The 274600-nt window shown below is 44.1% G+C and overlaps 3 protein-coding genes and 1 long non-coding RNA gene across 9 annotated transcripts; 1 reads left to right on the top strand and 3 right to left on the bottom strand.

Moving 5' to 3' along the window:
• Positions 1-35697: 35697 nt before the first annotated feature.
• Positions 35698-103654, bottom strand: VEGFD (vascular endothelial growth factor D). Its single transcript, XM_083172441.1, has 7 exons — positions 103517-103654; positions 70253-70454; positions 57851-58041; positions 55562-55707; positions 43759-43862; positions 38104-38278; positions 35698-35944 (listed from the first exon to the last, which is right to left on the bottom strand). The coding sequence occupies exons 1-7, from the start codon at positions 103601-103603 to the stop codon at positions 35824-35826; spliced, it is 1026 nt and encodes a 341-aa protein (XP_083028567.1). The 5' UTR covers positions 103604-103654; the 3' UTR covers positions 35698-35823.
• Positions 102827-182806, bottom strand: PIR (pirin). 6 transcript variants are annotated; one of them, XM_083172446.1, is made up of 10 exons: positions 182727-182806; positions 179941-180042; positions 153549-153641; positions 134056-134139; positions 131696-131902; positions 127967-128051; positions 119437-119481; positions 116842-116924; positions 113870-113936; positions 102827-105768 (listed from the first exon to the last, which is right to left on the bottom strand). In XM_083172446.1, the coding sequence occupies exons 2-10, from the start codon at positions 180031-180033 to the stop codon at positions 105653-105655; spliced, it is 873 nt and encodes a 290-aa protein (XP_083028572.1). In that variant the 5' UTR covers positions 180034-180042; positions 182727-182806; the 3' UTR covers positions 102827-105652. The 6 variants fall into 6 exon arrangements, with proteins under 6 accessions (XP_083028572.1, XP_083028569.1, XP_083028573.1 ...); XM_083172443.1 differs by having other exon boundaries at positions 179941-180174; positions 182727-182755; XM_083172447.1 differs by lacking the exon at positions 182727-182806 and adding an exon at positions 182642-182660.
• Positions 182807-196697: 13891 nt separating this feature from the next.
• Positions 196698-268017, bottom strand: ACE2 (angiotensin converting enzyme 2). The gene is made up of 18 exons (XM_083172439.1): positions 267832-268017; positions 251447-251605; positions 247398-247488; positions 244209-244352; positions 240259-240371; positions 238424-238532; positions 237307-237404; positions 236047-236216; positions 229685-229914; positions 226772-226916; positions 221035-221133; positions 217600-217722; positions 217334-217512; positions 214974-215032; positions 213587-213684; positions 212595-212711; positions 200032-200226; positions 196698-198111 (listed from the first exon to the last, which is right to left on the bottom strand). The coding sequence occupies exons 1-18, from the start codon at positions 268015-268017 to the stop codon at positions 197940-197942; spliced, it is 2487 nt and encodes an 828-aa protein (XP_083028565.1). The 3' UTR covers positions 196698-197939.
• On the top strand, positions 215988-228340 carry LOC146059849 (uncharacterized). The gene is made up of 3 exons (XR_014470323.1): positions 215988-216088; positions 217407-217519; positions 228211-228340. It is a non-coding gene; the product is annotated as an uncharacterized LOC146059849 (long non-coding RNA).
• Positions 268018-274600: the final 6583 nt, after the last annotated feature.

The following is a 274600-nucleotide window of genomic DNA, read 5'->3' as shown; positions in this document are numbered from 1 at the left end:
AATGGTACAGCTCGTAGCGTAGCACTAGCCGGACCTCTATATTCCTTGTCTGAAAATGGAATAAGTATCAGTTTAGCCTCCATACACAACACCCCTAGGCGCAATATTATTGATTGATGGGAAGTTAAGCATAGAGAGCTGCACAGTTGTAGTAACAAGCAGCTCTGCATAGACATGTCTGCTCGGGGTAGGTGGTTGGAGAAGGAGTCTAATACCCCTTTCACACCAGAAAATGCAGGTACCCACCCGGGGAATTCGGCCCAGGGATCATGCCGGGGCATACCTGGGTTGGCCCCTTTCACACCCTTCATTTTCTGGTGTGGCGAGGAGCCAGGAGTTGTGATGGCGGGAGAGGCGGTGGACAACACTCACCCCGGGTTGCTGGTCCTCGGTGCAGGCCAGTGATCCACACAGGCGGTGGGCACAGATGACCGGTCAGACGGCGGGCGCAGATGACGCAGCTCTCCAGTGGCAGTGATGGCGACGGAGAGCTGCGTCATCTTCATCCGCCGCCTGTCCTGTCATCTGCGCCCACTGCCTGTGTGGATCCCCGGCCTGTCCACCTGCAACGTGGACAGGTAATCTTCCACACCGGCCTGTCCACCTTCCACACCGGCCAGAACCCCGGGTTGAACCCGGGAACAACCCTTCTCCATAGCAGGGTTGGATTTTGGCCCGGGAACTTTACAAACCAGCGCTAGTCGCGGGTTTTTCCGGGGTCCAACTCTGGTGTGAAAGGGTTATGAGAGACTGGGTAGTAGTAGTGAAGCATGTCAGCAGGGGAAGGTGATGAAGATAGGAACTAACCACTACCGTATTGGCCACAGTGCCATTTTTCCTATTAATTTGGCAGCGCTCCTGCAGCCTCCGCTGGACTCCGGAGGGTAAGTATTACAAAAATACACTGCGAGTCATGCGAGGGGCCGACTTGGTATGAAGGCCACCAGCTAACAACTAGGCAACATCTCTCATGGTTTTGGGATGACCATTTACCATGTACATAATGATATGCCCCATGAACAGTGACCTTATCCAGCTAGATGATTACAATTGGAGGCAATATACTGTCGTTTCCACTTCTTTATGTTACACATGGCAATATAAAAACTTCGTTCCTTCCTCTGATTGGCAATCTACAAGACCCATTTGAATAATGAAATATTCTCTGTAAAGTGCTGCATAATATGGTAACTTTATATGCACATAATAACAATATTCCCTGATGTGCTTCGGCAGGTGCGCTGCCATTGTCAGACGCAGTTAAGTAGCACTGTCAGCCTGATTCAGGCTTGTTTGGAATTCGGACCTGTTTTGATGGTGGGGGTCTGAGTGTGCACTTATTTGCACATGTGCAGACCCCCTGAACAAACGGCTTCTGCGAGTATCACACTTGGTGAGGCGTGCGCAAGGGTGAGGGAGGGAGGGTATCCCCATAAAAACACTGGGAATTCCCCTGGGAACGCAAATGGGCGGATGCTTGTTTGGGGCGTGCAGCTGACATCACATGACATCAGTGCCCGCCCCCTTTTCCACCATCTCCGACAGTAATAAAAGTCCATTCTGACTGACTTTTATTACCGAAGAGGAGAGAAATCATTAAATGGTTGGCGACCGTCGAATGGGATGTGATCTTGTACACATCTCCTCACATGCTGGGGGGGGGGGGGGTTGATGACCTAGCAAACAGGTCTGAATCAGGCCTTGTGTTTGTAGTCTGGGTGCATAGAGCTCCAGTTGCAGAGGCGAGGCACAGGGGGTTATTCTAGTTCACTCTTTCTGACAAAATCCTTCTTATATGGACAAAACCATGTGCACTGCAGGTGGGGCAGATGTAACATGTGCAGAGAGAATTAGATTTGGGTGGGGTTTTACTTCAAAGTGAGATCTATATTGCAGTGTAAAAATAAAGCAGCATGTATTTACCCTGCACAGAAACAAAATAACTCATCCAAATCTAAATATATCTGCACATTTTACATCTGCCCCCCTGCAGTGCACATGGTTTTGTCCATCTAGGAGGGATTTTGTCAGAAAGAGTGAACTAGAATAAGGCCCACAGTCTCGGAAATGCCTTGCAAATAAAATGTACTGGATGTTCCTGGGTGGGGAGAGGAAGGTGACTGAGTTTACGCACAAGGATGTTCCATCTTATATATGTTACTTACCTTGTTGCACACACAAACACATAGGCCCTTATTCAGATCTGATCGCAGTACAAATTCGTTCTCAAAATGGGCAAAGCCATGTGCACTGCAGGTGGGGCAGATGTAACATGTGTAGAGAGAGTTAGATTTGTGTGAGTTATTTTGTTTCTGTGCAGGGTATATACTGGCTGCATTATTTTTACACTGCAATATAGATATCAGTTTCAGCACACCCCACCCAAATTTAACTCTCTCTGCACAAGTTACATCTGCCCCACCTGCAGTGCACATGGTTTTGCCCATTTTGAGAACAAATTTGTACTGCGATCAGATCTGAATAAGGGCCTTAATCGCTCACATTGGATATCACCTAGCATCATGGGTATAGTTTTCATGAAATGATCGTGGTTGTGTCTAAAGATGCAATGAGCTCCAAGACGACATCTCAGTCCTTGTATATTCAGCTGTGCACCAGCGAAAGGCTTGTGGTCACATTATCATAAAGACGCAGACATGTGACCAGCAAAATACGCCAAGATGAATGTCACTGCGTGTGACACAGATGCATTGTGTTTGAAATTAAAGCATAACCTTTTCATTGTAAATACACTCAATGAATTATGTAACTATCTTAAAACAATTACATAAACGAAGATTGCTACAGGATTCATTTAGGTGTAGCAAAGGGGGTGGGGTATAGCGCTCCAACAGTCAATAGTCTGGGACTCAGACCAGCTGTGCTCGCCACAAGGGAGTATAGCCCCTGTCAGTTGGGGCCTGACTGTCCAGTTTTCACAGTCGGTGTAATGACTGTCAGAATCCCGACTGTCGGGAGGTCATCCGGAACCCCGCAAAGGGGGTAATACTGTACTGTCCTTATACAATAAATTATTCTAAATTTTTATTTGTAATAAATACAACTTTTGAGGCTTTTTGTTTTGTGTTGAACAGCTGTTGGGATTGCTGAATATATACATTGTGGTTCCAAATAACAAATCAAATCAGGAAATTTGGCCCTGGACACAGAGCAGTAGACCCTAGCGGAAAAAGAGACCTGTAAAGAGCTGGCAATTTGGACATATTGAGAAATAAAAGATACTGCACTAGTGTCGCTGGCCAGTCATTTGCTCATTCACTAGTATGGTGGCTAGCATATTGGGGGAAATTTACTAATATGAAAAACCTAGTTTTTCGTATAAGTATTTTCCCTAAGACTGCATACGACTGTTTCAGTCGTATGCAAAGTCGTGTTCCGGAGGGGAATGTACAAAGCAGTCAGATACGACTGCTTTGTAACCCTCCGATGGTGTAACCATTCGTATTAGCTGGCCATATATACGGCCGCTAATACGAATTCGTACAGGCAGTCTGCACGGATCAGTCAGATCCGTGCAGGCTGCAAGGTGTAAAAAAAAATAGAAAAAATAAATAAAAAAAAAAACAGCGTGGGGTCCCCCCCACAGCTGTAACCAGCACCAGGCTGAAGGAGCCGGGGCCGGTAATTAAAAATCAGGGAACCCGACAAATAGGGGTTCCCCGATTTTTAACAACCAGCTCCAGGTCCGGGGCTGGTTCCCAAAATACGGGGGACAAAATGACTAGGGGTCCCCCGTATTTTAAGAACCAGGCCAAACCAGCCAGCAGGGTAATGCCACAGCCGGGGGAAGACTTTTTATACAAGTCCCCCCGGCCAAAGCATTCAGCCCTCTGACCAGTCAGCCTGACCAGGGGCCCTGGGGGAGTGGGGACCCCCCCAATAAAGGGGTCCCCCCCCTCCAGGACTTACCTGACCAGGCTGAAGCCTGGTGCTGTCCCCGGTGGCCCTGTGCGGTGGCCACCGGGCTGATCTTGGTGTAAAAAAAAGATTAATAAACTATTGTTTTAAACTGTGGAACTATGAGTCCCAGCAAGCCTCCCCTGCAAGCTGGGACTTGGAGAACCACAAGTCCCAGCCTGCGGGGCATTAAAGGGCCCGCTGGCACTTGTAGTTCCTTCCACAGTAAAAAAAATAGTTAAATAAATACACACTGACACCTTAAAAATAAAAGTTTAATACATACATTACACACACACTGATTCTTACTTATCTTGATCCCGTAGGTAGGTCCCAGAGTCTTCATCCGGTGCCTTGTCCTGGTTCCGGATCATGTCGTCATTCTTCATCATGTCGATCTTCATGTCGGCGTCAGGTCCGGGTCCGAAGAAATCCATGGTGGACCTGTGGAAGGAAATCCAACTCACCCAGGTCCTCCATGGAAGTTCTTCTGGCTTGGTCCGACGTTGTCCAGGGCTTCTTGCATCTTCTTCCATCTTCTGGCTTCTTATTCACGCTGCCGGCGACTCCAGCAAAGCTCCCCGACTGTCAGAGCCGCAGAGATCCTTCCTCCTCGTCGTCTGGACTAAGACTGAATTCTGGCCAATCAGAAGCCGCCTAGCGGCCAATCAGGAGCCAGGAAAGTCGGCTTCTGATTGGCCAGAATTCAGTCTTAGTCTAGACGCCGAGGAGGAAGGATCTCTGCGGCTCTGACAGTCGGGGAGCTTTGCTGGAGTCGCCGGCAGCGTGAATAAGAAGCCAGAAGATGGAAGAAGATGCAAGAAGCCTTGGACAACGTCGGACCAAGCCAGAAGAACTTCCATGGAGGACCTGGGTGAGTTGGATTTCCTTCCACAGGTCCACCATGGATTTCTTCGGACCTGACGCTGACGCCGACATGATGAAGAATGACGACATGATCCGGAACCAGGACAAGGCACCGGATCAAGACTCTGGGACCTACCTACGGGATCAAGATAGGTAAGTATCAGTGTGTAATGTATGTATTAAACTTTTATTTTTAAGGTGTCAGTGTGTATTTATTTAACAATTTTTTTTACTGTGGAACTACAAGTGCCAGCGTGCCCTTTAATGCCCCGCAGGCTGGGACTTGTGGTTCTCCAAGTCCCAGCTTGCAGGGGAGGCTTATTTATTAATTGTTTATTAATCTTTTTTTTACACCAAGATCAGCCCGGTGGCCACCGCACAGGGCCACCGGGGACAGCACCAGGCTTCAGCCTGGTCAGGTAAGTCCTAGAGGGGGGCACCCCTTTATTGGGGGGGTCCCCAGGGCCCCTGGCCAGGCTGACTGGTCAGAGGGCTGAATGCTTTGGCCGGGGGGACTTGTATAAAAAGTCTCCCCCCGGCTGTGGCATTACCCTGCTGGCTGGTTTGGCCTGGGGCTGGTTCTTAAAATACGGGGGACCCCTAGTCATTTTGTCCCCCGTATTTTGGGAACCAGCCCTGGAACCTGGGGCTGGTTGTTAAAAATCGGGGAACCCCTATTTGTCGGGTTCCCTGATTTTTAAATACCGGCCCCGGCTCTGTCAGCCTGGTGCTGGTTACAGCTGTGGGGGGGACCCCACACTGTTTTTTTTTTATTTATTTATTTAATTTTCTATTTTTTTTTACACTGCAGCCTGCACGGATCTGACTGATCCGTGCAGGCTTAAAGCAAATACGACAGGGAAAGCAAGGTGTATTTTCCTGTCGTATTTGCGTGCCTGTTTTACACCAATTAGCAGCCGTATTATCAATACGACTGCTTAGTACATCAGGAACCACCATTCTTTTGAATGGTGATTCCTGTCATATTCTATCGATGGTGTAGACATTCGTATTTGTAAATACAAATGTTCCATCTTTAGGAATACGAATTGTTGTATTTTCGGGATTGTAAATGTAGATGTGTAAAAAATAGGTGTATTTCTGCCTACGAATACACCTATTTTTTACGAATCCTTTTTGGTAAATTTCCCCCATTATAACCATATAACCATATTGATATTACCAATAGGTTGATGTAGGGTGCCCGGGTACTATTTCTGCATCAACCCTAAGGCATTGCCAGTGCAGAGAAACACCAGAAACCCAGCTCAGTGCAGTAAAGGTGGGCATACATTAGGGTGACTTCTCACTTCAGTGAAGTAGCCCCATTCTTCCCCCCCCCCCCCCCCCCATCGAGGTGCCCGATTGGGTTCTATTCTTGCGATTGATCACTGCAATCACAGGAAAAGAGCAAAGATTGCATGTGAATTGCCTAGTGTATGAGCCCTATCTGACCTGCCATCCCGCTGAAGGTGGGAGCAGGGTGAGCTGTGATTGGATGTAACATTGGTGTCTGCTCTCAGGAGACTGAATGTTGCCAACATAGTCTATGTTCACAGCCAACCTGTAAGAACACTTTGTATTAGATGCATCAAAGGAAGCAGCAGCTACTCCATCTACTTTTGAATTAGCCCCAATGTTTAGAAGTATATAGATCTCTGAGGGGCAGATGTACTAAGCCTGGTGGAAGGTGAGAACACAGCAGCCAATCAGCTCCTCAATGTCATTTTTCAAACACAGCTGATTGGCTAGTGCATTACCACCATACACTTTATCACTGCTTTAGCACCGCATTAGCAGTTTAATAACATCTGTCCATGAATTCTTATACTATTTTAACAGTTTTCAACTTGGCCACTAGATGTCCTCTAGAAGCACATTGAAGCAGAATTATTTATAATGAACCGCATATATGAACATTGGGAAACTACAAACTGGTCATGGTTATTTGTAATATTATTTCTAGGGTAAATACATTTTTTTTAAAAATCTGAAATCGTATCCATTTGTATGTATAAGATAGTATCTAGTGAGAAATATAGACAGAATCAAAAGATCAGTTATGAAAGAGCAAGGGGACATTGTTTTCATGGAAATGTGCCTATAGAGTATAAGAAGCAGGGGCGTAACTACAGCTATGTGGGCCCCATAGCAAACTTGATTAGGGCCCCCCATGCGGTTGTCAGTCACTACAATTAGGGGACAGGATAGAGGGTGTTGGGGAGAGGAAACAGAGGGGTCAGAGGGAAAGAGTGTTTCCTGGAAAAAGAGTAAACGAGAGAGAGAAGACTGGGGGAATTTACTAAAGAAAATTTGTAAAAAAATACGTGTATTTGTATCCAAAATTACACTTATTTTTGACATTTACTATCCCGAAAATACGGCAATTTGTATTCGTATTGATAGCACATCAATATGAATACGAATTGCCGTATTTTCGGGAAAGTAAATGTCAAAAATAAGTGTAATTTTGGATACAAATACACCTATTTTTTTTACAAATTTCCTTTAGTAAATTTCCCCCAGGGTGTCAGGGAGAAAGGGGGGAGAAGGGGGAGAGAGAGAAAAGTCAAGGAGACAGAGGGGGTGAGATTTAATAGGACGAGAGATTCAGAAAATGAGAGATTTTGTGAGAAATCTCCAGTTTTTTAAAAGTGGCAATTATTTACACTTCATAACCAGTTTGATTTAGCAGTGTAAATGAATGCCGCTTTAAAAAAACTGGAGATTTCTCACAAAATCTCTCATTTTCTGAATCTCTCGTCTTATTAAATCTCACCCCCTCTGTCTCCTTGACTTTTCTCTCTCTTCCCCCTTCTCACCCCTTTCTCCCTGACACCCTGGGGGAAATTTACTAAAGGAAATTTGTAAAAAATAGGTGTATTTGTATCCAGAAATACACTCATTTTTGACATTTCCTATCCCGAAAATAGGGCAATTCGTATTCGTATTGATAGCACATCAATACGAATACGAATTGGTGTATTTTCGGGATAGTAAATGTCAAAAATGAGTGTATTTCTGGATACAAATACACCTATTTTTTTACAAATTTCCTTTAGTAAATTCCCCCCCCTGTCTCTCTTTCTCATTTAGGGCCTTATTCTGATCGGTGCGGCCCGATCAGAATATGCGGCCACGACCGTGCAGGCGAATCCCCGCCTTCCATACGGATCGCCACCTCCGTCCGTACACGGATATGTGGCGATCCGCATGAAATTGGACGGGGATACGCCTCCTCCGTCTTGGGAGCAGCCCCTGCATTCGATGGTCGCCGAACATCGAATGCAGGGCCGCACGCTCCACCAGGTCCCGCCACACAAGACCACACGGACACTTGTCCGTGTGAAATCATGTATGGGGGCGGGCAGCTGACATCCGGCGATGTCAGATGGCCGCCCCCTACACACGCGTCACGGCCTCATTACCATGCATACGCCCCGCGTTTGCATGGGAACGCCCATGAAACGCGGGGCGTATGCATAGGGTAATGAGGCTAAGTAGCCCCTCACGCCCCTCTACGCCCCCTGTGCGGCGTGTCAAGAATACGTGCGTCGAAATCGCCTGCACATGCGCAGAGTGACCTCTGCACATGCGCAGACGATCACCATCGGCGGGACGAACGCATGCGGAGAAATCCGCACCGATCAGAATAAGGGCCTTACTCTTTTTCCAGGAAACACTCTTTCCCTCTGACCCCTCTGTTACCTCTCCCCAACACCCTCTATCCTGTCCCCTAATTGTAGTGACTGACAACCGCATGGGTTTCTGGTGTTTATTAAATCTCACCCAGGGTGTCAGATCGAGAGTGAAAGAGACAGGGGGAGGGGTTCAAGCAAAGGTGAGAGAGACTGTCATGCAGGAGAATGCGGGGGGGGGGGGGTTGAAAAAGAACTACTGTAGGTCAGCACCTCCAGGTACCGGGTTGCCCACCTCAGTCTCCACCCTACCCAGTTACCTGTTCCTGAATGAGTGTGGCATCCTGTGATATCTGCAGCAACCAGGATCCATGCATGGGTGACTGACAGCGGGCCAGCAGCCATCCGACTCCCTGCTGCGCTGGGTACTGCCGCTGTCCGTCTGACATCCCAGCGCAGCATATCCATACATGAGACCACTCCTCTTAAGAAGGAGCCGTCGGGCACCCGCTTGTAACAATATCTCAGCGAGCGCCCGGCAAAAGAAGAGGACAGCTGCAGCGCCCCCTAGTCTCCACACAGCTGAGCTGACCCTACTCCACCTCCCAGCTCCTCCAATACCAGGCAGAACTATGTGCCAAGCCCCTAGCGCAGCACCGCATGGCGCACTGCCTAAATAAAAAATAAATAAAAAAGGCTAAATATTCGAAAGACTGCAGGCAGGGCCATAACTATAGAGGATGCAGGGGATTGCCTGTTGGGTCCTCGGGCCCCCCCTAGCGCCCGGGCCCCATAGCAGTCGCATCCCCTGCACCCTCTATAGTTATGCCACTGATAAGAAGGGTTAAACCTGAGTGGCCCTGTGTTTACCGGGTACCCTAGTTTAATGTGATAAGATCGGACCCAGGATCAAGATCCTGGGTCTGACCCAGCTTTGCAATGTGAAAGCGGTATTATGTGGTGGACAGGGTTTTCTCATCTGTGTGTCCACATATTTTATTATTGGCAGCCACTATTTTTGGTTTTACCTATAACACTGACCATAAATAATTTGATTTTTGATGAATGACTAACAACCGTGGCACCAGAAGCGGATTTAGACCTCATGGGGCCTCAGGCAAGACACCAGTTTGAGGCCCTCCTTCCTCCAACAATCCCTAGCACTATATATTCGGTGCTGGTTGCAGGCGGCATTTATAGAGTACCTTCGCTCATGCACAGTGTACCGATAAATGCTCAGTGGTGTGAACATTGGCATTGTGTACAAATTGGAATCAGGCTGTAGCTTTTTTGGAAGAAGGCTTAATACCTGTGTCCCATTTAAAGTAAACTGACTGCATACAGTGCATGGAAACCTTTTTATTATCCAATCAAAGAACATCAAAGGCATGGGCGGGTCCAAATGATAACATCACGTGGTAGTCATGCAATGCTCCTTTGGGAACATTTTGGACAGCCAGGATATCGTTATGGGGCCACTTGGGACCTGCTGGGCCCTAGGCATGTGCCTAGGTTGCCTTGTGGAGAATACACCTCTGCATGGCACTCCTGCAAGTGCCCTGTGGCATCTACAGTAGATGGGTATGGATCATTAGGTCACCAGCATTATGGTCAACAAGCATTAGGTCGACATTCATTTAGGTTGACATGAGTTAAGGTCGACATGCAGGAAGGTCGACATGAATTTAGGTCGACAGGGTCATGGAACCAAACCGTACCACCGCGTCCCCTCACATGGCTTGCTATGCTCGGCACACTATTTTCTCCCACCACGCCCTAGTTGATGGTAGGGCATGAAATACTGCCTGTCGGCACATGTCAGCTCAAAAATAAGTAAAAGATCCCATGTCGACCTAATGACTCTGTCAACCTAATGACCCTGTCGATCATCCTGCATGTTGACCTTAAGTCAAATCGACCTAAATGCATGTCGACCTAATTCTTGTCGACCATCATGCTGGTGACCCAATGACCGTATCCTCAGTAAATTGGGAACCACTGCTTTCGTAAGATCACACATGGGCCTTATTTTGGTTCATTCTTTCTGACAAAATCCTTCTTAGATGGACAAAACCATGTGCACTGCAGGGGGGGCAGATGTAACATGTGCAGAGAGAATTAGATTTGGGTGAGTAATTTTGTTTCTGTGCAGGGAAAATACTGACTGCTTTATTTTTACACTGCAATATAGATCTCACTTTGAAGTAAAACCCCACCCAAATCTAATTCTCTCTGCACAAGTTACATCTGCCCCACCCGCAGTGCACATGGTTTTGCCCATCTAAGAAGGATTTTGTCAGAAAGAATGAACCAAAATAAGGCCCATGTTGATGATATTTGCATGGAGATAGTAGGTGTATGATACATAATAAATATGTGTGTGTGTGTGTGTTTTAGGTTTATTTTCATTTGATTGACAGCAACAAATCATATGGGGCCAGATTCTCTAAACTTCAAAAGTGATAAAATGGAGAGTGATAAACAGCCAGCCAATCAGCTCCTACCTGACATTTTTCAAACACAGTCTGTGACATGGCAGGTAGGAGCTGATTGGCTGGCTGTTTATCACTCTCCATTTTATCACTTTTGAAGCTTAGAGAATCTGGCCCATGGAGCCTACATATTTTCTACATATTGAATGTATTTGGTAATGGCTGCATCAGCTTCCTAAACGATCTTTGTCATTACGCTGACGCTGCCTCCTACTGACAGTGTTTGCTGTACACCACATGTAGAAGTATGTAGTCTTGGCAGACAATTGCAATGTCAGGAGAATAACTCTACACAATGTTATGGAACATCAGCGCTCTGTATATTTATCATGTGCGTTATGTATGTCTGCCTATGCTTCTGGTAATGAAGAGACACTTATTTATCCCCACTGGTAATTTGTTATGTCCTGCCACAGTGACAGTGATAGATGTTTCCATTTTCCATGTCCCTGTCCACTCATCCATCCTATGTAGACTGTGCATGCTGAAACATTTTTTGAATTTGCTACATTGTTTCTATTCCATTGAAATTCCATCATCACTGATATTTCCAGATGCACAATTATTGCCCAACAACAGACTAGCTGGGAAACAAAGATGTTGCCAGATCCCAATAATCTTCCTCAGGTCGCTTTATAATATTTACATTGAGATACTGTATGTTTAATAGGAATTTACATTATGCATGTATTATTATATCTTATGGATACAACTGAAGAGTCTTATTGATAATAGGACAGTCCTATCTTACTGAACACATTAGGTGCATATATATATATATATATATATATATATATAATACTAATACCACTACCACCTTCCCCCAGGGAGTGACTCTAGGCGGCCACTACTGGGGGCGCCAACTGATTACTAAGGGCCACTTACTGCTTGCAGGGCTGCTGGCCAGTCTGTTGATGCTGGCTCATGGCAGGGGCAAACGCAGGATTTTCAGAAGGGGGTTTCCAGAGGGGCGGAGCAAAGCACGCGGAGATGGACACTTAGGTGACCCAGTATATGCCGGGTCAGTTAAAGTATTATAGATAGACCAAATGTATATAAATAATAATAATAAAAATATATATATATATACATGTATATATGTATACATATATATATTTATATATATATATATACACACACACACACACATATATATATATTATAAACATCCATATACATAAATATATATATATATATGTATACATACAGGGGCGTCAACAGCAGTGTAGATCCCTGGGCATAGCAATGTATTGAGGCCCCTACCGATCCTCCAGCGGTAGGGGTGGGGGAAGCTTTGATGTCCCGCGGGTGGTAGGGGGTATTATATCAACAGCTCAGCATGTAGGGCCTGGATCATTAATTTCCACGAATTACTCCTTTACTGCACAGATGGTGGGAGATGGGGTGGGAGAAGGGGGCACTGGGCTGAATGAAGGGGCCCTGATACATAACTTCCAGGGTGGTAGAGGATGTGTAATATGCAGAGGAGGGGTGTATAGTGGAGTGAGCTTATTATTCATAATTTTCTGGTGGGAGGACAGCTTGCTTGACTGCAGATATCTCCAGTTCCCGGAAAAAAAATTCTTACATTTTAATGGAATTACAAACTAGAGAATCCCACCTACCAAATAGTATTGGGGACTAGGGGATCAGACTTCAGGAGGCAGAGCAATCCGCCAACGAGTATATAAAACTACATACCAGGTGTGTGGAGCTGGCGCAGTAACCAGCTGCTGGAAGGCCGATATCTCTGGTTTTGGGAACAGTAGAGACAAGCTACTAGTGTCCATCAAAGGAGCAGAGTCCCAGCTTTTCGAGTATACCTTCATAAAAACTCTAAGTCAGACAGAACCTGAAATATCTGACTGGGAAGAGCAATTAATAGGCTTGGATGGGGACCACTGCTTTGAAGTCAGATATCTCTGGTTCCCAGGAGCCAATTTTAAAAATTCTTGTATCCATAGAAAGAGGGGACCCTCAGCTTTCAGCCTAGGGTCATTAGACTCCTGGAGGGGTTTCTGGGTACTCAGAAACCCCCCCTGCGTGCGCTACTGTGGTGCCACTAGTGTGTGGGCTGCTTCCAGCTAAAGTAACCCCCTGTGTGTGGGCTGATGCGGCCAGCTCATGGAGCCACCTGTGTGTTGGCTGAGGCTCCTGCTGCTAGCTCACATTGACTTGTCGCGCTGCGTGTAGGCGCACACATTTTCAGGGAGGGGGAACTGATAATACGGCTCAGCCCCGCAGCAGCGGCGCACACACAGCGCAGTACCTGCAGCGGGAGCCGGGGCCCTGATGATCATCTTCTCCCTCCCCTTCGCCTGGTGGAGGGCAGAGGCTGCATGATCCCTGCTTGCTGTGGCTGTGTGCACCGTGGGAGGAGCTGCGTGCTGCCGCACATGAGCAGCAGCCCTCCCACGGCCATTTTTGATTAGGGCAAAATGCCATGGCCGCATTAACAGTAAGGACGGCGGCCCAGACACAGTGGAGAGCAGCCGTTTTTGGCCTATTGTGGGCCGGCCCACAGGGAATCGGCCCGGTTTCCCGCCAGGGCCAATCCGCCCCTGTATAATGGACAAAAGCATGGCACTCCAAAAGAAGTTTGAAACTGGATCACTTTACTAAAGCAATGTTTCAATACTTATACAGTATTTTCAACAGGCTTGAAAAAGTTTTTTCAAGCCTGATGAAAATACTGTATAAGTATTGAAACATTGCTTCAGTAAAGTGATCCAGTTTCAAACTTCTTTTGGAGTGCCGTGCTTTTGTCCATTTGTATGCTGTTCCTTACACAGGCATCCAGATCAGCAACTTCTCCAGTGGCTGTGCCAGACATACTGTAGTGTATGTATATATATATTTATTTTTTTAATGATTTTTAGGAAAACAATACAATTGTCCAATTCTAAATGAACAATTTCTCAAAAGCGGTGAACTTGATCTTTAAAATGGTACCTAATTTATTGATTTGGGTTAAGTATGATGGGAGAAATAGATGTATAGAGAGAGAGAAAGAGAGTAGTAGTAGTAGTAGCTCAGATCCTATTGGAACACTAAGCTTTCTAACAAAAGCACCTATTGTGGAGTGCCAAAAATTAGGCACATACTGTATACATTGCACACTTTCAGTTATCAGAAACATATTGAATTGGTATGAACTCCAAACTCAGAGAGACAGCTCTAACTGGTATGCACAGGCAAATCTAAGGGGTGGTCCTAGGGAGCACCGGACCACCCATTAGACCACTGGCCCTCCCGACCATTAAGCAATTTAAAGCAATGAAAGCCGGGCAGAGAGCTTTTATTGGCTCATGGTCCAGCGGGAGATTTGAAAATAGCAGCTGACCACCGCTCTCTCTGCCCAGCTGTTATTTCTATAAAGTGTGTGTGGCCGGCTGCTGTCCATCTCACTCCCCCTTGGCAACGAGCAATTTCCTCCCCCTTGGCAATGAGCAATTTCCTCCCCCTTGGCAATGAGCAATTCCCTCCCCCTTTTTAATGAGCAATTTCACTCCCCCTTGGCAATGAGCATTTAACTCCCCCTTGGCAATGAGCATTTAACTCACCCTTGGCAACGAGCATGTATTTCCCCTTGGCAATGAGCATGAAGCCCCCTTGGCATCAAGTGTGATGCCCCTGGCATCAAGAAATAAGCATGTATGTAAGTGCCACTTATGTATAAATAAGTAATGGGCATCAAGGTGTGATGTATAATGTGTGATGGGAATCATGGTGTGTGGCATAATGTGTAACGGGCATCACTGTGTGTTGCACATTGGGTAATGGGCATCACGGTGTGTAGCACAATGTATAATGGGCATTACGGTGGAAATTACGGAGTGTGGCACAATGTGTAATGTGTAATGTGTCCATTGGGCTCTAGCTGGTGCAGTGTATCTCAGGGGCATTACTGTGTGGTGTAATATGAACTGGTTCTATTATGTGGTCACGCCTTAAATTTTTGATGCAGGCTTCCGCATGGTCTCTATTATTGCATATCAGTTTATACTCCACCCACATTGTAGCTCCACCCACAATGGGGGGCGCTAAAATCTATGTTTGCTTACCAAAAAAATTAGGCTTGGGTCGGCCACGAGCCCACTGCTCTCTCTGCCTGGCTGTCAAGGCTTTACATTGTATGCTGCTCAGACTGGCAGCTGTCTTACTGGAGCTGCAGCATTTCACTCCCCCTTGGCAACAAGCAATTCACTCCCTCTTCACATTAGTGGAAGCCATTCACACTCTTGGTGCCCTTTTCAGTAACAACAATGCACCCACCGGAAAGTTCAGAAAAGTGGTTGATTTTCTATCCCTGAATGCTGCATGCATGCAGTAGTTTGGCCATCCACCATAAAGACAAGTCATGGCCCCCTGCAACTTCTTTCTGTTTCCACAAATAGATTGCAAGAAACGTGTGGTTCCCTTTGAGTCACCGGAAGCTGCAGTGGAGACCTTTATCCAGCACACAGAAAACTACCTGCTGAGGACTGGTCCAGCTGCTGCACTAAGTGGTTTGGAGCACATGTAAATCTGTCATCTGGCCAGAGCCAGCCCTAGGCATAGGCAAACTAGGCAAATGCCTAGGGCGTTTGGAATGCCTATGGGGCACCAGCAGCTTCTGCTGATTAAAATGATATGCAGCATGCCTATATTCTGTGTGTGAGTGAGCCTGTATCTGCATATGAAATAGTGTATTCATGGAAATCACTGTAACATAGCATTCCATATGCAGGTACAGCCACAGTCGCACACAGAATATAGCCATGCCACATATCATTTTAATCATCGTAAGCTCCTTGTGTGTTCTGGTCACATAACAATGCAAAGCAGATGAATTTTCATCAAAAAAGGCACCCAACGTTAGCAGAACTGGCCAGGAGCTGCATGGCCTATTGAGGCAAGATATATGAGGAAACATCTGTATCCAAGCAGAGGCAGAGGTCACAGTGTTAGCGGCTGTGCGAGTGCTGTCTGCGGGTGGGTTGGTTGTGCAATAGAGTTCGGCATATGTGCAAGGGGCAATATGTGTGTCATGTATAAATGCATTAATAATGTGCGACATATGTGTAAAAGGCATTATGTGTGTCATGTGTATAAGGGCATTAATAATTTGCGACATATGTGTAACAGGCATTATGTGTGTCATGTGTATAAGGGCATTAATAATGTGCAACATATGTGCAAAGGGCATTATGTGTGTCATGTGTATAAGGGTATTAATAATGTGCAACATATGTGTAAGGGGCATTATGTGTGTCATTATGTGTATGAAGGGCATTAATAAAGGTTGGCATAATGTGTAAGGGGCATTATGTTTATAAGGACATTAATAATGTGTGTCATGTGTAAGGTGCATTACTGTGTTGTATTATCAGGGGTGCTGAGAGAAAGGGGTAGAGGGTAAAAACTACACAGGCCAAAGTCTGATGGAAGGGCCAAGTGGGGACTCCGGGCCCCAGGGGCAGATTGGCCCACGGGAAACCAGGCCATTTCCCGGTGGGCCCGCCAAAAACGCCAAAAAAAATGGGCCGGCCGCGCTCCCCCTGGACTTTCTTGGCACTTTTCCCACATCCAAAATGCCACAGGAGGGCTGCTACGCATGCGCGATATGGGCTGCTGCACGAGTTCTCCCGGGCTTGATTGCAGTCCCAATCCGCCCCTGCCGGGCCCCCTCCCCTTAAGTGACAGCTGCAGCTCTTCTCCTCTGCCCAGCACACACTGCTTTGTGCTGGGTTGCAGTGTGGCCATGGAGGTACTTAAAATACAATATTTTCTCAGGATATTTTTCTAAGGGTATAATGTGAGGAAACAGCACACCGAATGTGTGCACTGTTTCTATTTTTCTATTTAAAATATTGCGGGTAGGAGCATGACTGCTATGATGAGGGTTGATGGTGCTGGGAAAGGGGAGCGGGGTCAAAGGAACTAGTGGCGGTGCTAAGGGACACCAGCCAAAATCTTGCCTAGGGCGTCATTTAGGCTAGGGCCGGCTCTGGGTAGAGTCTGCTGCTTCCAGCAACCCTTACAATCGTGAATAACACACACTAGCATAATATGTTCACAAGATCCCCTTGAAGCTATGGGAGAAATTTACTAAGATGTGTATTCTACTTCACATGTGATGTTACTATGGGAAACCAATCAGATCCTATCTACTACCTTCTAGAGGGTACTAAATAAATAAGAAGTAGATTCTGTTTGGTTGCCCATAGCAACATTATATGTGAAGTAGAATACACATCTTAGTAAATTTCCCCCCTTATGTGCCCGATTCTCTCCATGGCCCTTACTGTGTACAGTTTGTATATTCTCCCCGTATTTGTGTGAGATTCCTCAGGGTAACACAGCTTATAAGCAGCTATTGGGCTACTCACCATGCAACGGATGCAGACAGGTATTTTGTGATAGGCTGCAGTAGTTGTCTTTGCAATAAATGTTCATTTCTATACAGTACATTCAATTTATTGTAATCATAATACACTGTTGTGGTGTCCCCCCAATTTATATTCTAACAAAAATACTGCTGTTCCTGTGAGGAATATGTTTTAGGATCCGCACCTACTAGCATGTATATATGATCACAGAGATCATCAAAGAAGGAGCAGAGATGGCAGCAGCAATGACAGATAAAATCATTGGGCCCAGCAGCAGAACTGAGATGGCTTCAGTAGATGCCCCAAACCACCCTGTTCTTTTTGTGGTGACTCTTTAGCACTAATATGTCACTTCCCACTGATTCCCCAAATGTGTTACTGTGTAATATTAGTGGGAAGATGATGTGGGTTATGGGGCAGAGAGACCAGCTGCCATTTCCAACTGCCGCCCGCATGCCACATGCCAGGTATAAAACCTCAGTGCACTGGCCTCTCACTGGCATTTCTTGAGCAGAGGCAGAGGTGAGTGCAAGAAAAAAAGACCCCCCTAGAGAGAACCAGTTTTACAGCTGTTACTCCAGGTATTATCAGTGATCAGAGAGATCAGCGCACATTAACATCTGTGTTTTCTTTCTTTTTTTTCTTTTTTTTGTGCACCTTTGGTGCAATTTACCAACAACTATGAGCCGGAGGGAATTGGCCCAGTTAACTGGAACTGGGCCATATCCGAACACCTCCTGGCTACGGTCAGGGCGCCGCAGACCATCTTCTGGTGTACCATCTGCAGCAGCCCCAACATCAGGAGGACCACCAGCAGCAGCAGTACCGTCCTCAGGAGCACCAGCAGTGGCAGGAGCACGAAGACCAGCAGTCATCCTTGCCCGCCTTCCATCCTACAGGAGATGCACCTTTACAGAAGGAGGCACTGTAGAGTCCTGCACCATCTGCATCTCCCAGTTTCGGATTGGAGAGGAAGTGGCGGTCACAACCTGCAGGCATGTTTTCCACATCTCATGCCTGACACAGTGGCTGGACATTAACACCATCTGCCCCCTGTGCCGCTCCCGATGCCTGAGCAGACTTTTCCTGCGTCATCTTTAGAGGAAATCCGAGGACGTAAGTACTGTTACAGCTGGTCGTGTCCTTGTTGTCTTGTCTCCCCCTGTCTACCCTACTCGGGGATTAGCTACTTGCTGCTGTTGTCAGCAGAAGTCTTGAGGGATTTTACCTTTTTTACCTGAACTGACGGACTTAATTTGGCTCATTTAAATTTGGCTAATTGGCAACAATTCAAATTCCTCAGTCCCTCAGCAGGGTTTTGGGTTCACCTCTTGCCGAGTTTTACTTGTGTTATCCTTTCTCTCCCCCAACCCTCTTTCCCCTCATGTGTCTTTATATTGCTTCTGATTGGCCCTGAAGCTTGTCTTAATTCGGCTAATTGGCATTCAATTAAACAAATAATTTTTTTTTTTGGCAGATCATCAATTTTATTAAGATTTCATTCTTTGGGAGCTAATCAAGAAGCAGTGAAAGAGGGGAGAAGTGTGATTGGTTGCCATGGGTAACATCTCCACTGGTCCACCCCTCCACTCTTCTCACTGATTCCCGAATAGGCCCCTTTGACACCAAAATTTAGTTAATTTAACATATCTGAATATTCTTAATGTGTTTCAAATAAATTCCATCTTTTATTCTGCCAAATTCATGTCTCCGAGTCTTTATTTATATTATGGTTACTTACGAGTGTGTGATTATATGGTATATACTGTACATGGGACACCCCTCAGATGGTAGAGGGCTTATGGATCTTCATGCTTTACCAGTATACAGTTCTTTAATTGATTTACTAATAAATATATATATATATATACATATAAACAAATAGGTGACCATTGCTGATACCAAATTACTCTGAATCTTTTAATATAATTTATTAATGTTATTTTAGTGTTTAGTGTAAACAGTGATACGTTGATATTATTGTGTGGTTGGTTCAGGGGACATCAGATTACCAAATTAGCCTAACACATTTTTTTTTTAATAATCACAGAGGACATGAAGCAGCCACATCTTGATCATTGTTCACCCTGAACATGTCTTTTCAGACAAATGCATAACATTTTTGCTGTAGATCCCTTGTCCCGCTTCCACTCCTACGTAGCCACAAGAGGATGTGTATCAGTTTTGCACACACAGCCCACAGATCCGGAAGCGGAACAAGGGATCTACAGCAAAAAGATAGACAGTCATTAGGTCGATACCATTAGTTTTTGTAAACGTTTCTTAAAACGGGTCTAAAGCTACTTAAACCCCTTTCACATTGCATGTTGTAACTGGTATATTACCATTTCAATACCGTTTTTGTACGGTACTTGTTTCCTAGCACAGCGCCTATTGCATCGCAGACCATAAGGCATGTGATGGTATGCGTTGCGATGCGATATTACGCATTGTATGGCATATACAATGGTATGCGATTTAAAATTGTATAAGTACCCTAATGGGTGTTTTCAATGTTAAATGTGGCCCCTATATGTTAAAAACACCCCCAACGGCACCCCCAACCCGAAGCATGGCGAGCGCAGTGAGCCCGCGAGGGGCGGCGGTACGCGTCCTCCGACCTTTTCATACCCCCACTATCCACGTCGGCGTGGAGTTGATTTTATATAGTGTGGCGAGCGCAGCGAGCCACCGAGCCCGAAGCATGGCGAGGGGACGCGGAATACATGTAAATGCGTCCCCGCGCTCGCCATGCTTCGGGCTCTATATAACATCAACTCCATGCTGATGTGGATAGTGGGGGTATGAAAAGGTCGGAGGACGCGTACCGCAGCCCCTTGCGGGCTCGCTGCGCTCGCCACGCTTCCGGTTGGTGTTCATAGTGGGGGTGGCGTGGGGGTGCATTTAACATTGTAAGCCCCCATTAGGGTGCTTATACAATTAAAAATCATATAGGGGCTTATACAAATTTTAATCGCATCGCATCGGGTGTATGGCATGTACCTTTTGTACCATTCACATTCAACCCATTTCACCCATAGAAAACAGTGGATGTCATTTTAAATGGACATTTCTGGGACACAGGCTCACATATGAGGTTTTTACAGCATAAAAAGGACGGGGTGGGTAAAAATAAAAATAAATTAAGGTAAAATAATTAAGTAGAAATAAATAAATAAGGTAAAAATAGTCTCCTCTCTGCACAGAGGATACGGTCAATGGGTCTTATGGGACATAAGATGGTCGACAGTCATTAGGTCGACACTATTGGGTTGACATGCTGGAAGGTCGACAGGTGTCTAGGTCAACATGGCAGAAGGTCGTCATGAGTCTAGGTCGACAGGGGACAAGGTCGACAGCTGTCTAGGTTGACACATGCATTAGGTCGACATGGGTTAGGTCTACATGGGGTTTTTCACTGTTTTTTGAGCTGACATGGGGCCGACAGGCAGTATTTAATGCCCTACCATCCACCAGGGCATGGTGGGAGAATAAAAAACACTGTGCCCAAAGCATGGCGAGCGCAGCGAACCATTTGAGGGGACGCGGTGCACTTAATACAGTGTCCATGTCGACTGTGTCGACATTCGGGTATAAAAAAAAACGGTACTTGTTTCCTAGAACGGCCACAATCGTGAGTGATCGTGGCTCTTAATTAAGGGACACGATCCTCACGATGTGGCCGATTTTTTACACTTTTTTCACTTTGATTGACAGAAATCGGGTCAATCGGTCGGTCGCGACCAATTAAAATCGGCCGCGATGCGACCGACCGATTGACCCGATTTTTCCATAGACTTCAATGTTAAAAAATCTTTTAACATTGAAATCGGGAGGATCTTGTCGGTCTTGTGCCATTATAATGGCACAAGATGAGATGGACTTGATTAAGTCCATCTCACATAGGGAAAAATGTTAAAAAAGGTGAAATGGGCCAATATGACCCATTTCACATTTTTTATGTGCCCGCCATGACCCCACGATAGACGTCAACCCGAAGCGTGGCGAGCGCAGCGAGCCCGCGAGGGGCGGCGGTGCGCGTCCTCCGACCTTTTCATTCCCCTACTATCCACTAGGGCGTGGAGTGAGAATAGAATAGTGTGGCGAGCGCAGCGAGCCACCGAGCCCGAAGCGTGGCGAGCGCAGCGAGCCCCGCGAGGGGACGCGTATACCTGTGAAGTTAGACGCGTCCCCTCGCGGGGCTCGCTGCGCTCGACACGCTTCGGGCTCGGTGGCTCGCTGCGCTCGCCACACTATTCTATTCTCACTCCACGCCCTAGTGGATAGTAGGGGAATGAAAAGGTCGGAGGACGCGCACCGCCGCCCCTCGCGGGCTCGCTGCGCTCGCCACGCTTCGGGTTGACGTCTATCGTGGGGTCTAGCCCACTTAGTAACATTTGTGGGGGCAATTGAAAATAATCAGGTGAAAAAAAAAAAAAAATCGGGTGAAAAATCGGTCGATCGGATCGGTCGCATCGTATGCGACCAAATCGCATGCGATGCGATCGATCCGATTTTTTATCTTACGACCACAACGATCTAAATCGTTGTGGCCGTTCTAGGAAACAAGTACCAAAAAAACATTGAAAAACCCCATGTCGTCCTTACCCACTTCGACCTAGACACCTGTCGACCTTGTCCCCTGTCGACCTAGACTCATGTCGACCTTCTGCCATGTTGACCTAGACACCTGTCGACCTTCCAGCATGTCGACCCAACAGTGTCGACCTAAGGATTGTTGACCAAATGATCCCAACACCTGCACAGTATGCATTGGGTTAAAAAGTCTCCTCTCTGCCAGTTCCGGTGCAAGGCACCGGAGCGCCCCAGGCGAGTCGGGCTGGGGGCGCCCCGGTGCCGGGGGGGGGTACCTGTCGTTCGGCGCTGTCTATTTAAATCTGGCGGCGGAGGCAGCGGGGGTCCCTGCAGTCCATTAGAAATCACGAGCGCTATCCGCCGGGCTATGCGGAAGCGCTTCTAGTGTGAAAAGCACGCTGATTGGCTGAGATCAGCGTGCGCCGTGCTGCCAGAGTTTTCACACTAGAAGCGCTTCCGCATAGCCCGGCGGATAGCGCTCGTGATTTTTAATGGACTGCAGGGACCCCCGCTGCCTCCGCCGCCAGATTTAAATAGACAGCGCCGTAGGACAGGTACCCGGGTGGCACAAAATGCCGCCCTCCAGTGGCCGGCGCCCTAGGCAAATGCCTAGATTTGCCTAGTGGTGGCGCTGGCCCTGCTCTCTGCTCTTTACTTCCTGCCTGTGCCTGGTGAGATCACAAGGGAGATAGCCTATCACCCTCTGTGACCTGCTCATGACTTGTAAATACCGTTTCAGAGCCATTCACACTACAAATGAATTGGCTCTGAAACGGGTAAGACACTGCTTTTAACCCGTTTTGAATTACTGGTATTTTAAAACCAGTAAATTCTCTCTGGACCTTTCACATTACAGCTAGAAACATTTTAAACCCATTTTAGCTGTAATGTGAAAGGGGTATAAGCTGATGTAAGACGGATCCATCGTACCAAGTATAGGGCCTGTCCAAATGTGCGCTAATAGAGATGACAAGTGCATGTGTGGGGGCATCACCACTGCGTTAATGCTGGTCACTCAATAAAGGGAGAGGACAGCATCTATATTACAGCACACAATACAGCCAAATGTAATAGGGTATGACTTTTTTTAGACAAATTCAGAATTCGCTTATGATTTTTGGCAATTTTTTTAATAATGGAAGTATGTGGATTTCTATTAAAATTATATATATATATATATATATATATATATAACACACAATCCCAATATTCCAACACGCGCTATGCTCAGATATATGACACAAAGTAGAAATGTTAGTAATGACTTGACTTATGGCAGCCTTTCCACTGAATTCCCTGAGGGAAGGGAATAAAACAACCAAGATACTACACAATAGTGGAGTGGCGCCTTTCACACAAATGTAAGATAGTCCTGATATAATATCCAAATTTCAGATCCAAAGAAGCAAGATATAAAAATAGGCATGGGGTCCTCCCCCCACATTGCATAATGTGTGAAAATAGAAATGCAATTGTAAAACTTATGACTTATGGCCAATCCGGCCATGTAGTGTCTGCCTGGTGATCTTCATGCTGCCATGATAATGGGCCTATTCTTATGTTGAGGCCTGGAGCTGCAGCTCCATCTGCCCCATTGTTAATCTGGGTGTGGTTTAGCACACGACAGTCAGGATTCCGACAGTCATTAGCCGATGTCGGAATCCCGACTGCCCGGACTCAGACAGCGAGGGGAGCGCAACAAAGCCCCTTGTGAGCTCACCACCTATTTTATTCTTCCTCTATGGGGGTCGTGGACCCCCACGAGGGAGAATAGCCGGTGGCCGCCGGGATCCCGAGTGTCGGGGTTTTAACAGTCGGGATTCCAACGTCGGTGTAATGACTGTCGGAATTCCGACTGTCTGTCAGTCATCCAGCACCCATCAATCTGGCCCTGCATATGTTCCATATAGACTGGAAGCTTTTCTTATTCATGTATTTGCAGGATAACTTGTATTTCCTTATGATCGCTCTACAACTCTATTTAATAGACAACCATCTAGTCAGTTATCTATACTTGAGAGCACGGAACGGAGCTTATGTGTAACGCAGAGTGTATAGATACCACTCTCAGAGAGATTGGCCTGTGATTGGTTCTGGATGCTGCACAAGCATTTCCTATAGGACTCCAGGCAATTGGAGATAAATTGGAGTATCTCAGCTTGAATGGCTGATACACTATAATGCCAGGCTATCTTGGTGATCATGCTGAGCTTTAGGTGCACTTAGTTATTGTAAATCATAAACCATCTCTGATTAAAAAATGGTGACACATTAGCTCTTTGCATTGCAAAACGAAACTATTTCAAGGGAATAGGTGTTTTATTTGTAAGATGCCTGATCAGTTATTTGCAAAGAGCCATTTAAACAGCCAGAATGTGGCCAATTTTGTCAGAGGGAATGTTATTTTAGCAACATGAGTAGGCCTTAAAAATGATTTTTAAATAAACACGTAACCTTTACAGGATTCCCATTGATATACTGCATTAAATTTACACATGTTTAAAGCACAGCTTGATCATTTGCATACTAACTATGGAGACTGTGGAAGAACTGCTGCATGCACTGTGTTGTACATTAATATTAATAATAATATTGTAACATAGTAATCCAAGCAAATCCTTATTCAGTCTTGGTGAGCCATGTCTGAGGTCTCCTCCAGGGCCAAAACTAAAAACGCCACAACAACTCTGGCAAAAGGGAGAACATACAAACTCCCCACAAAGTATGCTGAGGGTAGTAGGGACAGTGTTAGGGGGGAGCAGTACTGTAAGCACAGTAAGGCAATAAGGGGGACACAGTAAGGCAATAAAGCAAGCTGTGGACAGCAAAGGGAGGGACCCAGAGCGAACCAGGGGCAGACACAGCAGTCAGCTAGCTGGTAGCAGCATTAATAAAATATATATATATTTATTATTTATAAGAGAGCAGGGGTAATGTGTATTGGGGGATGCAGCAGTTACTGTATTGATAGAAACTGGGGTTTATTGGCAATGGCGACATGGGGAGGGGGAAAGGAGACCCCCCCCCCCCCCCCCCTAGTTACAGCCCTGGTCTCCTTTATACTATACTTACTGTCACTTTAAGAAGAAGCCTGGAGACCAGAAGCAGGTGGGCAGTGATGGAGATTGGGTCAGACTAGTTGCATCATCAGCCCCTAATTGTGCAAATTTGATTAAGGGGTGATGCTAACATTACACAATTAGAATAGAATTCCATCCCTAGGCCCTGCCCCTCCCAGCGGAACCACGGATTCATGGCATACAGTATATCTCCCTAGTTTGCGCGCTTCACTAGGAAAACAGCAAATGACTGCACGGTGGGGATGGCTGTTGGTGGATTAATCATTGATGCAGTGGCGTAACTTCATCCCAGTTGCCCGAAGGCAAGATAAATATTGGTGCCCCCCAAATAGCTCAACCAGTAAGGTGTCTGTCTCCAGTAAGATACTAGATCATGGGTTCTGATACAGGGTGTGATACTTTCAAAAATGATGTAAGGAGGGGGAGTCAGCCACAGAAGTGATATCAACAGCTCTCAATTAACTGATTCAAACTTGCAGGGGAAGAGAGGTGCCCCCTTGGTAGCAGGAGCCCGGCGGCAGATAACTCCATTGCCTCCCAGAGTTACACCTCTGCATTGATGTTCACCATTGATGCTACTATCAGTGGCTAACGTTGATGGTATAACACCATTCACAGGGAACAAGCGCAATGTTTTCAATCAGTGCTGGTCAGCCCTGCTCTATTAGGAAATGAGTTGTGGGCCAAACCGAGTCTGGAGGCGGGGCTTCACGGTAGTGTTGGGGAATTCAGTACAATGAGTAAATTCTGCATTCACAGGAACCATAATATTTGCAGGTACTGCACCATGGTGAGGTAACCTCCCTACCCACACCCACAAATATACCCATAAATGAGGGCCTTCAAGTCAATTCAATGTTTTAAATCTAATTATCTCTGCACAAGTAACATCTGCCCCACCTGCAGTGCACATGGTTTTGTCCATCTAAGAAATATTTTGTCAGAAAGATTGAACTAGAATAAGGGCCTCAGTTCCTGCTGGAGCCTGCTGAAAAATAGCCCTGGACATACATATACATTGGGTCAACCACTAAAGGTCGACACAGCTTAGGTCGACACATGGAATAGATCGACATGCTCAAGGTCGACAGGGTTGGAAGGTCAACACAAGCATTAAGTCGACAGTGTCTAGGTAGACATGGGTTTTTTACTTTTTTTGTCCCGGATGTCGACATACTCGACATGGACACCGTATGAGTGCACCGTGTCCCCTCACATGGCTCGCTGTCCTTGCCATAGTTTAGGCACGGTGCCTCGTTATGCTCTGCACACTAAGCTGTGTTCACCTTTAGTAGACAACCCAATGCATACCTCCCAACAGTCCCGATTTTATCGGGACAGTCCCGATTTTATCGGGACAGTCCCGATTGTCAGGGCCTGTCTCGATGTCCCACCCGCGGGCGGCAGTGTCCCGCGGTGTGGGGGGGCTGTTGGGAGTCCCCCCTGTCAGCTGCTAAGCAGCGGGGAATAAACGCTGTGCGCATGCGCACAGCGTCTATTCCCGCAGCCAGGGGACTGGGGGCATGGCTAGAGGCTCACAGAGCCTCTGGGTCATGCCCCCATAGCGGCAAAATGGGGGCATGGCCTCGCGGAAGAGCCGCGAGTGTAGGCCACGCCCCAAATTAGGCCACGCCCCCCGGAAATTTCGACGCGTCTCCGGCGCGCAGGAGCATCGTCCCGACTGCAGGGCTTCAAAAGTTGGGAGGTATGCCAATGTATGGTCGAACCAATAACCCATACCCCCTATTCATATGCATTTCACTAGTCTTTAAATTGTATGAGAACAGAAAACTGACTTACTCCGTCCCCTGTCCTACAAAGGTCTCTCACTTTTGGATATAAGGAAGTTGGTTGCCGGGCAACCAGACAGAATCATTGCCATGTGAATTAGTGAGGCTCTGTCCTCACTACTACAGCCACCATGATCTGGCAAATACTTGTGATGTTCACTTTGTAAATATAATAATTTTTGTGCATACAGAAACCTATTGCACACGTAGAGACAGAAATAGAGATATTGCCTTTGACCTAGTTAAAGATATTTGCACATGGAAAAAGAAAGGTAAGGTACAGATTGTTGCAGGGGCATAACTCCTGAAGTCAAGTTGGAATTTGATGCCTTCGCTTTAAAAAAAAAGGGGATCAAATATGGTGTGTGTGTGTGTGTATGTGTGTGTATGTGTGTGTGTATGTGTGTGTGTGTGTATGTACTTTTTTCTTTGTTCGGTTCCCCTATATGTAACTATGATGTATTTGCACAACCTGATAAAAAGGCCTTAATGCCTTGAAATGTTGTTGGAATGCTAGATTTAATTTAGTGAAACTATATATTATATATATATATATATATATATATAATCTATATATATGTCTATTGTCTACGAGTCTCAAAAAAGAGTGAAACTACTTCTCTGCAAACACAAAGCAGACTAGCAGCAGACTAGCTTTCAAAGCTTTTGGTTCGAGCGGGATCGGCGGGATCCCGGGATTTGGCCCCAAAATGTTGTGGGAACCTGGGATTTCGGGATTAGACTGCGCATGCGCAGTCTAATGCCGTGCAGCCTATGAGCACCCGCTCAGAAGCTGCCCAGCTGTTCCCGACAATGGCGTGCGGCCTGCGCAGCGTGATCTCTGACCATCACGCTGCGCAGGCCGCAGCGTCCTGCAACAGATAACCGCTGCCACCCCTCCTAGCCTCCCCTCCTGCCCAGCTAGTGCTGCTGCTACCTGTCCGCCCTGCTCCCGCCCGCCTATGTAAGTAATTCTGCGGGGCGGCACCAGGCAGCTCCCGCAGCGCTGCTCTGCCACGCACCCGCCCGCCTATGTAGGGGTGGACAGGGCATGTTTTTCTTTTAGGGGTGCCAATCCCAGGATCCAGAGAATCCCGGGATTGAACATTTTTCAATCCCGATATCCGGGATTGAAAAAATGCCCCGGAATTGGCATCCCTAGTCCCATCTCACAGTCCATCAGCAGCTGCAGTGCACCATCACTTACAACTAGCAATAGTGTGTGCACCACAGAGATCCATTGGAAGATCAGTGGCCACACTGGAATCCTGTTGTGAACCACACAGATGCTACCATACTTGTAGTTAGTTACCTCTTCAGGGCTAAGTGCTTGGAGGCAGATGTTTCCATTGCCTCTGGGAGTTACAATCCTGGGTTGTTGCCTTTAAAATAGATGCAATAAGAGGATCTCTGTATATGATTGGTCAGGGATGGGGAACTAGCCCGCAAAAGGTATTAGCAATTACTGCTATTTGCAGGCAACATGTGGTCTAACGCTGCTGGAAATGGATACAGTTGGTTGTTAGCAAGTAGTTTGTGCACACTTTAATGAAATGTCAGTCTTCGGAAAACTCGCCTTGTGCAAATCTGCAAATAAATTTTCGAAAATAACACCAATCGCCAAACAGCTGCAAATCCGTTTACCACTCACCCACCATCTAATGATATTCCCAGTCTGTGCAAGTCTGTGTAACTCTGACCATTCCACAAATCAGCGACAGAGACCGGCTGATCGAAGCCAGAGCTGACATCATAGAAAAAGTAATCGCTTAGTTTTGTCGCTGTTTGCCTCACACATGCACGCTACGATCTGTACGCATGTGCAGTCATTTGATAATCGATCGGCTTGCAGATTCACACAACAGCTATCCACTCTGACTAACCCCCATTGTCAGCAGTGCTAGTCAGGGCCGGTGCAAGGCACCGGAACGCTCCAGGCGAGTCGGGGTGGGGGCGCCCCGGTGCCGGGGGGGTGGGGGTGGTGGTACCTGTGTAAAAAACTTGCGGCGTCCCTGCAGTGCTGTAGCGGGCGTGGGGGTACCTGCGGCGCTGTCATTGTGTACAAAGCTGGCGACGGCCGGCGGGGTCCCTGCAGTGAATAGAAAATAACTAGCGCTTCCCGCGCCGCCGCGCGCATAGCGCTAGTTATTTTCTATTCACTGCAGGGACCCCGCCAGCTTTGTACACAATGACAGCGCCGCAGGTTCCCCCACGGCACGGACATCCCTGCCCGCTACAGCACTGCAGGGACGCCGGGGACGCAAGTTTTTTACACAGTTCTTTACACAGGGTGCCCTGGTGCTAGTGGATATATATTGCATTACTTGTAACTATAATTAATGGATAACAGTAGAAAATGAAAAAAATGTTTTAGATTGGATAAAAGGTTATTTTGAATTGAAAACAGGGAACATTAAGTGTATAAATTAGATTGTTTATTTTGTTATCTGGTTTATAATTTTCCTATATGAAATCATATACATTTGATTAGGTATATTTGTGGGTGTATTAGGTAAGCTCTTGATTTAAGTATACCTCCAACTGTCCTGATTTTCATGGGATAGCTCCATTTTTTTGGGACTGTCCTGTTTTTCCACCTGTATATATATATATATATATATATATATATATATATATATATATATATATATATATATACACAGGTATATAGTACTATTTTTATGGAAGAGCTCCGAGTCTGGGGGTGAGCAAATTAAATAAAACAGAGGACTTAAAAATAAAACTTATCTCATGGAAAAGTCATTTTGGCCCACAACAGGTTCAGGAACTCAATTCCTGATGATGTCATTTTTAATTTGAGGTTCAGTAACTGAGTTCTGCTGATTCCTGCTGGAAAATAGCACTGTATATATAGATATACAGTAGCAAATGTCATGTTTTTACCTGGACCCAGTGGCGGCACTTACCTCGTCAGAGGAGAGGGGCTGTAGAGATGCCCCCTCCAGTGCCGCCGCTGCTGTAGCCCGCAGGTCCCTGATGCCGCCACCTCCATCTTCTTGTTCCGATCAACGTATATCTTCGGTACTGCGCATGGGGCTGTTTTGGGAGCAGACCCATACAGTTGTATTGACGGTCCTGGGTCCGGAGCATGCATAATATAGTTTGCAGGATTGCGCATGCGCAGAACCTATTTTTAGGGTCTGCCCTGCCTTGAGTGACTGGCAGGTCGGACACAATGGCCGGGGGGGGGGGGGGGATCGGGCTGCAGCCCATAGGTAAAAACCGCCACTGCCTGGACCCAGTGTACATTAACACTTAGATGCAAATCGCATCCATCTCTGAATCAGGCCCATAAGAACAAAGTAACATTGTCAACATTCTGTTCCAGCATCTGCTTGGAAAACAAGTTAAAATGTTCCCACATGTGTATTGATGGCAATTTTGTATCACATTATTATACCATACTGGTCTAAACTGATACATTTTAATTCATTTTTAAATCATATAAGATCAACTGGAACTAGATATAAAGGTGCACATACACGATGCGACGGCAGTACGATGAGAAGCGCGCTCCCATCGCACAACTCAGAAAATACATGCTGCACATACTTTTTGTACTTGATCTCATCTCATTGCATTGCAATACCTATGCGATGCAATCTAGTCCGAATTGTATACAATAATTGTACCGTGTATGGGCACCTTAAATTGACCAAACTGTACATTCTAAAGTGTATTTTTGTGAGCAAATTCAGAGAGGCTTGACTGCTGTACAAGGCTTGTAGAAACAAAACACAACTATATACTAAAAGCATAAAAAAACTAAACTCCTCTTCATTTTTAATAATAATACATTTTTAATAGGCATGTGCAGATCTGGATTTACCTGGATCTGAAAATGGGATCTTATTGACTATCCGGCTGTCACATGTTTTGGAGCCAAAACATGTGACAGCAAATACCCAATAAGATCCCATTTTGAGATATGGGTAAATCTGGATCTGCACATGCCTAATTTTTTTATATCAATGATAATAATAATAACGAAAAATAATTCAACATCCAAAGATATATGTTATATTGGTTTTATTGGCATGTGTCATCTTTTCAGCAACTGGGGATATATAAAAGTAATATAAATAATTGTCATTTCAGCACATCTGTCCATTGCTAGCTGTTATCAGAGGAATGAACCAACTGAACACTTTGCTACTTAACCACATTACTATCGTAACATAAAAAAAACAAAAACAATCTGCTGTGACTTAGTGATACCATTGACATAATGTTACTTACAACCAACAAAAGATTCTATATGAATCATTTTTGTATTACATTTCTTTTTTTGACAGCTTAGAGCAGTTTTAGATTTCCAAATCTGGCAATTGAAGGGGTTTTCTGCATTATAGACCTGGGACTATAACCCTTTTCCAATGCTTCACTGATCCGACACATTTATACTGCACGAAGGTGCAGTGTCTTTTGGCCAATATTTAGAGAATGTCATCTCCAAAAGCCAGGAAAAGCAGCAGATTGGAACCCCACATCACGCTGGGTGCAAATCCAGCACTCAGGAAGCCGAGAGCGGAGCTGCCAAAGTGTGTGTGTCCCCTAAGCTTCCAACCGGTATGGGCTCTCAGCAAGGTATAAACAGGTCAGATATCCCAGTTAAGCAAATTACACTGCATCTTAACCTGGATCCTACCTGTGTCCAATCTAGGTTGGATTCCCAAGTAACTGGACTCTGGGGTTTTTTGGACTCTTGAGAAAAAAACATGGCTGATGCGTGTTCATATGCAGAAACCCAGATTTTCAAGGCAAGGAAAAAGGAGAATTAGTGAAACGATTACTTTCTTTTTAGTGTCATTCTGCTTCTTTTTGGGGGGCAGATGGACACTTTAGGAAGAGTTGTGTCTGAGTTAAGACCCCATACTGTACATTACTGTGACTTCTCTGAGTGGAGAAGTCGCACCCGATTCCCCTTAACCCTTTGCGTGCCAACATCTCTGTATGAGATGTGCAAAATATCTACTAAAAATACCAGCGTCGCTCACATTTGTTATATAAATTCAAATAAAAAATATTGTATTAACAACATTTTATTTTCTATATAAGGTAAATATAACAGGTCATTATGATGAATATAATATTTGCATGGCACTTTTCACACCTATAGTGACAAATTGGCACTCAAAGGTTTAAGCCACCTGGGACATTACCGGGTGGCAGGATCGCATGCAATATATCGCATGCGGTCCTTTTGCATGTGATACATTGCATGTGATTCCATTCCCCACTGCTGTGCAAGCAGGTCTCATCTCTGATCTGATGTGCATGGGACCATGCATCGAATAGGAGCTAGTGTCAAACTCAGCCCGTTTTCGACCACTTTTCACCCGATTTCTCGGCAAGTTTCCAAATCACACTAGTGTATGGCCTGCTTTAGTCAGCGTTGTCTCAGAGTTAGGCAGAGTTGTGTCGAGTTAGGCAGAATTGCTTATAAATGCTTATAAGTGGACATTAAACACTTCTTTCCTTTCCCCTTATACTCTTTGCAGGTGTCACTTCCCCCTCCTCTACCTCAATCATTACACATTCTGTCCCTCAGGCTGCACTTATTTGCATAGAAGAGGCGGCTGCACTTATTTGCATAGAAGAGGCAAGGGGAACAAGAAAGGCAGGGCACTGGAACCATTGACTGTATTATGGCCATCGCAAGTGGTGGTCTAGTTTACATAAGGGTACAGTGTATATGTAGATCACATGGAGAAATCTCTCTGTGACAGAATACTCTCTGGTAGGAGCGGACAATAACAAAAAATGGCAAGAGCACATTCAAGAGTCCAACAGGAAACAAACATTTATATGGTAAGAATGGAGAAAAATGCAAATATTAAGCAAATATATCACAACTTTTCTATTACTATGACTCAATAAATAAAAAAATAAATAAAAAAAAACGCACTTTCATAAGTTCAAAATACTATTCTAAACTAAGGCAATTCCAGAATTTTACTCCAGCGGGAGATATATGTCCTCTAATAGCAAGAAAGCCTCTGTAAACAGGACTGGCTGTGTCAAAATTTGGTACTAGAAAAGTTGTGAAATATTTGCTAAAAAAAATAATAAAATTTTCTCCATTATTACCATAAAAGAGTTTCCTTTCTGTTGGACTGTTTCTGACTTGCCGTTGCCAGGGGGAGGGGGGGGGGAGCGATGGCGGGGGAGGAATGGCCATGCTTCAGCTGCAGCATGACCATCGTTAAGGATGACCTCCCTTGTCTGAACATGCTGAATGAGAGAGGGGGGTCGTTAACAATGTGTGGGAGCGTTCATCTTTTGACAATATGGAGTGTATACAATAGAAAGCCCTTTCTGAGAGATATTGTTCTCAATATCGCCTAGTGTGTATGGGACTTCATCAAACATGGTCCACTGCTGGTTGCCTGTTTGCTTCTGAATTTGCTACTCGGTGGGCCAGAATAGGAAAGGCACTGAGGTGGGGATGGGGCTGTCTGTGATCTGAGGGGGCTGAAGTAACATACAGTTTACTTGTTTTCAGAATCTGATTATTGGATAAGAGATCTGAGGTGTCATCAGCCTGACCCCATGCAAGTTGCAACCCCAAGGTTTAAAGTGGTGCATGTATGTGAGTGATGGAGAGTCAAAGGGGTACATTTATAAGATGGGATTTCTAGTGAAGATGGGATGTTGCCCAGAGCAACCAATTCAAATCTATTATCTTCTAGAAGGTGGTAACATAGGCACCGAAACCGTGGGTGCTCCGGGGCCCGAGCACCCACGGAAATTGAGGAGAAACCACGGGCTACGGCAGCGGGGTCCCAGCAGCGGATATGCTGTCAGCCGTGGGGTCCCTTTGGCGGATGGGAACTAGTAGCGGTATTAATACCGCTACTAGTTCCCATCTTCCGCAGGGACCCTGCTGCTGCTTGGCTTCTTTCCAGAGTCCCTGGATAGTTAGAGACCATACCCTGGTGTTGCTCCAGACTTTCATGTGCCGGCCAGCGGTTGTTGAATGGCAAAAAATCATGAACTGATGCATTTCCCCGCTTACGTCTGTCAGTGGCTTTCTCAAAGATCAAGTAGAATCTGATTGGTTGCTATGGGCAACATCCCATTTTCAAAAGAACTCCCGTCTTAGTAAATTTACCCCAAAGAGCGTAGGAAGGGAAGATGTGTATGTCAAATGAGAGGGACGGCAGGAGGCAGAGACAGGGAGGTGTAGAAGCAAGGACAGAGGTATGGGGAGAGAGAGAGGGGAGAATCTGTCCAGAGAGCCTCAACCAGCTGCTAGGTGTATATCAGTGTGCTTATAAATAAGAATAAAGCAGGGTAGCAAACAGATCTTGGCTCATCAATGCTGCACCACCCCACTCGCAGCCCTGGTTCTTGCATACAATTAAGGTACATTTTAGCATGCTGTTTGTACATTAGAAGTTATTAGTACTAATGATGGCCACACATACAGTGATATTAATACTGTGTGGGACCTTAATACAAGCAATAAGCCAAACATTGTTTCAAACATCTGCCTTATAAATAAGCTACCATGTGGTCTTATAATCTGCCAACCAACAAGGTCAGCACAACCACTGTCAACTTTTTTTTATTTAGAAATCCTAATAAAATAAATCTGAAATATATAGTGTGTATGGAACCATTGATCATATATTCTGGAAAATTAGCTTATGATATCTTATTTCATGAACCTTCTCTGGTCTGAGACAGGGGTCGGGTATAGGGTTCTGACAGTCGGATCCTGGCAGTCATTAGCCCGACGTCAGGATCCCGACTGGCCGGACTCAGACAGCATGGCGAGTGCAAGAAAGCCCCTTGCAGGCACGGTGGTTCGCTACGCTTGCCACCTATTCTAATCTCCTCTATGGGGGTCATGGAACCCCAAGAGGGAGAATAGCTGGTGGCCATCGGGAACCCGTCTGTCAGTGTTTTAACAGTCGGGATCCCGATGTCGGGTGAATGACTGTCGGGATCACGACTGTCGGAACCCCATCCTGCACCCCTCGAGGACTGGAGTTGGCTACCCCACGTCTGAGATATAACTTCCCACACTGACAGGTAATACTATCTGGGCTCTGGGCATTCAGATCTGTATACAGTGTGGTGACATGTGGGAGCTCAAACTGAGGACTCATCAGCACTCAGGGGTAGATTTATTAAGCTTGGTGAAATGATAAAGTGTCTGGTTTTTATCACCGGCCAATCAGTTCCTAACTTTGAAGTTAGTCTTGAAAAATGACAGGTAGGAGCTGATTGGCCGGTGATAAAAAGCAGACACTATCACTTCACCGAGCTTAATAAATCTACCCCTCATTCTTAAGCCGGGTCACACTAGATGATTATTTGAGCGACTTGTCCAATAACGAGTAATTCAAATCGTCCTAATGTATACACATGTGTCTACTAGTAATGCGCACGCCTGATGCTCACTAGCAGGATTTCTCCTTGTCGTCTGTCGTCTGTACATGCAGCTCTGCAGCTTAATTGGAGTATATAGTGATGCCATCCTGCCGAAGGCAGCATGCCCCCCCCCCCCCCCCCCACACACACACACACACTCTCAACTCTCCCTCCCTTCGCTCCCAGAATTGACACGTGTGTAGACACTTGGCGATGCTGGGTCCCGTCGCCTACGATGTCCTCCTGAGTACACATCATCTAATCCAGCATTAAAAAACAGATAATGAAGTGCTGTAGTCCATCTACTGTACCACACATATGCAAATACGAGCAAATTAAAATACACAATTAGATTAGATTGGTTATTATGGTCCAAATTTTGGTCTTTATAGTCAAGATGATACAACTGATGGCTTGCCTGCGTATTTTAAGCTTTAAACATATATTTCATAGACAATCCATATAATCATGGATCCCTAAGAAAGAATAGCCTTATCAAAACAGTGAACATTGTTTAAATATCTATTTATAAAGAAGCAATGGAAAAGTATTGTCCATTTTATTAACATGGCATAAAAAGAAGAAGTTCAATACATACATAAATGTGCGCTTTCATTTTAGAGTCTGGAAATGTTTATTTGGAGAGTTCTAGAAATCAAGAAATCTGTTCATGGGTTTTCTCTGTTGTGGTATGAAAAATTTCCTTTTTTCAAGCAGTTAAAATGCTTAGCACAGACTTTACTACCATCTGGGCACACTGTGGCACGAAATGGGCAATCATCTTTACAACTGTAGAAGAGAAAGAAAATATCAGAGTCTTGGTGTCAAACACATTTCATTTTGAATGAAAAAAAAGGAAAAACTTGGAGAGGACAAAAGAAAGACGCTTACAAGAAGGAAACGCTCAGAAGTACAATATGAAAAGAAATAATTAAATGGGCTACATTCCATTTACATTGTACAGTCAAATCTCAATTGCAGTTCCCTTTCCACAGGATGAATGCTCCACCTCACATACCTTGAGAAAGGTCCATTTACGTGTGAAACATGTAGGTGAGAAGATGTGCGCTTTCGGGCTGAAGAGAGTGCGGAGACCAGTGACTTGGGTGGGCTGTCTGTGCTGTTTCCATGTTGCAATTACTGATCACACTGAATTCTACAATGTTCTCAATACTTCAATAAATGTTTACTACTTGTGATGTATGTATCAATTTTTATCTTATATTGTTATATTAAAAGCAGTATTACATTACCACTATATTGCATTTTACTCATTCTTTAGGATGCTCTTCAAAGATAAGCATACTTTGCCTAACTACTATTATACATGATGGCGTTTCCCCGTATGACCCTGTATGTATCTTATATTCCCACATGACCTATGTATCCAGTGTTATGATTCGGATGTAAACCCCAAGCCGTAACCGCGGTTTAGAACAGTCACGGCAGATCCTACACTGACTCTGTAGAACTCTTCCATTGATGGCTAACACCTGCAAAACTAATGGTGTGTACACACGGTACAATCCAGCATGAGATTTTGACTATATACATAGTGAAAAACGCATCCTGATCGCACAGGTTTTTTACCTTGTGATCCTGGTGCACGCTCCTGGGACAGCACAAATTGAAACCCAGATAGACAGGGCAGCAATAACTATATAGTGGAAATCTAAAGCAGATAGCATGAATTGTATGTAAATAGCACATGAATTAGCAAAGATTGCATAGCAAGTCGAATAGCAAAGGAATCTCACCGTATGTATACACCATAAGGCTTCAACTCTAATAGCCATGTTTGGAGTGGCAAATTAAGTCCGCCCCAAATCCGGTGCCACCAGGTTTTATGTGGAACAAAGTGTCAGCAATCTTTGAGAAATAACAAAAGGAATTACTGACTAATGGTGGTCTAACAAGGTAAACAAAAATATCAAGGAACAGCATTGCTGTATACACAAAGAAAAGAAGCAATCTAATTGCATCCCCGATCTAATCGCAAAACCAACTGAGCGACCAAGTTGCAAACAACCAGAGTGACCAAGTCGCATATATACAATTTTTTATACACCACACAAAAGCACAAAATGACACCACTGCAAGCACAATAAAACACCACACTAAAGACGAGAACTAACGCTGCCAATGGGTAACAGCCGATTGCGGTGGGAAAAATACAAATATATGTAACCTAGCAGTGTGCTCCACGATGAGGAAGTGGCACTCTGCCAAACATGAAAAAACCTGTAAGGACACAGCTGACCAAGGCCAAGCAGGGACCGAATGGAGGAGGCAGGATGAATAGCTAAAGGAAAGCTATCACCGGCGGGGCTGTGCTGGACTGACTCCCTTAAAAAGGGCAGGTGACCAATGACCGGAGGAGTCGCCTGCCCAGCCCCCTGGACCTGATTTCGCCAGCTGTGTTTAGGCGTGCCCAACTCGCTTCCCCATTCCCCAGCAATCACTGGGCCGAAGTCATCACCGGGTGTCCAGGAACCTGACAACTGCAAGAGCGGAGCGTCCCTGGTTGCTGAGTAGACACTGACGCTTTTGGAATGAAATGCCGGGTCCTGACATCTGTCCAGCAAGGAGCCCCCCCAGTACTGAAAATCCTGCAATTTGTGGTTCTTGGAGGTGGGGCCAAATGATGCAATTTGCATCTTTAGCCCATCCCTCCCATGAAAAGCAGCGAGTTGCGGGTAATTACCACTGCAGGGGGAAGATGCAGGGGGGGGGGGGGGGGGTTGCACGCCGGTATCTGGAAGGGTTGGCCACCTTTCTGGGGGGGCTGGGAGGGGGACCTGATTTTCTTGAGCCTACCGGGGGTAGGCAACCCTGTCACGCTGTCATGATGATAGGCCTATTTTTATGTGGAGACCTGGAGCTATAGGTCCATATGCCTCATTGTTATCTGGCTCTGTATCACCCTGTATAGCTCATATTATACTCACCTGCAGGTGTCTGGGTAAAATATTTGACTTTTCTCACGGCAGCTATGTATACTCTCACTGCATTCATTACAGGTGCAATTCTCTTTATTTAGCACATAGTTCCTGGGGCATTTAAGCTTGCAGACACATTCACAGCTGTCTTCAAACTCCATGTGTGCACCACATAAGGCCAACTCTGTACAAAAAACACACAATATTGTCCGATAGTTATTTTCTGAAACAGTAGATACACAGAAGTTACATTTTGTTGGTCGGTCATTGCTCTTTTAATCTTATCTCATCCATTGTGTGTCATCAGTTCCAGACATTGGCTGTTCTGCCCAGTGTAATCAATTAATTGCACCCAAAAGGGCTACAACAGCTGGATCCTTTAACTCATGGGGAACCTTCAGCACTCCAGCTGTTGTTGAACTACACATACCAGAATGCCCTGCAACAGTTGTAGCATAGCCACAAAGCAAAACTGTAACAAAGCGTGCTGGAATGTGTAGTTCCACAACAGCTGGATTGCCGATGGTTCCCCATCCCTGCTTTAACTGGAAGGATGAATAATCCCTGCAATTTCTGACTTAAAATGGCCACCAGACCCTTTGGATTATCCACATGGTTTTGTAATATCATGCAAAGCTAACCCCCTTTGTTGTGAATTGCTTTTTGTTCCTGCAATCTGTTAATCTGATAAAAGGCCTCACTTCTTTTCACAGAATGAAATTACCTGGTACTGTTTTCTTGTTTATATCTAAAGTAGGGATGTGCGGGCTCGGATTTCCCAGATCCGAGCCCACACGGACGTCATCAATCCGAGCCCGGATCCGAGTGGTGCTCGGAGCTTCCCGTCTGATTCGGATCCGGCCGCGCGGGAAAACCGTCATTGCCTGGCGCCGGATTCTCGCGATGCTTTAAATAGCGGCTCCTGTGCACACCGTCTTCACTCCAGTCTAGGAGCGGGTTGGGAGAGGGTGTGTTGGTGCTGCTGCTGGGGCTTGAACTGAAGTTGTCGCTGGGGCTGTCTGCTGGGGCCTGTCTCCCTCAGTGCTGCTGTGTACTCTGTCCTCTCTGCTTAGGGTGGGATCACCCTAGAAAGGAGGACAGTCAGCTGTGTAACACTAAACTGAGTGATAACTGATTCTGCTGTGTGCCTAACTTTGTACTTGTAGTACTACTGTCTCCTCTGTGCTGGGGCCTACCTCTGGTGCTGTGCTGTAATATTAAATATTATATTATATATATAGTCCACTGGTGCTGCTAGAGCCTGCACTGAATAGAGGCTGCCAGTACATACTCAGTGCACTGGTGCCACTGCCAGTGCTACTGCCAATAGGAGTACCTAGGCTATTATATTTAACTAGGTGATTCATCGCGCCCTACGGGCGCTCTTCACACCGTCGTAAGGGGCTGCGCCCCCTTAATTTGTGAACGTTTGTATATGAGAAATATGGTTTGTATATGAGAAAGGTCAACACATGTAAATGTTGACATAAGTGTGGCACTTCATTGGTGTCCATGTCGACACATGAGAATGAATATGAAAACATTCAAAAAATGAAAAAAAAAACTTCAAAAACTCATGTCAACCTTTTTCATTGTCGACCATAGCCATGTCAGTGTTTTCCATGTGCAATTTAATTCTGGAGCTGCCGCGAATCGCGGGGGGGTGCCGCGAATTGCGGGAGGGGGGGTCGCGGGGGTGGGTGCCGCGAATCGCGGGAGGGCGGGGTTCACAGGGGTTCCGGTGGGGGGTTGCCGCGAATTGCGGGAGGTGGGGGGTCACGGGGGGTGCCGCGAATCGCGGGAGGGGGGGTTGCGGGGGGGTGTGACGCAAATCGCCACAAGAAAAAATCAACACAGAAAGGTCAACACATGTAAATGTTGACATAAGTGTGCCACTTCATTGGTGTCCATGTTGACACATGACAATGAATATGAAAACATTCAAAAAATGAAATAAATCTTCAAAAACTCATGTCAACCTTTTTCATTGTCGACCATAGCCGTGCCAGTGTTTTGCATGTGCCATTTAATCCTGGGGCTGCCGCGAATCGCGGGGGGTGCCGCGATTTGCGGGAGGGGGGGGGTTGCGGGGGGTGGGTGCCGCGAATCGCGGGAGAGCGGGGTTCATGGGGGTTCCGGTGGGGGGTTGCCGCGAATTGCGGGAGGGGGGGGGTCGCGGGGGGGTGCCGCAAATCGCCGGAGGGGGGGTTGCGGGGGGTGTGACGCGAATCGCCACAAGAAAAAAATCAACACAGAAAGGTCAACACATGTAAATGTTGACAAAAGTGTGCCACTTCATTGGTGTCCATGTCGACACATGACAATGAATATGAAAAAATTTAAAAAATTAAAAATAAATCTTCAAAAACTCATGTCAACCTTTTTCATTGTCGACCATAGCCATGGCAGTGTTTTGCATGTGCCATTTAATCCTGGGGCTGCTGCGAATTGCGGGGGGGGGGAGGGGTGTGTGCCGCGAATCGCGGGAGGGGGGTCGCAGGGGGGGTGCCGCCAATCGTGCAAGGGGGGGTCGCGGGGGGGGTTCTTTTTGCCGCGAATCGCGGGAGGGAGGTCGCGGGGGGGGGGGTGTTTTTTCCGCGAATCGGGGGGGGGGGGGGGTGTCACGGGGGAGGGTTTGCCGCGATTCGCGGGAGGGGGGGTCGCGGGGTGGTGGTTATGCCGCGAATTGCGGGAGGGGTTGTGGGGGGGTTCTTTTTGCAGCGAATCGCGGGAGGGGGGGTCGCGGGGCTGTTTTTGCTGCGAATCGCGGTAGGGGGGGTCGCGGGGGAGCGGGTGTTTTTGGCCGCGAATCGCGGGAGGGGGGGGGGGCGCGCGGGGGTGGGGGGAGGTTTTGCCGCAAATCGCGGGAGGGGGCGCTCACCTGGTGGCTGTGGAATAGCAGTGCTGGGCAACATGGGAAGGCAGTGGGTGTCTGGCACTGTCTGTGGGCTCACTGGGCTGGTTCTCTGTCACATACCTCCCAACATGACCCTCTCAAGGAGGGACACAATGCTCTGTTTCTAGACTTCCCCTTAATGTATGATTGCCATCACCTGTTTTAAACAGGTTAATTTCTCAGAAAGGTGTTCAGCACAGATGAAGGCAATCACACATTAAGAGGAAAGTCCAGGAACAGAGCGTTATAGACACAGACACCCACTTTGAGTGACAGATGTAGCCAAATATATAGGAGATTAATAATTAATACTTGTCCTGCAGTGCTGTAATAAATTCCAGGCTGCTGGTGCCCTGCCAACCAGTACCTACTGCAATATAATTATAAAATCATTCTGCTGGTGCCTAGTATTGCCGCATCTACCTGTCTGGTTCCTAGTACTGCCGTATCTACCTGTCTGGTGCCTAGTACTGCCATATCTACCATCTGGTGCCTAGTACTGCCGTATCTACCTGTCTGGTGCCTAGTACTGCTGTATCTACCTGTCTGGTGCCTAGTACTGCCGTATCTACCTGTCTGGTGCCTAGTACTGCCGCATCTACCTGTCTGGTTCCTAGTACTGCCGTATCTACCTGTCTGGTGCCTAGTACTGCCGTATCTACCATCTGGTGCCTAGTACTGCCGTATCTACCTGTCTGGTGCCTAGTACTGCTGTATCTACCTGTCTGGTGCCTAGTACTGCCATATCTACCTGTCTGGTGCCTAGTACTGCCGTATCTACCTGTCTGGTGCCTAGTACTGCCGTATCTACCTGTCTGGTTCCTAGTACTGCTGTATCTACCTGTCTGGTGCCTAGTACTGCCGTATCTACCATCTGGTGCCTAGTACTGCCGTATCTACCTGTCTGGTGCCTAGTACTGCTGTATCTACCTGTCTGGTGCCTAGTACTGCCGTATCTACCTGTCTGGTGCCTAGTACTGCCGTATCTACCTGTTTGGTGCCTAGCACTGCCGTATCTACCGTCTGGTGCCTAGTACTGCTGTATCTACCTGTCTGGTGCCTAGTACTGCCGTATCTACCTGTCTGGTGCCTAGTACTGCCGTAACTACCATCTGGTGCCTATTACTGCCGTATCTACCTGTCTGGTGCCTAGTACTGCCGTATCTACCGTCTGGTGCCTAGTACTGCCGTATCTACCTGTCTGGTGCCTAGTACTGCCGTATCCCATTCTCTATATATACTACCTGTCTGTTGGTGCCTAGTACTGCCGTATCTACCTGTCTGGTGCATAGTACTGCCGTATCTACCTGTCTGGTGCCTAGTACTGCCGTATCAGTCCAGGGGTGCCCCCATGTGTGCTGTATAATTATATGGGTTCCCCCATGTTCCCCCGTATCAGTCCAGGGGTGCCCCCATGTGTCCTGTATCAGACCAGGGGAGCTGCCCTTTTTTAATGAAAAGAAAAAAGGTGTTGTTTTTTTAAATTTTACTGCAAGGGCTATTAAATGTGCTGTATCAGTCCAGGGTTGAGCCAAGAGTGCCGTATAATGCGAGGGGTGTTGCTAAGTCTGCTGTACAATTCCAGGTGTGCTGCTCTTTTTTTTAAATTAAAAGAATACAAGTTTTTCTTTTTTTACTACAGGAATGTTGCCATGTTTGCCGTATAAATCCATGTCTGCCGCCATGTGTGCCGTATCAGTCCAGGGGTGCCTGCATGTGTGCGGTGTAATTCCATGGTTGCCCCCATGTGTCTGTTGTTACCCAGTTTGTCTTATCACTGTCTACTATTGTAAAGCGCAACGGAATCTGCTGCGCTATATAAGAAACTGTAAATAAATAAATAAATGTGTCCGTATCAGTCCGCATGTGTGCTGTATAATTCCAGGGGTGAGCCAAATCTACCGTACAATTCATGGGGAGCTGCCAAGTGTGCTGTATTAGTCCAGAGGTGATGCTAAGAGTTCTGTATCAGCCGAGCGGTGATGCTAAGTGTTCAGTATCAGTCCAGGGGTGATGCTAAGTGTGCCATATCAGTCTAGTGTTTGTGCCGCACACTTGTGTGGCTTAGCATAGTTATCCAGCTACCTCGGTGCAACATTTTGGCCTAAAAATAATATTGTTAGGTGTGAGGTGTTCAGAATAGACTGGGAATGAGTGGAAATGAATGTTATTGAGGTTAATAATAGCGTAGGAGCAAAAAAAAAAAAATTATGTGATTTTAGCAGTTTTTATGCTTTAAAAAAAAAAAAATCAGAACCCAAAACGTTTAGGGGGTGTTTTGGCAAAACCCATTAGAACCCAAAACCTGAAGGTAATCAGAAACCAAAACCCAAATCGCAAAAAGTGGCCGGTGCACATTCTAATCTAAAGAACCTTACCACATAACCAACCCTATGGGTGACACAATTTACTTATGTAATATTTCCCCCTCAATTTCTTAATAATACATTTTTAGCCTAGGGATGCCATGAACATTTTTTTTTATATTCTAGGGTACTGTAATTCAAAAAGTTTGGGAACCACTGCATTATGGACATCCCACTTCCAGTCTTAAAACACCCCTGGTTATATCAGTGATATTTTATATCATATGTATACACTATTGAGTATGTATACAGCTGTATTAGGTCTTATCCTTTAAAAATCAATTATTAAAACTGGCAATGAGAAAAAGGACAATGAGACATAAGAACTGAACTTAATGATACACATACTGTAGATTTACTGTGTTTGTTCTGGTGCCATTCTTGACTTTAAAGTCACAATACCTTTCTTTCTTCTATTAATTGAAGAATTCTTGTCAAGAACACACTCACACTGGTTACTGTCCCATTGCCAACCAAAAGGACAATGTCTGTTTTCTTGGAGACAACTAAAAAACAAAATATAGAGAATATTATATTACATATTGTCTGTTGGACTTTGATACTAGACTACTATACTATACTAGACTAACTACTATATTATTTGATGTTTTATTGCTATTCATGTCCATTCAGGTAATTCCTCCACTATTATTGTATGCAAGGAAGAAGGGGAGAGCTCCTTAAATTATGATTTGTTGTAATTTTATTATCATTTGTATTTGTAATATGTGGATACTATGCGATTTTTATGTTATTTGGACAGTCACTTTTATTGTATTTTTAGATATATCTCAGGGTTGTCTACCCTCCCAGAATGGCAGGGAGGGTCCCAGAAATTGGGTCCCCCTCCCGGGCCTCCAGGTCAAATGACGCAACCGTGGGGCTAAAATGATGCAATCACCCTGGACCGTTCATGGCTCCTCCCCGAACCGCCCCTTTTTTTCTCCAGGTGATGGCCCCACCCCCCTGCTTCACTGAGCTAGCTGCCCTCACCCGGAGAGGGCAGCCAAAAAAGTCGGTAACTACTGTATGATATATCTTTAACATATATATATATATATATATATATATATATTTGGGTTGTTCAGACCGACACTCTCCCCAATTAGTAGAATCCACGTGGGTGCCTTCTGGTAACATACACAGCATCCAATACAAACAGGCAGCGGCACTCCACGAATTAAAGGTGCAAAAAGTTTAATACCGACGTTTCGGGGTATGTGCTTCCCGTTTTCAAGGTTAACAGTGCACTGTTAACCTTGAAAACAGGGAGCACATACCCCGAAACGTCGGTATTAAACTTTTTGCACCTTTGATTCGTGGAGTGCCGCTGCCTGTTTGTATTGGATGCTATATATATATATATATATAGATAGATAGTGGACGGTACTATATATATGAAATAGATGGGGGCCTGACTGCACTGCTTTGCCTGGGGTCCACTAATGCTCTTGAGATGGCCCTGGGGCTTTGAATTAGTATATTTATAATTCTTGGAAACACAGTACATGCAATGGTTAGCCGTAATGCCTCACAGCAAAGAGGACATGGGTTAAATTTTCATCATGGCCCTAATTGTGTGGAGTTTATATATTCTCCCCATATTTGCTTGTGAGCTGTGCCATTGCATAGGGCCTTTGAGGCCACCAACATTGCTTAAGAGCACCATATCGTTCAACTGTACTGATTTAGCCAAAACAGTACCGTTTTTTTAATGGTCTATACCGGCTAAGAATGAATATACTGATTTTTATTACCTGTCCAAGTGGCGGGACTGCCAGAAGCAACGGAGTTGCCACTTCTCCATTGTCTCTGGAGTCTGGCTCCATGTGCTTGGGGTCAAAGAAAGGAGGAGCGAAGCTTTAACAGCGTGCACTGTTGCTACAGTTCTGTGATGCTGACTGTGGGGGCTTGAGTGTCTGGTCGCAGGTGTGACGTGTCATCCATCTCCGACCACAGAGGGGTCGGGAGAACGTGACACTGACTGTGGGGGCTTGAGTGTCTGGTCGCAGGTGTGACGTGTCATCCGTCCACGACCTTAACAGAGGGGCCTGGTGGAACCTGTCTAAATGAATTCATGAGCTGCAGTGTGCAGCGCAGCTGCTCCCAGCAATTTCCCAGGATTTATTTTTTAAAGAGCTGGTGGTCAGATGAAGTACTCTTCTCCTCCCAGACATCCACCGGTAAGAAGTGCCTGCAGCGTTGCTGCGCATGTTGTGTATGTGGAGGGTGGGGTGCCAAGGGGCTTCTTGGAAAAAAAATTCCAGTACACATTCGGAAAGTGGGTGTAGCCATTCCCACTTCACCTGTGGCCACACCCACTTTACCCTTGACCATGCCCCTTCCGAGGATATGCAGCACATGTGTGTCTGGCTTACAATGTGACTACAGCCTGTGGAGCTGCTGGGAGCGGAGTGCGGCTGACTAGCTGGCAGGGGCTGGTGCGGTCACTGCCCGCCCACCACTGAAGGGTTCCGGTGGGGGGGAGGGGGGGGATCACTCATCTTTGACTGCCTGTGACTGTACCTTTCCTGCTGCTGCTTGCTGGCTACAGCTCACTACCGCACTCCAGTGGCCGGTGCACTAGGCAAATGCCTAAACCTGCCTAGTGGTGGCGTCTGACTGGGGGGGGGGGGGGGGGCGGGCATTGCAGCTCAAAGAGCCTCTGTCCATGTTCCCTTGTTGCCAGGCCACACCCCAAAATTTCTTGCATCCCGCATTGCATTATTTGAAAGGTATTTGGGAGGTATGTTATAGGTTCCAGATGCCCTAGGCTAATACACAAGACCAGATAAACACATTTTTAAAAACAATTATTTCTGGGTGGTTTCTGAGGGGGGGGGGAGCCAGATAAGTGGCTATAAGGAAAAAGAATGATAAAATATCTGTGTCTCATAACTCTTGGATTGTACAGGCAGCATGGGCTACTGCTGTTGCTTCCACATACTGTATCTGCACGTTTAAGGACATAATGTAAATAATGTAAAACTGCACATGAGACCATGGTTATCTCATGCAATTATGCTTGACTGTTTTACCTATTTCCTATATTGATTTCATTTATATTTACCTCATAAAACCCTTGCTCTCTGACAGAGAAAAACCAGACCCCTTGGTGATTCACGGTACAACACATGCAGACAATAATATCCCAGCTTTTTTGTAAGGCATTCCTGCTTATTGTGTAACTAGGTGATTCATCGCGCCCTACGGGCGCTCTTCACACCGCGCCCCCTTAATTTGTGAACGTTTGCATATGAGAAATATGGTTAGAATTGTATGAAAGATGCCCTGTATTGCAACTTGAGTTAAAGGTGAAATGTGTTAAATAGAGAGCATATGATGTGGAAGGGGGTGTGTGTTGTTTTGTTTAATTAAAAAGCAGTTACAGAGTAAGATGTACAATGATAGTGTGGATGGTACAGTGACATTTGTGGGTGTGGGGGGGGCTGTGTGTGCGTGTTGTTTAGGTGTGTGTGTGCAATAGTATAGTAGGGTGTTTTTGAGTCAGCGGCTCCCCAGTGGCGGAGGTCACGACACAGGAAAACAGGAGGCTGGGTAGTGATAGGGGTGTGTGGGCATAAGGGGGACTAAAGAGGAGGGTGGGAGACACTGTGCAGCTTCTGCCAGTGGGTGGGGGTCCAGCGTGGCAGTACAGGAGTACAGGACGGTGGCCCTGAGTCAGTGTCTCCTCCTACTGGGTGGGAGTTAGGGTGCATGAGAGCAGGAGGCTGGGCTATGAGGCATGATAGGGGCATAGGCGTGTGCACAGGGGGTGCCGGGGGTGCACAGGCACCTCCTAATGAGTGGCACCCCCCTCCCCCGCACTATTGCAGCACCTCCTGGAGACCGCTGGTATGGGAGTAAGCCCCAAGTCCTCACAACAAGGCTGCAGCCGCTCAGAGGGGGAGAGTTCCGCGATTCGCGGGTATTAAGGGGTCGGGGCTTAATGCTGCAAAATGCCCGCCCGCAACAGATACCTTGGCTGGAGCCTGGATCAGGTAGTGTGCTGGCCCCCCTGCCCCCTCTCCCTAACACTCTCCAGTGCACGTCACGGTCACAGACTGGTCAGTGCGCTCCGCTCACTTGGGTGAGGAGACTTCGTGGAGGTGTCTGGGAGGTGTAGTCCCACGAAGTCTCCTCACCCAAGTGAGTGGAGCGCACTGACTAGTCTGTGATGTGCACGGCACCCGGAAGCACAGAGAGATGCTGTCAGTGGGGAAAGAGGACGGCATCCCAGTGAATGGCTTCCTTTCATCTGCCTGTTACCAGAAAGCTGTACCTGCACATCCACACACGCCTGTGCACTACAGCAGGATTGAGCTGACCACAGCAACAAGGGCTAGAGGTAAGAAGTGGGACGCCACTGCTTACCCCAACCCAGATCATCCAACCCTGGTTTTTCCCCTTTGTATCTGTCAACTACCACAGACGTTAGTTACTCACTGACCCAACTGCACACAGGGAGGTACATAAGTTGCTTGCATGACTTATGGTAAGTAAGGGGATCTGTTGATACCCCCATTCCCAACAGGGCCCTCCCTGCACACAGTACAGGTCAATCAAACCATACCGCGTATTGACTATTGTGTCCCCAGGTTTAGGACCTCCTGCTCACACCCCTTTTCCCCGAGTGAGCGACGTGGTGGTATCCTACCTGTGGGTCACACTGAGACTTACCAGACCTTTCCTCTCAAGAGAACATCCCCCACTCCCTTATCCCACTTAGCATTAATACATTTCTATCATGATTACACCTTTTCCATGAAATTTTTTTACATACACACTGTACAATCCACAGGTTGTTAGAGATATATTTTCAGATTTAAAAAGGTGAGCGCAGAGTTTAAATACTACCAGCACTATTATACCTTTGAGTTTGGACCACTTATCCAAGTATACTTTGATTACACTTATCTTGAGCACTGACATACCGTCTTTCTACAAGATGTAATAGGCATAACGATGTGTGGCATAATGTGTAATGGGCATTACTGTGTGCTGCGTAAAGTGTAATGGGCATCATGGTGCGTGGTGGAATGTGTAATGGCATCACGGTGTTAGGTGTAATATGTAATGGGAATTCCGGTCTGAGGCGTAATGGGCATCACAGTGTGAAGCGCAACGTGTAATGAGCATCACGGTGAGGCACAACATGTAATAGGCATTACGATGTGTGGCGTAATGTGTAATGGTCATTACTGTGTGTGGCATGTGTGATGGGCATTATGGTGTATGGCATTATGTGTAATGGTCATTATGTTGGGTGGCATTATGTGTAATGGGCATTACTTTGCGTGTGGCATTATGTGTGATGGGCATTATGGTGTGTGGCATTATGTGTAATGGGAATTACGGTGCGTGGCATTATGTGTAATGGTCAATTTTTGCAGCACGCCTTCGGTGCACACTGTCCCTATTTCTAGTATGTGTTGAGGGAAATGATTAATTCTGAAGTGCATATACATAAATACAGTAAGTCACCTTCTATTTATTTATTTGCATTGATGCCCAATAGGCATTGATGAACACGCCCAGTAGGCTGTGATGGACACGCCCAAAAGGCATAATGAACACGCCCCTCCAATAGTGCACCCCCTAAGAAAATGGTCTGCGCACGCCTATGGATAGGGGTATGTGGGCAACACAGCGTCAGCGACTCCCCAGTGGTGGAAGTTACAGTTCAGGAGAGCAGGAAGCTGGGTAGTGATAGGGGTGTGTGGGCATACCGGGGGGGGTGCCGCGAATCGCAGGAGGGGGGGAGGCGCGGTGGATTGCTGCGAATCGCGGGAGGGGGGTCGCAGTGGCGGGTGTTGCCGCGAATCGTGGGAGGGGGGGTCGCGGGGGGGGGGGCGTTGCGGGGCGCTCACCTGGTGGCTGTGGAGTAGGTTCCTGGGCAGCATGGGGAGGCAGAGGGTGTCTGGCACTGTGGGCTCACTGGGCTGGTTCTCTGTCATGTGAGTCAGTCATGTGAGTCAGAGGCTCCACCCAGCGTTACAGACACACTCACACACTTTGAGTGACAGATGTAGCCAAATATATAAGAGATAATTATCATTAGATATGGATGGCTCTCACAATGTTACATTTTGAAACTTCATTTTTCACCATTGTACATGCACTATGAGCAGAACTATATTTTTGAATTATATATACGTATGTCCAGTATACTAATTTTTTTATATTAACTATTGATGTTAAGGTTTATAATGCATGTTGGTGCAAAGCTGCAGCGTGATGACATATATATTTATTTATTATTATTATTAACAGTTATTCATATAGCACACACATATTCCGCAGCGATTTACAGAGAATATTTGAGCATTCACATCAGTCCCTGCCCCAGTGGAGCTTACAATCTATATTTCCTACCACATGTATACACATGATGAACAAGGGAAGGGGGAGATGGGAGGATACCGATGCACTAGTCGTAGCACTTAATATGAGGTTCTGTTTCTAGACAGGATTCAATGTAAATTTCCACAATATAAACAGTAGTGTGCTGAAATGTCGCTATATAATAACAACGTGGAGGTGCTCCCCTGAAAGTAAAACAGAACAGTACGAGATAGAAAGAAAAAGTACTCTGGTTTTGGGGGCACAACTTATTCAGATTATTCTTTTAAAATTTAACTTTTAATTATTTCTCTAGTAAAGAATAAAATACACTTAAAACACATATACAACTACAGGCAGATACATGGAACAAATATTGAGTGATGTTAAGGGGCATACACACATACAGATCTGTGCTAAGCAATTTTGCTAAGCAATTTTGTAGGTGTCAAGATCTCCCATACACACGCAAAGATTTGTGCTAAGCTATTTTGCCAAGCAATTTTGCTAAGCAATTTTGCTTAAGCAAAAAAAGGCTGGGTAGTTGTTCAGAATGAGAGATTGCGATCAGTATCTCTCATTCTGTAGACACAGAGAGCTTTGCAGTCATTTGCTAAGCAATCTGACTAAATTGTGACTGCATGCACTGACTTAGTTAGCAAGAGATATTTAATCTCTCGGAGCATACACACAGAGAGATCTGTGCATACTTTCTAAGCAATCTAGTCAGATTGCTTAGAAAATAGCACAAATTTGCTCCGTGTGTACACCCCTTTAGAATTATCTCGTACACTCAAGACTTATTTGCTTTGAATTGCTCTATCCTAAATGAGGTGTCACCACTTTTTATAAATATTAGGCGACTTTTGAGCTCCTGACAAATAAATACAATTTTTAAGTTTTGCAAACAATATATTTATGGTTAACGCATTACTCCAATATTTTTAAATACCCTCCTGTGAATTTGGTCTCTGACTGTGTCTACAATGAACAGTCAGGCTTGCAATACAAAAATAAATATTAGTGCATGCAATATATGTCAGAGCACAGTGGGAGATAGCGGAATATCTCTACTTGTGCTCAATAGCATTTTATAACAGGTATTTGTGAACGGTATTCAAATGCAGTGTTACAGGGGTAACAGGTATGGGTAATAGATTAACTGTATTGAAACCTGATACTGATACAAGAATAATGGTATATTCATATAAGCTTCCTGGTGAATACCAGTGTAAGTATAAAGACGGATGCCGCTGGTATATCTGCGATGCCTCCCAATAGAACAGGATAGTCAAAGGAGTGATAAATGGTGGGAATGCAACCCTGACCGTTTTTAGGGACTGCTGCTTCTTGCACAGGGTAACCGCAACTTCTACAAGTTAGCGAGTGCCCTTTTTCCTGAATATTAGGGTAGAAATTAAGGGTATTACTTCTGTCCCTTTCCTGATAGGGAAAACACCTGTTGATATGAGATCAGTGCAGGGTATTTACCTTTAGTACTGGGGATGAGTGCATACCAGTAAGAGAACCGTAATAGGTAAGGTGTTATAAGAAGGTAGTTCAGCCTCTTATGTTTCAGAGCACGCTGCTGCTCCCCACTTGCCCTTGGGTATTGATGGGGGGCGAGCGGCACTCCAAAATATAGCGTAAGCTGGTATATGTAGTGAAGGAAGTAGGGGGGGACAAGAGTCTGACGTATTGCGATCCTGTAAAGCAGAGTCCCCAAGTTTGAGTAGGGAGGCACAGTCGCAGAAGAAATACCTTACATATTTGTTGTCGGACACGTATTTTCAGGAGCCCGGGGAGAGAGCCTGCTGTGAGGGTATTGCTCCGTGGTCCGGGTCTCTGTGCGTCTGTTACCAGCGGTCATAGGTTCAGGTTTAGATCATGTCCCGCTCAGTGTGTCAGTGCACGCTGTTGCTGATGGTGTGCTGTGCAGTTCAGACGGACCGTTTCGCAAAGGCTTGCTTCGTCAGTGTCAACAAACTTCATACATTTAGGGCCATGTTGGGAATTGAACCCATGACATTATTGCTGTATCTATCAGGTTGGGTACATCCCAATGGTGAAAATCCTGATGGATGCCCCTCCCCCCCCCCACCCCCATGGCCTCACCCTAGCTTATGTATGTATCTATTTATTTATCTACAGTATATATATTTACCTTATAAAGTTCAGTGTAATAATATAAGAATAATCACCAGGAAAAAACTAAATAATCTTTTCTTTGTGAATATTAGGGTAACCATCATGGGTGCTTAGTTACCAATAACTAATGGCAATATTGTATCAATTTATCGCTGCTGAACAATTCTGTAGTGTCCAATCCCAGCACCTGTAGCTAGAGCACCACTTACTAATACTTTAGTGAGCGCAATTTTCTAGGCTGTGGATTTGCTAATGTTAGCAAGTGTTGCTGCTACCCAGAAATTTATAAAGACGTCCCCTGGACTCATCGCATGCTCACTCACAATTGCAAACACATTAGTGGACTATGGGCCAGTTCTGTTAGCAAAGTAAAAAAGCAATGGGTCAAAACCATGTTGCACTGCAGGTGGGGCAGATCTAACATGCAGAGAGAGTTAGATTTGGATGGGCTATGTTCAAACAGAAATCTACATTGCAGTGGAAACAGGGCCTGTACAAGGCACATCAGTACATCAGGTGGGGGGGGGGGCCCTGCCACCGCCACGCTACTCCAGGGGGGGCCAATGCAGCGGCCCGTCGAGTCACTCTATGTGGGGGTGCATCTGCCCCATCGCTCACCCCCATCACGGGGCGAAGGTGGTCATGCTGCCTCTGCTGACTTGCTCTGACACATGGTCCACGAGATGGGGGGTGGGGTGCCGTCACCGGAGCAAGTCAGCGGTGACTGCACGACCACCCCCCCTGGTGCGGGTGAACTGTGGGGCTCAACTGGCTTTTTTGGGGGGGTATCGTGCAGCCCCCACTGACCTGCTCCCAAGTGCCACCCTCCAGTGGCCGACGCCCCCAGGCAAATGTCTAAGAATGGCTAGTGGTGGTGCCAGCCCTGCCTGTGACTGCCCCAGGAACAGGGAAGAAAGAGTACAAGAGGCAGCCTGAACTGCAGGGAGGCATCGATTGTGACCACGCTGGGGTATCCAGGAGGCAAGCTGTACTGCTGGGGGTAGAGGAAGAGGAGGCTGGGTCTACTGCTAACCCTTCCCTGCTACAGCCTAAACCCCAACCATCTCCCTCTCACAGCCTAACCCTGACCTCCTCTTCCATTGCCTAACCCTCCTGCAGCCTAACCCTCTCCTGCCGCAGTCTAACCTTAACACTTCCTGTAGTCTAACCCAAACCCTCCCTTCCCACAGCCTATACCTCTCCTTCAGCAGCCTAATCCTAACCTCCTGTCCAGTAGCCTAACCCCCACCCGTAGCCTAACCTTTCCCTCCAGTTACTTATCCCTAACCCGTCCCTCGCCCATCCTAACCCTAACATCACCTCCCATAGCCTAATCCTATGCCTCCCCTCCAGCAGCCTAACTCTAACCGTCCCCTTCAGCGGCCTTAACCTATTCCTCCCCTCCTGCATCTAAACCCTCCTCTCCTGCAGCCTATCCCTTACCTCCCCTCTTGCAGCCTAACCTTACCATTGCCTCCCTAGCCTACTCCTAACCATCTCCTTTACCCAACCCTCCCATGTTGTAGCTTAACCCTAACCTATACTTAAACCTCATCTACCCTCCCGCAGCCTAAACCCTAAAACTAACCTTCCCCAACTTTAAGTTGAAACTGTATTCACAGCATGGGTCAGAGATGTAGTGTAGGGTATAGAGGGGTCAGTGATGTAGTGGTGGGTATAGAGGAGTCAGTGATGTAGTGGTGGGTATAGAGGGGTCAGGGATGTAGTGGTGGGTATGGAGGGGTCAGTGATGTAGGTTAGGCTTTAAAGGGGTCAGGGATGTAGTAAATGTTCCCTCTAATTTTACAAAGGCTATGTGCGGCAAAATATATTGACTGTGCAACTTTGGAAGGAAATTAAAAAATGTGTGCGAACACACAGCTTAGAGCAGGCCTGGGCAACACCGGCCCTCCAGATGTTAATGAACTACACATCCCAGGATGCTTTGCATTAGTTTTTCTATGTGGCCATGCTGAAACTGATGCAAGGCATACTGGGATGTGCAGTTCATCAACATCTGGAGGGCCGGTGTTGCCCAGCCCTGGCTTAGAGGGAACACTGGATGTAGTGTATGGTATAGAAGGATCAGTGATGTAGTGATGTAATGTAGTGTATAGAGGGGTCAGGGATGTGATGTAGTGTAGTGTATAGAGGGTTCAGTGATGTAGTGTATGGTATAGAGGGGTCAGTGACGTAGTGTAGGGTATAGAGGGATCAGTGATGTAATGTAGGGTATAGAGGGGTCAGTAATGTAGTGTGGGGTATAGAGGGGTCAGGGATGTAGTGGTTGGTATGGAGGGGTCAGTGATTTAGTGTAGGCTTTAGAGGGGTCAGGGATGTAGTCAATGTTCCCTCTAATTTTCCGAAGGCTGTGTGCAGCAAAAGATATTGGCTGTGCAACTTTGGAAGGAAATTAAAAATTTTGAGAGAAACACAGAGCTTAGAGGGAACACTGGATGTAGTGTATGGTATAGAAGGATCAGTGATGTAGTGATGTAATGTAGTGTATAGAGGGGTCAGTGATGTAGTGTATGGTATAGAGGGGCCAGTGACGTAGTGTAGGGTATAGAGGGATCAGTGATGTAGTATATGGTATAGAGGGGTCAGTAATGTAGTGTGGGGTATAGAGGGGTCAGGGATGTAGTGTGATGTATTGAGTAGTCAGGGATGTAGTGTGGGGTATAGAATGGTCAGGGATGTAGTGTAGTGAATAGAGGGGTCAGTGATGTAGTGTATGGTATAGAGGGGTCAGTGATGTAGTGTAGGGTATAGAGGGGTCAGTAATGTAGTATGGGGTATAGAGGGGTCATGGACTTAGTGTGGGGTATAGAGGGGTCAGGGACGTAGTGTGGTGTATAGAGGGGTCAGGGACGTAGTGTGGGGTATAGAGGGGTCAGTGACATAGTGTAGGGTATAGAGGGGTCAGCAATGTAATGTAGGTTATAGAGGGGTCAGGGATGTAGTGTAGGGTATAGAGGGGTCAGTAATGTAGTGGTGGGTAAAGAGGGGTCAGTAATGTAGTGGTGGGTATAGAGGGATATGTCACAGGCACAAAGAAGTGCAGATGCAACTGCAGCAAAGATGTTTCAAAAACAGGCCTAATGAGGAGTAGTTCTAGCCCCCTCAACAGACCTTACCCACTAAAAAGTCCTTGACTCATTAGGGCTGCTACCATACTTTTCCCGGGCTGCTTTTCATTCCCCCCCCTCCAGCGGGGATCGGTATGAAATCCCGGTGGTCGGAATCCCGGTGGTCAAAATCCCGATGCCGGAAGCCATGGTGGGTATTGAACCCATGACGTCAGTACTGTGAGGCAGTAATGCTAACCATTACACCACCCGTAATGGTGTAATTTAACGGTAATTTATAGTCATCTTAATAGAATTATATCTTGGCCAACTCAACCTGAAAACGTTGTGGTGCCCCTGAGTCTGGTACACAATAGAGATTTCTTAATTCGACTTTCAAAACACATAAAATACTTATTCTAAAAGAATGCTATTTATGTGGAAAATACAATGGCACTGTTTTATCTGCTCTCAAAATAAATGTTCTTTGCAACACAGATAATTACTGCCAGACACAGAGCCAGTCACTCTTGTAAATTAGTTTGATAACGCTTTTCCATTTACGCATAGGCAGTATATGCACTGGCAGATGAGCCCATTTGAATGTGGAGAGAAACAACTGTTGGAAGAATTCAAATATTAGTTACCCAGATTCTGGATTGGGAGCCGATCTACGTATAATGGTAGATGGATGACGAGCCCCAATCGGCGAACATTTGCAGCTTGTGTGATTGGCAACCTTGATAGTTACAGGTTCCGGTGCTTGAGTCAGAGGCACCGAAATTTGAAATACCTAAGAAAAGAAATGAATTCGTTATCTCTGGCTTAGTTTTCCCTGACATAATTGTTTTGTATTGTTTTTATAGTTTTATGCTATTTTTCCTATATAAGAATTTACTTTAATTTTAGAATTTACTACCTGTCCAGTAGCTGGTTGTTGCTGGCATTTCATATCACCTGAAGGAAACATACCTACAGTAGAACTCAAATATATAATACATATTCATCCCTATCATGTGACAAAAAAAGTATGCATGTAATGGCAATACCACACTACTTATCCATAGAACTACAAATTAAACCCAGCTCTAATAACACATTACAATTCTATGCAAGATAATAAAACAGATATTGGTACTTATGTATTATCTGGGCTCCCATGTTAAATGCACCCCATTTTTTCATACCCCTACTATCCAACTACGCATGGAGTTGATTTTATATAGTGTGGCGAGCGCAGCGAGCCACCGTGCCCGAAGCGTGGCGAGCGCAGCGAGCCCCGCAAGGGGACACGGTCTCATAAGAAAAACGGGAGCCCAGATATTACATAAGTACCCAGATATTATATCTAACGTACAGGTAAGTGGACAGGTAGGAAATAGTGATCACAAGATGCAAGATGTGTGCTTTAATAAAGCTTTATATAAAGTCTTATATACACTGGTGTATGATCTTATCACTAGCATTGGATACAAAGGAAAATGTAGTAAGCTGTAAAATGACTCTACCGGGCTATACACAGTAATCCAATAGTATGGTCTAAATACACCTACATTTCAAAATGCCACTTTTAAACAACTCATCAGAGCTGAATGGAGTCTTGGTTCCCTACTCACAGTGGGCTTGATTCGGAGATGGACGTTGTTGTATCCGCTCCAATGCCTGGTGCCTAAGTCACGAGTGCGCTAATATGAACATTCCAGTTTTATATATATTTTATATATAAAAGACGAATGCGCGGCACTCCATCCATTTTCAATCAAAACTTTTTATTTCAAGTGTAGCAATGTTTCAATACGATATGTATTATCTTCAGGAGCCTGAAGACAATACATATTGTACTGAAATGCTGCTACACTTGGAATAAAAAGTTTTGATTGAAAATGGATGGAGTGCCACGCTTTCGTCTTTTATAAACTTACCTACACGGGCACCCTCCAAATTTAAGTTGTTTAAGTGGCTGTGCCGGACCTAAAAGTTTTTCTATTATATATATATATATATATATATATATATATATATATATAACAAGACTGTGCTTACCGGCACTCCTCGGACTTGGCTCAGGTATTCAGAAATTTCAACCGGACACAACTGGCTTCGTGCAACGTTTCGGGACACTTTATTTACATCCCGTCATCAGGCAGTGTACATACCGGGATGTAAATAAAGTGAGTTCGAGCGGACCGCGCTGACCAGAAGTTGTCACCAGGCCATGCACATCCAGGAGTACAGCGCTTCAGAGTTGCCAAGAAACTACTGAGCTTGCGCTCCACGGCATGGCCTGGTGACAACTTCCGGTCAGCGTGGTCTGCTCGAACTCAGCGTGGAGACATGGTAAGTGTCACTTGGTGGGGTATTTAAACGTTGATTGTTGCATTGGTAAATTGCTGTAGGATTGTGTCCTGACGAAGGGGGTTACACCCCGAAAGCTTGGCATCTATGTAATACACATCCTTTTTGCTTTATTACTTTGCCTCCTGAGTGCCATTATTTGGATTTGGTATATATATATCTACAGTATATATATATATATATATATATATATATATATCTATATATATCTATATAGATATATATATATATATATATATATATATATATATACTGTATCCAGCTGCTGAAGGAGTGAAGGAGACACATGCATGTCATTTCATAGCTCCTCTCTTGGAAGTCGCATGAGACTACTGATTTTACAGGAAGTCTCCTGCAATCCACTGGGTACTTCGCCACCATCCTGCCCAATTCCTAGAAAAGTGGGCAGGATAAGAAGGCTTGTACTGTGTGTTCATGGACTGTTCTATTTCATTACACTTGTAAACTGGACAACAGTGTATATTCAGGTTATGTTTGACTAATTACAGTCTACTAAGTGATTGTGTTAATATGGAAGTAAATGCAGTATACTGTATTTGGTATAAATGAAATGTTATTACCGATTTCAACACATAGGATGTGCTGGTATTCAAACAGGACACACCCTCTTCATTGCAGCATCCCCCACACCTGTATACAGAGACACAGGGCGGCTTGTAGAAGGTACTGGTAGCCGTACCAATGTCCTTCCCAACATCTAGGCAGGTTTCTCTGGGCATGCACTGTGTCTTCTGCCACTCCTCATCAATCACTGTAACAGTAGAAGAATATGTTACCCTATTTTGATGACACTAGTAATATTTATATAGTGAATTGGTTACACAGTACTCCTTCATGTCCGTTTATTACCCTCTGTTCCACTTTGCACTAAGCAACTGCAACCTCAACTACTAACAGGAAGATTTAGATCTGTATACCTACCCAATAGAGGGCAGGAATACTCCTTTGGCTGACATGCTATTGCAGTTTATATGAGACAATGGTCTAATAATCTATATAATAAGTTGAAGAATCTGTGTGCGTGTGTGCGTGTCCGTCGCATTGCGGACACACCGTGAGACTCAGAGATACCAAATTCAGCAACAAGATACCTCTGGACCCGGTGGTGTGCACCTCGAAGCCGTTTTTGGGAAATTTCACTTAGAAATTTAAAAAACACCAAGTTTTAATTTACCTTCATTGATGTTCAGGGGAAAAGATCGATGATCTGGGAAACCGTTTGCAAAGGAACAACTCCACACCTGATTTCATTGCTGTCATTGAGTATGAATGACACATTCTAACAATATGGTGAAGGCTTTAAACAATTAGGAAATAATGGAGGATATACATAGACCACACAACACACACACATACACATTGTACACACACACACAGTACACCACATACGCGCACACAGCACACAACACACACATTTATACGTAGAGCACCTCACACACTTACACATTGGACAGATACACACACACAACACACCACATGCAGTACAATACAAATCCATACACACTACAACACACACCCAAAAACAGTACAACAAACACACAGAACACACACACTTAAACATTGCCAGGATACGCAAAGCACACTACACACACATATATACGTAGCACACATCACAAACTTACACATTCGGCAGATACACACAACACTCACAGTACAACACACACCCACATTCACTACAACACACACCCAAAAACAGTACAATACACAAAACACACACTTAAACATTGAACAGATACACACAGCACACTACACACACACAGATTTATACATAACACATCTTACGCACTTACACATAGGGCAGATACACACAACACACACACATAACATACCTCTAACAGCACAACACACACCCACATTCACCACACACACCCAAAAAACAGTACGACACACACAAAACCCACACTTAAACATTGCACAGATACACAAAGACACAACACACACATACTGTATATACGTAGCACACCTCACACACTTACGCATTGGACAGATACATGCAATACAACACACACAACCACATACACTACAACACACACACAAAAACAGTACAACACACACAAACACACAGAACACATAAAAAATAATTTGCCGTTTATTTAACCGTCTGTACCGGCAAATAAAAACTGTACCTAATGTACCGTTTCTACTTTGTTCCCCATATCCGTCTCTCCAGTCCTCCAGACTGTCACTGCGCTCCCCAGCCAGTTGCACTGAGAAATCTTTGTCCTGGCCAATGCACCCATTGATCAATACAAAGTGGGTACACTGCACTTACCCTGTTAGTCAGTTGGATACCAGGCACTGCTCTGCCTTAAGGGTTTCCCAGACTCTTTTGGTTCATAGATAATGTTTGGTCGATGGGCATGAGCGCTGCATGTATTTGTTTGAATGTTATGAGTGTAAGAAGTTGAAGAATAAGACTGAGATGAAGATTTGTCACGTTATAGTGTACAATTTACTCAACAAATCGTGAAAAAAATATGTGTACATAGAAGTACAGTACAATCAAGAAATGAAAGTAGGATTAAAAAATAAATTCTGATTCAAACTGATAATTGTTTAGATGGCGGTGGGTTGCGAAACAAATCTATAGGTGGAGGGGGTATGGATATTGTGGGCATAATTGGTGTTTGGTACACCTACAGGGGGTCCCCAGTTGATGAGAAATTCTCACTACAGTGTCACCGTAGGGGGATTTCCAATTGGGGTTCAGGTGGTCTTTTAGGGACCCCTTTACAATCCTGTTGGTCTCCTCTCCTGGAGCCTACGGTCTCCCTCAGTGATTGACTATCATTAAGGGAGACTGTAAGCCTTAAGGAGAAGAGACCTACAGGTTTATAAAGGGTCCCTAAAAGACCACCTGGACCCCAATTGGGAATCCCCCTATGGTGACACTGTGACCGTGACACTGTAGTGAAAATCCCATCAATTGAGGGCCTCCTGTAGGTGTAACAAATACCAATTATGCCCACAATATCCATACCCTCACCTATAGATTTGTTTCACAACCCACCCCATCCAAACAATTATCAGTTTGAATCAGAACTTATTTTTTAATCCTACTTTCAATTCTTGATTGTACTTCTATGTACACTTACATTTTTTTCACGATTTATTGAGTAAATTGTACACTTTGTAACGGCAATTCTTTTTCTCAGTCTTATTCTTCAACTTCTTAAACTCCAAACCTTATCAATGCATCCATTGATGATTGTGATGGCTGGATCAGTGGATTGGCCCGGCGGGTGTAAGGAAGAATTTGGCCCATTGCACCCATTCCCAGTGGTGCATTACAGTGATGTGGATAGTGTGCGTCGTGTCATGACATCATGTGGCCAGGCCCGCGGACCTGCTCCCACACTCAGGGGCTGCCCCACTGTTTGGTAGAGATGCTCGGTGCATGTGCTTTACAGATCCCCAGACCTCAGAGACTGCTGCAGGCAGGTTCGGTGAGGGGAGTGGCAGTGGCAGGGAGCAGTGAATTTTTAATTAATTATGGCGCGGTAAGTAACGCCCACACCGGACCCCACGCACTCAGCGCCTGTAATTACACACCCTAGAAACCATTGAAAGTATAGGAATTGAGGTGTGGTCCCTTTCTGATTTTGTACCGATTTCGGTACTTATGTAATATCTGGACTCCCGTTTTTCTTATGAGACCGCGTCCCCTCGCGGGGCTCGCTGCGCTCACCACGCTTCGGGCACGGTGGCGAGCGCACTATATAAAATCAACTCCATGCGTAGTTGGATAGTAGGGGTATGAAAAAATGGGGTGCATTTAACATGGGAGTCCAGATAATACATAAGTACCCCGATTTCTGACCCTCAGATGTTGGAGGATATGTCATACAGTAGGTGCTAAATCTCAGGAGTGGATGTGGAATTCATCAACACATACAAGTTTTCAACTCAGGAGCGTTGTGTTTCAAACAACAACACCACACCTGATTTCATTGCCATCATTGAGTATTAATGCAAACACATTCTAACATTATGGTGGAATCTATAACAAATTACAATCTTAGGTCTTTGTCACAGCATACTGTAAGATGACATTTTTCAGCAATTTTGGAAATAAAGAAACCCCAAGGTTTTCCCGGGCAATGCCGGGCGGGTCAGCTAGTAGAGGCAATATAGCCCAAATTTGATTTATCAGTTTACCATTACATTATTGGCCTGACTGATCTTTTCGAATAGCCAGATTCTCTAAGCTTCAAAAGTGATAAAATAAAGAGTGATAAACAGCCAGCCAATCAGCTCCTGCCTGACATTTTTCAAACACAGTCTGTGACATGGCAGGTAGGAGCTGATTGGCTGGTTGTTTATCACTCTCCATTTTATCACTATTGAAGCTTAGAGAATACGGCCCATTATGAGATATTAAATTAGCACCTTATCATTGGTGAATGATAATAAAGGCAACTCAGCCAAAACCTTGAATACCACTTAGACTGATATATTACTAAACTATCAAAGTCTCAATAATTTGGAGATCAAGATCTATCCAGTAGATTGCAATAAAGCCATATTAAATGGTTATAAGTAACCAACATAACAGCCACTAGGAGGTAGTAAAGTGCATTTTAAAAATATTGAATGCATTTGACACCTATTACTTTTTGATAGCCCTCCTAAATAATTGCAAGCCCTTAGGCTGAATTAAATGTGACATTTTCAGTTGAATAACTATTTTAAAACATCACCTTCTTTCTTTATATAATTCACTAAAACACCATCTGTGTGTATATGTATGTTTTTTTTTTGTGTTTAATTTTAACCTCTACAATTTCACTGCCGTCTTCCACAATATGATTTAAGGGAGTTCTTTTTACATGAAATATTAAAAGTTAACTTTTATATATCGTTTTTTTCTTGTGTCTAGTGCGCTCCCGTACAACAGTCCTTTTTTTCTTTTTTGTGGATACATGTTATGAGTCAGTCAAGTTACTTTTGTATAGCATTGAGTAGGATGCATAAATATATGTCAAATGTAAAAAATGTATAAGAAAGTTTGCACTCCTATAGTTCATTTTGAAAAAAAAAATAAGTTCATTCATTTGACTAAAATTATTTTCTTTTTACACAATATAATTAATTGGGCACATTGAAACACAACTTTGAAATTTGTATATTTCATTGTAACTAAATATAGGACAACTGTAATGTAAAGACCTGGCAGTATTATACATTTTAATATACTTTTATAAATATAATTAGAAACACTGCACAGAAATATTAGATAATATATTTTGGAACATTTTTCTACATAAATAGTTTGTGCAATTCTTATATTAGTATTTCTAGAATAAGAACCCAACAACAAGATCAAATAATATGCTATAGGTTTACTTGCTCATAATTTAATGTCCAAACCAAGAATCTAAATTACAGTAGGTCAAAACAAACTTAAAAAAATGTATATGGCAGATGAGTATGACTCTATCATTAAGATATATTGCCATACATACATAAACCAGCTGCTCATGAGCAAAGATACAGTATTACTTGTACTAGCTGCATCCATGTCTGTCATTGTATGTCAATGAGTTAGAGGAGCCAGATTAAGCCAATCAGAACTATTTCAAGCATTAAAAGCAATAAAAACATTATTATAATTATAATTTTATTTATAAGGCGCCACAAGTGTTTCGCAGCGCCGTACAAAGGAACAATACAGGGAGACAAAGCTTGGCATAACATTGAATAAATAACAAAAATACAGTACAAATAAATAGCGCCACAGATCAATACACATTACAGCTTAAATGTAAGTAGTGAGGACTCAATCAGCATACAACTAGAGGCTAGATGCCAATGATGGAGAGGAGTATGCGGACAAAGATGGTCACTGAGTGTTGGAGTATAGGAGAGCTGTGAGTGAAATGTGAAGAGAAGTGGGCTTTGACAACAGGAGGGAAGAGGGCCCTACTCGGAGGAGTTTACAATCTAGTAGGAAGGGGAGACAGACAGATTACAAGAGGTGCAAACATCTGTATAAAATTCCTTCATGTTTTACCAAGCACCAATGATACATAAGCCGGTTGGAGCTATGTAAATCTGGATTGACTTGATGCAACTATAAGTCTTTCATTATTTGTTTTCAATAACTTGCCTTGCCACCTTCCTGAATGTTAATAGAAAGAACACACTGATGCATGAATATGGTCAATCCCAATTACATACACATTAAGGAGCTACAATGATCTCTAAACTTGACAGTAAAGCTGTAATTTATAGATCTTTGCTTTGCAGGATATGCGTGGAGTATTACTAAAAAATATGTCCTATTTACTCTCTACAGGGAGTCACGCAGAGATGTTTCATACTATAATACATGACATCAAAATTAAAGGCCCCCATATACTTGAGCGATTTGGGCCGATTTCACCTGATTCTGACAGATCAGGCAGAGTAATAAGGTTAAATCAGGCCAAATCACATGTGTTTGACATTGTAACTGATGCGATGTGTGGTGTTGTGCACATCGGATCGGTGTCGGACCTCCCTGCATGTTTAGCCTCTGACTCTAACCCCCTCCCGGTGATGGTGAACGGGGTCTCAAGCAATTCATCACAACCAGGAGGACCGCATGTGATAATATTGCATGCAGTCCGCTGCCTGGGAAGGTCCTGGGCAGCTCAAGGGAATCACAGTAGTGTATGGCCACTTTAATAAATAGATCTCCCTTATTCAGGGTATGGAATGAGTGGTGTATAAAGTAACTTTAAATTACTCCTTTGAGGAGACATATATTTTCTTGGTTTATTAAAATAGAATCCAATATCCCACAGCATATCCCACAGCATATCCCACAGCATATCCCACAATATGATTTGTACAGTCAAAATGTAACGTGGATAGTTGGGGTAGGAACAAGTCGGGAGGACGCATACCACATACCCATGCGGGGATCGATGTGCTCGCCACGCTTCGGGCTGGCGTGGATAGTGGGGGTTTCAGGCATTTGCCAGTATGTAACATGTAGCACTGGCAAATGCATCCTTTATTGTGCATGAGACGTACTTGCGCACCGCACCCCCCCTTTGTGCACGACATGCACGCACAACCGAACCCCAAACCCTGTCCATCTCCCTGTAGTGGACACGGGCAGGGTTGCCATACCCTGCCACAAGAATTACTGAGACACACAAGCGTATGAGATGCTTGTGCGTCTCAGGCAGATGGAGCACCTCTCCGCCGGTGCCCGCATTATCGCCTCTCTGCCAGCATCCGCCAGTGCAGGGGATCTAGCCGATACCAGCGCTGTGTGAGAGGCACTCACTAGGCTTGCCAGGGACAACAGGGACAGAGCTGCAGCTCGTGGGGACAGTACGGTGACTACGCTGCCTGATGGGGACACTATGCTGACTACGCAGGGCTGCCGCGGGGACACTATGATGACTGCACTAGGCTGCCGTTGGGCTACGCTGACAGCGTAGCGTAAGGTGCCGCCGTGAAACTACACAAGTACCTAAAAATGTAATTGCCTCCTTTGTGTGAGGCCAATAATAGGAATATATTATATGTGTGCCAATAGTGAGCCACATATATGTCTTTAGCTATGATATTTATCAGCACAAGTGATAATGTATATAGCATGCATTCAGAGATTATACAAAAGTATAGTAATGTGGGTCCTGCTATTCCAAAATTGCAATTTGTAGCCATCTAACAGTTGATTAATCATCATCATCGACAGGAAAGCTAATGATTGCAGCAAAGGAAACATATAAGAATGTCTATCTTGATTTTTTACTGGTTTCATTCTTCAAGTTGTTTGAAATAGAAAAGGCAGTAAAAAAGAAAAGTAAAAAAACGAAAAGATGAAAAATACAAGACTGGAAAAGATTACAGATCAACATAGATACATGGCAGAGAAGCTGGACGAGGTTTCTTGTCAACAGATATTACAGTTTAATGAAGTGTTTTATGATACATCTCATCAGACTTTCTCAGCCATTAGATTGTCTGTCTCCTCCAGTAACTGGCATGTATCCTTCCCCATATTATTTCAATTCAACTGTAACTTTGTTACTTAATATATGGCACAGCAGATAGTCTGTACTTTGTATCTGCCCTTTAATGGTTTTATACAATAAGCTAACATCAGACCACATTTTACGGAGTTTCTGAAAAAATCTGGGAAATGACATCTACATCAGCTATACCTATTGTGGAAAGTACATATCCCCTGTGAAGTGTCCGGTGGCAACTCCAACCTGCAGTCTAGGTCCATGTTATGAAACATTTGAATACAATGAAGTGATAACCCGCATTCATGCAGCTTTCCTGCAGGCTATACCAAATTCACTGTGAGACATATGCAATAATGGTGTAGGATAATAGTCACACATTTGCAGTTGGTATGTTGGTCTTTTTTTGTTGGTAATGGCTTGAACCAAATTTAAAATGTATGTTGCCACTTAAATTGATTATTGTTTGGCCTTCAAGATACAATTCCAAAGAGTAATTTGGTGATTTGTTAAGCAGATATCAAAACATGTGAGGAGCATTAGATTTTGATAAAACATACAACTTGGAGATCTTCATTCAGGTCAAAACAAATACAAATCATACACTATTATCAGGTGAGCGCATACCTGGTCAAGATGGAAGAGCACATTATTCATTCAACCATTATGGATTACAAAAATGCTTGTGCATGTGGTAGGAAATATAGCTTGGGCAGGGCCTGATGGAAATGGACAAATATATATAACTTTCCTATAGTCTCTTCCTCTTACAATCTTTGCAACCACTTTATGCTCTGAACAAAACAGGGTTTTGCCAATCGCACTGGAGAATCTTAAATATGTGATGTAACCCCTTTATTATTTTTGTCAAAAATGTGTAATCAAAGAAATTGAGTTGGGGTGTGCTGCCACTCAATCAGTAAATAAGCAATGTTTGTGAGGAAAGAGAAAGACTATCATAGGTGTGGCGCACCTCAGAAGAACAAGAACCAAATATAAAATGTAACTTTTATTCTTTATCAGTAATAACTGCGACATATAACACCAAATAACATACAAGGGTAAAGGACAAGGTATGAATATTAAAAAGGATATAAATCCTCACGTAGTGAACCCCAATGTCAGTTAATCCTTAAAATAAATTATTTGGATTGTATCAATGCGTCTTCTCATGTATCTCACAGTGTGTATCCACTATCTATATTTGGGCAGATCAGCAGGTTTTATGAGTAACTTTAATCTTTATTTCCTGTATTGTTATTATTACCCACTGTACATCTGCTAGGAATCGGTACATCTGTCAGACCAGACTTAGGTCTACAGTCATTAGGTCGACCCCGGAAGGTCGACTGGTCCCAAGGTCAACAGGGTTAAAGGTCGACATGGGTCAAGGTCGACATGACTTAAGGTCGACATGGGTTTAGGTCGGCAGTCATTAGGTCGACATGAGTTTTTCACTGTTTTTTGACCCGAATGTCAACACAGTCGACATGGACCACAGTTGGAGTTGAACCGCAGCCCCTCGCTTCGCTCGCAATGCTTCGGGCACGGTCCCTCGCTACGCTCGGCACACTATTTTATTCTCCCACCATGCCCTAGTGGATGGTAGGGCATGAAATACAGCCTGTCGGCACATGTCGGCTCAAAAAACAGTGAAAAACTCTTGTCGACTTAATGACCGTTGACCTAAACCCATGTCGACCTTGGCCCATGTCGACCTTAAGTCATGTTGACCTTGACCCATGTCGACCTTTAACCCTGTCGACCTTGGGGCCAGTCGACCTTATCACTGTCGATCTAAGTGTGATCTGACAGATGACCGTTTCCCATCTGCTAATAGGCAGCAATTATTAAATCGGGCCAAATGTGCACAAAATGGGCAGGCTTTTGATTATAGAAGCAGTATATAATCTACCAAGGTATTAGTTGACATATGGGTAATGCTGTTCTCAGACCTGCTCCAATACGATGCCTATTGCCGCTATGTAGTGGAGAAAGCACGAAGGTACACTAACGTGCTGACAGGTGCCAGGATCTGGGGGGAGATCGTGGTCAGTATATGACACTGCGACTCTCACCCTGCCAGAGCTGTGCCACTTTATTCTCTGTCAGTTCATCTCTATTTTCCGAGTCCCCATAATAATAAAGGATTGGAGACTGGAGGAGAGTCTTATTGTGTTTGGGAGGGCATTCTACAGAGTATTTGCAGCCCAAAGAAAGTCCTGCAATAGTGAATGCGAGCAAATAATGAGTATGGATGAGAGACTTACTGTAGATCTTGTGAAGAGCGAAGAGGTTGGGATGGGAGATATTTTGACATAAGCAAAGATAAGTACTTTGGTGTCGTTTGGATAAAGGCCTTGTGCACGGGGGTGACAGTAATTTATATTGAATACAGTAGAATACTGGTAACCAAAGTAGGGAATGACAGAGTCAGCCATTTTCAGATCTCTCCAGAGATGTTCAATCAGATTCAAGTCTGGGCTCTGGCTGGGCCACTCAAGGACAATCACAGAGTTGTCCTGAAGCTACTGTACTACTTTGATATCTTGGCTGTGTTCTTAGGGTCGTTTGCTTGCTGAAAAATTAACCGTCATCCAGGCTGTCTCCATTGCTGCATTCATCTTTCCCTCTATCCTGACTAGTCTCCCAGTTCCTGCCACTGAAAAAAAACATTCCCACAGCATGATGCTGCCACCACCACCATGCTTCACTATAGGGATGGTATTGGCCTGGTGATGAATGGTGCCTGGTTTCCTCCAAACATGATGCCTGGCATTCATGCCAATGAGTTCATTCTTTGTCTCATTAGAACAGAGAATTTTTTTTTCATGCTCTGACAGTCCTTCAGGTGCATTTTGGCAAACTCCAGGTGGGCTGCCATGTGCTTTTTACTAAGGAGCAGCTTCCATCGGGCCACTCTGCCATACAGGACTGATTGGTGGATTGCTGCAGAGATGGTTGTCCTTCTGGAAGGTTCTCCTCTCTCACAGAAAAATGCTGTAGCTCTGACAGAGTGATCATCAGGTTTTTGGTCACCACCATGACTAGGGCCTGTCTCTCCTGATTGCTCAGTTTAGATGGCCGGACAGCTCTAGGAAGAGTCCTGGTGGTTCTTCCATTTACGGATGATAGAGGCCACTCTATCATCCGTAAATGGAAGAACCACCAGGACTCTTCCTAGAGCTGTCCGGCCATCTAAACTGAGCAATCAGGAGAGACAGGCTCATTGGGACCGTCAAAGCAGCAGATATTTTTCTGTACCATTTCCCAGATTTGGGCCACAAGACAATCCTTTCTCGGAGTGCTACAGGCAATTCTTTGGACTTCATGCTTGGTTTGTGTGCTGACATGCACTGTCTCGTGTGTGCCTTTTCAAATGATGTCCAATTAACTGAATTTACCATAGGTGGACTCCAATTAAGCTGAAGGAACATCAAGGATGATCAGTGGAAAAAGGATGCACCTGAGCTTCATGGCAAAGACTATGAATACTTACGTACATGTAGTTTCTTAGCTTTTTATTTTTAATAAATATGCAAAAATCTCCCAAAAACTTTTTTTTCACATTTCATCATGGGGTATTGTGTGTAGAATATTGAGGGGGAAAAATGCATTTATTGCATTTTGGAATAAGGCTGAAATACTGTATAACAAAATGTAGAAAAGGTGAAGCGCTGTAAATACTTTCCGGATGCACTGAATGCAGCAGTGGTTATCCAACTTCACAAAACTTACTGAATGTTTACTTAACTTAAACATGTGCTGTCTACTACCACCTGCACAAATTCAATACATTTTTGGATACAGGTTAGGAATTAGGCAATTGAGTATTTCGTAAATGTACTGCCTTTTACTGCAGACTGGACAATTTTTGAGATAACTCCAAGCAACCAAAGGGTCACCAAGAGGTTGCTCTTAGCCATGGGCAGCACCGGTGGTGTAAAGGTTAGTACTACTGCTGAGGTCATGGGTTCAATACCCACCATGGCCCTAACTGTGCTGAGTTTGTATATTCTCCTTATGCTTACATAGTTTTACTCCGGGTACTCCGGTTTCCTCCCACAATCCAAAAATATATTGGTAGGTTAATTAGCTTCCAACAAAAAATTGACCCTAGGTTGAATGTGTGTGTGTGTGTACATGTGGTAGACTGTAAGCTCCACTGGGGCAGGGACTGGGGTGAATGTTCAAATATTCTCTGTAAAGCGCTGCGGAATATGTGTGCGCTACATAAGAAACTGTCAATGAATAAATAAAAAATAGCGAAGCAGCTCAAAAAACTGTTTTGCCGTCATGGATCCTTCCTAATCTACCTTCCCTCACTCTTTGTTAAAGGGAAATGACATAATATATTTCAAGTGGATTGGTTGAAGACAATTTTAAATAAAGAAAACGTGTGTGTATTTTTTTTTTATTTGCTTTAATAAAAAGTAAAAAAAAAAAATGACATGTCTGAAGTTACCTTTAAGGAGTTTCACTGTAAAGGTACTGTAGATCTGGTTTGTATTTTGTAAGGCTACATGTGGGTCATGTAAGATACAGTACATGTGAGAATTGTTGCTGGTATTTGGAATTATAGTTGCATTTTGTCAGAAAAACTATTAGCTAGTATGTAACAGAATAGATTACTATTGGTATTGTAGGATGAGTAATTGACTTGTAGCATAGATAAGGTTACCAAATTAATAAGTGCACTAATTATAAATATACTCATATGCATATCACTTCCTAGCTGATCGATAACAATTAATGCAAATGTCAAGTTTTACAAATAAATAAGTCTATTGGGGGAAATTTACTAAGATGTGTATTCTACTTCACATGTGATGTTGCTTTGGGCAACCAATCAGATCCTGTCTTCTAGAAAGTGCTTAATAAATAAGAAGTAGATTCTGATTGGTTGCCCATAGCAACACCACATGTGAAGTAGAATACACATCTTAGTAAATTTCCCCCCTATTATGTTTTGAATTGCTCTTTATAATGTACCTTTTAGTATTTCGATGTCATAGAATGCTGCAGCAAATCTGGTTGATCTATGAGGCCCAGATCTGGTGTCTGTGCTGATATAGGATTTGAGCTTTGAGCGACACCTCCACAGCTTCAGTTCTCGGGGGTGAGTTATGCGAAGGAGCTCTTCCAGGTTGGCAGCAGATCTGATCTTGTGTTCTAACTCACTCTGTGACACCCCCTAAGCATTGAAAAGATAACAACATAGCAAAGTTACCCTGACAGTAATAGTAGGCACTTGATACAGGCCAAATTGTATAAACAATCTAGCCATGGTGTGGGAAGCACTCGTCAGCATGCAACATTGAAAGTTATACAGGTTGAGTATCCCTTATCCAAAATGCCTGGGACCAGAAGAATTTGGGATAATGAATTATTCAGTAATTCAGAATATTTTTTTACATTTACATTTCAATGATTCTTAAGGTATCTTGAACTTATGTTGTATAACAACATCAAACACATGAAATACAAATAAATATATTTTATTTGTACATAAAACAAGGTTTCAAAACATGAAACAAAGTTTGTGAACTTTATCAGGTACTGACTTTCAATGCCAAGCAATCATTTTCTTGCACATACTTAGTGCCAGTTACATATCATGTCCCCAGTAGTGCCAGTTACATATCATGTCCTCAGTAGTGCTGTTACATATCATGTCCCCAGTAGTGCCAGTTACATATCATGTCCTCAGTAGTGCTGTTACAGATGTCCTCAGTAGTGCCAGTTACATATCATGTCCTCAGTATTGCTGTTACAGATGTCCCCAGTAGTGCCAGTTTCATATCATGTCCTCAGTATTGCTGTTACATATCATGTCCCCAGTAGTGCCAGTTACATATCATGTCCTCAGTATTGCTGTTACAGATGTCCCCAGTAGTGCCAGTTACATATCATGCCCTCAGTATTGCTATTACATATCATGTCCCCAGTAGTGCCAGTTACATATCATGTCCTCAGTAGTGCTGTTACATATCATGTCCCCAGTAGTGCCAGTTACATATCATGTCCCCAGTAGTGCCAGTTACATATCATGTCCCCAGTAGTGCCAGTTACATATCATGTCCTCAGTAGTGCTGTTACATATCATGTCCCCAGTATTGCCAGTTACATATCATGTCCTCAGTAGTGCTGTTACAGATCATGTCCCCAGTAGTGCCAGTTACATATCATGTCCCCAGTAGTGCCAGTTACATATCATGTCCTCAGTAGTGCTGTTACATATCATGTCCCCAGTATTGCCAGTTACATATCATGTCCTCAGTAGTGCTGTTACATATCATGTCCCCAGTAGTGCCAGTTACATATCATGTCCCCAGTAGTGCCAGTTACATATCATGTCCTCAGTAGTGCTGTTACATATCATGTCCCCAGTATTGCCAGTTACATATCATGTCCTCAGTAGTGCCAGTTACATATCATGTCCTCAGTAGTGCCAGTTACATATCATGTCCCCAGTAGTGCCAGTTACATATCATGTCCTCAGTAGTGCTGTTACATATCATGTCCCCAGTAGTGCCAGTTACATATCATGTCCTCAGTAGTGCTGTTACAGATGTCCCCAGTATTGCCAGTTACATATCATGTCCTCAGTAGTGCTGTTACAGATGTCCTCAGTAGTGCCAGTTACATATCATGTCCTCAGTATTGCTGTTACAGATGTCCCCAGTAGTGCCAGTTACATATCATGTCCTCAGTATTCAGGGGCGTAGCTAAGGGTTCATGGGCCCTGGTGCGAAAGGTCAGCTTGGGGCCCCCCTACATACAACAAAAATCTCGGTCTGTTTATATTTTAATACATCAAGTATATTATGTTAATAATAGAACTAACATTTAAACATAGGATAGCAGTTTATTTAAATAAAATATTAAAAGAACAAAGATGATAAAACTGGAGAGGCCCAGGTTACTGGAAGCTCAGATGGTGGCAGACCTAGGAGCAGTAAGAATGTTTGTTGTTAGGAGTGGTAAGGGAAGGGACATTGACCAGATGTATTAACATCTTGTCTGCCGAAGCGGGGGACCGCTTACTCCCCCCCCTACGGCGATGTCCCCTCCTGGAGATAGCGCATCAGTTTACACTGATGCGCTGTCTCCTGTCCCCTGGCCGGCTGGACTGCGCCGTTCATACATTTAGCCTGCTATCATTTGGATAGCAGTGCTGATATGGACAGGGACACGTCCTTTACCGCATGCTGGCTCCATCATACATTGGGGAGAAGTGGTATTAGTGCACATAACGTGCGCTGATACCCCTTCTCCCCCATAACGATCTGCCCCAGTATTTGATAAATGCAGCCCCTAGATTGGCTGGTACTTTAACTCTCCATGGCTTAGTACATTTACCCCAAGTAAGCATCACTCCTTTTTTATATTTTATTAGAACCTTAGCTACAACACTGCTCCTTATACCTCTGACATTCATTTAAAACATGTCAGACATAGGGATATTAAAAAATAAAACAAATGAAAACTAATGTTCCAAACTAAATGCATTAGGAAAAATTAGGTGACTGCGTGCTCAGCCTCCACCAGTTACTCCGATTCGCCTTTCACAGGGAATGAGTACTACAGAAGCCTCCTGATAGCGGTACACAGCGGGAGCTTCCAGCCCCCTTACCTGCTGCCTGCGGGTTCCCCCTGGTGACGTTGTACAGAGAATGGATGTGCCCCCGCCGGAGACACAGACAGAGGCCGGGCTGTGACGTCTCCGCTTCCTGCAGCCTCCCCTTGCTCACAGCTGCAGTGTAGGAAGCAGGGAGATGGCAGAAGCCAATCACAGTACAAGAGGCGGGACATGACGTGGCTAAGCTGTGACATCACTGATGCAGACGGTGAGTGAGTGACCTAGCGTGGATCCTGTACAGTCACTTATGTTACATATTCTCTGTCAGGACGGCCGGACAGTGGCGGGGCAGTTGCGACCGCTGCGACCCCTGTAGCTACGCCACTGTCAGTATTGCTGTTACATATCATGTCCCCAGTAGTGCCAGTTACATATCATGTCCTCAGTAGTGCTGTTACAGGTGTCCCCAGTAGTGCTTTTAAACCCCCCCCCAAAAAAAAAATCACTTTCTGGAATGTATGGTTTTCGGAACCATTTGGAAGCACTGTGTCCAATTAGAGAGCCAGGCATGGAGCGAGCAGGTGCCGGATGTCAGGAGCGAGCGAGTGCTGGGTGCCATGCGCAAGCAGGTGCCAGGTGGGGAGCAAAGAGTGAGTCGGTGGCACCAGGCGAGGAGGGGAAGGGCAGAGGGGAACTGTGACCAAGGAGCAGAATGAGGATTGAGTGTTGGAAAACTGAGGAGGAGGAAGAAGAGGAGAGGAAGCTGAGGGCAGCAGAGAGCTGCTGGCAGCTGTATCGAGGCTCATTCAACCATTGATGCTGGGAGAAGCAAGTAAAAAACCCTGAAGTACAGGGGTATCAGCATTGTAGTGATATAAATTGTTCTTCTCTCTTTTTGTATTCGTTTGTGATTTGGGGTTACCGTTTGAGCTGGGAGTGCAGGGTTGCTGGGGACTGTGGTAGTTGATTGCTGATTTATTGTATTTTATTTATTTTAATTAATTCATGAATTTATTTGTCACTGGCATCTGTATAGGAGTATAGGTACTCATGTAGGTTTCTCTTCAGGTTCCCTCCAGTAATTATATTAACCAGAGGGGTTCTATATAGATTCCTATAGACTCCTTCAGTAATTATAGTATACAAATAGTGTCCCCATAGTATACTATAGTATATACAGTTGTACCTTTGTAGTATCTGTGGTAGTTATACTTTCCCTTTAGTATCTAAATAGATTGGGTTTAGAGGTTCCACCATAGAATGACCATAAGCAGGTTCCGCAATCTCACTCAGTGCGTATCTTGACAGTTGTATGCGCACTTGGATCAGAAGATCCAGGGTGAATACATCTGTGTGAAATGCATATGGATGGTTGCCTTGGAAGCCCAGATCTCTGTTCTAAGGCAGACTAAGGTACATTGCCAAATTGGAAGAAAGCTTTTGCCTCACAGAGGAATCTTGGTATTAGCGATAGATGAGGTGGGAGAACCAGCTAGCTGGGTCACAGTCAGAAGGTGTAGTAGGGGTGAGGAAGAGGCAGGCCAGTGCTCATTGAACTAATCCCAGTAGATTTTCTAGGATAAGGCTACTGAAGATGCTATTTCAGAACTGGAGGTGCCGGATGTGACCAATTTTTCTAGAAACCATAGGCCTGGCACATCAGGCTTAGTGACGGACAGGAAATCTGAGGCACCAAAGCAGATTGTGGTGGTAGGGCATTCTATCATCCGTAAAAAAGACTGGGCAATCTGCTACCAGGACTGTGATCGCCATGCAGTCTGTTGTCTTCTGGGTGCTCGGGTATGGCACTACATGAACCAGGTGGACAGATTTCTGGGTGGGGCTAGGAAAGACCCAGCGATCATGGTGCATGTTGGCACAAATGACCGAGTTAGAGGTAGGTGGGTTGTCCTTTAAAATCATAATCTAAAGCAGTGATGGGGAACTTTCGTCCCTCCAGCTGTTGTTGAACTACACATCCCAGCATGCTCTGCTACAGTTTTGCTATTTGGCCCTGCTAAAACTGTTGCAAGGAATGCTGAGATATGTAGTTCAACAACAGCTGGATGGCCGAAGGTTCCCCATCCCTGATCTAAAGGCAAGGATATCCAAGTTCATTTTCTCAGAAATATTACCTGTACCACGCGTTAGACCAGGGAGACAGAGGGAACTTAGAGAGATAAATGCTAATGGAAAAGTGTAGGCAGCAGGGGTTTGGGTTTCTAGAGCACTGGTCGGAGTTCTCAGACAGGGGCCATCTATACAGCAGTGATGGATTGCACCTGAATGGTAATGGGGCTACCGTGCTAGAGAGCACGGTATAAGGTTGGAGTAGTCTTTAAACTAGACAAAGTGGGGGGGATACAGATAGAAACTATGGTCTACAAAGATGGAATAGTGAGGACTGGGTAAGCAAGATAATGAAGGGTGGAAAGTGGGGGTTGGAGAAAAACTAGAAATCACTAAAACATAAAGAACATAAGAAAACCTTGATAGGAGAAAAGGGACATAATACATTGAAATGTTTGTTGGCCAAAGCAAAAAGCATGTCAGGCAACATTGGGGAACTAGAAACTCTGATCACACGGTACCACTATGATATAATTGACACACTTTGTCAACCCTTTTCAGTGAGTGTAACTTTATGTAAAATCATACCTAAATCCATGCTTAAAGGAATTGGGCCCAAGGATAATTGGGGATAATACAGAGGCCGTGTGGGCAGATAAAGTTGGAAATAACAAAAGACAAAACAAATTAATAATAGGGATATATTCTAAACCACCTAACATTAAAGAAAGTAATAAAGCCCTTCTTTTAAAACAAATACAAAAATCAGCAGAACAGTGGCAAGTACTAATCTTGGGGGATTTTAACTATCCAGACATTGGTGGTTATTCAAATTTGATCGGTTCCCCACGAGTATGCATGGAGGAGCGATGTTTTGCATCTGTGCATGCGCAGGCCCATTTTTGAGCATGTGCAGATGCAGGGTGGGAGTGGGCAAGGCGAACTACATGTTCGCCATCCTGCTCACACCTAGCAGTGTGGGCAGGAGGCGTGGGGTGGTAGTGGGGGTGCAGTCCATGAAAACGCCCAGGGTTTCATTGGCGTTCCCATGGTAATTGCTCAATGAAGAGGGTGCAGGGGTAGGCAGCTGATGTCAGCTCTCCTCCTACTTTGCACACATAGAGGTGTTCTGCGAGCGCTGACCATCAAATTATTTATTCCCCGCACCCAAGGCTGCAAATGGATAATTATGTATTTGCAGTTGTGGGGGGATCGTGGCATGCAGGGGGGGGGAGGGGGGGCAGCCGGCTGACAAAAGCCTTGAACGTGATGCAAAGGTGTGTACTCATTTTGGGGAATCAGTTCCAAGTGTAAGTCATCCTACTCATGAAGGATCTAGGTAATGCAACCATATTATATAATCAATTCCAAGGATTATTGATTTTACTCATGAAGGATCTAGGTTAGCCAGCCATTTAAAGTGCAATACTGTACAAGGGATTACACTGGCCTGAATAGGCAATGCCTGGAAGAGATGGCATACAACGGGGGAGACATAAATAATACTAGGCAAGTTTTACACAAGAGAACCAGAAAAGGCAGCCATCTTGCGTGAACTACCTAGGATACGATGTGCGAGATAACCATTACATAGAAATAAGTATAAAGTGAAAAATGACTAATATGATACTCACTGCATAAACAGTTCAATGGATTGAACCTTATTCTATTTTAAAAACCTTTAGCATTTTAGGCCTGAAATGTTTCACTACTAATCATTGCAGCCATAAGCAGTAACTTTTTCTGGCCTATTTATGGAAAACCACTTATGTGCGTTATGGGCAACCACAAATTGCGCTGGTTACCCTATTGCACGACTTTTAGGAATACTTTTGCTAGTGTTTGTGGGCTACAATGGCTAATACCAATTGAAGATTGCCAAATGCCAAGGCAAAATTACTGCAGTTTACTGTTCCCAATTAAAATAATGTGTGCAACAGTATTGTTTGGTTACTGCAGGAGACAGTGGTGTGCAAACTGGGGAGGCAGGGTATCACCTGCCATTCTCCAGTATAGTCCAGAATTTTGACTGAAAAAGGATTAGACTAATACAAAGATAATATTTAGAACTGATAAATATCATCTTTGTTCTATTCACATAAAATTTGTATAATTTTTATTATTTTTACTCAAAACTTTGTGGAGTGTGTGTGTATTTATGTTTGTGATTGCAGGAGATATTGTTAAATAGCCCTGATATGAATATTTGCCCTATGTCCCAGCTCGGCAGTCCCGCAACTTACCCGTCCCGGTCATGGTGCTGATGTCCCCTCCACTCTCCTCGTCTTGGACTCCCGTATTGCTGGTGCTCGCCAGCAGTGTGCAGACACGCCCTTAGAGTTTTAGCTTTGGGGATTCCTGCCGGTCCCAGTGCCTGGCATCTGTATTGTACAAGTGCCGGGACCTGAAGCAGACCATAGAAGTTGGTCATATGCACAGTACAAGGTCGATACTGGGCATGCGCTAGTCCTACCGCCTGTTTTCTTTGTATAGGCGCTGGGACCGCAGCAGCTGCATGGACCTGAGGAGCAGCAGCGACCAGGACCCGGAAGAACGATGGTAGTAGTGAAGGGTGCCACCATCGCAGCCAGCGGCAGCACGGTGCTGCCACCGCCTATAAGCGTGTTGACTTTTCTGAATAAATCAAAAGAATATTCAAATAAAACTATGTTTTTGACTAAATTCCTTCTATAAACTCTTAATAGCCATTCATTCCAGGAGTACATTCCAAATTATAGAGGGCATATGGTACAATTTAAAATTCTAGAGCGTCAGATGCATTCTTTGTGTCACTGATAAATTATACAAGTTTAATACAACAAAGCACTGTACTTTCTACATTGCAATTAAGTAAAATGCTATGCAAGTTAGCTGATATATTTATATATTAAGTTATTTATATAAGGCAAAAATATTTTGCAGAGTCTTACAGATAATATTTGTCAATATTCAGCTGCCCCTGACGCAGTGGAGCTTACAATAAATGTTTACACCAGGGAAAATTGTCACTACTGGTTCATGGGGTGGATTTTTCTGGTGGACCAACGTGCCCGCGCGACACCTGTGGCCGGTAGAGGCTGACAGACTGGAGGTGTGGGTATGTTAGAGGGTAGAGAGTGGCATGCTGGTGTGGGTGTATTAGGGAGTAGAAGGTGTCGGGCTGGCGATATGGGTGAGTAAGGAAACCACTTTTTGAAAATGTTTCCAGTTGACATTCCCCATCCACCTACTGTATGAGACTAGGGAAGGGCAGTGTAGTGGAATTAGCATAAAGTAACATACACAGCTGCAGGAAAAGACACAAAAACAGCTACAACTGTCCAACTCAGAATCCTGTAATTTAAACAGATCCTATTCCCTAAAAAGACCCCACATCCAAGAGGGCTGCTTCAAGAAATTTCCCAGGCTGGATTTTGATCACAGTCCGTCCCTGGTACGCAGTAGGGTTAATTGTAGTTAGAAGCCAATTAACCTACCAGTGGCTGACACCAACCCCACACAGGAATGGTCAGAATATGCAAAGTCCACACATTAGGGTAATGACAGGAATTGAATCCTAGACCTCAGTGCTAACCATTACACCATCCATGCTGCCCATATTCAACAGAAACACATTAATCATATTATAATAATATATAATGGATGTTGCAACCTTCTCGTAACATGTCATAACTTCTGGCTGCGATCAAGTTCGCAGTAAAAACAGCTCCAACTTCTTACTGCCATGCTGAGTGACCATATGGTTATTTAAAATGTTGATTGTGCATGAGTATGGATTGCAGTTTGCATAAGTGATGGCAAACAGTGTAAAAAAATCAGCAAATTTTTTAATCTGCCTGAGCAACTATCACACTGTTTTTATGTATTCAAAATGTACAGCGCTATTTTCCCTATGTGAATATCCAGTGTAAATACTGTATGAACCGGATCGGACGGGAGGGTCCCGGAAATCGTGTCCACCTCCCGGCCCCCTGTGAGGGCAACCCTCCTGGAAAGCTGCCCGGCTCCTGCGATCCCCCCCTCTGCGGGAGGGGGGGGGGGGGGTGGGGGCGGAGGTCAAATTACATGAATTGCGCCATTTTAGCCCCGCCCACCGCAGTGCAATGCCTTAAAAACCATATTGCACATCGGGGACGAGGTTATAACGTCATGACCGCTCCAGCCATGCCCCCAAACAAGTAGCCACTCATGTGGATCTGCCCCCACCCCACCTCTTTTCACTCCTGCTGGCCCGCCCCACCCTAAGCTGGCTGCCCTCTCCCGGAAAGGGCAGCCAGAAAGTAGGTACATATGTATGTATGAGCTCATATTTTGATGAACAAAATAAAAATGTGAATTGGACGGTTTTGCTTTCTTTGACTTAGGGTCTAATTCAGGTTGGCTCACTAATCAGCGGTTGGCTTACTAAACACCGACGACCACCCGGCCAAGCAACTGCTCCCCTACCCTCCCGCCACGCTTCGCCACCGAATCCAGGTACCATGCAAGGGGAGAAAAATCAATGGTCATCAACCAATGAATGATTAAATGATTAATAATTCTAAACGGACTTTTATTTCCATTGGACTCCGCCGGAGAGGGGGCAGGCATTGATATCATGCGACGTCAGCTGCCTGCCCTAGAGCAGACATCGACCCACCAGCATTCCCAGTGGAATGCCCAGCGCATTTATAGTGACGCCCATAAAACGCTCGCCCTTGGCCCTTCCTCCCCGCAGTGACTGGCCTGGCAAGTGTTTTCGCCGAACCCGTTTTCTGCCGAGGTTTGCATATGTGCAGGAATGGGCATGTGCAAACTCCAACCAACAAGGCTGGGGTCCAATTCAGATCACAATGAGCGATCCTGAATTAGTTGGGATTCCGACCGCCGGCATATTGACCGCATCCCCTTTCAAGATATACTCATAAGTATAAAATAAGTGTTCTCTTATAATTGAGATGAACCATGTTACTTAACCTGGCAACATGCATTGATGGATGTAATTTTACTCCAATTACATACTGTAAGTGCAGGCATTGCAATGCCAGCAGTTCCAGTATATACAACAATTCACCCTGTGCAAATAGCACAAGGTGAAACGGGCCCTCTCATGTATCTGTGGGTATAGTAATAAAAATATGGTTAAAGTATTGCAGTACTGCTTCCACTGGAATCTCATCACAAGTAACTATCTGACATTTCCAATAACATTTTGTGCTCACATTTTTTCAGGCACCCCATTTCCAGCCATTAACCCCTTCAGTGGTGTTTTTTTTTTTTTGGGGGGGGGGGGGGGGGGGAGCGCTCCCCGCTGGGTGAGTTTTTTTATGGGGAGAGTACTGGTTGTTTGTAACAAAAGAAACTGCTGCAAAATGTCTGTAAATAACTTGATTACTCTTTTTATGTTCAAATCTGTGACGACTGCAAATTGTGATCTATACAATGGGATTGTATTTACGTTGTACATTTATTGTATATCATGCTTCAATAAAGAAATATATGGTTTAAAAAAACAAAACAAAAAAAAACCACCACTGCCTCCCTGGGTCCGGGCAGCGCCGCTGAACTGTCAATCAGCCGCTGCCCGGACCGGACTTTGAGAGAAAAGCCGGAGGGGAGGGGGGAGGAGGAGGGAGGAGGAGGCGTGGCAGAGGGGAGGGAGCCGCGCAGCTCTGAAGCTGCCTGAGTTCAGTGATTGAACTCAGCAGTGCTGCCCGGCTCTAAACAGTGGCAATCCCGAGAATTTTTCGGGCTTGTCAGACTGGGCACTGAGGCACAGGCCGGAAAATTTTCAGGATTGCCACTGAAGGGGTTAAAATCTTTATGATAATTAGTGTAGTAGGAAGCAGATCATTATCATGTAGTCAAAAACTGGAATATATATTTACAGATCAATTAGATCACAGGTTCTCAATCTCGGTCATCAGAACCCAACACAGAATCACAAGTGAAATAATTAGCTCCACCTGTGGATCATTTAAAATGTGTCAGTCAGTAATGAGTGCACCAGCCGGGTGACCTTGACCTTGACCGGGTTAACTGTGTTGGGTTCTGAGGACCGAGTCTAATAACCACTGAATCAGATATATCAAGTGACCTTTCACTTTCTCTGCACGTGCACTTTTTTCCATGCAGCCCACAATCCTGGTGAAATGGCCGTTGTGGCCATGAAACATTGATGGTTTTGGAGCCTCATGTATATTATCTGCACCTGAATACAAATTTAGTCTCAAACCCATGGAGTGCCGGCTTATCTTAGGCAAAGAACTGTTGTTTTATTTATTTATATATATATATATATATATATATATATATATATATATATATATATATATATATATATATGTATGTAATACCCTGGTACTGCAAGAGTTAATACCACTTAGTTGTATCATGCATAGCTAGGTCTATTTCCTGTGCACTGATTGGGAGAAGTTTGGGGATCAGGCAGTGATCACATGCAAGCCTCCTGCATGTGATCACTGAAGACAGGAAGTGTAGTTAGAAAGTAGCAGATTCAGTACAAGTTTGGAGTGAAGGGGAGAAGGTGCATGGATGATTGCTGGGGCCATGGAATGGCTAACTGTCATTTCCATGGTCCCCAGCTTTGGAAACAGCAGTCATGAGTTGCACCCCTTCTATGGAGAGAGCAGCAGCACATGTGGGTGCTTTTCTGCAGAGCAACATGAGGAGAATGCAGACCCTCACAGCACATGTGGGGAGTGCTGCCAGTCCCAGCAAGGCACCTGACACAGAGAGAGAGAGAGATCGCAGTGTGAGAGCAGCAGTACACAGAGTCCAGTGAGAGGGTGATACCCACCTGTAGAGGTGCCCTAGAAGAGTGCCAGGTGTGAGTCTCAGGAGAGGACATATCTGGGTGAGTGGTCAAAGCCACGCGGCATGCTGAGTAGCCCCCCATTGACAAGAGTCCTTGTTATGTATGAGAGAGACAGTAACCTGTGATGTGTAGCACTACTGGTCCCAGGATGCCCTGGTATGTACTATTGTTCGACATATTTATGCCGCTGCAATTAAGTGATGTGCTGGAGGAGGTGCCTTGATGTAACTGATGTAACCGAAATGATTAATGTGCTGGAGGAGATGGAATGATAAGTGACCTGATGTAACCATTATGCTTTGTGCTGGAGGAGAGTGTTCAGAAGTTTTCCCTGCTTCGTCCCTGCTATATGTTAAAATAAACTGTTTGTTGCTGTTTTATGAGATGGCCTGGACCCCAATTCTTTCTGCGCTGCACTGACACCTGTAGTCCACTCCCACAATGCAACTGTAATTAAACTCCTGATTATTCAGGGGACCCCCTGGTACCTGTGCCTTACCCATGACCAGCCGGAGGAAAGTAAGTGTGATGCACTATACACAGTGACTGCAGGTATGCATACCTAGTGCCAGTGGGGTTTTACATATATATATATATATATATATATATATATATATATATATATATATATATATATAATTTAGCGAACATACGGCACTCACCCAGTCTTTATCTTTCAATCAATAAATAGTCAGAGACCATGCGTTTTAGGGTTTATTTTATTCCCTGTCTTCAGGCATGACACATAACAATAAAACAAACATAACACTGACCTTATAATCCCCTCCACGCTGTAGACGCCAGGCTCTCCTCCCTGTCACAACCTTTTCTTGTTTCTGCTATAGGTAAAGTACAGTAAGTACTTTTTTCTGCATCGTGCGTTCAGGGAAGTAAAACCTGGCTCCGGCAGCGGGATAAACATTCCTACAACTATGTACAAACATTTAAAATAGAAGTATTGCAACGATTACCTATCTGCATCATTACAATATATTGACATCTGAGACAAGAATACAACAGTGCAATACGTTATCAAGTAATAAATATTATGTTATTACAGTTAAATTGATTACACAATAATACTGCACACAGGACCTCCTGAATGTAGCAATAGGATCAAAGTGAAACAAATATAATCTATGGAACATTTTTATGAATGAAAAATACCAAGGTTCAGATGGTCATTTAACCCTTTGAGTTTCACAGTTTCACAGTACCCAAAATCTGAATCCATCTGGATTCACATTTGAGCAATAGGTTGTGTCGATCACCACCCCTGCCATCATCTGGGATGTGATCGATTATCATGTGGCGAAAATGGCCATGTTGTGTTTCGCCTCAACAAAGTGTCTTGTAATGGGCTGGTCCACATTCTTGCCAGACAGAGCTGCATGTATAGATGTTCTATGAAGTGCCATACGCTCCTTAAAGGAATGTATGGTTTTTCCTACATAACTCAGTCCGCAAGGACATTTCACCAAATATATTACAGAAGAACTAGAGCATGTTAAATTATGTCTCATCTCATGAAAGAAAAATCGGTAAGTCTACTGAGCGCCTCTCACACAGCGCCGGCCCCTCTGCGCCGGTGGACGCACGCGGAGAGGGGATCATGTGGGCACCGGCGGAGAGGCGCTCCATCTGTCTAAGAAGCAGGAGCATCTCAGACGCTTGAGCTTCTCAATAAGTATTGGGTACGGAACCTTGCCGACAGGATTAGGGGTTCTATAGCGAGTGCGTCTCCTGCACAAAGGGGGGTGCGGCCTCAAGTTCGTCTCATGCACAATAAAGGAGGCATTTGCCAGTGCTCCATGTTACATACAGGCAAATGCATACATACAGGTAATGCATCCCCTCGCCACGCTTCGGGCTGGTGTGGATAGTTGGGGTGTTTCAGGAACACATTCACACCTGTCATGTCAGGTAGGTTAAAATAGTCGATGGTTCCCTCACAATGTAATAAGCGCAGACTGACAATGCTAACTGCGTAAAGCTGACTGACTACTACGTAAGCTCCGGCTTGCTGCGAACTTGCAGGAACACGACACTGATACTAACAGGGACGCCTGACTGAATACTTGTATAGTTTGACAGTGGCAGCTTAAGCTACGCTGTTAGCGTAGCCCAACGGCTGCGGACGCGGGAAAACTACGCTGATTCTGACAGGGACGCTGACTACGCTGCCTGCGGGAACATTACGCTGATTCTGACAGGGACGCTAAGCTAACTACGTAACTGCTGCCGTGAAACTACACAAGTACCGAAAAATCTGTCCGTGATCATATGGCTACATGTTAAGCATCCTATACATTTGTGACATCCATTGGGTTTGGTTCTTGTCCCGATTTCATGTTGCAGTTGTTTAGTAACATTTGTATGTACAACCCAGTCTTTTATATTTTTGCAACGTTTGTAGCAAGGTCTTATTTCTGTATGTTTTACATTTTTTAATTAATTCTGTACAACTGGCCATACATTTTTGCTAACTTTCCTAATGGTCCCACAGGCAGTATTGTATTTGTGTACCCAATTCAGCGAAAGTTTCTCTACTTTCTTCTCAGACCTTTTAAGTGTCGCAACACTAGGGATAACATTTACTTTTCTACGGGCTTATAACAATGCATCACGTTTGTAACTTCGCAACAAAAATCTGTCTGTCGTATTATCCAGAGTGTCTTGCAAAACTGTATCATCACTGGTTATCCTTTTTGCTCTCAAGAATTGAGAGAACAGTAAACCTCTAGTGTTGGATATTGGATATAAACTGTCAGCTCTCAAGACAGTATTCCTATCAGTTTCCTTAGTATACACACTGGAATGGATTTTATCGTTCACTTTGGAAATATTGACGTCCAGATAATTGATGCATTCCAAACTGATATTAAAAGTAAACTTAATGGGGCAATCCCTCTTATTTATGTTATCCTTAAGAAAATGGAACTCATCAAAAGTTCCACCCCAAAACAAAATGACATCATCAATATATCTACAGAAGAAAATAATGCAGTCACGTGTCACTCTTGTTAAAAATATGTCTCTCTCCATCACCGCCATGTAGGTGTTTGCATATGTCGGAGAGACATAGCCACTCCCATTTTTGCAAGAAATACTCTCCATTAAAGAAAATTAATTTCTAACAAGAACCAATTCTAAAAGTTTCATAAAGAAGACCAGTTGGCTCTGGAAGATTGTAATGTAACAGGGAATATGTGGATGTGTATTCTAGACATTTCTAGTTTATACACGAGCATTCCACATAAGGAAGGGATGGAGGCTGATAAACGCCTCATCTCCACTAGTGTTCATTATACGGGGCCACTTGTGGTCTTTTTTATGAAACAGGGCGCCAGCCCCTGCAAGAATGGAGGACGCTCCATCTGTATATACTGTATGTCAATGTGGGTAAGGAATAAAACCCCATGTCAATTGTATTAATATATACCTTTTAAAACAAATTATACAAAACAATAAAAATTGTTGGTTTTTTTTATTATTATTTTGTTGAGCTTGATATTGTGCACACTTATATACTCTTTGCCTACCTGTTCACCTCTGTTTCCTCCACTAACAGTGAGGTCTCATAGAAGTGCTGCCACCCAGCAGTGCAACATACCTATCTATCTATATCTATCTATATGTACTTTTAAATTGTAATCTTTTTTTCACATTGGTCTGCAATATAATGTGAAATCCTGTGAAGATTGTAGATAGATTTTATATTTCTGCGGAAGCAGACTGGCCATTGTTTACTCTTTTACAGTTTAAAACAGATGTTTTCAAATATCTTTTTCCCATTACATATAAATTCAAAAAGTGCTGCGCTGACATAAATAGTAACACTCAGTGATTCATTTTTCATTCCACTGTTTCCTTCTGCTTCATGATCTGTCCCGTGCAACATTTTACGCATACTTTGTATTATCATGTAAACACCAGAATTGCCATTACATAAAAAACTAAATTAAATAATAAAGGAAAATTGCATAATCCAGTGAACAAAACAATACCTACAGATGTGTAATCATACACCTAGGGGCAAATTTACTAAAGCTTTTAAAATGAACAGAGGAGATGTTGCGTATAGCAACCAATCAGATTCCATAGGTAAACGCAGGGGGGCTTCTGGTTGCCCATATGATGTCAGCAGCCCCCCAGTCTCCCCTGTCTTTTTTTTTTTTTTTTTTTAAACACATTTTATTTGAAAGTATTTCAAAACAATGTATGTTACAACAAATCAAATAAAGGCAAGAAACATTGAATATCACATCTGGCTGACTTGGTGTTTTCTTTCTGTTTTTTTTTTTTTTTTTTTTTTTCCCCTTACCTTCAGTTCTTGTCTATACATTGTACTTATCACATTAATTTCAAAGTATTTCAATGTTGAGTTGTGTGGCTTTGGGAATTAGCGGCAAAGCGGGTAATTTCTATATCATTCTCCCGAGCCACTTAGCATTTAGGGTTCAATAGGAGAAGGTATCCACGACCAGCGCAGAGATACCTGCAAGTCAGTCAAATTTTTATACATCAATATAAATTTCTACTTGTTCAAGCCTCATAGTCTTAAAACAACTTACAAAACAAATCTTATCTGGGTTTAATATGGGTGGGAAGGAAGGGAAGGGGTAGGCAAACAAGACAGGGGGCGACAAGACAACAAAAATTTACCATAATAGCCTATAATTTAATATTCTAAGTGATCTGTCGCAGCAAAAACCATGTAGTGTTCTCAAAGACTTTTTGTATGGACGTCTGAACCTCGGTATTGAGGGTAAGGATATAGGTTTCCCATTTGGCATAGAAGCGCCTGACTCCCTTTTCTATATCAGTTAATGTTGCTTGACGCTCAAAGAATAGAGTCTTGAGAATGGAGTTTTTCAACTCCGCTAAAGAGGGGGAAGTTTTTACTATCCAATGAGTCAGAATTAGTTTTTTGGCTAATACCAGAATTAAGGTAATAAGAGAGATAATCTTTTTTTTGTTGGGCCCCAAGTTCCAGTTGTTAAAGTAAAGAAAGAGGAGTGGTAGTGGGTCGTATGTTAGCTGCAGTGTGAAAGTTGTGTTTAAGAATGTAACTAGTTTTCTCCAAAATATTTTTATATGTCCACATCCCCAAAAGTTGTGAAAATAGTCTGCACCCCTCATTTTGCATTTTGGGCATATTCCTAGATCTCCCGGGATAAAGTGACTTCGTTGTTGTTGTGAGATATAGGCCCTGTTAAGAAATTTGAGGTGTGTCTCTTGGAGAGAGGCTGATTGTAGGTACTTAAGGGAGGTGGGGAGTTTTTTGAATATAGTTAATAGGGGCGGAATGGTAGGGATGTCTATTTTCCATCTATTTTCCAGGTTTTGGAGTAGTTTATCTTTCGGAATTACTATCAGCTCTTGGTATAAGTTTCTAATCCTGTATCCCAAAATATTATGTTGGGCTATGAGCGAAAGCACTGGGTCAGGGTGAACAGGTGTCACATAAGCCTTGGGAATAGATTGGGCATAATGTCGTGCCTGTAAATACATAAAAAATTGTGTGTTAGGGAGTTGGAATTTAGTTGCTAGATCTGTAAACGATAAAATTGTGCCTCCTGGGTCGAAGACGTTGCATGTGGCTGATATTCCCTTCTGGTGCCATTCCAAGTACAGCGGATTCTCTAGACCTGGTGCAAAATTGGGATTGCCCCAGAAGGTAACATGTGGGGTGCTAGCTGGGTTCCTACCAAAACCTTTATGGATTGATATCCACATTTTATACGTTTCTTTGAATAATAGGTTGTTTTTGATGTCAATGGGGATGTCCTTACTTGGTACATGAAGCAGTGCGGCTGGTGAGAATGGGTGGAAGAGTTCCTTTTCCAGGTTATCATTTGTGTATATGGATTTATTAAGAAGCCAGTCAGTTGTGTAGCGAAAGTGGGCTGCTTGAGAGAAAGCTTGGGCATTAGGGAGTGCAAATCCTCCGTCTTGTTTTGGAAGTACTAGTCTGGACATCGGCATCCTGGGCTTTTTCGCTGCCCAAATAAACTTTGTGACCATTTTATTATAGTGTGCGAGGTCTTTTTTGGAAAGGGCCAAGGGGATCATTTGGAAAATATATGAAATCTTTGGAAAAATGACACTTTTAACAATCGTTATCCTCCCATATAATGAAAGGGGGAGGGTTATCCATCTGTCTAATAATTTCTCAATATTCTGCAAGATTGTCTTAAAATTGGCAACATACAAGGAGTCTAGATGTAGCGGAATCATGATTCCTAAGTATTTCATTGGGGTAGTACATATTGTAAATTGTTGCATGCTGGGGTGTGTTTTGGCATATAGGGGAGGCCACGCCAGAGGGAGGAGATGTGATTTATCTTGGTTAATTTTAAATCCTGAGAATGATCCAAAATGCTCTATAATTGTCATTGCTGCAGGTATAGAACTGGGCGGGTTCGAAATAAAAAGAAGCATATCGTCTGCAAACATACTTAGTTTGACTTCCAAATGACGCATTTTAATACCCGTGAATGAGGAGGAGGATCTAAGTTGGACTGCCAAGGGTTCCAGGGCTAGGGCAAAAAGGAGTGGGGAAAGGGGGCATCCTTGGCGAGTGCCACGCTGGATCAGGAAGGGCGCGGATAGGTAGTTATTTGTGAGTATTTGTGTTTTGGAGTTTGCGTATAGGTTACTAATGGCGTCTATGAATGGCCTTGGAAAGTTAAATTTCTGTAAGGTTGTAAACAGGTGGTCCCACGAGATCATATCGAAGGCCTTTTCGGCATCTAGGGATAGAATGGCTTTAGGGTCGGGAGATTTAGTAGACTGAGTCCACTGCATTACAGTGAGCAGTTTTCTAACATTTAACACTGAATGACGGCCCCAGATAAAACCCGTCTGGTCTTTGTGGATTATGGATGGGAGGAATAATTTCAATCTGTCGGCAATAATCTTAGTATAAAGTTTATAATCAGTATTCAAAAGGGAGATGGGGCGGTAAGAGGCGGGTTGAGTGGGATCGCGTCCAGGTTTTGGGATAACTTTTAAAAGGGCTGAATTAAAATAAGGGGGGGGAGGGGCACCTTTTAGTAGAGAATTAAATAAAGCGGCTAAGGGGGGGGCAAGTTTTGGGGCTAAAAGCTTATAATATTCACTGGTCAGTCCATCTGGTCCTGGAGCTTTACCTGGCTTGAGTTGGCCAATGGCTCTAGTTACGTCTTCTTCAGTGATATCCGCTAGTAATGAGTCTGTATGTTCTGGGTCTAGAGCTGGGAGTGAGAGTGTGGACCAGAATGTGTTTTTGCGTTGTTGGTCTGGTGGGACTAAAGTATATAGGTTTGTATAAAATTTATGAAAGGTGGATGCTATCTCTTGGCCACGGTGTTGGAGGGTACCATTGTCGTCCGCCAATGAGGTAACTATAGCGGGGGGGTGTTGGCCATTAAGCAGATTGGTCATTAGTCTATTGGATTTTCCTCCAAATCTGTGGTATTTACTCTGGGATTGGAATGACATCTTGGTTTCTATTTTGGATAGAAGGGTATCAAAGACAATTTTAGCTTGGTTGTATGCATCTCTGTGTATCGAGGTGGGGGAAGATTTGTATGTCTGGTATTTGTCTGAAAGTGTGGCTTGGGCTTCAAGATACAATTTAGCTCGGTCCTTACGGAGATGGGAATAATACGATATAATGGCTCCCCTGAGGACCGGTTTGGATGCCTGCCAAAACAGGTGGGGTGAGTCTGCCTCAGCTGTAAGATTGTTATGCTTATAGTCCATCCATGTAGACTCTAGGAGGGCCTGAAATTTAGAGGAATTTGCCAAGTGGCTGGGGAATCGCCAGTTGATGTATGGGCCTCTATCTAGGGTAGTGTGTAGGGCAATCCAGCTTGCCGCATGATCGGAGACCGATATCGTCTCAATTTCTGCGCCGCATACCAAGGGGAAGGCTCTAGTAGACAGAAGGACATAATCAATGCGTGATAATGTGTTGTGTGCAGCAGATAAACAGGTAAATTCTCTATCCATTGGGTTACAAGCCCTCCACACATCAGTCAGGTGGAGGCTAGACATTAGGTATTGCAGTCCTCGTTTCGAGGGGGGTCTCCTGGATGGGGCTGAAGATTCTCTATCAAGCACATTAGATATCACAGTATTAAAATCACCAGCTAACACAATTGATGTATCAATGTAGGGGGTTAATATCGTTACTAGATTACGGAAAAAGGCCTTAGAAAATACATTGGGGGCGTAGACATTACAAAAAGTATACCTTGTTGACTGTACGGTGGCGTCCACTAGCACCCATCTCCCATCAGGGTCTGTGAGCGTAGAATGAATCTGTGTGATTGCCTGCTTCTTTACTAGGATAGCAACCCCTCTGGATTTTGAATTGTATGGGGAGGCCGCCATCAGCGACCACCCCAGGGTATTTAATTTCAGGGTTTCAGGGGGGGTTAAGTGCGTCTCTTGCAAGAATGCAATATCTGCTTTTAATTTGTGGAGATATAGCAGGATTTTTTTACGTTTAGAAGGGACGTGGAAGCCACCGACATTCAACGTGACAATTTTTAAATCAACCATTTCCCATTAAACGGGCATAGCAGCCCGGCTGATCATTTCCTAATACACAAATCTCGACAGATCTACTGTTTTTGTACATTAAATAATTCTTGGCTACATTAGTAAAATACATATAAGGGTAGAACATGAAGGGAAGGAGGGGGAGGGTAGGGGTGGACAAGGGGAACCAGTGGGCCAGGAGTCCCGCAGTTACTACTGCATGGATCAAAAATATGAAAAGATATTGCGTAGGCATATTTTCCTGGCCCCCCTGGTCCCTCAAAAACTTGGTGTGCAACAAAATTACACACGGACCTCCGGGAGCCCAGGGGCAGAAGTGGCCACTGGGTTCCGTGTCTTCAAGATCAGGGCATACAGTGCGCTAAAGCTTCCAGGCTCGCCCCAGCCTGTGTAACAACATGAGGCGCCATCTGCGGCCTCTCAAACTGTGTGTACTCCACAACTCGCTAATTAAATAATTAAACTACCTACATTCTTTTAAACATAGTTAACAATAACATTGGCTTAGCTAAACGTCAATAGACCATGACAGTAATATAAACATTTTTTGTTTCGGTTATCCTTCCGGGGGAATAGATAAATTCAATAGCAGGGGAGGGGGAGGGGAGGGGGGGGGCAGGATATCGGGTCAGGAGTTATCCAGTATGAGGATTCAAACCTATCGCTTCAGACAGGGATAGCTGTAGACTCATTTCCACAATCTGTACGGACTCAGTCTCAGTTCTTCAAAATAGACTCCAAAAAATTCCAGAGTGGGGTATACATTTACGGCAGTCAAGTCCCAGTAGCTTGGGAGCAATTATATCCCGCTGGGGGGGGTCACACTCTTCCAACCCAGTTGTTTACTTCACTTGGTCTGGTTTTCTCGCCACATAAGAGACATAGCTGGGAGGAATTCTTAGGGCTCGGTTTCCCCACAATGGGGTACGTTAAGTTCTGCTATCCGGGGTGGGGGGTGGGGGGGGAGTGGGGGGGGGAAGGGTTGGGATAAAGTCAGGCAGTATGAGAACCCATTTCTGTCGATACAGGCGAAGATGTATGGGAGAATTCCCCCAGCAAATGTGGAAGTCTCGGTCTCACTTCCCCCTGCCCAATATATTCCGTGGGAGATAAGGCAAGTGCTGTAATTAAGCAGTAATAGTGCAAGTTCAGCAAAGTCCTGTCAGAGATCTGGGATATGCTTTTTGAACTATTCATCTGGGGGGGCTGGGGAAAAGGAGGCCTGTGCTTGTTCCATTAGGAAGTCCTCTGCATCCTGCACAGTGCTAAATTCTTTGTAGGAGGAGCCAGCAAAAATTCGCAGTTTTGCGGGGTAAAGCAGAGCAAATTTAGTTTGATTTTTTACCAATCTGGTGCATAATGGGGAAAACTCTTTTCTCGCTCGAGTCACCTCTGCCGAGAAATCTTGAAAGATAAGCAACTTGTTCCCATTCCATTGCAGGGTCCTATTTTGTTTAAAGGCTGACCACAGCGCCTCCTTGTGTTGGTAGTTGAGGCATTTAAATATTACTGCCCGCGGTCTGTTGGAATGGTCTTCCCTGATCGGTCCCAGCCTATGGGCTCTTTCTACTATCATGCCCGCGCATGAATCTACCACCTGTAGCAATTCTGGCAGGGTATGTGTGACAAAGGAATATAATTCTGGACCTTTGATCGTTTCAGGGAGGCCAATGATACGTAAATTGTTCCTTCTCGAACGATTTTCCAAATCGTCGAGCTTGTTTTGTACTGTATAGGCAGACTTCTGTAGGGACTCAGTGGTGGCCTTTAGTGTGTGAATGTCCTGGAAGGCTTCTCCCAAATGTGCCTCATTTATGTTGACCTTTTTGGTGATCTGCTTTAGCTGTGATTTAATGTCTTGGACAGACTGCTGCAGCTTAGCAGCGTGGGCGTCCAGGATGGGGTTAATAGTATCTTGTATAGCCCGCACCATGTCTGTATATGTTAGAGCTGCAGCCTGGGGTAAGGGAGGAGAGGAGGTGAACAAGTCAGGCTGGGTTTGGGGTATATATGTCTCTTCCCCACTTACTTGAGTGCGCTGTGGCAGCATTTGGGGTTGTTGCTGTAACGCTGACTGCGCTGGCTGCGCTTGTGTGTGTGAGCCGGCGGCCATCTTGGGCTGGACTCGCGGTGGGAGAGAAGGCTGGCGTCTGGGCTTTCCAGCTGGCGTGGGGGAGAGAAATCTCTTCATTAGGTGCAGGGCGTTCTTGGGAGCGTCTGCCGGCAGGTGCCCGGGTTTCGTGCGTGGAGTGGAGCGCTGGCGGGCGGCTGGCTGGCTGGGGCGGCTGGGGAGCTCAGCACGCTGCGTCCTCACCCATCAGACCCGGAACCGGAAGTCCCAGTCTCCCCTGTCTTATAGTTACGAGGGCAGGTAAAATCATTCCATGGTCGCCTTCAAGGTATCCTTGAAAAAGGCGGCTGGGACCGCTGAAACATGTTGGATCACAAGTGAGTTTATTGTTCTTATCATTGTTTTTATTGCTGCAGTTGTGGCTTATGGCCATTGGGCCACTTTTGCAGTTTTATAAATCAATTTTTGTTACTGAGACCAGTCCTCCTTTTTGCTTTTTGGTATACCATCTCCCATATTGGTGTTGTGGAGAGCTGATTGCTATTAAGGACTACACCCAGAAAGATACCTTTACATACATGGAATACCTACATCTGTAGTGTGTACGGTACACAGTTACCACTTCATAGTGATTGGTGATCGGGTGACTTGTCATTCAAAGATACCTTGATATGCATTAAATCTCCTGTTTAATCAGTGAGTACGGTACACACAACCGATTTCCCATTATTTGGTACCTATCCTATTCATATCACAGTGGTGAACCCTTAATAAAGAAACCGTTATACACTTTGAGCACATCACTTCATTGTGAGTTTCGGTACGGTTCATTCCTGGGGAATTATTCTACCTCGATACTATTGTCCATTTTGTGTTACTTATACACATATTTTGTCTGTTTCCTTTCTATCTGAGAAACATTTTGAACACACCAGTCAAGCGCCATCGATTCTATATTTGTTTCGGAAGTATCTACAAGTGAGGACACCAAGTGGTCCTCCATCTGGAATTGAGGCTGCAGGGACCGATAGCGCCTTGCGACTTTTCTACACGTTTGTTTTTGAAAAAAGTACAAACTGTTTGCTATTGTTGATATAATTTTCCATATCATACCTATGTGAGGAAAAGGTGATATAACAGGCCAGGCTTTGTGACTAAGTATCAGTAACATCTGTATGCATTTCCCCTCTGATGCTAACTGTATGTGAGAAACCATCACCCACATGGTGCTGTAAAGTGTATAATGTGCTTGGAAGGCCTGTCTGAGCTGTCACTGTGCTAGCGGTAGCGGGATGAAGAAATGTCTGCATGGGAAGAATAAGGGAGAAGTCCTGCGTACTGAATAGGTTAATGAAGCTTAAAAATAGTGTCTCTAAACATGATTTCAAATGTATGTATCTCTCAATTGTGTATGTGAGAAGCGCGCAGGGGGGGCGCGAAACAGGAGCAGTATCCTGTAAGTTTGCCTAGGGCGCCTAGATGCCTTGCACCGGGCCTGGGTAAGGCTGTAGGAGAGTAGCAGGCAGGTTAAATTTATCTGGCTGTAGCCCACTCCCTGCTCCTCCCCTGCTCTGTGTAAACTTCATTACATGTGTAATTTCACTGACCTGTGTGAGCCATAGGCAGGGGAAGTGATGGGGGAAGGAGCTCTTGGCTGTGGCTGGTGGTAGCTGCTCACAGTTTGGGGTCTCCTCCTGTGGCTGCTGGAAGCTGCATTGGGTGCTGCGTGCTGGCTCGGGGGTCCCATTTCCTGCTGCTGCTGAATATCTCCAGAGGTCAGAGTATGCTGGTCTCTCCTCCAATCAAAGCTCAGCACATGCTCCTCTGACCCCACTACAGTGCCTCCTGGGAAGGTGATTTTTGGTGACGATCCCTTTTACTCCATTCTAATCAAAATCGATAAATGAGGTACCATTTTAAAAATTAAGTTCTCCACTTCTGATGAGTTATTAATTTAGAATCACAAATTGTATTATTTGATTGAAAATCGATAATAAAAATTTTCATTTGGCCCATTTGCATGCAAAATTTTCACACGGCCCACCTAGTACTTACTACAATAATGAACATTAAAATGTCACATATTCAATTCATACATATGAATGGTAAATACCATATTAAAATTCACGAGAATATATTGCACCCTAATTTGGCCAGAAGAGTATTAAATATATTTGTCAGCTAGTTAGCAGCTTGGGGAAATCTTGTTCCTATAAGGACTTCCTATATGGTGACACATACTTTGAGGGGGTGATAAGTCCTTTTGATGTAGCTGTTCACTCACATTTCGGAGAGGTCCAAATGTGTACATATCACTCACGTTGTGCTGAAGTGGCAGTCATCAAAACAAGCCCAATGGCAAAGAGTCTGTGGAACCAATTATATTTACCTTCTTTAATGATATTCTCAGTTCTGAGATCAGGTTCAGGCTTCAGAGTTGTGCTGCAAAGTCCAAGTCTTTCCAGAAAGTGATGCATTATATCCCCCCAGCTTTTTTAAAAAACATTTTTGAATTATTAACGGTTCTCTACCTCAAAGTAGAACTGCTTTTATTCTGTTCTTTTGTTACCCTAAGAAAGCCCTATGGGTGCTATAGAGGGATCTAATCTAATCCCTCCCAGCAACCTCCTTAACAACTACATCACTTTGTGTATGAACAGAGGGACACTCGGGGCTGAAACCCAGAAGTGCAGCCATCGCAATGTGCATCTCTTATTGGTATAGTGTTCCTTTGCGATACTAATCACGTTAGTAAATACTGTATGCAATAAGCATCAATGCGGTAAGTGGCAGGATGTAACGCAAAGGCTTAGTATCTCCCGTCCATACACTTCTACCATTCACTGCCCTACACATGCGAAAGCTAAACTCTGTAGGCTTCTTTATGCAAAAGTTACCTCTGCTGTCTTGTCTGTGGCTTTACATACTGCAGTGTTTGGGAACATAGAGAAGGTGGCATTAGCAGGGCTGGATTTGTGCCTAGGCCCGTGAGGCACCGGCCTCAGAGCGGCACCAATTAAGGGCGGCAGGCAGGCTGACATTCAGTTAAATAGCAGCATGGCACAGCAGGAGGGCAGCGGCGCCGCAGACATGACTTATCATATGTCGGCGGCAGCGCCGCTCGTCACTCGCCACTGCCCACCCACTCTGCCATGCACTTAGTGACTGGGTCCGACGGTCCCCCTGCGCTTCCAGAAATGGCTCAGGCTCACTGCTGCCGGCTCCTGCCCATTGGCTACTCTACACACACACAGTCTATTGGCTGCTGTGTATCCAACAGCTGAGCTGAGTGGCACGCAGATCCCCCCTGTTCTCAGTTGTAAGTCACAGTGTGTGAGCCGGAGAGAGACTGACGGAGACACTGTGCTAATCACTGTACTAATAAGTGCCTCCCTCCCTCCAGGGCCACCGTACCGTGAGCAGTCCAGAGTGCTTAAAAAAATATTAAGGTGGGCTACAGTAAAATTTTAATGGAATATATAAATAACAATGTATATACATATGATTACATTAAAATGGGGGGGGGGGGCACAGAAATGTTGTGCCTAGGGGCGGCCTGACCCCTAAATTCGCCCCTGGGCATTAGGGATCATTCTACAACACGGGGGCGAGTCATCCCCATTTTATAGGCATGCTGAACACCTGCGGCATCGGACACAGAATTTCTGAAAATGGGCAGAGGAGTTCTGACAGTTGATGGTATATATGGTGATCCGATGCGTCTTGAGATGGAGCACTCAGATCGCAGATGCATGCATCCCTGCTTCTGACATCTAGCGACTATTATTGGGACCAAATGCTTGAGGAGAAGAGGAGCAGCTGAGCTTGTGTTACTCTCTCTTATGTCACCCTCTGCCTCTCCCAGACATAACCCTCTTCTTGCTATGTGCATACACATACCATATGAAGCCACACTTTCTGGTATCTGGATGGCTGACAGACAATGTCTAGGTCAACAGCCAGTATGGTTATGGGTAACACATGTCAAAGATTGACATGACTTGCCCATAGGGCAAGCAAATAGCCCCCTCTTCTACTTCTGTCATCGTGCCCCCGCCCTGTAATTTTGCCCTTGTTTTGCCCCTGCATAACACTATCCCCATCTTCTGTTTTCACTGTGCACAAGGGTTAAACACTGTAGAATCTCGGAATGAGAAACCATGACATAAGTGTTAACAGAGCATTATTATGGTCTTTCTAATATTTATATAATTATCATCATTCATGTTATCCTTTATTATTTCTTGTATGTTGAAAATCATTATTAAATATTGTATATGTAATGTGCCAGATTAATACACATTATTTACTATTTATTAATTTAAATTTTTTTGTATTTACACAAATATTTTCACACAGACACAGACACACACACACACACACACACACACACACACACATATTCCCTTGTATATTTTATCGAAAGCATCACTTTTATTTTTGCTTTACTGTGCATTCGCTGCACAATAACTTCATAGTGCAGTGCACAGCTCCAGGTTACTGATGAGGAGCTGGCACTTCAGCGTACAGGTCAGATTATGATAACAGTTCTCTATGGTATTGGATGCTACTGGGTCCCTGAATGGCACCCATGCCAACAGGAAGTAGGTCCCATTGGCCTTCCACCGAGGCTTACTTCAAACCAGTGTAAAATCTGCTACTGTGTGAAGCCAGATGCAGTCTGTCAGACCTGTTGGAAGGCAGTCCCATTGAGAGGTGTTCCGATGCCTCTATCATCTGCTGCGGCTGCAGCCCATAAAAATGGGTTCTGCACATGCGCAGTACCAAGGACTATACTGCGCATGTGCCGACCCCGTGAATATGCTTCTATGGACTGCTGCCAAAGCAGCCCATAAAGGCTGGGGCCAGCGCATGTGCAGTACAGTATGCGCGACTGGCAGCAAGGACCAGCAGGCACCACTGGTGGTGGCGGGGACCAGTTGGCACCAGCAGCATTGGGGGGAGGCCCGGCATCGCAGTCAGCAGCAGTCCCCATCTTCCACAGAGGTAAGAGCACCACCAGCATTTTCTGTGCACAAACCATGGTTGGAACAGGGATGTTTCTGTATTCTGTACCTGTGTTACCTGCTACATGTTTGTACCCAGTTAATAAATTAATTCCCAGGTAGATGTGTATTAGCTCCGCTTGACAGCTCAGCTGAGCTTAACCAATCTGGAGAACACTACTACGTGGCACTCCCTGATTGGCTTGTGGGTCTACAGACAGAAGTCACGTGGAGTCCCATCATTTGGGAAAGAGAATCCATGTGTGCACATAGATTCTCTTTAGTTTGTTGGTTCACATTCACCTATGGATTCTACTGGACAAGAGGACCAAAGGGTTATGGGGGATGTAGGCAAGTGTGTGTTTGTATGTGAATGTGAGTTTTTTATTAAAAGCTATATGGTCATGGTGTCCAAGTGCTGTCTATATTGTAATATTTGTTTTACTAGTTGGACTACAGGTATCAATGGGCCCTTTAATGCCCCACATGTTGGTTCTTGTGGTTCTCCAAGTAGTAGCATGTGGGGGAAGCTTTCTGGGACTGTAGTTCCACCAGTAAACCACAATATTAACTCTTTATTTTACACATCATCGCTATGAGCTTGCCACCCACAACTGAGGGGAGGCAGGCATAGTAAAGGGCTTCATTCCTGGCCCTTGGATGGCCAGAAGGGTTGGAATCCATTATTGGGTAATCCCCACTCCCCCAGATAACCCCTGGTTAGGGCTGACTAGTTGGGGGGGGGGGTTAATGCTATGGCAGCAGGGACCAACTTTAACCCTGACTGTGCCATCATTTTCCTGGCTAGTGGAACCTGATTAAATTTTTTTTTAAAAATATGGGGGGGGGGGGGGGGACCAGTCCAAGAGCCTGGAGCTGGTTCTTTAAATACAGGGGGACCTCAGTAATTTCCCCCCCTGCATTTTTAGAGCCCGCATTGGCTCAAAGAGCCCGGGGCTGGTTATGCTTAGGAGGGGGGGACCCCATGCTGTTTTTTTTTTATTTCTAACCCTCTCTTACACTTTTACACATAGAACGACTGCACATATTTAACTGATCCATGTATGCTTCACGTTTGGCTGCTAGCAAACTTGGTAGCGAAATATGAATGAGTACACCATCGGAAAACAGGAATCCTGCAAACACAGGAGCTTAGGAAAATTCCAGAATTTAAGGAAAAATGCAACTGTGTACGTTCATAACCAGCAGAGTTGCAACTCGGGCTCGGCCAATACACAGGACCTTAGTACATTTACCCCATCATGGATATGACCGAGTTGTTCGTCTCCCCTACCTCTAGCATAACCTCACTTCCCACAGCCTAATTATCTATTGAAAGCACAACAATCTCTTCCAGCTCCCAATGGAGTAATCCTTGACTTCCTCTGTTTCATCAAACCACACATTCATCACCACTCACAAACTTGCCACTTTCATCTCAGACCTTTTCTTACCCAGGATGTTGCTAACTGTTACGTTCTTTTTTCGAGCTGGCTGACTATACATGTTTGAACTGAGGTCAAGCCCAAATACAGCCGCAAGTCTCTCTGTGAACAGGTGACAGACGGATTCCCTCTGAAGAAGTGAGGTGTGAAGAACCAGCACCACCTGGAGATTGTGCCGATTCCCACAAGCAAACTCCAACGACTTTCAGTTTTCTGAGTTTTAGGTACCCCTATGGGTATGGGTCAAATGAGCAGATATATTATGGTATATATGTTTATATCATAAAAGACTATTACTACCTTTCAGTTAAATATAACTGAAGATTTAAAAAAAATAGCACCTCCTTGAAACCATATATATATGGGTAACATTAGTATATTATATGTTTAAATGTAGATCTACTATCCCGCTTGCTGTAGGATCTGTACTTATCCGAATGTCACCACCATATAAATATATAATGCATGGAATTTGATTGAGAGGGTAGAGTAGACATTCTTCCAGGAAGGCAGGGGGAGTGTACTGGTGTTCAAGCGGGGTTTGTATGGGTAGGGGTTGGCAGCTTGCAACAGGAATTTTTTTTCCCCATCACCAGAGTCTGGCCCTTGGGCCTATTTCATTGAAACTCCAAATAGATAATATTATTGCCTTATTTTATTGAAGGCTGGAGTTGTAGCTCCATCCACCCCATTATTAATCGAGCCCTGGCTACTACAGTACCTGAACCCAAACTGAGCTGACTGCAACATATTTTGCTTACAATGTAGGACTCAAAGCTGTTCAAAATGAACAGCTTTTAGGACTGGATGGACTGACTTCTCCAGAGAGATGAACTGCAGCAGGCCCAATATCATACAGGGCAGGCTGAACTACCATCAGGGTGCAGGAATATAGCAGAGCAGCATGTGAGACCAACAGGGCAGCCGAGAGGGGGGGGGGTGTGTACTAATTACCCGGGCCCAGGCTTGCTGGAGGGGCCCCGCAGGGGCCCTGGTCCGACCCCTCCCTTCCCCCTCCATCCCTCCCAGGTAGCAACAGCAGCACACACTTCTACAGCATGTGCTGTGCTGACAGCAGGCTCAGCATGAGTGTCTCACTGACAGCGTGAGAGGTCATGCTGAGCCTACTGTCAGCACAGCACATGCTGTAAGAGTGTGCTGCTGCTGAGATTACAGTTTTTACCGGGGCCCAGAATTCCTCTTGGCTGCCCTGGAGAACAAGCAGAGCAGCAATGGGATTTTGGGGCAATTCTGCTAAAGCCCAGGTCAGGAGTTCGAGGAAATTCAATGTATTGAGAATATTTGCTTTGCAAATTCTAATAAATGATCAAGACCAGTGAAACATGCTGAATTTTAGCAAATCCCCAATGGATCCTAGATCTATTAGGGTTTATGAGGACCGATTGGTGGATGGCATTTGAAATTACCCGGCTGATGTATAATCTACATTACAGTACTACCAATATTTTTATTTCTGCTATTTTCTTTTTGCTTATTTCGAATAATGCTTTTGCATTTACTGTTGCCATTACTAATACATTTTACAATGTCAAAACCTCTTCCCGAAAAAAAATAAAAATCCCAAAAAGGCCGAATGTACAAAAGACGAGGGGCACGTGTCTTTCATTAGTGCAGACATTGTCTAGTAATGTGAAGGGTGAGTTAAGATGTATGTCTGGAATGTTTATGGGTACAGATGTTCTGATGATTGTAGCACAAACTGCTCAATAAAACCTCGTTTCACTTGTTAAAAAAAGTTTTTAAAGGTCACAAACAGGCACATGCTGAAGTTCTAGAATAGCATTGCTACCCATTCATAATTACTGAATGTAATATAATAGCCCACAATACACGTTTCTGCATTTTTTTTTTTACCTTACGACAAGCTTCACAATAAAGAAATTTGGATAATATCAAAGAATAGCTGGTGGCATTGACAACATATTTTATGATCAATACACCAATCAATAGATCAAATAGATCAAACATATGTATTATGCATGCACACACACACATATTTATATTACACACACACACACACATATATATAAATGGCAGCGCATGTTAGGGTTATGTCTGGGACCTGAGGGACCAACCACCTCCTTATAATGTGATGAACCATTGAATCCTGGACCATCTCTCCACCTCTTGCTCCTCTCCCCTTTGTGCTGGCTATCTCATGTGTAAAGCTGGGTATACACCGATCAGAACACTTTAGGTTTTCTTGCAATAACTTGTCTCACCTAAAGGTCCTGTCGCGTCTGAATATCTGGTTATATATAGAAGACCTAAATCTTATAAGATGCAATGGTACAAGGTCAGGAAACTTGAAAGCGTGTTCGCACTTCTAATGCAGCCCAAACACACGCCGATGCCGGCGGTGCGATGCTGTACGATGGGGTGCGCGCTCCCGCGGCACCTCATTGTACAGTACAAAAAGTATGTGCTGCAGATACTTTTTGTACTAGCTTTTTCTAGCACAGCATCGCATCGCATGCACATCGTATGCACAAGGCATACGATGCGATGCTGTGTGTGCTAGTTAAGCCCACAACGCACGCTGGAATCGGTGCGTGTGTGGGCTGCATAACACAATTTATCTGACAGCAGAGTGGGAATGTGTGCGACGACGGTCATGGGGAGAACAGACTGGGAGCTGAAGAAATAGCAGGTAAAGGTTCCTATTATTTCATGTTTTTCAGGAGGCCCAGTATGTACATCATATAATAAATGCGGACAGTCAGGGGCGCTTTTGTGCCTCCTCCTCTGCCGGTCGCAATACAATCTGAGCACTCTACTGCGCATGTGCAGACCTCCAGAGAACTGGTGAAGCAGCCATTTTTGAGGGGAGATTCCAGCAGCACTTCTGCCTTCATCGCAGTACATGGAGGAATAATTATATATATATGCATAAAAAGTTCATCGTGCTCAGTGGCCTGTGTACACAAAGCGCACTGCTGACAGTGGTACTGCAGACCATTATTCCTCCTCAAGTGCACCATTTCCTGACAGATAAGACTGCAGCTTCCTGAGCCTGGATACAGGATAATCTGAATATAAAAGGACAGGAGTTGAGCAGTAAATATCCAGGTACCCGAGTGATCAGGTCAGGTGTACAACTTCCATCTAGCCAGGAGAATGCACTACTGCCAAGTTCTAGAATGTCTCCTTTAAATGGGAAATCAAATTTTTTTGTAGGTAAAAAAAAAACAACTATACTCCATCTCCATCTAAATGAGAGGGGTAATTTTGTTCTTGAATTAGAAAACTGGTTTCCTGGGAATTCTAAAATGAAACTACAGATGTAGCAGCACTCATTCATTCCCGGCGCCCGCCAGATCCCTTCCACTGGCGAGCGCCGGCGATAGGGACTGGGACGCGCGCACGTCCCAGTATCATGGCGGACGGGCAGCGTCTCCCTGCCTTTCTCCGCTTCAGGGAGACGCTGCCCAGTTCGGGGGGGGGGAGGGTGTCGGGCGTAGAGGGGGACCCGGGGAGGCGGCGGGGACCGGTCGCAGGCTCCGGTGGCAGGTTCCGTTACCACGGGCGCGTGAGCGTCTTGTGCGCGCGCCCCTGGCGGTAGCCGGGCTACATCTGTAGGAGTCATCTGAAGTGTAATCCAAAATCTGGAAGTACAGATTTGTCATACATACATCTATCCTCCGTGTGCTACAAGTTGTGTTATACATAATGCGTGAGTGCTGTGTGACTGTAGCCCTGGGTGTCTTAAATGGTTGTCTGCTATAAATGTTAACAATTGTCTGCTATAAATGTTAACAATTTGCATTCAAAAACACATAATAAATGCTTCTACATACAGTACAGTAATTACAATTGTTTTAATTAGAATACAATATTCTACCTACCCCACACCTTTTCAGCTGCTTTATGCTTATATTTATTTGCATTTTATCACCAATAAATTAATACAAATGTATTGATGCAAACTGTCTAAAATGCAGAGAGTGCTTTGTTACAATATTTCTGTATGTGCAATTAACAAAACACAAAAAGTCAGCTGCTTTATTTTATTTATTAGCGTTTATTTATATAATGCCGTTATATTCTGTACATGTAAAAGCTTGCTCCAATTGTATATTTATACAGGATGAACAAGTATATAACAGCCAAACGAGCCCAGTGCATAATTCATATTTTACTGAAAATTCCCTATTAATATAATAAACGCTATAATAACACCGCAAGTAATATAAGTTCATGAATACTTATACCAGGCTTAGCCAAGTTACTGGTACCAGAATATACATAATTATACAGTATATAAAAAGCCAGATAATGTTCCCCTGAAATCACAAGAGCGCTCCCCAGTTAGCACTATCAAAAAAAGGTAAAAATAAGGGAAATATTTAACCCTTTGAGTGCCAAAAATTCCAGTGTCACTCACATTTGTTATATAAATTCAAAAAAAAATTGTGTAATAAAAGATTATATTTTCTATATAAAAAGGTAAACATCCCATGTCATTATGGTGAACAAAAATGTTTTCCTGGCAATTTTCCCACCTACTCTGACAAATTCACTTGGCGCTCAAAGGGTTAAAAAGATAGAAAACTGGTCATTCTCCAGCTGTTCTAGAACTACAAGTACCAGCCTGCTCATCACCGTGTCCGCATGATCCTGCTGTATACTTAGTCATGTTACAGCTCCTTACTGTAGTTATTTAATATATTGTAGCAAGAAAATGTCCTTACCTTAACACTCCAGCCATCGTAATCAAAAGCTTGTAGAAGATGCAAGAACACCACAAAAAAGCTTGCAACGCCCCACAAACAGGTCATATTGGCATGTATTAGTATCCCCAATAATTAGGAGCTAGATCAGGTACAGTTGCAGATACCTATTTTACTGTACATGATGTTAAAAGTTCCACAACAAAAAAGAAAAAAAATGTGATTGCTGAAAACTACTCCAGTAATTACAGGAAGAGATAATTGGAAGCCAGAACTAGAAAAACCAACAGCTGTAAAATGACTTATGCAGATTTGCGCTGGTTTCCTTTCTTTTGAAACATAATGCAACTAGGTGAATGGTTAGTCCAGTGTTTGGAGAATACCTTCAAAGCACCAGCTTAAAAAAAAAGAAAAAAAAAGAAACTTTTTGAACTCTTATATGCGACTGAAGCTTCACTGTGATATTTGTACCACAGGAGAGACGCTGATACAGTATATGAAGCAGGGAAAAGTAGTAATAGAAACTCTGTAGTGAAACTTCCTTTGCAGTGTTCAAGGAAGCATGTGTGTTAAATGGGATACAGAGCTTGGCTGAAGAGGCAGACACACTTTGGCTGGTCTCCCATTTCAATTCTTAGCAGATTACAACAGCCAATAGCCTTGAAGGATTCTGCTAATAGAATTTCTGTTCATCAGGGGTCCTCAAACTATTTGGCTCTGGGACCCCATCAAACAATAAGAATAATGACAGGACCCCAGCAAGTTACTGCAGAAGGTCATCATGTCACATGTGTAGTCAGCAGACAGCACATACTGTACATGGTAACATTGTGGAGGCACAAAATGATGAGTACAGTAACAGACAATGCAACAGATTTTTCAGACTCCTTGAATCACTGACTGAGATTAGAAAAGTCATCAGCCTGATGGTCAGCAACATGGAGTCGTGACCCCATGCTGAGAAAATCAGGACCCACAGTTTGAGAACTGCTGATTTATATTATATCAGACGTGGATTCCTAGCTGGGTAGCTCAGCTCATTTTACATAATACAGTATAATATGCAAACAATGTTTATATTTTTAGTAAGAAGTAAAATTGTAACTATAAAAAGGTAAATAGTATAATCTTTTTTTTCTTGTTTCTGCAATTATTTTGTGTACCGGTACACTAGGTTTCTGGATATGAATGTCAATAAAATGGATTGCACCACTGTAAGTTATTGGCAGACTTACATTTTCCCCCTGAATGCAATTTGTACAAGTTAATTCAGTACTAGTTAAGGGAAAGGCTGAATTTGGGGTAAGGCCAAAAAATGGCTGCCAGCCTAGATGGAGACATACTTAATGAGTTTCATTGTGAATATCATTGTCATGTCCTTTCCCTTCTGGCTACTGCAAAGTTCTGCAATGTGCAGTGGCGTACAGGCCATAATGGTCAAAATTTAGATGTTGTCCCATGAACCTTTAATTCCGATTGGCAAAGTAGGCAAGTATGTAAAGTAAGGAGAAGATGGGCCCACCTTGATGAAACAAGACGAATAGTTTTAACTTCGCAGCAAAAGTTACAGTTAGTTACAGACACAGGTGGGTATTCAGTTGTCTATCAAATAGTGATTTTTGCCTGATGTCTCAGTTCAGCCTATTCAAATTATACTCCTTTTTATCATGAAAACATAGAATCCAAGAGAATTTCCCAGATCTACAGTATGTGTTCTTGAAAAACAGCTGATGAGGCTAGTTATTGGGTATTTTGTTTTGCCTGCCACATAGTTAATCCTTGATAACTGCCAGTATTAGGGACAAATCAATATCCACATATATTTCAAAGTATGAATTAGCCACAGAAAATTATGGAGGCTAACTGAATATCCCCTATGTTGGGAAATCTAATATCTTGCTTGTTGTTCTAGAAATGGCAATAATCTGCAAAGCAAATCCAGGTTGAATTTGTATTTTAAACGTTTGCTGCTCTTCAAAAAATAAACTGTCTGGGATCTCACAGGCTGTTACACTTTTCTCATTCAACAGGACACACCAAATAGGAAATGATTAATATTTTATGGTATCAATAATTCCATAAGCACAAACAAACAGATTATACAAGGTGCCACACTGACAATCAGAATGTCAGTTCTCGGCCACGGAACTCCACACTTTACTTGTTCCCAATCTTTGATTTCCATGTTGCAGCTTTTTCAAATCCATTTTTGCATTGTTTATAATCTTCAATGGTTTGTGAAATTTCTTTTTGCGTGTTCATCACAAATGGACCTTAACCAAACAAAGAAAAAAAAAATTAACAAATGTTCTAGTAATATGGTGTATCCCACTGGACACTGGAAAAGTAATTATTGTGTTCCTATGCATGAACTGCAACAGTTACCAAATGTGTTACCTAATATACCTTATATGTTTCCCACCTCTGAATGGCTGAAAGTCAGGGAAGCCCCTTTTAACATTGTAATACACACATAGCAGAGCTCTAGATTTCTAATTTCATTCTGTGCACTTTAAAAATGTAATAATATAAAGATATTTTAAATCTGACAGTTCAACATATAATATTACATACTCTCACGTATTATTTCTAAGGGCAAGTACCAGGGCCGGACTGGGACCAGAAATCGGCCCTGGCATTTTGAACACACAGACCCACCTGCAGTAGGCGGGACCCTTGCGTGGCAAAGCCACGTGGCGAAAAGGGGGTGTGGTCTCATGGAAAGCATCAGAAAATGGAGGCATTACACATTATGGAACACATCGTAAAGCCCATTACACATTTATAATAACAGGAGACCACAGGCTGCACCCCTGCACAATAACAGAGCATCACATGCTGCCCCCCCTGAACAATAACAGAACACCACATGCTGCCCCCCCTGCACAATAACTGGACACCACAGGCTTCTCCCCTGCACAATAACAGGACTGAGGAATCAGGACACCACAGGCTTCTCTCAGAGAAGTTCTCTAGGAGAAGCCTGTAATGTCCTGACTCCTCAGTCCTGTTCTCCCCCTGTACAAATGCCATTTACCTGAGGCTGTGAAGCTAATTGAGGATGGACACTGAAGCTGCCTGCAGCACCAGCAGGGGGAAGTAATGTGCCGGCCAGAAGTATCATGGTGCCTTCACTGCCTTGTGAGGGTCCTCCTGCCCCTCGTCCCAACTCCTGCCCAATGCCCCGGCCTCCTGCACTGTCTAGGCAGGTCCTCAGTGCAGGAGGCCAGCGGCCATTTTCCCAAAACCGCGGCCATATTCTTTAAGCCGTGGCCAGCGCCGCTGAGCACAGGAGAGTCCCAGCCGCCGCCAGCAGCAACCGGGACTCAAATTCGGCCCACCTGGCATTTGCCCAGGCAAGTACTCTATCCCAATGCACTGTATAAATATGGCTGCATATAACAAGACAAGAACAAATACACCTATTATATGTGAGTTTGTAAGGCATTAAAACCGAACACCATTATTCAACCTTAATAACTAGATCATAACTACTATAATAAAACCGTTCACAATTTACAGTAATTAATGTTTCCCTTTAATGTCCTGCAGCTGTGTGGCCTCTCAGCCATCTTTTCTGACCTGTATTCAGCCCACAAAGAGGGTTAGAACTATACAGCCTCCGGTTAGCTATAAATAAGTGGAGCAAGTATGTGTACTGTACAGTATATCTGCAAAGTTCAGGCAGTAACACACAGGAAAGATACCTAGAACCCAATTCTCCAGAAAATAAAATAAGATTATGGCCTAATCATGAATTATGGATATTAATGTGGTCATGGTCACTCCATAGGAGCAGCTAAACTAGAGGTTGGTGTATGTGGGTGCATGCTTCAGAGTCCTGATGTTGTTATCTGCTGTATCTTAGATTACTTATCTAAAGACATCTGGTGATACAAAAGACCAGTCATTATGGTATAGTGAAATGACAGATGTGGCCATATGGAAAGTGTAGTGTTAATGGAGTTGATGTTAAGTTGGCAGCAAAATAGGCATTACATAATAAAGAATAGGGTATACCCACACATATGCAGAACTGTACATAATGTATATAATAATGGCCCATTGGCAGTTTATGTGCTTATTTAATATAAGTCATCAACATGCCTGCTATTACCCATCTCTGCTAGTACCCCTATTGTAACCCTTTGAGTGCCAAGTGAATTTGTCAAAATAGGTATGAAAATTGCCATAAGGACCTGTAATGTTTACCTTTTATAGGAAATATATATATATATATACATATATATATATATATATATATATATATATATTTATATATTTAAACAACATTGTTTATTTGAATTTATATAACAAATGTGAGAGACGCTGGCATTTTTAGCAGATATTTAGCACAACTCTCAGAGATGTTGGCACTCAAAGGGTTAAAGATTAAATTAAAGTGCATATACATTTACCCTGCACTTCCAATGTTCCCCTTAGAGGAGGACACTGCAGCCAGCAGTACCATCCAACCTTAAACTGTTTAATTAAAAATGATAACATTTTAAAATGAACCATAGAAAATGCTGTTATCCCTGGAAGCTTAGGCTATAAGACATCAAGTGAATAATGATTTTTTTTCTTATGTCTTAAAAGCTTCAATTGCTTTTCTTAATGCTAATGTCTCACATCTTCAAGCACTCAATAGGGTTTACACACATCACACTTTGGTCCTCGTTCCAGACAGAGCTTTGCACTTCATGGCTAACCCTGCATTTATGACCTGGTGTGTTTGCAGCACAGTCTGAACTTAAACAGAACAACATAGCAGACGGCCATGCAGACTGTTAATAACCTGGAAGACCAGATTACATATAATAGGATAATAACATCATTCTGCAGGGAATACTTAATAAGCCAAAACTGTGACTAGTCATTAACTGTTATTTTGTGCAAAACAGCTGGACAGCAGAGTGGACAAATGTGCAGATTCATCTTGTAAAACATAGTGAGAAAAGCCACATGGAGCCTTGTCTAGGTCAGTAACTACCCCTGCTTTCCATGATCATAGCCGCCAATATTAAAATAAAGTGATCAAACACGATTTTCCAGCTGGGGGAAGATAATATCCAGAATGGCTGTCCTGTTCAAGAAATGCTTTACTAAATATATATACACATATCTTTTAGTCAGGGGCAGCGCCTGGACAACAACGCTGCGAGAGTCACCTCTCTATAGTGGTTTATGTTATACCCCATAAAAGTGTAATTGTTAATTTTGGGAACCATAGTAGTGTCTTAGCTAATGCCATACACCATAGTAGTGCCCCAGTTTACATGATGTCACAGTGTATAACTGACAGTACACATTATGTACCCCCAATTCACATTATGCCATACAACAGTATGACCACTTCATATTATGCCACATTACGGTGCTCCAGTTCATATTTTGCAACATTCTAATGACCTCCAGTTCTTTTCATATCACATTACAATGAGCGAGTCCAGGTACAAACAGATATATTGCAGGTCCCAAGGCAGCACAGATGTTGTAATTGTTAGCATTACTGCCTCACAGGGTTTAATTCCCGCCATGGTTATAAATGTGAGGAGATTGTATATTCACCACAACCCCAAAAATATACTGGTAGGTTAATTGGCTCTAAACTTAATTAACCCTAGCATGAATGGTGTGCATGTACATGTAGTAGGGAATACAGATTAGTCTATCTCCACTCCCCTTCTGTCGGAGGAGTGGGCCTGGTGGGGGAAGGGAGGGGGGGGGGGTGCTATTGGCAATAGGATTGCCAGGAGCAGCTCAAATGAGAGCTTCTCCATCTGTAGACATGATAGCGTGTCGGCACATTCAGCTAAGGCGGTACTGCTCACGCACTACGAACCCAGGAGTTTTCCCATTATATGTGCAGGCAGTGCTGTAGATGATTCCATCGCTGAATGTCTTCTCTCCAGTTGTGTTGCTTTATAAAAAATTTTGCAAGTTCAAACTGATTGAATTTTTCCCAGATTTCAAGTTGTTTTTAGGGGGTCCTGTATGAGCACCCAACAGCCGCTTCATGGAACCTGGCCTTGGTTCTCCAGATGCTTCAATCTGCTCTTTTTGAACCTTTGTCCATGGTGTATTTTTATTGGCTCATGTGGAAAACGGTCTCTTTGCTGGCTATTGTGTCATCTCAGCAGATGTGCGTTTTCTCGTTGTGAGCCCTTTTAGTTTTAATGCTAATAGGGTTATGCTTCTCACACAAATAGGGTATATGCCCAAGGTGGTTTCTCATTTCAACCTTAAGCTGTAGATTGAGGTTTCAGCTATTGAGCATTGTAGGGGCTCTATGTATATACATGTAAAAGACCAGAAACTGCACCGGATGAATTTTCTATTTGTCATGTATAACTGCCACAAGCAAGGCTGGCTGGACTCCAAACAGTCCATGGCCCAATGGCTCCATGTGACTACTGGCCACACCTATTTGGTGGTGGAACTTCTAGTCCGGGCAGGAATATTCTCAAAAATAAAAGTGGATAAAATCAATGGGGCCAGATAGGATACATCCAAGTATACTAAAAGAGCTTAAGAGGGTGCTGGTAGCACCATTAAAATAATTATTGAACCAGTCACTAGCTACAGGAATAATAATATTGGACTGGAAAAGAGTGACTGTAGTACCACTGCACAAAAGGGGAAGGAAGGAAGACACAAGCAACTACCAACCAGTGAGCCTTATAGCAGTAGTAAGGAAATTGATTTTAAAAACAAAGAATTGTAGATTATCTCAAATGCAGCAATTTACAGAATCCCAAACAGCATGGATTTACTCTGGGGAGATCATGTCAAACTAACCTTATTGACTTTGATAAAGGTGGGCTGTAGATATAGCTTATTTAGAGACTTTAGTAAGGCTTTTGACCCACATTGCAGACTGCCAAATACACTTGAAAGCATGGGATTGACTTCAACTCTCCAAGCTATACTCATGGTACCTTTCGACTCCAGTTTAGGCTCTTCATGTGTCATATGTATGTATGTATGTATTTCAAGTAATATAAAACAAATGTAATGTATACCACCACACAGAGGTTACTATTGAGCTATCCACTCTCAGGTCTCCCCTTCCTACTAGATTGTAAGCTCCTCAGAGCAGGGCCCTCTTCCCTCTTGTTGTCATAGCCATCTTTTCCTCATATTTCATTCACAGCTCACCCATACTCAAACACTCAGCGACCATCTTTGGCCACTAGCCCCTAGTAGTACATTGATCAAGTCCTCACTACTTACATTTAAGCTGTCAGTGACGTGCGGTGAGGTTAGTGGTTGGTGAGGCACTGGTTTGGTGGAGCCAGCGACGACGGGGTCCGATGGGATAACTGGCTCTGGATTGCTTCTGCGCTGACAGGCAGGTGTAGGAGCTGCCATCTGCATAAGCAGCAGAGACCGGCAGAGCAGCTTCTGTCTGACAGCGCATAAGCAACCCGGACCCAGCACTTACTACAGACCCAGTTGTCGCTGGCTCCACCAAGTCACGGTGTCTGCCCATTGGTCTGCCCACATACCTCTTCTACTTAAAAAAAACAAAACACTTGTAGCCAAATGTACTAGCCTGTGTTCAGTGGCTGTGCGGAACGCCGGCTGAACTCCGAGTTTTTTTAAAGGGGCAATCATTTACAAGGGATGGGGTTGCCTTGTAAATGTCTGCCTCTTTAAAAGAACTTCTGAGTTCAGCTGGCATCCTGCACAACTACTGAACACAGGCTAGTACATTTGGCCAAAATACTTCTTTCATTTAAAAACACACAGATACAGTGCACACTTCTATAACTTTACACACACACACACACCTCTATTACTTTACACAAACACACACCTGTGTCACTTATCACAAACACACAGTAACACCTGTGTCACTTAACACAAACACAGCCTCCACAATTGCCACACACACACAGCACCGTTTTTCACAGATGCTGCTTACCTAAGCAGCACAGACTGGCAGCAGTGAGACAGCATCAGACCGCGATGCGAGATACAGGAGACCCCGGCCAGGAGAGGGTGCGGGGTGAGAGACCAAATGGAGCACAGTGTGTTCCTGGAGCCCAGATTACAGCTGGAGCTGTCGGCCTGGCCTGGCTCCGCGCCGCCGCCCCCCCTCCCCCCAATTACATTACAGGGCGGCGGACGAGCCATGCAACGGCTCATCCGCCTAAATAAACGGCACTTACTGTATAGATAGAGCCAGGGGCTAGTACTTTGAGGGCCCCATAGCAACATTTTGAAGGGGGCCCCCCTATTGTCAATAAAATGCTACTTAGGGGAGAGCAAGAGAGAGCGAATGAGGGGAATGAGAGGCAAAGACGGTGTTAGGGGAAGACAGAGAGAAGAGGAAAGAGGATAGAGAGAGGAGGGGAAGTGAGCACTACCTCACTGAAGCACAACCATACAGTAAGTCTCTGATCAGGCAGGAACTTCATGGCATTAGACCCCACACCATAAAAATGTGAATAGTGGCGCTGCTCTGCTGCCAGGAGCCAGCCAGTCTAGGGCTAAACTTTCTGCAGTGTGTGTGGGCACTAACAGGGGTGGATTGGGACAGATAAGCAGCCCTAATTGGGGTGGGGTCTGTTAAGGGGATGGGATCAATTCATATAGGGAATGCAGCCTAACCTTCCTAATAGTGCCTAAACCGATGTTTGCTGTCTGTATCTTGATCCTTTTTTGAGGTTTCTGGCTCAGGACTTCTGACAGCAGTTGGGATGCTGGCGTCGGTAATCTAAATGCCAGCATCTCGCTCTGATACCACTACTCCTCCATAACACCTAATCATACATCTACACCAGAATCTTACTACTACTATAACTACTACAGGAACGGTAAAACCATAAGTCAATTGTGCCCAATGTAGTGATCCCAAACAGTTCATTTGTTGACAGCTCCCACTGAAGCTGAATTGCTCATTCAGAAAAAAAAAACCATTAGCTGGAAGTTTTAAATACCCTGTCAGGAGTGTTTTATGTGACCTGCCAGTGAACAGAAGAGGCTGAGCTGCCCTCAGAGAGGGGAGAGGGGAGGATTTGATTTATTGAACAAGTGAAGCTGGTACCTGCACTGCCGCTGTGATGTGTGTCCGGACAATGCAGAAATCACTCATCCCCGCACTTTTGGTAGACGACTGTATCCAGCTCCGATAGCGTCTCAGCTGAAGCAGCAGGCTGACACTGTGCTACGCTGCTACTGAACTGCTCTGCAAGCCTGCACCACTGCTGTGCTGTACTGTCCTGGGGAGCATGGCACGTGTAGCCTATACCCCCGACCACAGCCATGCTTCCCTGCTGCCGGCTGCTCCTGCTGGTGGAAGTAGCGACGCGGGCGCCTGCTCACGGAAATTGCCAATAGCCTATGCTGAGGACAGCATCTGACTTCCACAGCGGAACACGAATCTCTGAACATTGGTGTTGGGCCAGCAGCATGTGGATTGTTGGGGTACCCCGGCTAAAGTACTTCAGGACAGTAGGTCACTGGGTGCAGGGGGAGCTGCGGGCCCTTGAAACAGCTCGGGCTACATAGCAGCTGCACCCCCTGCACCCTCGGTAGTTACGCCACTGGATAGAGCCTCAGTGACAGTAAGGAACGTGCTTTCTGCGTACATGAAAGCACGCCCCTGTCACTGTGGAGGCGCCACTGTCCCCAATCACATCTGCCCTCAGTGACAGGGGTGTGCTTTCATGTACGCAGAAAGCACGTCCCTGTCACTGAGGCACTGCTATAGGTGCCGTATATGCACCTTTTTTTTAATGGGCTTTTGCAGCCTGGTGCTCGTCCCCTCCCACTGCCCGCCCCATTTCTAATACTATACTATAGGGAGTGGGAGGCACCGCACTTGGTGCCTCCTAAACTATTAAAAATGAAAAAAGTATTATAATAATACGAATCAAATACTTATGACACATAATATGTGTCATAAGTATTTTCTTTGTATTATTTTATTATGTTAATCATTAATGACAGGGGAGGCTCTGCCTCCCCTGACTGCACGTCCCTGTAAGCTGTAATGTGTATTGAACTGTGGTGCTCTTTTTACCTGTACTGTATTTTTGTTATTTATCTACTGTAATGCTAAGTTAGGTCTCCCTGTACTGTTCCTTTGTACGGCGCTGCGAAACACTTGTGGCGCCTTATAAATAAAATTATAATAATAATCGAACGAAAACAAGAATCTGAATTGCATTAGGATTGCATTGCTGTTACAATGTAAGGGAGAAAAACACTGTACAATTTTAAAATCTGGATTTTATGTTGGAGACAGAACAGTAAGGCGAGATCATTAAAAGCATATGCCAAACATCAAACTATAATCATTTGACAGAGGATGTTGATGGAAAGGTATCCTACAAGATTGGGAAACACAACGACTAATCTTACCATGCTGCACAACGGGTTCCTTTATAGGTTCTCCAGCAACCAAAACAAAGTGGGACAATTCGTCATCCTGCAATATAATATAATCATTCTGTTAGTTCCAGCCCACAATATTTTTGGAATCTTGTTTTCCTCTAACACCATGCACCATACAACCCAAGACCAGGGGGAGAATTTATTATAGCTTCTAAATCAGACTAGTAGTGATGTCACCCATAGCAACCAATCAGACACGGTCTATCATTTTCTGGAATTCAATAGACATGATAGCTAAAATTGGATTGGTTGTTACTTGCCTGTTATAGGTAGATTTACTAAAGCTACTGTTTTTTACTAGGGGAGGTGATACCCCACTGCACAAAAAAATATGAAACCTTGTACAAGCAATGCTGTTCTGTACAGTGCGCCAAATCTGCTCAGAGAATTAAAACAAGCTATCAGTCATTGCTCAATACTTGCAACATGGAAATTAGAATATCCATATACTAGACTTAAACAGATGGTACTAACATGGTGACTGGTTTATATACTTTAAGATCTGCTAAAAAAAATAATGATAACAATACAATTCTGCTGTATAACTTAAGTCTTACAAAAACAGTTGATCACGAATGCAAAATCTTTCTCAAATGGGCAAAACCATGCTGCACTGCAGGTGGGGCAGATGTAACATGTGCAGAGACCGTTAGATTTGAAACCTAAATTGCAATGTAAAAAAAAAGCAGTTAGTTAGATTTGGGGGGGTCATATTGTTTCTGTGAAGGGTAAATACTCTCTCTGCACATTTTACATCTGCCCCAATTGCAGTGCAGCATGGTTTTGCCCATTTGAGAAAGCATTGTGATCAACAATGATTTAGGCCCCATATACTTGTGTTCCTTACACATAACTGATGATTTTTGGCAACGGAAATGAGGTCTAACTGATTAGTGGGTGTTGCCTGTTTACAGAGATGGGACTTATCAGATTGATTCCTGAAAGAAATGTAATCATATTATACATCTAGATTTCCAAACATTATGTGCTCGGTAATCAGGCTTCAGCTCCCATGGCAATACTCCGATAAGAACGCTCCACAAGGCGTAATTTGTAAAATAATTAGTTCAATTCCTGGCAGAAAATGGACAGTTAAACAGGGTTTAGATTACTTTTGTAACGGAAACAATTGATCTGAACTAGAACGTCCCCTTCTTAACTGTATGAAAAATGTATCTATTGCAGAGAATATTCAACCAAAATGTTATTAACTATTTCTGTGGGGTTACATATCCGCAATGCCTCAAATACCCCACTAATGTGATTTTGTGACCAGACGGAACTTGAAAGTGAGAGATAACGATGTAACGCAACAGGCACTGCACAAAGCCATGTGTCTGTTTTACTGAATTCTATAAATAACGTCAGTAAGGAGAAAACAACAAAGATGGCGCTCGCATTTCAAGTGACAATGGGTAATAGGTTATTGTTTGGGAGTAAAACAGATTTAGAAACATAGAAATTGATTAAAGAAAATTTCATCAACTCACCCTGGCCTGCTCTTTGTGGGCCTCATTTAGGGTATTCAGTAAAACAGCTAGTCATTTTACACATTTGTGGAAACCGATATGATAAAGTAGGGACACTACCATAATGCTAAATCCATGATACCAGAGAAAGTTTAACACCATCATTTTATTACCAGAGAACACTAGGGAACCCTAAGGGGCTTGGGCTTGTTTGCTGATCGTCATATCCGTCTAAGGGTGGCTATACACTATGGCGAGATATCGCATGCGATACCCGGTAACTGAGCTGGCAGCCCGATCGCATGTGATACGTTGTATTGTCATTTTGCATACAATGTATTGCATGTGATTCCATTCACTGCTCTGGACACTGAATCCTTGATACATCGGTGGCAATCTCCGCATAAGACGTACAATACATGGAACGGAATTGTAAGTAAATGACATACAATTTGACAAATTGTACTAGTGTATGGCCACCTTAACCCAGACTATGCAGATGATCATTGAGAGCCACAATCAAAGGTTACCAACAGCACATGAATCCAGATTCCCTTTTCTGCTTTTTTTGGGCAGTTTTATCAGAGCAACACTTTTTAAACGTCGTCAATAGGCAGAGAAACAAGATTTTTGGTGGTATATTCCAGAGCCCTGCAGGTATCGGTCAGTCCCAGGGGCCATTGTGATAGCCGTGCACCAAAAAGCATAGATTGCCGGTACTTATGTAATATCTGGGCTCCCGTTTTTCTTAATACATAAGTACCAATATCTATTCAGCGTTCCAGGCAAGCAGCCTGCCATAGAGGTAGCAGAAAGAGATACATTTTCAGCTATTACTCCTCTCCGATGGCTGCTCCATGGACATTTCCCATCACAACATGGCATTATGTCTTGCAGTAAGCAGACATAGCCTGCAGATCACACTTCAAAGTGTAGGTACTGTAAGTGATATTACACAAAGATTAAGGGACTGCAAGACAAATCATAGATTATGCTGCGTTACAGCATCCCTAATCGTAAACCTGAAAAATCTGTGATATCCCATTTGTTTCTATTTTATGCACTAAAAGGGGTTATCACAGCATAGAGGTGGGGGAACGCATTTCTATATGCCACCTAATTACCGTTAAGTTCAGGGCTGCCTCATGGGGACGTTAAAAGCCCCTTTCGTACATTTCACCAAAATGTAAAAATTACCTTTTGCTAGCGTTAATTGCTACATAAGCACTTAACGTTGGTAAGTACATCTGCCCCAATGTTTGTAAAAAGAAAAAGGTCCACAGCATTTATAAAAATATCAGCAGTTATTTTTCTGTAATTGGTCTTCTGTTTTTCATTGTAATTTCTTTCTTGTGCCAGTGGCATCAGTTTTCAAATGTTCTGCTACAGAGGAGTTTTTGAACGCAAACATGACATTCAAGCCAATTTCAAGTGAAAAAACAAACAACCCACAATGGTGTAAAACCATACCTTATTCTCAAACTGGACACTGTCCCCGTCATCCATCACTGCTGTGTGGTGAGCCTCGACCTTCTGTTGGTCATCACTTGGTCCTTTAGAGAAACATAAATACATAAAACCCAAATTCATAATGATAAAACAATCATATTGGGTAGCTACAAGAAACCATTTAGAGTTAATATTAAAATTGAGAGAAAGGAAATGTTGCTGTAACGCCTGTAGAACCTAATTTACAATGCAAATGTTTGCACAGTTGAGGGATTATTTGCTACTGAACATATGTGAAAAGTCCCAAAAATCCCGAGAGTGCATGCATTTCCTAACTGCACGCTGTTGTGTATGGGATGTGCAGACATGAGGAACGCATAGGCAAAATCATGGACATCCCTGGGAGCTGGCCTAAAGTGAACACAAAAAAGGCGGTCTCATAGGCTTGTTATGGAAGTGTGGTGGTTCAATGCAAGCAGCTGCGTTCCCTGGATCAGTACCACAGCCACAGAAACCATATATAGCCAGAGTTTAAAAGAAGACCCATAGGCTGGTGCAAGTGTGGATGGTGATAGGAATGAAGTGCCTCACAACCACCGTCAGATTTATACAGTCCATGGCCATTAAAAATCAGCATCTCAGGGCTTACATATTCCATGCGGTAAAACTAAAAATTGCATAATACCACACTATATTTTATATATATATATATATATATATATATATATATATATATATATATATATATATATATATATATATATATATATATATATATATATATACTTCCCAAATGGTGGTATAGCGCCTGAATTAAATGTCCATATGTCACATCAATGTTCTTAAAACCAAAAGACGTTGGATTTCCAAGAGGTTCTTTATTTGGCTCTTAAAAGGTTCAAACAATGTCCCAACGCGTTTCGTCTAATATAGACTTCATCAGGGGAAATGGTTCAAATTCTTCCAATAGGTATTCAGACGTGTTTTACTTTGTCCTTATAACGTTTACAGTGAAGTTTCCTTCGAACTGGATCAGCTAACAGTCCTAATTCTTTCAGGGGATCCCGAGATAGTTTATCTCAATGGGGATTCGGATAATGTTATGTTAGCCAATTATCTGATAAATGTGCAAATGTGCAAATTTCCTCTGCATTCAGTGCTGGACCAATTCTTTTTAGTGTAGTCTCAATGATGATTGTGGTGAATTTCCCTGTACGAGAAGGAGCACATTTGGGAGGATTCATCTGGTGCTATCTGTTTGGGATAATTATCCAATATGAGACTACACTAAAAAGAATTGGTCCAGCACTGAATGCAGAGGAAATTTGCACATTTGCACATTTATCAGATAATTGGCTAACATAACATTATCCGAATCCCCATTGAGATAAACTATCTCGGGATCCCCTGAAAGAATTAGGACTGTTAGCTGATCCAGTTGGAAGGAAACTTCACTGTAAACGTTATAAGGACAAAGTAAAACACGTCTGGATACCTATTGGAAGAATTTGAACCATTTCCCCTGATGAAGTCTATATTAGACGAAACGCGTTGGGACATTGTTTGAACCTTTTAAGAGCCAAATAAAGAACCTCTTGGAAATCCAACGTCTTTTGGTTTTAAGAACATTGATGTGACATATGGACATTTAATTCAGGCGCTATACCACCATTTGGGAAGTGTATTGTGGGTATTGTTTCCTAGCCCTCAGGAAACCTGGTGGTTAAGCAGCCGCATTTGAAGTTTAAGTTGTTTCTAATATTATTGTGTTCTAATATTATTGTGCATATAAGCGCGAGAGGAGTATTGGGGATAATATATATATATATATATATATATATATATATATATATATATACACACATCACTTGCGGCTAATCTCCCAACAAAAGTAAAAGGAAAAAAAAAAAGTAGAAATATTTGTAAAATATCAAGTTTCTACAAAATGTGGCCTATTTACCACAAGCACCCGATAGGCCCACATACGTTTTTTTTATACCACGAGTTGCGGTAGTTGACTCCAATGTACCCAAGTAATTCAGTATTGTGCTAGTAGCAGGGCAGCTGCTCTGAAAAAGAACAGAAAGGGGAACCCTCCTTGCACTCTTGAAGGTGTATGCAATCTCCCGCCACTATTCCCAATGAGGGAAATTGCGGCAGGGCCCTATTCAATTCTGTCTTTGCAAAAAGCATTGAAGAGGGATCACGGCAGAATGAGCCCGAAATTAGAAGCTGTCGGGCCCGTTCTGCCATTAACGGATGTTTACACAAACACAATAAAATTTTCACAGGTCGGCAAAACGCAAACAGGCGCGGATCACAGCTGTCGGGAGGGGATCAACAGCCGTGATCCGGGATTGCATACCCCCCTTGATCTCCTTACAATAGGAAGACGTGGAGAACAGCTGGACAATGCCATTTAAATTTCAAAAACATTTACAGTAGTTCCTTCTGCTGGTGTAAGCCCTAGGGGTGCGCTCTATGCAACTACGTAAGTTCACCTAATGGTAGTGCGTACCCCGTCTATTTTGTTTAAGCTGATTGATATGCCTAAACAATACAACAGGTGCAATGTCCCAATACGGTTTATTCCTTGGACAATCATTAGAGACTTACCAACAAGTGTTGAACCGCATAATGTATAAATGAAAGCAGTCCATCCTGTGAATCAATGTGAAAGAAAGTCAATTTATACAACAATTATTATGTACACAAAGTAAGGTATACTGTACAAGGAGAGGTTCTGAAGATGAGAAACAGATATAGCATTAGGGTTATCATATTGATTGGTTTGGTTGGTTATTGTACCTGGTACATCCTTGGCTAATCAGGGATAAATACAAATGTAATATCATAGCAATGCCTTACAATAGATGGACAGCAGGCGCCGTAACAGTCTTCACCATTATATTAAATGAGGTTTACAGACAGGTACAACAAATACATATTCACACTATGCTGCTACTTCGGAGGTCTACAGTAGTTATGAAAAAAGATGTTAAGAAAGAATGCTCTAAATGCTATGAAAATTGAGTTTTCGGCCTACTTATTACATCCCGCTGCTTTTGGAGACCATTGCATGTCATTGCATGTACCGCCGCTGTACTGCATCAGTTAAGGATGGTATTAGCCAATAGGTGCCCACTTGTAAAAAAAAATGCATTAACTAGTAAAATAAAAGAATAGTTTTTTGTTTAGATTTTATCCTATTTTTCCAAACATTTTTTTTCCTTTCGATTAAAATACATTTTTCATTTTTACATCTGTATGGAATCTGGAACTGAAAGCTCATGTTGGGCTTCCAGCTCCTGCAGGCATATAGAAAAAGCTGGAAATTGGGCTTTCGCAAATCGCTCATTGTCACCTATCTAAAGTGGCATATTTTGATGTTACTGGTGTCGGGAGTGATGCGGAGGATTGCAAGTAATTTTTTTTTTGTTTTTAAACAAACTACCGGGAATTGGATTTTCTATCACTGTGATGACCAGCTATAATGCTCTTCATAAATAGGCCCCTTAGTGTACATTCAAGTTTTGCATTATAAACCATGGATAATACATTATGATAGTGACAGAAGTCTTTTTAACCAAATTGCCACAATAAACCTCAATTTGCATAGTCCTGGTCCATTTTTAGGGCCATTCAACTAAAGGGCCCCTTACACTTGTGAGATTTGATCCAATTTGAGTCAATTTATCTGACAAAATCTGATGTGCCTGATGTGTAGGACACAATCCACAATCCCTTGCCATTGGATATAACCAAGAGATTAGAAGAGATTGATCCTCCGGCACATAGGATAAATCTTGAGTCAATCAGGTTCAATTTGTTGAACAATAAGTTGAACAAGTGTAAGGGGGCCTTATGTCTAGAAAAACCAAAAACATTCTACAAGATTTTGCTTTCCCTACTATTTTGTAGGGAAAAAAGGTGCCTGGTGTTATACATTTTACTTAACATGTTTAGGGTTAAATAAGAAAGAAACCTAAGCTACTAATTTTAAAAGGTGGCATAGACTCATATGATATTTGCAGAGCTGCGCTCCCTGCTTAAAATGATGCATATAAGGTGACTTGAATGAAGTACAAGAAGCAGGGGGTGGGTGGGGGAGCAATTATAGATTGATCAAAGTTTCACATTTTCTTCTTCATTATAAGAACTCCCTACGGGCCAATGATCTTTAATTTCCCAAAGGTTAATGTTAAACATGGAATTCAAAAGTTCAGGGGTCAGCATGCCTACACAGCTCCAATGAACTTTGATGTTCAGAGCAAATTGTGTCAAGATGGGTGGATACCCAATATTATAATGTTCTATTGTAACGTGAAAAGCTGTTATACAGAGAAGTTAATATCATTAATATAAATAAAAATTCAGTTTAAAAAAAAAAATGCAACAAAAAAATCTACAGTAATCTGCATTGATGGCAAATTTCATGCTTCCTCATTCAATATTTTATACGTATTTACACTTTAATTTGCACCAAGAGAAACTAACGTTAAAAGGATTTTACATCTCTAGGTAGGCCTACACATACAGGTCGAGTATCCCGTATCCGAATATCCGTTATCCGAATTATTCCGAAATACGGACATTCCAGAAAGTGAAAAAAACATTTTTTTTTTTGCTAAAAACTCACTGGGGACATCTGTAACAGCATCACTGGGGACATGATATGTAACTGGCACTATATATGTGCAAGACAATGATTGCTTGGCATTCAAATTCAGTGCTGAGATAGTACACACATTTTGTTTCACGTTTTGAAACCTTGTTTTTTGAACAATTAAAATATGTTTGTGTGTATTTTATGTGGTAATAAAATATATTTGTGTGTATATTATGTGTTTATACAGCATAAATGCAAGATACTTCAAAATACATCATTGAAATATTAAAATATTCCGAAATACGGAATAATCCGTTATCCAAAATTCTCCTGGTCCCGAGCATTTTGGATACGGGATACTCAACCTGTATATTATAACATTGCTAGCAAAGGGGTTGATGTTCTCAAAACATTTACCAGTTGCAATCATGCAAACATAAAAAAATATGTAGGGTATCTGTGGCATCAGGGGACATTCAGTGAAATGAAACCAACAAAAGGTGGAATGTGTGAGTATTCTACAGGATTAAGACAAAGGGCCAGATGCACGAAGCTTCAAAAAGTGATAAAATGGAGAGTGATAAACAACCAACCAATCAGCTCCTGTCTGACATTTTTCAAACACAGCCTGTAATATGGCAGGTAGGAGCTGATTGGCTGTTTATCACTCCATTTTAAAATTTTTGAAGTTTAATGTATCTGTCCCAAATACTTTAGTTTATCTTAAAACCTAACCCAGTGGTTCCTAAACAGTGTGCCTAGGCACATTCGAGTGCCATGAAGCTATTGCAGGGGTGCCACAGGATGGTGGTCCAGAACCAAATCAAATTCCTTATAGTCAAAGTAATAGACAAAACCAGTGCTTGTGCAAAAATTGTCAATAAAAAAACTTTTATTCTAAGGGTGAAAAAAAGGTACTTGTTTCCTAGCACGGCGCCCATCGGGGTTGATCGCATGCCTTAAGTTAAGGTATTTAAGGCATGCGATGGATGCGATGGACCCGATTTTCTTACATTTACAAGCTTATTTGCCGGTAAAAGTGAAAATTGCGTTGATCGCGTCCATCGCAGCCCCTAATAAGGGGCCGCGATGCGACCAACGCGATACGCGATTTTCCCATAGGGAACAATGTTCAATTATTTTTAAACTGTAAATCGGGTTGATCGCGTCCGTCGCGGCCCATTATAATGGGCCGCGATGCGATCAACCCGATTTTACATACAGTAGGTGACAATGTGAAATGGGCCAATATGGCCCATTTCACATTGAATATGTTTAAAAAGTATGTTTAATCCCCCCCATTTTTAACGCCACCCCGAAGCGTGATAAGTGCAGCGAGCCCGCGAGGGGTGGCGGTACGCGTCCTCCAACCTTTTCATACCCCTATTATCCATGTCGGCGTGGAGTTGAGAATAGAAAGTGTGGCGAGCGCAGCGAGCCACCGAGCCCGAAGCATGGTGAGGGGACGCGGATACCTTCACAGGTATCCGCGGCCTTCGCAGGTATCCGCGTCCGCTCGCCACGGGCTCGGTGGCACGCTGCGCTCGCCACACTTTCTATTCTTAACTCCACGCCGACTTGGATAGTAGGGGTATGAAAAGGTTGGAGGACGCGTACCGCCGCCCCTCGCGGGATCGCTGCGCTCGCCACGCTTCGGGTTGGCGTTAATAGTGGGGTGGCAATAAAAATGGGGGGGTGGGGGGAATTAAACATACTTTTTAAACATATTCAAACGCCACCCCACTATTGACGCCAACCAGAAGCATGGCGAGCGCAGCGAGCCCGCGAGGGGCGTCGGTACGTGTCCTCCAACCTTTTCATACCCCTACTATCCATGTCGGCGTGGAGTCGAGAATAGAAAGTGTGGTGAGCGCAGCGAGCCACCGAGCCCGAAGCGTGACGAGCGTAGCGAGCCCCGCGAGGGGACGCGGATACCTGTGAAGGTATCCGCGTCCCCTCGCCACGCTTCGGGCTCGGTGGCTCGCTGCACACTTTCTATTCTCAACTCCACGCCGACGTGGATAGTAGGGGTATGAAAAGGTCAGAGGACGCGTACTGGCGCCGCTCGCCACGCTTCGGGTTGGCGTCAATAGCGGGGTGGCGTTAACAATTGGGGGGGGGCATTTAAAACATTATTGGGGTTTTGGTATAAAAATTGGGGGTTTTGGGGCATTTTGCATTGAAATCAATGTAAAATCGGGTCTCAGGGACAATTTTACATTGATTCCAATGTAAAAATCGGGTCAATCGCATCACATGCGATTTGGTTGGCATGCGATGGACGCGATTTTTCCGACCCGATGGATACAATTAAAATCGGTGGCGCCGTGCTAGGAAACAAGTATCGAAAAAAATGCTGATGTTCTAGGGCGCAATGATTCAAGAAAGTTTGGGAACCACTGGCTTAACTTTACTCCAAAATGTTTATAGGGTATTCGGGAACAGAGTTTGAAAGATCCACTGGGAATTGGACCCATGTGAATGATGCAGGGGGCTATTTACTAAGCCTTGGAGATATAAATGTGGACAGAGATAAAGTTACCAGACAATAAGCAATGTTACAATTTGTGATTAAAAATTGACAGGAGCTTGTTGGTTGGATCTTTATTTCTCTGTAAGCTGCTTCAGAGGGATACAAGGATGGAAAACGTCCTTGCTAAAGTATAGAAACTTTAACAGTGGTTATAAAAGATGTACAGTATGCACCATTTTGTACAGTTCCGTTTGTCACACGGGGAAGAAACACCTTTAGTTGATATTAGAGCCACAAGTTTATCCTGCAATATTGTTTGAGCACCAGCAACTTACAGTATGAGCTAAAAGTAACACTAGTAGATAACTATAGAGGTTTTTTTTTTCAAATATTATAATACCATATCTTTATGTCAGTTTTAGGCAAAGTAAATTTTATTTCAACTAGACAATGTTTCCAATAACGTGCAGCCAAAATGCGGAATCCCAATTGTTTCTCTGCAGGTTGAGTTTGGGACTTGTCTAGATTTTCCCTGCCGGGGCTCTTTAACAAGCCTGGCCGTCATTATTCTTATCGCACATTGTACTCATGCCACAACCATCTCCCAGGAACTGCCTTCCAGACTCCAGCAAAGCTCTGTTTCTTCCCAAACAAGTTCTCTGCACAGTCTCCCGTTTTGTTTATAATAAGCTGCGTCTGTTTATTGTGCTCCGAGACATATTTGGAGAGAATATAAAAATATATTTTCCAAAACAAAACACAATGAACTTGCTACGGTAGAGGTTTCTCTTCGCACAGGCACAGCCAGGGCTGCCATCACGGGGGAACTGCCGGGACTTCAGTCCCAGGCTCGGACAGAGAGGGGGCCCTGGACTGGAGTCTATCAAGTATAATTTGCCATAAAGTTAACAATTCCCTTGAACCAATGTAGATGTAGCGTAGTGCGGCCAGTGCTGCGGACATCGGAGGTCTTAGACACACCAGTAGTTCAGGAAGGCCCCGACTATTACATCATTCCCAGGCCCCGCCATTTCTGAAGGAAGCCCTTAACTATAACCATAGCATACCTCACAGTAATGCCTTCAATTCCAGACTATAACTCTGGCCAGTGTGTTTTATATAGTAAATGCTACTACTTCTTCCCTAGTCCCTCAAAGGATGCAGGTAACTATGGCGCAAAGTGAAAGGGATGGGAGTCGCTCACTGACATTGAAATGCTGGAAATGTTGTGACAGAAAACATGTGAGGAACACTTTGGCACCATCTGTATACAAGTTTGATTGAAACCATTTGATAAAAGGAGGATAAAAATACCACTGTTCTTACAAAAAAGCGCAACTGAATTTTATGAGGAGCTCCATCACACATTAAATTGTTCTCCTAATTTAGCATCCCCATAGTAAAAAGGCAAGCAACTCCATTTTAGGCCTTGTTCCACAGAATAACCAAGTATTCCAAGCACATAATTGACCGTATTTAGACTTCTTTAAAAACCAGGGACATGACAAGAGCTCATTAATAAGTGTCTAACATTATGCATTACTGATAGACATACATACCTAAGAGGACAATAGAAAACTTGTAAAACTTGGATTAACCTATTGGATTTAAGGCACTCTAATTGTGATTGTGTTAAGGAGGGAATTTACTTATAACCCTCACCAGCGTTCTTTAATAATTGAAAAAAACAAAACCCTGATGAAGTCTGATAGATGAAACGCGTTGGATGTTATTTATTTGTGAAGTTAATTGAGGACATCTTTTACATATGAAAAAGACTTCCTAATAACAATCTGGAATGATACATTTGTGTTTCACTAATTACAAACTCCTATTACTATTATTATTGTATATATAATATATATCACCACAATATTCCAGAATGCGCTATAAGTATAAATATATAGGTAAGTATGTTACACTTGGCAGCCTACCTTCTAAAATTCTTTGAAGGCAGGGAACAAAACATAGACATACAAATACAAAATACATAGGTACGGTGCCTATTAAATGGATGTTCATTCACTCAATTTGAGTATATTTTGAAGTCAAACATTCAATGAAGCAAAAGAAGATGTTTTGTTTGCGGTCCAGCATCATGGCAGTGTACCACGGACTAAAAGAGAAGCAAGGAACTGGATACGTCAAGAGAAGGTGCGACAAGGCAGCCACAGTTTCAGACAGAGAAGATAACAGGGGGTTTGTGTGGACTAGGGAGAACAAGCTAGACACATGGGGGATTGGGGGCAGGGGTAGATGTGAGGCTGTAGACCCACATGGGAGATAGTAAACATGTGGCTGTAGAGACACACACAGGAAGAAGGAGAATTGAGGCTAGACACACGGGAGGTTAGACACTTGAGCTATGATAGACATGAGGGAGAGGACTAAATGCTGAAGTCTATGAGCCCATCTGCTTTTCTAAAGAAAGAAGATCCAAACTGTGCACTTGTATTATAAGAGTTGGCATGTATTCCCCAGGCCCAGATACATATACAACTAACAGCACTCTGAATCAGCACAAGGCACAGAAAAAAGGCATGCGCCCCATCATCGTCATAAGGTTTTTTGTCATTTGTGTGGTGCAGGAGTGCAATCAATAAAAACGTTTGTCCAATACACATTCTCTTTGCATCAAGCCAAGCTTTTGTCACACCCCCGCTGCAAACTAGCCACACCCCTAAGCATGTGCCTTATCCTGCTGGGCCCTATCATGCCACATCACACACCGGACTGGAGAGTCACCGTGTGGGTGTCATGAGCCTGGAAGAGACTGTAAGGGTGACAGGCAGAAGAGATACAGAGGGGTGGCATGAGGCTGGAAAGACACAAAGGTATTAGGCTATGTGGTGACCTGGTGAATGATGGACCCAAAATACTAAAATAATAAACCACTTTTCCATGGACAGGACTCCGTGTGCTTTATTACACTTGCAGTTGAAAAAAGAAAAAGAAAAAAAACAAACAAATACTTGATACAAAACAGACATATAAAAATTTGGAACACAACAGAATAATATGCCCAAACAATAAGAAACAGTTACACTTAAACAATGACAGGTCTGGCATAAAATAGGATTCTGTGCCAGTTTTTATAATCTACACACCACTGAATGTTTTTATTTTGTATTTTGTTTTAAGATGAGCAGCACAGAATATACCGGCAGACAATGACAAATCCGGCCAGTAAATGGTTTCTACAGTACACACAGGCAACATCATACTTTACTGCGGTGGATGACTTGTGACCCATAACGTTAGATTTACTGTGTTATTTTCTCTGCTGTACACATTGTACTAAATTACTAATGACAAAACCAGATCTGTTTGGCTAGGAGGGACGAGCGAAGACCTCAGCTTAACCTCCAAAGCCAGAAAACGCTATCCGTAGCCAAACATACACAGTCAGCAGAGACAACAAACTAATTTACTGCTCTGTGGATAGAGTCCGTCATAAGGACATTACCCAAGTCTGTAGTAAATAGGCGAGCATCTGTGTCAGACAGCAGGTGGAAGTGAAGCAGAAGCCTCTACAGCTGTTTGGCGGACATGTGCTCCCCAGCACATGGAGAACAGAACACATTAGCAGGATTGCACATAGAGAACAGAGCTGGTGGGACCATTAACAATGAGACTACAATGTACCATACAACCTTTGCAGACACTTAATTCCATAATCACACATACTGTATCTCTAGTTCAGTTTGGCAGTATTTTTCATGCCTTTGGTCATCCCTCTTGTGAGTAAGGAGTATCATTTGCTACAATTTTATGGACTTTCTAAATTCTAACATAATAATACGTAATACGTTTTTTTTTTTAGCCCATCCATGATTTTGGGACCACCCAACTATTCAATTTGTGGGAAATGCTGCCAACTAAAATGAAATAATAATAATAATAAAAAAAAAATAGTATTTTATTACAATGTTGTTTTTCACAATGGTTACATTTAAGAAACTTGCATGTATGTAGTAGTTGCTCTAGAATTTGTCAGCAGAGTAATGGTGTATGTGTATATAGAAATCAAATAAATCAATCAATCAAGATTTGTTGTTGCTTACCTTTAGGGACTGGCTGTGTGTGCTTTGCACCTTTCTCCAACTTGAAGTCCAGAAACAGAGTGGGCGTTCTTGTGTAGACTTTTGACTGCATTCACAACATGGAAGAAGTTAACAATACATTATTATTCTTCACATAACAAACCAGTATATGAAAAGAAAATATCACATTTACATACAAGCACTTATCATTGACGTGAGTGAATCGGAGCGGCAGTAGAATTTAATGCCCCTTCCCCACCCACATACACAGATCTTCTGCCTGCAGTGCCATCTGCCTAGTAATATTTCAGGAAGATGGCACATAAAAAAAAGGCAATGACTATCATCCACCTGAAGACATCCCCAGACAGATGGTTCTGTGGGCAGGGCACATAGGGGACCAGCTTCATGGCACACAGTGAGGTGAATTCCTCTTGATCTTGGGGTGGAGGGGGGGGGGGGGGGGTGGGGAGCCTGCACCAAACCTTCAAAGTACAAAAACAGCCTGACTCCTAGGAATTTTTTAAATGGGTTTAGAAATAGCTAATAGCATTTAAACCACAATTTCTCTAAAGCTTCAATTTGGAAGAACATAATCCAGTTAATGAGGATTATTCAGATGTGGTTGGAGTTGCTATCACTGCTGCTTCCGTGGAACAGCTCTGTATGGTAATGCAGCAGGAGACCTATATTACATGTAGACACCTCCTGCTGCAGTAGTAATCCAAGCTGCGCTCTAGGGCATCGGACCACTGACTCCCCGTCAGGCATCTTGCAGTAACCGCGGTGACGCACAAGCAACCAAACGCAGAGGTGATTAAATTACCCCTTTCCTCTGCCTAAACGGTGGCAACATGCCTCTTTATTTACAAACGGTTGCAGTCGCTGCCCCCACCCTGCCCCCCAAATCGGCAGCCGATTGTCAATCACTGCTGCCATCAACGGCTCTAATGTCACTAGAATATAAAGATAGGCTATCCAGGCTGAATATATATATACACTGGAAAAACGGAGGTTGAGTGGAGATATGATTAGTATGTTCAAATACAGGATTGGATATCATAAGGAACAAGGATAAGACTTATTCAGTAACAAGACTGTACTTCGGACGCGCAGGCATGAACGAAGGCTTGAGGAAGTGAAATTCCATATGGAATTAAGAAGGGGTTTCTTCACCATAAGAGCAGTTAAGTTCTGGAACTCTTTGCCGGAAATGTGGTAACAGTAATTACAGTAAATTAATTCTTGGCCATAAAGGGAATCATATAGTTACGTCTTACAGATGGAGCCGCTCTCTGTATTGTCGCCTGCGAGACATCGTGCGTCCTTTGCCGAGCATGGGGCGAGCGAGCGTCTCAAAGTGCACGCACCCCATTCGGCGGATGCGGGTGGGTGCTCTGTGAGCAGATGAGAGCAACTCCATCTGTAGTCTAGTCATGACTATGTTACTGACAATCTGCTGCTGTCCTGCTTCCCACATCACAGGACCCACTTACACTTGCGCATAACGCATCCTGCACATGTGCCAAGTACTGAACATTGGTATTTTGCACGTGGATTTGCAGATCCTTTAGGATCTGAATGACCCTCAATGTGAGAATAACGCTTAGCTTGAATCAGTACTTCAGGAGAGAACTTCATCAATTGTGTGCTTATTAAAATATAATTTTATATATGTAAAAATAAAAAAATATAAATGAAATAAAAGCAAAATACATACTTTACCAGCTGAAAAAAATACTGCATAATGGTGATTGTTTTACTTCAACTAAATTATAATAAAACATTTTTCCTTCTTTTATAAGGGCTGTAAAGCCTAAGAAAATACCAGACAAAGCGCCACTCATTGCCAGGCAGTTATATATCAGGCATACTATACAGCAATTATTCGCCACACTCATTCATTGGCCGTTGAATAAGTGGAAGAAGACCTAGTAAATACAACATCGGTTTTCACTTATTATACATGTTACCAATTTACATACTTGTCTGAATTCCTTTCATTTTCACAAAAGAGAAAAAACCCTTGTGTGAGTGGAATGCCAAATAAAATCTAAAGATCAGGGAGATGAAAATAGTTGCTGTGTACAATGATTAATGATTTATTTATTTTTTGTATAAAATGTTGCTTTCTCCTGTGCAATGATATGAAAATGTGGGGTAGCATTACTGCCTCACAGCGCTGAGGTCATGGGTTTGATTCTCACCATGGACCTAACTGTGCGGAGTTTGTATATTCTCCCCGTACTTGCCTGGGTGTCCTCCGGGTACTCCGGTTTCCTCCCACAATCCAAAAATATACTGGTAGGTTAATTGGCTCCCAACAAAATTAACCCAAGAATTAAATGTGTGTGTGTGTACATGTGGTAGGGAATATAGATTGTAAGCTCCATTGGGCAGGGACTGATGCATCCAAAAGGCAAAATTTGTTCTCAGAAAATAAATGCAGTTTTGCAGGGCGTTTTGCTAAAGGTAAAAGCACTACATTGCTAAAAATTATACTGGTTTATATAGTACCGTAAAACTATCTGCCCACCCTCACTATCTGCTGCTCTACTCCCCCGGTCCCCTTTTTTGTTTGCCCGACTGCTGCTGTTCCACACGTGACATCAGCCGCCCGCCTCCAGGACCCCGCGTCACACTGCAATTATCATGGAAACTTCAAATTCAAATGTCTGCCCAACTGGCCCAACTGACACAAGCTGCCAAATCGGTAAGTGTGTATATCTACCTGGATCAGCCACTTTGGCGCAACTGATGTATTGGTCATTTGTGTACCAACTGATGTATTGGTCATTTGTGTACCAACTGATGTATTGGTCATTTGTGTACCCAGTATAAAGCTTTGATAGACTGTTATGAATGCACCTGAAAATGCATTTTCCATTGAAGCTCCCATAAAATAAAAATCCCCAATTTAGTTTTTTTACTTTTTTCAGTTTATGATTTCTAAACAATAAATGATTGCCTATGTTGGATTCAAGTTCATATCATGGGACCCCCAGGATTAGCAGTACTAAACTGCTCCACAACATCATTGAACAATAAAACATGTACTCTTGCGGGCTCGATATAGGCGGCCACCGGGTCCCAGCATCAGCTGGCAAGGAGGGAGAGATGGTGCGTTCATACAGTATGTGTGTGAGATTGGGGCCATGCTGCATTCCGACACATTAGAAAAAGACTGTGCTGCACAGTCTATTTCTGCTTTCGATTCCAATGCCGCATATTGAGATCGAATCGTTATCGGGTGTGGTTAAACACGGTGAGATTTGCACTAACTTTAGAGTCAAAATCGATAGCCTAAATCGCACCGTGTGTACATAGCATTAGTTTCTGGGAAGGAAAGACACCCCAGATATGTGCTTTCATAATTTAATTTAATAAAATGAATTTAATTGATCATTTGATCTTTTCTACACATAATTTTCTCATTACTTAAGGAATAAGAGCATAGACCTCCACTAAATAAATGGGAAGAATTCTGACCGACTGCAAATAAAGCCCACAGTGGTGGTGGTGGTGGTGGTGGTGGGGGGGGGGGGGGGGGGGGGGGGGGGGTGTGCACTCTTAATAAGCAGTGCAATATAGGAATATACTTTGTGATATGTTAATTAAGATTAATTTGTCCTCCATGCAGATCTTTTAAGTATACAAAGTTGGACATCTTTCTTTATTGATAATAATAATCATTATGATTGTTGATTTATGAAATAAAAAAGGTATTACGCAGAGTTAGAAAGGACTGACCTTGATCCCCATTGACTCTCCAGAAATAACAGTGACGGTTACACCATCTTTTGATGGCTTGGGAATTTCCGCATTTTTCAGTTCTTGGTATTCAGGTGGAACCATTTTTTCTGAAGCTCTCAGATTCACCCAGAGCTGTAATCCATGTGCTGGCTCATCTGTACACGGCATCTCTGCATGCACAATACCACGTCCAGCTGTCATCCACTAACCACACATAAAATAAAAGTCAATGAGCGGACACAAAAATGCCAATAATCTTCTGTAAACTTTTCAAAGGCTTACGTAAATGGTTGATATCTTTGAAAGCTGCATCTTTTACAATGACACCACCGCTTTGCTTTCTATTTGACTACTGTATAGTATACTGATGTTTCTGGAATTTTGGAGTGGAAAGCAATTGTTCCAGCTTCTTGACAGAAAAAGAAATTGCTCCGGAATTGTGTCTTCAGCAGAAGCAGTTATCTCCTCAGCAGGTAGAACTAACCTAGAAATACAGTATACTAGGGCACCCATATCATCTAGAACACAGGTCTTCGACCTGTGGCCCTCCAGATGTTGTGGAACTACATGTCCCAGCATGCCCTGACAGTTTTGGCATGCTGTTATAGGAAAAAATGTGGCAATGCATGTTGGAACATGTAGTTTCACATCTGGAGGGCCATAGGTTGAAGACCCATGATCTAGAACTTGTGAGGTGCCTTTTGCAGCTAGTGTACATACTGTAAATCTGTCCTGCTACGTGGTTATAGTAAAGCACACTTTCCACCTACTCTCCCCCAGGGGCTGCACTTGCTATCCAAGACCTGGAAATAATAGCTTTTGCTAGAGACCCTGAAATAAAAATATGGGTCTTTGAAGGCAAGGCAGGTCAGTCAGTCCAATTTCATCCCAAGTTTTTACAGTTTTTTAAGAGCTGCCTTCTTTTTCTTGGTTGTTCCTACACCTCAGGACTGATAATACTGAACCCTTGCGGCTGCTAGGTAAAGCACCTCGTGCCAAAGCGCCACTCTTTTCCCTTTCTAGGGAAACCCCCTTTCTTTTCTAGCAAGGCATGGTTTTGCCTGGTTGATGATAGCCCCTTCAAAAAACCTCAGAGTTCGGTTGGCATCCTGCATGACCGCCGAATATGGAGGCAATTACGTTTGGCCACAGGAGTAAAAAAGAGCTGCATCTGCTAACATACTGTAGCAATCTACCCCAATAGCAATCTGACCAATAGATTATATTGTATGTACTTATTTCTAAATACAAATGTAGTGCCAGCATTTTACATGGCACATTACAAATGGAAACAAATATTAACAAACAAGAGCAGGTAATGACAGACAAACAGGTAAGAGGGCCCTGCTCACAAGCGTACAATATATAGGGAAATAGGCCATGATACACAAGGATAAGTGCTACATATTGGGGGTAATTCTGATTCACTCGGAAAGGCACAATCACTCTCTAATGAACAAAACCATATGCACTGCAGGTGGGGTAGATGTAATACGTGCAGGGAGAGTTAGATTTGGGTGTTTTATTGTTTCTGTACAGGGTAAATACTGGCTGCTTTATTTTTACACTGCAATATGGATATCAGTTTGAAGTACACCCCCTACCCAAATCGAACTCTCTTTGCACATGTTACATCTGCCCCACCTGCAGTGCATATGTTTTTGTTCATTAGAGAGGGATTGTGCCTTTCCGAGTGAATCAGAATAACCCCCATTGTATACATTGTACAGCCAGATTGCAGAGGTTCTTGGCGGGCTGTATGAACTAGTCACACAGCAATGTTGGCCAAGGGTCAGGAGAATGTAAAAGTAAAGAAAGAGCAAATATGTAAAGTTATGTGTAGACTGTACAGAGGGAATGTAATTGGGTAGGGCAGCTTGGTATCCCGTTGGCAGAAATTAGTGTTAATGGTCGACAGTGATTAGGATGACACCTGAAAATGGTTCATAATGACACATGGTCGACACAAGAAAACCGACATACACATGGTTGACACAGAACATTTTTGACATGAGTTTTTCAGACTTTTTTTTCAACCGACTTTACCAATCCTGGTGGACATAGAAGGAGAATAAAAGTGTGCCGAGAACAGTGAGGCACTGTGCCCGAATCATGGTGAGTGCAGCGAGGGGACTCAGTACTCTTAAGGTGGCCATACACTACCGCGATGTATCGCAGCAGTGTATGGCCATCTGACCGACCTGGACCTACCCGGCGGCAGGATCGCATGCGATACATGGCATTGTGCTCTAGACACAGACTCCACTTTAGCACCAGAAACCCTTTACTTTGTTAGCCATCACAACACAAATCAATATACATGAATACAATAATATTCCAGTGTAATTAATCGTTACCTGCAAATCTCCAGCATCTAATCTGCCAACGTGTCCACAAAAGTCTTCATGTGCCATAGAACCTCCATCTAGCAAATAACTTACCTATAAAATAAATAGGTCTGTTTAGAATATCCACTGAATGATAGAAATCAAAATATACTGTATAATATTATATTCTTCTATATTTGGTACTTATGTAGTATCTGGGCTGCCGATTTTGAAATCGGGTCCATCGTATGCGACCAAAATCGCATGCGATGTGATCGATGCGATGGACCCGATTTTTCCATAGGATTCAATGTTAAAATGGACTGAGTCCATTTTAACATGGAATTCAATGGGAAAAAGGGGTCCTTTTCATACCCCTACTATCCAAGTGGACATGGAGTTGGATATAAACCTGTGGCGAGCGTAGCGAGCCACCGAGCCCGAAGTGTGGCGAGCGGCCGGTATTCTGTGTCCGCACTCCACGCTTCGGGCTCGGTGGCTCGCTACGCTCGCCACAGGTTTATATCCAACTCCATGCCCACTTGGATAGTAGGGGTATGAAAAGGACCCCTTTTTCCCATTGAATTCCATGTTAAAATGGACTCAGTCCATTTTAACATTGAATCCTATGGAAAAATCGGGTCCATCGCATCGCATGCGATTTTGGTCGCATGCGATGGACCCGATTTTTAAATCGGCAGCCCAGTTACTACATAAGTACCCTATATTTTTATGAATGTTCTAGCCTGGCGACTGCGCATCCCCATTGCTATGGGGCATAAACACTGAGCGATTTGTGCTTAATAACTAAGTGATCTAGCCAGATTGCTTAGAAAGAATGCTTAAATCTCCCTGTGTGTATGCCCCACAACACTATCTCTCTCAATCTCTTTAGTGCAATGCACTCATTTAGTCTGCTCTCTCACCTAACACGGTCAGCTGTTCCAAGAAGGGAGAATGGGGTCGCTCTAAAGTGATAACTACTGCTATGGCATGAACGGAGATTTATTATACCAATTAAAAGTCTTTGTACCTAAGCTTATCTAGAGAAACGATGATTATACTTTGCCTAATGTTCTAAGAGGGCTTCTATATGTCTGTAGTTTTGATTTGTGATCCAACCGTCAATGTAGAAAACAGAAATAGGCCAAAACAGACAACATGTAATGTATACAGCATCATTACTCTTATTAGTAATCTCTTATCCCTGCACATTACTGCTGTTTTTCCTAGAACAATGAATCTCTAGGTCACATTATTTCTCATCTGGTGGGGTGCTCAGAAAACTACATTGAGATGTTGTTCACGTCGGCAAGCCCTAAATGTAAAAAAAAACAAATCATGAAAAATTATGACAATAGTGTCCATCAAATTAATGGATTTATCCCCTGCAAGCTAGTAGTGATGTGTATATAGCGCCTCTGAGCCATAAGCTTCCCATCCGGTTGCCCCTGCCCGGCCCCGCCCCACACCACACACACACACACACACACACACACACTTCCCATCCCCATTTAAATCGTTCAAGGCAATTATAATCTCTGATACACACAATAGTAGAATAAATTATATGTAGTATGCGTACACTGTGTATTCTCTTATAAGCAGTTTCAGAAACAGGAGTTTATCAAATATAAATTTGCAATTTTAATATCATTTTTTCTAGTACACAAATGCCAATTGCTAGTGAATGTCAGTCTTATTTTGTTGATCACATTAAGATCTATTATACTCTTGTCGGCTGTAATTGCCCGGGATGCTCGGTAATGACAGATTTATATTGCATGGTATAACTATGTAATGCACAACATCAGTGCCATAGCTGAGAATTCCTACACACATCAGTAGTACATTCTTTACGTGTCAGAGCCCTGTGTGACAGTCTGCATAGACAGACAGTTATATCGTTCTGTCTGTGGAATTCTCAGAAGCTGCTTTAGTGATGTAACCTCAAAGTGCTATATGTCATGTAAAATTGTACCAATATGCAGCCAGGTAAAACATATGGTTCCAATCGCACATGTCAACTAGCAGCCGCTGGACAGCAACGGAAACATTGTGGAAATCCACTGGTATAACTACAATTTTCAGAGTCCAAGTTCAGCATTCAGCGTTCAGAATACCATTGCAAAAGAGCTCCAAAAACAGGTTTAGAAGACATGATCACAATGTTTATATACCTTGTACTGGTCATACAGTGTCTTGTTATCTAATGGGGTTATCCCAGAGGTTCCCAAACGCGGTCCTCAAGGCACCCCAACGGTCCAGGGAATAAGAATATCCATGCTTGGCCACAGGTGACTTAAGTAGTAACTCAGTCAGTCTGATTTAACCATCTGTGCTGATCCATGGATATACCTAAATCCTGGACCTTTGGGGTGCCTTGAGGACCGCGTTTGGGAACCTCTGAGTTATCCAATTACCTGCGGCAATTTACTGTGGATAATGCCATCACCGGGGTCTATCCCATTCAACTCGAAATGCAAGGAATACTGTTTCACCTGACTCGAACAGGCAAAACAACATCCAAGTGCCAGCTTTTTGGGAACATGAATGTGAAGACACACAGGTTTCACTGAACCTGTGTGTTTTTGTGCAATTTTTTTTTTCATGGAGATCTAACTGGATTCCCTTAAAAAAAATTTCAAAAATAAATCAGAGAAACGTAGTAAAAAAAAAAATACAAAAAAGGTTTGCACCTAATTGGATACCCTCCTGGCTAAGTTTATGTACATTGTTAATTGCTGTGGATCCCTTGTGGCACAATATATATATAAAAGGATAATAAAAATAACACCACCAACAATAATACTATATAAATGTCCAGGCAAATAGAGACACACAGAATGTAAAAAAAAAAAAAGGGGGGAAATACAGAATGTAGCATTATGGCAAATTGGCAATAACCTACAGTAGATCATATTAAATTAGTGATCTATGAAAATGCATTGATGAAATATCAAATATCTGGAAATGTTCGGAGTTGGGACTGTTGTGAATGGTAATGCATTCTCTGTATCACATTTTGTAATAGCATTGCCAATATATAAGAGGGATAATGACACATTAGGGTGATTTGTGGGAGATGTGTCAAAGCTTCTAAAGAGTGAAGTAACCATTTTTTAACCTTTATGTAAGCACACCTATTTGCATTATTTAGCAAAACACTGACCTCTAGTGATTATTTTGTAGATTGCAATAAGGAAACAAGGACTTAGCAGACATTGTTGGCAAAAATGTGATAATGTTAACCATTTTGTAGATGTCAATTTCTAACTAACACCACTTTTACACCAGAGGTGCTGGGTCGCACCCAGGTATTTGGATGCGACCCGGGAGGTGTCCCATTTTACACCGGCGTCCCCTCAGTATAATACCGGTTGAGTGATGCCACCAAGCACCGGGAAATCCACCAGCCAGAACCCCCCTACGATGGCAACCAACACGCTGGGAGCAAGCTCAGCACCTGGGAAAGCTGCAGGGCTGCCCCCAGCCTCGTTCTGTGAGGTGAATGGATGCCGCACACAGGCATCCATTCAACTCCTCCCAGGCTCCGCTGCTGTCTGCATATTACAGCAGCAGAAGCTGTATGCGGCCCCTGCCCAACCCCCGGACTGACAACAGGATGCTGTAGCTCGGAGGTATGGGCTCCCCCATTGGTGGAAACTGGTCCTCGGGTCAGATGACCCAGGTTACCCGTTTACATGGCCCCTGACTCTGGGTATGCCCTGTGTCCGACCCAGAGCATTTGCAAGGTCGGAATCCTGGGTAACAGGACCAGAGATATTTTTTGGGGCCCTATTTACACCAAGCCCAGACCCGAAATGGCATGGCAATAACCCAGGTCAAGGCTCTGGTGTAAAAGGGGTATAAAGAGGAGTTTATGGTAGCATGTGTTAAATATCAGTTAGAGAAAAGAGAATAGACAGAAGGTGTAATATAACGCTTATTAGTTTGATTCAATTTATGGATGCATTTGTTTTTTCATGTTTCAGAGGAACACAGGGGCCAATTCAGATCTCTACGTACAGATCCAAATTCGGCCCTATCCCAGATGGGGATGTGCACCCCCCCACAGCGAGTGCCTTTGGCGAATTTCTCATTCGCCGGGATGCTCGCTGCCTGCTTGACAGGCATGGGGTATTCTGGGGTGGGCACCAGGCATTTCATGGGCATGCCCATAAAAACGGTGGGCGCGCCCATATAAACACTGGGAAGGCCCGTCGGAACATAGGCGTGCCCCTGCCTGCTCGGGGTGGGTGACTGATGTCAGTGCCCATCTTCAAATCGGCCATCAGCATTAATCTAAAAAGTCCTGGCTTACTTTTTTAGGGAGCAGAGGAAAAATCCTTAGATGGCGAGTAACCATCAAATTATTTTTTTCTGTGTGTGGGCGTAAGTGTACACATCCGCTCCCAGTGTACCGAAGTCTAGCGAGCAGGTCTGAATCGGACTCAGAGTAGGATAGATCCTGGAAGGATCATTTAATATAGCACCAATCATATTACACAGCACTGCATAGAGATGATCTGATCAGTCAGTTCCTAACCCATTAGATACTGAGGGGTAAATGTATGAAGCTTGGAGAAGTGTTATCTATCCCCATAAAGAACATTATGAGCAAGGTGATAATGGTTCAGCCAATCAGCTACAATATGTAAATTGACAGGTAAGAGCTGATTGGCTGAACCATTATCACCTTGCTCATAACGTTCTTTATGGGGATAGATAACACTTCTCCAAGCTTCATAAATTCACCCCTGAATCCTAAATTCCCTACCACACACAGACAGGGACAAGGGTCCATTTTTCTCAGAAGGGATGAAGCTACTGGTTGGAGGAAACCTCAGAACCAGAAGGAAATGTAAACAGTTTGAGAGCATATGAACTCCCAAACAGAAAGGTTCCTGTTTAGAATCAGACACAATGCTAACCACTCAACAGCCTACAGGGGAGGAAAAGCTTGAAGGCCAAAAAAATGGGCGCATGGGAAAGCCTTGGAAAGAAAGAAATACTTTCTTCCCCCCTTTTGTTTTGCATACTGTAGTACTGTGTGCAGGCAACAATCCTTAACATAGGTGCGGTCAAAATGTCTACAGTCATTAGACCAACAGCAGGATCACAACGATCAGAATCCCAACAGATCCTATATGTAAGTACAAGGTTAGACTGTGGGAGGAGGTGGTTTAGGACTAGGAAGAAAACACTTAATTTCAGGAATCCACTTGGGCTTAGGTTATCATTGGTCTTGTTTCTAAAAAGAAAGCGAGAGCATGAGAGAGAGGGAGCGCGAGAGAGCCACGAGGAGAGTCATTTTTGGTCCATCGCATCGCATTGCATGGTGCTATTGCAGCGTGTATGGGAGCCTTAAGATGGGCATTTTTTTGTACATGGGATGTTGCTATGGGAAACCAATCAGATACTAGTTATTATCTTCTAGAACATGGGTCTTCAACCTATGGCCCTCCAGATGTTGTGAAACTACAACCTATGGCCCTCCAGATGTTGTGAAACTACATGTTCCAACATGCATTGCCACATTTTTTTCCTATAAGAGCATGCCAAAACTGTCAGGGCATGATGGGAAATGTAGTTCCACAACATCTGGAGGGCCACAGGTTGAAGACCTGTGTTCTAGAAGGTGCTGCATAAGAAGTAGATTTTGATTGGTTGCCCATAACAACATAACATGTGAAATAGAGCCACCATCTTAGTAAATTCCCCCCCTATGTTTCTCAAGCAAGTAAAGTTAGGAGGTATGACATGGTGGTCTTCATTAGTTCACTTCACACTGTGCCAGGAAGACACCTAGGGCTACATTTACTAAGGTGGGAGTTCTATTGATGATGAGATGTTGCCCATAGCAACCAATCAGATTATAGCTACAGTATTATCTTCTAGAAGGGGCTAAATAAATAAGAAGTAGAATTATTGGTTGCTATTGGCAACATCTTATCTTCAATAATGGAGTGGTGTAGTCACAGCAATATGCTGATACCACTAGGTGGCGCTGCTTTCCTCAAATAATATCTCAGACAAAATTTAAGAAAAATATATTTTATTAAAAAAGCACATGTATACTATAATAATAAAAACTTTCACATTTCATATATCAGTGCACTGTAAAAGATAAGACACACAAGATATACAACACTTAACATATAAAGAGGCACAATAGCGGTTTTGAGGCTTGCTTGGCTATATATGCATTCAATAATTATTAGTATCAATTATTAAGAGGCTGTAATGTTGAAATAGATACCAGTCCCGCATATGTATCAATGCATCTCCTTATTAGGGCATTCAAAAGTGGACACTTTTCCTTTTCGGGGAGCTTTATGGATAGCAATATCCTCCTATTATAGGCAATATCTCCCTTCAGCAATAAGGGGAGCGCTCCTGGTCTCAGTGTCCATATAACTGTAGTCCCATAGATATCATCCAAACAGCGGCTGGTGAACCGGGCTGTGCAGGGCTCCAAAACGCATTTCTCCGCCTGTGTTAGCGTCAGCGGCTTTCTCAGATGGATACCGTAGGTCACGTTTTGTGTTTTTCTTATCTTCAATAAAACTCAAATCTTAGTAAATGTAGCTCCTAGTACTCACTGCTGTACAGATGGGGCCAGCCCCATTGTTGCTGGCGCATCACCAGCTGTCTGGATCCGGCGGATGGTGGGATAGCAGTCGTCCATTGCGGGGAATGAGGCTTGCGAGCATCTCCAATCTCGGGATGGCGATTAAGCTAGGAGCCACTCCGATGAGAGCGGCTCCATCTGTAACTCCTTTTGGTTGGCACTTGTAAAAACAATCTTTGCGGAACATACAGCTTCCTTGACTATATAGTGAATATAGCTTCCTTGACAAGAGTCCATTTTTTGCCATACGATACAATACATTAATCGAGTTGTGCTGTATGATCTAATTTACCAAGACATTATTTTTGCATACTACACAGCAATGCTCATTTCCATTATATGGTCAGTGATACTACTGACACATTGTGGCCATATGTATTTTTGTACTTTTTTAACAAATTATTTGAGAGTTTCAGCAAGGAGGTTATAAAATCTTCTCTTCTAAAAATATTATCTTCTTAGCAGCGACAGTTCCTACCCGTGTAGAAGAGTGGGCTGCCACTGGCTGCACTGCCTGGTCAGTGGAAGACTAGAAGGTGAGAGCCCCTGCCATAGGCCATGTCCCGGCACATGCTTAATGGAGCTGACAGACAATGTGCACATTGCACATGTGCAGAAGGGGTGGCTTAACTGGAAATGTGCAAAAACCCCGGCTTCTGTGGAATGCATTGGCTGCAGCCCATAAAAATCATAGAGGGCTGATGATTAGGCAGGGAGTGGCTCACCAAGGAAGCACACTCTCTGTAAATCGCAGCCCGGTCTGGCAGTCCCAGAGGGAGAAAATACCACCAAACTGGACTTCGGGTGACTGAAAGGTAGCAGCACTTTAATAGGAAGCCATTGTCAGTCATAATATAGCCTGTGCAGTTACAGACTGCAAATGGCTTATTGATTTGGTGGATTATACTGGTAGGGGGCTACAGTCCTGCAAGCCCATATGTAAAATCCATCACTGCTTCTTTGATATGATTTACTTGCCAATCCAAGTGTTTTAACAGATAATGGGGTAGTTTTCAACCATTTTCCACAGATGCATATTCGACTTTGAACGAACTCAAACCTTTATCAGCGTAAAAGCCAGCCAAATTGAATAAGGATGTCCGTATTTTTTCGGCTAGCTAGAACATTAAAACCACCTCCCTAATATTGTGCAGGCCCCTTAGGCCGCAAAAACATCTCCGTACCATCGAGGTATGGACTACAAAAAAAGGTCTGAATAGGTCTTGTGCTATCTGGCACCAAGTCATTAGCAGTAAATCATTTAATTCATGTAAGCTGGGACTTCCACGGCTCCGACTTTGTTCTCTAGCACATTATACAAATGCTCAATCAGATTGAGATCTGGGGAAACTGAGGGAATACTGATTTATTTATTTATTTACAGTTTCTTATATAGCGCAGCAGATTCCGTTGCGCTTTACAATAGTAGACAGTGATAAGACAAACTGGGCAAAAACAGACAGACTTGGAGGTAGGAGGGCCCTGCTGCAAGCTTACAATCTATAGGGATATAGGGGGAAACACAAGGACAGGCACCAGTAATAGCATAGCAGTTACAAGTCCAGAAGGGAAGCTATATAATACATATGTGCCTCAGAGGGTTATGCATGTAGAACTTAAATATGATAGGCTTGCCTGAAGAGGTGAGTTTTCAGGGAACGCTTGAAAGTTTGGAGACTGGTGGAGAGTCTTAATGTGCGTGGAAGGGCATTCCATAGGATGGGAGCAGCCCGATGAAAGTCCTGTAATAGTGAATGGGAGCTAGTGATCCGTGCAGAAGAGAGACGCAGATCTTGTGCAGAGCGGAGTGGTCGAGATGGGAGATATTTTGTGATAAGTGCAGAGATATATGCTGGTGCAGTATGATTAATAGCTTTATATGCCAGTAGAAGTGTTTTATATTGCATATGGTAAGATACAGGTAACCAATGGAGGCACTGGCAGAGCGGATCAGCAGACGATGAGCGTCTTGCAAGGAAGATCAGCCTAGCAGCAGCATTTAAAATGGATTGCAGTGGAGAGAGTCTGTTCTTGGGAAGACCAGTTAGGAGACTATTGCAATAATCAATGCCGGATATAATGAGTGCATGGATAAGAGATTTAGTAGTGTCTTGTGTGAGATAGGGTCGTATTTTGGATATGTTTTTTAGATGCATGTAACATGATTTGGAGACAGATTGAATGTGGGGAAGAAAGGACAGTTCAGAGTCGAGGATGACCCCTAAGCAACGAGCTTGTGCGGTAGGGTAGATTATCGAGTTGTCAACAGCGATGGAGATATCAGGATGGTAACTGTTCTTAGTTGGCGGGAATATAAGTAATTCCGTTTTGGAAATATTGAGTTTGAGTTGGCGACAAGACATCCAAGATGAGATGGCAGAGAGACAATCAGAGACTCGACCCAAAACCACTGGTGACAACTCTGGGGTTGATAGATAGATTTGAGTATCATCAGCATACAAGTGATACTGAAATCCGAAAGAGCTGATTAGTTTGCCAAGAGAGGAGGTATAGATTGAGAAAAGCAGAGGACCTAAGACTGAACCTTGCGGAACTCCAACTGACAGAGGTAATGAAGAGGAAGTAGAGTTAGAGAAGCGAACACTGAAAGAGCTATCAGATAGGTAAGATGTGAACCAGGAAAGGGCTGTATCATTAAGACCTAATGTTTGTAAGAGAAGAGAGTGATCGACGGTGTCAAATGCAGCAGAAAGATCAAGAAGAATAAGTATTGAGTAATTGCCTTTAGACTTAGCCGTTACCAGATCATTCACCACTTTAGTCAGTGCTGTCTCAGTGAAGTGTTGAGAGCGAAAGCCTGACTGAAGTGGGTCCAATAGGGTGTTAGAGTTAAGAAAGTTTGTGAGGTGAGAATAGACAAGTCTCTCCAGTAGCTTGGAGAGGCATGGGAGCTGAGATATAGGACCATAGTTAGAGAGATAGTTAGGGTCAGAATTCTGTTTTTTAGAATAGGAGTTATCACTGCATGTTTGAGCAGAGAAGGAACAGTACCAGTAGAAAGAGAGAGATTGCAGATTTTAGTTAAGGTTGGAATAATCACAGGAGATAGATTTTTAATGACTTGCGCAGGTATAGGATCGAGAGGAGAGGTAGTAGAGTAAGAGGATAAGAAGAGTGCGGATACTTCCTTTTCATTTGTGGGTTCAAATGAAGAGAAAGTGCCAGAGGGTTCAGGTGGGAAAGAAAGAGGGTTAGAGGTTGTGGAAGAGCATACCATTTCATCTCGGATGTTATCAATTTTGTCCTTAAAGTAGGAGGCAAATTCTTGTGCGCTGATGGTAGCCGGTGGGGGAGGAGGGGGAGGGTACAGAAGAGACTTAAATGTGTTAAAAAGTCGCTTAGAGTTGGTGGCATAAGAAGAGATGAGAGATTGGTAGTATGTTTGTTTGGCAGCATCCAAAGCATTGCAGTAGGAGTGGTAGCTAGTTTTATATGCGAGGAACTCAGTCATACTACGAGATTTGCGCCATTGGCGTTCTACTTTACGTGACTGATTTCGTAGTTGTCTTGTTGTTTTGGTGTGCCACGGTTGGCATCTAAGCCTATGTGGGGTGTAATGGGTAGCTGGAGCCACGTCGTCAAGGGCTGTTACAAGAGTCTGGTAGAGGTGGGAAACAGCAGAGTCAGGAAAGGTAAATGTAGAAATTAGTGAGAGCTGTTGTTGCAGGGAGGTGGTAAGTTGTGGAAAATTAATAGCATTAGTATTTCTGCGGGTTAGAGTAGGCTTGCATGATTTCAGTGTCAGTGACCTTGTGGCAGTGGAGGAGAGCGAGAGGGTAATGAGATTGTGATCAGAGAGAGGGAAGGGAGTGTTAGTAAAATCAGAGACTGAGCACAGCCTGGTGAAAACAAGGTCAAGGCAGTGGCCTTCCTCATGAGTAGAGGAGTCAGACCACTGGGAGAGGCTGAGAGAGGAGGTTAGAGAGAGAAGTTTGGAAGCATGCAAAGATGGTGGACTGTCAATAGCAATATTGAAGTCACCCAGGATGACAGTGGAGATGTCAGAGGATAAGAAATGGGTGAGCCAATCAGAGAAATCTTCTAGAAATTGAGTTTTGGGAAGCCCAGGTGGGCGATAGATAGCAGCAACACGCAGAGAGAAAGGGGAAAAAACCCTAATAGAGTGAACTTCAAACGATGTAAATGTGAGTGAAGAAACAGGTGGTAGAAATGAGTATGTGAAGTCTTGTGACAGTAATATACCAACCCCACCTCCTTTACAGTTACCAGGCCTGGAGGTGTGAGTGAAGTGGAAACCACCATGTGACAGTGCTGCAGGCAAGGCCGTGTCTGATTGTGTGAGCCAGGTTTCTGTAACTGCCAGCAGGTTGAATTTGTGAGAGATAAAGAGGTCATGGATGGATGTTAATTTATTGCAAACAGAGTGTGCATTCAATAGGGCACATTTAAGTTGTTTGGAGTGTGGTGGGAGGCATGTGATCTTTATGAGGTTAGCCGAATTTCTAGGCATACAACCAGTAAACTCTGAGTGGGACAGGTGGTTTGGTGATATGTCACCAGCTAATAAGATTAGAAAGGAGAGATAGATAAAGGTGATTTGTGTTTTTTTGTATTGTTGGTGGGATGTGGATGTGAAAGTACAAGTAGAGAAGTAAGTAAAGAGCTCATGAGTTTTTAGAAGAGGGGAGTGAATAATAGAAGAGGCAATGTGAGTGGTGAGTGTCAGGGACATTACAGGATGAGTGAAGTTTTTTGAAAATTCCATGTAATGAAATGAGAAGTAGCAGTTTGGTGAGTAAGATGTAATAAGGGGATTTTTGTAAGAACTTACCTTTCGAACCCCTTTCTCTGAGTCCAGTCCGGTGACACAGCTCACGATGGGATGTAGGAGGGTCCGCCAGGAGCCAGGCACCTATGCTTCTAATTCTTTGGGAGCAGGCTCCTCCCTACTGTATCCCATAATGCTCCAGTTAAACTTCAACAGCACACTAGGATACATAACTCAGTACAATGCCTGAACATCATATATGCAACTTATAACACATAACATGGCAACCATGAACGGTACAACTTACTGAGCGTTAGGGAGGGATCGCTGTGTCACCGGACTGGACTCAGAGAAAGGGGTTCGAACGGTAAGTTCTTACAAAAATCCCCTTTTCTCTTTCGTCCAGTCCGGTGACACAGTTCACGATGGGACGTTCACGAGCCAGTCCTTTGGAAGGGTACGCTCAGACTGCCAGTTCTCATCACTTCCCGTCCAAATGAAGCGTCCTCCGACGCGAACTCATGAAACCTGTAGAATTTTGTAAAGGTGTGAACAGAGGACCAGGTGGCACCATGCCTCACCGCCCACGAAGTAGCAACTGACCTTGTAGTATGGGCGTTTATGCGAGATGGCACAGGTCTACCTGCCTTACAGTAGGCAAACGCAATAGTTGATCTCAACCAGCGGGCTATAGTCTGCATTGAAGCAGGCCACCCAATCTTATGTACATCGTACAAAACCAACAGCAAATCTGATTTGCAAACATCCTTTACTCTACTGATATAGATTCGCAATGCGCGAACCACATCCAACTTTTTCAAACTGTCCCTATTCCTCGTTCCCTCAGGCAGGGAAAAACCTGGGAGCACAATGTCCTGATTTAAATGAAATGCGGAAACCACTTTAGGTAAAAATTTTGGTACTGTCCTAAGTACAGCCCTGTCATCATGAAAAATCAAAAATGGTGACTTTCAAGACAAGGCACCCAATTCTGACACACGCCTAGCCGAAGCAATGGCCAATAAAAAAAGTAAGCTTCCAGGTGAGGTACTTGAGATCAGCCGATCTCAGTGGCTCGAAAGGAGGTTTCTGCAGCATGGAAAAAACAAGAGATAAGTCCCATGGTGCAACCGGCTGCCTGTAAGGAGGCTTAATCCTGGCCACACCCTGTAAAAAGGTTTGTACCTCCGGCAACAGAGCCACTCTCTTTTGAAAGAAAATGGAAAGCGCCGAAATTTGAAATTCAGAGACTGCAAACTTAACCCCGACGACATGCCATCCTGTAAGAACTCCAGTAGCCTCGCTACCTTAAACCTGGAGGTAGGAACTCTCTGCCTTTCACACCACCTGATGTAGATCCTCCACACCCTGTGGTAATTGGCCGCAGACACCGGTTTTCTGGCCCTTAGCATGGTCTGTATGACCTCTTCTGAAAACCCCTTTTTTCTCAATAAGGAGGATTCATACGCCACGCCGTCAAATTTAGACGAGCTAGGTCCTGGTGCAGAAATGGCCCTTGGCTTAACAAGTCCGGCTGAAGAGGAAGTCGCCACGATTCCGTCGATAATCTCAGTATGTCTGAGTACCATGACCTCCTGGGCCAATCTGGTGCAACCAGAATGCCCGGTACTCTCTGGTTCTTTATCCTCTTCAACACCCTCGAGATCATTGGGAACGGGGGGGAAGATGTAGACCAGATTGAAAGACCAAGGAATTGTCATGGCATCCACTGCCCAAGCCGACGGATCCCTCGACCGAGAGCAAAATCTCGGCACTTGACAATTGGTCCTGGATGCCATAAGGTCTATGTCTGGCAGTCCCCATCTGTCCACCATCTTCTGAAACACCTCCCGATGGAGTGACCACTCCCCCTCCAGCAGGTCCGCCCTGCTGAGATAGTCCGCCTCCACATTCCGGATCCCCGGAATGAAAATGGCTGACAGTGCTGGAACCTGTACCTCCGCCCAGGTGAAGATTCTCACAATCTCTGCCATCGCCATCTTGCTCCGAGTACCGCCCTGGTGATTTAAGTATGCCACTGTAGTGGCATTGTCGGATTGTACTCGTACTGGCAAACCTTTCAGAAATTCCTCTGCTTGGCACAAGGAATTCCATACCACTCTCAGTTCCAGTATGTTTATGGGAAGACTGGATTCCTCCTCTGACCAAAGGCCCTGCAATCTCAGGTGAAGCACCACTGCCCCCCAGCCCCTGAGACTGGCATCCGTCGTAATGACCAACAAGTCCCAGGAGCAAAGGGACCGCCCCATCTGCAGAGTCTCTATATCCGTCCACCATTCCAGGGACATTCTTGCCTCCTGAGACAAGACCAGCCGTTCCTTTTTCATTGTCTTGGCATTGCCGGACCAGCATGCCAGGTTGTTCCATTGGAAGGACCTTGAATGGAATCTGGCAAACTGCAGCGTCTCGAAGGTCCTACCATTTTGCCCAGCAGCCTTACTCCCTGCCACACCATCGGTGCAGGGGCCCGGAGATTTGTCAGCACCATCTGCCGAATCTCCACCGCTTTGGGGTGTGGTAAGAACACCCTGTGAAGGTGTGTGTCCAAAATTACCCCGAGGAACTGCAAACTCTGTGTAGGTGTTAGATGTGACTTGGGAAGGTTTAGCACCCAACCCTGTTCTTGCAGGAACTGCGTCGGAACACTCAGGTGTTCCTGAAGTTTTCCCGCCGACTCCGCCTTGAATAAAAGGTCATCCAAAAAAGGAATAACTACTATTCCCTTTAGACGGAGAGCTGCAGCCATGACCGCCATCACATTTGTGAACACTCTCGGAGCCGTTGCCAAACCAAACGGCAGTGCCTGAAACTGCCAATGGTCTTCTCCAATTGCAAACCTTAGGAGAGCTTGGTGATCCTTGAAAATGGGCACATGGAGATATGCATCCTGAATATCGACCGATGCCAGAAACTCCCCCGGCTCTATGCTCAGGAGCACAGAGCGCAGAGACTCCATTCTGAAGTGATCTACCCACAAATGAAGATTTAAAGACTTTAAATTTAGTATAGGCCTGAAAGACCCGTCTGGTTTGGGGACTAGGAACAGGATTGAATAAAACCCTTGTTTTCTCTCCTCCTGGGGAACCGGAATCACTACTCCCTTCTCTTTGAGAGACACAGCTGCCCCCCAACAGAGCGGACCTTAGTGATGCTGTCCGCGGCAAGGGTGTAGAAAGAAATCTCTTGGGTGGCATGCCCCTGAGATTTATCCGGTAACCTTCGGAAAGATGGAAAGGACCCAAGGATCCACTATGGATTCTCTCCACCTGTCCCGAAAATGTAGGAGGCGACCCCCCACTCTGAGCCCAGAACGGGGAGTCCCCGCCCCGTCATGCAGAGGACTTGTCATCCCCCTTGGCTGCATGCTTTTTTGTAAAGGCACCAAAACGGCCTTTGGAAGCCTTTGCTCTGCCGGCCTGAAATCTGCCACGGCCAGACTGTCCTCTGTTGGACGCCCCGCCTCGAAATGGCGGCCGAAAGGACGGCTTAAAAACTCCAAACTTGGAGCCTGAACTCTTGGAAGTAGTGGGAAGAAAAGTACTCTTGCCCCCAGTAGCCTGCTTGATAATGGCTTCCAGCTCCGAGCCAAACAATAACTCCCCCTTAAAAGGCAAGTTTTCAAGGGACTTCTTGGACTCACTATCAGCTTCCCAAGCTTTGAGCCAAAGAGCCCTTCTAGTAGACACTGAGGTTACAGACACTCTGGACGCCATTTTAGCTCCTTCCTCACCAGCCTCACAGACATGCTCTGCGGCAGATCTCAATTTCTCCGCCAGAATAAAAGCCTTTGAATTTTGGTGGAGCAGCCCAGCAAGCTCCTCCGCCCACTTAATCATGGCTTTTGTGACCCAAGCAGACGCGATAATGGGTCTCAAGGTATAACCCACACCTTCAAAAATAGCCTTCAAGCAGCCTTCCACTTTTTTGTCCACAGGGTCCTTAAAGGCAGCACCCCCCTGGACCGGCAAGGCAGTGGCTTTAGACAGTCTAGCAACTGATGCATCCACTAATGGGGCTTTTCCCCATAATTTGGTATGCTCCTCTGGCATAGGGTACATATTAGCATACCTTTTTGCCATCAACAATCTCTTATCAGGAGTCTTTCCTGCCTCATTTAAAAGAGATGACATTCCCTCATCAGAGGGAAAACACACAGGGTCCCTGCGACTCTTTTTAAACACACAAGAGACAGGAGTCTTTTCCTCCTCTGCAAGATTCAAAGTCTGCTTAACAGCCACAATCAAATCCTCAATGCCTGAAGTTAAAGCCTCAGCTTCATCATTCATGTCCCAACTCCAGTTCTCCTCACACCCACCATCATCATCAGGATTTTGTAAACTGCTCCATCAGGGCAGTCATTTTATGAACTCCCTGGGCAGTATCCTGCATAGCCTGCAGCAAAATGGGGTCCCCCTGAGCCGGGGTAAGTGACCACCCAAACACCTGAGACGAAGTAAAGTGGCCAGGAGACCCTATCAAGGAATCCTTCTACCTATTCAAAGCCTCAGTAAGAGCATTCATAGACCTGCCCAGAGCCAAAGCCCACGCAGGTTCAGCTATCTCTGGTCTGGGGGCGCGTGACCCACTGGGAACAGCTTCACAGGCAGGGCATAAATCCCCCTGATCCTCATGTTCACATGTAAATTTAGCATCACACTTTTTACAGTAAATAAACATGTCCAGCGCTCCCTCCTCCACAGCAGCAGAAGTAAAACCCTCAGCCATGTATTTAACACAATGCAAATGAACAGGCACCGCACAGAGCAATGTATCAGTGTACTTATCTTAGCTGTAGTCCTGTCAGCGATCAGCGAGGGAAGCGCTTCTGTGAAGAGACTGGAGTCTGTGTAAAATCACCCTGTCAGCTCCGCAGCACGGTGAAAAAGGCGCCAAACACAGAGCAGGAAGAGACCAAGTCTCTGCATCAGCAGGGAGACCAGCCCATCTGGTGCTTTCTCCCCCTTCAGCCACTCCCGCAGATGTCTCTCTCACCTCCTTGTACCTCCCTCAGTGGGACCACAATGGAGTTGTCCAGCAGCGCCAGACTCCTGTAAGGGACTTCACTTCCCTGGCGGGATTTCCGTCCCTAAACCCTTCAAGATGGCGGGTGCCATCGAGGGGGGGTCCGTCCCCCAAGATCCCCTTCTGCAAGGAGCCGGTTAGGACACCCCCGGGGCCCAGGAAAGTCTCTATCCTAAAGAGACTAAGCGCTGTGCAGAGGGAATAAAAAGGTGTCCCTCTGCACACAGAGAGCTGACAGGACGCGCTTCTGTCAGCCTCTGCTGCGCTCTCAGTGTGTATGCACTTCTGTGAGAAGCGACACACTGGCAAACCTGGTCTAGCTAGTGCATTAATAAAATAATAAAAAACCTAACTATTCTGAAAAAAATCCAAAGAAAACTAACTGAAGCATTATGGGATGCAGTAGGGAGGAGCCTGCTCCCAAAGAATTAGAAGCATAGGTGCCTGGCTCCTGGCGGACCCTCCTACATCCCATCGTGAGCTGTGTCACTGGACTGGACGAAAGAGAAAATGTGTATTTACCTTGCTTGATGTTGTTCAATGTTTTTAACTGTTTTTTTAACTGTGCTTTAAAAGTAATATCACTTTGTAATTTATCACTTAAGCAGCCCATACACGGTCCGTTTAACGGATCCGTTTGGGACTTAAATAGTACACATCGAATCGGATCGCATCCCTAGTGCATGCAGTGTGCATGCACTGCGATCCGATCCGATGTGTACCTAGTACAAAAATTATGTACAGCACATACTTTTTGTACCGTACTATGTGATGCGCAGGAGCGCGCATCGCATAGTACAGAACGGAGCCGTACACAACGGACCGTGTATGGGCTCCATTAGTATATTTCTAATTTAGAGAACTGCCCAGGCAGAGGACTGCCATGTGTACACACGTTAGATGTGCCTTAAGATCCTATACATGATCTGATCAGATAGGATCGTGGATAGGATCTTAAGGCACATCCAATTTGCATTCTATCTTGACTATATTGTGCAGATCTGCACTATATAGGCAAGGCAGCCAAGACTTTCTGGCTTCCGATACGTGAACGCGCATCGGGATCGGATCTGGATCGCAAGGGTTAAAACCCTTGCGATCTGCATCCAATGCCGATCCAATGTTGACAATATCGTCAACATCGGAAAGGAAATCGGACCGTGTGTACACAGCATTATAAGTGAAGATATATACCAGGTCTGATTAGAAGAGGCAACAGCTGAGGTCACATGACCAGCTAATCAAAGGACATCAATTAGCTTGTTTTAAATAAACTCTAGCCAAAAATATATACCCCAATAAATTAGGCCTCACTGACAACAGCTTCAAACAGGTTCTGCAAAGGCTAGAAACATCCTTAACAATACAACACTGGTTCTGCAATTGCCATAATTAAGATTAGCAGTTAAAGTGATTTCAATAGACAAATGAAAAGTCACATACATGGAATAATTACTGCAAGACCTCAATAGGAGTATATGCAGAGCGCTGGTACTTGTAGTGATGACAAATGAAAAGTCACATACATGGAATAATTACTGCAAGACCTCAATAGGAGTATATGCAGAGCGCTGGTACTTGTAGTGCTGACAAATGAAAAGTCACATACATGGAATACTGATGCCATGATGCGGTGTACTTGGTCTGCAACAATATTTTAGGAAGGTGATACGTGTCAAAGTAAGGAAGATATGCATCTAGCTTCCTTACTCAATACAGACTTAAAATAATAAAAGCATAGTACACAGGGTGTTAGAGCAGCCACTGCAGCAGTGATGTCTTCTCAAGGCTCACACAGGGAAAATGGAGTTATTGGAGTGCCACAGTGCTGTAAGGCTATGGCCCAAATGATTGATATCTCATCTTATTGAACGGTATTCAAAACCTGTACAGTGGTTTTTCCTTGCCGAAAATAAGCCATCCTCACCATCAAACCCCCTCGCTGTATTCAATATAAGGGTAGATTCCTCGCTGTGAGAGGCCTGTGAGAATCCCGTTGAAGCGAGTCTGCCGCATTTTATTGCGAGCCTCGCCATTTTAATGGCCACACTCACCGTTCCACCTCGCCTCAGGTAACAGACAAGGAGGCAAACGGCGAGTGAACCAGATTCATTGAATACCCTGTCAGAGAGCTATCGGCACTTCAGGGAATTGAATACCACTCAATGTCTTACATCACACGTATTGTATATATATTATATAAAACCTACAATGGTTTGGAATCAACATGTAGACTAACCTCCCTGCTCACATCTATTAAATTGTAGGCATTTCCAATACACACTCCAGGGAGATTTTTGCCCTGTACAGATCACCATGTCATAAATCAAAACAGTCTTGCAGAACACATTAAGATCCAATTAAGAAAACTAGTACAGATCTCCATGAGAAAAGTAATTGTATTCTGCCTTTATAATATCCCCTTTGTTACACCAGGTATATATATACACAGAGGTTTCCTCATACATCTCGGGCCTTATTCTGATTACTTCGCTACCCCGTGTGTTCGCATGGGGGAATGATGTTTAGTGCCTGCGCATTTTTGCACATGTGCAGACACTTGGTGCGAGTGGGCACGGCGAACTGCTTGTTAAGGTTGCCAGCTTGCAGCACCTGTATATGCATACACTGTAAATATAAATATATAAAGAAATAAGCGGCACTCGGAGACTGCAGAAGCAATGTAGTGAATGGATATTTAATCCATGTGCAGTGAAGACAACGTTTCGGAATTCGGGGGCCCCGTCGTCAGGTCAGGGGCCCCTGAGCTCCGAAACGTTGTGTTCACTGCCCATGGATAAAATAGCCATTCACTACATTGCTTCTGCAGTCTCCGAGTGCCGCCGCCTACTATTACTACTACTGCTACTGCTACTACTACTCTAAAGATCCTGGGAATTAAACAAAGATACATATAATTATTTAAAATAAATGTTATCTTAGCAAGTGGCATTGACTGATGATACCTAAACAAAATGAGGGAACCCTTGTATCTAGCTAGATTGCCCACACTGTGTTGAATTCTCATATGCTGCTCATAAACAAATGCGAAGGGCAATGGATGGACCACCGCCACCATAACCTTGTATTTGTTACCGTTTCAAAGCCTCGATGAGGATGGTCTGGAAAGCCTGCTGGCCGACCACCTTTGAATTCATCCAGCATCAGGAATGGATCCAGATTTCTTAGCTAGAGTAAAAATAAAACAGAAAATAAATACTCATTATCCTAAACAATAATGTGTCCTAAATGAACACAATAGCAAAGTTTTCAAATAAAATAAACAAAACACACAGCTATAGGAAAAAGCTCTGACCCCATCCAGAATATTTAAACCCCATGAAGTTATGGGTTCTTGCGCAGATTTTTAAGATCTACAGCCCATGAAAATCAAATCCATTGTGCAGATGACTCTTAATCCAGCTCTTTCATTGGCTTTCACAGGTGTCAATACAAAGGTCTACAGTTTGTAGGTACACCGTCAATAGCGCAATAGCAAAAAAGGTCTACATGAAAAGGTCGAGATTGACAAAAGGTCAACACATGAAAATGTTGACACAAATTTGTGTGTCAAATGTCGACACCTGTGTAGTGCGTACCATCGCTTCGGGCATGGTGCCTCACTCCACTAACAATGCCCTTGGTACACTTTACCATTCCCAATTCAATTCCACGTGGATGTTAAAGTATGAAAATGTCAAAAACAAATTGGGGAGGGGAAAACAAAGTGGAAAACTCACGTCAACATTTTTCTTGTGTCGATCTATTGTCAATGTTGACCTAGAGACACTGTAGACCTATCGACTGGATACCGGATTTTACAGCTTAAAAAGCCAAGCACTAAAGTAGAAAGAAAGGGGCCAGTGCTGAAACAGACCTAAAAATAAGCAGTATTAGCAACTGGACGCAGGAACAGTACCCTATAATGATGTAATTGAGAAATAGTTTTGTTACTCCACACGTACAATAAAGGGGTTGTAGCTGGGCCCATAGGGTACGGATGGTGTAATGGATAGCATTACTGCCTCACAGCACTGAGGTCATGGGTTCGATTCCCACCATGGCTCTAACTGTGTGGAGTTTGTATATTCTCTCTGTGTTTGCGTGGGTTTACTTCGGGTACTCTGGTTTCCTCCCACAGTCCAAAAATATACTGGTAGGCTAATTGGCTCCCACCAAAAATTAACCCTAGAATGTCTGTGTGTGCGTGTAAATGTGGTAGGGAATATATATTGTAAGCTCCACTGGGGCAGGGACTGATGTGAATGTTGACGCTGCAGAATGTAAACGCTGCAGAATATGTATGCGCTATATAAGAAACTGTTAATAAATAAATAGGGTAGGTTACTATATAACAATGTGACTCTATATGAAACACTAATGGTAAGCAGAAAAACAGGTACCAGACTCGCAGACAATTTGATTCTGGAGAAAAGTCATGTTATGGCACAGCAACTGGCATAAACCCAGATGATGTTAAACATTACCTGGTAAAAATAGAACCAGCTTAAGTAGGGAAAACATGACTTATGATCCACCCAAATAAATGATCCTCTGTCAGTATACATTATAATGAAAATAAATAAAAACACACACATAAAACATATACATGTAGTTACACCATAGTGTTTTAGTGTTTATGTTGTGCACTGCTGCAGAGACTCACTGTTTCTATCTGACCCAAAGGCCAGTGTTTCTTGGGAGGGAGGTGGTAAGAGGAGCACTGTGGTGATCAGCGAATGAATAAATGTTGTGCCCATGCTATCTTACCATTGTTGTAGGGCGGCCCTGGGCAAAACAATGCACTGAGGCCCCTACCCACCCATTTATGGGAATGAATATGAAAAAATGATAATAATCAGAACATGAAACATTACCAGAATACACACTTAGCACACACACACACACACACACACACACACAATACAACATCTTAATGGGTTTACAAATTGCATTCCCCTAAACAAACTTTAATCTCCACGATCTCTTTTTTATCAGATAAGGTGATGTTTCTCACACCCCATATTTGACCTGGCTACGCAGTTGTACTACTCTCCTACATTCTTTAGTCACTAATAGAAATCATATCATACTAGCGTCTGCCCGCGACTTCACTCGTGTATCCATGGTAATCTGTTATTGCTCCACTGAACTAGCACACATCCAGTGTAAGGCATCTGGTTGTTCCTGTACTGCAGGCATGTCCAAACTGTGGTCCTCCAGCTGTTGTGAAATTACACATCCCAGCATGCCTTGCCATAGTTTTAGCATTCCCTAATAGTAAAACTGTGGCAAGGCATGATGGGACTTGTAGTTTCACAACAGCCGGAGGGCCATAATTTGGACATGCCTGCTGTATAAAGAAAACACACCTCAGTTTCTTTCTAGGTCACTAAGGTATACAAAAGTAAAAAAGTGCTACAAATAATAAAATCCTATACTCAGACCCTTACAGTATTATTGGATGTATAGAGAATATAACATAACAATAATAATATTCATTCATTTACACATGCACGTAGTCGCTCATGGACATGCACAAACCGGACGTTTGCATAATGATGGACAGGCAGGTGGCAGTCTCAGCGTTTTATGGGCATGCCTACATAGACACCACATGACAGCGCCCGCCCCAAAATTTCCAGGCTATGCCTTAATGCCCAGACTTGCAAGTCTGGAAAATTCTCGGGATTGCCGGTGTTTAGTGCCAGCTCCCTCTCCTCCGCTGCACCTCCACCTCACCTCGCCCCCCGGCTGTTGTATTACAGCCTGTGGCGCTGGCTTATGACAAGTCGGGTTGCCACATGCAGGGACGGGGCGCCAAAGCGCAGGGCGGGAAAGCGGCTGATGGTTCAGCGGCACTGCCCGGACCCGGGGACACAGTGGTGGGGTTTTTTTTAGGGAGCGCTCCCCAGAAAACACTCGCCCAGTGGGGAGCGCTCCCTAAAAAAACAACCCACCACTGAAGGGGTTAACAGTGTTCGCAAGTACTCGCTGTAGCGCATATTTTACCCAAAATTGTGGCCCGGAGACTCAGTTTTCCACAGTTTTGTGTGTGATTTCATGCAATTGAGGTAGGGGGGCCACAAACAGATATCTTGCTTAGAGCCCCATGAGGTCTACATCACATGTCACAATAGTGTTATCTGCACAGATGCTACAAAACAATAGATCTTGGTCACACAGGAATGCGCAAAATCTATCATACGGAGAACCGAGATTTTTCTGTTCTGTTCTATGCAATTAAATGCAAACTATAAAGTGATTATAGGGAGACAGATCCCATTTGCAGCAGTAACATTGGAGTCGTACGTGGAGTGGATGCACTTAAGTCAGGGCTTGACAAATTTCTAAAAAATCTAGGAGCCAGGATGAAAATGTAGGAGCCAGAAAAAAAAATAGTGACAGTGTGCGCCAAAAAGTAACACCATAATGCCTATTACATATGTCACATACCACAATGCCCATTACACATTATGCCACACTCCGAAAAACCTTTTGCATACTATACCACACACAATAATGGCCATAACATATACAACACACACCGCAATGCCCATTACATGGTGAACCAAACACCGTAATGCCCATTACATATAATACCACACAACGTAATGCCCATGGCATATTATGCCGCAGTGTTGCTTACTTACATGCTCATTGCTATGGGTTTCTGGCTTGATGCCAGGCAGGGGCAGACTGAGAAAAAAAAATGACGGGTGGGGGGTGCCTCTGGTGTCTGGTGCCTCGTGCCTCTGGTGTCTGGTGCCTCTGGTGTCTGGTGCCTCTGCGTGAGCAGCGGGTCCCCGTGGCTGATTATGCTATCAGCATTTACAATAGCCTCGGGTGCCCCTGTTAAAACAAAGACACTTAAACAGATGGCCCCGCAGTGGTATATTATGTTCAATATAACAGCCAGCACGGCGGCAGCCCGGCAAAGCGGTGCACAGCTCTCCCGGCTGCCGCTGCATCAGAGCAGGTCCACAGTGCACCTATTTCAAAACTCAAGCACGGAGCAGCATTGGTTGCTCCCGATTAGCTTGTGAGCCGCCTTGACTTATGTAATAGTCGCGCCGCGGACCTGCTCTGATGCAGCGTTTGCCGGGAGAGTTGTGCACCGCTCTGCCGGGCTGCCTGCTATAATGAACATAATAACACGCCGCGGCACCATCTGTTTACGTGGTCTGAAACGGGCACCCCAGGCTGCTGTATGTGCTGAAAGGATAGCAAGCCACGGGGATCCGCTGCTAACGCAGAGGCTGCTGCCAGCTCCCTGCCTCTCCATGTCCCTCTCCCGGCAGCTGGGAGAGTTGTGCCCTGCTCTGCCGGCTGCTGTCGCGGTGGCTCTTACCGTATAACCCACAGCGGGGCCCGCTGCTGTAAATCCACTACTCTGCCTGGGGGTTCTGCTTCCTGGCAAATCTGGTCGCCAGGAAGCAGAATCTGGTCGCCATGGCGACCTGGCCCCCGGGTTTTGTCGAGCCCTGACGTAAGTGATTGTTGGCCTATTTAAACCACACTGTTTGATTCACTCTTGTTGTTCACACATTGAAAAAGAGGCTTAGCGCCTGGAAAACGTCGGTCTTCATGTGACAATATCACAATACAATTCATTTGTTTCACCAAACCCGAGAGTGCCGCCTTTCCGCACTTTAATTCATTACAGGGGAACTCCCATAAGGTGTAATATACCTGCTCAAAAAAATAAAGGGAACACTTAAACAACACAATGTGTGATGTGATGCGATGCACGCTATCGAAGGGTGTATGTGGACCTTTAGACTGAGAGCAGACGAATTAAGAACTGTACAAGAAACACATTAGTAGAGATTATATCAACTACTGTCATTGTTTTTGGGTGTGTAAAAGAAACACCTAAGCCAGGGGGGTCAATGGATGGCATTCAGTCTGAAAACCTTTTGCCACTCAATGCATTTACACTGCTACACTGCTTTTGTGCCTTTCCTAAGCATAATGTTGGATGGCATACTGTTACAAAGAATATAATACAATTATTTCAGTACAGATTGGATTTATTATTCTCTAAGCACCAATAATAGTCAAATTACACATTAAAGAGACAAAAGATTGCCCTCATAATCCCCCTCCTCCCAATAACATCCTTAAAGCCCAAACAGTACAATGGTCATCAACCGTAAATAGCATTTACATGAGGTAGACATTAGGGGGCAATTCAGTTGTTGATTGCTGCCATTGCTTCGTTCTACACTGACCAACAGCAATTCAATTGTTTGTACCAATGAGCACCCATTACAGTACGCACCCAACTCAGGTGGTCAGAGGTAATGCACTCAAAGCCCAGCAGTATTCATAAATTTATCCGGTTTACATGGCTAAACTCAATGAATTTTTGCTTGAAATAGCCAATACATAATGGGTGCCAACAACACTATTGCACATTCTCCATTTGGATTACTGACATTATGATGTCAAAGTATGACCGATGTCACAGATCTGTACTATTCATGCGCAGTACAAGTGCAGCGCACATGCAAACTGATGGTGTGACGCTCAGGTGTCACAAGATGGTTATATAGCATAAATGTGCTGATGGTGTGAAGCTCAGGTGTCACAAGATGGTTATATAGCATAAATGTGCTGATGTTGTGACGCTCCGGTGTCACAAGATGGTTATACAGCCAAAATGTGCCGATGGTTTGACGCTCCGGTGTCACAGGATGGTTATATAGCATAAATGTGCTGATGGTGTGACACTCAGGTGTCACAAGATGGTTATATAGCATAAATGTGCTGATGGTGTGACGCTCCAGTGTCACAAGATGGTTATATAGCATAAATGTGCTGATGGTATGACGCTCCGGTGTCACAAGATGGTTATACAGCATAAATGTGCTGATGGTGTGACGCTCCGGTGTCACAAGATGGTTATACAGCATAAATGTGCCGATGGTTTGACGCTCAGGTGTCACAAGATGGTTATATAGCATAAAAGTGCTGATGGTGTGACGCTCAGGTGTCACAGGATGGTTATATAGTATGAATGTGCTGATGGTGTGACGCTCCGGTGTCACAAGATGGTTATATAGCATAAATGTGCTGATGGTGTGACGCTCAGGTGTCACGAGATGGATTATATAGCATAAATGTGCTGATGGTGTGACGCTCGGGTGTCACAAGATGGTTATATAGCATAAATGTGCAGATTGTGTGACGCTAAATGTGCTGATGGTGTGACGCTCCAGTGTAACAGGATGGTTATATAGCATGAATGTGTTGATGGTATGACGATCCGGTGTCACAAGATGGTTATACAGCATAAATGTGCTGATGGTGTGACACTCGGGTGTCACAAGATGGTTATATAGCATAAATGTGCCGATTGTGTGATGCTAAATGTGCTGATGGTGTGACGCTCCGGTGTCACAGGATGGTTATATAGCATAAATGTACCGATGGTGTGACGCTCAGGTGTCACAAGATGGTTATATAGCATAAATGTGCTGATGGTGTGACACTCAGGTGTCACAAGATGGTTATATAGCATAAATGTGCTGATGGTGTGACGCTCAGGTGTCACAAGATGGTTATACAGCATAAATGTGCTGATGGTGTGACGCTCAGGTGTCACAGGATGGTTATACAGCATAAATGTGCTGATGGTGTGACACTCAGGTGTCACAAGATGGTTATATAGCATAAATGTGTTGATGGTGTGACGCTCAGGTGTCACAAGATGGTTATACAGCATAAATGTGCTGATGGTGTGACACTCAGGTGTCACAAGATGGTTATATAGCATAAATGTGCTGATGGTGTGACGCTCAAGTGTCACAGGATGGATTATATAGCATAAATGTGCCGATGGTGTGACGCTCAGGTGTCACAGGATGGTTATATAGTATGAATGTGCTGATGGTATGACGATCCGGTGTCACAAGATGGTTATACAGCATAAATGTGATGATGGTGTGACGCTCAGGTGTCACAGGATGGTTATATAGCATAAATGTGCTGCTGGTGTGACGCTCAGGTGTCACAGGATGGTTATATAGTATGAATGTGCTGATGGTATGACGATCTGGTGTCACAAGATGGTTATATAGCATAAATGTGCCGATGGTGTGACGCTCAGGTGTCAAACGATGGTTATATAGCATAAATGTGCTGATGGTGTGACGCTCCGGTGTCACAGGATGGTTATATAGCATGAATGTGCCGATGGTATTACGCTCAGGTGTCACAAGATGGTTATATAGCATAAATGTGCTGATGGTGTGACACTCAGGTGTCACAAGATGGTTATATAGCATAAATGTGCTGATGGTGTGACACTCAGGTGTCAAAAGATGGTTATACAGCATAAATGTGCCGATGTTGTGACGCTCAGGTGTCACAGGATGGATTATATAGCATAAATGTGCCGATGTTGTGACGCTCAGGTGTCACAGGATGGATTATATAGCATAAATGTGCCGATGGTGTGACGCTCAGGTGTCACAGGATGGATTATATAGCATAAATGTGCCGATGGTGTGACGCTCAGGTGTCACAGGATGGTTATACAGGTCGAGTATCCCATATCCGAATTTCCGTTATCCGAATTATTCCGAAAACCATACATTCCAGAAAGGGAAAAATAAATATTTTTTTTTCTAAAAACTCACTGGGGACATTTGTAACAGCATCACTGGGGACATGATATGTAACTGGCACTATATAAGTGCAAGACAATGATTGCTTGGCATTCAAATTCAGTGCTGAGATAGTACACACATTTTGTTTCATGTTTTGAAACCTTGTTTTTTGAACAAATAAAATATATTTGTGTGTATTTTATGTGGTAATAAAATATATTTGTGTGTATTTTATGTGTTTATACAGCATAAATGCAAGATACATCAAAATACATCATTGAAATATTAAAATATTCCGAAATACGGAATAATCCGTTATCCAAAATTCTCCTGGTCCCGAGCATTTTGGATAAGGGATACTCAACCTGTATAGTATGAATGTGCTGATGGTATGACGATCCGGTGTCAAAAGATGGTTATACAGCATAAATGTGCTGATGGTGTGACGCTCAGGTGTCACAGGATGGTTATATAGCATAAATGTGCTGCTGGTGTGACGCTCAGGTGTCACAGGATGGTTATATAGCATAAATGTGCTGCTGGTGTGACGCTCAGGTGTCACAGGATGGTTATATAGTATGAATGTGCTGATGGTATGACGATCCGGTGTCACAAGATGGTTATATAGCATAAATGTGCTGATGGTGTGACGCTCAGGTGTCACAAGATGGTTATATAGCATAAATGTGGTGATGGTGTGACGCTTCGGTGTCACAAGATGGTTATATAGCATAAATGTGCCGATGGTGTGACGCTCAGGTGTCACAAGATGGGTATATAGCATAAATGTGCCGATGGTGTGACGCTCAGGTGTCACCATTTTGACCTTTTAAATTAAAATGTGCCCTCGCGATTGAAAAATGTGCCCTTCCCATGGTCAGCACCCTGCCCTATTCTTTTGCATTCTTTTGCCACAATACACTTTTGAAAAATCCCATTTGAGTGCCGCCTCTTCCATTCCTCTTTCTAATTATATATATATATATATATATATATATATATATATATATACACATACACACACCATAGTCTTGTATGTAACTCACATTACTTCGAATAAGGAAGACGATAACTGTACAATCTTTGTAAATGAGTGCCACTACAAGACTATGGTATGTGTGATTGCTGGGCTAAGGCGACAGTGATTATAGGGGGCACCCATTCAAGTTACAGTATGCTGTTTTGAGTGCCGCATTGAGGGCCCTGGAGCAAGTAACTCTTTGGCATTTACCCAAGTACTGAGTGCCAAACCCTACCTGTGCGATATATATATATATATATATATATGTGGGTTGTAGTGGTACTAGTGCTGTTTCTCCCCCACTTCTTGGATTTAAAAACCGTCTTTAATGATACACTGTCTGGTGTTTAAATCGATGGTACACTCCCCCTGTCTTATTCCGGGGTGGCAGCTCCTTCTCCTGTGGGTTCCTGTTTCCACCACTAACCTGTCCTGACGAAGGGGGAGACCCCGAAACGTAGACGGACGTTTTCTATGACTGAATAAACAGTCTCTTTTTTCACCTGAAAAAGACCCTGAGTGCCCTTTGTTCTTATCTGCATATATATATATATATATATATATACAATTGTAGTTCAGCCCAGCACTCGCTCCTGCGTCCAACCACCCTGGGTGCCCTCTGGGAGAATTTGTAGATCACAACAGCTATACAAGCAGCGGCACTCCAAAGGATTTTAAACTGTGCTTTTAATGGTGCTCCGACGTTTCGGGGTTGCGTGACCCCGTTTTCAAGGCAAAAAAAAACACGTCGGAGCACCATTAAAAGCACAGTTTAAAATCCTTTGGAGTGCCGCTGCTTGTATAGCTGTTGTGAGATATATATATATATATATATATATATATATATATATATATATATATATATATATATGTATGTGTGTGTATCTGTTCCAATTGATTCATTCATAACATTTACAGAAAAGATTATGATACATAATAATAATTATTATTATTATTATTATTATTATTATTATTATTATTATTATTATTATTATTATTGCAACCCATTAAATATACGGTAATTCCAAGTTAGATCTATAGAGAACCGTTGTGATGTATTAAAATACAACCCTGATATATAAAGATGACACATACGGTGTAATTTCAAGTGTTGGATTTTCATATACTACAATAGTGAACAATAACAAGATATTACTTTAATCCATACAGCTATATAATACCGTGTAGCGTGTGATGTAACCTAGGGCAGTCATCCTAAATCACCACTACTGTCTAACAGAACTTTTCTATATTCTTAATCTTTATTTGTAATATATTTTTAAGAATAGGCCAAATGTAATAGAGTGTGAGAATCAGAAAAAAAAGTTTAGGAGTCTTCTAATTTTTTTTTTATATATATTTACATTTACACTGAAAAATCAGGTTGATTTTGCCATATAATTTATTGTCTCTTTAAAAAAAAATTGGAAAAGTCTCCCACATTCTGATACTCACATCCTATTATATTTGGCCCTATATGCTAATTAAATGAATATTAGAAGTTACATTAGTTATTGCTCCTAGTGCACCACGTTATACCATTGAATATACTGTACAATTCTTTTAGTTGTTCTATCAGTGCATTAGTCCCTTTCCTAAGCATAGGTCCTGCAGCCACCTCTAACTGCCAGCTGTTTCTGTGATGTCACAATACACCATGTCTGTGATGTCACAATACACCATGTCTGTGATGTCACAATGCCACAGACCACCTATATAAAGTGATGCCTGGCTGCTGCCAGTCATTTGTTGTTGACAGCTTGTGCCACAACAACAAGTATGGCTAACATTGGGGAACAAATACTGAATACTACCCCTCTATTCATCTCCAGCTTTTACCAGAGTACAAGACTGAGTATGCTACCGCCGTCCTCCCGGGAGATCTTGGATGAACTGAAACGCCTCTACTCTCATGTGATAAAGCGATGCCTGCCTGAGATCATTACTGCTATGCCACTGCAGAGCATCATGCAGAAAATTCACACAATGGCGTATGTCATCAAGAACGAGCTGCACTGGATGGACCTTACAGAGAGACACATGCTGTTTGATTTTCTGAGCCAGGTCTTACAGCTAAGGATGAACGTTAGCAGCTTCTGCAGAGACCTGATACCAGCTGTTGTAAAGGCAATGCTGGAGGCAGAGAGTGCAAACCACGAGGGAACTTGGTTTTCAGCCAGCAAAGTCCTTTTCTACTTAGCCAAGGACTACATGGAGGCCACTACTGAAGAGCTTGTGACTGCCACTAAAGACATCAGGTTCTCCTCTTCTCTGTCTATATTTACCACCCTGGCTGCTATAATGGCTTATCCCACCATGCCCTTTTACCGTAAGGTGTATTTGATAGCCGAAATATGTGAAGGCATGGTAAATGCATCTGATCCTGCCACCCAAAAGGCCTTTTCCATGTGCATCAATAATGCTGCTGTGGCCCACGGAAGCGGGGATATGAAAGATCCCAGTGTTAATCTATTCTTCAAAAAACTCTGCAAAATTCTAACCAAGTGGAGAATGCAAAATGTAGATTGTGCCGAGGCCCAAGAGGTAATAAATGCCACTATACACCAAGTGGCTACCTTACTGGCTGGCAACCAGCAGAGCCCAACACCACCCAGCTCTGATGCCAGCCATGCAGACCAGCACCCCAAGGCAATGCTCATTATTTATGGCCCTGAAGCGGTATATCAGAAAGATCTATCTGGCTGTCTGTATAATGAGAATGAAAACATGGATGATTTTGTTGAGAAAATTATCGAGACCGAGAAGTGGAGAGAAATTTTGGATCTTCTTAGACCACTATGTGACTCATACGATGCACACAACCAACAAACAAGTGTCAGCATTTGTGCAGCTCTCCTGTCCTTCCCATTGAGTCTACCAGCAGACCTACATAAAGGCTTCCTATATGATCTCTTACGCATAATGGATAATGTTGATGTCAACACTCGCCTGGAAGTTTTAGTGTTCATTGAATACTTCATGAAGACCTATCCAAAAATGGCTATACAATTCCGAAAAGCCCTTACAGAGACGTTTATGCGAGAGATAAAGAAAGAAGAAAATCAGACTTTGGTCCCCATGATCCTGAAAATGTTCCTGACCATTGCTGGACTGGATAAGAAGAAAGCTTGGCACAAATATAATAAGGACATCCTTGGCCACATCGCAAGCTATCTGAATAATAGACACCCAGCCAGCAGCCTATATGCAACTTGGCTGTTTGGCAAGCTAGTCCACCAATGCAGAAGGCTTCCACGTAGTTCCATCACAAGTCTGATTAAGGAACATTTAAACACCTTATTAATCAATCTCAACAGCTCGAACTCAGAAATGGTATTGGCTACAGTGGTCTGCCTCAACCACTGCCTTCCCCACCTAGGCTGCAGTGCCATTGTCCTGGAAGAGGGCATAGAGTTGTGGGACCCCAGGTACATATATGCAATTTATCGCATACTGGCCGAGAAACGCCTTCTTCCATGTTACAGAAGGCGTCAGAACCTATTCCCAGTGCTGCAGAGACTGAGGCCCTTGCGAGGAAAAGCCTGTAAACGTGCGACTGTGGATGAGTTACAGCCTTCCACCATCTAGCAACTTCCATCATCTGCCTGCCATCCTGTACCATCTAATATGTTAAGAAAAAAGCACTATGGGATATATAAATTAATACTGAGATCTATGCAGTAAATATATATAAAAGTGGTACCTGTACAATAATATATTAGTTAGGGTAATGTCTACACCCTTTTGGGGATTTTTTGGAGGATTATTATGGAAACAATTGTTTTTATAATGATCCTCCTAAAAATCCCCTAAAGGGTGTTGACATTATCCTAACTAATCTTTTCTTTTACCTGTGCCACTCTTATATACATTCACTGCATATATTTCAGTATTAATTTACGGCTAGACGTTTCTCCAATAAATGTCGCCGATTTATATAATTTGTTGTCTGTGATAATTGCTATGATTTTGTTATATTTAGTAGTGTTCATTCTAGCACCTGCCATCTTTGAAAACCAATGCAGTTCCTGTTCCCTGCATGGGGTGTCGCTGTCTGCTGTGGTGGGAAAGGGGAGGGGGGGGGGACCGGAAATACATGGGAGCAAATTACAATCAACATTTTGCTTAAAAATTCATAAAAACAAGAACGATTGCTTGGATAAATTTGGTAAATCAATTACTTTAACAGATTTGCCTGACCAACCACTGTCTGTTTTCTAGTATTTGGGAGCAAATGTTTGTTCCTGTGATGCACACGCGTCAGGGGAGCTCATTGCCGCAAGATTCATTTGGAGCCTCTGCTTTTCCATATAAGTGAGTGGATTGTGCGGGTGCATGCATATGCTTGCACTGTGAATCTCAGGAGCCGGCTAAGCAGCAATGCCGTAACAGGACACTTATACATACACACATATATATTAACATTTTGAGTGTGGTGGTAAAGGAATAGAGTAGGTTAAAACCTTAGAATCCCGGGCTTATTGATTATTGGCCGCCAGGATTTGTAGATAATCCTGGTCTGAAAAAAAAAAAAGACCTTGATGAATTCAAGAAATAAGTATGTAATATACAAGAAATTGTCAAAAATGACAGTGAAATACCTGCTGACTATAGTGTCTTAAATATAAATTGAAGTAGTAAGCGATTAAAAAATATTATTAAAATACAAAGGAAAACTAGTAAAATACAGTAACCGGTACTTGTGGAGTATCACGGCTCCCACGATGTGCATCGCAAGCTAAAAAATCGCATCGCATGCGATTTTGCATTGAAATGCATCCAAATGCATTGAAATGTGCAGGAAACATGTTAAATGCCCCCAAATGTAATTTTTCAGAGTGTACCACCCCCACTATCAACGCCAACCCGAAGCGTGGCGAGCGCAGCGAGCCCGCGAGGGGCGGCGGTACGCGTCCTACGACCTTTTCATACCCCCACTATCCACGTCGGCGTGGAGTTGAGCATAGAATAGTGTGGCGAGCGCAGCGAGCCACCGTGCCCAAAGCGTGGCGAGCGCAGCGAGCCCCGCGAGGGGACGCGGATACCTTCACAGGTATCCGCGTCCCCTCGCGGGCTTCACAGGTATCCGCGTCCCCTCGCGGGCTTCACAGGTGTCCGCGTCCCCTCGCGGGCTTCACAGGTGTCCGCGTCCCCTCGCCACGCTTCGGGCTCGCCACACTATTCTATTCTCAACTCCACGCCGACGTGGATAGTGGGTGTATGAAAAGGTCGTAGGACGCGTACCGCCGCCCCTCGCGGGCAGAGCCGGCCTTAGGCATAGGCAAACTAGGCAATTGCCTAGGGCATTTGGAATGCCTAGGGGCACCAGCAGCTTCTACTGATTAAAATGATATGCAGCATGCATATATTCTGTGTGTGACTGAGGCTGTATCTGCATATGAAATAGTGTATTCATGGAAATCACTGTAACATAGCATTCCGTATGCAGGTACAGCCACAGTCGCACACAGAATATAGGCATGCCACATATCATTTTAATCATTGGAAGCTCCTTGTGTAAGCTGGTCACATAACAATGCAAATGAGACGAATTTCCAGCTAAAAAGGCACCCAACGTTAGCAGAACTGGCCAGGAGCTGCATGGCCTATTGAGGCAAGATGTATGAGGAAACATCTGTATCCAAGCAGAGGCAGAGGTCACAGTGTTAGCGGCTGTGCGAGTACTGTCTGCGGGTGGGTTGGTTGTGCAATAGTGTTCGGCATATGTGTAAGGGGCATTAGGTGTGTCATGTATAAATGCATTAAAAATGTGCGACATGTGTAACAGACATTATGTGTGTCATGTGTATAAGGGCATTAATAATGTGCAACATATGTGTAAGGGGCATTATATGTGTCATTATGTGTATGAAGGGCATTAATAAAGGTTGGCATAATGTGTAAGGGGCATTATGGTTAAAAGGACATTAATAATGTGTGTCATGTGTAAGGGGCATTACTGTGTGGTATTATCAGGGGTGCCAAGAGAAAGGGGTAAGGGGTACAAATTACCCAGGCCAAAGTCTGATGGAAGAGCCCAGTGGTGGCCCCGGGCCCCCTCCCCTTAAGTGTCAGCAGCTGCAGTTCTTCTCTTCTGCCTAGCACACACTGCTTTGTGCTGGGTTGCAGTGTGGCCTTGGAGGTGCTTAACATACAATATTTTCTCAGGATTATTTTCTAAGGGTATAATGTGAATAATGTGAGGAGTAATGTACATAAGGTAAAGTGGTACTACTGTGTGATGTAACATGAATAATGTGAATAAAGTTGCACTACTGTGTGGCATAATTTGAATTGGGGGTACTATTGGGTGGCCATGCCCCTTCCCAGCAAGAACACACCCCTGTTTGGGCTGCGCACCGAATGTGTGCACTGTTTCTATTTAAAATATTGCGGGTAGGAGCACCAAAATGATGACTGCTATGATGAGGGTTGATGGTGCTGGAAAAGGGAAGCAGGGTCAGAGGCGGAACTAGTCGCGGTGCTAGGGGGCACTAGCCAAAATCTTGCCTAGGGCGTCATTTAGGCTAGGTCCGGCTCTGCTCGCGGGCTCGTTGCGCTCGCCACGCTTCAGGTTGGCGTTGATAGTGGGGGTGGTACACTTTGAAAAATGACATTTGGGGGCATTTAACATGTTTCCTGCACATTTCAATGCATTTGGATGCATTTCAATGCAAAAACGCATGCGATCGCATCGCATCGCATGCGATTTTTGCTAAAAATAGCTAAAACTGTAAAAATCGCATCTCATCCCATGCCATCTCATGCCACTACATATGGCATGCAATGGGAGCCGTGATACTCCACAAGTACCCAGTAACCTAACCCCCCCCCCCCCCCCAAACGTCACTCCAATAGAAGAAGGAACCATGTGGTACCTCCCAACATCCTAACTATGGGCATTATTCTGGTCGATGCGGTCCATTCCGAATTCTTTCGGAGGGCGCATTTTAGCCGTCTGCGCATGCGTAGGCAACGCTATGCGCATGTGCCACGCATGGTCTCCGTACTAGTTCTCACTAATACCGTACAGAAATGTCCACCGAATTGACTCGGGAAATATGGGCGTTTTTGGGCGTCATTCGGACTTACACAAGAGCGTGGTTTCAAAGTGGGAAAAACTGGGTGTAAATATGGGCGTACACGAGGGAGTGCACGAACTCTGGTAGGCATGCATTCGGACAGCACACCGACTGGAAACGAACCAACACGCATGAAATAGGGTACAAAATGCTCTGCTTCTGGACTTCTTTCTTAATTTAGGATTGCCTTCACCTGTGCTGGAACACCGTTATCATCACTGAACTAGTTCAACACAGGTGAATGCAATTATCAATTAAGATGGAAGTCCAGAAGCAGTGCATTTTGTACCTAATGGAATGGGTCATGTCAGAGGGTATGGTAATGTAGCCTTTCCTATCTACGTAGAAAAGATGCACTAAAGCAGATTTTACTGCAGACTAAGGAGGAGGAGTCGGGACTGTACAGCAGCGGAAGATAACCTTCTGGTCCCCACAGTTGTCAGAAAAGGTATGAGCTCCACCCTTCTACCTATTTATGACAAACTGCGTGTGCGAGCCCTTAAACTGAGGTCGCAATTAAGTAACAGCAGAAAAATGCGATCAGATCCTCAAGTCAAAGGAATAAGGATCGGAGAAATTACAGATGTTATAGCACTATATGCAGATGATATGCAGATTTTTCTACAAGAGGCCAATTCTCTTCAGGCTATGCTAGATTTAGTAAATAACTTTGGGGCAGTCTCAGGACTGCGGATTAATTGGGACAAGTCAAGTATGCTCCCAATATCGTGTAAAATACCCGAGGAACATAGACATTTATATCCACTGAAATGGACGATCAAGTATAAATACTCGGGAATCTGGATAACTCCAAATATGCATAAATATGTAGAATTAAATGTTGAACCAATTACAGCTGGGTTAAAAGAAAAAATACATACATGGAAAATACTACCTATAACTGTTACAGGGCGTATAAAATATGTTCAAGATGATTATACAACTATATATATATATATAGTAGGCAGGTGGGGTGTGCTGCAGCACAATAACGGAGACTGGTCAGCGTGGATAGAGGTAAAAATTTTTACTGGATAACATCAAATATCTCTGTACCGACGTTTCGGGGTCCCGTGTGCCCCGTTTTCAAGGAGGAGGTATCTCTTTCCTCCTTGAAAACGGGGCACACGGGACCCCGAAACGTCGGTACAGAGATGTTTGATGTTATCCAGTAAAATTTTTTACCTCTATCCACGCTGACCAGTCTCCGTTATTGTGCTGCAGCACACCCCACCTGCCTACTATCTGCCACTACGCTGCGAGCACCGGAGCATATTAACCCTGAAGCAGGAGTGCTGGACCACCGCTACAACCTATATATATATATATATATATATATATATATATATATATATATATATATATATATATATATATATATATATATATATATATATATATATAGACAAAAAACAAGGGTGAGAAGGAGCGCTTGATCGTGCATTAAACGATTTATTATCAGGGTTAAGAACATCAATTCCAGGTGCAGATAAATTGAACCCGTACCTAAACAAAGAACACTGTGGGCTGGTTACCACACGGCATAAACACAAATACCACGGCAAATCAGCTGGGCACCCGGGATTCCAAAGTCTCTCACAGACTGCGTCCTTTCCACACACTGGCTTGCGGTGCAGCAGAGGCGAGGATGTTTGAGAAGCAAGAGGATTCCCGGCATCAGCAAGTGAACAGCGTGAACGTCAGCAGGCCACGCCCTAACGCGTTTCGTCATGATGACTTCGTCAGAGGGCGTAGCTAATGCTTGACGTTCACTAGACTTTATACTCATGCTGCTGTCAATCAGCTTACAGAGGCCGGACCGATTCGTCCAATGGCAATATAGTGGGATGCATCTCGCACGCTCAGTAACATATTGCCTGTTAAAATACTACTACATTTGTGCCCCCAGTCTCGCGAATATATATATGGGCGACTGGGAGTCCAATACACTAATTGGGAATACCTGTAAAAATATAGTGATGCTAAAAAGATATATTGACGACGTGATAATCGCCTGGAGTGGTGATCATGCCTCTTTTGATGAGTTCATGGGCATGCTAGGTACCAATACTTATAACCTGAAATTTACATCGAACTTCCAAGAAAAAAAGATCGAATTCTTGGATGTCGTTCTAAGTGTTGAAAGATTTCCTACTGTACCTTACATAGAAACATCAACATTCTTTAAAAGTGTGGACTCAAACAGTTATTTAGATTTTGACAGCTGTCATTATGGCCCTTGGAAAAACAACATCCCTTTTTCCCAGTTTCTCAGGTTAAAAAGAAACTGTTCGGACCCATTGATGTTTGAAGAACAATCTAAGATTTATATCCAGAGGATCAAGGAGAGGGGGTACCCTACTGGTTTAATTAATGGTTCATTGGACAGAGCCAGTAAACTGGCTCGTGAGGACCTCCTTAAAACAAAAGAAGAAAGGAGAGTTGAATTAACATCAAATAATCAATCTGATTCCATTGATAGACAGAAAGAGGTAATGTTTGTAACTCGATTTAACAACAGAGAGAAAGAGTTGAACAAAATCCTCCGCAAACACTGGAATTTACTGAAACTGGACCCCAATCTTTCTGATGCCCCTAGGATGGTGTACAGAAGGGCTAATACAGTTAAATCTTTAGTTTCCAAAAGTCAGCTACAAAATCTTGATGTCAGACCTATGTCTAATACCTTCTTAGACATTAAGGGCTGCTTTCCTTGCAATAGCTGCAAAGCCTGCCAATATGTCAGCAGAGGTGCAGATATTGATGGTTCCAAGCTAAAAGTGAGGGACTTCATTAACTGTAATTCTACACATGTAGTTTACATGTTGAAGTGTGCTTGTGGATTACGCTATATTGGGAAGACTAAAAGATCACTTAAAATCAGGATTTTTGAACACCTAAGAAATATAAAGCATGGAGTCACCAATCATAGCGTACCACGACACTTCAAAGAACATCACAACTGTGATCCATCCAGTCTTACCTTTAAAGGTATAGAACTAGTTAAGAAAAACAAAAGAGGAGGTTATTGGGATAAGTTCCTTATCAGAAGGGAAACACATTGGATCCTACAGCTGGGTACTCTTATTCCAGCAGATCTTAACGAAGGCTATGAGATTACGCCTTTTATTAATTAATCGATGTTTTAATGATTTTAGTATAAACTTACTATTTTTTAATATGGTCCTTTTTTAAACAATGCTTTTTATGTCTTTTAATGCTTTTTTATACAATATCGATTGTACAGTGTGATGCATCTTTCACTCCCTCTTGTGATTTTTATGAGATATATGCCGTGATTTTAATAATTTTTTGTAGTTAAACATTTCCTTAGAAGAAGATGCTTTAGTCTATATAAATGTTGTTTCATGATTGCTTTATTTATTTTCTCTCTCTTTTTTATACACATACGTGTATCTCTCAGGTGCAAGTAACCCACGAGCGGTTTACATAAATATGCTGTGGGAAGAATCAATGCCCTTTGAGAGAAATACAGCGGGGACTCCGTAGTATTTTAACAGGCAATATGTTACTGAGCGTGCGAGATGCATCCCACTATATTGCCATTGGACGAATCGGTCCGGCCTCTGTAAGCTGATTGACAGCAGCATGAGTATAAAGTCTAGTGAACGTCTGCTGACGTTCACGCTGTTCACTTGCTGATGCCGGGAATCCTCTTGCTTCTCAAACATCCTCGCCTCTGCTGCACCGCAAGCCAGCGTGTGGAAAGGACGCAGTCTGTGAGAGACTTTGGAATCCCGGGTGCCCAGCTGATTTGCCGTGGTATTTGTGTATATGCCGTGTGGTAACCAGCCCACAGTGTTCTTTGTTTAGGTACGGGTTCAATTTATCTGCACCTGGAATTGATGTTCTTAACCCTGATAATAAATCGTTTAATGCACTATCAAGCGCTCCTTCTCTCCCTTGTTGTTTGTCCAGATTTTTAACACCTTGGATCCTGGAGTTTGTTGCTACTAGAGAAGGAAGCAGCGGCTGCATGTCAGCCTAAGTGCAAATATACCCCTGTTATTCTGAATAGGAGGTTCCTTGGACTGCTGGTTCTGAGAACTTTTGGACATTCAGCGCCTATACAGTACTGTATTTGTGTGATATATATATATATATATATCTCAAAAGTCACCTGTATATATTCCTAAAGCAATATTTATAGCAATAGAGACATTGCTAACATCTTTCATATGGAAGGATAAACAGGCCAGAGTGGCAATTAAAATCTTATATAAACCAAAGGAAAAGGGAGGGCTTGCCCTTCCAAATCTTAGGAATTATTATATGGCATCACAACTGGCATTTATACAAGAATAGGTCATTAATTAACTAGACCCGACAATACGTGCCCTTTTAAGGGAACAGGTAGGATTATGGGAGTCCCTAGTACAATTCCTGTTATCTGGATTACCCTTATATGGAATCCCCCCAATACCTTGTCAATTAGTGTTAGTCTGGAGATATGCGCAGACAGCATCAGAATGGACAGGACTGGAAACTGAATCCCCTATTTGGTTTAATAAAACATTTACTGAACTAAACTGTCCTATGATAACATATGGCAAAAAAAGGTATAACAGAGATAGGGCAATTATATAGTAATGGGCAGTTTAAGTTATTCAGTCGACTACAGAGTGAATTTAATACATCAAATAATTACTTTTTTAGATATCTACAGATGAGGCATGCCATATATATAGACAGTTTGGAGGGCCCACTTTGGAAATCTCCATATCACCTATTAAAATGATGCTATGTAATATGAGTAAGAGAGGGCAGGTATCGCAACTATACTCCAATATTAACACAAACCAAAACCCTGAATTATTAGATCAACTAAAAATTAAGTGGGAAACTGATACAGGCCCATTATCAACGGAAAACTGGACAAGTATACTGGGTTCCGTAAAACACGCTACATCATGTATCAGATAACAACAGGTTCATTTTTTCATTCTTCACAGAATATATCGCACCCCGATGATGTTATTTAGAGCTGGCGTGAGGGATAATACTAGATGCCCAAAGTGTACAGAGGAGGGGGCTTCTGGCACCTAATATGGGAATATCCCAAGATACAATCATTCTGGGAAGAGGTATTAAATGATGTTAGGATCACGGTGCCCACTATTACACAACTAGGCCCTAGGGTATGCCTATTTGGACTAGGAATAGGATGAGGCAATGTAGTACAACTATACTCGTATATAATTAGTTTGATTACTCAAACAAAAGTGGTGATAGCACGTAGCTGGTTCTCGGTAAAACGACCGGAAATAATTAAATGGAGAATTTTAGTTAAAGACGCATATAAACATGAGAAGTATATGTTCCACACAAGAAAAGCGATGGCCAAGTTTCATAGTAAATGGGTTAGATGGTGCGATTCCAGTCTATATAGAATAAGTAAGATAGAAGAAGACCCAGCAAATGAAGGGCATTGACTCAGCCAGTACAATTAGTGAAATATCTTATAGTTAATAAAAGGGGGGAAAAGAAGGGAGGGGAGAAGGGGAAAAAAAGTGGGCAAGGGTATACGCCCACACATATATAGCTGCTAGATTTAGAATATTAATATAATCTGAACAATAATATTGGTTATTGATAACTAGAGCACTATGGGGGTTATTCTAGTTCACTCTTTCTGTCAAAATCCTTCTTAGATGGACAAAACTATGTGCACTGCAGGTTTTTTGTTCCAACCAGCCAGATCTGAAGATAAATCTGTGTGTGTATGGCCACCTTAAGAAGGATTTTGTCAGAAAGAGTGAACTAGAATAAGGCCCTATATAATGTATGAACAGAGAGAAAATAAATAATAAATAAGCTCACTTGGGTAAATAAATATTTAACAGCGATGTGACACTTCACTTTTAGATATATTTAGAAATGTTTGATGAAATAATATACTATGTTTAGTAATAAGTATGAACAAAAGACAAAAAAAACAATAGATAGCACAAAATTGGGTACTTGTTTCCTAGAAGGGCGCCCACGATTTTGATCTTAGGCATCGCAAGGAAAAAAATTGCGTCGGTCGCATTGCATGCGGCCAAAAAATTGCAATGCGACCGACGCAATTACTGCGATTTTACATAGGGAACAATGTTAAATGGCCCACAGACCCCCCAATTGTTAACGCCACCTCATGATCAACATCAACCCGAAGCGTGGCGAGTGCAGCGAGCCCGCGAGGGGCGTCGGTACGCGTCCTCCGACCTTTTCATACCCCCACTATCCACATCGGCGTGGAGTTGAGAATAGAAAGAAGTGTGGCGAGCGCAGCGAGCCACCGAGCCCGAAGCGTGGCGAGCCCCGCGGAACATGCGCTTGAGAGCAAGATTGCGGAAAACCCATTAGGTGAGGAACTGAATAAATACATACTATTAAGGTACTATAGGGCAGGACAGGCCAACCTGTGGCTCTGCAGATGTTGTGAAACTACAAATCCCAGCATGCCTTGCCACTCCCTTATAGCAAAACTGTGGCAAGGCGTGATATGCATGATGGTGCACAATCATACCCGCACGCTGCTGCCTGTGGGAGCACCAGCACAAACAAAGTAAATATTTTTTTTTACAGATCACGGGACGTAGTTCCAGCAGGTTTCCCCAAGAACCCTCCACCAGAAATTACCTCTGTGCGTGGCATTCAAAATAAACGCACATACACAGAAGCACCGGCAGTCCTCACAGCACATCACAGGGATGGGCTCCTTCGAGAGCCTTTGTCCCAGTGCTGCCGGGTGATATGATCACCCTATATGATTACATTATGCAATGCGATCTGGGTGCCACATTAGCAATCATTGTTAAATGGGTTTGAGAGGATATCTAACCAACAACTGCCATATCCTCCACTTTCTGAGGTAGTCTAGGGGCATATTCAGTTAACCGCAGGCCTTATGACAGCCTCGTCACAGTGACCACTATTTAATTGCTGTGGGTTTTTGTTTGCAACCTCCTGGGGTTCAAACAGAAAGTAGGTCTTGCCCTTATCGCAGCCAGAGTGTCAATGCATAGCTCCAGGCACTTAGCCCAGTACCTAGGATTTAAGACGCATCAGACCAGGGGTAGCCAACTCCAGTCCTTGAGAGCTACCAACAGTTCACATTTTCCAGCTCACCTCACAGGTACACAGGTGCACTCATTACTGACTGACACATTTACAAAAAATTCCACAGGTGGAGCTAAATTCTTCACTTGTGATTCTGTGAGGATACCTGGAAAATGTTAACTGTTGGTAGCTCTCGAGGACTGGAGTTGGCTACCACTGCATTAGACATTGGTTTTCACACAGGAGGAAATTGGCTAAAAAAAAAGGGTCAAAGCTCAAGTCTATTCTCCTGTCGCAAGCCTGGAGCTAATTAAATATGCCCCACAGAATCCTTTGCACCATTAAGAGTATGTATCTTGTTATTGGAGCGTATTTTAAGAGATAGCATTAAGGAATACTTGGTGTGCAATAAGATTATTAGTGGGAACCAGCATGGATTTTGTAAGCGAGAGTGAAACTAACTTACTTGGAAGTTAGCGGGAACTTAGACCATGGCAACATAGTAGATGTGGTCTACTTAAATGTTGCTAAGGCCTTCGATAAAGTTATTTAGTAACAGTTTCTTATATAGAGCATACATATTCTGCAGCGCTTTACATTAGAACATTCACATCAGTCCCTGCCCCAGTGGAGCTTATCTATATTCCCGGTACTTGTGTATTATCACGGCTCCCACTACGCCAAACGCGTAGTGAAATCGCATCGCATGCCATTTTTTTTAAAGTTCATTTATTCACTGCTCATGTCCCCAGGCCATCTCATCGCACCTCCCGAAAAATCGCATGAGGTTTTTTGATTGCATGCGATTTTATGGGGTGCGGTCCGTACTGCTCCAAGAGGTTGATGCTCAAAATGGTGGAGTTGGATCTAGGATACAACATTTATACTTGGGTCACAAATTGGTTGGTGAATAGGGAACAGAGTTGTGGTCAACGGATCGTTTTCAAATTGGGTTAAAGTTTTAAGCGGTGTACCTTAGGGTTTGGTGTTGGGGACCACTTCTCTTTAATATATTTATTAATGACCTAGGACAGTGGTTCCCAACCCTGGTCCTCAAGTACACCCAACAGTGCACGTTTTCCAGGTCACCCAGCAGGTGCACTCATTATTCAGACACATTTTAAAAGATCCACTGGTGGGGCTAATTATGTAAATTGTGATTCTGTATGGAGACCGGGAAAATGTGCACTGTTGGGGGTACTTGAGGAACAGGGTTGGGAACCAATGACCTAGGAGATTGTTTATTAATCAAATTGTCTGTTTTTGTGGACTACACTAAAATGTGCAAGGTAATAAAACCAGATCCAGATGTTGCCATTCTTTAGAGAGAGACAAATAAACTGGGGGATTGGGCGAGCAAAATAGAAGATGAGGTTCAAAATAGATAAATGTAAGGTCATGTATTTTGGGTCCAGAAACCAGTGCGCAACTTATAAAGTAAATGGGGTAAACTTAGGAGAATCTGTAATGGAGTAGGACTTGGGGGTGTGATCACACTAGGCTTAACTGTAGCCCCCAATGTCAATAAGCAGCAGCTAAGGCCAAAAAGGTACTAGCATGCATAAAAAAAGTGTCACAGAGGCTAGGGACAACAGTGTAAATCATTTTCTGGCCTCATCAAGAATACAGTTTTTCAATTTTGGGCGCCACTCTTTTAAAAAGATATCTTGGAACTGAAAAGGGTTCAGAAAAGAGCAACAAAATTGATTAAGAGTTTAGCGTCCTTGGACTATGAAGAAAGGCTAGCCAGGTTAGGTATGTTTACATTAGAAAAGAGGCATCTAAGAGGGGATATGATTAATATATACAAACACATTAAGGGTTAATACAGAAAATGGTCTGTAATACTATGAGGAATGTGCACAGGACGTGTGGGTACCCAATAAGGTTATAGGAGAGGAAGTTTAATACCCTGAGAAGGAAGGAATTCTTTACAGCAAAAATCCCTTCCTTCTCAGGATATGAAGAAAGGAAGGAAAGGATTCTTTAAAGTAAGGGCAGTAAATAAGGATGTGATGGCAGACAGAATTGATATATTTAAAAGAGGGTTAGACAATATTTTACCAGAATAAAAGTATCCAGAGACAATGCCCAAAACATATTTTATTATTTGTATTAACTTCCAGCAACAGCTCCCGGTCATTCTGCATTTGCAGGCCCACCGGAAGTCTGCATTAGCTTCCATGTTCTCCACCCCTCCCCCCGGACACACTGGTAATGAAAGCGCACATGCGTGGGTGACACAATGACATCACGCTTTATTGTCATGTGACTAGTATCACGCCGTCCCGCTGCCTGCCTTTGCTGGATGCTGATCTGCCCACCATTTACGGATTCTGCCCTCCACTCCAGCCGCTGGCCCCCTACTCCATAGTCCAGTGTTTGTCTCTGATTTTGGTATGTTAATGTCAGTTGATTCAAAATGTACAATTTTAAAAAATTTGGGGCAAAATAGTACAATGATCTTGATGTGTTGTCCAATATATGGAGTACAAAGTCATCTTTTCCTGCAAGAACACACTCCTTGCAACAAGGCCACCCCACATGCAGTGAGACCCCATTCTTTGCATGTGTGCCAAACGCACGTGCAATTTATTTCTTTTAAAAAATCAGAAATTTGGAACTGGAACCACCCGTTACCAACTTTCTAGTTTTGTCTGTGTATCTTAATTCATATCTGGACAACTGCCTGCATAAAACTAGGTAAAATCTGTAAACCAAAAACAGCATATAAATATGTTCTCGGCTTTACCCATTTTACCAAAAGAGTATCTAAATTCCCAAAAGTATTTGCTTTTCCCAGGAAAGGTTTATCACCAAATACCTCAGAATTAAACACAGTTTACATTATTTTTTTACCTGCTACAATACTACATTTCTTCATCTGAATGAAGCACACCCTATACCCTTCATCGCAAATGTGGAATGTCGCTGAGAATCAGAAGAGGCCATTTGGCTCACAGCCTACGGAGCCTGTGTGTGCACGTAGTTTGGTTGCATGACAGACTTAATGTGACCAGATACTGGGTGAGGTGTACTTAAGGTCTACCTTCAGTACATAAAAAAAGGATTAGAAGACAAATGTGATTGGGCAATAAGAAGCTTATGAAAAATGTCAGTAAATATTTAGACAGAGTATTCAAGTGCTTTATTCATCAGCATATATCTTTCAGGCAAGTATGGGTCATTGGGTCGTCCAGTGAAGGCTGACCAGGCTTAGGTCGACAAATAGAATAGGTCAACATGGCTAAGGTCGACACAAGCATTCGTTTTTCAAATTTTTGTCCCTAATGTCGTCATAGTCAACATGGACACAGTGAAAGTGTGCTGCGCATGGCACACTATTTTATTCCCCCACTACGCTGTAGTGGATGGTACAGCATGAAATACCTCCTGTCAGCACATGTCGGCTCAAAAAAAAAAAAAAGTGAAAAATCCATGTTGACCTTTTTACTGTTGACCTTCCCCATGTCGATTTCAGGTGTCGACATAAGCCCGATTGAACTTCAGTGATCGACCCAAATAGGGTCGTCCTAGTGACAGTATGCCCTACCAGACTATAGCTAAACGTCTTTTGAGGTATATAATTGTTATGTACAATCTGATTTTTAGATATTTATATTGTGTTTGCATAGTCCTACATAGATCGCTGCGGTTATACACAATGTTGTCTTTCAGCTTGGATTGGGGGAGGGGAGATGTACCTCAGATCGGCCGATGCTCCTTCGGACTCGCGCACCAACTCCCTCTGACTGTTCAACGCTGAGGACAGTTTTCACGACCTTCCTGCTGCACATTTTTACCACCTGGGAAAGCATACACACACTGTAATCCTGTCCTGCAGTCTTGGCTCTGTAACATGCACCAATATTTTCAGACTGTGAGTTCAGTGTACTGCTTCCCAAATCATGGGTTTAGTTCAGGATACTCCAAACGCCCTGGTTTTGTTTTGATTACAGGAATGGAAAAAAAAATATACAAATTATGCTTACAGGAAGAATTAACTGCGTGTGCCAGAGGTTTAGTTTCCAGCCATATTTAAAGGGAAACTGCACTAGGGATGGCCATCGACCATCGATGATTTGAAATCATCGATGGTTCATGGCCAATGTCGAATACTTTTGCCATCGATGGGGGAGAACCAGATGGCTTCCCTCCATCGATGAAATAGCAAAACAATGTTTTGCTTTTCTTTTTTTTTAAAGTTCCGGGACACGGAGCATAGCTCCGCCCCCTGATACAGTGAAGCCCTGCCCCCGTGTTTTGATTGGCCCACAGGCCAATCAATCAAACACAATGAATGACCATCTATATGCAAAAATATCAATGGTCATCCATTGCATAGTTAAGCACTATCGATGGCCAGTTGCAGAATGGCCATCGATGGCAACCATCGATGGCAATGGCAACAATGGCCATCCCTTAACTGCACCATTCAGCGATCACATATACGGCTTGTTTTAGTAAACAAATATATACTGTAAATCAGGGGTCCTCAACCTTTTTTGCTCTGGGACCACATCAGACAATAAGAATAATTACAGGACCCCAGCAAGTTACTGCAGAAAGTCATCACATCACATGTGTAGTCAGCAGACAGCACACACATGGCAGCAGCATTGTGGAGGCACTAAATTATGTGAGGAGTCTAAAATAACAGACAATTCAACAGATTTTTCTGACTCCTTGAATCACTGACTGAGATTAATTAGAAAACTCATCAGCCTGATGGCGACCCCATGCTGAAAAGGTCAAGAACCACTACTGTAAACTGATATTGTATATCAGTATTTCCCGGGACTATGTAAAAACCAGACCCGGACAGGACATCAAAATCTGCAGTCTGGCGCTTGTAGGGTCCGGGGGGTGACCTTTTCCGAGGGGTGTCTTGTCCAGGGAGGTCCCTGTGATAGCTATCACCAGGGACATGGGGGAGGGGAGATTACAGCCTCCCCATGTGGTCCAGATCGTCCGATTTTTGCTACATGCCCGGACCATACAGGGAGACTTTATTCTACTTCTCCACCTCTACCTGGTTGCAGGTGTCACAGTCAGCCCCCCCGGACAGGACACCCCCCCCGTACCGGACCCTACAAGCTCCGGACTGCAGATTTTGATGTCCTGTCCCTGTCCGGCTGTCCGGCGGTCCGGAGTCTACATAGTCCCAGTGTTGCTGTTACTGTCTGATCTGGTGATCTGATCTGAAATACCCGTATTTCCCAAACCTAGTCCTCAGAACAGTACGTGTTTTCCAGATCATCTTCTGGATCACATATGTGTTAATTAGCACAACAGATCTACAGGTGGTTTTAAGTTATTCCTGAGTATACCATGAAAACATGCTCTGTTAGGGTTCCATGACCACTGAGTTCAATAAGCACTGCTCTACAATATAGGTATAAAAACTGCAAACACTGCCATTGTCTCTGTAACCACTTTACATTTCACAAAGTGCATTTAGGTTCTTCTGGAAAGAACAAAATGGATTCCTGTAGCTTTGTAATTTGAGCTATGCAAAACAAGAACACAATACTCTGGGCTTGGGATGATTTGTTAACGTGAATGAGGTTGACAGTCAAGCTGCTTTATCCATGTCGCCTGGTACAGCATGTCAACAGAGTACATAGAGTCACCATGGCCACACCTAGTTTTAATATCCATCACTGTAAAAATTTGTATTACCAAATTTACGGCTATTTAGACATAGTATACAGAACGTCAACACGTAGAATGTTGATATTTTATCCATGTTGCCATGGTAAATCTACCATTCTGGTGTTGACATGACAGTTTTGTCTATAGAAATTGACAATACAAAATAACTTAATAATATAAAGAAATCTGCAATGATCAAATACACAGAAGAGATATTGCTATGAGACAAACACTGACGAGTACTAGCTAATAGTAATATAGATTCCCCCATAGTGTACATTGTGCTTACCTTACAGGAACGCTGCTGTCCTAGTGAGCATGCAGAGGGAGCAGCAGCCTCCTATAAAGGCTCGGGGAACCTGCTCACCATGAATCAGCACAACTGAGTTATGCACTGTAGTGTAAGTGTCAGCAAAGCTCTCCTATACCTTATGATATTAGCAATGTATTCGGATAATCCAGGCATTCCCTGTTGTGTTTATTGTAATTATAACAATTCAACAGGTGCCAAGATGGGTGTGTGGCTACAGGGAGGTGCATAACCTGGGAAGTAACAATGTGAGTGCAGTTATGTAATGCACTGGTGACTGTGCCAAGTTACTACAGTACAGATCAAGCATGCCAGGTTTTACGGGTCATCTCAGGGAAACACACACACACACACCCCCACAATCAGCCCTCACCTGTGTTACTTCTGTCAGTGTACACAGTCACACAAACAGTCCCAGTATCTCCCCTCCGCCCACATACTCATACACTGCTGTGCTTGCTGCATAGTGGCTCTTTTTCATGTTAGAGATGACAGTGTGTTCCCCTCCAGCTGCCATTTACTCACTTGTCGTCACCAAGCAACATGAACAATTACAGGCAGCCAGCAATAGCTTCTATGACCAACCTCATTTTGATTGATAGGGAGATAAACCAATGAGAGACACCCTCCAGTCACTATGGTTTTGACCTCGCTGAGCAGCCAGTAACGCTGCAGAATAGCAGCACGTGACGTACTGTAAGAGTTCCTGCTTTTCAATACAAATACATACTGCAGACTTCAGACTGTCTGTCTGTACTCCGTAGGATTGATGGTCAGCAGCACCCGTGGGTGGCAATCCCGCCTACAGTGCATTGAGTGCACCCTGCAGACACTCACTATGATTTGAAACTTGATAAGCAACACTGACATTGTTAAAGTGTATGTAACCTAGTAACACCAGTGACAAGCAAACAACAACTATTATACATCACAGTATAAAAAGAAGATAATGTATTCCTATTGGAGCACTCACTGTACTGATATACTGTATTAATGTTTACAATAATCCTACGGGGAGTCAGTTACAGATATAGGGCCAGATGTATCAAACTTTAAAAAGTGATAAAGTGGAGAGTGCTAAAAAAAGCAGCCAATCAGCTCCTAGCTGTCATTTTTCAAACCCAGATTGTAACATGGCAATTGGGAGCTGATTGGTTGTTTATCACTCTATTTTATCACTTTTTGAATCTGGCTCAAAGTTAAAATGTAACTTATTAGTTTTCATATGTGAAAATATGTAGTGTGAAAAAAATAAACTGGGAATGCGAAAAAGGATTATGTTGAAAGTAATACAATTTGTGCGCTGTCTCTGTGTTTTACATATTCTTCTCTGTTCTAGGTTTCTTATTAATTTATTACTATCGTAAAGCTAGTCAGAATCCCCACATAGAGTGTTTTTCTTTAGTTGTGCTTATTCAAGTGCCTTATTCATACAGAATCAGGATCTATTTTTTTTTTTTTTTTTTTTTAAATAATAGTTTTTATTGAAGTTTTAAAATACACATACAAAAAGATCTATCATTATTTTCCTGTAGCAGGAGGATCTACTGATTCTAGTACCACCCGCCTCCAGATGACATCAGAGACCCGGCAATAAGCTGTGTCGCTGTGAGCAGCAAACAGAGCAAATGCCAGGTCGCTCCTGGAACGGACCCGTGTACAATTCCCACGTGCGACCCGGCATTTGCGATGTGAAAAGGGTATTAGTAAGCAATGCTACACATCTTCTACTGTTTCAATAATGTATTCTTGATAACGTCCCTTTATGTACAGGGCTTATAAATTATTTCAGATATCAGATAATAGAATTTATGTTACAATTCTAACAATTCAGTCATTTCTCCCATACATGTAGCCATATGAATCGCTCTTATCTAGCCATATGACAGAGTGGGTACTGTAGTTTGTGTTACAAAATATAATCCACTCTCATTCAGGATAATTGTCAGCATTCTTGTTTTTTCACATGATCAGTCAAAAAATGTTACACTGCCATCAAGAATGATATAATTGTGCTTGATTTCATCCACCACTGCGTTATTTATTATTCGCCTTAATTCGTTTTATTATTATACTAAAACAAATAGTTTTATAAATCTAATTAATTTATTTTGTGAATGCTCTGTTATAAATCATGCTGTGTCCTCAGGTCGCCCACCACATTGGTCAGTTCCCAGTGTTTTTATTACTTAATGTTATTTCCTCGTCTTTATATTATACCCCTTTTACACCTCCGCCAAAACCCCTGGTCTTTGGCGGGTCAGACCGAAGTGAGCAGAGGTGTAAATGGGACACGCCGTGTCCCTTTACACGGGACTTCTACCCAGGTCCTGACCTGGGTAAAACACGGCTAGGATCTGGATAAAGGGAGGTGTAAATGGGTACGCCGTGTCTGATCCGACCGGCTCCGATTTACATCAATGGGGGACGTGCAACCTGCGGACCGCAGCGTCCACGTTTGGACGGTGGGGCACAGACAGAATGCACTGCTGTCTGCTATAATCTACAGATAGCAGCGACAGCAGCAGAGGAGGTGAATGGATGCCTGTATGCGGCATCCATTCACCTCCCGGACAAGGGCTGGGGGGTGCACAGGGGCTGGGGGCAGCCCAGCAGATTACCTTAGTGCTGGGCTTGCCCCAGCGCAGCAGTCTGGGTCCCGGCGGCGGCGATCGGTGCTTGGAGATGATGTCATCTCCAAGCGGCGTCTCAGGAACCGCCTGCGCCGGAGGGGGCCGGGGGGGCGATGTAAAAGGGACCAAACGCCAGGTCACACCCGGCTTGAAGCTGGGTCCAAAAGTCCGGGTGCAACCCAGCGTTTTGGTATAAAAGGGGTATTAATCTGATGATGTAACTTAATAGTTATGGGGTGATTTAATTGGGTGGGTTATTGCCAAATCTGCACGAATGTATAACATATAATTGTTGCAGTCTAATATTTACATAAATCGGCATTTGACCATGGACATAGTTAAAATGCAGTGTCACTATTAATTAAACTTATCAACACATCTACATGGCTGTATTTTCAGTTGATGCAGGGTCTATTATTCAAACAGCTGCATATTTATAAAGCAGTATTGCTGCTTGTTACGGTTATTGTTGCATCTGCACAAGCATGTTGTCAATCACTGCACAGCATACTTGCCTACTTTTGAAAACTAGTTTCAGGGAGATTATAGTTGGTAGCAGAATTTTGCACAGCGCCCATTGAGGGGGCGTGTCATGCTTCACCCAGAAGGCGTGTCTAGTTCCATATATGGAGAAATTGTGAATGAGATTGTGAACGTGGCACCTAGTAGTGTGGGTGTGTACTGCTACATTGGAGAGGAATCTTGTAAAATGACTTAGATCCAAATGTAGATGAGCTACTATTCTTGCTAAAGTGCTGGGAAATGGTGCTGATGATTCAATGTAAATGTATCTATCTCTCATTCCTTTTTTACCCAAAAATGTAACAGTGTAATGTGGGCTAGGTGAAATGAGGGAGATTGCTAGACTAATGAGGGAGAGAGGGAGATTGCTGCTATTTCAGGGAGTCTCCAGCAGAATGCAGGAGGGTAGGCAACTATGCTGCACAGTCTGTTGTTTCACATATGGCAGCATTCAGTCATGAGCTTAGTGCAGGGGTTCCCAAACTTTTTTGAATCACGGCACCCCGAAGCATCAGAATTATTTCGCGGCACCCCTAGGCTAAAGTTTTCTCGTTGAGAAAGTTAGAAACAAATATTAAAGTTAAATAAATTGTGTTTATATCTAATCCTTAGGATCAGTTATGTGGTAATGGACAGGATTCTCTTCTGTTTGTCCCCAATTTGACTATTATATTGGACATAAATAACTTGAATTGGTCCTGGACCACCATCCCAGGGCACCCCTGCAAGTCCTCCAAGGCACCCCAGGGTGCCACGGCACACAGTTTGGGAACCACTGGCCTAGTGTTATTCTACTGATTGTTGCAGTTATTCCGAAAAGACTTCCAGTGGTGTATTAGTAACTATGTAATGCAATGCACGTATAACCTTGACAAAGGGGTGTCACATACCCCGAAACGTTGGAAGCTTTTTTTGCTGAAAATATATTTTTTCTAAAAATCCCCAGAGTGCCGCTGTTGTTTCTTCACTATCCTGTACTTCTGTTCCTGAAGGCACCTGGGTTACCTGTACTGCTGGAGGAGTGCCAGGCCTACACCTCTACCTCTGTATATATATATATATATATATATATATATATATATATAACGACGATATAGAGTGCGCCTTCTCATATGTCACCACCACCACCTTAAATTTTTAGGTAAAAAAATTGATACTTTGCTCAATGTCAAAAGGTAATTATAAAATTTATTAAAAAATCAATAAAACAGATGAAATTGCAGCATTGTTTCATTCAATGTTTCTTATGGAGTAAAATTTTCAATCATCCCAATAACCCGACGAGTTTCGTCACTTGGACTTCATCAGGGGTATAACAGAAAGACTCAATGCAAAAGAGCTTCAGATTAAAAGAAATGACTAGGCTGGTTCTTCTGTAATTCTTGAACCGACTAGAATTAAGATTCAATATCGATGTAGGATGGGGCAAATAGGGCGATGTGTGGAGAGGTTTATCCGTCAATCCTCTCACAGTAGAGCAATATCTCCTATTAAGCCACTCCAATAGCTGTGCAGCTATTGAGTGGCTTAGATATTTAAGTGTGTTTTTTGTATTTGTGTTTGGTCTGTCCTTGAAAACGGGGGTATGTTGCCCCCAAAACGCCGTCAGAGAATAAAGGCTTTTTAAAGTTACTACTGGAAGCAGAGTCTGTTCGAGTGCCACCCACGCATTGTATGTATATATATCTATATATATAGATATATATAGATATATATACATACAGGGGCGTCAACAGCAGTGTAGACCCCTGGGCATAGCAATGTATTGGGGCACCTACCGATCCTCCAGCGGTAGGGGTGGGGGAAGGTTTGATGGGACCCCTACCGCTGGAGGATGGGTAGGTGCCCCAATACATGGTAGGGGCCTGGTGGGTGGTAGGGGGTATTATATCAACCGCTCAGCATGTAGGGCCTGGATCAGTAATTTCCACTAATTACCCCTTTACTGCACATATGGTGGGAGATGGGGTTGGAGAAGGGGGCATTGGACAGAATGAAGGGGCCCTGATACATAACTTCCAGGGTGGTAGAGGATGTTTAATACGCAGAGGAGGGGTGTATAGTGGAGTGGGCTTATTATTCATAATTTTCTGGTGGGAGGACAGCTTGCTTGACTGCAGATATCTCCAGTTCCCAGAAATAGATTTCTTAGATTTTAATGGAATTAAAAACCAGAGAATATCACCTACCAAATGATATTGGGGACTAGGGGATCAGAGTTCAGGAGGCACAGCAATCTGCCAACGAGAATATAAAACTACATCCCAGGTGTGTGGAGCTGGAGCATTAACCAGCTGCTGGAAGGCAGATATCTCTGGTTCTGGGAACAGTAGAGACAAGCTACTAGTGTCCATCAAAGGTAGGGAGTCCCAGCTTTTGGAATATACCCTAAGAAAAACTCTAAAGGTGCCCATACACGTTCCCATGCGGCGGGTGCGATGTGTGCTTTGAGATGCGCGTTCCCTCGGCATCTCATCGCACAGTACAAAAAGTGTGCAGATATTTTTTGTACTTGCTTTTCATCGCATTACATCGCATTGCATGCACAACGCATACACAAGGCATGCAATGCTATTTTAGCCCAGAATGTATGCTGGGATCGGTGCGTGTATGGGCACCTTTAGTCAGACAGAACCTGAAATATCTGACTGGGAAGAGCAATTAACAGGCTTGGATGGGGACCACTGCTTTGAAGTCAGATATCTCCGGTTCCCAAGGGCCGATTTAAAAAATTCTTGTACCCATGGAAAGAGGGGACCCTCAGCTTTCAGCCTAGGCCTCTTAGACTCCTAAGGGGTTTCTGGGTACTCAAACCCCCCCTCCCCTGCATGCGCTACTGTGGTGTCATGGTTTTTAATTCGTACATCCACTGTAGTTCGGATTTATTGATTTTATGTATATAATCACCTCCCCTCCAGTTCTGTGTTATTTCTTGGATTCCTATGAATTTTAACGGTTTTGGGTCTTGGTTGTGGTGTGTTCTGAAATGGTTTGAGAGGTTATGATCCATTAGTCCTTTTTTGATGTTTCTAATGTGTTCATTTATACTTGTTTTGAGATTCGTTGTGGTCCTGCTAATGTATTGTTTGTTACAAGTGCATGTCAAAAGGTAGAGACCCGCTACCCGGAAGCAGCACTAACAGCACAGTGACCATGGAGCTGGGCGCAAGCTGATAGGTGGACGCTGCAGCCGCGCCACACGGACTCCTCCATCTACCTGTGCAAAGAACATCCCTCCTGCAGCACCGGACACACCAACCTGGGAAACGGACGGGCACCACCATCAGTGCCACGAGCGACACCTCATCACATCAGAACAGGGTAAGAGGCAAGGTTGCGGGACACCGCTCCTTACCTAATCCCTAACCCCCAACCCCCGCACCACCAACAGGAGACCAGTTCACCTGTCCATCAGTGACTGGCAAACTGCATTGAACTTGACTTTTGAGTGCACACCAGCCACAGCACTCCAACCCCTCACTAGTGCAGAGACATAAATCACACAGGTGATTTATGGTGAAAAGGGGTCCGTTGACACCCTCATCCCCCTTTTCCCCAGGGGCTCTACACTAGCACTGTTTGTATTTGATTTTAGACATACAGTACACCCCAGTGTATTATGAAATTAAAATAAAAACACATTTGTTTGACCAGGGCCGGTGCTAGGGTGTCCGGCGCCCTCCTGCAAACCATAAATTTTGCGCCCTTCCAAGCTGCAGCCCGATTGTGGGAGTGTATGCGACATGCGATCCTATGGAGGATCTCGGGTGCATGTACATGTAAGCATACACCATCTCAGTGCTGTGTCCGCAAAATGTTGCAGGCACTAAAGGTGCCCATACACGCTGCGAGAATCGCATAAGTTATGGGCTAGATCGCATCGCACGGCATGCATGCAATGTGTGTGCCATGCGATCCGAAAGCAGTACAAAAAGTATGTGCAGCACATACTTTTTGTACTGTGCGATGCCCGCAGGAGTGCACATCGCATCGCACACTGCTATTGCAGCGTGTATGGCCATCTTTACGCACATAACCCAGCCCATTATTTTAAAAGTGTCTAAATTAATATAAAAAAAATCTACAATTATTAAAAAATTTGTTATAAACATGTATATAAAAGACTGCAGTCCCTCCTCTTCTATCTGCGTAGGCAGGATGCTGAGGACGCCATTACACCCCTCTCGTGACTGAGGGGGAAAGGAGGGGAGAGAAGGAGGAGATGGAAAAAGAGGGGAGGATATAGAGGGGGCGGAGTGTTGAGGACTGGCAGTGGCACTGGCACTGCACACTGAGAAGAGGGAAGGAAGGGCAGCGCTGCTGCCTGTACGTCATTTGATTGACAGCTGACAGGCGCAGGGAGCAATGGGTAGGGGGCAGATCCGGACATAACATATCATCCAGGCATTCACAGACAGCGCTACATGCCTCAGCGCGGTTGTCCGTGAGGAAGAGGGGGCAGGTCGCAGGAGGAGGACAGTGTGTGCGTGGTGCAGGGAGCTGCTCAGCCTCTCCATACTGCCGTCTGCTGTCAGACAGGCACTGCAGGTGGCGTGCAGGCTGTGTGCACTCGCAGTACAGGGAGCAGCTCTTTATACTGCCGCCCGCCCGCTGTCAGACAGCCGCTGTGGGCAGTGTGCAGGAGGCAGTGACAGTGAGGGCTGATGCAGCTTTAGCAGAGCAGGGAGGGAGACAGCGCCTTTTCAGCATGGCGCCTCCCTGCTTTGCAGGAGCTGCTGAGTGGGTAGCGCCGGCCCTGCTGTTTGACGACATTGATCTCACATTCCTTTACTTCCTCATATTCACCACATCAGGACAGAGCGCAGTACCTTATCCTCTTTATTATATGCCAATTGTTTTGGGGGTGGTCTCTCCTTTTTGGTACCGCAGCTAGTCGGACCATACAAACCTCAGTGCGCACATAGGCGTGCGCACATGGAGTGGTAAGGGTGAACAGGCACCCCCGAATGCTGCGCCCCCACCACCACACTTATTGTTGCTAGTAATACCAGCAATACCTTTTACCAAAGACTTTTGCTTTTTAGACCTGTATTCCATTAAAATAAGCGTCCATCAATCAATTATGTCTGTTTTGCATTGTTAATTGTATTACACCATTGTCATATCACTACAATCTGTGTCATCCACATATGATTTTGACTGTATTTGCATGTACTGTTACACAGAGTAATTAGATTAAAACTTAAATAGGCAGGAGATTATGGTGTGGCTGAGAGACGTTTTATATTGTAGTGAGTGCACGCCTGATTGGCGGTGTTAGACAGACCCAATGGCGGTGATAGATATGCCCAATAGGTGGTGCTAGGCACACCGCTTTGACAGTGCACCCCCTAATAAAATGTGCTGCGCACGCCTATGAGTGCGCAAGTAGTGCCATTATAACTATGTATGAAGATTGGCTGCCGCTGGCATAGAGAGAGGAAAAAGCAGTAAGCTGGCAGGTGAAAAAAGGGCAGAGAGGCCGGGGGAGATGATAGAGGATCAGGGACAATCCTTTCTACAGGGCTCACTAAGGGCACTGGGAGCTGCAGCTGTGCTGACCAAATGTGTGCATAAACTGTATCAGTGGAGATGGCAATGCATACTTTCCTACTTTTCAGTTTTTTTCTGACCATGCCAAAGGTGTGCTCCAGAAATGCCCTTACACATTATGCCACTTTAAAACCCTTAACACAATATGCCAAATACCATTATGCCCTTTAAACAATATGTCAAACACTGTAATGCTCTTTACACAATGGGCCTGATTCAGACCCAATCTCTGGCGTCATTATCAAATGACTAGACATGTGCACAGTGACCATGTGTGCAGTCCCCCTGTGAAGGAAGCCAGATTACAATATAATGAAAATACTGTAATACAGTTAACAAGAAGCAGAATGTAATGCTAAGACAGTTCTAGAAAATAAACTATTTCTCAGCCTATTTATCCTACTCTTAAGGCACCTAAAACGCCTTCCAGATGGCAAAAGCATGAATAATCCTTGAGCTGGGTGAGTTGGGTCTTTTAAAATACTACGTGCTTGTTGCATACATCGCTTCCTCTGGATATCCTCCACTGCCAAAAGGGAGGTCCCTATAATCCACTGGGCCATTTTTACCATCGCTGTACCAGCTTTTGCTCCATCACTATACAATTCATATACAAATGGTTTATTTTCAGTACTCTTAGAAAAAAAGGCATTGATGGGCCTTCTTTACCAAACTCTTAATATTTATTGACCAAGAAAGGTTCTCAGAGATATACAGTAACTACCGAGAAATGTAAAACTAGAGACACGTTCAACATCCAATCCATTAATGTGGATAGGAACAATCTCACTCTTCTTCCCTCTTCTAGAATCCTAAATAATCTCCTTTGTTTTACTGACAATAAGAAGCAGATTATTATCAGTACACCAGACAGCCAGATGTTGTATCTCCTCCCTATAAGCAATTTCCTCATTATTACTAATGAGTAGGGACAGGATTATATGCAACAAAAAAAGCTTGAAATATGCATGCAAATATGCATGAAAAATACTTAAAATATGCATGAAAAGTGTTAAAATATGCTACATTAAATAATAAAAAAAGTAATTTAAACTGATTTATTTAACAATCAGCATACAATTAGTTGCAAATAAACCTCAAAAATAGGCCCACAGCATCTGCAGATGTCAGTATGCTGGCTGCTACAGAATACTGCAGCGTCCAAAGCTCTTCTTGCATCAACTACACGGATCCTCATTTCCAGCGCAGATGGATCAAATGTCAGCATAGCGTGTGAGGGCGGCGCAGTGGAAGGCTTCCTCCCTGCGCCGCATACTCACCGTGACACGGCATTTCCTCCGTGCCGCATGATGTCACAACCCTTCCGCCCGCCTCCTCTGCTGCAGAAGTCTGTCTCTTGGTGTAAAGTCCCAGGCCAGGGGCAGGCAAAAGTTCAGGAGCTTCGTAATGGCATCTGCCCGACTGACTTTTATCAACATGGATTGGCAGCCTAGAGCAGTGTCAGACATATCGTACATCCAAGGTTCCCCACACTGCGCACATATTGCCCCAGCCTGCACACGCTACCACTACCTGGCCAGCAGCAGCAGGGCAAAGCAGTGCTGTGACTCGAAGATGGGAAGAGGGCAGGGCCTAAAATATGCACCATCACTAGATTTTAGGTAAAATATGCAATAACCAGTGAGAATGGGCAAAATATGCAAATGCATATAATCCTGTCTCTACTAATGAGACCAATCACTGTATCATCTGAAAACGTAATGATAGTATGAACTAGTGTACAATCAAAGGTAAAAATTGAATAAAGAAATGGACTCAACAAACAGAGCTGGGGTATCCCTATGTTTAGTATAGTAGCCAAAGAACAAATGGGTATTGACCTAATATCCTGAGATCTATTGGTCAGGAAATCAGCAATCCAATTGCACAAATCTGCAAGTTTAGTAACTAACTTGGCTGGAATTACAGTATTAAAGGTCCAACTACAGTATAATGCTGCTGTCAACATAATATATCCCACACACATTAATGCACCTTACAAATTACACCACACTGTAAGGCTGCTAAATACTTTTAAATAACCCGCTCGTTGCTAGGGGTTTCATGTTTGTTGCTAATGATTTATTGCTCGTTAACAGGGGCTTCTTGCTCATTGCCAGGGGTGTTAAGCTCATTACCAGGGCTTTCTAATTGCAGGGTGTTTCTTGCTTGTTGCTAGGTGTTTTTTGCTTGCTGCCATGGGTTACTTGCTCATCGCCAGTGGTTTTATTCTGCTCAAACCCCCCTTCCCCGGGGTGACAGCAGCTAGTGCAACCATGGTGGCTGCCGCTGACTCCAAGCTCTCCACTCTTCCGGGATCATGCTATGTAAATCAGATGCTACCTCTAGCATCTGATTTACACAACGTGATTCCAGAAGTCCTCTAACTCTGTCTCCTCTATGGTGGTGGCCATTTTTAATTATTTTTATGCAGTATTACATGCAGATGGCTACTTAACTCTTTGGACGTGAGGAGACTGATTGTTCCCACTGGGAATGTGTTTAGCATCCCTGCGGCGCGATGCCAGCATTCACTATACTGGTGCCAGCATTTGTACTACTGACAGGAGAACAGCACCACGATCCAGACCTAAATGAGGATGCCGGCACCAGAATCCCAATTCTCAGGATGCATGTGTATGGTTACACAAGCAGCTCCTCCCTGAGACTGACGTCACTAGGACCTCCCTCAGCCTATCAGGAGCAGGCTCCGGGGAGCTCTGCAACTGCTTAGCTCTGCACGGCTCCTTAGACGCTCTTGTTATGAATTTAACATGGGCATCTATAGCCGATTCCCATCATAGACACCTATGTTAAAGTCTCAACATAGGTATCTATGGTGTGAACCGGCAATTCAGGCTGAACACAAAGTCAATTGGGGTCAACTTAGTGGTTCGTCACTCCACAGAACATGTTTCCATTGCTCCACAAACCAGTGTTGCCTTTCTTTACACCACTCCATCTGATGCTTGGTGTTGGAATTTTTGATGTGAGGTTTGCATGAAGCTGCTCAGCCATGGAAACCCATTCCATTAAGCTCCCGCCACACAGTTTTTATGGTTACATTGATGCAGGGGTGTCCAAACTTTTTGCAAAGAGGGCAAGATTTGGTGAGGTGAAAATGTGTGGGGGCCGACAATTCAACCTGAACCATGATTCACATAAAAAAACTAAACAAATAACTTGTCTTACCTGCTCTAGTGTGAACGGTGATACTGAGATCTTGACTGCAGTAAATAGTACAGGTCTGCTCCCCCCTTATCTGTATGTCCCCCACTCTGCCCCCATTCAATCTATTTCCCCTAGCCTGCTCCCCCCCCTTCTCTGCATGTCCCCCCTTTCAGTGTATTGCCCCCTGCCGGCCCCCCACTCTGCCTCCATTCAATCTATTTCCCCCAGTCTGCTCCCCCCCTCTCTGCATGTCCTCCACTCTGCTCCATTCAGTGTATTTACCCCAGCCTGCTCCCCATTCTCTGCATGTCCCCCACTCTGCCCCATTCAGTGTATTTACCCCAGCCTGCTCTCTGCATGAACCCCACTATGCCCCCATTCAGTGTATTTCCCCCAGCCTGATCCCCCTTCTCTGTATGTCCCTCACTCTGCTCCATTCAATCTATTTCCCCCAGCCTGCTCCCCCCTTCTCTGTATGTCCCCCACTCTGCTCCATTCAATCTATTTCCCCCTGCCTGCTCCTTCATAGTATATTCCCCCTGCATGACCCTCCTTCTCTGTATGGCCCCTTCTGTAAGCCACAGGATGTAGAGGCCAAACAGGCACCACATGGAGAGGAGACAGATGCCTGTACTCCCTGCTCCCGCCGTCGCCCTCCTCCGCTGAATCTGCTTCTGCATGCTGCTCCTTCCTCCTGGGATACTTTGATCGCGTGCAGGCGGAGAGATTGCAGACGGAAGATGGAGTGGAGCCTGGGCAGGGGACGGGGGTTGGACACATACTCCCATGAAGACGCCGAACAGTGGCTGTCAACACCCTCTCACCACTGCACACAGGGTAATGTGTGCTTGCTGTAGGCCCCGCCTCTACAGTCCCACACTGTGCGTCCTGCTTCTAATGCTCAGCCTGTTTCTGGCTGGAGGCTGCGGACCACTTAAAGTGATATCACGGGCCGCAATTGGCTCCCGGGCCGGACTTTGGACATGCCTGCATTAATGCAAGTGGATTTTCGGAACTCTTTAGCTATGTTTTCAACAAAGGATTTGCAATATTTACACACCTATATTATTTACACAATCATTCACCCCGCTCTGTGATGTTATGTGGTCTTCTGCTCCTGCTTCATGGCTGAGTTGCTGTTGTTACTAAATTCTTCCACTTTCAGATAATATCACTTATGGGGCGTACAAACGCTTCGATTAAGGGTAATTTTTTATTTAATTTTGCTTCTAGAAGCAAAATCGAATCAAAAATGAGTCAAATAGTGTTATCTGCCTTCGATGCAGATTCGATCCTGATGCACGGCCCCAGGCACCGGAATCGAAAGCAGGAATAGGCTTGGTAGGCAGGTCTATTTCTGCATTGATCTGGAAGATCTAAGGCAGTTACATGTTGCTCTACGCAGCATCCCCACCTCCCTCCTCCTGCGGGCCATCCTCGTGTCGCCCTCCCTCCCACCCTCCTGTTCAATCCTGGCAACCCGTCAGGTCCCGGCGGTCATCAATATTGAATTTGTTTCGATGGCCGCCAGGATTGAAGCATCTGTACGCCCCATTACAGTTGACAGTCATGCTAATGCTGGCCAACTTTCGAAACTCCAACCATCCAACTAGTTGCTTGGGTGGAATAAAAATATGGTACTGGATGGAAGCAATGGACAATCAGAAATGTGCTCACAAACTCATAAAACTTTTAGTCAAATTACTCAGTCACCTACAGTACCGTGCCTGAGTGACAGTTTTTGTCCATTTTCAGATATTGGGAGCAAATTTCTGAAGTAAATATTCCATTCGCTCCCATACAGTACCATATTTTTATTTCATCCAAGCAACTAGTTGGATGGTTGGAGGAAAGCTCTGATCTGTGACCAGCATAATGCATTACTACAGTGCCAGGGCCTACATTATTCCACTGCACATCCTCTCTGATTACCAATCATAGTCACTGGACTGGGCACACCACAATTACATTACCCTTTGTACATACATAGGGCACCATACCTATCCAACAAGACATGTCACATGTCATTAACACTTGTGTCTAAACTTACATTGTGACCATACAGGACTATGAAACCATTACTAAGCAGTTATGTTGTTGTTTCCATGAAGCATCGTCCTGATATTAGCACTTAATAAACCATACTTACCGGAAAGGCTATTGGTAGAGGCATCAATTACGGCTTTTATTGTAATTCAGATATGTAAACAAAGGTGTTACATTTTATGCATAAATAAATTGTTCTAATTCAAAATAAAATGTCATACATCTACGTATAAATCATACACATGTTAAGGCTACCCATATTAGCAGGATACACAAGTTAGGGAGTCTGTAGCAAGGCCCAGTGGCCATTACTGTATCTGTAATCTTTAGGGAACCAGACAAATTCACATGTTGATGCATCCAGTCATGCTGCTACTGAGGGCCTGAAGCCAGGAGCTCATATACATGTGACATGCAAAACCGGCATCTCTGTCATTTCTCAAGTGAGAAAATAACTGCATCACCCCTCTACTGATATACAGTTCTGCCAGTGGCTTAACTATGAATTGGTCGCCCCCCCCCCCCCGCCGTTAATGGGGGGGGGGCGCCCCCGCCCGCAGCCTTACCTGTCTTGCTGGTCCCGGCTCCCTTGCTGGCTTCATTCTTCTGCTATGGAGACGGACCAACACAAAATGTCCGCCCCCATACAGCAGACAGTTTCAGAGAACTGTCTGCTATATGGGGCGGACATTTTATTGTGTTCCGTCTCACTAGCAGAAGAATGACCACCACTGAAGACAGGTAAGGCTGTGGGCGACGGATGGGCGGGCAAGCAAGCGGCGGACGGGAGGGGGCTAACTTATAGCACCGCAGCCCCCTGGCGCCCCCACATGCACAGCGCCCCCCCGCGACCGCGGGGGCTGCGGTGCTATAGTTACGCACCTGAGTTCTGCTACTTAAGTTAATATACTTTAGATCCTAAAAATTAGTTTTATACAGTACAATAAAACTGCGGCCTTAAAACTGATCTCCTGAACTGCAGAAACTGGGAATACTCAGGTGAAAGATAACCCACCTGTAGGGAAACCTGCACATTGTAAAAAGTTTTGTTGCATTTGCTTGTTTAATCCACCCCAAAACAAAATGAAATTATTCTTGTAATAATTAGTCACCAAGACATATAATATATACATAAAATATATATAAACATATATATATATATATATATATATTTTCTCTCGCGGGGCCAAATGTATCAAGCTTCAAAAAGTGATAAAATGGAGAGTGATAAACAACCAGCCAATCAGCTCTTACCTGTCATTTACATGCTGGGTTTGAAAAATGACAGGTAGGAGCTGATTGGCTGATTGTTTATCACTCTCCAGTTCATCACTTTTTGTAGCTTGATATAAAAAAGTGGCCCTCAAGGAGGTGGATACAGGGCCAAAATGTGTTAGGTGGTCCAATCCTGTTATTGTTGTCCCTAAATGGCAGTACGTATGTGTAAGTCAGTAAACTCTTGTATTGTGTGTATGTTTTGAAGGGGTTATTATAAAATCATGCCAGGTCTTAGGAACACAGCAGGTAAATAGGGCACCTCGTGTGGCGTCACCAGATAGTATCAATAAACAGTTGCTTTGAGAACACATTGCCATGTTGCGATTTGCTGATATTATTTGTTACCTAGAAACAGATTCAATTCCTTGACAAATTAACAAATAAAGCAATATTATTACACACTGCACAGGGCACTGGCAAGACTCATACAATCACTGATGGATCCTTGCGAACTGGAGACGTGTTTAGGGATTTTTATAGAAAGTCAGGCGTCCTTAACAGATATAACAGCAATGACTGCACAACAGCACAGAGGTTAAAATGCTGTGTTTGGTTCATCTTCGTCATAAGCTTTATTCTCTTCTCCTATACTGTCGTATGTATTAACTGGAACATTTGTATCTTTCTCTTCTGTAGTTTGAAATAAAACTTCTCCATATCTCTCATTAAGTAATTGGGTTTCCTTCTCTCTGTCAGCTTTTCTTTTCCTTCAGCCAAACAAGAAAAATACAGATATTAGTTGGACTATATGTTCTTTGCAATAATACAGTACAGAATATGACATAATACACACTCTATTAAACAAATAATAAGGTGCAAAGGATCAGCTTACTCCCGCCCGCTGATCCTTTGCACACATGGTTCATTCACAAGGTATATATGCTTGTATATGTTTGCTTGTATTTCTTCTTGTCTTGATAAAGGGCATAACAGCCTGAAACGTTGACATTAATACACTTGTCCAATGTTTATTGAACTTTATGAGTCTTTGAGTGCCAGCCAGCAGCATTGATATATATTCCTTATTTGGAAGGTGGGCACCTCAGCAAGCTGCACTTCACTCATATTCTTGTGGTTCAATTCACTTATGCTGCTTTCAGACTGCTAAACTGGCTTTGACCAGGTATTTTAAAAACGTTTCTAAAAACCAGTCTGCCAGCTAAACGGGTCTGTCATCATTGACTCCTCCCTCTCTTTCACCCCCACATTCGTGCTCTCTCACAGTCTTGCCGCTTTTACCTCCGCAACATCTCGCGCATCAGACCATTCCTCTCCTCTGACGCGACCAAAATTCTCATTCACTCTCTTGTCATCTCCCGCCTTGGCTACTGCAACATCCTTCTCTCCGGGCTACCTCTTGCCCACCTTGCCCCTCTCCAATCCATTCTTAACGCCGCTGCTAGGCTCATCTTCCTCTCCCGCCGCTCTACCTCCGCCTCCCCCTCTGTCTATCTCTTCACTGGCTCCCCATTACTTTCCAAATTCTCTTTAAACTCCTCACCACCACCTACAAGGCTCTCTCCTCCTCCACCGCTCCTTACCTCTCTTCACTGATCTCTATCCACACTCCCTCCCATCCTCTTCGCTCCGCCACTGCCTGACCTCTCACCTAATCACCTCCTCCCACTCCCGTGTCCAAGACTTCCCGTGTCCAAGCCCCCCTGCACTGGAACAACCTCCCGCCACCCATAAGGCTTTCTGATTCCCTTACCTCCTTCAAGCGCTCCCTCAAAACCCACTTCTTCCGACTAGCCTATCCCTCCTCCTAACCTCTTTCGCTCCACCGATCCTTCCTACCCTACCCCTCCATCCGTTCCTACTTATCCTATTGTTTTTCATTTGTCCACCCACCTCCTTTTAGTCTGTTAACTCTTATGAGTAGGGCCCTCCTTCCTCACATACTCACCCTACCTCTTTACCTCACCAGCGCTCCTGCCCTTTTCTTCCCTTCCTCTACTTTATCTTCTGCCTCCTCGAAAATTTCGACACCTACATACTTCAGAACTGATGCTAATTTTAGTTCTACCAGCTATACCCCTATTTATGCTGTATTTTAGCAACACACACTGTACGTTACCTTGTAATTTGTTTTTTTGTTTGCTATGTACGGCTTTGTGGCGCCTTATAAATAAACTAACTACTACTACTAATACTAAAACCCCTTTCACACCGCATGTCCTTAAACGGTATTTCAATGCAGTTTTTGTTCCTTCACAACACTGAACCCATTTTAACCCATAGAAAACAGTGGATGAAAAAAAAACGGGTCTGAAACGGGTAGGACCCTGCTTTATTACCATTTAGAAATACCAGTTCAATAGAACCAGTAAATTCACTCTGCACCTTTCAGACTGCACAAATTACCATTTTAAAATGGTAAAAAAACTGCAAAATAACAGGTAAAAAGTGTGGTCTGAAAGGGGATTATGTACATTATTAGGATCAATGATCCCTATACATGTAGCAAAACCTTCTGTTTGGTGCCATGAGAGTAAAGTAGCTTGTACACAAGCATAAAATGTCCATGTGAGTCCTAAAAGTGTTGAACAAAAGCATTTAAATTAATTAAACAAAGATATGTTAATTATTTGCTTAGTTATTCATGTTTTCCTTTATTTAGAACTTACCTTTTCTTGTCCCTCTGACCAAGGATTAGTAGAACAACCATAGCGACAAGTAGCAATCCAGCCACTATGCCAAAAACCACTAGCCACACTGTGACAGACTGTTCTCCAGGGGGCGAGAGTGTGGGGGGAATGCCTAAAAATTCCAAGGAGTAGTCATCCAGATAGAAGGCACTGTTAATCCGACCTTTTGACATCCTGTTTGTAATGTCAAATTCAATATTAATATAGCGTAGTTAATGTTAGATATAAATGTTAAATATAAACGTATACAAAGGGTATCTCAAGATAAATTAAAAACTATTAAAAGAAAAACAAAGTTTTCTCTTTAACCATTTTGTTGTTCATATATCACACCTATTATATGCTAAGGGACAAGAGTTGTGAGTTCATCCATTTTTGTAGCATGAAATCTGTGTCGGACCCACTTTGGGATGTAGTCCAACGATATTGGGCGGTATTCATTGTGGGATTTGGACTGTCCTGGGCCTTTTTCAACCAGCTTGCCTGCAACTCGACAGGCAGAATTAAATGTCCCGCCTTCCGAGTGGTGAGAAGTGGGCATGTCGTCAAAAATGGCCGTGGATTGTCGAGAAACAGATTTGAATTAGACTATCCACGGCCGTTTCGACAAATCAGATCCAACTTGTTTTAAAGCCGGATCTGTTTTGTTGAAAGCTGCCTACAATGCTGTCGGAAACGACAGCATTGAATAAGCAGCAGGCACTTTTTCCACTGTTGGAAATAGCACCTGACATTGAATACTGCCCATTGTATGAATAAGCTGTAGAAAGCTGTATATTATATATGTATATATTATATTATGATTGAAATATTGGTTTTCATAAAGAATATGTAAAATGTATGCAGTTTTAGGTTACTTATTCTTAAATTATAATCATTTAAATGACAAGCTTGGTTTTTGTTGTTGTCAAAACTAGATAATATTATGTTGATGTACACAGCAATTATTTTTATGTAAACAATAGGGATTAGTAAATATAGCTACAAAGGAATGTTTGCTGAGTGAAATTCAATATTTCAAAATTTTAATTCCACTATCATTCGAAATATACATATAACAGTGCCCTCTCATTCTATTTATAAGAATTTTGTTTTGGGTATCCTACTAACAGAGTACACATTGAGGGGTGCGGTGATCCTTAATTGAAGCACAGAAGAAGGGTATAGCTTTATATGTGTACAGAATCCCTTTATCACACTGTATTGGATAATTTTACATATGTGGCTGCCTGGCCCACTTTGATTCCCTGTTGTTCAGAACCAAAAACAAATATACATATAGGGGGGAATTTACTAAAGGAAATTTGTAAAAAATAGGTGTATTTGTATCCAGAAATACACTTATTTTTGACATTTACTATCCCGAAAATACGGCAATTCGTAGTCGTATTGATGTGCTATCAATACGAATACGAATTGCCGTATTTTCGGGATAGTAAATGTCAAAAATAAGTGTATTTCTGGATACAAATACACCTATTTTTTTTTACAAATTTCCTTTAGTAAATTTCCCCCATAGGGTCTAAGTATAATGACCAATATGAGACTGAATTCTTATTCGGATATTCCAATCCAATAAACAAATAAATGAGTCCAAATATAAGTTTATTAAAATAGTTTTTTTCGATTTGAAAATCGATGATTTTGCATCATTTTCAAATCGGAAATACATTCTTTTTACCCCGTAATTCATAGAACAAGGGATGGCAACAAGAATCAGAAGAACCCTGGGATGAGTACGAGTGTCTTTCTGAACATGTTTTTATTCCTTACCATAATGAGAAGGGGAGGCAGAAGAAAGCAGTAAGGGTCAGGGAGGTTGGATGTCGGTATGTTGATATTAGATCAAAGAGCAGCTACGGAGTAACGACTCCTATTGGCCAGGCATTAGTCAGCCAACACAGATCAGATGACAGCATAGTTGGGCTTGGGGAGAATAGTCAGCCATTGATCCACAAGGTGAGCTGGCTACGAACTATTTCCATAAGGAGGATTGACAATATAATGGTCATAGGCTAGAACAGCAGTCTTTAAAATAAATGCAAATTTAAATCTGCAGAGGAGATGGTGCTGACAGAGGCAATTTAAATACTGAAAGCAGGATGCATAGGGAAGGTCAGGTACATCTGGCTATAGAGAGAGAGCAGCAGTATATGATAAACAATAAAAAATTGCCATTAGTCAGCCATCACAGATGTATAACACCATTAGTGGTCTTATACATAAGGGGGGAATTTACTAATATGAAAAACCGAGTTTTTCGTATTAGTATTTCCCCTACGACTGCATACGACTGTTTGAGTCGTACGCAAAGTCGTGTTCCGGAGGGGGATTTACAAAGCAGTCATATACGACTGCTTTGTAACCCTCCGATGTCGTAGGAATTCGTATTAGCAGCCGTATATACGGCTGCTAATACAAATTATTTGTAGGCAGTCTGCACGGATCAGTCAGATCCGTGCAGGCTGCAAGGTGTAAAAAAAATTTAAATAAAAAAAACAAAAAACGGCGTGGGGTCCCCCCCACAGCCGAAACCAGCACCAGGCTGACAGAGCCTGGAGCCAGTAATTAAAAATCAGGGAACCCGACAAATAGGGGTTCCCTGATTTTTAACAACCAGCCCCAGGCTCCTGCTCTGGGGCTGGTTCCCAAAATACGGGGGACAAAATGACTAGGGGTCCCCCCTATTTTAAGAACCAGCCCCAGGCAAAACCAGCCAGCAGGGTAATGCCACAGCCGGGGGGAGACTTTTTATGCAAGTCCCCCCGGCCAAAGCATTAACCCTACCGACCAGTCAGCCTGGCCAGTGGCCCTGGGGGAGTGGGGACCCCCCCAATAAAGGGGTCCCCCCCCCTCCAGGACTTACCTGACCAGGCTGAAGCCTGGTGCTGTCCTCGATGCCCCTGGGCGGTGGGCATCGAGCTGATAGTGGTGTAAAAAATAGAACAAACGATTGTTTTTTACTGTGGCACTACAAGTGCCAGCAAGCCTCCCCAGCAAGCTGGGACTTGGAGAACCACAAGTCCCAGCCTGCTGGGCATTAAAGGGCCCGCTGGGTCTTGTAGTGCCACAGTAAAAAAAATAGTTAAATAAAACACACTGACACCCATTTTAAATAAAAGTTTAATACACACATTACACACATACTGATACTTACCTATCTTGATCCCGTTGGTAGGTCGCTGGCTCCGGTGTCGGCGGCTCCGGTGTCGGCGGCTCCGTGTCGGCGGCTCCGGGGTCGGCGTCCTGTCCGAGGATAATCCATGTTGGACCTGTGTAAGGAAATCCAACTCACCCAGGTCCTCTATGGATGGTCTTCTTTCTTCATCTGTCGACATCCAGGTCTTCTGGCAGCTGCTGACGACTTCCAGCAGCTGCCGGCATCTCCCGCGACGCTCCCCGGCTTTCAGAGCCGGAGAGATCCTTCCTCTTCGGCGTCTGGGCTCAGAATGAATTCTGGCCAATCAGGAGCAGCCTAGCCGCCTAGCGGCCAATCAGGAAAGACCTGATTGGCCGCTAGGCGGCTAGGCGGCTCCTGATTGGCCAGAATTCATTCTGAGCCCAGACGCCGAAGAGGAAGGATCTCTCCGGCTCTGAAAGCCGGGGAGCGTCGCGGGAGATGCCGGCAGCTGCTGGAAGTCGTCAGCAGCTGCCAGAAGACCTGGATGTCGACAGATGAAGAAAGAAGACCATCCATGGAGGACCTGGGTGAGTTGGATTTCCTTACACAGGTCCAACATGGATTATCCTCGGACAGGACGCCGACCCCGGAGCCGCCGACATGGAGCCGCCGACACCGGAGCCAGCAACCTATCAACGGGATCAAGATAGGTAAGTATCAGTATGTGTGTAATGTGTGTATTAAACTTTTATTTAAAATGGGTGTCAGTGTGTTTTATTTAACTATTTTTTTTACTGTGGCACTACAAGACCCAGCGGGCCCTTTAATGCCCAGCAGGCTGGGACTTGTGGTTCTCCAAGTCCCAGCTTGCTGGGGAGGCTTGCTGGCACTTGTAGTGCCACAGTAAAAAACAATCGTTTGTTCTATTTTTTACACCACTATCAGCTCGATGCCCACCGCCCAGGGGCATCGAGGACAGCACCAGGCTTCAGCCTGGTCAGGTAAGTCCTGGAGGGGGGGGACCCCTTTATTGGGGGGGTCCCCACTCCCCCAGGGCCCCTGGCCAGGCTGACTGGTCGGTAGGGTTAATGCTTTGGCCGGGGGGACTTGCATAAAAAGTCTCCCCCCGGCTGTGGCATTACCCTGCTGGCTGGTTTTGCCTGGGGCTGGTTCTTAAAATACGGGGGACCCCTAGTCATTTTGTCCCCCGTATTTTGGGAACCAGCCCCAGAGCAGGAGCCTGGGGCTGGTTGTTAATAATCAGGGGACCCCTATTTGTCGAGTTCCCTGATTTTTAATTACCGGCTCCATGCTCTGTCCGCCTGGTGCTGGTTTCGGCTCTGGGGGGTACCCCACGCCGTTTTTTTTTTAATTTATTTAATTTTTCTATTTTTTTACACTGAAGCCTGCACGGATCTGACTGATCCGTGCAGGCTAAAACGCAAATAGAACAAGAAAATGGTGTTCTATTTTCCTGTCGTATTTGCGTGGGTGTTTTACACCACTAAGCAGCCGTATTATCAGTACGGCTGCTTAGTAAATCAGAAACCACCATTCTTTTGAATGGTGTTTTCTGTCGTATCCTATCGATGGTGTAGACATTCGTATTTGTAAATACAAATACGAATGTTCCATCTTTAGGACTACGAATTGTTGTATTTTTGGGATATTAAATCCCGAAAATACAAATTCGTAAAAAAAAGGTGTATTTCTCCCTACGAATACACCTTTTTTCTACGAATCCATTTTGGTAAATGTCCCCCAAGGCGTCTTTGTGAACTTGTGAAGAGGTGGATCTTATCTCAGGTAGCGTAGCACCTCAGCACCGTCTCGAAAGTGTCCAAATATACAGGCCACCAAAAAGCAACAGGGTCCTCCACCTACAAACACCTACGTGTTTCAACCTCCAAAAGGTCTTCCTCAGGGTGTCACAAGCTCACAAAGATGCCTTATGTATAAGGCCACTAACGGTACAAGGCTTTCTGTTATGTGTTTTTATTCATCTTAATTAATTGTATCAGTGTTACACTATGTGAAGTTTTTTTTTCTATATATCTGAGGCCATCAGTATTGTAAGGAGGTGTGACATCTAGTGAATCCTTGGTTCATACACTTCAAAACAGGCCTGTTGGAGGCCTGAAGACGATACGGTTAACAGTTGATATCAGTTATTTGAAAAATTTCAAAGAATTTAAGACAATACTGCACCATAAGACCGTGTTTTATTTCTTTGAGGTACAAGCGATTTGAAGAACATCGGATAGAAGAAACAATTGTGATTGAAGGACTTTATTATTATCATTTAAACCCCAGGTTTATCCCCATTGGAAGCGCATTTTCCAATTTTTTATTGTTTATGATATATCTGTGCAGGTGGTGACACTGCAGGAATTTAGCTGCTCCTATTGAAGCGCAAAAGCAACCAACCAATTGTTTGTTTCCAGCAGTATTAGATGTTGTAGGAGTGGTTCTAGATGCACCAAATTAGCCAGGTGTAGAGGCTTTTGGGGCTGATCAGGTGTGTGGCTATAAGGAAGGAGCCACAACTAGTGTCAGGGTCTGGACTTCTGAGATTGGGTAGTGTGACACCACTTCTCATGATCAAGTACAACATATAAATAGGATAATACATCTTTTGAATTTACTATTAAACTTTCTAGCCATTTAGAAATACAATTAGATGTAATATAACATATGGATGTACTACGGACACATATTTGTTGCTGAAATACTGCTTCTGTAATGTGACTTGGACGTATCTAGTGATATGAGCAACATAGTTTTTTTTAACATGTACTATGGACCTTATTCTGGTTCACACGCAGGGCTGCGAAGTTCGCAGTGCTGCATGTTGTTTTAAGCCCACCCGCCGCTCGTATTGCCGCCTGCCACCCTACACACAGCGATTTTGCCCGCATGGCTGCGAATGGATGTTTTGCATAAACATCCATTCGTAGCCTAATTGGCAAAGACTATATAATTTGATGGTCGCCGACCATCGAATGATGTGGAACATGGACACAAAACTAAGACACTCTTAGGTGTCTTAGCTTTGCGTTCGCCCTGTGTGAGGTCAGGGCGGGCAGCTAACATCCGGTGATGTCAGCTGTCCGCCCCCCAGCAGCCGCGTGACTGCCTCATTAGCATGGGACCGCCCAGCATTTTAATGGGAACACCCATGAAATGCTGGGCTTTTCCATGGGTGCGCCTATCCACCACCACCCAACACCCCCTGCTGCACTGTTGGGTGCATTTGGACCGCGAACTTGCAGTGCCCCTCCATACCCAGCACATGTGCATTAGTCAAACATCGCTCAACTGTAAGTACACTCAGAGGAGCCTGTAAACCAAATCAGGCCCTATATCTCTGGAGCATAAAATGGTATTTAATTGTAAATAAAGTCCTGATAAGGTAAATTAAAGGATATCTTCCCTTCAAATTTGAGATTTATTAGGGAAATAAATATGCTTGAAGCAGAGATCTTTTATTTTCCACAACAGCAACTAACAAAAAATGTTCCATATATTTGATTGCAATACTGTACAATGCATTTAAAGTTATAAAATTAAGGTATAGTTTAAATAATGTTGTTTTAAACTATTTAATTACTCTATTCTGAGGTTTGAAAGATATTTGGTACTTGTTTCCTAGCACGGCCACAACGATCATGATCGTGGGCATCGTGAGGAAAAATCGGGGGCATCGCGGCCATCGCATGCACTAAAAAATCGGGTGCGATGGTACCGACACGATGTCCGCGATTTCCCCATAGGGAACAATGTTAAATGCCTCAATTTACCCAAATCATCATAGGGAACAATGGTAAATGGGCCAGAAAACCCAAAAAACACAGCTGAACAGTGAAATGTCCCCCCAAAAGTAGTTTACGCCACCCCACGATCAACGCGAACCTGAAGTGTGGCGAGCGCAGCGAGCCCGCGAGGGGCGGCGGTACGCGTCCTCCGACCTTTTCATACCCCCACTATCCACGTTGGCGTGGAGTTGAGAATAGAATATTTTGGCGAGCGCAGCGAGCCACCGCGCCCGAAGCGTGGCGAGCGCAGCGAGCCCCGCGAGGGGACGCGGATACCTGTGAAGCCCGCGAAGGGACGCGTTTACCTGTGAAGGTATCCACGTCCCCTCGTGGGGCTCGCTGCGCTCGCCACGCTTCGGGCTCGGTGGCTCGCTGCGCTCGCCACACTATTCTATTCTCAACTCCACGCCGACGTGGATAGTGGGGGTATGAAAAGGTCGGAGGACGCGTACCGCCGCCGCTCGCCACGCTTCAGGTTTGCGTTGATCGTGGGGTGGCGTCAACTACTTTTGGGGGGACATTTCACGGTTCAGGGGTGTTTTTTTGGGTTTTCTGGCCCATTTACCATTGTTCCCTATGATGATTTGGGTAAATTGAGCCATTTAACATTGATTCCTATGAGAAATCGGGGGCATCGCGGGTAAATTGAGGCATTTAACATTATTCCCTATGGGGAAATCGGGGGCATTGCGTCTGGACCATTTAAGTCTTTTTTAGCCGCATACGACGCGACCGACGCGATATTGACTTTTTTCAATGCATTTCAATGGGAAAATCGGGGGCATCGCGTCGGTCGCGTCGCAGACCACTAAAAATGACACCCGAGGCCCGCGATTGTGGCCGTGCTAGGAAACAAGTACCAGATATTTTTAGTCAGTGTTATTTTTGTAGGAAAATAGGTTCAGGAACTGTGGGCGGGGGCAGAAAGTGGTTGGTGACGTGGGAGGAGCTACAAAAGGGGCGTGGTATACATAAAAAAAGAAAAATATAAGAAAAACATAATTCCTCACTCCGTCACGCTTATTATACATATGCCACACACAGATTCACATTATACATATCCCACGCACCGTGATGCCCATTCTACATATGCCACACACCGTGATGCCCATTATACATATGCCCCACACTGTAACGCGTATTATACATATGCCGCACAAAGAGATGCCCGGTATACATAAGGCCCACACAGAGATGCCCGTTATACATATGCCACTCACAGAGATGCCCGTTATACATATGCCACTCACAGAGATGCCCATTATACATGTGCCCCACACTGTCATGCCCATTATACATAAGCCCCACACCGTCATGCCCATTATACATATTCCCCGCTCCGTAACAGTTATTATACATATGCCACACACAGAGATGCCCATTATACATATTCCACACACAGAGATGCCCATTATACATATTCCACACACAGAGATGCCCATTATACATATGCCCCACTCCGTGATGCCCATTATACATATGCCATACACCGTGATGCCCATTATACATATGCCCCACACAGAGATGCCCATTATACATATGCCCCACTCTGTGATGCCCATTATACATATTCCCCACTCCATGCTGCCCATTATACATATGCCCCACTCCGTGATGCCCATTATACATTTGCCCCACTCTGTGATGCCCATTATACATATGCCTCACTCCGTGATGCCCATTATACATATGCCCCACTCTGTGATGCCCATTATATATATGCCATACACCGTGATGCTCATTATACATAAGGCCCACACAGAGATGCCTATTATACCTAAGGCCCACACAGTGATGCTGCCCATTAAACATAACACCAAGATGCCCATTATACATATGCCACACACCATACTGTTACATTATACATATGCCACACACCGTGATGTCCATTATACATATGCCGCACACCGCGATGCCCATAATACATATGCCACACACCGCGATGGCCATTATACATATTCCACACACCGTGATGGCCATTATACATATTCCACACACCGTGATGGCCATTAGACATATGCCACACACAGATATTCCCATTATACATATTCCACACACCGTGATGCCCATTATACATATGCTACTCCGTGATGCCCATTATACATATGCCACACACCATAATGCTCCATTATACATATGCCACACACCGTGATGCCCATTATACATATGCTACACCGTGATGCCCATTATACATATGCCACACACCATAATGGTCCATTATACATATGCCACACACCGTGATGCCCATTATACATATGCCCCACACTGTGATGTCCATTATACATATGCCCCACTCCGTAATGCTTATTATACATATGCCGCACACAGAGATGCCCGGTATACATATGCCACACACCATAATGCTCCATTATACATATGCCACACACCGTGAGCACATAGTGCTGTGTTATCTCTCAGTGAAGTTATCCCCCCCCCCCTTTAGTAGCTTTATACCTATAAATCCCTCCTCAATCTTTAAATCTTGAGACCCCCCCCCCTTTCCTCCCCACCACCACCACATGCAATGTAAGATCCATGTACCTTTAACTTTGCTTTAGTGTGGGTTTTTCCAGCTTGGGCTACTTTGGCTTTACTTGATTTTGTATTGCAAGAATTAATCTTGGGTGGACTTTCAGCCTGGCGGAGCTGGCCGAAAAGGCAGCAAATAAAATGATGCGGGGTATCAGGGAGGCTGTATAACACAAAAATGACTGCACCCCCGTCTCCCTGCTCACTGCCCTTGTAGGACCTGGAGCCCTGTCACCAGCCTGCAGGGAGGATATAACGCTGCTCGCGCTACAGCTCAAACCAGGCTTCCTGTTGCTGTTGTCGGTGTCTGTCAGCGGGAAAAGCGCCTGTACTGCACCAGTACCCTGTAGACTCCATCAGACTCCCGGACCCTCGATTGCTCCCAGTCATACGGCAGCTTAATCCGGGCTGGGAAGAGTGCAGGTGCAGAGTGCACTCGCCCACACCGGGCAGGGCGCACATCGGCATTTACAAAATGGGAAGCCTGTAGGTTGCAGGCTGGAGGAGGCGCCAGCGGTTATTGTTGTGGTCCGGACTCCAGGAGACTGAGGAGACGTGCTGCTAGTAAAATTCATATCTCCCGCCCGACCACTAGCCAATAGGCGCTCGCGGTCCAGCAGCCACCAGTTGATTGGCTGCTGGACCGCAAGCACCCATTGGCTAGCGGTCCAGCGTGAGACGTAAAGGTTACATAGCAGCACGTCTCTTCCTGGAGTCTGTAAACAGCGAGCGGGGGGGAGCGGAACAGCGAGCGGGGGGAGCGGGTAGGTGGACGGGCTGACAACGCTGGTGCCGGGAGGCCAGGAGCAGGTTCCGGAATGCCGTTCCTGATGACGTCATTTTTAATTTGACCTTCAGGAACGGCGTTCCGGACCGTTCCGGCTCAAAAATAGGCCTGTTTTTAGTAAAATATTGGTGTGTAGTGTATTAGGAGTCGACATACTAAAAAAGTAATTCCATAGACTCAGTACATACAGAATTCAATTTAAAGTCTCCTTAGTATAAATTATGGTACTTGTGTATTAGCCAGGAGCCCAATTAGCATATGTACGGAGCCATAGGCTAAGCTACACATCCATGAGAAAGACCGGAGTACCGGTAGAAACGCTTCGGATCACTTGCCAGGATACCCGTGGGACCCACTGCCTTGCCGAGTTCAGTTGTGCCACCTTTGAAAGTTTCCGGGACTTTTAATTTTGAGCGCATTTGAGGACTATTTCCAACTAGTTCTCCACAACTTCTGGTAATTGCCCGCTCCCACTGCGGTTTTTCTGTTTTTTTACACACATGTTTTTATAGCAACCCTTGCCATTGATGTATGTTTGCACTTAATAAAATAGTGTTACACTATATGACCATATCTTTGGGTACTTATGTAGTATCTGGGCTGCCGATTTTTTGATTGTATGCCTTAAGTTAAGGCATACAATCAGATGCGATGCGATGCGATATCGCATCGCATCGCATACGACCATATCGCATGCGATGCGATGCGATGACCCGATTTTTCCATAGGATTCAATGTTAAAATGGACTGAGTCCATTTTAAAATGGAATTCAATGGGAAAAAGGGGTCCTTTTCATACCCCTACTATCCAAGTGGGCATGGAGTTGGATATAAACCTGTGGCGAGCGTAGCGAGCCACCGTGCCCGAAGCGTGGCGAGCGAACGGTATTCTGTGTCCGCTCGCCACGCTTCGGGCTCGGTGGCTCGCTACGCTCGCCACAGGTTTATATCCAACTCCATGCCCACTTGGATAGTAGGGGTATGAAAAGGACCCCTTTTCCCATTGAATTCCATGTTAAAATGAACTCAGTCCATTTTAACATTGAATCCTATGGAAAAATCGGGTCCATCGCATCGCATCGCATCGCATCGCATCGCATGCGATATGGTCGGGTGCGATGCGATGCGATGGACCCGATTTCAAAATCGGCAGCCCAGTTACTATATAAGTACCTATCTTTGTTTCCCATATGTTGCACTTACGGATACGGGTTTGCGATTGGTGAAGTTTGATAATCTACTACCCAACGCTGATGGCTATCATACTGTGCGGAGAAGAGGAGACGCATATCCCCTGATAGGGATGTACGGTATCTTCTCTTTTTCACTGTGGTGAAGGAAACCTATTTTCAACGCTGATTGCTGTCTTTTAACACGGAGAAGAGGAGACGCATATCCGCTACAAGGGATGTACTGTATCCTCCTCATATACCTACGGTGAAAGGGTGTTTTATCTCTGTATATACGGTGGAGGAGATCTTTTGAGACAGAGAAGGCATCGTTCACCACATAAAGGAAGGCGAAAGCCATTTTATCTTTACTCAACATACAGAGCGCAGGAGACCTGGATACTATTGTGTGTGTCTTTGGCACACTATCTTTGTACGCTGTCAACATAGTCCAACGGCTGCCTAGCATAGTAAGCGTAGTGACTCCGTGGCAGCCCAATGTCTGCCTAGCGTAGTTAGCGTAGTGACTCCCCGGCGTCCATGGCTATGTCCCCGGTGTCCATGCCAAGCCTAGTGAGCGCCTCTCACACAGCGCCGGTAACCGCCAGATCCCCTGTGCTGGCGGACGCCTGCGGAGAGGGGATCATGTAGGCGCCGGCGGTGAGGCGCTCCAGCTGTCTGAGATGCAGGTGCAGGTACGCGTCCTCCTGACCTTTTCATACCCCCACTATCCACGTTGGTGGGGAGTTAATTGTATAAAGTGTGGCAAGCGCAGCGAGCCACGTATCCCAAAGCGTGGGAGGTGATGCGGAACACATGTGAAGTAATCCGCTTCCCCTCGCGGGGCTCGCTGCGCTCTCTACGCTTCGGGCTTGGTGGCTCACTGTGCTCGACACACTTTATAAAATCGACTCCATGCCGACGTGGATAGTCGGGGTATAAATAGGTCGGGAGGACACGTAACGCTGACTACGCTAACTACGCTGGCCGCGAGAACACTACGCTGATTACGCTGGCTGCGGGAACACTACACTGATTCTGACAGCGCTGCTACTCTAACTACATACTGGGCGCCCGGCTAATACACAAGTACATAAAGTATGTACAGTATAGCAACTTACCGAACAGCCTCTTCAACATCAGATTTTGGTACTATATCGCCAATTATATTTGGCATTGTAACGTAGAAATAGAAGGAGATTCTTGCTGTTTCATCATAAACATGTACATCATCATCTCTAGAGGGATAAGATACATTTGTATTAGAAACGGTAGCTGAAATTGGACATACAATATATAATACATTGACACTCTTTCTAAGAGGTTTTTTTCTGGTGGTCAGATTTGACATCCATTTATCACTATGAACTAAAATGAAACACTGTAATCGCTATGCAGTAGAATCTATATATAGTCTACATGCAGTAGAATCTATAATGTATATAATCTATAAGAAGTAGAAAAACCCACTGGGTCCATCTCCAATTCCTTTCTAGCATCCTACCTTAATACACACATGTCTATAAAGCCTTCCAGTCCCACATAAGACAGCCTTCTCAATTGGACAATAGATTTATACAGTTCGTTATAAGCTATATAATTTTGTAGGTTATAGTCAGACCCCAATATTCCATCATATTACACCTTTCAATCATCCACCTTATTACATGCCCAGGGTCACTTTCTTCAATGACTAGCCTTAATCCCAGTACTGTTGCTCATGGGTGGGACAGCAGAACAGTCCCAAAAAAAGAAACTCAGGACATTTGGGAGGTACAGTATGTTTTAGTTATTGCTCCGCACTGTGATCATGATTCAGTAATCAGTAGGAGAACCGTAGTCAGTGACTAGGTTATTTATTACAAACAACAAACAGATCCTGGGTGCAATGTGATACAAATACTACAATCCTCATAAGATTGTAACTCATTTCGAATAAATTTAAATGGAGCTCCAGACAATAAGCTCCCAGCTCCAAATGACAGTTAGGGGCTGATTGGTTACTCATCATTCATAATGAGTAGCAACAAGAATACCACTCTTTGTTAAACCTGCCCCTATGTAAGTAATGCAGGTAGTTTACAATATTAAATAAATATAAAATTTTACTTACGAAAAGTGAACTGGGTTGTTTTTTGCAGCAAAATATTTAGTCATGGCGTATGCAATTGTTGACCTGAATAAATTCACTTCACTGGTGTCCCACTTATACTGGCAAGTAAGAAAAGGATGCTTGGTATGAGAAATACTGTTCTGTTTGTTGGGCAAAGTTCATTTAAATAAAACACACCCCTAATCCAACCCCAACGGGAAGCGGCCCTGGGTCGACACAATGTCTAGGTCGATAGTTACTAGGTTGGCCACTAATGGTCGATTGTGACTAGGTCAGCACCTAGGAATGGTTGACATACCCTAGGTGGACTTTGACAGAAGGTCGACACAAGCTTAAGGACGACATGGGCATGGTCGACCTGAACAACCTCGACATAAGTTTTTCCCTTTTTTCCTACTTTACTATCCAAGTGGGCATAGAGTGAAAATATAATAGTGTGCTGGAAGCATGGCGAGCGCATGGAGCATTGTGAGGGGACGCGGCACATTTATACGGTGCCGATGCCGACATAGGCACCAAAAAAACTAAAAAACCTCATGTTGACCATGTACATGTCAACCTAAAGTGTGTCAACATCCTATCAATGTTGTCAACCTAGTTACTATTTAGTGGTCAACCTAGACATTGTCTATCATCTATACTGTACCCAACCCCAATACCCTTGTTAGCTGATGTAAAAGGCACATAATATAACACACACACAGACGCACACACACACACAGAGGACCTTAGTCAGGTCTGTTTGCATAGCCCGTTCCTTCGCACGGGAACGGGTGGGGGGCGGCGGCTCATGGGAACTCCCAGCATTTCATGGGCGTTCCCATGGAAATCGCCCAGTGGTGTGGGCGCTGGAGGCGGGCAGCTGACATCACTGGAAATCAGCTGCCCACCCTCTTCCTGCCGAATGTCCACGCACATCTAAGGTTGCCTGAGAGTAACCTTCTTACATGTGCCTGGGCCTTCCACATCATTCCATGGTTGACGACCATGGAATGATGTGGGTGTTCCTCCACAGTCTGCAAATGGATGTTTATGTTAAACATCCATACGCAGGCTAGGCAAACGAACCTGCCGCCTGAGGGGGGGCGTTCTGGCATTCAGCGGGCGGCGTCTGGTGGACTCGCAATCCACAGTTATTTCCCTGTGTAACCTGAGTGCCTTCATTAATATGTGTGGTTAGACATCAATCACAAGGACCCTTCTTATGCTCCGCTGTAGCACGATGGTGTTACATACAAAGAACCGGCTTAGTAGATGGTACATGGCACTAGCGACCAACTGCACTATAACACAATGCTCTTTCTGTACATTACATGCTTAGGTATGTAGGTATGCTTTATAACTAATATGTGATCCAAATATAACTACTGCTAGAGATTCATCTTACCGCATTAGCACCTAGTCCAGCTTTCAGGCTTATTCTGACTTTGATTGAATTCTCTGAGTCTAGAAATAAAATAATATAAGTTTAGTATCTTTAGATTGTTGTTATCACAATCAGACGATCTGTAATTATCCAATTGAAACACAAGGTGAAATTACAGAACAAATAATATAACTGCTGTAAGTTCCAAAAGTGTGACTGATGCCGTCCCTTTAGTGGTCCAAATACAGTATTGGGAAGTGTATTGTCTTGTAAATCCAAATTGCCGCATATTGGGCCTTATTCTGGTTCACTCGGTCATGCACCGATGTTTTGTGTATACGCATGCGCAGCATGCTAGGCAGGGTTTGGTACATTCGCTTCAGCCTGTGCACACATCCAAGGGAAACTAACTGAATAAGGGCCATTGTACAAGTACTGTATAAGTACTGAGTGTGAGTGCGCATGTGTGTGTGCATTAAAAGATGTTTGGATGGCATTAAGAATTTTGATGCCTGTTTGTCTGAGCAAAGACTATGCCAATTGCAAAAGGCTGCGATGTAACTATAGTGGGTGCAGGGGTTGCCATTGCTCTGTTGCCATCCAACATGGGTAACCATTAGACAATATATTATCTGACATGTTATTCTGATGACGGCAGGCAGGTGAATGCGATGAGCAATATATTGCAAATGCTGCCAGCCAAAAAACACATTGTCTTGATGTGTTCCCAGGCTTAGGGGGTCGCCTCTGGCCCCATGTCCCCTATACCCAATTCACATGAAGGATTAGGAAATAACTGATAGGGGATCACTCGGGGCACATGCCCTGGGCACCATTTTTTATAAAGGGCCCCAGGACCTTATTTGAGTTAGCGTGGAGCATTGCTCAGCTCTTCACCTCTGCAGTAAAGTCCAGATAGTTCTTCATTAGATTATGTGGTGTCTATAAGTCACTAGTAGGCCGGCATGCCTACGGTAGGCCTTCTGGCACTTCGGAAAGGCTACTGGGATGGGCCAGCAACACTGAGCGAGGTGCTGTCCAAGCAGCTTTTCCGATGTCTTCCAGGTCAAATCCCACATCTTTCTCCAAAAAAGAGACAGTTTGGATACAGTGCACCTGAGCTAACTACTGCTAAGGTAGGTAAAGGAGAAAAGGGATGGAGAAATTACTTAATAAGCACAACATTGGTTGGTAGGTATGTAAATGGTATGAAGTTGTCATTCCGACTCTTATGATGCCGGTTGTCAGAACACTGGCACTGGAATACCAACACCACAGAATTCCAACTGCAAAAATCCTGAACGTAAGGATCCCAGGGAGGAATAGGATTAGGCACTCGGGAAAGGGTAAGGATTAGGCACTAGGGAAAGGGATGGATTAGGCTGTGGGAGAGGAGGAGGATTAGAGTTAGCCTGTGGGGTGGAAGGGTAAGGGTTAGGGTTAGCTTACCGTCCAAAAAGTGTCAGGATTGTGACTGTAAGGATGCTGCTGTTGGTCAATATCCTGACTGTCGGTATCCCATACCCAACCAATATAAATATCTACAGCATTTGTGCTGTATTTTACAATTTAAGTACTAATGCATTAATTATCTGTCTTCGACCCTCTTCCTCCTCTACATATGCTTCTGCTTTGAAAGGGCCCCTTCAAAATGTTTCTATAGGGCCCAAAAAGTTCTAGTTCCTATGCAGTTATTAATATAAGAACAAACTATATTTACAGTATGATGGTAAGATACAATAAATGAAATAAGTCAATACCGTTGTGAGGTTATTGTGGTGCAAATTGTTTACAGAGCTCACATTGAAAAATGATGACCATACAAAACATCTTCAATGGTAAAAATATGGAGCTGGAATGCTGTGTGGACAGTTTTAGCTCAGAAATATTGCAGCTTCTTTTTCTCTATTGAAACACACACACACCTCTATTGTATTGTCTTACATAGACTGAGCTTAATACGGAAGGAACATTATAGGAACGGACATTCCAAGAGATCTTCAGGGGGGGGGGGGGGCACGTTTTACATTATATTTTTTATTTTGATTCTCTATCTGGATTATCCATTTTGTTCATATTAAACTATTGTAAGGAAAATCAATCCAATAGAGTGTGATGTGATGTGATATATCATACACTTTACAGTGCTGCTTATTTGTGTGTGTTTCTTTCTGTTTTTTTTTTTTTTCATATACAGGACTAACTATCCTGTTCTCCAGCAGCTGCTTTGTGAAACAGCTGGTGTATATGCACCCCGACCTGCCCCAGGTCGAGTATTCACCATTTTTTTTCTCTATTGAAAAAATATGGAGTAGCTTGGATGTTTATTTACCAAAAATAAATGATTAACTATTAATAGGAGAAAAAAAACCTCTATTTACATGGATCCCAGTTTGTTGTCCAGTTGACTTCCCTGTTATTGACTCGGTTATTCTCCTGTAACCATACATACAGCGGCTGAAAGTAATCTAGCAGTGGTTGGACATCCATCCTGAGAGCCCCTGTTATGCGCTCAAGTGCTTCAGTCCAAGGCCTGGAATTCCCTAGTTCCAACATGGCCCTGTGAAGTAAGTGACATTAGCATTACTCAAAATGCATCTTTGAAGAATGGAAAAAATAAATATAAGATGCATGTCATTTCACCCACCGTAGTTTATTTCCTGCCTCAGTAGAGTTTGTGATGTCACAAGTGTGTAGAGGACCAGTGTGCTTTGCAGCGTCGCAGAGTGCAGCCTGGAACTGGAATTGGTAAATAGTCCGTGTATAATACCTGCACGACAAATAGAATGATGGTTTGCTACCTGTGCCTGATCAACCATTAGGAAAGGGGTTCTTAATCTTTTTTGAATCACGGCACCCTAGAGTATCAGAAGAGTATAGAGTACCCCTAAGCCCCCCAAAATTTAGAAAAAATATAAAAATAATTACATTGTGTTTATATGTGATTCTTCGCTTCAGTTATGTGGTAAAGGGCATGGTTTGCTTCTGTTTGTACATATATTTTATGATTTGCAGCCACCAGCACTGGTTTCGTCCATAAATAATTGACCATAAATAATTTGAATTTGTCCAGGACCACCAACCCGTGGCACCCCCTGCATGTGTCCAGGGAGCTGCGGCACACAGTTTGGGAACCACTACATTAGGATGATTCAGGTGCCAGGACTTGGGGAGGTTGGTGGCAACATGCAGTTTGCTGTCCTGGAATAAAATAATGATCTGCAGTAGTTTATTCCATGCTTAAAGTTTAAAGCCCGATAAACCCTACACATTTCATCTCCACGCTAGACTTCCTCAGGGGTATTTCTCCAATGGATGTTTGTATTTCAAAATGGTAATTAATGGTGTATCAGAAATAATGGTCCAACAGGTATAAACCACATGATAACAGACCTCAACTCGTTGTGCATTTGCACACCAAAAAAGTGCAATAGATGTATCTAAAAAATGATCCACCACGAACAAATTCTTAAAGAACGGTCAACTGCATCCAACTAAACAGCAAATATATCTTTCTGCCTGCAGCCCCTATTGGGCCAATGTGTTTAGTTTTTTCTCTATCGGTGTCAGTTAGTTTTATTTTTCCTATGGAGGCCATTGTGTGTGTTTTGTTTTCATTCGGTGGCCCATGTACAGTGATGCAGAGTGCAGAACTCGGGTGTAAGGTAGTCTTTTCCAACGAGGCCATACCCCTTGCTGTGAGGCCACACACCCTTTCTTGCAGCAAGGAGAGGCCCCGTCGTCTTCTTCTCAAAAGGTGGGGGGCATGATAAATTTAGAAAATATTAATTTTGACTCAGAGCCGGCCCTAGCCTATTTTATGCCCTAGGCAAGATTTTGGTTGGTGCCCCTGAGCACCGGCGCTAATACTACTTCTATACCCGCCACTATATTACTGACCCCTCTATACCCCCCTCTTCATTACTGACCCCTCCATACCCGCCTCCACACTACTGACCCCTCCATACCCACCTCCACACTACTGACCACTACATACCCACCTCTACACTACTGACCCCTCTATACCCACCACTACATTACTGACCCCTCTATGCCCGCCATTACATTACTGACCTCTCTATGCCAGCCACTACATTACTGACCCATCTATAGCCGCCACTACATTACTGACCTGTCTATACCCGCCACTACATTACTGACCAGTCTATACCTGCCACTACATTACTGACCCATCTATACCTGCCACTACATTACTGACCCCTCTTTGCCCGCCACTGCATTACTGACCCCTCTATACCCTACACTACATCACTGCTGCAAGGGAGGGTTAGGAGGGATGGTTAGTGTACCTATGGAGACCCAGAAAAAGAGTCTCAATATCAGGATGCCAGGGTGTTTTTTTTTCATTGCTGGCACCCTGAACGCTGTATGTGTCCCCTACTAACACTGACATCATGATATATCACACACGACCGAACACTACTTATATATGCAGACATCCTCTACCCCTGCCACATGACACTGACAACCCCTTCTCCTTATACACAGCAACCAAACCAATCAGAAGACCACCCCCCCCACCCACTCCTCCTCCTTCCCACACATGGCACACACCTCTCTCTCATACACACACACAACTATTACAGAAACCATATTCAGCATGAGCTCACCATAGTAATCTCAGCGGCACGACTCCCCGACAGACAGTCCATGGGCAGCTCTGGCACATCACAGATATTATCCCCTCTCAGGCAGGCTACAGTGCACGGGACGAGTGGAGGCTACGCCCACTGCCAACCTCTGTCCTCTCCCCCAGCGGCTCTCTGGCTACACGTCTGCTACAGATCCCAGCTAGCGGCACCAGGAAGTGCCCGCTAACTTTAGAAGCAGTGGCATCCTGGCAACCCTGCATGAGGAGGGACAACGGGGGGCCAGCCCAGGGCTGTGGGTCCATCCCAGTGGGCCTATCAGCCCCAGTACAATATTCCTTTCCATTGGAGGCTGCTGGCCATGCATAGCAGCCCTCCTCCTGGAGCAGCGGTCATACTTGTTTGGGGCAGTCAGCAGCCCCATTCCCCCTCTCTGTGTAGGACCAGCAGCACTGCACCTGGTCCGGCTCTACCGCTGGTGGTTAAGAGCTGTCAGCAGCGGCGCTTATCATCGGATGCCTCCAGCTTAGGATGCCCCAAGGCATAGGCAAATGCCCTAAGCAATTGCCTAGTTTGCCTATGCTTAAGGCCGGCTCTGTTTTGACTCTTTACACAGGGAGCCATTATGTCTGAAACCTTTCCTGCCCATAGCAAACAAGCGTCTGCCTATTATACAGTATTAAAGAATGTACTTGATAAATGATAGGTAGAATTTGATTGGTTGCTATGGACAACTTCTCCACTTGTTCTATTTGGAAGGTTTGATAGATCTCCTCACACTGGGGTTTATTCTAGTTCATTCTTTCTGACAAAATGCTTCTTAGATGGACAAAACCATGTGCACTGCAGGGGTGGCAGATGTAACATGTGCAGATAGAATTAGATTTGGGTGAGTAATTTTGTTTCTGTGCAGGGAAAATTCTGACTGCTTTATTTTACACTGCAATATAGATCTCACTTTGAAGAAAAACCCCACCCAAATCTAATTCTCTCTGCACAAGTTACGTCTGCCCCACCCGCAGTGCACATGGTTTTGTCCATCTAAGAAGGATTTTGACAGAAAGAATGAACTAGAATAACCCCCACTGTGAGTCTCCTATTAAATTTTATACTTGTCTCTTCAATGACTACATTTATCCATGATTGCAGCGGAATGGGATCATTGGGTCGACCAAATGTCGACCTAACACATGTGTCGACCTAGACATCTATCGATCTTGTCCCATGTTGACCTAGACACCTGTCGACCTTGACCCATGTCGACCTAGACCCCTGTCTACCTCTCAGTATGTCGACCCAATGGTGTTGACCTAATGACTGTCGACCATCTTATAGTCGACCCATCGACCATATCCCATTCTTTGTTAAGTTCAAGACGTCTCCTGGTTTCAGTATGAATCTTTGCACCAAAGACATAGATTATTTTACTGCAAAAATAATGGAGCTACAGGGAAGTTGGATATGTACAGTACCTGATGAAAGAATAATCATTAGCCACATGGAAAAGAGCAGCAGGATCACAATATGTCTCATCATGAGGAACAGGCTCCACTACTCCGACAAGATCTCGTCTAGAATAAAAGGTACAATTCAGATCAGATAGAAACACATTGCGGAATAGAGACACTTTAAATAATAAAAAAATGAGTAAGCAATTAACCTTTTCATTCATAGATGCCACTGCCATGGACAGCAGTCTTAAGTCTATATCTACTCTCAAATCTCCAATTATTTGGACCTCTACCAAGCTTAGAAGTTATGTCACCTATTGGCAGCTTTTAAAAAACTAATTTCGATCTTGCTACTGTCAACCACGTTCCCGTCGATCATTCACAGGAGTCGATCTCTCGTCACTGTCTATGTAGACCAGGGGTGGCCAAACCTGTCCTCAAGATCTACAGATGTAGTGGGTCTTATTGTTGCTGGCGAATCGCCAGCAGCATGTTGCTGGCAATCCGCCAGCAACACGGTGCTCCATCTGACTGAGACGCGCGTGCGTCCCCCACGCACACGCGTCTCAGTATCCGGGCGGCGAGGCGGACGCAATCCTGTCCGCCGCCCGCTTCAGGGGGCTGCGGGGGGCTTCAGGGGGATGCGGGGGGTGCGGGGACCCGGTGTAGACACCGGGCGACCGCCGGCACCACCATCGGAAGGGGACGCGCGTGCACCTCATGCGCGCGCGTCCCCTTCCGGCATACAGATGGCGCGAGGCAGGGGATGGCAGCTGGCGTCGCCTTCACCATCCCCTGGATAGATAAATCCCACTCCATCTGTAGCAACGGTGCATGTTTTCCAGGCAACCTGTGGATCCATAGTTGGAATGAATGCAACAGGTTTTAAAATGTGCACCAGCTGGAAAACGTGGACCGTTGGTAAATCTCGAGGACCGGTTTGGCCACCCCTGATCTAGACACTGTCGACCAAGTTTAGGCATCTAACTAGATGACTTCGGGTGCCGGCCGGGTTCCCGACAGTAGGGATCCCGACAGTCTTTTACCCGACGTCGGGATCCGACTGTCAAAACGCCGACAGCCGGGTGCCCGACGGCCACCCTCTATTTTCCCTCGTGGGGGTCCACGACTCCCATAGAGGGAGAATAGAATCATATAGAATCATAGAGGGAGAATAGAATAGGTGGCTCGCGTAGCGAGCCACCGTGCCCGCAGCGTGGCGAGCGCAGCGAGCCCGCAAGGGTCTTTTTTGCGCTCGCCATGCTGTCTGACTCCGGGCAGTCGGGATCCCGACGTCGGGATAATGACTGTCGGGATCCCGACTGTCGGAGTCCCGTACCACACCCGACGACTTCGACCACTAGTGGTCAATCATGGTATTGTCGACCTAAACATGATCGATCCGCCATCTGGATACGAAATCAGCTTCAGTGCAGGAAATCACTGGTCATAGCTTACAGATGCAAAATATCCTACCAGGTGCCACGGTGCAGCTTGTACATGTAAAACTAACTACATCTGCATGGAATATCTTGAGCCTTTGTGTCCAGGGCTTCTCCAATTTTCATAATAAGTGTTAAAACTAGTAAAAGTGAGTTGTGATGCAAGTATGATGCAAACCCAGAAGTAAATAAAAATATCAGTGTTATAAATACTGAGTACATTTTTGATTCTGAATGAATATATCCATAAAGAGGCATTATAATGTATTGTTTTCAAGTTTAGCAATGTATTTGTTTCTGGGGGAAACAGTAAACAACTTTATAAGAACAAGTTATCTCTAATTTTATTTAAGGTTAACCCCTTCATGACAGAGCCAGTTTGTGCCTTCATGACAGAGCCCATTTTTTCAAATCGGACATGTCTCACTTAAGTGGGGATAACTTTTTTTTGCTTTTACTTATCCCAGTGATTTTGAGATTGTTTTCTCGTGACACATTGTACTTCAAGTTAGTGGTAAATTTTGGTCGATACAGTCTGTGTTTTTTTTGAAAAATACCAAAATATCGTAAAAAAATGGAAAATTTAGCAATTTTCAAAATGTTAAATTTTCTGCTTGTGAGACAAATAATCTTACCACTCAAAATAGTTAATAACTAACATAGACCATATGTATACTTTATGTTGCCATCATTATTTCAACCTCCTTTTCATTTTTTTGGACACTAGGAGGCTTAAAATATGAATAGCAAATTCTCAAATTTTCAAGAAAATTTCAAACTCTGATTTTTTTAGGGACCAGGTCAGTTTTGATGTGACTTTGAGGGACTTGTATGTGAGACACCCCCATAAATGATGCCATTTCAAAAACTGCACCCCTCACAGTATTCAAAACAGCATTTTGGAAGTTTGTTAACCCTTTAGGTGTTTCACAGGAATTAAAACAAAGTGTAGGTAAAATTTTAAAATTTCTTTTTTTTTGCAGATTTGCAATTTTAATACATTTTTCTAAGGAACACAGTACATTTTACTAGAGAAATGTGACTAAAAATTGATTCCCCCAATTCTTTGGTTTTCATAAATATCCTATATGTGGCCCTAGTGTGCACGGTGACCAAACCACAGGCTTCATAATAGAAGGAGCACCTACTTGATTTTGGAGCCTCCTTTTTATGAGATTATTTTTTAGGCACCATGTAGGTTTCTAGGCACCATAAGATGCTAAAAGTTAGGAACCCCCCCCACAAGTGACCCCATTTTGCAAACTACACCCCTCAGGGAATTCATCTAGGGGTATAGAGTACATTTCAAACCCCCAGGGGTTTCACCAATTGTGGTACAACTGGGCAGTGAAAACGAAAAAAAATAATTTTTCATTTTCACAGCTCAGTTGTATCAAAATTGGTGAAACCTCGGGGGGTTTGAAATGTACTCTATACCCCTAGATGAATTCCCTGAGGGGTGTAGTTTGCAAAATGGGGTCACTTGTGGGGGGGTTCCACTGTATGGGTGTTTCGGGGGTCATTCAACCAGAATCTGTGCTGCAAAATCCAAAAATCACTCCTTCCCTTCTGAGTCCTGCCATGCACCCAACTGGTATTTTTTGGTCACATGTGAGGCATTGCCGTACCCGGGAGAAATTGGGGCACAGATTTTGGGGTGCTTTGTCTCCTTCATTCCTTGTGAAAATTAAAAATTTTGAGCCAGATCTGCATTTTTGTGTAAAAAAATTTAATTTTTTACACAAAAATGCAGTTCTGGCTCAAAATTTTTAATTTTCACAAGGAATGAAGGAGACAAAGCACCCCAAAATCTGTGCCCCAATTTCTCCCGAGTACGGCAATGCCTCACATGTGACCAAAAATTACCAGTTGGGTGCATGGCAGGACTCAGAAGGGAAGGAGTGATTTTTGGTGGTGGAATGAATGGTGGGTGCTATGTCGCATTAGCAAGACCCCCGAAGCACCAATACAGTGGAACCCCCCCACAAGTGACCCCATTTTGGTCACCAGCTTTGGGAGGGGGGCTGGCGCTGCGGCTGGCGGGGGGTGGGAGGGGTGCTGGCGCTGCGGCAGCCGGGTGGGTGGGAGGGAGGGGGGCTGCCGGGTGGGAGGGGGGGGGGCTGGCGATCGTTGGTGATCGGTGCGGTATACACACACACACACACACATATATATATATATATATATATGTGTGTGTATATATATATATATATACAGATAGCGCAGGCCTTATGCTTGCTGACGAATCGCCAGCAGCATGCTGCTGGCGATCCGCCAGCAACACGGCGCGCCATCTGACTGAGACGCGCGTGCGTCCCCCACGCACGCGCGTCTCAGTATCCGGGCGGCCGGGCGGCGAGGCGGACACAATACTGTCCGCCTCCCGCTCGAGGGGGGCTGGGGGGACCCGAGGAGGCTGTGGGGGGGTGCGGGCGCCCGGTGTGGGCACCGGGCGACCGAGGGCAGCACCGTCGGAAGGGGACGCGCGCGCACCTCGTGCGCGCGCGTCCCCTTCCGACACACAGATGGCGCGGGAGCAGGGAATGGCGATGGCGACGCCATCGCCATCCCCTGCAAAGATGAGCCCGACCCCATCTGTATATATACATATATATATATACACACACATATATATATATATATATATATATATATATATGTGTGTGTATATATATATATATATATATATATATATATACATTTGCAATACTTATTTTTTATTTTAACTTTTCTAGCAGCATGATGCTGCTGCTGCTGCTGCGGGAGGGAGGGGGGAGGAGGGCAGCGCTGCGTGCGCACCGGGGGAGCCGCGGGAGCTGCTGCTGCTGCTGCCGCCGGGTGAGTGCCCGGCGGGTGGGAGGGGGGGGGGCTGCACATCGGTGGTGATCGGTGCTGCACCGATCACCACCGTTTTCTGTGTTACCGAGCGGCTTAGCCGCCGGTAACACAGGAAACGCTGTGATTGACTGTTCAGATTTGAACAGCCAATCACAGCGATCGCCGACCGGGGGGGGCACCCCTGCCCCCCCTGGGCGACGAGGGGGGATGTCTGCTGTCAGGGACAGCAGACATCACCTAACTGTCACTGCGTCTCTAGACGCAGTGACAGTTAGAAGTCATGACGTATATATACGTCAACGGTCGGGAAGTACTTCCCGACCATGACGTATATATACGTCAAATGTCGTGAAGGGGTTAAAATACTGTTCAATGATAATAGGGCAATGTTTTATGTCAAATATGCATGATGTTCCCTCAAGTGGACATGTATATAGGTTTAGTTTTATAGTTAAAAATAATAAATTGGTGTTTTTTTATAAGCCCTGAAGACTAATTGTTTAATATTATTTAATTAGGTTATCATAATTAATTCATGAAATGGGTGTTTTTACCCAGTGTGTATGCTGAGCGATGATGTGACAATTGCTAGCCGATAAATCGCTCAGTGCATTGCAGTGTGCACTGCACTGCGCAGTGCACAGCGATTTTCACTTGACCCAGAGATTTTCACTGGGGGTGAACCACTGTCTACAATAAGAGACTGTGGGAAGTGGCCTGTAAAACAGGCCGACAGCTGGCGGCGGCTGGCGATGATGCGGGATCACGCATCAGCGCTCACCACTCATCGCTCACCCATACACACTAGGCAATATTGAGCACAAAATAGCACAAAAAGCCAAAAATGAGCTACCCTGCCACAACTCTGAAAAAATTAGGCTGATCGAGGGAGAATTAGGCTGATCGAGGGAGGTATTGATGTCGCAGACCCATAGCTGCATTTTTTCTGACACTCCCATAAAACGGACTGTTATTATCCCCCAAACACCGACTTCCTGTGCATCAAATTGGGACAGGATTGCAATTAGATTACAATTTTAAATGTACTGTACGCATGCGTAGTCATTTGAAATAATAATAATAACAATAATAATAATAATATCAAAGAAATAAAAGCAAGAGCATAAAAACCTAATTTTGTTATTGCTTACTTCAGGGGTTCCCAAACTCTTCACAATAACGGTGCCCTATAGTTTCAGAATTTTATCCACGGCACCCTTAGGCCAAAACTTTGATGATGAAAAATTGTATAAATTGTGTGTATATATCATCTTAAGGTTTAATTATGTAGTGGGGGATAAGATTTGTTTCTATTCTGTACACATTTTATGATTGGCAGCCACAAGCACTGGTTTTGCCTATTACATTGATTGTAATTAATTTGAATTGGTCCTGGACAACCAACCCGAGGCACCACTGTTAGGGCCTCAAGGCACCCCAGGGTGCCACGGCACACAGTTTGGGAATCACTGGCTTACTTCATCTCCCACCATTTCTTCATCCAGCGATCCTTTGGGATGTCCCCTCTAAGAACCTGCCATCTCCATTGCTCTAGCATGTAGGTGAAAGGTAGAGTGCCAACAATGGTGAGCGCTTGTCTGAGCAAGAAGTTGATTTCAGTTTCTGAAGATCATAAAAAAGATCTGTTAATATAGATTTCCTCCATCTACTTCCCATATAGCATTTGCAGCCAGCGAGCTTTTGGATATACAGTATAAAGGCCCTCATTCAATAAAGACCCTATATGGGGCCTAATTCAGCATGGATCGCTCATCGGAAAATTTGCAAATCGAGCCAAATGGTGAAAAAAAAATCTGCACACATAGATGTCGCAAAGTAGCCACATTTTGATTGACAGGAAGCCAGTGTATTCCCTTATTATTAGGGGAATGGAGAATTTAAGCTACGGGGAGAGATTAAGCAATTTGGGACTATTTACATTAGAAAAGACACGTTTAAGGGGGGACATGCTCAACATGTACAAATATATCAAGGGCCAATATAAGGAACTGTCACACACCCTCTTTTCTACTAGAAAGGAATCTAGGACGCGAGGTCATGAGTATAGATTAGAAGAAAAAAGATTTCATTCAGCTAGTAGAAAGAATTTCTTTACGGTCAGAACAGTCAAACTCTGGAACTCTCTTCCCAGAGAGGTGGTAACGGCTGGCTCATTAAATGCATTCAAGGCAAAGTTGGACAAACATTTACTGGAGAAAAACATCCATGGGTACAAATAAGAAATATAATTTGTCTGTAAAATACCAGAACCTACCAAATCAGCAATGGATATCTATACCAGGTTGAACTAGATGGACGCAAGTCTTTTTTCAGCCTTACCTACTATGTAACTATGTAACTATGTATATAGGTGGAAATATGTCATTTTCTGGGTGTGTTTGTGAAAACTCAGGTATACCCAGACAATTGTGCAAGGGACGTCTTTTCTTACTGTCTAGGCGGTGACTTCCTGCTTGCAGTCCACTACGAATTCTCTGATTAGCGATCCATGCTGAATTAGGCCCATGATAATCTGCACACAGCAGTTTAGCATATGGGATGCCTAAGCAACTCAAATGTATAAGGATGTGCATAACAGCCCCTGCCTGTAATTGCGATCACATCAAACTGCGATGGGATAACATTTGAAATGGAACATTGGTAAAACTGTGATCCAACCTGAATTAGCCCCATAGCGGTCTACATGTATGCAAAATATTATTTTAAAATCTGTTCTGTAGAAGTCATTATTAGATTTGATTCCTCAATTGAATAATATGCTGCATTATTATTTTTATAGTGCTGTTCTTCCTCAGTGCAGTATGATATATTTCATATTGACCTCCAAAAGTCACTGCTGCCTTTGATCTACATAGAAAGCGCTTAGCTGAGGGCTAAACCATTTCAAATGTTGCAGGTCATACACACAAGACTGCCATCATGGGGGTACAAGTGAGCCATGTGTAAGACTCCTACACTGTCTTTGGGATTGCCCGCCTCCAGTCCTCCCTTCCACCCGCTCGGGAAATGAAAGGGGTGGAGCTACACGGGTCTCGACAGTGGATGCGGCTTCATGGGACTCAGGTGAGGCTGCTGTACTGAGCCTGGGCAATATGTAGAAGAGTAGTTACTCCTATTCCAGCAGAGGCAGAACTGCTGCAATGACTACCAATACACTTTACAGATTCTCTGTGCCTGGTCAGGAACGCATGACCGGGATAATCGAAGGTGCATTCCGCCTCCCAGGGTCTTTTAACTAATTGAAGGAGCCCCCCCATAATCCAATCCATGAATGAGTGCAGCGCAATGACGTCACCCTGCATGCCCGCCGCACTTCCCCTTGTGCAGGACAACTGACGAGGAGGAGCATTACAGCGCAATTCTTAGGAGGACTTGAGTGAGCGTACACTGGGAAGATGGTATCATTGCCTCAGGCAGCGGCTGTCAGCCAGCTGCCTATAAGAACAGGGAATGTGTCTTTTGAAATATTTCTGTAAAGGGATTTTGTGAGATTTGACCCAATTCAGGTGGATTGAGTCAATTTATCTGACAAAATCTGATGTGCCTGTCTGACAAAATCTTATGTGCCTGATGTGTAGGACCCAATGCACAATCCCGTGCCATTGGGTATAACCAAGAGATTGCAAGAGATTGATCCTCCTGCACATAGGATAAATCTTGAGTCAATCAGGTCCATCTTGCTGAACAATAATAAAGAAGCTGGTTTTAATGCTGCGCTCTGTCACTGAAATTCTACACGTATTTTTCAAATATTGGGCTAGATTCTCTAAGCTTCAAAAGTGATAAAATGGAGAGTGATGAACAGCCAGCCAATCAGCTCCTACCTGCCATGTCACAGACTGTGTTTGAAAAATGTCAGACAGGAGCTGATCCACCAAACCCCGCCCGACGTATGCCGGGCTGCCCGTCCCCCCTTGCAGCGATCCCACTATTCGCAGCAGGTGCACGCACCCAGCGCATGCATATGTGCAGAAATGCGCACAGCCAATATCGGTCAGGCTGCACAGGTATTCTGTTTGCGAAGCAACCAGAATACCCCCCAAAGTCCTTTAGGTAGAGGACTACAACTTAATCACCATCATACAATTATGTTTGTGCATGTGTGATGACCAGGAGGGTTGGACATACTTCGGTAAATTTATTAAGATGGGATGTTGCCCATAGCAACAAGATTCTACTTCTTATTTATTTAGCACATTCTAGAAGATAATAGATAGAATCTGATTGGTTGCTATGGGCAATATCCTATCTTCAATAGAACTCCCATCTTAGTAAATTGACCCCACAGTAGTTTGTGATTGTTGTCTGTCTCAGGTGCCACCACTGTTATCCATTGGCTATACTTTGTTAGAACTCCTGAAGTCATTTACCTTTGTCATTCTCATCAAATGAAGCAGGCAGTAGCTGGAGAGACTTTAAGTGCTTCGGTGTAGCTGCAGAGAGAGACATGATTTCCCCCACTGCCTCATGGAAACCTTCATTAGCGCCATCCCTCAACAACAAGGACAGATTGTGATAGGCCATATCATACTGAATATGCCCCAACTCGTGGTGTACCGTCAGGAAGTCTTCCATATTTATTTTTGTGCACATCTTTATTCTATAGGGAAAACATGTATTGTTATTACTATTGCTCAATTGTAAAAAAAACCCTGATATATACCTCAGCAATGTTCCAGCAATGTTCAAAGGGGATTCAGAGCAGGGATGTTGCTATGGGCAATTATAACAGCATATACAGTAACTATACAAAAAAACATAGCAACCCCATATTCTGAATGCAGGGCGGTGGCGGCATAGGCAGTACTTGAGTGCAGTTGCGGGAACTTGTGGGTGGTGAGCCCAAGTGCAAAAATATAATTTGGGACCCCCTCCTCCACCCCAACCCAAGTTCACAATATGTAACAATGCGGCTGTTGACAGGGAGAGGCAGTGGGAGGCATTGTGTGACTGGGGTAACAGAATAAGGGTAACAGGGGCTCCTTAGTCCTCAGGGGCCCTGGTGTACCGCATTTTCTGCACCAATAGTAGTTCCGCCTCTGCTTGAGTGTTGTTACATCACTGACTGCACCTCCTCTTGGGTCATGTCCGCTAATTCATTAGTACCGTACTGTGGGCCAGATGAATCAAGCTTCAAAAAGCGATAAAATGGAGAGTGAGAAACAGCCAGCCAATCAGCTCTTAACTGCCATGTCACAGGCTGGGCTTGAAAATTGCCAGATAGGAGCTGATTGGCTGGTTTATTTATCACTCTCTATTTTATCACTTTTTGAAGCTTGATACATCTGGCCCTTTTTATTTTGCACTAGGGTATATCCCTCTCCTCCTCTACTTTGTTAGATTGCAGCGCTCAGCGCCTGTCTCCGCATACACTGCTTAGTGTAAGACTTACAGTCTTCCTTTTTCCCCCTTGCAACCAACGTAGTTAAGCGTCACCCTGAGTGACAGGTCGCTTAAGCGAATAGCAGGGCAGAGACCCCTGACCCTGCTGGCAGCGTTACTCTTTCCTGTGAGGAAGTCCCCGCGTTAGAGTGTGCCTCAGATCGTGTGTGACTCCGTCCATGCTGTTTGTAGCTCCACGTGCACCGGAGCGCATAGGAGCAAGCCCCCGCTGTAATCCCGTTACCAGCGTGACTCTTGCACAGGGAGATCAGTCATCATTGGCAGCAGCGAGACTGGGAGAGATACCGCAGCGTAAACCAGCAGACTGTCATTTACCCTGCACGCGCCAAAACGCTACAGCTAAGTAACAACCAGAGACTGTCGTTACCAAATGTACAAGTTGTATTACTGCTTGAAGTTAACTACTAAAGTACTGTTGTAACCTACAAGCCTGCCACTTGAATAAACCCTTCAAACTGGTTATATCTTCTAAGTGTGAGGTCTAACAACCACACTGCACGTACTTATATACACTCTGCCAATAGGTTATGGGCCCAGCACGTCACGTGCGCGAAGATTAACCCCCTGAAGACAAAGTGCTAGCGCAGTACATAAAAGAACACAAAGGAATTATTTCTAAATTGCCATTTGTGGAAGAGTTAACGAGAATGCACAGTACAGGGCATAGCATGAACTTTCCAAAGCTCAAAGGCTCAGAGAATTACACTACATGGAAGTTCGCTATGGAAATGCAGCTTAAGAGGGAGAAGCTATGGAAAGTCACAATAGCCCCAGGAGAAAGTCCAAACCCAGAAGAGGTAGACAAGGCCATTGGCACAATAGGCCTGGCTGTGGAGCAGCATGTTTATTCTACTATCTGTGGGAAGGAGTCCGCTAAGGACATGTGGACAACTCTACAAGGTGCTTATGAAAATAAAGGCTTAATGAGAAGGATAAGTCTGAGACGCACACTGTATGGAACAAAATTGAATGCATGCAAGGACATGAACGATTATATTGATAAAATACTATCGATAGCTCAGCAATTGGCGTGTGTAGGAGCAAAAATGGATGAGGAAGAAGTAGCAATGGTAATGCTGCAGAATTTGACAGAGGAATTTGACTTTCTGGTTGTCGCACTAGAGTCAAATGAGACCAAGCTTACAACTGAAGTTGTGAGAGCCAAACTACTACAGTTCCAAGAGAGAATCCACAAGGATGCCATAGCTGAAGGTTCTGCCTTAGTAGCAAAGGGTGCGAAACCCAAGAAATGCACATTCAAATGTTATGTGTGCCACAAAGTAGGGCACAAGGCTTCAGAATGCAGGCTGAAGAACACTAGTGGCATGCACAAGCGGCATGATAAAAAGAACGAGTCAGCACTGAATGTAACAGACAAGCCAAGGAGGGATCTCTGGTACATGGACTCGGGAGCCTCTAGACACTTCAGCTGCAACAAGGAGTGGTTCAATTCTTTAACACAGTGTAACCCCACAACAGTTACCGGGATTGGTGAAAAGATCCTTACTGCTTCAAGTGTTGGGACAATCACAGTGAGACTAAGAATTGAGGGACAGACAGTAGTCACAGATATCCAAGACGTCCTGTATGTACCAGAATTGGGAAGTAACCTCATCGCTATCAGCGTACTCGAGGCAAAAGGCTACAGAGTCCAGTTTGCAAAGGGCAAGTGCATGGTGCATAATGAAAGAGGGACTGTAATTGCTTCAGCAACCCGATGCAACCAACTATACGTCCTAGACACAGATGAATGTGTAGCTTTGGCAGCCTCTGCTGAAAATGAGTCCATGGAGCTCTGGCACAGACGTTTGGGACACTTAGGATATGATAATGTCCAGAAATTAGCTGATGGGATGGCAACAGGAATCACAGTGAAAGACACCGGAAGACCTGTGTGCGAGAGTTGCATAAAAGGCAAGCAGACCCGCAACCCATTTCCCAAGTCAGCAAGCAGAGCAGAAACACAACTAGCTCTGGTACACACAGATGTGTGCGGACCAATGGAAGAGGAGTCAACCAGTGGTTACAAATACTTCATGACTCTCATCGATGACGCCACAAGAATGACACACGTATACTTCATAAAGAAGAAAAGTGAGGTGGTCAAGAAAATTGTGGAGTACAAGAACCTAGTGGAAACTCAGACGGGCCTAAAACTAAAGGTCCTGAGATCCGACAATGGGGGAGAGTACGAAAATGAAGTACTAACCGACTTCCTAAAAAGGCATGGCATAAAGCATCAGCTGACGATGGCCTACACGCCTGAACAGAATGGCGTAAGTGAAAGGGCGAACAGAACAATCGTTGAAAGAGCACGAGCGATGGTGAACGATGCTGGCCTGGAGAAGAGTTTTTGGGCAGAAGCTGTATCTACTGCAGTATACCTGAAAAACAGAACACCTACAGTGGCCGTGAAGGGAAAAACCCCCTTAGAGGCCTGGTCTGGGAAGAAGCCAGACATCAGTCACCTCCGTGTCTTTGGGAGCAGAGCTTATGCACATATACCAAAAGAGAGAAGGAAGAAACTTGACCCAAAATCAAGACAGTGCATATTGCTAGGCTATTGTGAGGAGAGCAAAGGGTACAGGCTCTGGGATGCAGAGAACAGACGTCTCCTGAAATCAAGAGATGTGATATTTCAAGAAACAGCATCACCCACAAAAGCAAAAGAGCAAGAAAAGCAAGCACTAGTAGAGGTATGTGAAATAGAAAGCATACCTGCAACAGAAAATACTGAAGAAGGAAGCGAACCAACTAAAAGAGCTTCTGTGAGAAGAAACAAGGGCATACCAGCCAGAAGATATGAGGAAGAATATGCGAATATTGCTTTCAGTGAACCTCAGAGTATTCAAGAAGCGAAAGCGTGCAGTGATTGGGCGAAATGGAAATCTGCAATAGACACAGAGTTATCAGCACTGAGAGAGAACGATACTTGGACCATAGTAAATAGGCCAAGCAACCGCAAGACAGTCAAGAACAAGTGGGTCTTCTGCAAGAAGTTAAATTCAGACGGAGAAGTTGCCCGTTACAAAGCCCGTCTTGTTGCTAAGGGATACACACAGAGATCCGGAATTGACTATGGGGAGATATACTCACCTGTTGCGAGGTATAACACTCTCAGATTAGTAATTGCAGTCGCCACTTTACAAGACTTACTGCTATACCAATTAGACTTCGATTCAGCGTTTCTAAATGGAGAACTACTTGAAGAGATCTATATGGAATCACCAGATCATTATGATGAGAATGAACTTCAGACAGAGAAAGTGTGTCTTCTGAAGAAATCCATATATGGCCTAAAGCAGAGTGGTCGTTGCTGGTACATAAAATTGGACACAGTACTGCTTGAAATGAATTTTATTAGATCAGAGACTGACCACTGCCTTTATCACAAAACTCTGGGAGAAAAGTTGTTCATCATAGCAGTCTATGTGGATGATATACTTATAGCAGGTCACGAAGATCACATCACAAGTGTGAGAGATCAACTGAAACAGAGATTCAAGTTGAAAGACTTAGGTCCAGCCAATCATCTGTTGGGCATGAGGATTGTTCAAAACTTGCAAAAGGGAACAGTCACAGTCGACCAACAAACGTACATCGAGGCAACAATCTTGAAGTATGGGATGGCAGACTCCAAGTCAGTGAATACACCAATTGACAAAAGCATCAAGATTACAAAAAGTATGTCACCAACCACACAAGAAGAAATAGAGGAAATGCAAGATGTTCCTTACAAGAACGTGGTTGGAAGTCTTATGTATGCAAGTATTGGAACTCGTCCAGACATCACTCATGCAGTCAGTCGGGTGAGCCAATTTGCAATAAATCCTGGAAGACAACACTGGATCGCAGTGAAGAGGATTCTGAGATACCTAAAAGGTACAAGTTCCTTGAAATTAAAATTCGCCAAGACAAGCAATTCAAATTTGAAAGTCTTCTGCGATGCCGACTGGGGAGCAGATGAAGATGATCGTCGTTCCCACACCGGTTACCTGTTCACACTGGCCGGAGCAGCAGTTAGTTGGGCGAGTAGAAAACAACCGACCGTTGCTCTCTCAACAACCGAGGCCGAATACATGGCTCTTACAGAGACATCAAAAGAAGCACTCTGGATCAAAGAGACTTTGTGTGAGTTAGGTCTACTTTATGAAGAAGAGACTATCAGTATCGCATGTGATAACAGGGGAGCAATAGATCTTTCCTGTACTACCAAGCACCATGGAAGGTCAAAGCACATCGCGATAAGACATCACTTCATCAGAGAACTAGTGGAGAACAAGTCCATCGATGTTGAATACATTGCAAGTGAACAGAATGTCGCTGACATGCTTACTAAAGGACTGTCGGGAAACTTGCTTATTAAGTTCGTGAAGGACTGTGGACTTGTCTAAGTTCAAAAAATGTTGATTTGAAGTTTTGATGTTCTGAATGTCTTTTTTTCTCTCTAACCATATTTTCGGTTACAGGTATTACAAAAGGACAAAGCATTGTATTGAGTTCTTTTATGTAGCCGAAGACAGCCTTAAGCGAGGGGGAGTGTTAGATTGCAGCGCTCAGCGCCTGTCTCCGCATACACTGCTTAGTGTAAGACTTACAGTCTTCCTTTTTCCCCCTTGCAACCAACGTAGTTAAGCGTCACCCTGAGTGACAGGTCGCTTAAGCGAATAGCAGGGCAGAGACCCCTGACCCTGCTGGCAGCGTTACTCTTTCCTGTGAGGAAGTCCCCGCGTTAGAGTGTGCCTCAGATCGTGTGTGACTCCGTCCATGCTGTTTGTAGCTCCACGTGCACCGGAGCGCATAGGAGCAAGCCCCCGCTGTAATCCCGTTACCAGCGTGACCTTTTTGCACAGGGAGATCAGTCATCATTGGCAGCAGCGAGACTGGGAGAGATACCGCAGCGTAAACCAGCAGACTGTCATTTACCCTGCACGCGCCAAAACGCTACAGCTAAGTAACAACCAGAGACTGTCGTTACCAAATGTACAAGTTGTATTACTGCTTGAAGTTAACTACTAAAGTACTGTTGTAACCTACAAGCCTGCCACTTGAATAAACCCTTCAAACTGGTTATATCTTCTAAGTGTGAGGTCTAACAACCACACTGCACGTACTTATATACACTCTGCCAATATACTTTACTTTGACTTCTTATTAGGCCTCTGATTGCAATGCTGATGTTTATGTAGCTGATCGATGATTGGTGCACTGCAGATGTGCTGCAATGGATTTAAGATGTGGTCGCACAAACAGAAAGCATTTATGGTGCTGGTAATGGTGGCGATGGTGGTGGGGAGGGGGGCCTGCCTGTTTGGTGTCTCAGATATACCTAAAATCATTCAAACCCAAATCCCAGGCTGTTGGATGACACACAGCTTTTCTTCCATCAGTAGGCTCCTCCAGCATAGACTTTGTCCAGAAGTTTTCATTCAGTTCGAAGAGGCCAACAGACATGAAAAACTTTTCAGCTTCTCTAAACATTCTGTCCACTGTCCATCCCTTAAATTCAAAACACAATAACGGTACTTTTCAAGTATTGGTTTACATTTAACATTCAATATGCACATTAAAGGTGAGAATACGTTTATATTCCCAATTCAAAATGAAATAATTAGCAAAACATTTTATAGACATCTCTATTTCAATGGTTAAAATCAACCGCATTTGGAAAAAGTTTGTTAAAAATCGTGATTGTTTCCAAATATGTTGTCATTTTCCAAAGGAAGTATACAGTGAGGAAAATATACTAAGATGGGAGTTCTAGTTCACATGGGATGTTGCTAGGGGCAAACCAATCAGAATCTACTTCTTTTTTTTATTTAGCACCTTCTAGAAGATAATAGATAGTCTCTGATTGGTTGCCCATTGCAACATCCATTCTGAAATAAAACTCCCATCTTAGTAAATTTCCCCCCTGTATATCATAATTACTCCAACATTCCTTTTTATCTGCCAGCCTTGATAACATCTTACAGCCAATTTACCTATAACCATATTCCCACTGTAATTAAATGATGAGGTTGCATGCCATTTGTTGTAATCATTGTTTGAAAATATTTGTGAATAATTTATTGTTTTGTAACATTTTGTGATTCAAATCTTTTATGGTTTTCTTCTTAGGCTTGTCCATGTTTGATGTATATTATATGGCCAACCAGTCACACTATTTTTATGTTTTTGCAATAAAATAACATTATAATGCAACAATGCAAGTGGTCCAGCACTGTGGTGGTGGGTGCTCAAGGGGGCACGTATTTTAGGGAAGGGGTGCCCTGCAATGCCCCCCCCCCCCCCAGTCCTGGACAGAGGCAGGAGGGATCTGGGCAGCGCCGCAGCGGGTTCCGTGCAGCGATGGGAGGCAGTGGGGTCCCTGCACCGGATGGGCAGTCAGCGGCGGGGTCCCTGCTGTGGATGGGAAGTAGTAGCGGTATTGGCAGTACCACCGCAGGGACCCCACCGCTGACTTCCCATCTGCTGCAGGGACCCCAATGCTTATCACTTTCCACGGGTGCTGGGGCCCATGGAAATTTGTCTTTTAACTTTTCTATTTTTTTCCCTTTGTTTTGACCACAAACAGTTCAAGGCTTACCTGCTGAACCATGGTAGGAGAAACATCAATACTTTCTCTGTCTGGATAGGGAATTGCTAGAGGATACAAATTTGTCCAAAATCTGCCCCACATATCACCTAGCAAAAAAAAAAGTAATTAACACAACTAATTGATTGCTTATTGCTAACGCAGTGTTAAATTAACAATCCCATTATACAAAGAAAAGTAAACTCTACCCATAAATCCAGGACAGCCTATAAGTAAAATTGTTACAAATTACCACTTTCCTTTGCTTGTTTTTTAAGCTGCTATTAATAATTTATAATTTCAGCAGTATTTACACATGTGACTACCACAGCAGCCCCAGTCACATGGTTTATACTGTTTAGAGCTGATGATCTTTAGAATATATCTCTGACCCAATCTGCTGTGTGTATTGCAAATGATCACCCAACTTCTCCTCCTTTGCTATCACATGACATGCTAACAATTGTGATTATGGGGTCTATGTTCTAAGGGGAATACTCAGACCTGATTGCACGCCTGCAAATTTGCAGGCCAGCCGATTATCGAATGACTGCACATGCGTCTGGCTCGCAGTACACATTCGCAAGGCCATCCCATACCTCCCAACTGTCCCGCTTATCGCGGGAACGTCCCTTTTTTGGGACTTTCCCGCATCCATCCCGCGGCCGGCAGTGTCCTGCGGGGGTGGGGGTGGTGGGGAGTGTCCCCCCCGTCATCCTGAATATACGCTGCGCGCATGCACACAGCGTCTATTCCTGCAGCCAGATGGGCTGGCCATGCCCCCACGGTGACAAAAGGGGGTGTGGCCTCATAGGAGAGATGAGGGTATAGGCCATGCCCCCTTCCATTCAGCCACGCCCCCAACATTTCCAGCGTGCATGCGAGTGTCCCGGGTCCTCCAGAGTAAAAGTTGGGAGGTGTGCCATCCTGTGATAAAAAAACAGCCTCTTTTTTAATCCCTGACCGAGCGCAATTGTTGATTGACAGGAAGATGGCATTTGTGGGTGTCACCCGGTGGGTTACCGGTAGTGTCAGGGAAAACGCAGGTAGGCTCAGGTGTTTTCAAGGAGGATGTGTTATCATTTATAAATATACACAATCCTAAAATATCTTTCTAATAGCAATTTACCAAGCAGATGAGCAGGAAGACCTCCAGTAGAACTAATTCGATGAGAACCATATTGTTTCTGCAAATTGCCTCTCACATATGCATGCAGTTGCTTGTAGAGAGGAAGGATCTGAAACCATGGACAAGGACATGAATGATGACAGTGATCATACTCTACTGACAACATAATAACATGACATGAAAATATATCACTTTTACATCTTCTAAACCATAAACACAGTAGTCATTATTTTTAATGAAAAATACGGTACTGTAGTTTGAATTGACCTTATAATTTCATAGGCACAAATACAATATGAAAGGACATTTTTGTGCTAAATCTGTATTTAGGAAAATGGGGCATATTAATTTACTCAGAGCAAAAATATCAGGACTGAAGGACCAATAAACAACGGCTACCCTCACGTTTTCATTAACAGATGGTCTTCAAGTATTTACAGCCTGAAAAAGTGTAACAAATGTAATTACATTACACAGTTTTTATAATCTGGCGCACCTCCCAATAAGGGGTGGATTAGGAACAAAAAGTGGCCCTGGAAACATTTCTCCTAGCTGCACCAAATCAAATATAGGCAGAACCAACACCAAAACTGGCAGAATTATTATACATCATTACACCTATATGTATGTGGAAGCCGTTGGTTTCAATATGTTTGGCAGCCTTGTGGCCCCCAGACCTTTAAGGGTATTCAATGTGGTATTCTGACTGCCGGAACGTCTCGACAGTCGGAAACCTGGGCCGTTTTTATTCAGATCGCCTGCAACTGTCGAGTGTCGAAAAATGGGCGTATCAGTAAAAACAGACACGAATTGTCAAGAAACAGCCGTGAAGTAGACAATCCATGGGTGTTTCCGACAAAACAGATCTGACTTGTTTTAAAGTGGGATCTGTTTTGTTGAAATCCGCTTTCAACTCTGTCGGAAATGGCAGCATTGAATTGGCGGCAGCAGCTATTTCCCCTGTCGGAAATATCGGCCGACATTGAATACTGCCCTTAAGCTGTTGTGACAAACCACAAACCTCCAGGTTTAAAATAATACCAGACCTCCGCCCACTGAGACTGAACACAGAACCCAAAACCTCCATCACGCAAACAAACAACTCTTTACCATAATCCCCATAATATATATCACAAATTTCCCCAACCTTCCACAGTGTAGCCCAGCAACACCCCAGACAATGTTATGCTGGGTACACACCAGGACGACTAGGGCCCGATCCCCTCAATCTAGATCCAATTCCGACCAATTCGATGTAGATTGTGTGGTGATTGGGCCCTTTTCTGTCCTGGTGTGGACCGATACCGATCCGATGCGCGGTCCTGCGGGTCGGTCGGTCGTCATTGAGATCCTACCTGCTGCAGGTAGGATCTCAATGACGACCATACAGCCGGGTTCGGGTCACCATCGGATCGGACCCGCTCACGGTGCACATCGTGAGCGGGTCGTGCCCCCCCGTGTCACCGTGAGCGGGTCGGACGAGACACTGACGACCCGCTCACGATGTGCATCGTGAGCGGGTCGCCCTGGTGTGTACCCTACATAACTCACAAGATAGCACCCACTTTAACAGATAGCACAATGGATATAAAGTAGCACCTGACTCTATATGAGATGAGTATTTGCAGTGTTGGGTACTGTGTGCTCTGTGAACCGCAAAATTTGCTTGTGTGGGAGACAGGGCCACTACTCTGGGCAGTGCCACATCTTAAAAAAAAACATTCACTGGCTGCATGGCCTCCTGGCATTCTTCCCTGTAAGGTCTATGACCAATCTGTCCCTGCTCCCAATACACACATTGCTAAAAGAATTTACTCTTTTCTCTCATCGGATACCTGTTGAAATGTGTCATACACATCGGCCATTAAGTCACTTCCATTGTATGCATATTTCCCTGTATCCAGGGTTTTATAATTTGCTCTCCAGTAATCTCCGTAGTCTTTATATCCTGATGGGGACACAAGAACAAGTAAGAATTCAAAATATTGTAACACTATATTTTCACATTATAACTGAGCAGATATTTGTCGAGTATAGTATGTGCAGGTTTAAAAGTTTGTGTACACTCTAATGGATTTGTCAAACCAACAAATGTCAACACATGTCCAATTATAGGACCAAGACAGGCCATCCCCAGGATTATCCAACAAGTCGCAAATTGAACTGTGTGATTAATGGGAATGGGATCATTCGTCAGACTGCATTTAGGTCTACAGTCATTAGGTCGACCCCACTAGGTTGACTGGCAGGAAGGTCGACCTGACTTAAGGTCGACATGGGCCAAGGTCGACATGACTTAAGGTCGAATTTGCATAAAGGTCAACATGAGGAAGGTCGACTGGTCATAAGGTCGACATGGGTTTTTCACTGTTTTTTTGATCCGAATGTCGACACAGTCGACATGGACACAGTTGGCAATGAGAATCGGACCCTCGCATCGCTCGCTTCGCTCGCAATGCTTCGGGCACGGTGCCTCGCTGCGCTCGGCACACTATTTTATTCTCCCACCACGCCCTAGTGGATGGTAGAGCATGAAATATCGCCTGTCGGCACATGTCGGCTCAAAAAACAATGAAAAACCCATGTCGACCTTATGACCAGTCGACCTTCCTCATGTCGACCTTTATGCAAATTCGACCTTAAGTCATGTCGACCTTGGCCTATGTCGACCTTAAGTCAGGTCGACCTTCCTGCCAGTCGACCTAGTGGGGTCGACCTAATGACTGTAGACCTAAGTTCATTCTAATAGATGACCGCATCCCGATTAATGATACTGCTTCTCTCCCATGTACTGTATGAAGGAGGAGAAGCGTGGAAGGTGACAGGGGGGCTATGCACACTGATACTGTATATAGGAGCAATCTATGAACGGTCAGTGGCTTCAGGTGTCATTGCAAATACATGACAGCAGGGACAATCAGGGCCGCCACTAGTAATGTTGGGGCCCGGGACTGACCTTCAGCCTGGGCCCCCAGGGGCACCCCTCCCCCTCACGCACGCCGGCGCACCCCCCCTCGCACGCTGGCACCCTGCCTCCCGCCCCCAATTACTTACCAGCGGTGGTGTCGGCGTCACAGCAGCATCTTCTCCCGGGACTCAGGACTTGGAGCACTCACTGCACAATACATAGTGCAGCCTGCAGAGCGCCGAGCCCCTCTGTATCCTAGCCTCGGTGCTCTGCAGGCTGCACTATGTATTGTGCGAGCCTGGCCGCCAGCGCCGGGTGGGGGCATTTGTGCGGGTGTGTGTGGGGGGGGGGGGTGCCGTGCCAGCTGCCTGGGCCCCTCCAGTGGCTGGGGCCCGGGACAGTTGTACCCCTGGCACCCCCCTGTCGGCAGCCCTGGGGACAATGCAGATGCCCAAGGGAGAGAAATATGTTCTCAGCGCTCATCAAAATTAGAAAAAATAAATCCTCAGGTGCCCTTCATGCATCTGCGTCCAATATAATACAAAGGAGTGCCACCATTTCAAGTTGTGTTGGGCACTTACAATCATAACCAATGAATGCTAAGAGAACCCATATATCATGCAAAAATATCCATTTTATTTTGGTTGGAGAGATTCAGGGTCTGAAACAGGTACTTACCTAGAGGGCAGGAAGCTAGGTGGATATAAATAATTCCTCTGCATAGAATATCAATGGCTACAAGGTGAACTTGTAATAACATGATACTAGAGACTTGGCTGGAACAGTCTAGGAATGCAACTTGGTATAAGGGATCCAAGCTGGACTGGAATAGCTTGGGGCAATGGATCTGGGCTGGACCAGCATGGTTTGACACAGTGGATTGAGGTTGGTCTGGAATAGCTTGGCAGAATAGATAATGGCATGAACTGAAATGGCTTGGCTCAATGGACAGCTTGGTTCAATGAATCCTGGATAGACCAGAATACCTTGACACAATTGATCCTAGTAGGACTGCAATAGCTTAGATCAGTGGTTCCCAACCTTTTTTCTCTCCCGTACCCCTTGATTAGGCTTTTCATTTATAAGTACCCCTCCTCTCAATTTGAAATTTCCACAGTACTTATGAGTGGAAGTGAGCAGTATGCGTGTCCTAATATTAAGGAGTAGCCGTGGACTAGTATATGTCACGTTTCGTGAAGCACCAGCTGGAGTGTAATGGAGGCTGGGTGCTTTAATATAAGGCTGCTGCATTAACGACAGAAGGGAGTGAAGCAATGGAATAAAGTAAAACCTTCTTTAATGAAGATACTGCGGTACAGGATATGAATAATGACACAATAGTAAAACTGTAGTTGTTGGTATATGATAAAGTCAATAATATTCAATACTTATTGAAGAGATTGAAGATGATTGGTAATGGAGTAATTGAAAGAAGTATTGGATGGTTGGTTGAAGAATTGGATGATTGGATTAGGATTGGATGATTGAATGAAGAATTGGATGAAGAATTGGATGAGGATTGGATGATTGGAAGAATAATTGGATGATTGAATGAAGAATTGGATGATTGGATGATTGGAAGAATAATTGGATGATTGGATGAGTGTTGAATGATGAAGTCCAAATGATCGTCCTGAGTAGGATCGTGGCTACAGCACCAGGGATGACCACAGAGAACCCCCTACGACTGTCTCTGCTGCGCTGAACAAAGCAGGTCCCGGAGCGCAGGCGTATTTAACCCAGGAAGCCGGCGGCCAATTAAAATGCTGCACCGGCTTTTGAGCCAATCAGAGCTCGCGTACCGGCAGCCAATCAGAGGGGCTGCCAGTACGCAAACTCTGATTGGCTCACCAGACGCTGCATTTTAAGTTGAAGAAGCCTGTGCTCAGGGACCCCCGGGCTGCAGCTCAGCAGAAGAGGAGATGGGGGAGCAGGAGCCGGGTTATTGTAAGTCAAGTGAGGAGGGGGAGGGTAGGGGGGCCTGGGGCCCGGACCAGAAATCAGTCCCGGGCCCCAAAATGATGGGCCTGTGCAGGAGGACACACTGGGCGAGTTTTTTCTGGGGAGCGCTCCCTAAAAAAAACCACCACTGTGTCCCCGGGTCTGGGCAGCGCCGCTGAACTGTGGATCAGCCGCTGCCCGGTCCTGCCCCCGGCAACCCAGCCCTGCCCCCCAGCAACCGGCGTGATGTCTGTGCACTGTCATAGACTGTCACACAGCTGGGGGTGGAGACGGGAGGGGAAGGGGACGTCCCGCTGAGCAGCCGGAGCCAGGCAGCGCTGAACCTGAGTTCAGCTATCAGCTCAGCAGCGCTGCCCGGCTCTAAACAACAGCATTCCCGAGAATTTTCCGGGCTTGCCAGTCTGGGCACTAAGGCATAGCCTGGAAAATTCTCGGGAATACCACGGAAGGGGTTAATGTGTTTATACAACATAAATGCAAGATATGTCAAGATAAAACATTGAAATATAAAAATATTTTGAAATACGGAATATCCCTTTATCCAAACTGCTTCTGATCCTGAGCATTTTGGATAAGGGATACTTAACCTGTAATACTTTTACGATGCAAAAAGCTTGAGCTCGTGTATAAATAGTTGGAGAATGCCTGGGGTGTGGTATGATGCATTTGTGGTTATGATCTGAAAACATAGCAGTCCGCAGACCAAAGGGGAGTAATCACAAACTGCACTGATTTTGCTCATAGCCCAGGTTAGATAGAAATATTGGAAGCTTTAAAAATGAGATTAAACAATACATTTCCACATATACTGGATGCATAATAAATGCATACAATACAGGTATATAGTAAATAGGGGAATTGGTCATTTGTATGAAATCCATTCAGTTATAGACTATTATATGAATTCTTTCTCACCGTTTATTACAGCAGCCTCATTCTTCAAATCAACATATTCTTCATAAAGTTTTCTCATCTTTTTTCCGGCCTTTGCTCTCCAGCCTTCCCAGACCCAAAGTCTTTCATTATAATCAGTGCTTTCTAGCATTATACCATCCAATCCTGTGTTTGCAATAGTAAAATACTTAATTCTTTTTTTTATTAGACATCAGAGTATGGCAACATTAATTTTTAATATGACATTTTAGATGTTGGATGCAATCAAAACTTACTGTATATACAATAATGCTGTTTTAGATAAAGAACAAAAAAAGTACCCAGAATTGAAGAAATACATTTTTTTAGGAGATAAATATATTTTCCTGCATTTCCAGGTTTAGTATTTCTCTCTACTCTCTGGAATGTACGTCAGAAGTAAGTATGACTACTGAACAACAGACACAAATATGGCCACTAAAATACTACAATACTAAATTATACATATTTATTTACACAACTAATATATCTTTATTTTTATTCTTAAAGTGGCACCGGTATATTTTTTCTATTCACAACTGTTTTTATTATTTATTAGGCACAGTTAGTTTTCCCTAAGGTTTCCAACACTTGTATATAACCAGTTCTTATGGCAATACAAGTGTCATTAGTCACTGTCACCCATGTGTATGCTGGTGTTTGTGGGGATGCATCAAACCTTCACAAGAGAAGTTGACCATAGCAACCAATGGGATTTTAGCTATCATTTATCTAGCACAAATGACAGCTTGAAGCTCATTGGTTCATATGAGTAATGTCTCCACTTTATTTCTTTTTAAAGTTGGATACATCTCCCTATATTTAAAAATCATGCTACCCTGCATGAGAGCCTGATCTTTAATAGTTTTAGTTAACTTCTTTGATATCCCATTTCACAGTCATTTTTTCAATTCACTGAACTGCCCCGACGTGCCTTCCCCATGTCCTGCTCGTTGACCATCACATCCTTTAGCATCCTTAAAAACTGTCTTCTCTGAGTTAGCGTAAGGGATATTTTCAATGGGGGCAGGTGTGCCAGGATCACAGACAAGTATCTGCAGGTCTAGGCATGGGCATAGCAATAACCCCCGCAAACCCCCTGCTCTCCCACAAGCGATCCAGCACCTCCAACCCACCACGGAGCATATTTCAGTTTTTTCTTCACACGTTTTGGAAAATATAAAAATGTCACTTTAAAAACATAAAACATAATTTGGAGTTACTGGGTCGTGAACTTACATGAAGTTGTACAGTACTTGATTGTACTTGAACTTGATTGTACAGTAGGTATAGTGATACCTACCGATATCACTTCCAGATCCGGATGTGAGGGGCCTAATGCACAGTCATCTCCAGAAAATTCATAATAGAGTAGCCCATAGGCAACTATGGTAAATTCATAGGCTACTCTGATACCTACATAGGCTACTCTGTCTGATACCTACATAGGCTACTCTGATACCTACATAGGCTACTCTGTCTGATACCTACATAGGCTACTCTGATACCTACATAGGCTACTCTGATACTTACATAGGCTACTCTGTTACCTACATAGGCTACTCTGATACCTACATAGGCTACTCTGATACTTACATAGGCTACTCTGATACCTACATAGGCTACTCCGATACCTACATAGGCTACTCCGATACCTACATAGGCTACTCCGATACCTACATAGGCTACTCTGATACTTACATAGGCTACTCTGATACCTACATAGGCTACTCTGTTACCTACATAGGCTACTCTGATACCTACATAGGCTACTCTGATACTTACATAGGCTACTCTGATACCTACATAGGCTACTCCGATACCTACATAGGCTACTCCGATACCTACATAGGCTACTCCGATACCTACATAGGCTACTCTGTTACCTACATAGGCTACTCCGATACCTACATAGGCTACTCTGATACCTACATAGGCTACTCTGATACCTACATAGGCTACTCTGATACCTACATAGGCTACTCCGATACCTACATAGGCTACTCTGATACCTACATAGGCTACTCCGATACCTACATAGGCTACTCCGATACCTACATAGGCTACTCCGATACCTACATAGGCTACTCTGTTACCTACATAGGCTACTCCGATACCTACATAGGCTACTCTGTTACCTACATAGGCTACTCTGTTACCTACATAGGCTACTCCAATAGCTACATAGGCTACTCTGTTACCTACACAGGCTACTCTGTTACCTACACAGGCTACTCCGTTACCAACATAGGCTACTCTGTTACCTACATAGGCTACTCTGTTACCTACATAGGCTACTCTGGTAACTAAATAGGCTACTCCGATACCTACATAGGCTACTCTGTTACCTACATAGGCTACTCTGGTAACTAAATAGGCTACTCTGTTACCTACATAGGCTACTCTGTTTCCTAAATAGGCTACTCTGGTAACTAAATAGGCTACTATGTTACCTACATAGGCTACTATGTTACCTACATAGGCTACTCTGGTAACTAAATAGGCTACTCTGGTAACTAAATAGGCTACTCTGTTACCTACATAGGCTACTCTGTTACCTACATAGGCTACTCTGTTACCTACATAGGCTACTCTGGTAACTAAATAGGCTACTCCGATACCTACATAGGCTACTCTGTTACCTACATAGGCTACTCTGGTAACTAAATAGGCTACTCTGTTACCTACATAGGCTACTCTGTTTCCTAAATAGGCTACTCTGGTAACTAAATAGGCTACTATGTTACCTACATAGGCTACTATGTTACCTACATAGGCTACTCTGGTAACTAAATAGGCTACTCTGGTAACTAAATAGGCTACTCTGTTACCTACATAGGCTACTCTGTTACCTACATAGGCTACTCTGTTACCTACATAGGCTACTCTGGTAACTAAATAGGCTACTCTGGTAACTACATAGGCTACTCTGTTACCTACATTCTGGAGCTTGGTAAATCTGCCAGATAAGAAGCTCCCATATAACTTTATGGGGGCTGCTGTTGGAGAGAGCATGGAAAATATATTTCCTATACTGTAGTCTTTCTTTCTAATGTTGTGGGTTGTTTAGTGTTTGTGGATACCCACAAAAAGGTCCCCATGTTCCTTCTTCTCAATGTTTTCCTGCATCAAATGCCAGAGACAAGACTATAATGGATCCTCCAGGAAGGACAATTTAGCAGGATACTATACCTGGTTCAAAAGCATGGCAGACTGATCCATCCGGACTGCATACAGTTTCGGTACTGTAGATCGTGCTCATGTCATTTAGAATTTTATTCAACTGCAGAAAATAATTTGAATCAACAATTCATAATAACAATCATATATGAAAACATCACTGATTTTTAACATTTATTATAGTTGACTAACTAAATGAATATTCCATTGTCCTCAATATGATTTAAAATCTAGGAAAATCATGACAGGGTCACCTAAATTGGGAGATGCACCAAGAATGAGTCCTCTTCTTGGCAAGTACTAAAGCATGTGAGAATTAAATTCTTATGTGTCGGCGGTCGCTTGTTTGGTTGTCAGCAGGCCAGTGGCGCCAATACGGTTACAGTATGTGACACCCAGTGTGGCAGATGTGAGCATTCATGAGCTGCAGCTGTTCAAAACTGTGAAGGGGGGTGAGCATGACCTCATGTACATTAAGCCACTCCCCTTGTTTACTACAGCCTCTCTCTGGTCCCGGGCAGTTTGTATGCTGCCTGCATCCTCTGTCCTGCCCACCTCCTGTCTCAGCTGCTCAGTGACACAATACGAGCGCGTGACACCATAATAGCAAGGGAAGGCAGCTCTGTTACTTTGCTGTCAATGCCATAAATGGTCTCACACTATGTGGCCCGCACCCCGCTGGTGATGCCACTGCTGCATGCTATGTGCTAGCTGAGGTTACCTGGGCCCTTATTCAGATCTGATTGCAGTACATATTTGTTCTCAAAATGGGCAAAACCATGTGCACTGCAGGTGGGGCAGATGTTACATGTATAGATAGCAAGCAAGCACATGGAACAGTACAAATTTATTTGATATATTGTGATATTGGCTCCTCCAAGATTACACTAACAAAGTATTACTGGTACGGCATAGGGGCTTATTACATCACTGTCAGGATGGCAATCAGGACCAGCTTCCTATTGTATCAGCCAGCTACTGTCAACATTTGACAAGGCCACTTAGTTGTAGACTCCTCTATTAAACTCAAGGGATGCGGTCATTTGATCTACAGAGTGACCTGTTGAACTACTGACCTTTCGACCTAGACCCATGTCGACCTTTTCCCATGTCGACCTAATGGTGTCGACCTAATGACTGTCGACCATCATGCTGTAGACCAAATGATCCCAACCCAAACTCATCTGAGTCACTTCATCCATTTCCTCTTTATATTCACCTCAGGGGGTAGAACAATCGCATGCTCTATTACACAGGGGTATCATGGTACAGATGTTTCTGGTCTATTTGGCCTGAGGAAAGTTATGACTCTGTAGGACCTTAGATTTTTCAACCATAAGTCAGTACTTGGGTTTACAGTATGGTCATTGTTCTAGTTCACGCGCAAAGGCAAATTCCTTCTCAAATGGACAAAACCATGTGCACTGCATGTGGGGCAGATGTAACTTGTGCAGAGCAGAGATAATTAGATTTGGGAGTGGTTTTACTTCAAAGAGAGATCTATATTGCAGTGTAAAAATAAAGCCGCCAGTATTTACCCCGCACAGAAACAAAATAACTCACCCAAATGTCTCTGCACAAGTTACATCTGCCCCACCTGCAGTACACATGGTTTTGTCCTTTGAGAAGTAATTTGCCTTTGTGAGTGAACCAGAATAAGGGCCTATGAGTGTCATATTGTGACTAAGGTGAATCGGGTACAGAAGATTTTTCTTAGCTGCGGGAGCTACATATTTGTATAGTGCATGATCTGTTTTAAAGAGTATGTACCCAACAAGGGAAGAAAACAGCCTTGCGAGAACTACTTTTTGACAATTGTACAGAATATTCCAGGTGGATTTGACCAAGTGAACAAGGTAATTATCGCATCCCAAACTGGGCATTACACCGGAACTTCATACCCTCCAACATCTGAAGGATGGAAATCGGTACACACCAAAAAGGGGGCATGGCCATGAGTAAAGTGGGTGTGTCCCCTGGTAAGGGGGCGTCGCCATCCCTCTTTCCGTATGTGTACGGGCTGGGCATTTAAAATAAAATAACCAGTTGATTGCTGTGATGTGTGGGCCACATCACTGCTGATGGCAGGCCTTTGACAGGGGGTGGGACAGGCCCTAGTCACGGTTGGCAGCTGTTGTGTCCCTCTCCTCGGCGCACATGTGGGGCCAGGAGGTGCAGGAGGTGCCTTCTCCCCAGCAGCGGCAGTTCCCAGGCATCAAATAGAGACTGACTGTGTCTCTATGTCACCTGCTCCTCCCCATCTCTTACCATATGTGTACTGTAACTTTCACCCACTGTAAGCCCCCACCTGCTCTTACCCGGCTGCGACAGAAGGTTGCACACCATGCTTCCGGCCCATGCTTTTCGGCTTCAAGTTCTCCAAGCTGTTCTGCGTTCTGACTGCCCAGTACCCAGCTTCTGAATAGCGTGCTTCCTTCCCCTCCCAGAGGATGTTGCTGCTCCAGATGCATGCGCCGGCTACTGTGTGACATCATGAAGAGACGCACGCTGGGCAGGAGCCGAAATGCACCCCTGGGAACGGGTCCAGAACCGTTTACATTCTCTAAGTACCGCCAGGCCTGATAAGTCATCACTTGTCAAGCCGAGAAGGAGAAGCAAAAATCGGTACATTCAGTACACTTTATTTTAGCCGGTACAGACCGTTAAGAAACGGTACTGTACCGGCTAAATCGATACAGTTGGAGGGTATGGAACTTTGTCTCCATTTGCACTTATGTACAGTAAGTGCCTTGCTCATCCAACATCTAAGAAGCCTTATTTGCACAATTAATTGAATTCAGACCAAATCCCCAAGTCCACTCGGTCCATTCGCACTCGGCTGTTCGTGTGTTCGGGCGTCCAAACACAGGAATGGCCGAACAGACAAACATCTGAGCGCACGAACACCCGATGGCTCTGCGCCCCCTCCCACACTGCAGAGACCGGGCAGTGGAGGTAGAGAGCAGAGGATGCTGCAGCAGCACAGCCACTCTCTCACGCTCAGCTCACGCTGCTCAGTGCTGAGTGGAGGAGAGAGGCAGCAGCAGCAGCAGCCTGTGTGCCGGCACACGACCCGGCATTTCAACACAGCTAGTGAGAGTTGAACACAGAATCAACGCGCTCGCAGTGCAGTGTAAAAGGGTAACCTGGGTAGATGCGCCCTGGCTGGGACCCATTCACTGCAGTGAAATTGCCAGCTCTGGGAGATGATCTCATCTCCAAGTGCTGGATCCATACAAAATCCCTGTTATGATATGTTTTTGGTATAAAAGCAGTATGAAGGGACTCATACTATATTAGCTTAGGCTTACTCAGAATGACATTGCTGGCAGGAGGCACCTTTTCCTTCAGCCCCCTACTGCAAAATTGGCATATTTTCCAAAATACAGATGTATCTTCGCTCATGGTTGCTGCATCCATCGCCACGCGGTGATTGCGCCTCTGCACATTCATCTAATTCACATAGAAACGCATTGAACGGCAATGTCGCAGTGTGTCCATTCCGGCCGAGTCGTGGCAATGATGACCATGGCTACATCTGTATGCCCCAGACATAGCTGCTGTACAAGAGATGATCTCTAAATCTGGCCCTTTGTGCAGAACCCTTATTGTCACATTTTACCCCAGAGATGTGAGATCCCAAAAGAAGAGAATTTTTCCCTAAACAATATTGAAAATGTCACTTATTTTTGATGGGTGCCGGACAGGCATTCACCCAACGTTGGGATCCCAACTGTCAAAACACTGACAGGGGGGTTCCCGACGGCCACCTGCTATTTTCCCTCGTGGGGGTCTATGACCCACATAGAGGCAGAATAGAATAGGTGGCGAGCGTAGCGCGCCACCCTGCCATCAGCGTGGCGAGCACAGCGAGCCCGCCAGGGGCCTTAGTTGTGCTCACCATGCTGTCTGGGTCTGGCCAGTCGGGATCCCGAAATCGGGATAATGACTTTCGGGATCCCGACTGTCGGACCCCTATAACACACCCATTTTTGATACGTTTAAGCTCTTGCTGTAGTAGTGTACTTTGTACTACAGTACATTACATTAGATCTACTCACTCTTGCATATTTGTCAGCTTGTAGAACAGATGATCCCTTCTCTCCAAGATAGATCAGTTGCAATTTGATGCTAGGATCCGTTATATCTTCTATTGGGTATCTCGCTGAAAATTGGCTGGCATTATTGTAGAATGCAGACCACTTGGCACCTTCTTCACTCTGGAAAACATCATTTATTTACATCTGGATATGTGTGGTACATGTTGTATTTAATAAGTTCTATCTACAGAATAATTAGTATTCATTTGGTGTTTAACTTTACGGGGCTGGTTCAGAGTTGAATGCAATGCAAAAGAAGCAAGTAACTTTACACTGATACTGTACAATCCATGTGGCACTGCAAGGGGTGCAAATACATGACTTTATTTATATTCATGCAGGGTAAATAATGGAGATGGGAGGGCAGATGTAGTAAGCCGTGGTGTCACAAGAGGCTAGCCTTTGCTCTCTGCCTTCTGGATGGCTCGCGTATGTACACTGTGTATTGTGCGCATGAGCATTCATTCGACTATAGCTTTTTTGTGGGACTGCCTCGGTTTTTGGGCACAGTCCCACCCGTGGACTGCATTGTCCTAAGGTGAGTGTGTAAGGGAGGATGTTGGGAAGCCCCTCTCACTCAGAGCAGCAGTGAATACACAGATTTCACTGCAGGAGGAGCAGGCCCCAAGTAGGAGTAATCAGTGTAAAAATAAATCTGGCTAGTTACTCCACAGGCAAATTTTTTTATGTATTTGCATCCCTTGCATTGCAACATGGGGCCTTATTTTGGTTCATTCTTTCTGACAAAATCCTTCTTAGATGGACAAAACCATGTGCACTGCAGGGGGGCAGATGTAACATGTGCAGAGAGAATTAGATTTGGTGAGTAATTTTGTTTCTGTGCAGGGAAAATACTGACTGCTTTACTTTTACACTGCAATATAGATCTCACTTTGAAGTAAAACCCCACCCAAATCTAATTCTCTCTGCACATGTTACATCTGCCCCACCTGCAGTGCACATGGTTTTGCCCATCTAAGAAGGATTTTGTCAGAAAGAATGAACCAAAATAAGGCCCATGGTTTGTGTCCTGGTGCACAATTACTTGCCCTTACCTACTTCATTCACAAATCAGAATCAAGACCTTAATCATCAATTTGCTGCTTAGCAAGCAGGCTGCCCCTAGAGGGCGCTAGGTGCGCTGATAATACATAAAAAAAAAAAAAAGTTATACCCCAGTTAACCAGTGATAAGTGTAGCATATTCACTTAATGCTGGTTAATACATCTATCCCATTATTTCATAAGAATACCTTATAGTGGGTACACACGTGCGATTTTGCTTGCGATTCGATCCTGAATGGATTGAATCTGGATCGAATCGAACGGTATGCAAAATGCATTAGATTATGACTATATATAACATCTCTGTACTATATAGTCTTGCCTGCCTTTCTATTCGATTTACACTACACGGGAGTGAGCATTGGGATTGTATTTTTCTGCTAAAATCATTTGATGTGCATTCAATTTCAATTCAATTTTGCTTCTTTAAGCAAAATCAAATAGTAAAATAGTGCATATCTCACTGTGTGTACGCACTATTAAACACATTTTTTTGTAGATTCTAAAACTTGCAAACACATCCTCTACTTGGATATAGCTTAAAATACAAGCACTGGGTCACATAAATTATTAATACAATAGCAACTTTAAAATGTGTAAAAAGTGCTATTTAAACAGTTGAATATGTAGTAGCTTTTCACATTGTATATTAAACTTCTCTGATAGCCCTCTGCAGTCCACCAAGTGCATGGAGAAAGTGTGTTTTTTAATTATAAGAGACAACCTGTTACACAAATATATTAATTCCCTACTTTCTTACTGTGCCTGTAAGTGCAGTAACTTTGGGACTCCTGGCTGTTATCTTTTACAATCAGAACGCCATACTGTATGTGGAGTGGTCTCTGAAGTGGTCTCTATGTAGTGTAAAAGGTCCCCGGGGCACCAGCTGGTGTTCGATTATGGTATAAAGCAATTAAAACACATTTCTCCGCCTGTAAGCTTATCAGTGGCTTAGGCAATCAGTAGCATTAATTTACCAGACTCCCTACTTTACATATTCGTTTCATGTCCAATCGCTCACTAGAACACTCATATTTTGTAATATCCATAAAACCAGTTCAGTAGTGAAAAGAAAATGCCGAGTTCCCTTTTCCATGTGTGGTTATATAAGAAGCAATCCTCATACATCAAGGGAGTTATTCAGACCTGGTCGCAGCTCTGTGAAATTGCAGAGCCCTGCGATCAGATAGCCGCCGCCCCGCTAGAGTGAAACCATGTCCCGTTCTAGGCTGCGATAATCACACCGATCAGCGGCTCCATGTGCAACTCACTCACCATCCAATGACTTTTCCAGTGTGTGCGGTCTGTGTGTGACCCAGAACCTACCCTGCCTGTGCCATAGAATCAGGCTGATCTAAAAAACCTGGAAACGCCTGGGCATGCCGGCATTTTTCCTGACACTCCCAGAAAACGTCCAGTTACCACATACAAACGTCAGCTTCATGACAATCACCTTGCAAATGGCTTGCAATCAGAAAAGACTATTTTGTCACTGAATGGCCTCACACATGAGCGCTACAATCTGTGTGCGGGTAGGGATCATTAGGTCACCAGCAAGCAGGTCGACAAGCATTAGGTCAACACCACTAGGTCCACATGCAGTAAGGCTTAAGGTCGACATGGAGGAAGGCCGACATGACTAAAGGTCACATGGGCTAGGTAGACAGGGTCATTAGGTCGACAGGGTCATTAGGTCGAAAGGATCATTAGGTCGACATGGGTATGGTCGACATTGAAAAAGTCGACAAGGTTTTTTTTATTTTTTCACTTTTTTTTTACCCGAATGTTGACACAGTCAACATAAACATAATCATGGAATACTAATACTTATCAGCTTATTTCCAACACAGTGGCACACGCAGGGGGGGTTTCTGAGTACCCAGAAACCCCCCCCCCCCCCAGGAGTCTAATGGCCCTAGGCTGAAACCTGATGGTCCTCTATTTCCATGGGTACAAGAATTTAAAAAATTGGCCCTTGGGAGCCGGAGATATCGGACTTCAAAGCAGTGGTCCCATCCAAGCCTGTTAATTGCTGTTCCCAGTCAGATATTTCAGGTTCTGTCTGACTTAGAGTTTTTCTGAGGGTATATTCCAAAAGCTGTGACTCTCCCCCTTTGATGGACACTAGTAGCTTGTCTCTACTGTTCCCAGAACCGGAGATATCAGCCTTCCAGCAGCTGGTTACTGCTCCAGCTCCACACACCTGGTATGTAGTTTTATATCCTCATTGGCAGATTGCTCTGCCTCCTGAACTCTGATCCCCTAGTCCCCAATACCATTTGGTAGGTAGGATTCTCTAGTTTTTAATTCCATTAAAAGCTAAGAAATCTAGTTCCGGTAACTGGAGTTATCTACAGTCAAGCAAGCTGTCCTCCCACCAGAAAATTATGAATAATAAGCCCACTCCACTATACACCCCTCCTCTGTGTATTAAACATCTTCTACCACCCTGGAAGTTATGCAGGGGTGGATTTACGGGTGAGGGCGCCCCTAGGCACAACAATAATGCCCCCCACAGCCGCCTAATTGTATTACTGGGACATTTTTTATTTGTTATTCTGTATGTATATTTACTAAGTAGGACAGAATACAGGGACAGTATCTGCAGTATTTACACTCTATTTAAGATGGAATATAGTACAGTACAGTGCATAATCTGCAGTTACTGCAAAATTTCAGGCTGACAGTACTATCACAAGCATTCGAGTACCGCCCCCAAACATGTGCCGCCCCGAGGCACGTGCTTCACATGCCTAATGGGAAAATCGGCTCTGAAGTTATGTATCAGGGCCCCTTCATTCAGCCCAATGCCCCCTTCTCCCACTCCATCTCCAACCAACTGTGCAGTAAAGGGGTAATTAGTGGAAATGACTGATCCATGCCCTACATGCTGAGCGGTTTATATAATACCCCCTACATATGTATGTGTATATATATATATATATATATATTTATATATCAGAAGAAATGGCGGCACTCGTAGGCTTTATAAAATAGCTTTTTTATATGAACATTGAAATGGTGCAAAGGTAAACCGACGTTTCGGGAATACTCCCCATTTTCAAGGTGCAGAGTGATAACTCTGCACCTTGAAAACGGGGAGTATCCCCCGAAACGTCAGTTTTATTGGAAAGCACTGCAGCAATATCTCTGTGGGATTGAGTGCAGGGCTGCCCCTCTCTGGAAACCCCCTTCTGAAAATCCTGTGTTTGCCCCTGCAACATCCATCTGGAATACAAGGAGGCTCTCACTGGTACCTGGATACACATTAAGGAAGCTATTCAGAGCTTGCTCCCCCAGCCTGCGAAGCAATGCCGTGCTGTTTGCACTAAATCACACTATCCAGGGGATGCCACTAAACAGAGAGGTACCTTATTTGTCTGGCCAGACAAGTCAAGACTGGTAACGTTATATACATTTTTATTTTTTAATTTACAAAAAAAAAAAAAACAATACATTTTTTTTACTAACATACTTATTGCAACTAATAGGCATGCTTTTTACAAAAAAAAACCCATAAAACAAAGTAAAAGGAATTGGACTACTAACACCTATCATAAGGCACTTCGGAGTTGCGAACCAAATAATTATTGTTTTTCACGTTAGTTTTTTGTGTATGTCTATGTATTATCTTTTAAAAATGTTCATTGGCCAGTGATTTAGATATGGATAATAAATTCAATTTATACTAAGGCTGTGCAGTTTTTATATGTCGTTTGTTATATTTGTTATATCTAAGGATTGAGTAATCCTTTTTAAAAAACGCTGCAGGTGACTACTCGATTGATTGTAAGGGTAATTTTTTTAAGCTCAAGTATAGTGTTATTGTTTTAGTTAACGCAAACATTAAAACGTAGCACCGCGTCCCCTAGCATGTCTTGCTACGCTCGCCATGCTTCGGGCTCGGGAAAAATTTTATTCTTCCACCGTGCCCTAGTGGATGGTAGGGCATGAAATTACATCTGTCGGCACATGTCCTATCAACATGGACACCGAAACATGGATTGGGACAACATTGTTGCATCACATCCGTATCCTGAGATGAGATGATAATAAATCATCCCCTAGCAGTTTTATTATACAGTACATGGAAAACCATTAATGGAATACAATATAACATGGTTTTCAAAAGAAACATTTGAAATATCAAACTCCCTAGAAGAAGGCCCCCTAGGGCCGAACACGTTGGAGACATCCTAACACACACAATCCAGCACACCAACAACAACGTTCAAGCCTCCTCCCAGCCGGGAGTCGAGCCTACAGTGCAAACAGCTGACTGTGACGTTGGGCACGTCACCTGCACAGTGCCGATACCCGGAAGCCATGTCACCCCCCCCCCCCCCCACTGTAGAGCCCAGCTCATGTACAGATGCCGTGCTAACCGAACTGCGGCTGGAGACCAGGACATAGCGGGACGGACCAGGACAAGTGATCACACTTTTGGACAATACACAGGTAAGGTGCACTGCGGGGGGATGGGACGCCAGCCCCCTGCACCACCACCCTATGTGCTTACCGAGTCGTGACTGTTACCTGCGGCAACGGACCCCGTTGCTCCACCCCCCTCTTTTCCACACTTGAAAGTTTGGAGGCTAGTGGAGAGTCTTATTGTGCATGGAAGGGCATTCCATAGGATGGGAGCAGCCCAATGAAAGTCCTGTAATAGTGAATGGGAGCTAGTGATCCGTGCAGAAGAGACAGGCAGATATTGTGCAGAGCGGAGTGGTCGAGATGGAAGATATTTTGTGATAAGTAAAGAGATATATGCTGGTGCAGTATGGTTAATAGCTTTATATGCGAGTAGAAGTGTTTTATATTGAATACAGTAAGATACAGGCAACCAATGAAGGGACTGGAAGAGCGGATCAGTAGACGATGAGCGTCTTGCAAGGAAGATCAGCCTAGCAGCAGCTTTTACAATGCAGAAACAAAAAAGAGAAGGTACCCGCACCAGTTTTATTCTTTTAGCACTAGTGACTTATTTCTCCACTTCAAATAGATTATTCTGGGAAAAGGCTGTTTCCTTTAATAATTATTTATTATTGAGGGAGGTGCCACCCACTACTTCATTATAGACAAACTACACAAAAAGAATACAGTAAGTATATATGTGGGTGCACTTTAAGTCAAATTCAGAGTCATAAAATATAACTTTTAATACTTTTACATAAAATCGGGGAAATATTAAAACTAAGATTAGTGAAAATCAAAGAATTAAATAATGTGATTAAAACAAATAAAGACCGCTGCTTACTGATACTTCAGCTGTAGGGGTTAAGTTGTCCCTGTGTGCCAATAATGTATCTAAAATATTATTATTGTGTATCTGTCTGATGATATAAAAGGCTGACTTTGTGTTTAGCCTTTAATTGCTGCTAAGTGTCTTAAAAATAAACCTAGACACTCGCTAGCATTGCAATAAATGTTTTGACAGTATCTTTTACACAATTACAGCTTATTTCAGTGTGATGTTTCACTGATGTTCCAAAGAATATGGATACTTTTTCTTCAGTATTTTATTTATAGAACATATAGGTGTTGATGTTTTCTGAGACCTTATGAAGTCCCTTTATGTGTTACAGTGGCGTAACTATGAAAAAATCTCCCCCCGCCACAACTCTTTTGCACGCCCCTCCCCCCAGCTCGAAACCCACCCCCTCCCCCACCCCCTTACCCCTCCACGTAGTGCCGCTGCGTCTGCCCTGGGACCTTCCGCCGGCAAATCAGTGGTGGGTGGTGTGTGTGAGGTGTGGGGTGGTACCTGTCCTACCGGCGCTGTCTATTTCAATCCGGCGGCGGAGGCAGCGGGGTTCCCTGCAGTCTATTAAAAATCACGAGCGCTATCCGCCGGGCTATGCGGAAGCGCTTCTAGTGTGAAAACTCTGGCAGCACGCTGATTGGCTGAGATCAGCGTGCGCCGTGCTGCCAGAGTTTTCACACTAAAAGCGCTTCCGCATAGCCCGGCGGATAGCGCTCGTGATTTTTAATAGACTGCAGGGACCCCCGCTGCCTCCGCCGCCAGATTGAAATAGACAGCGCCGGTAGGACAGGTACCCGGGCGGCATTTTCCGCCCTCCAGTGGCCGGCGCCCTAGGCAAATGCCTAGGTTTGCCTAGTGGTGGCGCCGGCCCTGTCCCTGCCACCGCGGGGGCTGCAAGGCGATAGTTACGCCACTGATGTGTTATTAATTTGGTGCGATTACACTTTTAACACACACTTGGCCAAATGTAATATGGTGAGAGTTTCAGAAAGTGAGAGATTTTGGGAGAGTTTTCTCCTTTTTTTTTAAAGGAGCAATCAATTACACAGCAAAACCTGGTTGCTCATCTGTCCCTATGGAACTATAGGGGCCAAATGTAATAGGGTGAGAGTTTCAGAAAGTGAGAGATTTTGGGAGAGTTATCCCATGTTTTTTAAAGCAGCAATCAATTACATGGCAAAATCAACCAGGTTTTGCTGTGTAATTGATTGCTGCTTTAAAAAACATGGGATAACTCTCCCAAAATCTCTCCCTTTCTGAAACTCTCACCCTATTACATTTGGCCCCTATAGTTCCATAGGGACAGATGAGCAAACAATAGTACCGTTTTGATACTGAACAGTGATATAGATTTTTATTTTCTTTTTATTAGACAGTTCATTCCATTAAATACATGTCAGTAATCTTTAGCAACTTATCATCAGTTTGCTTGAATGAGCTGGCTATCTTTATCCGATAAATATCTCCTGCTGCCTATTTTCTTAAGGCAGCACAGATCTCACTGTAATGGCCGCTCAGTATTTTATGCAGTATATATATTTTGCCGCTGCAGTGGATTTCCTAAACAAACTTTCATGTACCTAGCCTGTTACTGGTGCAGACTCACTGCGAGCCGGCTTTATTGCCTGTGTATGCTCGCATTTGTCAGTCACTTTGCCAGTAACCAGGTTTTCAGCGGCTCTCTGCAGACTTCGTGACTGCAGCACACACGCTTAGGCTGTCTGTCTCCCGCTGTTATTATTATGATGCAGGCTTTGATAGTTCATGAGCTGGCTTGTTGCCTAAATATGCTCGTGCTTTCAATTACTGACATGAACCTTTCTATATTTTCCTAATATGTACACATGTTGATTCTACTCTGTACTAGTACATTGTTAAGCATGAGCATAAAAGCACACTGGCAGCGGTCTTTTTACGAGCCAACGACCATTTCACCAAGAGGCTTTGTCAATATTGGGGACAGATGAGAACGGGCAGATAGATAGCGCAGGAAGAATCCGGCAATAAAAGCCGGCTTATAGCCTGCACTAGCCCACCATTACAGTGATTTAGAAAGGTTCATGTCAGTAATTGAAAGCACGAGCATACTTAGGCAACAAGCCAGCTCGTGAACTATCAAAGCTTTTGAAATGGATTGCAGTGGTGAGAGTCTGTTCTTGGGAAGACCAGTTAGGAGACTATTGCAATAATCAATGCGGGATATAATGAGTGCATGGATAAGATATTTGGTAGTGTCTTGTGTGAGATAGGGTCGTATTTTGGATATGTTTTTTAGATGCATGTAACATGATTTGGAGACAGATTGAATGTGGGGAAGAAAGGACAGTTCAGAGTCAAAGATGACCCCTAAGCAACGAGCTTGTGGGGTAGGGTAGATTGTCGAGTTGTCAACAGCGATGGAGATGTCAGGATGGTAACTGTTCTTAGTTGGTGGGAATATAAGTATTTATTTTCATTTTGGAAATATTGAGTTTGAGTTGGCGAGAAGACATCCAAGATCAGATGGCAGAGAGACATTCAGAGACACGGCCCAAAACCACTGGTGACAACTCTGGGGTTGATAGATAGATAGATTTGAGTATCATCTGCATATAAGTGATACTGAAATCTGAAAGAGCTGATAAGTTTGCCAAGAGAGGAGGTATAGATTGAGAAAAGCAGAGGACCTAAGACTGAGCCTTGCGGAACTCCTACTGACAGAGGTAGTGAGGAGGAGGTAGAGTCAGAGAAGCGAACACTGAAAGAGCGTTCAGATAGGTAAGATGTGAACCAGGAAAGGGCTGTATCATTAAGACCTAGGGAGTGTAGTGTTTGTAGGAGAAGAGTGTGATCCACAGTGTCAAACGCAGCAGAAAGATCTACAAGAATAAGCAGTGAGACTTAGCAGTTATCAGATCATTCACCATTTTAGTGCTGTGTCAGTGGAGTGTTGAGAGCGAAAGCCTAACTGAAGCGGGTCTAATAGGGTGTGAGAGTTAAGAAAGTTTGTGAGGCCAGAGTAGACAATTCTCTCCAGTAGCTTGGAGAGGCATGGGAGCTGAGAGATAGGACGATAGTTAGAGAGAGAGTTAGGGTCAGAATTGTGGTTTTTTTCAGAATGGGAGTAATCACTGCATGTTTGAGCAGAGAAGGAAAAGTACCAGTAGCAAGAGAGAGATTGCAGATTTTAGTTAAGGTTGGAATAAGCACAGGAGATAGATTTTTAATGACTTGTGCAGGTATAGGATCAAGAGGCGAAGTAGTAGAGTAGGAGAATAAGAAGAGTTTGGATACTTCCTTTTCATTTGTGGGCTCAAATGAAGAGAAAGTGCCAGAGGGTTCAGGTGGGGAAGAAAGAGGGTTAGAGGTTGAGGAGCATACCATTTCATCTTGGATGTTATCAATCTTGTCCTTAAAGTAGGAGCCAAGTTCTTGTGCACTGATGGTAGCCAGTGGGGGAGGAGGGGGAGGGTACAGAAGAGACTTAAATGTGTTAAAAAGTCGCTTAGGTTTGGTGGCATGAGAAGATATGAGAGATTGGTAGTATGTTTGTTTGGCAGTTTCCAAAGCATTGCAGTAGGAGTGGTAGTTAGTCTTATATGTGAGGAAATCAGTCATACTACGAGTTTTACGCCATTGGCGTTCTAATTTACGTGACTGATTTCGTAGTTGTCTTGGCAAGTGGTGGGATTGAGAATTAATTTTCTTTTTAAGAACTTAAGTGAGCGTGGGTAGAATTCTGTGAGAAATACCCACATCACCAGAATCAGAACTCAGAGCTTTACTATAATTTTAAAAGTCACACAGTGAGTGCAATCTCTGTTCCCCCTCCCTTCTCTTGTTTTCTTTCCTATCTTTTTTATTTGAAAAGTGTGAGATTCAGGATGGCTGATTACCAGCAGATGGAGAGAGATGACCTGGTGGTCATGTGTATGCAGAGAAATATCCCTTGGTCTGGCCAGAGTAGAGAACGTTTGATTCGGGCACTCGTGGATGCCGATCGGACTCTAGCTGCTGGAGGAAACCAGTCCATGGACAATCCTACTCCAGGGGCTCAATCAGCACTGGACATTACAACCGATGCCCTGCCAGGGTCAGATACTTCTGCTGGACCCAGCAAGTCCGAACGAGAGGCTGCAGAGCTTCAGGCCGAGCATGAGTACCAGTTGGAGCTGGTGAGGCTCAGAGACCTGATCGCTGTTGGTGAACCAGTGGAGGATGATACAGAGCATCATGATGGCGAACCTTTACGTGAGAGTTTATCTGCCGTAGCTACTGAGTTAGCAGGAGGTGGACTTCGTACTGAACTTTTACTGTCTGTGGAAGTAAATAATGTGTTGGATCACGATGTGGACTCTGTTATCAATTGTGGGGAGCCTAACAAGGGACAGAGGTCCCAAATGACCCCCAGAGGTCCCGAATTTCACCGGACCGCGTCATGTACAGTTCCCTGTCTTTGAAGCAGACAGAGGAAGCCAAGTGAATGTCAGCTTGGTTGGGAATAATGAGCTGGCCCTGGACATTACCACAGATGCTCAGAGATCTGACATCTCTGCTAGCACCAGGGAGACTGTAGGATGTGTGGCAGTCCGGGAGGCTGTAGAGTACCAATCCCCTACAGCACAAGAGGAGCCCAGTGAGTATTCTGACCCATATGGTGAGCATTATCCTTTTTATCCTTATGAGCCCAAAATAACTCACTAAAGAATGTCAGCTGCAAGGTATCTCCTGCTGCAACAATTCCCGCAGGGAGATGATCAAGCAGCTCACCTATGCACGAGATGATGAGAGCAATGTTTTCGGCATGTATCGCGCCGAGTTTCTCAGCGGGGATACGAGTCCTTGGATGCTGCTGCGGGAACTGAGAGACTGTTTTGAAATAGCGCAGCAATATGCCTATGATTGTAGGAAGCTTGATACCCCATCATGGAAAGAGCAGTAACGCTGGGTAGATGCTGAATGGCAGAGCCTGGAACAGCTTCTATTACCAGCTCTGGAACCAACGACCCAGCCTACCGGGGTTTCCCCCATGGAAATGGTACCCCGGCCTGCTACAATTGTTGTCTAACCTGCTCTGGAGACATCACCTCACAAGACCCAGTTTAAACTGCTGGGAGAAGCTTAAGATGTGGGCAGTTTGCTCCCACCAGGAAAAAGATACAGTTCTGTCATTTTAATTCCCTTTTATTTTGTTTGAGATGTATTTCTTTTGTGTGCACTTTTAAAATCATTTTTATCACTAAAGCTCTGTGATATTTCTAGGAATAAATCATACATATTCCAGTTTCCGATTTTGTGTTCTGACGACTTATGCTGGAGAGTGGTTTATGCTACAAACTGTTTATATATTGTATTGGGTATCCGGACGTATGCAAGCGTTGAACTTGCATTGGTGGCGGCGTACCTCATAGAGGGGACTCGTGTGTCCAAAGTGAACCCCAGTCATGGCCGGAGCTGCTCAGGTTGGCGTATCTGGAGGAGCGACCGGTGGGTCCGTGACATTTTGGGCCTTATTCTGATCGGTGCGGCCGGATCCGATTATGCGGCCAGGACCGTGCGTGCGAAACCCCGCCTTCCATACGGATCGCAAACTCCGTCCGTACGCGGTAAGAAGCTGGCCGAACGGACCGCACGTGTATTTTTCACGGAATACGCCTCCTCCATCTAAGGGAACCTCCCCCATCATTCGATGGTCGCAGACCATCGAATGCAGGACCGAGTGGTCCACCAGCTCCCGCAACCTCAGACCACACAGACATTTTTCCGTGCAAAAGCAGGGATCTGGGCGGGCAGCTGACATCCGGCGATGTCATATGTCCGCCCCCTACACGTGCGTCACGGCCTCATTACCATACGTACGCCCAGCGTTTGCATGGGAACGCCCATGAAACGCGGGGCGTATGCATATGGTAATGAGCCCAAATAGCCCTTCACGCCCCTCTCCACCCCCTGTTCGGAGTGTTCACATATCATGCGGGATTTGGCCGTACGCCCCGCTCACACATGCGCAGAGACGCCTCTGCACATGTGCAGACACGAAACATCGGCGGGCCAAACGCACGCGGATATACCGCACCGACCAGAATAAGGACCTTGGTTTGACATATGCTTTGTATAAACATACTGAAAACACAGAGATGGGACAGGAGACACACAGCGGAGATAGTGTTGTAGAGACACAGGCAAGGATGAGCCTGAAGCGACGCAGGTGAGGGTGAGGCAGAAGAGATACAGAGGTTGGATAACGTGGAGAGACATTTATGTGATTAACTGGAGAGACACAGGGGGATGAGCCAATAATTGACTGGCCTGTACCAAATAGGGAGGTTTGGGTCCTTGATATCCTGGCGTTGCAATGAGATTGAAGTCCGTCTTGCAAAAACTGAGATGCAGTGGATCTACAAATTGAAAACATTAGTCCCAGCGGGTTAAATGGTGACTTTGAAATTAAATGGTTTTTGTGAGGTCACTTTGGTATTTTAAGAATAATGTTATGTGTCACAGATGTTTTGTATAAAAATTGTATAGTGCCCTTATATCCTGTTTTTATTTGTATTTTTATCTATATTCACCCATTGGAATAATGGACTTGATGAGGACATTCCGTTTGTAAAAAACGAGTGGATGAAACCAACCTAAACAGTGAAATAGCGGAGGATTCTTGTGGAACGCAAACAGGAAGTCCGCATAGAACGCAGAACATCCATTTCCACGTCACTTCCGGCTGGGAACACCGCAATACCGGTACATCCGGCTAGGAACGTTTCTTTCAGAGACTCTGTGCACTGCCAGAAATTTAATAATGCGGAACACGATGTCACATTCGGCCAAAGCCGGCCGGAGATTCAGCTGTTCACTGTTGCATATTGATTGAGTGGGGGATTTAAGAGCCGCCCCGTTCGATGGTGATTATTATGCTTCTGAGGAAGGGCTTACTTGGCCCGAAAGCGCGCTTAAGCACATTCATCACCACCAAACGGACCGGACACCGGGGACCACCTCTTGATACTTCCACCTGAGGGACCACTGATGATCCGAGTTTCACATACCCGATTGGGTGATATGCTTTTATCTTCTTTTAAATTGTGAATGTATCAATAAATTGTTCCAACTTTTAAGCTACAGGATTGCACTATTCTATTTTCCATTGAGCCCTTATAGGTTTGATCAGCCCTCCAATCTGCTATCAAAGACCTGTTACATGCGCTTTTTGATCTCTACCATGTGAGTGGCCTGTGAAAATTAAAAATGTTGGAAATGTTTTACAATACTGCACTATGGTCTTCTTTTGTGTTTTGAGTTTTTCAGACCATAGCTTCTGATCCTCATTTTATCAAAGATACCTAAATTGTGTAAGTTTACAATCCAGTCTCACCAGTGGGTATACCATCATCTGTTCTTCCTTGATATCTGTTACCGACCATAGTAGTTGCCAGCAGACAAGAAAAGAAGTGAGGAAGAGACCATGCAAGGATGTTGTATAGCTAGAAGCTTTATTCTTGCTTAGTTTTGTGAGTGGTAAGACAGTTCATGGGTGCCAACTTCAGAAAAGGGAAGTATTGCATGAGAAATAACTAGTGGTGGGTAACGATTAAAATTTTTAATTGCGATTAACTGCAATTACTTGCATTGTTAGGCTCATAAATTATGTTTACCTATAATCTCTTTGCCAGGGGTTCCATGCTCGTTGCCAGGGGGATTACATAATTGTTGTCAAGGGGTTTGCATGCTCATTGCCATATGGGGGTTTCCATGGTTGTTTGCCAGGGGTTAAATGCTCATTGCCAGGGCGGGAAATACATGCTTGCTGCCATAGAGGTGAAATGCTCTTTGCCTGGGGGAATACATCTTTGCTGCCACAGGGGCCAAAATGCTCGTTGCCCAGGGTGAGATCAATCTTTTAATTGCAGGAGGGAATCGGTGCATGAAACAGAATCCACAAAACATGACCGGTTGAGAACCCCTGAATATAAAGACATTTCAAGCATTCATACAAGGATGTGTTACAACAGTACAAACTAACATTACATTTCACCTTATTCAACAGAGATGCAATTCCCAACAAGAACTAAAATGCACTAAATTCTCATATCATGACTGAGTTTTCTGTATCTTTAATGAATGGACAATGAGGATTATTTACACCTGATGCCCCGCTTCAGTGAAATCCCTTCTTGAGAATGAATGTGATCGCTGTACAAATATATGTGTGCGGCTGCAAATCTTCATGCAGCCATGTGAATATATTCAAAACTCATCGTAACAGGCTCAACATCGAATGAGTGTTACACTGGGCACCAGTCATCTCAGGCCCAGAGTAGCCAGAGACTTACTCCACGGCTGTGATGAAAACAGGCATATCCGGCCTGTTGCTGATGTTACACACATCCCTTAAAATGCTTGGGCCCTGACACGCCCAGAATTTTTGCTGGTAAGCCTAGCGTTTTTCTTGGCACTCCCATGAAACGGCCAATTACCACCCCCAGACGCTTACTTCCTGTCAATTCACTTGTGAATGGCCAGCGATCAAATAAATTGCAGGCTTTCATTGCAGGACGGTCTTGCGCATACGTACTATAGACCGTATGCATGCACGGTCTATCGATAGTCTGCCCCCGTGCAAATTCACAGCCGTGCGATCCAGTTTGAATCTGGGTAATACCACCCGGGTAGACTTTTTCATCCCAAACCTGGACCTGTGTTCCCCCGGCACTAACCCAGTCTATAAATTTGATATTCTCTATTTCAGACTTTGACTTGCTAATTATACCATAAACTGAGATTCCCAATCTCTGCCATTACAGTCACGGTTCCAAGAAAATCCATGTTTGAGCAAAGGTGACTTAATTAGAACCTCAGTAGATTTGATTTAACCAGCTGTACTCAAGAATGGATGTCCTTAACCCTTTGAGTGCCAACATCTCTGTGAGAGATGTTCAAAATATCCACTAAAAATGCCAGCGTCGCTCACATTTGTTATATAAATAAATAAAAAAATGTTGTGTAAAAAATTATTATATTTCCTATATAAGGTAAACATTTATATCAAAGGCGTAACTACCATAGGTGCAAGGGGTGCAGCTGCTATGGGGCCCAGAGCTGAAGGGGGCCCATCTTTCCTGTCTAAGTAATATGTTTTACATACATTTATCACCATCAGTTGCTAAATAGGGGACCCTTACAAACTTTTGCTATGGGGCCCACGAATATGTAGTTACGCCCCTGATTTATATATATATATATATAGCGTGGCGAGCGCAGCGAGCCCCGCGAGGGGACGCGGAATACATGTGAAGTAATGCGTGTCCCCTCGCGGGGCTCGCTGCGCTCGCCACACTTTATGAAAATAAACTCCACGCCGACGTGGATAGTGGGGTATGAAAAGGTCAGAGGACGCGTACTTCCGCCCCTCGCGGGCTCGCTATGCTTGCCACGCTTTGGGTTGGCGTTGATCGTGGCGTGGCGTTAACAATGGGGGGGGGGGGCATTTGACATACTAATTACCCATCAGGGTGGGTATACAATGAAAAATCAGGTCTGGGGGGGGGGGGGGGGGCATTTAACATAGGAATCAGCCATTAGGGTGGCTGTACAATTAAAAATCGGGTCAAATCAGTCGCATCGCATGTGATCTGGTCGCATGCGATGCGACTGATTTTACACACCCGATGCCATACAATATACATCAGTGGCGCCGTGCTAGGAAACAAGTACCCATAAGTCTACCTTAGTTATTAATGTAGTCATTATAAATAATAATAAAATAATGTTTACATTGTTTGTATGATAATTGGGAAAGGGTTAACACATACTATGAAATACTAAAATGTAATCAAAATATGTAAATGTCAGCAACACTGCAGCAAGAAGTGTAATACTAGCAAATGCATTGTACAATCTGTGTTTCAATCCCTGGATCCACATTTATGTACTTTTCATTCAATTTACTGATAACTATATTCTGTAACACACAGACAACCAGCCAAATGCTTAAGTTAGAAACCAAACAGTCCCTTTTACCAACATTGAACTGTACATACCATTTTCTGTGCATTCTCATCACTGATATTAGTATTATATTCCCATTGTGCTTCTGCATATTGATGATACAACTGTTCTCCTTGTTTATTATATTCACGTAAAAACGCTTCGGCATCACTGGTTACATCTTGGGTTGAGGGGCCAAATAGGGCCAATGTACAGAGAAGACAAAAGAAGACCAACATGTTTCTCCCTGAGCAGAGATTCCCTCAACTAATTCAAGTTCCTTTCAATCAATACTGGAAATCTCTGTGTCTGTAGCCTTTGTACCATTGCCAAAGGTTTTCTGGAGCAGATCAGGAAGTGCTTCTTAGGATAAGATGGTTTATTACCTTGATACAGAACAGTCTTCATTATCATTGGCAGTAGTCAAGGAGAGTAAAACATTTCCATTCTGTAAGGAAATCACCTACCAACCGGTATCTCATCCTGTTGTGATTACCTTTAAATATTGTTAACTATTGAATAAAAATTAATTAGTAAAAATGTTAGCAAAGCAGACCTTTAAAAAAAACACAACTGAACGTTTTCTCACAATGTGGCTGATTTAATTACACATGAGGAGTCACAAGAAATGGATTTGGGATGTTTGGATTCTTTCTCATTTCTGCTCACAGCACATAGATCTAAGCATATACAGTAGTTCTCTATTACAAATGCTTCTATATGTACAAATATTTTTTTTAAAAAAAACGTAAACTTCTGTCAAGTCTGTATAAGCAAACAACACTAATGTTCTTACTTTAGCTGTGAGTCAGGGAGTGTAATTACTAAGAGGCTTGTCCTCATATAGCATTGTTCTCTGGCACTTTACTGATCACTGGACCAAAACTATTTCAGAATACCACATTCCAGGGTCACAAGACTCCTGTTGTTACAGGTCCCTAGTTTATGTTCAAGGCAGTAGTTAACTAATAAGTCAGAGAATAGAAGAATGTATACATGTGGATAGCATGGCACTTTGCCCTTATTAGATGCAAATAGTTGTGCATTACCTAAAGGCCCATTTCAGTTAGTGCATATATCAGTATAAACATCCCTTGAGTTTGAAGTTAAAATAATTTAATTGAAGCATAGGGTAAGATATGGCGGGGGTGGTGGTACTGTATATATATTTTGGGCAGCAGGAACGGTGTAATGGTTAGCATTATTGCCTCAAAGCAATGAGATCATGGGTTCAATTCCCAGCATGGCCCTAAATGTGCAGAGTTTGTATATACTCCCTGTGCTTGCCTGGGTTTACTCTGGGTACTCTGGTTTCCTCCCACAATCCAAAAATATACTGGTAGGTTAATTGGCTCCCAACAAGTTAACCCTAGAATGTCTGTGTGTGCGTGTACATGTGGTAAGGAATATAGATTGTAAGCTCCACTGGGGCAGGGACTGATGTGAATATTCAAATATTCTCTGTAAAGAATATCTGCAGAATATGTGCGCGCTATATACAGTAGATAACTGTTAATAATAATAATATATATTTATGTATTTAGAAAAATACCCTTATTCTGCGCCTCTTCAAGTGCAATGAACATATGGCTGCTCCTCTCTGTGAGAACAAAAAGCGTTAAGGTTTAAAATGTCATTGGTAGGGTATTTAAGTATTTTATTCAACTATATTGAGTGGATCCTACAGTCTACACTTGCGTCTAGAAAGAGACTTCTTCAGGGGTCAATCTCTGGAATGGTACATATGAAATGCGGATGAATCTGGATAAAAAATACCAGCACTCTATGGCCTTGCCATCAAAGCCTACGACTGCAGTACTTCAATGCTTCTAGGTCCTATCTTATCCCAACTCACGGTAGAAGACTGGTTCCAAAATACCAACATCAATGGAGTTATCAACACTGGAATCTTGACTACCTGCATCCCGAATATAAGAATGCAGGGGAGGTTAACATGAGAAATGGAAGCCAGAAGAAACAGGAGGCCAAGGGGAGCATACATAAGAGCAGGAATGCAAGAAATAGCAGAAGAACAAGAGGCTAGAAACAGCAGGATGGCAGGAGTCAAAAACTTGAGGGATACAGGTTAAAGACAGGAGCCCAAGTGTACATCTGCTGTATTTTAGTTAGATTAATAATTAACTAGATTAATGAATGACCCCTCTAGAGTGAGAAATGTGACTTTAAATAGTCCAAAACACAGTAAAGAGCAAGAATGTGTCCGCCAGCAGCCATTCTGTTAAAGTTTTTAATTGATAATGGATGCAAAGTTAGATAGTAACCGTATGCCTATCACAGGCATCGACCTCTCTATCCAAGTCTGCATCTAACTAATCTAATATGTACTTGCAGTGTAGAGGTCATAGAAACATAGAAACATAGAAACATAGAATTTGACGGCAGATAAGAACCACTTGGCCCATCTAGTCTGCCCCTTTTTTTAAACATGTTACCTCAAACCATATTTGATCCTTATTTTTTTGTAAGGATATCAATATGCTTATCCCAAGCATGTTTAAATTGTACTACTGTATTTGCGTCTACCACCTCTGTTGGGAGGCTATTCCACTTATCTACTACTCTTTCTGTGAAAAAATTCTTCCTCGCATTTCCCCTGAATCTTCCTCCCTCTAGTTTCAGTGCATGTCCTCGTGTTCTGTTGCTCCTCTTTCTGTGAAGAATGTCTCCCACATGTACCTTGTTAAAGCCCTTGATATATTTGAAAGTTTCTATCATGTCCCCCCTTTCCCTTCTCTGCTCTAAAGTATACATATTAAGATCTTTTAGTCACTTATATACCTAAAAAAAGTTTTCCCCCCTTTACCCACTGACTGGGCCATTTTCTCTTCAGCCTGTGCTTTTGCACATCTGATTACCTTTTTAGCCTCCTTCTGTCTAACAAGATACACCTCTTTGTCCTCATTCTTCTGCGTCTGCTTAAATTTCTTAAAGGCCAACTTTTTTGCTTTCACAATACTTGCTACTTCTTTTGCAAACCACAATGGCTTTCTTTTTCTTGTGTTTTTCCTAACTCTTTTGACACAAAGTTCTGTTGCTTTTAGAATTGCACTTTTTAATTTTTCCCACTTATCCTGCACTCCTTCCAAGTTCTTCCACTCTGCCAAAGAATCCCTTACAGAGTTTCCCATCTCTACAAAATCAGCCTTCCTAAAATCTAACACCTTTGTTTTTGTGTGCATACACACTAGGCGACTATGCCCAGCGTGTATGGACAGCGGTGGAGGTCCATACACACTAGGCGACTATGCCCAGCGTGTATGGACAGCGGTGATCGCGTTCATCGATGGGGAGAAAGCCTCTCAGTGCATACACACTGAGCAGCTTTCTCCCTGCCCGGCGCCAACGGCGGGGGGAGCACGACTTTGCATAGTGTAGAGCTATACAAAGCCGTCCTCAAAGCCGCTCATCTGCTGGTACCAGCAGATGAGCGACTTTCTCAACGAAGATGCGGAGCACGCCACAGCGCTCACCGCTCATCGCCAAGGGGAACGCTGCCGCCGGGGTGTCATGGGGGAGGGCAATGCTGGGGCCGGGGACATTAGGACGTTAGGTAAGTATAATGCACCACACACCTATTAGCAGGGCACCCGGCTAGGCTACGCTGACAACTTACCGATGATTTTTATGATTTTGAATTGAGCAGAATAGCATAGTTTTGTGTCCCTTAATGATAATTATGATGATGATTATACTGATTGACCTTCTGATAGTAACTCAACTTATACTTGACTTTGATTGTTTTATTGTGAGCTCTGTGATATAGAGTTCCATTCATGAAGTTATTTTAATTGTGATCAGACCTCGCAATATTGTAATTTGTAACCAGACCTCACAATAATAAATAGGTTTTATGTTTTCTGGAAAGTGGACACCAAATAAAATAGAAGAAAAAAACGGGTGTTATTAAAAAAAAAAAAAGCATTGCCGCACCTCGGTACAGTCCCGCAGGTTTCTGTAGGCGCCTGTGGGTGGCAGATGCCTTCTATGTCATGCAGAGGCCGGGGCTGGGGGTTATTCAGGCTGTGGGCATGGTGTGGCTTTCTGTTGGGTTGACGTCCCCGGGAAATGTGTTGGGCGGGGCTTGGCTGATGAATAGAGACATAGAGATGGGCAAAGTGACTCACTAAAAAGAGCTGTGCTCATTTGATCGCTCAGTGACAAGAAATAGTATCAAATAGTATCAAAATACTGTAGGGCCTGCAACCTGGCAATGCAAGGCCCGCCACCCTGGCTTTTACTTTTCCGGCAGAAATGATTTTTCAAAAGTAGTCAACCCTGTTCCAGAGGAGCTTCTAAGTGCACTGTGTCAGTCCAGGGGTGCTACTAAGTGTGCTGTGTCATTTCAGGAGTGTTGGTAAGTGTGCCGTGTCAGTCCAGGGGTGCTGCCAACTGTGCCGTATCAGTCCAGTATTTGTGCTGCTTAGCTTAGTCATCAATCTACCTCGGTGTAACCCTTTGGCCTAAAATAAATATTGTGAGCTGTGAGGTGTTCATAATAGAATGGACTGAAAATGAATTATTATTATTGAGGTTAATAATACTGTAGGAACAAAAAAAATGTTTTCGCAGTTTTAAGATTTATTTATTTTTAAAAACATTGGCAAAAACAATCCAGATTCAAAACAGAGAGGAGATCCAAAACACAAAACCCGAAAAATGTCCGGGTGCACACCCATACTTTTAAGTCACTCAAAATGCTTATTTTCCCATGAATCATGCTCACAATACTTTACTCTAAAATGATCAGGAAAAGGCATAAGGTGCAGTAGTGGTGGTAGTAAAAACTAGATCAAGACCCAGAAACCTGGAATTTGGAAGTGGGAACTCTGCTCCGGTGTTACAAGCACTGCCAGCATCTGACTGACTAGATCATTATATGACACACAGAACCGCAGGTCACTACCCATTGGAACATTTATCTATGGAGTGTTTTAAGCCACAAGACTGAAACAGTCAATAACATAACATAAATAGCTGAACTTAATTAACTGGCCACTCAATGTATACGTTGTGATGTGAGTTACATTATATAAATAGGTGACACTAACATTATTGATATGCACAGAAGGAAATATAATAAATAAATAGGTGTTCAAATAGAAAACAATATGATGCTGTTTTAATTTAATCACTTTCACTCTCCAATTAACTATATAAAAGTCTGAAGTCTACTAGAGATCACATATGTGAAGTAATTGAATGTAATCTTTTCAAACTTACCTCAGTGCACTACTGAGTCACAAAACAAGATACGGGTAAGGATTTATAGCCATACTGTATTGATAAATTCAGTATGCTTTATTATGATCATTCCATGATGATTATATTTCTGTATCAATTGTACAATGTGACGTGTGCACTTTTCTGTTGTGAATGTGTTGAAGTAAAAGACAACCTTGCACCCAAGTTTTTACAAGCTGCACCATACCTCCCAACTTCTGTGTTGGGGAAATAGGGACACTCGCGCAGCTAAGCCGCGCGAGCGCCCGAAAAGGGGGTGGGGTGTATGCAAATGAGGGCGTGGCTTATGCTAATTAGCCGCAGCCTCATTTTCATACGAGAATAGACGCTGTCTCCCAACTGCCACCCCCCGCAGCGGGACAATGCCTGCCGCGGGTGGGACAGCGGGACAGGACCCGAAAATCGTGACTGTCCTGATGTAATCGTGACAATTGGGAGGTATGCTGCACTCATCCATACAGTCATTCATAAACATGGAGACTTCTGAGGCAAACACTGCTAAAAATGGCTGAGGGCTGCATAAGCCCAAGGACATATAAGAGCCCTAGCTTAGGTTCACAGAAAGGTCAGGTTAGGAAAAAAAACTTGGTGTGTTGTTTCTCTGCCTGGTAACACCTGGTGAGCAGGCTGGGAGCCTATCAGAGGGTTAAGGAAAGTAGCCAGATCTGGGGTATAAAGGTTCAGGGATCATGTGACCTCTTCCTTCTGGTACCATCTCAAAGTGCTGGTGCTCCTGCGCAGACCTGGTAAGTGCTTTTTTGCTGATCTTGCTTCTGTGAGGTAATTTGTTTAATATGCCACGTCCTAGACGCTCAGCCCCCCCCCCCCCGCTGCCTTGTGGACGCGGCCCGGCCGTTATCTGTGGCGGGGTACCGTCGTCCCAGGGTTAGGGTGGTTAGGGGTCAGGGTGTTGTGGCATCCGCGGTACCCCCTACCGCCGGACCGGTGGTGGGGGTTTCAGCGTCGGGCGGGGCTCTGAGTTTGCCTCCGGTGTGCGTGCCCAGCGCAGCACTGGAGGGGGCTCAGGCCGCGGCTTCCACGAGCGAGCGGCCTGAGGTGACGGGCGGCGCTTCTGGGGTCTCCCCACGGGGTCCCCCCGCGGTGGGGGAGCCCCTTCAGAGTGCGCAGGGAGTGGTGGCGTTGGGCGCGAGTCCCGGGGACGTCAAGCCGGCGCCGGAGGCGAGTGGGGTTCCCCCGGCGGGCAGCGGTATCCCTCCGGCGGTGCAGGCCTCGCCGCTAGTAAGCGCGGGGCCTGGTGACGTCACGGGGGTGCCGGGCGTGCCGGAGGGCGACAGTGATGGGGGTGAAGTGATGCTGCAGGTCGCGGCTCCAAGGGGTGCGCGGCCTGTCAGCAATATCATGATGGGAGACATGTTAAATGCTTTTCCCCGTGCGGGGAACAGGCAGGATGAGTCTGGCCCAAATGGGGCCTTCAGTAGTGCGGCTCAGGGCCCGGTTTTGGAGGCAGGGGGGCGGGCGCGCAGCGTCCCTGGCACCCCCCGCTCTACAGGATTAGGTTGGTCGGTGCAGGGATCAGTGGTGATGCCAGTGGGAGCCGCA

Source organism: Crinia signifera, chromosome 2 (assembly GCF_055691185.1).
Source record: "Crinia signifera chromosome 2, ASM5569118v1, whole genome shotgun sequence".
Classification (NCBI taxonomy): domain Eukaryota; kingdom Metazoa; phylum Chordata; class Amphibia; order Anura; family Myobatrachidae; genus Crinia; species Crinia signifera.
This window is presented reverse-complemented; position numbering and strand designations above follow the sequence as displayed.

Bases quoted from the DNA above. Each gene is read 5' to 3' on its own strand.
- VEGFD (XM_083172441.1), bottom strand. From the start codon at position 103,603: ATGACCTGTTTGTGGGGCGTTGCAAGCTTTTTTGTGGTGTTCTTGCAT. The intron at 70,455-103,516 runs GTAAGGACATTT...TTCAATGCTTAG, and splicing joins ACGATGGCTGGAGTGTTAAG to GGGGTGTCACAGAGTGAGTT. The intron at 55,708-57,850 runs GTAATAACATTT...TTCTTTTCTTAG, and splicing joins CATCCTATGTGTTGAAATCG to GTATTTCAAATTTCGGTGCC.
- PIR (XM_083172443.1), bottom strand. From the start codon at position 180,054: ATGCTTTCCCAGGTGGTAAAAATGTGCAGCAGGAAGGTCGTGAAAACT. The intron at 153,642-179,940 runs GTACATCTCCCC...TTTTTACTCTAG, and splicing joins GGAGCATCGGCCGATCTGAG to CTAAGAAATCTGGATCCATT. The intron at 128,052-131,695 runs GTCAGTCCTTTC...TTGTGAATGCAG, and splicing joins GAGAGTCAATGGGGATCAAG to TCAAAAGTCTACACAAGAAC.
- ACE2 (XM_083172439.1), bottom strand. From the start codon at position 268,017: ATGTTGGTCTTCTTTTGTCTTCTCTGTACATTGGCCCTATTTGGCCCC. The intron at 212,712-213,586 runs GTAAGTAAAATT...TTATCCCTCTAG, and splicing joins AACAACCCAGTTCACTTTTC to AGATGATGATGTACATGTTT. The intron at 200,227-212,594 runs GTAAGTTGCTAT...CATTACAAACAG, and splicing joins GATGTTGAAGAGGCTGTTCG to GATGTCAAAAGGTCGGATTA.